The following is a 288,358-nucleotide window of genomic DNA, read 5'->3' on the forward strand; positions in this document are numbered from 1 at the left end:
CTGTCTAACAGTTAACCCTTTTATTTGGAGGTGAAGTACTACATGGGAGAAGTGCCACTGGCAGACTTTAGATCCGGTCGGTGTCCTAGCCAGCCAACCAGTCAGGCAGCCAGGCAGTGTGTTAGCTAGCGAGGCGTTTGCCCAGATAAGGGCAGAAGCAGCAGCAGGTGTAGTGTGTTAAAGCCCCTGTCATACTGCCAGGCAGGCAGGCAGTCCTCTGGCAGACCTTTCCAGGCTCAGGGGCTCTCCACTTATAAATGTATCCAGGCTGAGGATCTGTCTGTCTGTCTGCTGTCTGTCTGCTCTCTGTCCGTCTGTTGTCTGTCTGTCGTCTGTCTGTTAGTCGCGAGCCTCCCCGCCCACCCACCCGCCTGTCTGTCTTTCTGTCACACTGTGTTTTGGGATTGCGTCCCTGGATACCCTGTATTCACTGTGGTTCCTTTACATTAGTGTGGGCTGTCATGGAGGGATAAAGTAACGCTCTTAACTTTACTATGTGCAGGGACAGCATCCCTGGAGCCCTGGGGAAGCGTTGGTGTCACTTTCATCAGCTCAAGGGACTCTCTGCCGTCTGCCGTCCGTTCCATTTCCTTTACCTGTGGGTGAAAAAGGTCACGGATATGAACTTATCATACAAGCTTAATAATGTCTACATCCCAAATGGCACCCTATTCCCTATGACGTGCATTACTTTAGACCAGAGCACTATGGGCCCCTGTCAAAAGTAATGCACTAGATAGGGAATAGGCTACACACGTAGGGAATACGGTACCATTTGAGATGCAGCCAATTTCTTTTCTCCTCAGCGCTTTCTTTTTGGAAATGGTTGCGATATGACTCCAACCTGATACTTAAGACACCATGACCTCAATTAGAATAATCATTTCAGAATATGTCAATATTTTTCACTTGTTTCATAACTGTATGAACAACATGCATTTTCACGTGAATGTAGGTGAAGTCTCGATGTGTGGTAATGATCATGTTGCTGTAAATATTCTAATTCCAAAAATGATTAAGATAAAACATGAATTACTTGTTTCATGAGGTTTGCCCATGTAGTGTGAGCATTCTGCATACATATGGTACAGTGAATGACATACAGTATGACAGATCTACATGGATAATCGCTTTTAAGGATTTAACAACATTTAGGGACGGGGTATCCCTTTACTCAGAACATCAAAGTATATAAATTGTGGTATTATGGATTTCTGACTGCATCATGTTAATGATTTTTTTAATCAATAATCATAATCCATAGCTAACACCCCTCTAAGTAGATATTAACGGCTGGAAATCACACAGAAATCCTAGATTTGTTTTTAAACAGAAGTGATTATCAATCTGTCTGGCATTACTCTAAACACAGCTTCTGTGATTATCTGGGTAGTGCATGTTTTGCAATTTAATATACCATGATGTAGTCATATCACCATGAATAAAAGGCACCACACTTTCATTTGCAGATCACAATGTGTCCTGAGAAAATCAACCACTGTCTTTTCTTTTCATGTATCCACTATGTAGTACCAAGATGCTGTTCAATATTCAGAACTCTCAAAGTTGACCACATGCTGTCAATCAAACAAGGTTCCTCTCTCCTCTTTAGATCTGATGGGGGTTGACAAATGAACATCTAGTCTTTAAATTAATCTGATCAAATGGAATACTGGCCTTCCAGAGCTGTCTGTGCATTCAAATAGCCTCTTGCACTACCAATGAATGACCAACAGTGTAAGAGCTGCTTTCAGCTCTACTAGATGTCTAATCCAGATCTAATCCACGCCAGCATCTCATCTCTTTAAACTCCTCATAACACACCTGACCCGCGAGGACACTAATTGGATGTATGTATACAAGGTTCCTGGAATGTGCAGAATAGTGTGTGTGTGAGAGAGAGAGAGAAGACCAACTGAAATATAATACACCTGTGTGTGTGTGTTTGTATTTATCTATGCGTTGATGTGAGTAGAGAGCGTAGATCCTGACTGAAAAGGTTCAGTTGTCCTTTTCTCAGTGCTGGAGTAGACATCTACAGCCAGGAACAGCACAGCAGCAGCCTCACGCTACACACACATACACACACACACACACAGTGAGATCACACACATAAAAACCCCAGTTCACATTGTTAAAAGGTGGTAATACAACGCAATGGGAATAGTCTTACATGATTTAGCCTCACACCATATTCCATGGCTCTGTCTCAATCTGTGTGTTTAGGCCTCTAAACCTTCTCATTCCAAATGGACGTGCAACACTGAACCCTCAAGATGCTTTGTAGGCCAGAGAGACGGCCACAAAAATGGGTACTTTCCCTGTTACCATGACAACCTGAAAGACCGCAAGACACAACCAGAGTCCATCTAGCCACGGCTGTTCCAAAAACCTTTATTTTACCCTCCCTGCCCAGCAGACCTTGTCTCCTCCGGGATGGCTCAGTGGTGACAGCCTGGACTGTGAACAATAAATACACTTGGTTCCCTAACATGGAGAGCTGCTGTTGTGTGTCTGGTTGTTTCAACATTATTTTCACTTGACCAGACAGTTCACAATGTAGGCCTACTCTGAAGTGAGATTGAATGTTGCACTCACATCTTAATGCCTGATAGTGTTGCTTTGAATGTGTTACACAGCTGCAAAGTGTTGTATCATATGCAACTGACTGTAATACCACCATGTTTTAATTTCTTTAAATGACATTTACAATCCTTATAGTCACTCTGATCTTGTCTCAGATCTCAGATAGTGCTGCTGCCTGAAATCCTTTACTCTGAGCCAAGCGTGATATGACCTTTACCTCAGGTCCTCCAAGAACTAGAGAGGCGAGGCGTGCAGCCGCTCAGCCTCCAGCGAAGCCATGGCAGGAGATCAATACTAATCAATCTGGTAGTCTGTTAGGTAATAACAAGCTAAGAAGCTGCTCGGAAAATTTGGCTTCCGGACCTCTTTAATTTGTCATAATACAAGAGCAAAAAAAACAAACAAGATTATCTGGCCCGGAGTCTCTGATTACTCAAGCGCGGCAGATAGCCGCTAGAGGAAAGAAGGATTTAAAGGAACAGCGCGCTCCTCTCCGGACTCTCCTAGTCAGGTGAAGACTTGGAGAAATACAATGAGAAACTGATTTTTCATTTAAGGAGGGACTGCACTGAGTAGTCTAGTACTGAGGAACATAGGCTACATACTGGGTGTAGGTGTAACATTTTTGCTACCGTCCCTCCCTTTGCCCCTTTCTGGGCTCGAATCAGGGACCCTTTGCACACATCAACAACTGACACCCTATGAAGCATCGTTACCTGTCGGTAACTAGCTAGCCATTTCACATCGGTTACATAGGCCTATTCCCAATCTGACTGTATCTCTTTCCCTCAGAAGATCCTACATTACCCACCTGTTACTGGCAACAACATGGATGCCTCATGAATATCCTCCTGATAATAGACCACTCACAAAAACATAAATAAAACTGTGCTGATGTATAGAAAAACATAACATGAGCTTTATTTACAAGGCCTGATACATTTTGCACAAAAGCAATCATTTGGACTGGAGGTTTAGGGACTGTGCCCTTTGAGTAGCCATGGACCCTATAAGATGAATCTGTGGGCTGAGGAGAGGAGGTTGTATAGTGGAGGTGGTCGAGCCAGCCGAGCAGCAGGCCTTAGCCTGTCACAGTACCCTCTCACAGAGGAGCGCTAGCCTCAACCATCGCTGCTGCTAGAAACACTATGCCCATTAATCACAAAGCAAGGCCAGGAGCAAAAGCCAATTTACCCACATCTCCTTGTCGCTTTCACAAGAGTAATGAATATTTCAACTCAAGCAGAAAAGGAAGAGCCCATCTGAGAAACTGTTCCATGGGATTTTAAGCTCTCTGAAATGTTAAACTTGGTTATAATAAGGTTAGTTGAAAAAGGCAGAGTGTGAAAGACTGTTCTGGGGTATTTCTTTACTCAGCAGGTCAGGTGTACTAGAGATAGTAGGATGATGAATAGGACATAGGCCTATCCTTGCCTAAAATGCACTGCATGGCCTATCCGACATCTGCCGTGGCCGTGCAGCATTTACGTGCAGCATTTAGGCGCAGCATTTATGGTGATAAGGCCTCTGCAGAAGTCAGAGCATTCATACTTCTTGTGCTTCGCGGAGCAACGCAGCACTGTTGAGTAGAGCTGTTGTGAAGGAAGTTGTCAAGGAAGTGAGTTTGTGCTTATACACGACCTCCCACCCTCACCTACTGTCACCTAATCATGTAAATGCGGAGCTATACCAGCCCTCTGCATCGTTACAAAATTTGGGAAGTGCACAGCGATGCGGTACGGAGCTCAATTTGTCCTCTGCATGCCTCTGGAGGCTCCGCAAATGCGTCACACCCTCCATACGGACCCTCTGACCACATTTTCGGATCAAACATAATTGGCTTTCAGACCTGAAGACTTGATCAGTTTCTAGATCAGACTAGATCAGTTTCTAGAGCTAGGCCAAAGATACTTATTTGTTTCTCCAGGGTTTCTTCTATTAATCTGTGCCTGTGACGTGAATGGACAAAAGTGGTGAGGGAGGAGCGCCCTTCTCAAATGGAACGGTAACCTGTACCACTCTGTTATGTTGTCAACAAGGCAGCATGCTGCATCGTCCAGAAACATACATCTCTTTTCCATAATATATGTTTGAATTTTCTAATTAGTTTAGGCAGATAGTGTTTTTATAAAAAACGATTCCTTTTAATGCAAAAATGCAGAATCCTACTCATTAATCCATGCGCTTCACCTACACTACCATTCAAAAGTTTGGGGTCACTTAGAAATGTCCTTGTTTTTTTGTCCATTAAAATAACTTCAAATTGATCAGAAATACAGTGTAGACATTGTTAATGTTGTAAATGACTATTGTAGCAGGAAACTGCAGATTTTTTTTAATGGAAAATCTACATAGGCGTACAGAGGCCCATTATCAGGAACCATTACTCCTGTGTTCCAATGGCACGTTGTGTTAGCTAGCCTTTTGAAGGAAAAGGGAAACCGCACACTGCTCTTGGTAGTATCACTGATATTTAATGAGCTTACGTACCGGCCTCAAGGACTTTGTCCGAGCTTTTAAAAGCTCTGACGAAGGCCTTGAGGCCGATGCTTAAAGCTCTGACGAAGGCCTTGAGGCAGATGCGTAAAGCTCTGACGAAGGCCTCGAGGCCGATGCGTAAAGCTCTGACGAAGGCCGTGAGGCCGATGCGTAAGCTTATTACATTTTTTTTCAATTGTTTAAGCACAATTTTGAAAACAGGGCCCGGTTTGTCAAAACACTACACACAATTAGCATAACCCTACACCAAAGTAGCACAACACTTCAGATCATTTGCAAAATGAAACACTTGTCAAAACTATACACGACTTCATAAAAATAATATTTTGTTACCATACGAATCACACACATTTCATATGACTTCAATCTTTTTGAACTAGTTACACACTGCTGTTGCCAACCTAAAACACTTTTAGCAAGTCTAATTGTCAGTGATTAGAGTACTGTAAATGAAGTACACAGAGAAAGTGCAACTATACAAACACTACACAAGACCAATGCTGCAGACTGAGGAAAACATCATTTATTTCTCTCCATATACCCAAATCAGTCAACATGTCAACATGGAGAATCACAAGAAAACATGTCCCAGTTTTCATGCTACTACAGTAGTGTGCATAACACTGTTAGCTCAGCAAACAACAGACAAACGTAAGATACTGTATCCAGTACAGGTTACAATTACAGTAACTAACAACAACAAACATAAAACATAATCTGAAAAAAACTGACAATATTGTACAGAAAATACTACAGTAAACATACTATGTATTATCTCTTCGCCTAGCTGGATCTGGCCAGAGCATTTCATCAACATCACAAGCAATATCGTCATTAGCAAGACAACGCAGGAAGAACCGTTTTGAATGTCGAATCCATCCTTGCACAGCTGCGGCGTCGACTTGGTCACAGGTGTCCTCCATGGCCTGAATGAGGGGTACCTGAGCCTGGGGCTGGAGATCGTAAACCTTCCTGGCCTGAATGAGGGGTACCTGAGCCTGGGGCTGGAGATCGTAAACCTTCCACCGCCATGCGGAGAAAAACTCTTCAATAGGGTTTAGAAACGGAGAGTATGGTGGAAGGTCAACTGTGGATGGTGATGAAACCAGTTCTGGACCAAAGCAGAGCGTTGGATTGACACATTGTCCCAGATGACTGTGTATTGCATCCGGTGCATTTCATTACCTGCTGTGACGATGTGGTGCAATCGGGCAAAAATGCGAGAATGTGAGGTGTGTGGTAAGGGCCCATTTTGGCATGACGGAGGACTACCCCATGCTGTGAAATGGCAGCGCAAAGGGTGATGTTACCCGCACGTTGCCCTGGGACATTGATTTATAGCCCTGTGGCCAGTGATGTTTCTGCCTCTCGTAGCCGTTTGACCCTCTCTGAACTCCGCTCAAAAGGCACTCGATAAAGTTGTTTCATTTGAACCTGATGTCTTTTCAGGATGCGTGCCAGTGTTGACTGAGACCTGATGGACATTATTGAAAATGGCATGGTCACCGATAATGTTGTCGTTCTCTGAGCCTGATAGCATTATTGGCCAAAACCATGTTTATTATCTCTCTCTCTTGTTTTTGCGTGAATATGGGCCCCATTCCTCCTTGTCGTTCCCGACCCTCAATCCTATGTAGAGAATAATACATGTAACTTACTGTACAATGTCAAAGGAAGGGGTATCACAAGTGCTGATATGGTGCATACAATAAGCAGCTGATTACTGTAACTGTAGACAGAGTTCTCTAGAGGAGATCTGCATGGAGGAATGGGCCAAAATACCAGCAACAGCGTGTGAAAACCTTGTGAAGACTTACAGAAAACGTTTGACCTCTGTCATTGCCAACAAAGGGTATATAACAAAGTATTGAGATAAGCTTTTGTTATTGACCAAATACTTATTTTCCACCATAATTTGCAAATAAATACATTACAAATCATACAATGTGATTTTCTGGATTTTATTTTCTAATTTTGTCTGTCATAGTTGAAGTGTACCTATGATGAAAATGACAGGCCTCTCATCTTTTTAAGTGGGAGAACTTGCACAATTGGTGGCTGACTAAATACTTTTTTGCCCCACTGTATATCTCACTGGTCACCCCCAAAGCCAATTCCTCCTTTGGTCGCCTTTCCTTCCAGTTCTCTGCTGCCACTGACTGGAACGAACTGCAAAAATCACTGAAGCTGGAGATTCCCATCTCCCTCACTAGCTTTAAGAACCAGCTCTCAGAGCAGCTCACAGATCACTGCACCTATTCATAGCCCATCTATCTACCTCATCCCCATACTGTATTTATTTATTTTGCTCCTTTTGCACCACAGTATCTCTACTTGCAAATCCATCTTTTGCACATCTACCATTCCAGTGTTTAATTGCCATATTGTAATTACTTCTCCACCATGGCCTATTTATTGCCTTAACTCCCTTATTTGACCTAATTTGCAATCACTGTATATAGACTTTTTTTTCCTTTTTTCCCCCACTGTATTATTGACTGTATGTTTTGTTCATTCCATGTGTAACTCTGTGTTGTTGTATGTGTCGAACTGCTATGCTTTATCTTGGCCAGGTCGCAGTTGCAAATGAGAACTTGTTTTCAACTAGCCTACCTGGTTAAATAAAGGTGAAATAAAAAATAAAATAAAAAAAGTTGTGCAAATCTAGCCTTGTGTTTTGCTCCTTAAGTGTAAGGTTTTGCTAATTGTGGGAAAAGTACAATTTTAGTGTGTAAGCAATCGTAAAAAACTGTAAATATCAGTGATACTACCAAGAGTGTGTGGTTTCCTTTTTCCTTCATCTTGTTAAACTGTTGCCATGCACCTGCAAAGAGATTGCTCAGATGTGCGAGTGCCTTTTGAATTTTGTGTTAGATAGCCTTTTAAAATGATAAACTTGGATTAGCTAACACAATTTGATGTTATTTTAATGGACAAAAAATGTGCTTTTCTTTCAAAAACAAGGACATTTCTAAGTGACCCCAAACTTTTGAATGGTAGTGTATGTCCCTTTTGTTTTGAGCCGACTTTGCCATTGCCCAGAGTGTGGCATGAGGCTCACGCCCGGGAGGCAGCCTGGTTCCAAAACTAATGCAATCACTCTTCACCCGGTGAAACTCCTCCTACCGGGGGAACCCGGGCCAGATAATCGAATCTCCTCAATGCATTCAACCCAAGCCTCTACTTCTGGGCCAAACTTTGGGAGAAGAGAATCAGGACCCACATCACACCCACCCACCGCCTGTTTGGAATATGTCTGAGGAGAGTATCCTGATGGCTTGTCACCACCATCAGTTTCCTCCCCGAGTGCCGTGGAGCAGACCACGCTCCCCTCATTTATAATTGAGAGGCAGAGGTAGGTGCTGCCTAGAGAACCGAAATTAATTAGCTGCAGGTATTTTCAGCTAGCATTCTAAAAATACAGCTTCAAGTTTATTTTAAGGAGGCTTTTCAGAAAAATGTATCTGAGCGTGCTATTGGTGATAACGTTTTATCTAAAGTTGAAAGGAGAATTATTTTGGGTGTTTATGTTGAAGTTTGAACTAATTTTAATATGAATTTAAGATTGCACCAATCCATTCGGCCTTTGTGATTATGTTATTCTTAATCACTTTAATGCTATGGTTATCACTAAACAACAGAAGTGTGAAACATAAGACATCAATGAATGAGGCAATCTGTTAAAAGCAGTGATGATCCCTTTGTTGTGTTTTAGTATTGGATATATATGCATACTATATATACCTCACATGCGACCTATGAGAAGTCTAAGCAATTAACCAGTATTGCAAGGCATTATTCTAAGCATGATCAGAGGGAGAGTTGAGAGAGAAGTCATAGCCTGAAAGGCCGCAACAGTCCCTGGTGTGGAGAGAGAAAGAAAGAGAGAGTGTATCTCAACAGCGCAGGTCATGAACAAGGAAGAGAAAGAGACAATGAAGCTAAGACCCTTTTATAACAGTTGTTTGGATTCAGAATATAAATTGTTGACCAATAGCATACTGTAAAGTTGACCTCCAATCAGGTATCAGAGCTACAGGATGTAAAGACAGTAGAACCTCTGCTTCTCAGAGGTGTGACAAGAGGGGGTTGGTGAGATAATGCAGGGAAGGCTGACTTCCTAAGACAATACAAAAGGAAATCCTTGCAAACAGTTGATAAGAGTCACTTTGGGGGCTAGGCTGCCCTACACTTTTAGGTTTGATATGAAGATACTGGCTCATTTTTCTACATAGTGGCAAGGAGTCACTATTCCTTTGACTGTTTGAGTATTGATGGAGTATTCCTTGTTTCATCCAGTAATTGTTTCATCCAGTCATCCAGTCATTGTGTCATCCAATGATCATCCAGCCTAAAACACAATCCACCTCCAAACCCTGTCCTCAGTACAGCCTAATATGACTAAAAGAAGATGATTACAACAGTGTGGATGACCTGATACCGAATGAGGAAGACACGTTTAGTTCTAATCAGCAGAATAAACTCGTCATTCTCCTTTTCTCTGTCTCTCTGCATTCACTGGATAATTACACATTTTTATTAGCAATTAGAGTGGGGCCAGGGCCAGCCTCCGTGCTGAACACACACACACTAAAGTTGCTTTTAAACACAACACTGAGAATAGTCAGCCAGCCAGGTATCCTAAGAGCAGGGCACAACAGAGATAATAGAGACAGGTGTTAGCAACAAGGTGCCAATTTTCTGGTCAAATAGGTGGTATCATTGCCACTGTGTCAGGTTTGCTGTGCTACAATTGGAAATGAATGTAGGTTATTATCCTCTTGGCTCTGTACAACTGTCATCATGTCCACGGCTGTTTTTATCATTGGGTGATCCTCTGCATGTTTCTGAGAAATCTCTGATATCTGTCTGGCTCAGTTTTCAGAGTAATTCTTTATCCTGCCAAAATGTATCTGCTGTGCCTTCCCTCTTACTTAAATAATCCATCAGCTCTCTTACACTGTACTGACAGGTACCTCATACAGCACCATTTCATTGTCAATTCTCCTTTCAGCAGCTCTGGGCTAAGCAAATTGTTGCAACCGCTATTACTAGCTTGTTCAACCTCTTTCGTATTGTCTGAGATCCCCAAAGATTGGAAAGCTGCCGCGGTCAACCCCCTCTTCAAAAGGGGGAGACACTCTAGACCCAAACTGCTACAGACCTATATCTATCCTACCCTGCCTTTCTAAGGTCTTTGAAAGCCAATTTAACAAACAGATCACCGACCATTTTGAATCCCATCGTACCTTCTCCACTATGCAATCTGGTTTCCGAGCTGGTCACGGGTGCACCTCAGCCATGTTCAAGGTCCTAAACGATATCATAACCGCCATCGATAAGAGACAATACTGTGCAGTTTTATTTATCGACCTGGCCAAGGCTTTTGACTCTGTCAATCACCATATTCTTATTGGCAGACTCAACAGCCTTGGTTTCTCAAATGACTGCCTAGCCTGGTTCACCAACTACTTCTCTGACAGAGTTCAGTGTGTCAAATCGGAGGGCCTGTTGTCTGGACCTCTGGCAGTCTCTATAGGGGTGCCACAGGGTTCAATCCTCGGGTCTACTCCTTTCTCTATATACATCAATGATGTCGCTCTTGCTGCTGGTGATTCTCTGATCCACCTCTACGCAGACGACACCATTCTGTATACTTCTGGCCATTCTTTGGACACTGTGTTAACTAACCTCCAGACGAGGAACAATGCCATACAACTCTCCTTCCGTAGCCTCCAACTGCTCTTAAATGCAAGCAAAACTAAATGCATGCTCTTCAACTGATCGCTGCCCGCACCGGCCCGACTAGCATCACTACTCTGGACTAGAGGTCGACTGATTATGATTTTTCAACGCCGATACCGATTATTGGAGGACCAATCTTGCTTGTTTGTAGGTGACCAAATACTTATTTTCCACCATAATTTGCAAATAAATTCATAAAAAGTCCTACAATGTGATTTTCTGGATTTTTTTTTTTCATTTTGTTTGTCATAGTTGAAGTGTACCTATGATGAAAATTACAGGCCTCTATCATATTTTTAAGTGGGAGAACTTGCACAATTGGTGGCTGACTAAATACTTTTTTGCCCCACTGTACTGTATATGATGATTGTATGCGAGTGTGTGTGTGTGTGTGTAGAGTCAGTATAACTGTGTGTGCAAAGGGTAGAGAACATTATGCTACTTATTTAGGGAGTACCACTTCCTACCGATTTGGCCCATACCCAGCACGAACTCAGGACCTCTGCCTTGCTACCACACATGACCACCCTCCTGAAGCATCTTACCAGTCTGCACCACATGAAAAGCTAGCTATTCACTGGAGCAAGGGGGGACACTTATGGCTGAGGAGTAAGTTTTACACATCCTCAAGCACTACATAAGCAAATGATGGCGTAAGTCTTTGTATGTGTGTTTGAGTGTCAGTGTGCGTAAGTGTCACGCCCTGGCCATAGAGGCTTTTTATTCTCTATTTTGGTTAGGCCAGGGTGTGACTAGGGTGGGCATTCTATGTCCTTTTTTCTATGTTTTGTATTTCTATTTCTTGGCCTGGTATGGTTCTCAATCAGGGACAGCTGTCTATCATTGTCTCTGATTGAGAACCATACTTAGGTACCCTTTTCCCCCACCTGTTTTGTGGGAAGTTAACGTTGTCTTTGTTCAGGGCACATAGCCCAAAGCTTCACGGTTTGGTTTTGTTCTTTGTTTTGTCGGCATCATTTTTAAATAAAGAAAATGTACGCTTACCATGCTGCACCTTGGTCCAGTCCTTCAGCCAGCCGTGACAGTAAGTGTGTTGGGCCATGTGAAACTGAGCCCTGCAAACTGTGCAGAGAGACAGTTTGTTGGCTATCAGCCCAAATGGGAGAGAAATTATTTCATTTTCTGAATGGAGTTAGAAAAGATAGCACCTTTATAGATGACAGGACCCACATGACTTGGAAAACCTTATTAGTTTCGTTGCAACGAAGCTTTGCATCTGAAATATAAGGCACAGTATAAAGATACATACAGTATTTAGGCTTGCCATAACAAAGGGTTTGAATACTTATTGACTCAAGACATTTCAACTTTTCATTTTTTATCAATTTGTAAAACATTCAAAACATTCAAACATATTCCACTTCGACACCATAGGGTATTGTGTGTAGGCCACTGACACAAAATCTCAATTTAATCCATGTTTAATTCAGGCTGTAACACAACAAAATGTGGAAAAAGTCAAAGGGTGTGAATACCTTCTTTAAAAAATATTTTTTATTAATTCAACTTTATTTAACCAGGTTGGCTAGCTGAGAACAAGTTCTCATTTACAATTGCGACCTGGCCAAGATAAAGCAAAGTAGTGCGACACAAACAACAATACAGAGTTACACATGGAATAAACAAACATACAGTCAATAATACAATAGAGAAAGTCCATATACAGTGTTGCAAATAAGGTAGGATATGGGGGGTGAGGCAATAAATAGGCCACAGTGGCGAAGTTATTAAAGTATGGCAAATTAAACACTGGGGTGATAGATGTGCAGAAGATGAGTGTGCAAGTAGCGGTACTGGGGTGCAAAGGAGCAAAATAAATAACAATATGGTGATGAGGTAGTTGGATGGGCTATTTACAGATTGGCTATGTACAGGTGCAGTGATCTGTGAGCTGCTCTGACAGCTGATTCTTAAAGCTAGTGAGGGAGATATGAGTCTCCAGCTTCAGTGATTTTTAATGTTCGTTCCAGTCATTGGCAGCAGAGAACTGGAAGGAATGGTGGACGAAGGAGGAATTGGCTTTGGGGATGACCAGTGAGATATACCTGCTGGAGCACGTGCTGCAGGTGGGTGCTGCTATGGTGACCAGTGAGCTGAGGTAAGGCAGGGCTTTACCTAGCAAGGACTTATAGATGACCTGGAGCCAGTGGGTTTGGCGACGAATATGAAGCGAGGGCCAGCCAACGAGAGCATACAGGTCGCAGTGGTGGGTAGTATATGGGGCTTTGGTGACAAAACGGATGGCACTGTGATTGACTGCATCCAATTTATTGAGTAGGGTATTGGAGGCTATTTTGTAAATGACATCGCCGAAGTCAAAGATCGGTAGGATAGTCAGTTTTACTAGGGCATGTTTGGCAGCATGAGAGAAGGATGCTTTGTTGCGAAATAGGAAGCCGATTCAAGATTTAATTTGGGATGGGAGATGCTTAATGTGAGTCTGGAAGGAGAGTTTACAGTCTAACCAGACACCTAGGTATTTGTAGTTGTCCACATATTCTAAGTCAGAACCGTCCAGAATAGTGATGCTGGATGGATGGGTAGGTGTGGGCAGCGATCGGTTGAAGAGCATGCATTTAGTTTTGCTTGCATTTAAGAGCAGTTGGAGGCCACAGAAGGAGAGTTGTATGGCATTCTGAAGGCACAGCACAGGAGGCTGCTGAGGGGAGGACGACCCATAATAATGAATGGAATGGAGTGAATGGAATGGTATCAAACATGGAAACCATGTGTTTGATACCATTCCACTTATTCCGCTCCAGCCATTACCACGAGTCTGTCCTCCCCAATTAAGGTGCCACCAACTTCCTGTGAGTCATGCAGTACGTAGCTGCTGAGTACCAGTAACAAACATGTTTTGGACAACCCTTTAGCAGGTGAATATGACTTCAGCTGAAGGTCAAATATAGCAGGTAGCCTAGTGGTTAAGAGCGTTAGGTCAGCATTGGGCCAGTTACTGAAAGGTTGCTGGTTCGAATTCCTGAGCTGACTAGGTGAAAAATCTGCCGATGTACCCTTGACCAAGGCTCTGGATAAGATTGTTTGCTAAAATGTAAGCATATGGTTATTTAATTTAGCCCTTCACTGTGCCCATTCCTTACATTACAGTTTACTGTCATCATTACTTATGTACAGCAGTATAACAGGAATAGGCCAAACAATAGAAACCACTCAGTCTTCTAACTTTGGATTGTCTTTTCTTTCTGAAGAGATTTGGATTGCCTTTCATATGACAGGAAAAGGGTTGGATAGCTAATAGTTCTGTGCTTCACTCCCTGTCCAGGATCAGCAATGGCTCTATCGAGGAGATGACAGTTAATTTCCAAGGCAGTTTGAGAGTACATTGAAGAGCTCATCTCCTGCCACTCATTCACTCAGCAGAATCTCTGCTGTGTGATCGACACATCTTTCTCCTTCTTTGGCCTCGTTTCCCAGACTGAGTAAATAGGCAGGCCAGTGACAGCTCCACTGTCTCCTGGCTGTCATTTCTCTATTAGTCTGCTGCAAAATAGCACTTTAACCAATGTACCACTTCACACACAAGATGCAACTGTCAATGTTCTGGAAACCAACCTGGAGGAAAGAATAGGACGTAGTGTAATATGACAGTATAATCAGGGGCTGAAAAATATGTGATAACATTCATTCTGACTACCTCTCCAGCGCTAATCAATTCACTTTAATTAATTTAATTTAAGTCAGTCTAACGAGCTGCTTTACACAGATACAGTTCAGTCAGGCCTGTTTTCCTTCCTTGGTATGTATGCATCGATATTTTTAAACATACATTTGCGGCGAGCATCCCACTGAGAGCAAGAGAGGCTATTAAGGTCTCTCTAAATACAATATCCGCTTTGCCTTTGTCTACAATCCGGCCTAATGTAAAAAAGAGTGGCCCCCTTTAATTTGTTAATCTCTTTATGCGACCATGTTTTTATTTATTTGCGCTGAGAGGCAGGCTGGGTGAATATTGATTGAATGCTTTCTTCCAGGGTATGGGGATCCATCAAGGAGCAGTGGCCCACTCTCGTTAGGCTTCTCTGGGCCAGCGAGTCTCTCCAGGGTGGGTGGACAAAAGGCCTCTCCACTAATCCCTCTGGGCCGTTTGAGCTCTGGATTCTAGAAAACCGTGATCCTGTACTTAAACCAGTAGCCTAATCCCTGTCCCAATAAGGCTAAATGGAATTGATACTGTACAACATGTCTGAAAAGGAGAATTGCTTATCCTTATTATTAGCAGAGGGCCTTTTGGGGAAGTTGTGTGGTAGGTTGTGGTGAGGTTAGTTGGTGTGTGGGGGAGTGAAGAAGACAGGCAAAAACATGTCAACTCTTAATCCATTTCTCACAGTGATGTATGTATGGAGGTTTAACAGAGATTTAAATAATTCAAAGCACTTGGGGTGCCATAATCAGCTTGCAGGCCAAAGGAGGAGGCAGCCTGATGGAGTGAACAGTGAGATGAATTGCACAGCCCACATGCATAATTAAGAGGTTTTGGGGAGTTGGATGGAAAACCTTTTTAATCACAGGTGTGGTCAGATGGTGGAGAGTTATTGTATCTCGTCATGTAAGGAACTACATAATATCCATGTATACTGAACAAATATATAAAATACACGTTAAGTGTTGGTTCCATGTTTCATTAGCTGAAATAAAAGATCCCAGAAATGTTCCATAAGCACAAAAACCTTATTTCTCTCAAATTGTGTGCACAAATGTGTTAGCATTTCTCATTTGCCAAGATAATCCATCCACCTGACAGGTGGGGTATATCAAGAAGCTGATTAAACATAAGCATTACACAGGGGCACCTTGTGCAGGGGACAATAATTGGCCACTCTAAAATGTGCCGTTTTGTCACACAACACAATGTCACAGATGTTGCATGTTTTGGCATGCTGACTGCAGGAATGTTCACCAGAGCTGTTGCCAGATAATTTAATGTTAATTTCTCTACCATAAGCCTCCTCCAACGTCATTTTAGAGAATTTGTCAGTATGTCCAAATGGCCTCACAACCGCAGATCACGTTCAACCACGCCAGCCCAGGACCTCCACTTCCGACTTCTTCACCTGCGGCATTGTTTGAGACCAGCCACTCGGACAGAGGATGAAACTATGATTTAACACAACCTAAGAATTTCTGCACAAACTGTCAGAAAGCGTCCCAGGGAAGCTCTTCTGCATGCTCGTCATCCTCACCAGGGTCTTGACCTAACTGCAGTTCAGCGTTGTACCTGACTTCAGTGGGCAAATGCTCACCTTCGATGGCCACTGGAGAAGTGTGCTTTCATGGAGGAATCTCGATTTCAACTGTAACGGGCAGATGGCAGGTGTGTGGGCAAGCAGTTTGCTGATGTCATTGATGTGAACAGAGTGCCCCATGGTGGTGGTGGGGTTATGGTATGGACAGGCATAAGCTATGGACAATAAACACAACTGCATTTTATCGATGGCAATTTGAATGCACAGAGATACCGTGACTTATCCTGAGGCCCATTGTCTTGCCATTCATCCACCTCATGTTTCAGCATGATAATGCACGGCCCCATGTCGCAAGGATATGTAAACAATTTCTGGAAGCTGAAAATGTCACTGTTCTTCCATGGCCTTCATACTTACAAGACATGTCACCCATTAAGCATATTTGGGATGCTTTGGATCGACGTGCACGGCAGCATGTTCCAGTTCCCACCAATATACATCAACTTCGCACAGCCATTGAAGAGTGGGACAACATTCCACAGGCCACAATCAACAGCCTGATCAACTCTATGCGAAGGAGATGCGTCATGCTGCATGAGGCAAATGGTGGTCACACCAGATACTGACTGGTTTTCTGATCTACTACACCCCTACTTTTTTTTTTAAAGGTATCTGTGACCGACGGATGTATATCTGTATTCCCAGTCATGTGAAATCCATAGATTAGGGCCTAATGCATTTATTTAAATTGATTGATTTCCTTATATGACCTCTAACTCAGTAAAATCTTTTAAATTGTTGCTTGTTTCATTTATATTTTTGTTCAGTGTAGTAGGAAGTGTGTAGTATGTTGGTGAGTTGGAGGCTTTCCCTCTTCCTGTGAGAAGCAACCACACCCATTTCTTTGTAAAGTAATCACTGTAGCTGGAACCCATGTATAGCTATTGCTCTTTTCAAGTTTATTCTATTTAGTGCATCACAATTAACAAGTATACATGTTTTTGAGTTGAGTCTACAGCTTGTAGATTGAAACTGAAGCATACTTGAAAGCCGTATAAATTGTAGGAGTTCCATCAATCTCTATACCACCTCCCTGTACTGTTATAGGCTCAAATGACTGCTCAGTCCAGTCCCCACTGTGTCAAACGTACAGTCATGGTACAAGATGGCTGCTCAATCCCCACCACTGTGTCAAACCCATACACAGCAGAGACAGACAGCCACAGTGACCTTGACCTCTGGCTTTCAAGTTTCAGTCTCCTCTCCTCATGTGGGTGACACAGATGGCATGGCCCTGGCCCCGATAACCAGGGAGGGCAAAGAGCTATCTGTCAGAACACAGCCCAGGGAGAGGAGGCCTGTATTAGAAACACTGTCTGCCACAGGCTCATTGCTAAACAACAAAAGCCGGCTCCCCAGACAGATTCACCAACCACACAGATGTGATCTTCATCAAGAATAAATAGATCTTCATTGCCTAAATGGATGATCACACAGAGCTTGATAATGCAACATACAGGAATAGAAGAGGTTGAGGAGGATGCTTTTGCTGAAATTCCAACCATGGTTTTATTTGAACAAACCCATTTCCATTACTAGTAAAGCAACCTTTCTGATCGCTTTTGTGAAATTGTCAAGTCACTCTACGATGGAGCTTTTTATTGCCATTACATAAAATCCCTTCATAGTCTTTGACTTAGTTTTCTTTGTTGTGTCAATGTTGGTGAGAAGATCATAGACGTAAACATTCTAGACAGCCACTCAATTCCATCACTCTGAGTTGCCATTGCAGTATAGCAGTGTTCAAGTTACATCTATGAGTGCCAGCTCACATCTGTGAGAAAGCTAGTTGTGAGACATAATGTACTGAGAACCAGTGTGTTCTTTACAGTTTCATTTAAAGTGATGGCATTGAGGGTAGTGTCTTCTTTCCCTCAGAATCCTGTGGTAAAGGAAACTAATTTGGATTTTTTTCAAAGGGAATTAGTGCATTCCAATATGTTTTTATACCAATATTTTCCCATGATAGCACGGCTACTGATGTAATGTAGGCTGTTATTCATCAGAACAATTTACCACACAGCAAAGAAAACATTCGGTCATCATCAGGCGGAAAACGGACCTATATGGATTCCTTCAGCTGCCACAACGAGATATAAATCAACTGTGTGTTGATTCTATTCTCTCACATGGCACATTCGTGGCATACAACTCAAAGATTCATCACAAATACTCAAAATCACAAATACTGTAGTCCAAGACTCACAGCAGGACCCAGATCAGTGTTTCAGAAGTCACATGATCTCACAATGGCAGCTACTCACCAGTCTGCACCGGGCTCACTTATCCTAGATCAGTTGTTCCAGTCAGAGTGTATGATCTCACCACCACAGTAGTTATTCACCAGTCTGCAGCATGCTGCAGCCCAATGTGAAATAGCTCCATACCAAATTAGAGCCCTGACACATTCCATTTACACACACACCCTCCTCTCGCACTCCTCTAGCACACATCCCACAGATAGACAAGACACAGCTGTGAGCTTGGAGCAGCACTCTATATGGCTCAGCGTCAAGCCTCATACTGATTGACAGTGCCTGAGGGCTCCCTCCTCTTGAATAACATATCATAATTGCAGCTAATAATAACCTTCAAGGGGAATTGTTGGACTAAATGATGAGGGGGTGAATGTATGTACAGAGAGAGAGATGGCTTATCTTGGCGTAGGCCTGGTGCTGCTCTGCTCTGTGTAGTAGAAATGCCATGGCTGAGAGAGTGGGCAGCCCCTGAGCTAAGGAGAACCTCCTCCACATCCAGCTGATTCTATGCCATCTCTCCAACACTCCTTCCTTCCCTTTATTCATTATGAATGGTGCCCACATGCCATCCTCCCTCTCATTCTAGCTATCATACCAGGCAAACTTTTATTTTATTTTTGCCCCAGGCTAATAGAAGGCTACAGAGAGTCAGATTCCATTGGAATTGAAATATTGCTATTTTGGAATTATTGTGTTGAGTTCTTGGTTCCATATGTGAATAACGTATGTTCAACAAGTCTTAATTAATGGAATGCCTAGAGGGCCTGTGTTCTGTGCTATTAAAAAGTGCTTAATCAATATTATTGTGTTGAAATGTACCTGTATAGTGCCTCAGTAGACAGAAATACAGTACCTCCATTATATGTGAATAACAGAATTCAAGCTATGAGGCAACCTGTTGGGAGGCTTCCAAGGATGCAGTTCTATAATAACCCAGAGGCTCCAATCCCTTATGTTTCTTGTGCTAATGGTTCTCTCTATTGCAAAGTCAACATCAACACATTCTTCTGAGAATGAAATACTCCTTCTGACTGCATCGTAAGTCTTGTCTGAAGGCCTGAAATACGACTCTCCTCAGACCACCTCGGAGCTGAACTGAACATAAGTGCTGGTGGTTGTGTTATGACTGCACGGTAACAGCTGATGAATCCATACCAAGATTTCTACCCAATGAAAAAACAACAACGAAATAAAAAAGCATTATTGATTGCACCCTGAAGATTCTCTTCTCTTCCACCCTCTGAAGCATGTCTGGGCTATGAAGTCATAAACCCCACCTTGTCCATGTTGGAGTGATCACTAATACATGTGTGGAATCTCTACAGGCAGAGAGAGAGGTGCACTGGAGTACCAACAAAACAGGTTCTTTTTCTATTTCATCTTTCTATATCTTTACCCACTGGGTACAATCAGGGGGGAAACTCTGTTATATTGTGTGGCTGTGATGATTGAGCTTTTTGGGATGTTCTGTTGAGCAGAGGGGGAAATCACAATGGGACCTGAGAGGGATTTCACAGGTGCAGTGGTTTGAGACGCCAAGCCTTTTCATCTAAACTGATTCTTCTTCAGAAAACAAAACAAATTTGGAGTATTTTTGACCACAATTCTATTTACTCGAACCAACAATCGTCAAAACTGCATCAACATCCTAGCACAATCCACAAGAGTTGATGCCCAGTCAAATGGAAAAATTTATTTTATTTGTATTTTCTGTGTGGTTTGTTCTAGGCCAGGCAAGGCCCAGCCCCTAGTCGAGACAGAAGCCACAGCTCGGCCACAGAGAGGAACCTGCAGTGTCACAACAATAGGGACATTCAGCCCCCTGACAGGAAAAGGATAAGACCTGTTGCTGCTGAAAAGTGCTTTACACATGCCGTTAGTGTTCCTGCTCTTTCAGAGAGGCACTCAACTGCCATCACAGCAGAGGTTCTCTCTACAACATGGTAGTAAACACCGTGACCTCCTGACCTCTGGCTGCCGCTAGCTGCCTGCCTGACTAGCCGTGTTGTCCTGCGGCTGGCTGCTGAAACATTCCACTCCTGTCATCATGCAGCACAGTGCTACTGTTCACGCCTAGAGGGCCACAGGGCCACAGCATGGCTGGCTGTGATTAGAGGAATACATCTGCTGCATGTATTTGTAACACAATTTTATAAATGAAGAGCGTAGACAATTTAAGAGTACGTATATTTTGAAACATTTCTGACATAAGAAAGAAGGAAGACATGGGTTGGAATGAAAGGTCTAAACTATACTTAGAATCGTTAGATGCTGAAGGACCAAGTGAAAAGGGATGATCCTTTTAACAGGCAGTTGGTAAATGCAGGCAACACATGACTCTCTATGTGTGATTTAACAGTCGTTCAATACCAAAAAATGACTTCTAATATCAATTAATTAGCCAGAATTGAGATATGAAGAACGGGAACAATCAGCATAATGTCACACCCTGACCTATCTCTGTTTTCTTTAGATTTTGGTTAGGTCAGGGTGTTACTAGGGTAGGTACGCTAGTTTTTGTATGTCTAGGATTGTTGTAGGTCTAGGGGTTTTTGTATGTCTATGTTGGCCTGGTATGGTTCCCAATCAGAGACAGCTGTTTATCGTTGTCTCTGATTGGGGATCATATTTAGGCAGCCATTTCCCCTTTGTGTTTCGTGGGATCTTGTCTATGTGTAATTGCCTGTCAGCACTCGTTTGTATAGCATCACGTTTAGTTTAGTTATTTTGTTAGTTTGTTCAGTGTTCATTCTTTAAATAAATAAGAATGTACGTAAATAAATAAGAATACCGCGCTGCGCCTTGGTCTCCTTCATATGACGAACGTGACACATAAGCCTTGTAGAAAGCCCTGTATGTAAATATTAAACAAAGCCATTACTATCTCCAAAACATTTACACTTGTAACTCACACTGCCTTTCATTTCTGGTTAACAGAAGATTCAAATTAATACCACAATGATCATATTAATTTGAGAACTTGGGACTATAAGGTTCTATCTGCAAAAAGATGATTCTCAGATAATTGTCTTTAATGTTCCAAACCCTAGCTGGTTTGAATAATATCAGCAATTTTTATCTTGTATTGCTTTGAACTTAACGACATGAATTGGGGTATTTAGAAAAATATATAGGTAGAGAACATTGAACAGAAAAAGGCTATGTCAATAAATACATTTTGACAAAAATGCAGATAGAAGCTAATAGTTCTCGAATCATTGAATCCCCTATCAGTATCAAACAAATATAATATTTCATATGCTCCTCTAAGACCTTGAAAGGAAAATAATAATATATACTCCTCCTAATGACTCCTAATGACAATGCTTCTGTAACGGGTAAACAAAGCCGGAGACTTGCATCAGCTTCCCAAGTTATTGCAGTGGGCTAACTCATTCTAACTCACTCTAACTGATTGGTTTGAATCCAGTCAGTCACACCAGTTACTGTACAATACCTGTTCAAAAAGACACTCCTGGTGAGTGTTAGATATTGACCCTTGCAGATCTGGGTCAATCGTAGCAGATGTCTTATATTATGCTATTATGCTTATATTATGCTATAAGGACCAGAAGGGCAGCTAGCGAGAAGCCGAGAGGTACAGACAAACATCTCACATACACCGTCTGTTGGCCATTAGCTGAAAAATTAAATAAATGCCAAACCTCTCTATTGCTGTGCAACTGTAAGTGGATGCTTTATTCACTTTGAGGGTATATTAAATGGGTTGTAGATTCTTATGGAGCTAATTGCTTGAAACGTCGTGTTCATTATTGAGATCTATGTCACGACCTGAATCAAAAGCAATTTCCATCATTTTAAATAGTGTCGTTAGCTAGCGACCTGCACTTAACTACTGCTGCATCACTCACACGTCATGCAAATGATCATTTTTCTTGATACCAGAAGTATTCCCAAAGTCAGAAAACATTCAGTGTGGTCTCAACTTTGGATTCGATCATTTCTGTTTACTTTTCTCTTAAAGTTAAATTGGAATGTCAGCCTTATATCAACCAAACTACATGGATCCTATTGAAAATAGCAAGTACTGTAGATAATATCTAATGACAGTTCTCTGATTTCCCCATAGAGAACGTGAGCAAACATTTCTTACATAATACAGACTTGAGTGATTCTGTGGTAATGCAATATTCTCTACAGCACCAGATGGAAACATGAGTAGGTAATGTCCATGAAGAGAAACCGCTTACTGAAAGCATCTCATCTCACGCTGTCACTTTACCCTCCCAGCAACTCTGGGCCCCTCCTAACCTGTCTCAACCTCAGCCTTAAATAGCGTCATCTCCACCATGCCACAGCTGTTTCCTGCTGCCTGTGGGGGCTGCAGGGTTTGCCCGTGCGTGGTGTGCCTACGTGCAAGTGCACACAGAGTAAATTGCATAAAAAGAGGTGTGTAATTGAACACATCAGTGGGCCTGACAGACAGGCAGGTTGATGAACGTGAGGGACAACACCTCTGTCTGAATGTTTGTGTAAAAGGGAACCTGATTACCATGGAAAATCAATACTGCTGCTAACTAACTATCAGCCGTTATTTACTACGCTGCATAATGGAGAGAAATGGGACAAGTAGTCATGCATACTTTCACACATAATGGGGCAACACTTTAGCTGTATTGTAAATGCTTCAATGTTCCCTTAACTTTCCCTCTGTCTATTGTTAAGAGATAAGCTATTGTGTTCTTTTCTTCTCAGGAAGGCCAAGTCTGAATATTTTATGTCTGTTACCACTGATAACCTGAATGACCCTAGAAAGTTTTGGAAGGCTATTTTTTTTTTAACCTTTATTTAACTAGGCAAGTCAGTTAAGAACAAATTCTTATTTTCAATGACGGCCTAGGAACAGTGGGTTAACTGCATGTTCAAGGGCAGAACGACAGATTTTGTACCTTGTCAGCTTGGGGGTTTGAACTTGCAACCTTTCGGTTACTAGTCCAATGCTCTAACCACTAGGCTACACTGCCACCCCAATATTAAGTCTATGTCTGGTAACAACAATGTTAATGAATTACCGTCATGTGTTTTGAAGGACTCTGTTGCTGTATATGACAAAACTGAAATGCTGAATTGTTTCAATGAGCACTTTGTATCATCTGGTAGGCTGTCAGTGTCCTCTGTCTCTACAACCCTGTGTGGATGAACCAGTGAGAGCTGGTCAAACTTTGAGCTTTTTGCCATTCTCGGTGCAGATGGTACATAAAGCCCTGAAATCCTTAGATCAGAGAAAGCCTGCAGGTCCTGATCTTTTGGATCCCTGCTTTTTAAATCTGGCAGCTGATTTCATAGCTGAACCACTTACATATCTGTTCAATCTAACCCTGGAATGTAATGAAATCTGGAAATCAGCATTTGTCCTACCACCTTTAAAAGGGGGAGATCCAACTCTTTTAAATAATAATAGGCCGATCTCAAAGCTGTCACCCCTGGTGAAAATACTTGACACTCTTGTAAGTGAACAGCTAAAAGAGTTTTTATTTACTTTTAATTTACTAACTATTTTATCAATGTACCAATCGGGCTTCAGGAAGAAGCATAGCACAATTACAGCAGCCATGAAGGTTTTAAATGATATCACTGAGGCCAATGACAAAAAACAGCGCTGTGTCTCACTTTTTATTGATCTCTCTAAGGCTTTTGATACAGTTGATCATGCTATACTAAGGCAGAGATTGTCGAGTGTAGGTCTTTCGGAGCATGCAGTTGCATGGTTTGCTAACTATCTGTCTGATAGAACTCAGTGCACTCAATTTGATGGGCTTATGTCTGTTAAATTGTCTGTCTTGAATGGTGTGCCCCAAGGCTCTGTACATGGTCCTCTCTTATTCACTATTTATATAAATGATTTAGACAAAAATGTCCAAAATGCACAACTTCATTTTTATGCTGATGATACTGTTATTTACTGTTGTGCCTCGTTTCTTACTGCTTTCCAGAACATTCCAGAACATTCAAACTGCTTTTTATACTGTTCAACATACCTTGTGTCAATTGAAGCGTATCCTCAATACTGACAAAACTAAACTAATGGTGTTTTCTAATGCAAGAAATAGACCTCTGAACCACGGAAACAAACACCCACAAACAAACAGTGAAACCCAGGCTACCTAAGTATGATTCTCAATTCTCAAGACTAATGACACCTGCCTCTGATTGAGAACCATACTAGGCCATACAAGGAGAAGACTGATCAGAGATGCAGCCAAGAGGCCCATGATCACTCTGGATGAACTGCAGAGATCTACAGCTGAGGTGGGAGACTCTGTCCATAGGACAACAATCAGTCGTATATTGCACAAATCTGGCCTTTATGGAAGAGTGGCAAGAAGAAAGCCATTTCTTAAAGATATCCATAAAAAGTGTTGTTTAAAGTTTGCCACAAGCCTCCTGGGAGACACACCAAACATGTGGAAGAAGGTGCTCTGGTCAGATGAAACGAAAATTTAACTTTTTGGCAACAATGCAAAACGTTATGTTTGGTGTAAAAGCAATACAGCTCATCACCCTGAACACACTATCTCCACTGTCAAACATGGTGGTGGCAGCATCATGGTTTGGGCCTGCTTTTCTTCAGCAGGGACAGGCAAGATGGTTAAAATTGATGGGAAGATGGATGGAGCCAAATACAGGACCATTCTGGAAGAAAACCTGATGGAGTCTGCAAAAGACCTGAGACTGGGACGGAGATTTGTCTTCCAACAAGACAATGATCCAAAACATAAAGCAAAATCTACAATGGAATGGTTCAAAATAAACATATCCAGGTGTTAGAATGGCCAAGTCAAAGTCCAGACCTGAATCCAATCGAGAATCTGTGGAAAGAACTGAAAACTGCTGTTCACAAATGCTCTCCATCCAACCTCACTGAGCTCGAGCTGTTTTGCAATGAGGAATGGGAAAAAATTTCAGTCTCTCGAAGTGCAAAACTGATAGAGACATACCCCAAGCGACTTACAGCTGTAATCGCAGCAAAAGGTGGCGCTACAAAGTATTAACTTAAGGGGGCTGAATAATTTTGCACGCCCAATTTTTCAGTTTTTGATTTGTTAAAAAAGTTTGAAATATCCAATAAATGTCGTTCCACTTCATGATTGTGTCCCACTTGTTGTTGATTCTTCACAAAAAATACAGTTTTATATCTTTATGTTTGAAGCCTGAAATGTGGCAAAAGGTCGCAAAGTTCAAGGGGGCCGAATACTTTCGCAAGGCACTGTACTTTTATTTACAAAGCCATTTTGGGTTTACTACCTTTTTATTTGTGCATTTTTATTGTTCAGAAATGTGGTGGGTACTCTCTTCGTTCGCTGGACTTTATCCTGCTAACTGTTCCAAATGTCCGAACTGAATTTGGTAAAAGGGCTTTTATGTACTCTACGCCATCGTCTTGGAAGACCTTAAAAATACTTTTAAACTGGAAGAACTTGTCCCGATTGGTGTTTTTAAATCACTTGATGAAGGATTTTGAGGCTGATTTTCTGACCTGTCAATGTTATTAATTTGCTGTTTTATACTCTTGTGAATTCAATGGTTTTTACTAGATTACTTGTAGTTTTTCATGTTGCCTGTCTGTAATTTTTTTGTAATGACTTGGTGCTGCCTATCTTGGCCAGGGCGCTCTTGAAAAATAGATTTGAATCTCAATGAGCCCTTCCTGGTTAAATAAAGGTTCAAATTATATATATTTTTTATAGATATTGGATGTATTGTAAAAGACAGGATATGTTAACCAGCACTGTCAACATGCTGTGGGTAAATCACTAACATGAAGGGGATCATTATTTAACAGCAAGGCTTCCCGCATGCTCACAGAGTGAGCTGTAACAATCTGGCATTCTATCTGGACAAGTATGTTTACACAGCTATTCGAATGCATTGAATGGTCTCAAGTACTGAGCTTCTCCTCTCCTCCCACCAATCTTTCAATATGTTCACCTTTATCCCTCTCACCTCTGACCCCCCTCTCCATTATCCCAGAAACCCTAGACCCACTCCAATTTGCATACTGCCCAGGCACGACTCCAACACCATCATTAAGTTTGCAGACGACACCACAGTGGTAGGCCTGATCACCGACCACGACGAGACAGCCTATAGGGAGGAGGTCAGAGACCTGGCCGGGTGGTGCCAGAATAACAACCTATCCCTCAACGTAACCAAGACTAAGGAGATGATTGTGGACTACAGGAAAAGGAGCACCGAGCACGCACCCATTCTCATCGACGGGGTTGTAGTGGAGCAGGTTGAGAGCTTCAAGTTCCTTGGTGTCCACATCAACATGTGGTTCAAACACACCAAGACAGTCGTGAAGAGGGCACGACAAAGCCTATTCCCCTCAGGAAACTAAAAAGATTTGGGATGGGTCCTGAGATCCTCCAAAGGTTCTACAGCTGCAACATCGAGAGCATCCTGACCGGTTGCATTGCTGCCCGGTATGGCAAATGCTCGGCCTCCGACCGCAAGGCACTTCAGAGGGTAGTGTGTGCTGCCCAGTACATCACTGGGGCAAAGCTGCCTGCCATCCAGAACCTCTACACCAGGTGGTGTCAGAGGAAGGCCCTAAAAATTGTCAAAGACCACAGCCACCCATCATAGACTGTTCTCTCTACTACCGCATGGCAAACGGTACCGGAGTGCCAAGTCTAGGACAAAAAGGCTTCTCAACAGTTTTTACCCCCAAGACATAAGACTCCTGAACAGGTAACCAAATGGTTGCCCGGACTATTTGCATTGTGTGACCCCCCCAACCCCTCTATTACGCTGCTGCTACTCTCTGTTTACCTTATATGCATAGTCACTTTAACTATACATTCATGTACATACCACTTCAATTGGCCCAACCAACCAGTGCTCCCGCACATTGGCTAACCGGGCTATCTGCATTGTGTCCCACCCACCACCCGCCAACCCCTCTTTTTATGCTACTGCAACTCTTTGTTCATCATATATGGATAGTCACTTTAACCATACCCACATGTACATACTACCTCAATAAGCCTGACTAACAGGTGTCTGTATACATCCTTGCTACTGTTATCTTCAAATGTCTTTTAGCTGAAAAACTGCTTTACAATATATTTTTTCTTGGTACTGGAGAAGTCATGATAAGCATCTGAAATAAGTAAGGAAATGCATTTGCTCTCTTGGTATTTGACAGTTCTCCAAATATATATATATTGTTTTACATCAGTAGCTGAGATTGGGAGAAGTCTATCAATAATAAAGCAATGCTCTGCCTTCTTAAAACCTGTTGAGGATCTTGAGTCCCAATTGGGAACCAGCCCTCCCACCGTCAGCTGGAATGTGGCGCATGGAACGCAAAAATATTCTTAAAAATATTTAACCTCCACACATTAACAAGTCCAATAGCTCAAATGAAAGATAAACAACTTGTTTATCTAGCCAGCAAGTCAGATTTCTAAAATGTTTTACGGCGAAAACATAGCACATATTTATGTCAAACCACCACCGAAGACCAAGCTAATTTCCATAGCCAAATTCCACAAAATATGCAATCACCAAACGCAGGATTAAAATTAAAATAATTTCACTAACCTTTTGAAATCTTCATCAGATGACAGTAATATAACATGTTACACAGTACATTTTTTTTTTTCAATAATATGCTATATATATCCATAAATCTGTTTACAATGACGGCATGTTCAAAAAAATGCTACTCAAATGTCCGGAGAAATGACGATAGCTCCAGCATATGCCGTCAGCTAACATAGAATACACAACATAAACTTAGACTAAATATGCATGTTCTACATATGTATAGAAAGATACACTTCTTCTAAATGCAATCGCTGTGTTACTTTTATTTTTAACGTTACAGATTTCGTTCACTAGGCTATAATATGAGTCGGCGCTCAGGAATTAGCATTTTGGCTCCTCTACTTGGAGTCCACAGAAACCCATAATAAACACATAAATATTCCCTTACCTTTGCTGTTCTTCCATCAGTAGACCTGGAAGGGTTTATACTTACCAAAAACAGCTTTAGTTTGGAAGTCTGTGTCTTTCGGTGATCAAACACGACACATTTCGGTTGAAATGCAGCCAAAAAGTCAAGTGGGTGCGCACCAAAATGTCGAAATGACATATTATATGTCGACTAAACTTGTCAAACTATGTTCAGAACACAGCATTAGCATGTTATCTAGCTTCACAGCAATTCTCAGGACGAAGAGAAACACACGAGTCGTTTAATCAATCTTGGAACAAAGACAGAGCGCGCATGAGAGTAGCCTGTTTTCTCGCGTGACCGAAAGGTTTCGGCCCGCCAAAACCCTCGCGCGATTCTCACAATGAGAAGCCCCATTGAAAGCAGACATCGCGCTGAAGAGATAGAAACTGTTCCCAGGACTGTAAGTGCTTGGGAAGGGTGGGGCCGATGACGTCAAAGTTGGGCCAACTTTTATGATGACAAGAGAGAGTTTGGGAGAATGAGTGCCCTGAGAGTTCTGCTTTACATAGAGACATAATTTAAACGGTTTTAGAAGCTTTAGAGTGTTTTCTATTCAATAATAATTTTTATATGCATATATTAGCAATTTTTGACAGATTTTTTTTCTGTTTACTATGGGCACCCAATCACCCCAAAGGGGGCAGTAATCAGCCCTATATATATATATTGTTTTACATCAGTAGCTGAGATTGGGAGAAGTCTATCAATAATAAAGCAATGCTCTGCCTTCTTAACATAACTATCAACAAGGCAGGTCCTACAGGCCCTAGTTTCGTCACACCTGGACTACTATCCAGTCGTGTGGTCAGGTGCCACAAAGAGGGACTCATGAAAATGTAAATTGGCTCAGAGCAGGGCAGCACGTCTGGCCCTTAAATGTACACGGAGAGCTAACATTAACATGTCAATCTCTCCTGGCTCAAAGTAAAAGTATTGACCTGCTCGGACACCCATGTGAACTCCACAAGACATGCTGCCAGAGGTCTCTTCACAGTCCTCAAGTCCAGAACAGGCTATGGGTATCACGTTTAAGGTATGACCCAGATGCAGACAGTGTCGCAGAAACAAAAGTCTATTTCTAAAACAGAGGCAGGAAAACGACAGGTCAAAGGCAGGCAGGGGTCAATCAACCAGAGAGGGTGCAAAGGGACCAGAAAGGCAGGCAGTCTCATGGTCAGGGCAGGAAATAATCAGTAAAGTGGGATAAGATACAAAACAGGAGCAAGGTAACAAAACACTGTTAGGTTTCACGAACAAAACGAACTGGCAACAGACAAACAGAACACAGGTATAAATGCACAGGGTATAATGGGGAAGATGGTGTGACACCTGGAGGGGGGTGGAGACAATCACAGAGTAGGTGAAACAGATCAGGGTGTGACAATACCCCCCACGGGCACATACCTCGTTGACTGGGGTGTCGGTGTTGGAAATCTGAAATGAGGCCTGGGACCCAGCACCTCTCCGCCGGTCATAACCCTACCAGTCAACCAGGTACTGGAACACCCTGCTCCGAGGTCGAACTTTCAGGAGACGCCTCACCATGTATGCCGGTTGGCCGTCGATGAGACAAGGGAGAGGGGTGGGCCTGGAAACAGGAGATAAAGGGCTGTGAGACATGGGTTTAACTCTGGACACAAGTAAGGTAGTATGTATACGAAGGGTACGGGCCAACAGAAGACAAACAGAAGAGGGGCTAATGATTTTGGAGATGGAAAATGGGTCAATAAACCAGGGGGAGAGTTTGAGGGATTCCACCAAGGAAGAGCGGGGGCCGATACCCCAGGGAACACTCAAAGGGAAATAGGCCGGTGGTAGAGCAGGGAAGGATGTTGTGGGCATACTCGACCCACACAAGCTGCTGGCTCTAGGTGGCGGGGTGGGTGAAGACCAGGCAGTGCAGAGTAGTCTCTAGGTCCTGATTGACTTGCTTCGAAGGATCGTTGGACTTGGGGTGGATCCCGGAACACAGGCTGGTCGAAGACCCAATGAGGGTGCAAAATGCCTTCCAGTACCGGGACGAGAACTGAGGACCCCGGTCAGAGACCATGTCTACTGGTAGTCCATGATCCGGAAGCGGTGCTTCACCATGAGCTGGCTGTTTCTCTGGCAGAGGGTAGTTTGGGGAGAAGAAATAAGTGGGTGGCTTTGGAAAACTGATCCACCACAGTCAGGATTGCTGTGATGCCATCAGATGGGGAAAGCAATCTGACAAAGTCCAGAGAGATGTGAGACCAGGGACAGGCAGAGGTTGGAGGAGACCAGCCGGAGCTTGCCGAGGAGTCTTTTTTTTGTGCCGAGGAGTCTTTTTTTGTGCAAGTGGCGACGAATACGGAGACGTCAGGGACCATGATAGGCCACAAAAAGCGTTGTTGCACAAAAGCCAGGGTCTGACGGGAGCCTGGGTTGCAGGCAAGCCTGGAGGAGTGGGCCCACTCCCGGCCCACGTCAGGCATGAACATCCAGTTATCTTGACCCCCCCCGAAGTCGGAAATGTACATATACCTTAGCCAAATACATTTAAACTCCGTTCTTCACAATTCCTAACATTTAATCCTCGTAAAAATTCCCTGTCTTAGGTGAGTTAGAATCACCACTTTATTTTAAGAATGTGAAATGTCAGAATAATAGTGATTTATTTCAGCTTTTAATTCTTTCATCACATTCCCAGTGGGTGAGAAGTTTACATACACTCAATTAGAATTTGGTAGCATTGCCTTTAAATTGTTTAACTTGGGTAAAGCGTTTCCGGTAGCCTTCCACACGTTTCCCACAATAAGTTGGGTGAATTGTGTTCCATTCTTCCTGACAGAGCTGGTGAAACTGAGTCAGGTTTGTAGGCCTCCTTACTCATACATGCTTTTTCAGTTCTGCCCACACATTTTCTATAGGATTGAGTTCAGAGATTTGTGATGGCCACTCCAATACCTTGAATTTGTTGTCCTTTTGCCACAACTTTGTAAGTATGCTTGGGGTCATTGTCCATTTGGAAGACCCATTTACGACCAAGCTTTAACTTCCTGACTGATGTCTTGAGATGTTGCTTCAATATATCCACATAATTTTCCTTCCTCACGGAGCCATCTATTTTGTGAAGTGCACCAGTCCCTTCTGCAGCAAAGCACCCCCACAACATGATGCTGCCACCCCCGTGCTTCACGGTTGGGATGGTGTTCTTCGACTTGCAAGCATCCTCTTTTTCTTCCAAACATAACGATGGTCATTATGGCCAAACAGTTCTATTTTTCTTTCATCAGACCAGAGTACATTTCTCCAAAAAGTACGATCTTTGTCCCCATGTGCTGTCGCAAACCGTAGTCTGGCTTTTTTTATGGCAGTTTTGGAGCAGTGGCTTCTTCCTTGTTGAGCGGCCTTTCAGATTATGTCGATATAGGACACATTTTACTGTGGATATAGATACTTTTGTACCGGTTTCCTCCAGCATCTTCACAAGGTCCTTTGATTGATTTGCACTTTTCGCACCAAAGTACGTTCATCTCTAGGAGACAGAACACGTTTCCTTCCTGAGTGGTATGACGGCTGCGTGGTCCCATGGTGTTTATACTTGCATACTATTGTTTGTACAGATAAAAGTGGTACCTTCAGGTGTTTGGAAATTGCTCCCAAGGATGAACCAGGCTCTACTATTTTTTTTCTGAGGTCTTGGATGATTTCTTTTGATTTTCCAATGATGTCAAGCTAAGAGGCCTTGAGTTTGAAGGTAGGCCTTGAAATACATCCACAGGTACACCTCCAATTGACTCAAATGATGTCAATTGGCTTTAGAAGCTTCTGATAGGCTATGTCATCATTTTCAGGAATTTTCCAAGCTGTTTAAAAGGCACAGTCAACTTAGTGTATGTAAACTTCTGACCCTCTGGAATTGTGATATAGTAAACCTAAGTGTATGTAAACTTTTGATTTCAACTGTATATCTTGTTTTGTCTCTATTGTCATTGTTGTCCTGGCTGGAAGACAGTACAGTGATTGGGTGAGTCCATAGTAACTCAATAGGGCTAACTGGCTAGCTAGCTAGCCACGAATAATTGGTAGTTACCCACAAAAAATATACATCTACCTTGCATAACATAAATTTTTGTTCATTTTTGGCTAGCTAGATTATTACGATTTAATCACATATATAGCTGATAATTATGAAGTAAAACTTTTGATTTGTGTACAGTATATCTAGTTTTGACTATTGTTGCCATTGTCCTGGCTGGAAGAAGGTTCAGTAAATGGGGGGATGAAACGTGATGTAATACAGTAGGAGGAGTACGAGTGCTTCTCAAATGCATTGTTTTATGCATTCTCCACACTCTCGTCCTCACAAGAACGTACTCAAGAGAACGTGGTCGGAGAATGCACTCGTAGCATGAGTGTGCAGCACCCTCAGTGTTGCTGAACAGTGGTTCAGTCAATGTTACTTAGCATATAAAATCAAACACTTTTGGGTGCTGCCTTGGGTTGAAAAACATTACTACTTTACTCCTCACTAGCTTTTACTGTAAATTTGCCATAGCATTGCTATTATTCCACAATCACTTCCACTATCGTCATACATGTACTCCTTGAGCAAACAAGTGACTCATTTTTATCGACTGCACTCCATTCCTTGTGATGTATGACAAAGTGAACGACTGAAAACATACCACAAGCTCATTCATGCCTAATTAGAGGCAATCAAAAGCGACACACTACAGTGTTCTGAGCTAAACAATAAACAGTTCCCATTTGAGTTTGTCAGATTGCTACACAGACAGAATGACAGTTCTGTAGCGGGCACTTCTTCAGGCAGGCTCCCTGGGGACCTATGGCTATGATGGATACATGGCTTCATGCTTCTCTCTCAGGGGCTCCCCCTCCCTCCCTCTCTCCTTCCCTCCCCCCATCTCTCTGATTGTCTTTTACTTGCGTGTCTCCCCTGAGAGGAGCAGTCATATTGTTTCTCCCTCAAGCAGATGCTCTTCTCTTTCTCCTGCCTGTAATCTAACTGTTTGTTGTGCAGCGAGACTGAGACAGACACTATTATGGTGCTGCTGGCTGCGAGATGATTTTTAAAGAGATGTCACTGAGGAGAGTTTATAAGGGTTTGTTCACATCTTCTTGTCTGTGCCACTGTAGCTGTACTGCAGCCACTCAATGATTTGATGGAGGAGAGATGGAGAGAAGTTTAAGAGCAGACAGTATTAGTGCCATCTGAATTGATTTTATTACTCTTAAGGTCAGAAACATATTTATAATCCAGGAGAGGATGCAGAGTTGCCTGCGGTACCAGCCTGGTCTTATAGACTAAACATAACATAGTAAACGTAAATCTGGGACAATGAAATTAGTATGACGTGTTACATTTGGTATGGTTACATAAGAGAGATTCGTTACTTAAGAGAAAGTAAAAAGTGGCGTGGTTGGCCTGGGTGGATGGGTGTGCGTTTAACCTGAACTTCTTGCAACTCAATGGTTGGAAGTTCAATTTTAGCAAGTTTTCAATTTCTTACTACTTTTGAGATCATTTGCAACTGTTTAGCATGTTGCCTAACCCTTCCCCTAACCATAAACTAACCATTTTAGCTAACTCTTCCCCTAACCCTCACCGTAACCTTTTAACTTAACTCCTAAACTTAAATTTAACGATAACCCCTAACCCTTAGCCTAGCTAACATTAGCCACCCAGCTAGAATTCGTAAGTTTAGCATATTTGTAACATATTGAACGTTTTGCAAATTCGTAATATAATATGAATTGTAATATGTAACATATCATACAGAGTGGGTGATGGACATCCACAAATGAATACATATCATACCAAATGGAGTGTCTCGGATTAATACGAAATGCTCTGAGACCAGGTTGGCGGTACCAGCCAGCAGAAAAGATATGGTGGTGCAGGTCAGGAACTGCATTGTCCAATCAATGCGAATTAGATTAAACTCATTATTGGAAGATAATCATGTGTTTATACGGTCATCGTAAATAAGCAGCAGACAACAGCAACAGGAGGATCAAATATAGAGAAGATTAGAGCCTGTTTGTGTGGGGAGATATTACCAAAGATTTTTTATAACTAAATCAAGATAGTCCACAGCCTGTCGTTTCCAATGTGAGCTGATTAGGCTATTTTCATGTTATCCAGAGCGTTGGTGACTGCAACTTTGCTCCTGGCAACAATTTAATTACGCTTTTTTAAACGTTTACTGACACCGGCCATATTCAACCAGTGTTGAACGTTTGTAAATTCATCATGAATTGATCAGGCGTTATTCTGCGCTCTGGCACACTCAGACGAGAATGCTTTGAAACAGTTGTTATAGTGTCGTTCTATTGAAATGGATACTTGCACAATTGAGTCTTTTGTTAAGTTCTACTACAGGATACATTAAAAAAAAGCAGTGTTAGACAATCCAAACTCATCTCTCGGCATGTCCAGCCCACTCATTATCTCAGCCAATCAAGGGTAGTGGGAAGGTTGCTGGCTTTACTGTGGCTTAAACAACTAGGCTCGTAATTTAACAATTTTATTCTTAGTTACAGATAGCATACAAATTTGTTATTAAGGCACATGAAAGTTCACATGTTCGAGAATGCATTTCTGCCCCCCAAAAATAAACATTTTGATAAAAAAAGGGGAAAAAAAGGTTTACATTTAAACGGCTCTCCTGTGAAGTAGTGACCCGCGAGATACACCTAGTTTCCTGAAACGGGTCACAAATGAGTCAGTGGGCAGAACAAGCAAGGAGGTGGGCAGAGCCAAGCACGAGCTAGCGGGATCCTATTGGCGGGTTCTAGAATGCATCTGCATATTTCCGTTAGGCAACGCCTACTCTGTGAAGTGCGCATGTGCAGTAACTCAATTCGACCTTCGCACCCCTAAACAACGCAATTTAAAAAAAACTTTGCAAAAGGTAAAGTCTGCCAAACTTAGTCCACTCTGTTCATAATATATTTTAGTTTTGTGAACAGAAAACTGTATTGAGATTAAATGGTGCATCGATAAGAAAATGGGTAGAATGTCGGCCAAAATCCATTTTCTTCCATCTTCTCCCACTGCCTGCCAGTGGGCTTCCTCTCACTACCATATATGGATTACATCATCATGTAAGACACAGAGGATTTGAAGGAGAATACTTAGACTGACATCTGGTGGATGTGTCCAGCATTACACCATCTTGAACAACTTCCTAACCACCTCCTTCGTCTCTGAGACAATTTTCTTTTCAGCTCTGCTGTTGGATGAATGATCCAACATCACCACGTCTCCATGGTAGATCAAACAATAACCTGTTTGTGCATAGGAACAGAATCATGGCAGCCACCATAGCATTTCATATCACGGCTATGCATAGTAGCATGGTAAACGCTTAAATACATCCATCCCTCTCTCAGGGTAAACTGTTTATACTGCCATTAGGCAGCTGCAGCACATGTCTGACTGTGAACATAGTGAGGCTGAAGGTTGTGTTTCCTCCCTCCCAGTGATAGTCATTAGTCAGGGATTAGGGCCTCTTTTGAAGTCAAGCTCCGCTTTGAAGAGCCTGCAATTCACATCCAAGCGGGAGCAATCTGGCCTCGCTCTGGGAGCACCACTGCTATCACTGCTCGCATTTCCACAACACTGATTTGTTTTTGTTTGTTTGCCTTGTTGACACTCAAAGGAACCTCTTAATGGTGCTTACAAAGCTAAAAGAAAAATGGCTTAAAAGCCTCCTTGCAGCTTGCCTGTATACCACAGTGAAAAGCGTGCGAGAGAGAGAGACGCAGCTTTGACAGGACAGCATGAGACCATTTTTTTCTTGCACACTTATTATCAGATGTATTTTCTGTATCTTTACAAAACAACATGAGGAGTGTAATAGGTTGATCACGTCACTCATCAGTTCTCAGAGGCTGAGCTATAACATATTACTGTGTGGAAGTCTCTGTGGAATAACCCTCCTAATATTAGTAAGAAAATCAGTCTGCGTCTCAAATGACATCCTATTCCTTGTGTAGTGTACACTCTTTTTACCAGAGATGATAGACAGCTTGGGCCTTACAATGGGTGGCACACAGGAAGTAGAGTTGAGGTACTGAATCAATTTGATTTACATGCAATTTAAGCAAAAATATGTTCACGCTTGTCTTGTGCAGTTCCATAATTGGGGTCAAAATCAGTTCTTCAAAAGAAACAATGAGAAATGCTATTAATCTTTCTTGAAAATTCAGTGTCATTGCTTGAATGATTCACATCCCATCCCATTCCACACCATGCTCACATAGCACCACCATGCTCACATAGCACCACCATGCTCACCCAGCACCACCATGCTCACCCAGCACCACCATGCTCACCCAGCACCACCATGCTCACATAGCACCACCATGCTCACATAGCACCACCATGCTCACCCAGCACCACCATGCTCACCCAGCACCACCATGCTCACATAGCACCACCATGCATAGCACCACCATGCTCACATAGCACCACCATGCCCAGCACCACCATGCTCACCCAGCACCACCATGCTCACATAGCACCACCATGCTCACATAGCACCACCATGCTCACATAGCACCACCATGCTCACATAGCACCACCATGCTCACATAGCACCACCATGCTCACCCAGCACCACCATACTCACATAGCATCACCATGCTCACATAGCACCACCATGCTCACCCAGCATCACCATGCTTAGCCTAAGAGAAAATGTAGTAGAACTAATAACTCTAAATACTAGTTCAAACACTCATGGCGGTCCGCTCCCTCCCTCCCAGCTCTACGGCTTGGAACACTCCACAGACAGGCAGCAATGTTTCATCCTTGCGTTATGATTTCATAGTTGCCTCGCAAATGTGGCTTATGATCTAATTTTGCTTGCTAATGTATTCCCCCTTCTTCTCCCTCTCGCTTTGTTCTCTGGGTAGAGAAGTGTTTAGTACACACTCAGGTAATGATGCAGAGAGTGTTGTTTACAGAGTCGACTGCATGCCAAGAGGAGAGAGGCAGACGCAGGCAGCAGAGGCCTGCAAGCCAGCCCCATATGTAAATTTAATTACGTTTCAAGTTCAGCTGGTGGTTTTCCACCCTGCCTGCCTCTCCGGCTCCGTCTGGCTCTGTTAGAGATGACAGCCTTACAATGTGCACTTTACTGAGAACAAAGCCTCAAATCAAGGAAATAATGTATTATTTGTCTAGTTGTGGTTGGCTGGGTTGGTGCACACAGCCATTTTTCTGTCAAAGCTGTGGTCCGGCTGTGATGGAAAATGTTGGGATTAGTCTGAAGGCAGCGAGACAAATGTAGATTGTTGAATGCCTTCTACATGGAGTATAGTTACATTTTCTTGTTTGGTCAGAAAACCTAAATGTGATAGAATCCACTGCAATATAAGACCACCTTTTTCAACAAAAGAAAGGGAGACTTGGTTGTAGCAGTGCCAATAGCAGGCCATCATCCAGAGATATCCTGTAGAGAATGTGAGGCCACATTACCATTGTTATGCAGGTCTAGTACTGCCTGTATGCTACCGAATGAGCATTTAATAGCTGAGCCCAGAGGAAAGATATTTTATTCAAATTCAAACCACGAGAGTGTAATTTCATGCCCTTGAAGAGAGTCTTGTTTATACAAATTGAAATTAAATGACAAATGGTATGAAAATGATACCATGAAAATGATACCAATTTACTTTCCTCCAATAAATAGCCCACACTGCACTGTCTGTCTATCACCCTGTGGATATAATAATCAGTATCATGAATAATATGAACGATCTGATCATCTAAATCAACATAAAAATAATGATAAACTAAGAAAAAACGACAATTCCCATTGACAACTCGACCTGGCCCTGTAAAGCCTGTGCAGTATAGTGATATGATCTGTAGTCCCCAAGTGTTAATAATGTTAGGTGGTAATGGAAAGGGTTGGCTGGAGGGCAAGCTGGATCTCCTGTGCTGTGGCTGTTAAAGCTCTGGGTCTCCTGGGCCCGCAATATGTCACCACCCAGCCCTGCATCGGTCCACTCCGTGCGCCTCCACTGCTGCGGCTGCACACAGCCAACCAGGCAAAGCTCAACCTTTGGAAATGTCAGCGCGATAAAACCCAATGAATCTAATGTGCTGGGCCTGCAGTGTCTAACACCATTAGTTTTAATCCTATTTGCGGGTGAAACTGCTCTTGAAAGGTAAAGGAATCTATATCTGTCTTTCAGCCCTGAGCCAGGCAGCCAGGCAATTGTAAATCTCTCAATGTGCTGACGCCCTTCTCCCTGGTTATAGGGGTGAAATGATACTGTATCCTTCCCAACTGTCTGTCTCTTCATTGTATGTGGAAATGTTTGACTTGAGGCTTTAGGCCAGCGAACTGCTAAGTAATAGAGCTGAAGAAGTGGGAGCGAGGGAGGGAGGGACATACATACTGTATAAGAGCCTCAAAAAAAATAAAAAATAAGAGCCTCTCCAGAGCAAACCGGGGTTCTAAAAAAGAGATGTCCTTTCCACTCCAATTGTCTTCTCACCGCTTGGCTTGTGAGGGCCAGCACAGTACATGGTCTCAATTGTACTGTGATGACTTTATATAGTGCAGTGGTCTTTTCAACTCAAAAGCTGCCGCTGCAGTTACTGCTGCCCAGGCAACTTGGCTTGATGTCAGGGATGTCTGAACTAGAATGGGCTGATGGTTGTTGTTGTTGTAGAGATGATTGTATGTGTTGATGCTTTCAGGAATACAAATGGTTAATTGGAATGCCTTGTAATCCGGTCTGATTTATAGAACCTTAGATCTTGAATATGGAGTGTCTGACTGTTTCCATAGCAACCAGGTCTGTTTTGTCTGGATTTCTGGGCCAGAATGGTACACATCCAATCATGATGGAGATGCAGTAATTACATCTGACCAGAGGCTGAAATATGAGTAACTGATTAATAACTCTTCAGTGTGCAGTCTTACTCTCCTGTCCCTAGAAATAAAGTTATTCTGTTGTGTTCTACTATTTTACTTTCTATTCTATTTGGCCTCATTATGAACAGTATGTCTGAACCACTTCCTTTCTGAAGTAGAAAGGAGATGTGGAGACTGCGATTTCACTTCCTCATTCATGGAGGAGTGTGGCTTCCTGTCAGGCTGACACACAGGGTCTGTCTGGCTATTTGAGGAGTGTAGTAATAATTGTCTCAAAAGGTTAAGCAGGTCTATGAATCAGACCAGGCCCAGACAAGGGCACAGTTTCATGCTAGCATCCTGATGTGTAGTACACTGTTTATAAGAAAACTGTTTACAGTGGTTTCACATCTCCTTCCACACCATATTCCCTCCCCTTAAAGAGATTTGCCGGTACTTTTGTATAGTTTTTACACTGTTGATCTGAACGTACACTACCGTTCAAAAGTTTGGGGTCACTTAGAAATGTCCTTGTTTTTGAAAGAAAAACACATTTTTGACCATTAAAATACCATCAAATTGATCAGAAACACAGTGTAGACATTGTTGATGTTGTAAATCACTATTGTAGCTGGAAACGGCAGATTTTTTATGGAATATCTACATTGAGGGGGAAAAAGTATTTGATCCCCTGCTGATTTTGTACGTTTGCCCACTAACAAAGAAATAATCAGTCTATAATTTTAATGGTAGGTTTATTTGAACAGTGAGAGACAGAATATCAACAAAAAAATCAACAAAAACACATGTTACAATGTTTTAAATTGATTTGCATTTTAATGAGGGAAATAAGTATTTGACCCCCTCTCAATCAAAAATATTTCTGGCTCCCAGGTGTCTTTTATACAGGTAACGAGCTGAGATTAGGACCACACTCTTAAAGGGAGCGCCCTAATCTCAGTTTGTTACCTGTATAAAAGACACCTGTCCACAGAAGCAATCAATCAATCAGATTCCAAACTCTCCACCATGGCCAAGACCAAAGAGCTCTCCAAGGATGTCAGGGACACGATTGTAGACCTACACAAGGCTGGAATGGGCTACTAGACCATCACCAAGCAGCTTGGTGAGAAGGTGACAACAGTTGGTGCGATTATTTGCAAATGGAAGAAACACAAAATAACTGTCAATCTCCCTCGGCCTGAGGCTCCATGCAAGATCTCACCTCGTGGAGTTGCAATGATCATGAGAACGGTGAGGAATCATCCCTACACGGGAGAACTACACGGGAGGATCTTGGCAGCTGGGACCATAGTCACCAAGAAAACAATTGGTAACACACTACGCCGTGAAGGACTGAAATCCTGCAGCGCCCGCAAAGTCCCTCTGCTCAAGAAAGCACATATACATGCCCATCTGAAGTTTGCAAATGAACATCTGAATGATTAAGATGACAACTGGGTGAAAGTGTTGTGGTCAGATGAGACTAAAATGGAGCTCTTTGGCATCAACTCAACTCGCCGTGTTTGGAGGAGGAGGAATGCTGCCTATGACCCGAAGAACACCATCCCCACCATCAAACATGGAGTTGGAAACATTATGTTTTGGGGGTGTTTTTCTGCTAAGGGGACAGGACAACTTCACCGCATCAAAGGGACGATGGACGGGGCCATGTACTGTCAAATCTTGGGTGAGAACCTCCTTCCTCAACCAGGGCATTGAAAATGGGTCGTGGATGGGTATTTCAGCATGGCAATGACCCAAAACACACAGCCAAGGCAACAAAGGAGTGGCTCAAGAAGAAGCACATTAAGGTCCTGGAGTGGCCTAGCCAGTCTCCAGACCTTAATCCCATAGAAAATCTCAGCCTCGAAACCTTAATGACTTGGAGAAGATCTGCAAAGAGGAGTGGTACAAAATCCCTCCTGAGATGTGTGCAAACCTGGTAGCCAACTACAAGAAATGTCTGACCTCTGGGATTGCCAACAAGGGTTTTGCCACCAGGTACTAAATCATGTTTTGCAGAGGGGTCAAATACTTATTTCAAATACTTATTTCCCTCATTAGAATGCAAACCAATTTATAACATTTTTTACAACATTTTGACATTTTCTGGATTTATTTGTTGTTATTCCGTCTCTCACTGTCCAAATAAACCTACCATTAAAAGGATAGACTAATAATTTCTTTGTCAGTGGGCAAACATACAAAATCAGCAAGGGATCAAATACTTTTTTCCCTCACCGTACATAGGCGTACAGAGGCCCATTATCAGCAACCATCACTTCTGTATTCCAATGGCACATTGTGTTAGCTAATCCAAGCTGATCATTTTAAAAGGCTAATTGATCATTAGAAAATCCTTTTGCAATTATGTTAGCACAGCTGAAAACTGCTGTGCTGATTAAAGAAGCAATACAACTGGCCTTCTTTAGACTATTTGAGTATCTGGAGCATCAGCATTTGTGGGTTTACCTACAGGCTCAAAATGGCCAGAAACAAAGAACTTTCTTCCGAAACTCATCAGTCTATTCTTCTTCTGAGAAATTAAGGCAATTCCACGCTTTGTACTACTCCCTTCACAGAACAGCGCAAACTGGCGCTAACCAGAGTAAAAAAACAGTGTGAGGCCCCGGTGCACAACTGAAAAAGAGGACAAGTACATTAGAGTGTCTAGTTTGAGAAACAGACGCCTAAATTCTTCAACTGGCAGCTTCATTAAATAGTACCCGCAAAACACCCGTCTTAACGTCAACAGTGAAGAGGTGACTCCGGGATGCTGGCCTTCTAGGCAGAGTTCCTCTGTCCAGAGTATGTGTTCTTTTGCCCATCTTAATCTTTTCTTTTTATTGGCCAGTCTGAGATATGGCTTTTTCTCTGCAACTTGGCCTAGAAGGCCAGCGTCCCAGAGTCGCCTCTTCACTGTTGACGTTGAGGCTGGTGTTCACGCCATGTATATATATATATATATATATATATATATATGACGTGAGTGACAATATATATTACTGAGTGTACAAGACATTAGCAACACAGGCTCTTTTCATGACAGACTGACAAGGTGAATCCAGGTGAAAGCTGTGATCCCTTACGTAACATTGCAAAAATCAAAAACTTTCTGTCCAAAAATTATGCAGAAAAATTCATCCATGATTTTGTTACTCCTAGGTTAGACTACTGCAATGCTCTACTTTCCGGCTACAAGGATAAAGCACTAAATATACTTCAGTTAGTGCTAAATACGGTTGCTAGAATCCTGACTAGAACCAAAAAATGGCTTCCTGTCAAGGCAAGGGCTGATTTCAAGGTTTTACTGCTAACCTACAAAGCATTACATGGCTTGCTCCTACGTATGTCTCTGATTTGGTCCTGCCTTACATACCTACACGTACGCTACGGTCACAAGACGCAGGCCTCCTAATTGTCCCTAGAATTTCTAAGCAAACAGCTGGAGGCAGGGCTTTCTCCTGTAGAGCTCCATTTTTATGGAATGGTCTGCCTACCCATGTGAGAGATGCAATCTCGGTCTCAACCTTTAAGTCTTTACTGAAGACTCATCTCTTCAGTAGGTCATATGATTGAGTGTAGTCTGGCCCAGGAGTGTAAAGGTGAACGGAAAGACTCTGGAGCAACGAACCGCCCTTGCTGTCTCTGCCTGGCCGGTTCCCCTCTTTCCACTGGGATTCTCTGCCTCTAACCCTATTACAGGGGCTGAGTCACTGGCTTACTGGTGCTCTTTCATGCCGTCCCTAGGAGGGGTGCGTCACTTGAGTGGGTTGAGCCACTGATGTGATCTTCCTGTCTGGGTTGGCGCCCCCCTTGGGTTGTGCCGTGGCGGAGATCTTTGTGGGCTATACTCGGCCTTGTCTCAGGATGGTAAGTTGGTGGTTGAAGATATCCCTCTAGTGGTGTGGGGGCTGTGCTTTGGCAAAGTGGGTGGGGTTATAATCTGCCTGTTTGGCCCTGTCCGGGGATATCATCGGATGGGGCCACAGTATCTCCTGACCCCTCCAGTATTTATGCTGCAGTAGTTTGTGTCGGGGGGCTAGGGTCAGTTTGTGATATCTGGAGTACTTCTCCTGTCTTATCCAGTGTCCTGTGTGAATTTAAGTATACTCTCTCTAATTCTCTCTTTCTTTCTCAGAGGACCTGAGCCCTAGGACCATGCCTCAGGACTACGCATGATGACTCCTTGCTGTCCCCAGTCCACCTGGCCGTGCTGCTGATCCAGTTTCAACAGTTCTGCCTGCGGCTATGGAATCCTGACCTGTTCACCAGACATGCTACCTGTCCCAGACCTATTATTTGACCATGCTGGTCATTTATGAACATGTTCTGTTATAATCTCCACCCGGCACAGCCAGAAGAGGACTGGCCACCTCTCATAGCCTGGTTCCTCTCTAGGTTTCTTCCTAGGTTTTGGCCTTTCTAGGGAGTTTATCCTAGCCAACGTGCTTCAACACCTGCATTGCTTGCTGTTTGGGGTTTTAGGCCGGGTTTCTGTACAGCACTTTGAGATATCAGCTGATGTACGAAGGGCTATAAAAATACATTTGATTTGATTTATTGATGTCACTTGTTAAATCCACTTCAGGATAGATGAAGGGGAAAAGACAGGTTAAAGAAGGATTTTTAAGCCTTGAGGTAATTCAGACCTGGATTGTGAATGTGTGCTACTCAGAGGGTGAATGGGCAAGACAAAATATTTAAGTGTCTTAGAATGGGGCATGGTAGTAGGTGCCAGGCACATCTGTTTGAATGTGTCAAGAACTAACGCTGCTGGGGTTTTCAACAGTTTCCTGTGTGTATCAAGAATGGTTACCACCCAAAGGACATCTATCCAATTTGACACAACTATGGAAAGCATTGGAGTCAACACGGGCCAGCATCCCTATAGAATGCTTTCGACACCTTGTCAAATCCATGCTCTGACAAATTGATGTTCTGAGGGCAAAAGGTGGTGCAACTCAATATTAGGAAGGTGTTTGTTTTGTACACACAGCGTATACACGAGTACAAATGTAAACTCAGGTACATAATCAGACACTGGTATCGTTTTCAACAAAAGAAGGAGAAGGTTGCCGTGTCTTGTAAAATAAATGTGTAGATCCACATAGTGTACATTTAATTTTCTCCAATGCAACATGCTATTAACCCATTGATTTTTAAGATTCTGGGTTTGGGTTTTTCCAGTGGGTCAAAATCAGGTTTCTAGCAATCAGACAGGCATTTGCCAAGGCATTTGCGTCCACCTTTGTTATTCCAGAACTACCAGTAGTTTTCCTAAAGATACTGTAGCTAAAGTATCAGTGGGTCAGGACTTATAGATACTTGTGTTATATTGGATATTGCATAAAAATAGCATACCAATAGCCTTTTAGTTTTGGACACAACCAGAGCACATGTGCATGAGGTGCAGTGTTATGCTGCCATGTTATACCTTTACATTTTAAACACATTCCCATTAATACCTCATCCACACTATTCACCCTCCCTATCCATAACACATGGGATGTCAAATAAAAGTTCAAACACGACAAATACACTAAGTTCCAAAAGGTCCACTAAATAAAGTTATACAATACAAAAGCACCTGTCCACTAAATACAATTACATTGAACATTATACAGGGCTGTGAGCAGTGTAGCTTGTCCCCGAGCTGGTGGACGAATGGATCTTGGCTCTGCCTGCTGGAGGTACCGCTCGTTGGTTCCAACGTTAAAGGGGCAATCTGCGGTTGCCACATCCATTTTTGGTATGTGTACTATATGTACCTATTGATTCTTTAAGAATATAACGTATGAATGCCTCATGAGCTTAGTTCAACTGTCGTACCCTTTACAGAACCCAAATTATAAACTGGGTAGTTCGAGCCCTGAATGCTGATTGGCTGAAAGACGTGGTATAGCAGACCATATACCATGGGTATGATAAAACATGTATTTTTCTCTTGTAAGTTGATAACCAGTTTATAATAGCAATAAGGCATCTCGAGGTTTTGTGGTATATGGCCAATACACCACGGCTAAGGGCTGCATCCAGGCACTCCACATTGCGTCGTGTGTAAGGACAGCCCTTAGCCGTTGGTATATTGGCCATATACCACACCCCCTCTGCCCTTATTGCTTGAATATAAACTTGTTTTAATCCAATGTTTGTAAACAAAGTATATGTAAACAAATACTATATAGCCTCAAACATGGTTATAACTATATTTTTGATATCATGGATGGTCAGTCCCTGCATCAGTCGCAGGGCTCCAGAGTGGCGCAGCAGTCTAAGGCACTGCATTTCAGTGCTTGAGGCGTCGCTACAGACACCCTGGCTCAATTCCAGGCTGTATCACAACCAGCTGTGATTGGGAGTCCCATAGGGCGGCGCAGAATTGGCCCAACGTCATCCGGGTTTGTCCGGTGTAGGCCGTCATTGTAAAATAAGAATTTGTTCTTCACTGACTTGCCTAGTTAAATAAAGGCGTTTACATTTCTCCAGCCCCATCCCTCAGCTTTTTACCGATACGGGCTAGGAGAATGCTTTGTTATTGTCGCTTTAAAAGTAACAAAGAAAGTTTAGTAATGTCTCACTATCATGGATAAGGGAAGCATTTCTGTGCTGAACGGATAGTAGAAGTAGAAATGTTAATATTACAGTATGTGTAATAATTTACCCTGTATACTTACAGCTTGTATTAGGGGCGTATCATTTACACTGACATCTTCAGGGCCGCATCGCCAAATGGGCCTATAGGGGATACTACATTTCAAACAAATCTCAAAGTATTGATGTGATCAGGAAAACATATTGGATCAGGACATTGTTATGCCCATACAAACCGCCACCATACTGTAGATTCTTCAACTAACCTGGTATTGGCAATACTCTTAGTTCTCGATTCCGGAAAAGAGTTATCTTATGTCAGTGTACTGTTGCAGGTGTTTCTACAAACACCATATAAAATAGTTAATCCATGTTTAGCGTCTAGCGAGGTATGGCTCTTGCGTGTGTAGATCTTTGTTTTGGTCACACTGAGACGCGCAGTCAATTACTTTTACACGTGGCTGCGGCCGTGTGAATAGAAACGTTTAGTTCCTGCAAAGATGATTGGAAATGCAAGATGTGTGGCAGCTAAGATGGCGAGGAACCTCCTCCAGTAGTTTTATACTACTGGAGGAGGCTAGTTCGTTCTCAAATCAGCATTTAGTTCTCTCTGGTGTTTGTAGAACCATCTGCATCTGGACATGGACATTTATAAGATAACTGTTTTGCAGATTTGAGAACGAACTAGCTAGTACATAATGTTTTGAGAGCCATATGTTTCTTATAGCTTGGTGAGAGCGTGGTTGTGCTATGGTTATTTTGCATACCACTTTCTGGGAATGTAGCAGGATAGTTGGTTGGCTTTGAAATATTCTCAGCACATTTAACTTGACAATTATATATCTTTTTCTTTGTATTTCAGTTACTTTAACAAAACGTTTCGTAAAAGTTCAAACATGATTACATGTCATTTACACTTTGGTAATGTTCTAGGAATGTTCTCCACCCGGTTTGACATTGGTAATGTTCTAGGAATGTTCTCCACCAGGTTTGACATTGGTAATGTTCTAGGAATGTTCTCCACCAGGTTTGACATTGGTAATGTTCTAGGAACGTTCTCCACCCGGTTTGACATTGGTAATGTTCTAGGAATGTTCTCCACCCGGTTTGACATTGGTAATGTTCTAGGAATGTTCTCCACCCGGTTTGACATTGGTAATGTTCTAGGAATGTTCTCCACCCGGTTTGACATTGGTAATGTTCTAGGAATGTTCTCCACCCGGTTTGACATTGGTAATGTTCTAGGAATGTTCTCCACCCGGTTTGACATTGGTAATGTTCTAGGAATGTTCTCCACCCGGTTTGACATTGGGAATGTTCTAGGAATGTTCTCCACCCGGTTTGACATTGGGAATGTTCTAGGAATGTTCTCCACCCGGTTTGACATTGGGAATGTTCTAGGAATGTTCTCCACCCGGTTTGACATTGGGAATGTTCTCAAATAGTTCAGATAATGTTAAGAAACAACGATCTTCCGTGGGAATTTCAGTACTTCAACATAACGTTTCCTGCAGGTTTGTTCTCAAATTGTTACAAGAAGGTTAAACATTCCCGAAAAAATACAAGAAAACTTCAGTAATGTTCAGGGAACATTCTAAGAATGTTATTTAAAAACATATGCATTCCGTTCTCAGTATCGACAAGTATCTTGGTCTGTTTGAATAGACTAAAATAAACATATTTGTATGAGTTTAAAAACATGGCATGTATGATATGTTACGTTTGGTATGGTTACATAAGACAGATGGTCACTTAGGGTCAGGATGAATGGGTGGACGGATAATGCAAACATCTAGCAACCCAAAGGGTGAGAGTTCAAACCTCATCACAGACAGTTTTAGCTAATTAGTAACTTTTAAACTACTTACTACATGTTTGCTACTTTGCAACTTCTTGGCCTTAACCCTTTTAGCTAACCCTTACCCTAACCGCTTAACCTAACTCCTAACCTTAACCTCTAGCCTAGCTAACATTAGCCAGCTAGCTAATGTTAGTCACCTAGCCAGAATTCGTAACATATCATATGTTTAGCAATTTTGCAATATATCATACATTTTGCAAATTCATAACATATTGTACGCTTGCAAATTCATAACATATAACACAAATTGTAATTCATAACATATTCAACCAAATGGGTGATGGACATCCACAAATTAATACATACCATATGAAACGTAACATATCATCCTAAATGGTGTGTCTCAGATTTATGTACAGAATAACACAAAATGTTCTGAGACCAGGTTGCAGCAATTAATACAAAAACAACCCAACATGCAGAACATAACCCAACAAAACGACCCAACAGCCATAACCCATCTATTGGGTTGTGAAAATACCCCAATGTCATATAAGTACAGATACAGTATGTGCACCACGTCATTGCTTTCTCTGTCTCGCTCTGCTGCTGTGTGCATCTTGCTAGATGCCACTTAAATAGTGAGGGGCTGAAGCTCATAGGCTGGAACTCGAATTGCTAGGAGGCTCGCCCACGTTGGGGGAAAATGTAGGGAAATGGCACAGCCCAGTTTTCAGAGAAACAATTGCTTTCAAACTAATTGAGGTAAGACAGTAATTTGGCTCAGATTATGCATGGACACATCCAGTCCAAAGCTAGAGGTTTAAAAAATACTTAGTAATCGCCAAAGTTCTGTAGCATGTCTTTAATATACCAGTTACCCACATTGATCTATCTACTTTGATGCTGAAATCAATCGAACCACCCTGAATGATGGCACAGCTGTGTTCTGCATTGTGTGGCTGCTCTGATGGGTTCAACACTGAGGCAATTATGACTGTCCTGTTTTTTTTATGTTTCCCTGGCCTTTCACTGCAGTGATTGCATTTGAGCTCCAGCAAAGGACCTCAGGATGTGTACAAGCCAAGTAAAGCTCTTCCTCCCTCTATCCACTCAAAGACCTCTTCATCACGGTTGACAACTCTACAGTCTCATCCTCCCAGAGTGCAAAGAACCTTGGCATGACCCTGGAAAACACCCTGTCATTCTCTGTAAACATCAAAGAAGTGACCCACTTCTGCAGGTTCATGCTCTACAACATCCGTAGAGTAAGACCTTACCTCACACAGGAAGCTGCGCAGGTCCTAATCCAGGCACTTATCTCCCGTCTGGACTACTGCAACTCGCTGTTGGCTGGGCTCCCCGCTTGTGCCATCAAACCCCTGCAAATTATCCAGAACTCTGCAGCCAGCCTGATTTTCAACCTTCCCAAATTCTCCCATGTCACCCCGCTCCTCCACACACTCCAAATGCTTCCAGTCAAAGCTCGCATCCACTCCAAGACCAAGGTGCTTACCTACGGGGCAGCAACAGGAACTGCCCCTCCCTCCCTTTAGGCTATGCTCAAACCCTACACCCTACACCGTTCTGCCACCTCAAGTCTCTTGGCCCTCCCACCCCTACACGAGGTCAGCTCCTGCTCAGCACAGTCCAAGCCCTTCTCTGTCCTGGCACCCCAATGGTGGAACCAGCTTCCCCCTGAAGCTAGGACAGCAGAGTCCCTGCCCATCTTCCTTAAACGTCTGAAACCATACCTCTTCAAACAGTATCTTAAATAATCCTTCTCACTTCGATCGCCTGCCCCCATTTAAAAATAAAATGCATTAATACATATACAGTGCCTTGCGAAAGTATTCGGGCCCCTTGAACTTTGCGACCTTTTGCCACATTTCAGGCTTCAAACATAAAGATATAAAACTGTATTTTTTTGTGAAGAATCAACAACAAGTGGGACACAATCATGAAGTGGAACGACATTTATTGGATATTTCAAACTTTTTTAACAAATCAAAAACTGAAAAATTGGGCGTGCAAAATTATTCAGCCCCTTTACTTTCAGTGCAGCAAACTCTCTCCAGAAGTTCAGTGAGGATCTCTGAATGATCCAATGTTGACCTAAATGACTAATGATGATAAATACAATCCACCTGTGTGTAATCAAGTCTCCGTATAAATGCACCTGCACTGTGATAGTCTCAGAGGTCCGTTAAAAGCGCAGAGAGCATCATGAAGAACAACAAACACACCAGGCAGGTCCGCGATACTGTTGTGAAGAAGTTTAAAGCCGGATTTGGAAACAAAAAGATTTCCCAAGCTTTAAACATCCCAAGGAGCACTGTGCAAGCGATAATATTGAAATGGAAGGAGTATCAGACCACTGCAAATCTACCAAGACCTGGCCGTCCCTCTAAACTTTCAGCTCATACAAGGAGAAGACTGATCAGAGATGCAGCCAAGAGGCCCATGATCACTCTGGATGAACTGCAGAGATCTACAGCTGAGGTGGGAGACTCTGTCCATAGGACAACAATCAGTCGTATATTGCACAAATCTGGCCTTTATGGAAGAGGGGCAAGAAGAAAGCCATTTCTTAAAGATATCCATAAAAAGTGTCGTTTAAAGTTTGCCACAAGCCACCTGGGAGACACACCAAACATGTGGAAGAAGGTGCTCTGGTCAGATGAAACCAAAATTGAACTTTTTGGCAACAATGCAAAACGTTATGTATGGCGTAAAAGCAACACAGCTCATCACACCATCCCCACTGTCAAACATGGTGGTGGCAGCATCATGGTTTGGGCCTGCTTTTCTTCAGCAGGGACAGGGAAGATGGTTAAAATTGATGGGAAGATGGATGGAGCCAAATACAGGACCATTCTGGAAGAAAACCTGATGGAGTCTGCAAAAGACCTGAGACTGGGACGGAGATTTGTCTTCCAACAAGACAATGATCCAAAACTTAAAGCAAAATCTACAATGGAATGGTTCAAAAATAAACATATCCAGGTGTTAGAATGGCCAAGTCAAAGTCCAGACCTGAATCCAATCGAGAATCTGTGGAAAGAACGGAAAACTGCTGTTCACAAATGCTCTCCATCCAACCTCACTGAGCTCGAGCTGTTTTGCAAGGAGGGATGGGAAAAAATTTCAGTCTCTCGATGTGCAAAACTGATAGAGACATACCCCAAGTGACTTACAGCTGTAATTGCAGCAAAAGGTGGCGCTACAAAGTATTAACTTAAGGGGGCTGAATAATTTTGCACGCCCAATTTTTCAGTTTTTGATTTGTTAAAAAAGTTTGAAATATCCAATAAATGTCGTTCCACTTCATGATTGTGTCCCACTTGTTGTTGATTCTTCACAAAAAAATACAGTTTTATATCTTCATGTTTGAAGCCTGAAATGTGGCAAAAGGTCGCAAAGTTCAAGGGGGCCGAATACTTTCGCAAGGCACTGTACATGCATATTTAAAAAATTGCACGCAGATCACACAGGTGCTGTAGAGTGGCATTTACTACCAGGAAGTCATCCCTCTGGTTGCGTCCCAAATAGCACCCTATTCCCTACAGATGAAGGATCTTAGTTTGAGACCGTTTGCTACAGGAGGACAATAATCCTGCAGCAACAGGAAATGTGAGTTATTATATGGATTATAGTTAATGGACATTATTTGCAGGGGTTGATTTTTCGGTAGGGCAAATCCAGTCAGACATTGGAAATTACTCACTATAGAAGCCTTTTGAACATTGAATACACTACACGTTTGCATTTCCTGCTATTCAACAAGATTCTCAGAAACAGTAGTGATCAAATTAAGATCCTACATCTGTATACTGCACTCGTTTTGACCGGGGCCCATAGGGTGCTCGTCAAAAGTAGTACACTATATGGCGGAATAGGGGGCCATGTCGGTTAACATCTCGCTGTAACAAAGACCTCCGGGTCGAAAATTTGGACATTAAAACTGTGGGAGCAATAAACAGTGTGAAGGTATAGTATCTAGCTATCTTTCTTTCATCTTTTTACTTGTTATACTCTGCACCTGCAAGTTACTGGATATGCATGGCTACACTGCAGCATTTCCAAACCAGTCCCTATGCATGTTGTGGCCAAGATGTAGGCTCTGGCTCACCTCACACAGTGTCAAAATCTGTCCTCTGTAGTATTGTGGTAATATAACTAAAGTTGCTCTAATTCAGGATATCAAGGAGGATAATCCTCTCCCTGGCTGGGTTGTGTACCAGATGGCCCTTTGAAGCTGTTCCTTACCAGAGACTAAGGGGTTTAAACTTTTGGGCTGCGATTTCATTTTGGAGCATATGGGCTTTATGGAAAGAAAGCAGCTCAAATCCAACAAGTGCACAGGAGGGAATTTAATTCCTTAAAAAAAAGGTTAAGTCAGGTATAAAAGTAAGATATTTGGGGCTTGGATATCTACATACAGTACTGTAACTGGCATAGGCTGAGTAATACTGTCTGTAACATCCCGACTAGTGCCCAGGCTAAATGTCTGTATAGAAAGTGATCCCTTACTGATGTGCTCCAAATGTAAAATGAAACACCTTGCAGCTTGATACTGTAAATCAATTGTGAAATAACACCGATTTCAGTGTGTTAAACAGCAATTCAAAATGTAACATAATCAATATAATGCATCACCAAAATACTGATATTTTAACTCAACTCATTCAGATTGCTGTGTCAATAATATTCAAATTCCACATCTGTTATTCAGGCAGTAGCGTACTGCCATGCAGCCGTGTAGACGACAGTGGATAAAATATTGATCCTCCAAGCCGTGAAGAAGTGGAAGGTTGAGTAGATCCTTCCAAAGCAATCTACCAAAGCTAACTGAGATCCAAATAAATACTCCCATGAACTTGTCTTTTTCAACTGCAAACTATCAAAGAGACAAAAACATAAATACATGTGTTTATGGAGTCAGTAAACTGATTATATCATGAATCAAGAACATATCTATAATAGCAACATGTGGAACATCAATCCTTCTATCCTTCATAGATCAAATGTGTCATTAGCTATGCTCATATGCTTGCTGTCAGCATATTCCTGGAAGATAAATGTTTATTCTCAGTTTTTTAAAATACTTTGTAATACTATATTTATACTTTAAGTATTATGATAATTTTTAACACACGCACAACTGAAGTTGAGGAAACAACACATCTATTCTTGGTCAATTTAGGCTATTCCAAGTGACCCTTAAACTTGGTTTTACATAGTAAATATGCTAGGTCTACTGTACATTGCAATTACAATATAGATACATATTATTGCATAACACTTGTCACTTCAAACCTGTTAACTATTTGTGGATATTTGGACTGGATATTTCACATCCAGTCCAGAGTAGTGTTATGGTTTAATTAGGTCATGTGAATTATTGTCTTAAAGGAATGTCGATTAATGAAGTTGACAAATTCCTTGTGATAAAACACTGCCCTCAAGTGGTTAATGAGGTACATCACACTCCCTTTGTATGTTCACACAGTACATCTGCATTATTGTACTGACAATATCCGGTAACACTTTACTTGACACCCAGTGTTATATAACTTGTAACATGGTTATAACACTGTCATGACCGATAGATTTACACCTGTTGTGATATATATTGCTTTATTTTATGGCTAGTTATGACATGAACATAAGAGCGTCAAAACCCACATTAATTGATTTATTTCTCTCCTACCAAGAAGTTTCCTTTGTTTGAAAGTTTCTTAAATCCTTTGTATTTGTTGTAATACATTTTTCACAGTCATGTATTTTTCATCATATTTTCAATAACTTGAAGAAAATACACTTTATGACACTGTCAGGAAGCATTATGACCATCATAATCATGTAAGCCAGATAGGTCTATCACGTACATGCCCTCATGTCAGTCATCAGTCAAAAAGAGGGTGTCTTGTTCTGCTCCTGCATTCATCCCAGTCATGAGCAACAGAGCACAGGGGTAGGTGCATGTCTGACATCAGTGTGTGAAACGCACAAGGTGGCTAAAAACAGACCTCCATCCTATGCTAGCTTGCTACAGATGGCCCGGCTAGCTGTCTGAATCACTGTGACCCCAACCAACCTCACTACTCACTGGACCCTTATGATCACTCGACTAAGCATGCTTCTCCTTAATGTCAATATGCCTTGTCCATTGCTGTTCTGGTTAGTGTTTATTGGCTTATTTCACTGTAGAGCCTCTAGCCCTGCTCACTATACCTTATCCAACCTTTCAGTTCCACCACCCATACATGCGATGACATCACCTGGTTTCAATGATATTTCTAGAGACAATATCTCTCTCATCGTCACTCAATACCTAGGGTACCTCCACTGTATTCACATCCTACCATACCTTTGTCTATACATTATACCTTGAAGCTATTTTATCACCCCCAGAAACCTCATTTTCCTCTCTTTTCCAGACGTTCTAGACGACCAATTCTCATAGCTTTTAGCCGTACCCTTATCCTACTCCTCCTCTGTTCCTCCGGTGAAGTAGAGGTGAATCCATGCCCTGCAGTGCCTAGCTCCACTCCTATTCCCCAGGCGATCTCTTTTGATGACTTCTGTAACCGTAATAGCTTTTTCAAGCAGAAATTTGCTTCCTGCAACACAAACTCAAAAACGTTCTGGGACACTGTAAAGTCCATGGAGAATATGAACACCTCCTCCCAGCTGCCCACTGCACTGAAGATAGGAAACACTGTCAACAATAAATCCACTATAATTAAGAATTTCAATAAGCATTTTTCTACGGCTGGCCATGCTTTCCACCTGGCTACCCCTACCCCGGTCAACAGCACTGCACCCCCCACATCTACTCGCCCAAGCCTTCCCCATTTCTACTTCTCCCAAATCCATTCAGCTGATGTTCTGAAAGAGCTGCAAAATCTGGACCCCTACAAATCAGCCGGGAAAGACAATCTGGACCCTTTCTTTCTAAAATTATCTGCCAAAATTGTTGCCACTCCTATTACTAGCCTGTTCAACCTCTCTTTCGTTTCGTCTGAGATTCCCAAAGATTGGAAAGCAGCTGCCGTCATCCCCCTCTTCAAAGGGGGGGACACTCTTGACCCAAACTGCTACAGACCTATATCTATCCTACCCTGCCTTTCTAAGGTCTTCGAAAGCCAAGTCAACAAACAGATTACCGACCATTTCGAATCCCACCATACCTTCTCCGCTATGCAATCTGGTTTCAGAGCTGGTCATGGGTGCACCTCAGCCACGCTCAAGATCCTAAACGATATCTTAACCGCCATCGATAAGAAACAATACTGTGCAGCCGTATTCATTGACCTGGCCAAGGCTTTCAACTCTGTCAATCACCACATCCTCATCGGCAGACTCGACAGCCTTGGTTTCTCAAATGATTGCCTTGCCTGGTTCACCAACTACTTCTCTGACAGAGTTCAGTGTGTCAAATCGGAGGGTCTGTTGTCCGGGCCTCTGGCAGTCTCTATGGGGGTGCTACAGAGTTCAATTCTTGGACCGAATCTCTTCTCTGTATACATCAATGATGTCGCTCTTGCTGCTGGTGAGTCTCTGATCCACCTCTATGCAGACGACACAATTCTGTATACTTCTGGCCCTTCTTTGGACACTGTTAACAACCCTCCAGGCGAGCTTCAATGCCATACAACTCTCCTTCCGTGGCCTCCAATTGCTCTTAAATATAAGTAAACTAAATGCATGCTCTTCAACCGATCGCTGCCTGCACCTGCCCGCCTGTCCAACATCACTACTCTGGACCGCTCTGACTTAGAATATGTGGACAACTACAAATACCTAGGTGTCTGGTTAGACTGTAAACTCTCCTTCCAGACTCACATCAAACATCTCTAATCCAAGTTAAATCTAGAATTGGCTTCCTATTTCGCAACAAAGCATCCTTCACTCATGCTGCCAAACATACCCATGTAAAACTGACCATCCTACCAATACTCGACTTCGGCGATGTCATTTACAAAATAGCCTCCAATACCCTACTCAATAAATTGGATGCAGTCAATCACAGTGCCATCCGTTTTGTCACCAAAGCCCCATATACTACCCACCACTGCGACCTGTACGCTCTCGTTGGCTGGCCCCCTTATCTGTCACTTTATTCCTAGTTATATGTACATATCTACCTTAATTACCTCGTATCCCTCCACATCGACTTAGTACTTTTATTAATTACGTGTTTTACTTTTCTATTATTTCTCTATTTACTTTCTGCATTGTTGGGAAGGGCTTGTAAGTCAGCATTTCACTGGTAGTCTACACCTGTTGTTTACCAAGCATGTGACAAATACGATTTGATTTTAATCAAATTATGTACGTGCATGAATGCATACATGTTTGTGTATGCACACTCTTGCACAAGGGCACATCTTTACACACAGTACACGTATGAGTGAATGTGTGAAGGAGATTGTGAGAGTAAAGACAGCAGAGGGCAGTATATACACACACTCACCAACCCTTACAATGTGACAGACACACTTCGTTGAGATTCCTATCATACAGCAATATACATACAAAGAAGTTATTGGGTACAGACAGTGCAACACTTCCTGGCCAATTTATATTTTCACACTTCTTCCTTTCGCTTCCCCCACACAGCCTAGCTATCTTTATAAGGGCATTATCTCATGATGTGCTCAATTGATCAGCAGAGCCATTTTTTCTAAGTCTTCATCAGGCGCTAATTAAAAGACACCTATAAAATGTGCCAGATTACAGGCCCCGGAAGACACTGGAGGACTGGGCCTGATCAGTACTGCTGAGAGCCCCCACCGACTCCCACCCAGCTCCATGGTGACACTGAAATATCTCCCCATTAAGAGACTCACAGTCTCACACACAAACCTGCTAACAAATGGACTGGGGAAGGGTTATCTGTTTTCACCAGCCAGCCAAGCAACATGTGCATGCCTGTCTATCTGTGTAAAGGATAGGCCATCTGTCTACCTGCATGTCTGCCTCTCTGCCTGCATGTCTGCCTGCCTCCATGCCCGTCTGCCTGGCTGCCCAGCTAACAACAAACATTTCCACAACTTTAGAGGTCGTTCCCTTAAGAGTCTCATTAGGTCATTAACTAACATTTCCATAGGAATGTTTACAAGAGACCATTCCCTTAATCTCAACAGAACTTACCCAGAACGTGGTTACCATGTTCTCAGAACTTAAATGGGAACTGCACCCACTGATTTGGGCTCTTTTTTGCTTGTTCCTCAAGAAATGCTGGCGACCATGACAGAAGCCAAGCCAAACTTGAGTTGGCTTGGGGGTGTGGCTTGATGTGGGTGTGTCCTTTCCACCACCAAGGCACACCCACTGCCCGTAGCTGTTTCCCCCCACTCAATAAACCTCCTACAGGTTAAGTTCAATAACTACAGGCAGATGTATGGTGAGATGCCGGAGGAAGCTTTGAATAGGTCAGTAGCCTACAGAGTAATATGAGACTGCAATTGCTGAATTTATGTAGATATTCTAAACTAAGTGTTTTGATAAGTTTGAAATGTAGCAACAGGTCTATGTAGAATAAAAAACTATTTACATAATACCATAGAAGCAGTGTTCTGCTCATATAACAATGTGTACCTTTAAAACTTTCATTGTCATTCCCAAGCGATACAGATACTGTGTCTATTGGCATTTTGTCTGGTGGTAATGGAGCTACCTTGGCAAACATGACAGTGGTCATATCTTCCTGTGTGATGTTCTGTGTATTACAGAAGCTCCCTGATCCTGGTGCAGAACACACAGCATGTATCCCTCCCCATATTCACTGATAACATTAAATTAAATAATAAAAAATACAGTAGAAGTAAAAGTGTACCTTGTAAAATTTTAATGCCGAGTGCCAGGCCTCACTCCATTTAGAGACGCCAGTATCAAGCCCGTCTGTCAGTCTGGACATCACATCATCTTGCAAGTCTCCAGTGCTGACTCCATAGATGCATTTGTGAACACATACAGCCACTGTTCTATTACCAATTGCAGTTTGGGTAGGTGATATCTGACAAACAAACATATACTATATTGAAATTTGATCAGGTTAGACTAAACCTACCTAATTATGGTCTCACTTTTGACGATCTTTGGTGAGTAAGCAAGAGGTGAGGCTGGAGCTAAGGTCTTTGCGTGCGCGCCATTGATGGGCATGGCAGCGTAGAACAGTGACTGGCCACTCAAAGATACTGGTCGGTCACACACACACATTACATTACCAGTGGTGGTTTTGATTAGCATGGTGGAACCAACCTGATTGCTGCATTCACCTTTCTATTTCACTTCAGATATGATAATACCTGAAGTGAAAGAATGTTTAACGCAGCGATCATGCTGGTTCCACCATGCTAGGTTATGAAGGTAAATTGGGACAAAACTGTTTTGACCTTTGACCAGGTGAAATGCCACCAACCTGATTTAAGTGTCCTCCCTGTAATACTCATTGGAATGCTCACAGCGAGGGCATGTCAGCGTGATGCTGATGGTTCCCTTGCTGGTCTCCTCTATGTTGCATGTTCGGCTGCAAAATGAACATCCCTCAGACATCTGCAGCAAGCAATCCTCATAACCAATGTACTTCATCATCTTATGAGGTGGTGTTGACTGGTAGGGCATGTGACAGGGTAACACAATAGACAGCCAAGTGGTACATTGCATTTTGTTATTAAGGACAAAGCTTTTTGATAATGCACTTCACAAACAAAATGACTACTACTTGTATCTGCTTGGCTGGGTGATTAACCTACTAGTTGAATTAAAAACCAGGCATATTTTTATACACATTTTCAAATAACACATTACCGTTGTTAATGAAGCCATCTCTCATCAGGGTAGTACAGTGTTGTGAGAAAGTATTTGCCCCCTTCCAAATTCTCTGCTTTTGCATATATTTTTTTATACTGAATGTTATCAGATCTTCAACCAAAACCTATTATTAGATAAAGGGAACTTGTGTATACAAATAACACAACATTGGATCCATGTCGTCCAAAAAGTGATACTTTTGACTCATTTGTCCATAGAACATTCTTCCAAGAGTCTTGATGATCATCCAGGTGCTTCTTGGCTAACTTGAATTAACTTTCTGGACAAGGTAGGTACCAGTATGTCTGGAGAAAACCAAACATAGCATTCTACAGTAAGAACCTCATACCAACGGTGCCACAATTGAGATGTTGTGGCACGACTTTAAACAAGCAGTTCATGCTTGAAAACCCACAAATGTTGTTGAGTTAAAGCAGTTCTGCATGTAATAGTGGGCCAAAATTCCTCCACAGCGATGTTAGAGATTGATCAACAACTACAGGAAGCATTTGGTTGCAGTCTTTGCAGCTAAAGGTGGCACAATCAGTTATCGTGTGTAAGGGGCAATTACTTTTTCACACAGGGGAATATTGGTGTTACATACTTATTTGATTTATTTAATTAACAAAGTTATGTTATTTATAAACTCTGGTTCCCTTTATCTAATATTAGGTTTTGGTTGAAGATCTGATAACATTCAGTATCAAAAATATGCAAAAATAGAGAAAATGAGAAAGGGGACAAATACTTTTCATGGCAATCTAATTCTAGTATGTCACTAGTTAATACAGGCACAACTCATACTGACCACCTATTTCTACAATTTGTCTTAAAATGTTATTTAAAACCTAACCCTGAACTTATTCCTTACCTTAATCTCATTGCTAACCTTATGCCTAACATATTTTTGATTTCATACATTTTTAAGATATAGCCATTTTTGACTTTGTGGCAACTAGTGGAAACCCTAAATTGTAAACTAACTGTTGCTCCAGATTGGATTAGATTCAGGCCGGTGACGCTGTTGCGGTTTGTTGCTCCTATTTCACTGTATTAGTCAGAGACATGAATTAGCTACATCCATTATTTAGTTTGTCCCTAGACAATACACTTGCAAATCCGACTTAACTAAGTATTTAGATAACTACGCTAATGTTAACTAAAACTATAGGTAACCTACCTCGCTAGCTGACGTTATTTAGCCTCTGGTTTTATCAAAAGATAGCTACCATAATAACTAGCAATAACATTATCTAACATTGTTAGCTAAATTATACCAGAGCGTTGATTATATTCCAGTATCTCTGGTTATACTCACCACTACCGGTCGTTGCACACCAAACTAGCATTACTGGTGCAGATTTAGGGACCAACGAACTCGAAGCATTGATGTCTTAACTATTATTCTACAATATAGAAAATGGTAAAAATAAAGAAAAACCCTTGAATGAGTAGGTGTCCAAACATTTGACTGGTACTGTATATATACACACCTACCTATTCAAGGGTTTTTCTTTATTTTTACTATTTTCTACATTGTATAATAATAGTGAAGACAACACAACTATGAAATAACACATATGGAATCATGTAGTAACCCAAAAAAAGTTTAACAACTCTAAATATATTTTATATTTGAGATTCTGCAAAGTAGCTACCCTTTGCCTTGATGACAGCTTTGCACACTCTTGGCATTCTCTCAACCAACTTCATGAAGTAGTCACCTGAAATGCATTTCAATGAACAAGTGTGCCTTGTTAACAGGTGTGCCTTGTTACCAAGTCCGTATTATGGCAAGAACAGCTCAAATAAGCAAAGAGAAATGACAGACCATCAATACTTTAAGACATGGTCAGTCAATCTGGAAAATTTCAAGAACTTTGAAAGTTTCTTCAAGTGCAGTCACATAAACCATCAACCGCCATGATGAAACTGGCTCTCATGAGGACCATTACAATAAAGGAAGACCCAGAGTTACCTCTGCTGCAGAGGACAAGTTCATTAAGAGTTACCAGCCTCAGAAATTGCAGCCCAAATAAATGCTTCGCAGAGGTCAAGTAATAGACACATCTCAACATCAACTGTTCAGAGGAAAATGCCGTGAATCAGAGGAGAATGTGTGAATCCTTTATGGTTGAATTGCTGCAAAGAAACCACTACTAAAAAACACCAATAATAAGAAGAGACTTCATTGGGCCAAGAAACATGAGCACTGGCCATTAGACCAGTGTAAATCTGTCCTTTGGTCTGATGAGTCCAAATGTTAGTTTTTTGGTTCTAACCGCCGTGTCTTTGTGAGACGCAGAGTAGGTGAATGGATGATCTCCGCATGTGATTCCCACCGTGAAGCATGGAGGAGGAGGTGTGATGGTGTGGGGCTGCTTTGCTGGTGACACTGTCTATGATTTAGTTAGAATTCAAGGTACACTTAACCAGCATGGCTACCACAGCATTCTGCAGCGATATATCATCCCATCTGGTTTGCACTTAGTGGGACTATCATTTGTTTTTCAACAGGACAATGGCCCAACACACCTCCATATGTGTTATTTCATAGTTGTAATGTCTTCACTATTATTCTACAATGTAGAAAATAGTAAAAAATTAAGAAAAACCCTTGAATGAGTAGGTGTGTCCAAACTTTTGACTGGTACTGTGTATATATACAGTATACTGTATAAATACACTGAGTGTACAAAATGTTCTATGATTTAGACTGACCAGGTGAATCCATGTGAAAGCTATGATCCCTTATTGATGTAACCTGTTAAATCCACTTCATTCAGTGTAGATGAAGGGGAGGAGACAGGTTAAAGAAGGATGTTTAAGCCTTGAGACAATTGAGACATGGATTGTGCATGTGAGCCATTCAGAACGTGAATGGGAAAGACGAAAGATTTAAGTGCCTTTGAAAGGGGTCTGGTAGTAGGTGCCAGGCGCACTGGTTTGTGTCAAGAACTACATCGCTGCTGGGTTTTTACACACTCAACAGTTTCCCGTGTGTATTAAGAATGGTTTACCACCCAAAGGACATCCAGACATTTTGAAACAATTGGGAAGCATTGGAAGCAACATGGGCCTTGTATTAGGTGTTAGAAAGCTGTTCTTAATGTTTTGTACACTCAGTGTAAAGGAAGAGAAGTTTAAGCCTAACCCCAGAGATAGAGAGAGATATGCTGGTGGCATGCTACAACACCGCCATGTATTTCTTTATGTCAGATGGCTACTGCGTCTGCTAAACAGATACAGACTTCAAAAAATTATTCTATCAGAATATTTTGTATAAAGATAAGCATTATATTGTTCGATTATAGGAGTAACTCTGGTAGGGCTGAAACATTCTTCCTCACCTCAAATTCAACTGTCGGTGTCAGTTGGAGCACCGGGGCGCACTGCCTTCATATCATAGACCTGCAGTAGCTAAAGTTTAATAATAGCCACAGCAGATCAAACTTTCTCAAACGTTTCTAAACTTTATTAGGGAAATATCAAAAGTAAGTCAAGCCATTGAAAATATGAACAGAAGAGCAAATGTAAACCAGGTGAAAAACGCGCTACCCTCCCGTGTCCAATAAAAAAACACAGAACCCTCCCCAAAGCAAAACGATACATTTGACAACCCTCCCATATTTTGAACCACCCCTCTCCCAGTACATTTTGATGCCCCCTAACTGTTTCATTTAACCCCCCTACCTCACTAATATTATCCTAACCTCAGAAAACTGGACACCTTAATGTTCTTGAAACCTCCCATAAAACACATCTAGAACATTATTGTTGTATATTCTGAGAACATTGTAACCACGTTCTAAATAAGTTCTGTTTGACATTAAGAGAATGTTCTATCTTTAACACCAAAACATGCAAAAAAGTTATCCGAAGGTTTTCGATAACGTAGATATAATGTTCCCATAACTAACGGAAAACTGGACACTCATACATTAAGGGAACATTACAAGTAACATTACAGAAACGTTCTCTCTCCCTAGAATTCTTAGCTGGGTGTGTAGTGCTCCAGGCAATAGAGCTAGCTATCTCATGCTGGGACTCCGGTTAGATCACACTCAGTGGAGGAGAGGTGCATTCATCAGGCCCCTGCAGTGGCTGAAACACACTCTCCCAATCCATCATCGCACCCTGCTCAGTTACTGAGAGAGGATGCCCTCTAGTCTCTACCCCCACTGACAGACCTGGCTTCTTTCTCCTTGTGACTTCCCCTCACGCTGTAGAGTGAGGGAACAAAGGATTGATACTGAGAATACCCTGTCACACATAGAACTCAGGGACTCGGGTCAAGCTCAACAAGGCATGGAAGGGTCGCCCACCACTTCTCTCACTTAATTGTCCCTCACGGCTGGGTTAGGAGGCCAGTGGCTTGGCATCTGATGGCCTGGAGATGGAGCTGTGTAGTAGTTATAAAGAGCACAGCTTGGCATCGCCGCATCACACTGTGTGTATGTGCGCGTGTGTGTGTGAGTGTGTGTGGTTGTGTGTGTTTGGGGGGATTACAGATTCTCTCATCTGCAGGAAATGCCAGGGCTTCAGTTGCTGCGTAGCTAGAGAGATGTAATGGAGGGAAGCTTGAGAAAGGCTGGAGGACAACTTTCTTTATTACAGTCAGTGGTGGAAAAATAACATTTACTTGAAAAAAAGTAAAAATACCTTAATAGAAAATACCTCAAGTAAAAGTGAAAGTCACACTGTAAAATACTACTTGAGTTAAAAGTATCTGTTTATAAATAAACCTAAGTATCAAAGGTAAAAGTAAATTCTATAAAACATTTCAAATTCCTTATATTAAGGAAACCAGACAGCAACATTTTCTTGTTTTATTAATTTACAGCTAGCCATTGACACACTCCAACACTCAGACATCATTTACATTTATGTGTTTTAGGTGTGTTTCTGAAGTCCATCCACTCAGACTGACCCCAGAGGGTAACACCATACAGAGCTTATTTCCAGGGACCAGAGCAAAGAAAAGGGAACGTCTGTGGCGGGCGATCACAGCAGTCAAAGTGCTGGGAGGGAAAGACTTGAGCCTGGAGGTCCAGGGGCACGTTTAAACTGCCAGACAGACAGTGATAGGAGCGAGAGTAGATGAAGTGCTGCGACCCGGGGGTGAGGGAAAGCAGCTCGGAGTACCGCTGCGTGGTAGAGCAGAGCGAAGTGGAGCAGAGTGACTCAGCCATGTTTTGATGGGGGGGGAGACACAGAGCTGCCGCCTGCCTTTGCTGTCATTGATGCCCTTGTCTTGCAGTGTTGTTGTGGCATCCAACGCAACCACCGCTACCGTATGTCCGTCTGTGGCGCATTAGGGATGGTTGCCCCGCATACCAGAAGAGCCGTGGGGAGATGTACTCACTGCTCTCTGACAGGAGTGACAGATTAATAAAGTTGCATCATGTCTTCGCTAGACGTTGGAAGGTGAGCGGTAAGGAAGGAGTGGTGATGGTGGAAAAGGAAGATGTTGTTAACTTGTAGGAGCCAGTTAATGCTGTGTTATTCTTTATTGATCTACAAGGACAGTGGTGAAGCGCACCATTCATTAAAAGTGTTTCAAGAGGGATACAGGCGTACATTGAAATAACACTGTAGTCGTATTCCTTACCAATTAACTTTGTTGCAAACAAACTTTTTCAGATGAGCTCAGTCGCTAATTTCTGTAGAAACCAAGATAACACATTTGTCACAAAAGGGTCATAGCATGACTAAAAGATGATTTCAGTTGTTTAAGCGAAAACAACAGGTGTTCAGATAAGCATGGAGAGATAATTTGTATTCAACAATACTGTGACTACTGTGAACTGCTAAAAAACTTGCATCTAAACACCAACAATTAAGAAAGGAGCCTATTATTTACTGAGAGGTGTCCAGAAATAAACACTTACAACTGAAAACAACAGACAGCCTTTCACTCCAAAAAATAATCATCAATAGCACCTTATATTGTTCTCGGCCAGACATTTCAAACAAGCTCTATATTAAAACAAATGTTTGTTGTATTCTGCAATTGGATATTGAGAGCATTACTGGTTTCTCCCACAATTCCCAGAGGCTTAACTTCAAAACACAGCTAGCCTAAGGCCATCTTTTAAATCCTTTGCAGACTATTAGGCATTTTGCACCAATGTCTCTCCATCACTCTCCAGGGACTAGAATGCAATGGTTCTCAGCTCAACCTGCACACTTCATTTGCTAGTGTTATACATTGAGGCTGACCTAATAAACTGTTCTCATCTTCACAAGGTATTTTAGCTCAATTTCAATACAAAGGTGCCCCTGACGCAATTGAGAGACATCCCCTGTGCACAATACTCCTTCTGATCTGATTAGATGTTAAACCATAAACACTCACGTTTTCAGAGTCATCAGTGCTGTGGAAATCACTGCCCTCCCCTCCTCCTACTCTTCATCTTCTTCCTCCTCCTACTCTTCATCTTCTTCCTCCTCCTCCCCCCTCCATGCCTCCAGGCTACTGTGTGACCCCTGTGTCCTGACACTTTGGAGACCTGCCCTTGACAGCAGCATCTGGGAGCAGCCACCGCACAGCCCTCCCATGGTGCAATGCTCAGTGATGCGTGAGTCCATGAAGGGCACATGGGAGGACAAGGGAGGACAGGGTCCCCTCACTTTTTCTCTCCACCCTCGCCAACGCAAACCGACCCCTCCCCCATCCTACAATGCCCTCTCTGACACCTGACGTCTGGGACCTGAGAAAGAGCGAGCGCAAAACACTGCCGGATGCACTCATAATTTTAATGTTCCACTGATGGAGAGATGGGCTTTTTTCTCTTTCCCTCCTGGCTTTGCAGTGATTGAATTCAGACAAGTCTGGATTTACAATCACAACCCGGCACCATTACAGTACAGCTCTGATCCGGCAAGCGCCCCTGTCCTTGTGCCGGGCGTAATGACACTTTGCTGCACTCTTGGTAATGGGCAGAGGAGATGGAACAAGTCTAGCGGTGTACAGTACCCTTGAGATTTCAAATCAAATACCTTCTTAACCCTTACACAAATTGATTCCTTAACCCCAGAGCCCACTCTACTTGAACTCGGAATTATGCCATCAATGGAGAATGAAATCAAAAGAGAACACTTTGGTTTTTCATTTTCTCATGCAGAAAAATATGGTTGTGGCATCAAAGGTCAGATCACACAATCATGATACATGTATAGGTTACACAAACAACCCCATCCAATACACCAGTCTTTCCTACACAAGCAAACTGCACTTCTCTTCTGTCAGCAAACAAAGCTTCAGTCAGCATTCTTGCTCTCTCTGAGGAATCTCCACTGATCTCTTGATTTTATTTATTTAACTAGGCATGTCAGTTAAGAACAAATTCTTATTTTGAATGACAGCCTAGGAACAGTGGGTTAACTGCCTTGTTCCAGGGCAGAACGACAAATTTTTACCTTGTCAGCTCAGGGATTTGATCTAGCAACCTTTTGGTTACTGGCCTAAAGCTCTAACCACTAGGCTACCTGATGTGAGATGGGATGGGAGTTTTAGCCCTAGCCTATAGTGAGTCACAGAGATGGATGCTGGTATAGTGCGGACTAGAGTTGAGTCCCAAAAGCCATTTTGGTTGCGACCTAGGCCTGGATGTAACAGATGAACTTCCTCATGTGCAGTGCTGTGCTGTGCCAAGCTGTGATGAGCTGTGCTGTGCCATCCCCAGCCTGTCCCTGGCCACCTGGCCTACTTCCCAGCACACCGTTATACGCAAATTAAAGGCATATTCAAATACAGCGCTATTAAAAAACCCATGATCTAAATGTTTTAGGATATAATCACTATGCATTTTATGACCTTTAGAAGAGCAAATATGTCGTGCAGTCTCTGAAACACTATAAAAAGGGCACTCTACAGCACTAGCATGAACACTGGGTTGGCAAATATGCAAGCCAAACAGCCTACATGACCACTATTGTCTATAAAGCAATAACACAGAATACAGTAGGACTCAATGTCAGTATCCCATACCACTTTACTAAGTAAGCCACACAGTGGTGGCTATAGGTCACACCCTCTATGTATATTTGTCTTTCACCCAGAATCCCTGAACCAAATTTGATTTCGTTCCTGCACCTTGCAGTAAGGCACATTTATTCAGGGACAAATGTTCTGTAGGACAGAACTGTGCATTAAGAACTGAATCACTTTGGTGAAATTAGGCCTTTATTGAGGGGTGTCTGACTGCCACCTGTCACATATCAGGGGCCCATTGTATTTGTTAAGACTGTCCCTACACGTCAGACCTGTTGTTTTTCATTTGGATGGCTTGCAGTGTGTGTGTGTGTGCATATGTGTTTGCATGCATTCCATGGAGGGGGGAAATGTCACTGACAGACCCCTCTCCGGTGAGAATAAAATGATTGTCCAAGTGTCCAAAGTGTCTCTGCCACCTCAGTCTCAAAACAGATATGACTTACCAATTCACGCCATCCATACGCCTCGTGTGAACATGGCTATACGCCTCGTGTGAACATGGCTATACGCCTCGTGTGAACATGGCTATACGCCTCGTGTGAACATGGCTATACGCCTCGTGTGAACATGGCTATACGCCTCGTGTGAACATGGCTATACGCCTCGTGTGAACATGGCTATACGCCTCGTGTGAACATGGCTATACGCCTCGTGTGAACATGGCTATACGCCTCGTGTGAACATGGCTATACGCCTCGTGTGAACATGGCTATACGCCTCGTGTGAACATGGCTATACGCCTCGTGTGAACATGGCTATACGCCTCGTGTGAACATGGCTGTTACAAATTGGAGAATGTACCACAATGTGTGAAGTACATGTAAGTCATTTTTAGGAGAGAGTCTGTCAAAAACAAAAAAGTGATTCCAAAACAGACATACAATTGTATAAAGTTATTATACCAACAATGGAAAATGATAGACAAGAATGTATGGAGTCAAGGGTGAAGATACCATGAATTGTTCGCTCCAAAGGACAGGTCTTTGAGAGAAATAATGGTATGATGTACATATTGATTGGATACGCCTCGATTTTCCATTTCCTGCACTTTCTATGATTACCTTTGTGATTTATGGTGATTTAGAGTTCTGCACTCTCCAAGTATTTCACTGGAGGGGTCTGAGTATTTCAGTTTGACAGGAATACGATGAGAAAAAAAGAAGAAATCTGCATACTGCTCTTGATTACCTAAATTACCTCAACTATCTCGTACCCCTGCACATTGACTTAGTAGCCTTGTTATTGTTTTAAAGTGTTAATATTTCCAATTTGTTTTCTTATTTGCAATTATTTCTTTATTTTTTACTTTTCATTGTTGGGAAAGGGCTTGTAAGCATTTCACAGTAAAGTCTACAGCTGTTGTATGTGGCAAATCAAATCAAATTTGATATGATTTGATTTACAATGTGCAGGGATACTGGAGTGATAGAGGTAGATATGTATAGGGGTAAGGTGACTAGGCATCTGGATACATGATAAACAGAGTAGCAGCAACGTAAATTATGATTGTTTGGGAGTGTCAGTGTGCATGTGTGTAGAATCCTGTGAGTGTGCATATCGACAGTGCAAAAATATAAATAAAATGCAAGGGTCAGCTCAGATAGTTCATGTAGCCATTCTGTAGCTATTTGGCAGTCTTTTTGGCTTGGGGATAGAAGCTGTTCAGGAGCCTGTTTGTGTCAGATTTGACCAGTACAGCTTGACGTGCGGAAGCAGAAAGAACAGTCTATGGTTTGGTCAGCTGGAGTCTTTAATGGTTTTCTGGGCCTTCCTTTCACACAGAGTGATATAGAGGTCCTGGATGGCAGGGAGCTCGGCCCCAGTGATTTACTGGCCTGTCCACACCACCCTCTGTAGCGCCACGCAATCAAGGGTGGTGCGTTGCCATACCAAGCAGTGATGCTGCCAGTCAAGATGCTCCCAATGGTGCAGCTGTAGAATCTTTTGAAGATTTGAGGGCCCATTCCAAAACTTTTCAACTTCCTGAGGGGGAAGAGGCACTGTTGCGCCTTCTTCATGACTGTGCATGTGTGAGTGGACCATTTTAAGTCGTTAGTGATTTGGACATTGAGTAACTTGAACCTCTCGACCAGCTCAACTGGAACCCCCCCCTCGCCGCCATTTCCTGTAGTCCATGATCAGCTCCTTAGTAGTTGTCCCGGCACCTGTATGCTGTCTCATTGTCCCTGTTGAATCAGGCTTACCACCGTCGTGTCGTCCGCAGCTTGGAGGGGACAATGGTGTGGAATGCTGAGCTGGACTCAATGAATAGCATTCTCACATAGGTATTCATCTTATCTACAGTAGGTGGGTGAGGGCAGTGTGGTGTGCAATTGAGATTGCGTTGTCTATGGATCTGTTAGGGCAGTATGCAAATTGGACTGGTCTAGGGTGTCTGGAATGATGGAGTTGCTGTGTGCCATAACCAGCCGTTCAAAGCACTTCATGATTACAGATGTGAGTGCTACAGGGTGGTAGTCATTGTGTCATGAATCCTTAGAGTTCTTGGGAACAGGAATGATGGTAGTCATTTTAAGACGTGGGGATTACAGGCTGGGACAAGGAGAGGTTGAAAATGACGGTGAATATGCCTGTCAGCTGATCTGTGCATGCTCTGAGAACGCACACTGGTATACCATTTGGCCTCGCGGCCTTGTGAGTGTTGACCTGATTAAAGACCTTACTCACATTGGCTTCTGAGAGTGAGATCACCCAGTCCTCTGGGTCGGTGTCTGCCCTCACACACAGTATGGTGTTGTTATTGTCGAAGCGTGCATAAAATGCATTGAGTTCATCTGGAAGAGAGGCATCATTGGGCAGATCTCGGCTGGGTCTTCCTTTGTAATCCATAATGGACTGTACCCCCTGCCACATACGGCAGGCCTCAGAAACTATGTAATATGATTCCAAATGATTCCTATATTGTCCTTTGCTTGTTGATGTCTTTGCGGAGCTCGTAGAGGGACTTCTTATACTAGTTTGTGTCTTCAGCCATAGCCTTAGGGTTGTCTGTGATAGCCCTGTGTGCGGTAGCCCAGTCCTTTAGCTCAGCGCCAACCTCGAAGTTAATACAGTGCTTTTGATTGGGGAAGCTGTGAACCTTCACTGTTGGGAGAACGTTGCCAATGCATTTCCTTAAGAAGGCAGTGACGGAGATGGTTAGCTCGTCAATGGTATCGGCAGAGTCTAGGAACATATTCCAATTAGCGCTAGCAAAGCAGTTCTGTATCATAATCTCTGTCCATCATTTTTCAATAGAGTGAGTCCCGGTTACTTCCTGTTTGAGCTTCTGCTTGTAACAGGAAGCAGGAGTACAGAGTCATGATCTGATTTCCCGAATGGCGGATGAGGGAGGGCCTTGTATGCTGCTTGTGTTTGCTCATAACCCCCTGTCTTTATGAGTGGACGCATGACTTTCATGGCTAAATTTACATCCATATGCTCCCATGAGGCTAAGAAGGAGCTGTCTCGGCCGCTCGTGTAACATTTAGCAGCTTTTAGGCATGTGCTACGCCTCCAGTCTACAACCCACCCGTAAAACCAACCAATCAAAAGACCACTACAACACAGTAGATCTCTGAGAAATCCAATGTCTCTTTGTGAGGTTATTGATCATTCCTAGCTTCCAGTTCCAGAACCACGCTCTGCCCAGAGCCCACTCTTCATTCTATGGCTGTAACAAACGAGAAATAGGGGCCACATTGAACGGCTGCACTCTTAAGTGGTCTAAATCGCTAACTGATTAGTAGCCTTGTGTGGCGCTAGCTAGGCCAGGCTTGAACATATGCAGAGCAGAGCAGGTCGTGGCAAGGTAGAGGTACCACTCACTATGTATTCAGAGTTTCTCTCCCTCTCTCTCCTGGAAAGGTAACCTCACTGCCAGGGGTGTACCCATCACCTTGTTCTAGCTAACATACTCTGTAAATACAGAATCACCAGGGGACTGTGTGGACAGCAGATTAACACTGTCAGAATGTTTTCAAGTGATAACGACAAATTGGAATGGCACTGAACATGTTGTTTTTTGATCGGGCTCCGAGTACACATTTGCATGAAATTAATATGTGGATGGGGAAGAAAATGGGTGAGCACTCAAGTTAAACTCATTAGCAAGCCCAGCAGGGGCATTTGTTCCACAGCTATCAAGGAATCCCGAGCAGAGTTTTTCATTATGCATTCAATTCTAAAGCTCCCAGTCTATTTGGTTGGATAAAAAGCATTTAACTACTAGAGATGGGGAGAAAAAACAATGTCCGGAAATTGGTTGCTACATTTAAGAAGTGCCTTGTTTGTTTCGTTTTTTTGTTGTTGTTGTAAAGAACACATTTATTCACATGTCCCTGACCTGCTGTTATGGGTCTTTACAGAGTTTCCAAATGGACAAAATTGAATTACTGTAGAGTACATTGTTATGGGTCTTGCTTACAATTTTGTAGCTGGTGCTTTAATTCTCTGTAATTGGTTTTAAATAGCAGAATACTCACTGAATTATTACTCAGTTATGAATTGCAACAAAATTAGAACCACTTCAATGTTTTCATGCACATTATCATGTCTGTTGATATTATGTGAAAGAAGCACAACTGAATTCTCTGAACCACACACTCATAGAGGACCATACTACGTTAGCACAGTTCTGTAGACAAATGCAGCAGATGCTCTGTACATATGTCAGTTCAGTAAAGATCTACCATTAGCTGAGTCACTCCTCTTCTTTCTGTACCACTGAGACTTGTAAATTCACTCAAGATAAGAAGTGTCTCAGTTATTCGCTTCAGAGCAATTTTCTAACGGGGCATTTCTAAGAACCGCCCTTAGCTATGTGTTATTAAGGATTTACTTATGGGCTTTCATGCCTTATTGCTCACTTAGCTAACCAAACATGTTCAGTGTTTTACTTCAGTGACAGACAATGTCATAGTGAAATGATATAAAGCAGTGTTGTGCTACTTGAGAACGGTCTAGGTCTCGAGACCACATATTGAGTGTATCAGTCTTGTCTCGGTGTCGGATGCATTTTTACTTGGTCTTGACCCTGTCTCAGACAATGAGGACTCACATCCGAGACCAGCAAAATAAAATAAAAATTTTTTAAAACGCAGAATTGTCAGCTCCCATTCAGTCAGCACATAAAAGCGCTTCACCAGTCCAAATATCCACACTCTTTTCACATTAATATCTTATCGTCTACTGAAACCTGGGCTTCTATTTTACTCCTAATTTACTGTCCTTTACTTTCTTGAAAAATATCCTCAAACGTTGTCTCGCTTGTTAGAATTTCCATGATTCGCTGGTAGGGAAGAGTGGGGGAAATTGTTTAGAAACTTGCACACTCACTATTACAGTAGTAAGGGGAGACCAGGGGAAGTTGTTACATATTTAGTCTTTTCATCTATTATAGACCTGTTTGGGTTAGTAATAATTTTTAGTGTCTCTATTTGCCCTCAGCATGCATTTGTTTTCACCATTCTGAATGTATAAAGAATCCATATGTTGTTCTGAAATATGGACACAGAACTCCTGAACAATTTGAACTCTTATTATAGGGGCGATTTGACACAATTACAATCATGGCCTTGAATTGGACTCACATCTTTCTGGTCTCGGTCTTGACTCGGTCTTGGACCCCTTGCACCCCTCCCGGTCTAGGTCTTGACTTTGACTCAATTTGCTCCTGTCTTGGTCTTGGCTTGCCTCAATTTAGGTGGTCTCAAACACAACACTGATCTAAAGAGTTAAAAGATTAGGAAAGACATCAGTTAATCCAAAATGGTTAAGAGGTTGACTGTAGGATAACTTTGCAATATTATTGTGTTCCAGACATTCATTGTGCAGATTACAATATTCAGTATGATTGATCCCAGACAGAGCTTTATTAATAGTCATGTCTCTCTTCGGTGTCAACAGGTCAATAGATATGCCTACATCCCAAATGGCACCCTATTCCCTATGAAGTGCACTACTTTTGATCAGGGCCCAAAGCGCACTACTTTTGACCAGGTCCTTTAGGCCTCTGATCAAAAATAGTGAACTACATAGGGAACAAGTTGCCATTTGGGATGCAGTTAGCGTTCACCTGGTAGTCTTGATTAGGGTTGCAAAGTGAGGATATATTACTGGTAACTAACAAAGGTGTAAATCATTATCCTAAATATTAACCATCAAGAGTGAATACCATTTGTGTTTAGTATTTTTCCTTTTAAATATATATTTTTACACACTTTTATTTGACTAAAATTCAATAATATATATGAATACATTTTTTAAAAAGTTATTCAAGTATAAATGACCAAAGTTACCATAATAAAGTTACCAACAGTTACCTGTTAATAACCAAAATTACTGAATGTTAACTTTGGTAAATGACCAGTAGCTTTGCAACCCTAGTCGTGATGCTTTAATGTTCACTACATGGTGGGTGTTGGGTTGCTTAAGTTTTCCTGTAGGGTGAATGATATTGAAACAGCAAATCAATTTTGCAGAAAACCTTTAGCAATATTCATAGCATACATAACATAACACTTACCTGACACTGGAATTACCACAGTGGAATTACGACTGTTTACAATGCCCTTTATCCAGGTAGAGAAAAGAAAACATTGCATTTACTGTATTTGAGATAAGGTCATGTTCTCTATAATGATTTTTATATACTTTATGTAATCAGTTCATACTGTAAATGTTGCTCCAGCCACCAAGACATAACAGGTTTCATCCAAATAAATTAAGTTAATCTGCTTAAAAGAGAGTCTGGCGTTAAGGTTGCCACAGTGATAAAAAAAACTGGGCAGATTCAAGTGGATGAAATAAGTTGGGACAGTTAATACAAAAGCTGCTTGGCTAATGAAAATGGATTCATAGTGACAGCTGCAGATAATGAGCTTTACTCAATCAGCTTGAGAGTGCATCCAACTGCCATTTCAATTGTTACCTTGGTGATGTTTTAGTGTCCATTGGGCTATCAAAATAAAGAAAGTCGTACTCTCCATGTATAATCTCCCAGCAATTTAATGGGTATTTACCAACGTTTCTGCATCACTGTGCCTTCCTCAGGGTAATGTCATGAATACTTGAACCAGGTTATGTAGACACACAGTACAATTAGTGTAACCAATGACAGTGGTGAGGGGTGTGTCATAATGACTAAATTAATTCAAATGAATTAGTGAAACTGTTAAAAAATAGTATATGGCATATTAAATGTATTATGCTATTGTTATCATATAGAAACATAATGGAATATAGTACATCCTATTAGCGTCAACATACATTATTGTTTCATTCAATTTCACATAATAATTTCGTATTTCATTTCATTTTTGTTACATGTAATCTTTTGATTCAACCTTAATTTAAAATGAGTATCATCAACAGAGGGAAAATGTTAGGTGTAAGACCTGTTCATAAAGGAAAATGTGTTCATAAGAAGGGCCTGAGATCAAAGTCAATATTCAGACCACTAGGGGTCAATGTTTTTAGATAGGATATCCAGTAAGGCCTCCCTCTGTAGTAGTAAGATCTCAATGTTACCTCCTCTCCTTGGTAGAGCAACATGCTCAATGCCTGTGTATTTGAGGGAGGAGATGGGATGGTTAGCTTCAACAAAGTGAGCTGCTACTGGATAATCAATGTTCTTACACCTGATTGAGCTGCAGTGTTCATCTATGTGTTGTTTTAATTGTCTTTTTGTTTGTCCTACGTTGGCTTTTCCACATGAATAGGTGATGAGGTAGATTTACTCCCTTGGTCTTGCATGAGATGATACTCCTAATAGGGATCTTTTGACCTGCATGTGGGTGTCTGAAGAAAGATGTTTTTATGGTGCTATTGCACTGTGTGCATGAGCCACATTTGTAGTTCCCATTTGGGACAGGTGTCAAGAGTGTCTGAGTGGGCTCAGGGGGCATGTCAGATCTCACCAAACTATCTCCAATATCGCGACCACGCTTATAGACCACCAGTTGGGGTTCCTTGATTAGGTGTGCGATTTTTTTGTCTGATTGCAGAATATGCGAATGCTTTTTCAGGATTGCTTTCATTTTCTCCGAACCCTTGGTGTACTTAGTACAAAAGAGGGTTGCGTTGTTTTTCTTCTTTGGTAGAGTTTTTAGTAATTCCTCTCTTGGTTTTTGAGATATTTTCATCATTGCAGCATCAAGAGTTTTGTCCTTGTAGCCTCTCATTTTGAATTTATCTGTCATTTTCTTTAGCATTGCTGTCAAAATCTGACTGGTGGCCACAGATTAGTTTAACCCTGCATAACTGGCTATATGGTAGACCATTCTGCAGGGGAAGGGGATGCATACTATCCGCACATAGCAAGGTATTGCGATCTGTGGGCTTTGTGTATAAGTCTGTGTGTAATGCATCATTCTCTTTGATAATCCATAAATCCAGGTAGTTTATTTTTCTCTCATCAGTCTGCATGGTGAATTTGAGGTATTCATAGCTCTCGTTTAGTAGAGTTTGGAATTCATTTAGTTCCTGCTGACTTCCTTCCCAGAGCATAAAGACATCCTCTATGTATCTCTTCCATATAAGTATTTTAGAAAGTAAGGGGTGTGTCTCTGTTTGAAAAAGGAATGCTTCTTCAAATTGTCCCACATACAGGTTTGCATAGTTGGGGAGAAAAGGGGAGTCCATGGGTACACCCCGACTTTGAAGGAAAATGTCTGACTCAAAGACAAAGTAGTTATTGGATAATATCAGTTCAGTAAGTTGTAAGATGCAATCATTGGATGGAGCAAGTGGAGTCTCTCTGCTGTAGGACGTGCTGCAGCGCCTGCAAGCCTCCAGTGTGTGGGATGTTAGTGTACAAGCTCTCCACATCAAACGTGGCCAGCAGGGTGGCCTTTGGTATCCTTCCTAAGCCCTCTATCAATGAGATCATGTGACTAGTGTCTTTGACATAAGATGGGAGATTCTCAACCATTGGGAACACATACTGGCAGGGAGAGCACTGCTGTGTTTTAGTGCAGTCAAAAGAGACCGCCACAGAGCGGGGTTAGAGAATTAGAATCTGTTACAATGAGAAAAATGGCAAATTTAATGTGAAAGAAATTCTTCAACATTGAGGTTTCCAAAATAAGTTTATTGCATAATACATATCCAATCTATTGAAAAAGGAAAGGATCATGAAAATGAATAAGTTGATAAACATAAAGTAAACATCCTTGCCCATTTGGTAGGCACGTCCTAATTTCACCAAGTGAGGCATAATTCATGATCATCGTTATTTTGTGGTCTCTGAAGCAACAATTCATCAAAAAATCTGTGATTCAAATCAGTCATATTGTTGTGTTGATCTTGACCGTAATTTAGCTGTGTTGAACTTAAGATGTTTCTTGATTGTCATTTATAGGAATTCTGATAAGAACTGTCCACGAATTACAATTTTATGCTCCATTCGAAGAAATCAGGATGAGCATATGGTAGCTAGGCTGCTTAAAAGTGAACTATCGCGTTGTAGGCCTACACAAGCCACAAGAGATTATCTGTTGATGACCACATACAGTATGGTAACTGATTGGTTGGCAGTGTCGCACCATTATTACTTACCTTGATCAACATTGTTATCATGTTCATGTTACTAGAAACGTTTTCTGTTCGTTTCTGTTCCTCTCATTTCAAACCACATCCATTCACTTTATGAAATGTGAAATCTTTCAGCTCCAAGCTCTAGTCTAGAGGTCACTAAAATGTGAATGGAGATTTCTTCAAACACAGAATTTTAGGAAAGCTTCCTTTCAGAGACAAATATTTCTTTATGGGAAATAGATATAATATAACTTCCACACAGCGAGACATTTCTCTCACAAGGCCAACTGACAAAAGGGCTGTACTTCAAAGAATACATAATTTAACATCCTGCTTTTAAAGTGTATTATTTGCCATAGGCGGAAGGAATTTTGCACAATCATCATCAAAATGCTCTGGGAGTCATGAAAACGTAATTTTACACAGATAACAAAGCATTGGCTGTGATTTCCTTCTGTTGTTCCATCTCAGGAGCTTTTATGTTATTTAAGGATGTTATGTCGTATTATGGAGACATAGAGGATTGGATTCACTCTCATGTCATTATTGATCATACAGCAATGGAAAAGCACATGCACAATGGGTGCAATATCTGCTGTCCATCCAAGAGCAGCCAAACTATTCCGCTGACAAACAAGCAGCCAAACTGTTACCATGCATAATTATTGTGAAATGCTAGACCCAATTACATTGTGCAGTACATTATTGAACTCCAAACATACAATATTGGCTTAGCCTATCACACCAATTCACCACCAGCGTTTTAGAAAAATGCCTTAAATCAAGACAACTCAAAACAGAGGGGCGAAAGATGGAACACCGACATTTACTCTGGGAGAGTTCTCTGAATAATTACCTGTGTGTGTGTGTGTGTGTGTGTGTGTGTGTGTGTGTGTGTGTGTGTGTGTGTGTGTGTGTGTGTGTGTGCGTGCGTGCGTGCGTGCGTGCGTGCGTGCGTGCGTGCGTGCGTGCGAGTGAGTTTGGTTTCAAATGAAACAGTTGAATAGTGCACAGATTAAAGGAGTTCATCCTCCAGCAACCATTAATCAAACACATTGGAATTAACTTTCAATTGACTTTCTTACCCTTGGGGATAAAATAGATGCCACACTGAAAAATGGGGTAAGCAAGCAATCTGTAGTTCAAACTTGGTTTGTTTCTGTGGTCGGTCTGCTGGTAAGCCATAACAAAAAAAAGTAACCTTTCATTTCCATTAGAGGCAGAGAAATGCATTATCTAAAAGCCTGATGGCTATTATATGCCAAGTAGTTAGCATAATAGACTATAAGGACAAGCTGCTCTGTTTTTCTTGCCAATATTTGTATTTATGCAGGCATTTTCAATTTAAAAAAATAACTCCATAATGGGTAGATTGCTGATAGCAATGTTAATAATGAAATCACTGTACCGGGGGATATGCTAATAATTCAAACCTGTTAACCAAAAGACCTTTTGGCAACACATGGTAACACATTAGATTACGGTGCTCCTACTGTATGTACCTGTTTAGTAGCACTATGCTATAGGTACTACGATAAGATAACTTTATTGGTCAATTCGAAACAAGGTCCAACTGAAATTTGACTTAAATTTTTAACCCAGCCCCTCCAAAAGACACAAGTACTGTACATACACATATACAGGTTTTGGAGAGATGTGGGGGGAAGCCCCACTGGACGCCCGGGGAAGTACTGTACTACAGTAATAGCATTATGAATATAGAGTGGTACTTATGCATTGACCATAGCTATCTACATAGCACTTGTATTGTATAGTATGCTTTACAATTGGCTCATTAATCCCCCTCCTCTCCCCTGTAACTATTCCCCAGGTCGTTGCTGCAAATGAGAACGTGTTCTCAGTCAACTTACCTGGTAAAATAAATATGCAGTTGGCTCCAAAATTACTGGCACCCCTGACTGGCAATACACAAACAAAACTTTAAAAAATATAAACAATAGAATTATAGAGATAAACCCAAAATACGAACGTGAGAAATACTGTACTTTATTAATATTTCAATGGAACCCACCAACATCATTTATTGATTTAATTAAAAATCAATATCCTCTAAATCAAGGTTTCACAATTAATGGCACACTTAAAGATTATTGTAAATAACATTTACCAAAATTAAACCAGAAATTAATTTCCACTTACTTAAGTTTATATAAGCCTTAAGGAACTATGTTGAGCCAGTGTCACGGATCCCTCCAGAACTTTCATCACGCACACCTGTCCCCTATTCCCACTGATTAGTATTTGTATATATGTGCCCTTTGGTTTCCATTGGGGGGTCGATTATTGTTACAATGTGCGTTGGTGCGTGTGAGTACCTGTGCTGTGTGTTTTGGGCTTTCGTGCTCTTGTGGATTGAGCAGATGATTACAGGTCTCGTCCCGCGTGTTAATCATTGTGCGTGTGTGTTATTTCTTCGAGGTACTCCTCGTTCTTTTGTTTGGGTTTCAACCCTGTGTTTTGTTACGCGTTTGTTTGATCTTCGTCCCCGTGCCCTTACACGGCACGCCGTAATTTGAGGGATATATAAACCCATATTACGCATTCCTGCGCCTGTCTCCCGAATCATTCATACCAACGTGACAGCCAGTACATCACTTCCTGTTTCACGAGGGTATAAAAAATGAGGTAACACGCATGTAATATCCCTGAGTCATCAAACACCATGAAGAAAACAAAAGAACTAGCAGTTCAAAAGAGACAGATGGTGATAGACCTTCATAATCCTGGTAATAGCTACAGGAATGTCCACAAACGATTGAATATACCACTGAGCACTGTCAGGGCAATTATTAAAACATTCAAAAGATATTGAACAGTTGAAATCCTCACGGGTAGAGGGACGTGAGGATAGGGAGGAGGATGGTGAGAGAAGCAACAAAATCCCCAAGAATCACTGTGAAAGAATTGCAGACCTTGGTGGCGTCTTGGGGTCGCCAGGTTTCAAAAAGCACCATCAGACGCCACCTCCACAACCACAGGCTCTTTGGGAGGGTTGCCAGATAAAGCCCTTTCTCACCCCTAGACACAAACGCAAGAGCATTGGAGTTTGCCAAGCGTCATTTAAATTATGACTGGAAGAAGGTGCTCTGGTCAGATGAGACCAAAATTGAACGTTTGGTCAGATACAGCATCGGCATGTTTGGCGTCGAAACAGAGATGCATACAAGGAGAGGAACCTCATACCCATGGTGAAATATGGTGGTGGGTCAGTGATGTGTTGGGTCTGTTTTAATTGCAGAGGTCCAGGGGCACTGGTTAAGATTGATGGCATAATGAATTCCACCAAGTATCAGGCAATTTTGGCAGACTATATGGTTGCCTCTGCCAGAAGGCTGGGACTTGGCCGTAGTTGGACTTTCCAACAAGACAATGACCCAAAACATACCTCAAGATCAACATGTTCTCACATGTTGGTATTTTGAGTTCATATCTATAATTATATTGTTTATAATGTGGCAATAATTTCGGAGCCCACTGTATATATTTTGCTGCCACACTTTTTTATTCTCATTGCAACCTTCCAGACATGACATGACAGTGTCACCAGGAATACGACATTCCCGAAGCGGATCCTCTGTTCGGACTACCACCCAGGGCAATGTAGCTAATTCCTGTAGGCGATCCAAAACAACAACGCCGCAGAAGAGGCAGACTTAGCGTCCACCTGGCCAGGCTCCGTAGACCTGCACATCACACACCGAGACGAAATTCGAGCAAGGGTTGCCTTTCCATAGAGACATCAAAGATCCTAAGATTCTCTGTTTCACGGAAACATGGCTCTCTCGGGATGTGTTGTCGGAATCGGTTCAGCCACCGGGCTTCTCCATGCATCGCGCCGACATAGATAAAAACCTCTCTGGGAAAAGGAAGGGCGAGGATGCACGCTTTATGATTAACAATGGTGTAATCACAACAGCATACAGGAACTCAAGTCCTTCTGCTCACCCGATCTAGAATTCTTTACAATCATTTGCCGACCAAGAGAATTCTCGTCAGTTATATTCACAGCTGTGTACATTCCCCCTCAAGCAGACACCAAGACAGCCATCAAGGAACTTCACTGGACTATATGCAAACTGGAAACCATACATCCTGAGGCTGCATTTCTTGTAGCTGGGGATTTTAACAAAGCAAATTTGAGAACAAGTCTACCAAAATTCTTCCAGCATATTGATTGCGTTAAGCGCAACAACCTCGACCACTGATACTCTAATTTTTGCGATGCATACAAAGCCCTCCCCGACCCTCCCTTCGGCAAATCCAACCACGATGCCATCTTGCTCCTTCCGTCTTATTGGCAAAAACTCAAACCAGTGACGAGAACCATTCACGCTGGTCTGACCAATCGGAAGCCATGCTTCAAGATTGTTTTGATCACGTGGACTGGAATATGTCCGGTCAGCCTCAGAGAACAACATCAACCTATTCGCTGACTCGGTGAGTAGGTTTATAAAGAAGTGCATTGGAGATATTGTACCCACTGTGACTATATAAACCTACCCTAACCAGAAACCGTGGATGGATGGCGGCATTCACGCAAAACTGAAAACCTGATCCACCGCACTTAACCATGGAAAGAGGTCTGGGAATATGTCTGAATATAAACAGTGTAGCTATTCCCTCCGCAAGGCAATCAAACAAGTGAAATGCCAGTACAGGGACAAGGTGGAGTCACAATTCAACGGTTCAGACACGAGACGTGGCAGGGTCTACAAGAAATCACAGACTACAAAAATAAATACAGCCAAGTCACGGACACCGACGTCACGCTTCCAGACAAACTAAACACCTTCTTTGCCCGCTGTGCCCGACAGTGCCACCATCGCGGCCCGCTAACAAGGACTGCGCCCCCCCCCCTCCTCTCCTTCTCAGTGGCTGATGTCAGTAAAACATTTAAATGTGTTAACCATCGCAAGGCTGCTGGCCCAGATGGCATCCCTAGCCGCGTCCTTAAAGCATGTGCAGACCAGCTGGCTGGTGTGTTTACGGACATATTCAATTGCTCCCTATCCCAGTCTGTTGTCCCCACATGCTTTAAGATGGCCACCATTGTTCCTGTACCCAAGAGGGCAAAGATAATTGAACTAAATGACTACCGCTCCGTAGCGTTCACTTCTGTCATCATGAAGTGCTTCGAGAGACTAGACAAGGATCATATCACCTCCACCTTACCGGCCAACCTAGACCCACTTCAGTTTCCATACCGCCACCAACAGGTCCACAGATGACGCAACCACCATCAATCACACTGCACACTGCCCTATCCCATCTGGACAAAAGGAATACCTATGTAAGAATGCTGTTCATTGACTACAGTTCAGCATTTAACACCATAGTACCCTCCAAGCTCATCATCAAGCTGGAGGTCCTGGGTCACAACCCCGCCCTGTGTAATTGGGTCCTGGACTTTCTGAAGGGCCGCCCCCAGGTGATGAAGATAGGAAACAACATCTCCACTTCGCTGACCCTCAACACTGGTGTCCCACAAGGGTGCATGCTCAGCCCACTCCTGTACTCCCTGTTTACCCACGACTGCGTGGCCATGCATGCCTCCAACTCAATCATCAAGTTTGCAGACAACACAACAGTAGTGGGCTTGATTACCAACCATGAGGAGACAGCCTAAAGGGAGAGGGTGAGGGCACTCGGAGTGTGGTGTCAGGAAAACAACCTCTCACTCAACGTCAACAAAACAAAGGGGATGATCGTGGACTTCAGGAAACAGCAGAGGGAGTACCCCCCTATCCACATCGAAGGGACAGAAGTGGAGAAGGTGGAAAGTTTTAAGTTCCTTGGCATACACATCACAGACAAACTGAAATGGTCCACTCACACAGACAGCGTGGTGAAGAACCTCAGAAGGCTGAAGAAATTTGGCTTGCCACCGAAAACCCTGACGTAAACGTATACAGATGCACAATCGAGAGCATCCTGTCGGGCTGTATCACAGCCGGGTACGGCAACTGCACCACCATCAACCACAAAGCTCTCCAGAGGGTGGTGAGGTCTGCACAAAGCATCACCTGGGGCAAACTATCTGCCCTCCATGACACCTACAGCACCCGATGTCACAGGAAGGCCAAAAAGATCATCAAGGACATCAACCACCCGAGCCACTGCCTGTTCACACCACTACCATCCAGAAGGCGAGGTCAGTACAGATGCATCAAAGCAGATGCATCAAAGCTGTGACCGAGAGACTGAAAAACAGCTTCTACCTCATGGCCATCAGACTGCTAAACAGCAATCACTAACTTAGAGAGGCTGCTGCCTACATTGAGACCCAATCGCTGGCCACTTTAATACATGGATCACTAGTCACTTTATACAATGCACTCTAAATAATGCCACAATTAATAATGTTTACATATCTTACATTACTCATATTACATGTATATACTGTATTTTATACCATCTATTGCACCTTGCCTATGCCGCTCGGCCATCGCTCATCCATATACTTACATGTACATATTCACCCCTTTACATCCATTCATATTCACCCCTTTACATTCACCCCTTTAGATTTGTGTGTATTAGGTAGTTGTTGGGGAATTGTTAGATTACTTGTTGATATTACTGCAATGTCGGAACTATGTGACAAAAAAACATTTTATTTTATTTGAGTGTCCTCCCAGCAGGGGAGCTGGTCAAATGTCCATTATCTGTCTGTCTGTCTGTCTGTCTGTCTGTCTGTCTGTCTGTCTGTCTGTCTGTCTGTCTGTCTGTCTGTCTGTCTGTCTGTCTGTCTGTCTGTCTGTCTGTCTGTCTGTCTGTCTGTCTGTCTGTCTGTCTGTCTGTGTCTGTCTGTCTGTCTGTCTGTGTCTGTCTGTCTCTGTCTGTCTGTTGCTCTCTCTCGCTCTCGCTCTCTCTGTCTGTATGTAACTGTCTGTCTGTCTGTCTGTATGTATGTAACTGTCTGTCTGTAACTGTCTGTCTGTAACTGTCTGTCTGTAACTGTCTGTCTATAACTGTCTGTCTGTCTGTCTGTCTGTCTGTCTGTCTGTCTGTCTGTCTGTCTGTCTGTCTGTCTGTCTGTCTGTCTGTCTGTCTGTCTGTCTGTCTGTCTGTCTGTCTGTCTGTCTGTCTGTCTGTAACTGTCTAACTGTTTGTGTCTGTCTGCCTGTCTGTCTGTCTGTCGCTCTCTCTCGCTCGCTCTTTCTCTCTCTCCATCGCCACATAATTATCTTCTCTGGAAGAACTGCACACGCCTCTATCTTTAATTACAATCACACAGATGGGGGCTTTAGCAAGGGGTGAAAGAGAGGGCTGTAGGCTGGCTCCTGTGCTGTGCCTCCAGTTTATTTTCATTTTTTTCTCTCCAAATGGCATGAATGTTGTCGGACTAACTCCCACAGCATACAGTTTATTCTCTGTTAAGTAAAGAAGAACACATTCTTGCTATTGCAGAAGTAGTTTACAAAGGCTTTTGATAGGAGAAATGGGGATGTGTTTTGACCTGACACAGTGGCTCCCCAATGTAATGCTCTAAATGTGGATTTCAGTCTGACCATCTGGGCTGCTCTGATCCCTGCTGCCAATACACACTTTGCAGCACAGGATTGTCGGTTTGATTCCCATGGGGGGCCATTGCTAAAAAGTATGAAAAATGTATGCCCTCACAACTGTAATTCATTCTGGATAAGAGCGTCTTCTGAATGACTCAAATGTAAATGTAAATATGTGTTTACATGCTTGTGTGCATACATACATAATGTATGTGTTAACATCATTTACGCTAAACATATGAGAGACAATGGCAGCTGGCATGGTCTTTGGTCCTTGAACATCAACCAACCTGAGCCTGCCAACCCTGTTTGAACGGGGTCATTGATCATATACCGCACATGTTCTCAGCTTTCACTATTTGTTATTTACTGTAACATTCATCCCTTGAAGCAAATAATATAGGCAGGCAGCATGGCAGTACATCACCTACCGCCTGGCATCATACAGTAGTACCACTATACAGTACATCGCCTGACATCATACAGGAGTACCACTATACAGTACATCACCTTCCGCCTGGCATCATAGTACCCCTATACAGTACATTAGGCCTCTGTAGAGCATCTGTTTGTGTGCATCGGATTCCACATGACAGTAGTTCTATGTTATCTTTTAAATTAAAGACGTAAAGACCTTATCCATAAGCACACACTCCCCTGAACATGTACACACACACACACACAAACACACGCGCACGGGCACCCGCACCCGCACATGCGCCCGCACACAGACACACACACACACTCACAAAGGTAAACACTGTACAATAGGCCTACATGTGGAATGCTCACAGGTCATGTGATATGACTGTACATTCCAGCAGCCTGGCTAGGATGTCTACAGTAAATTGTAAAGAAACAATGATCTTCCTATTTTAGCATTCAGCCAGTAAATCACAAACCATAAGCTTTGGGAACGTTTTCTGTCTCCAGCGACGAACCTACGGAACCTATGGAACCCAATCAACCAGCCTACATACAGGAACAGAGCCAGCACATCCATATAGAATAATAACTAGTGCATAGAGATCCTATTAAATTACAATTCTAATTCCTAATTCTATGGACAAGTATTTGACAGTTCACAGACAGTGCACACAGGGATTTAAAACAACAATATAACTGGCATAATGATGAGGTGATATGGATAGTCCATTTGTCTTTGATTAGATTTTTGATGCAGTGATTCATTCCCTTGGCTAGCTATTTCATTATTCTTTCTAATTACCTGTACCGATTCACCCATCAACACTCGCTACACTGGCAAAACATAATTGCTTCTGCCATAAATCAAGAAACATTTCAGGGTAGTCTGGAGAGTTCCCACCCTGGTCCATTAATATATACGATACACACTGGAAAAATCAGGTTTATGTTCGTATTGATAAACCCACTCATTAATTTTGATATTAATTCCGATTTGTTCAATTACAAACAACAATCACACTCGCTGTCATCTTCTCCGGATGGAATATCAGATCAGCAATGCTTGTTAATTCAGTCAATTCAGTTTTACATCGTGTCCATACATTTGAGCAGCCGTCCGTACAGTTTTACATCGTGTCCATACATTTGAGCAGCCGTCCGTACAGCTTTACATTGTGTCCATACATTTGAGCAGCCGTCAGTACAGTTTTACATCGTGTCCATACTTTTGAGCAGCCGTCCGTACAGTTTTAAATCATGCCCATACATTTGAGCAGCCGTCCGTACAGTTTTACATTGTGTGCCATACTTTTGAGCAGCCGTCCGTACAGTTTTACATCGTGTCCATACATTTGAGCAGCCGTCCGTACAGTTTTACATTGTGTGCCATACTTTTGAGCAGCCGATCCTTACAGCCAGCTCAACTCAGGGCCAATGTGTTGGGTTGATGTTCAACAGACAAACTCCTTAAAGAGTGTGTGTTTGGTCCAACTTGCTTCTGAGACCAGAGTGGTTCAGAATGATGAATTATAGGGAGAGAAAGACTTGTGTATGAAGGTCAGGAAGCACATGGTCTTTTAATGAGGCTTGTTGCTAATAAACACTCCATTCCATCGGCTGGCTTAGCTGCCTCCCTTCAGCGAGACTGTTTTAGTCTGGGAAAACAAAACAAAAACGCCAACAAGCCATTTGAAACTTAACAGCATAGATTCCAGTCCACTGGGTTATTAATATTGCAATTGACTTCAAGGCATTAGGCAAATCAACGGCCCCGGTTGTACTGCAGGAGAAGTGGGCGAATCAAAATGAACTAAGGTAGACAGCACTGGGTCTTAGTTGTTTGACTGAGGTAAAAAGTGATAATGTATGAACTTACTGGCACATTCTCAGGGCAGGCAGCACTGTATTAGAAGTCAGTATAATATGTTGCTGCTACCGTCTCTTATGACCTTCTGGACATCAGAACTGGGATTACTCACCTAAAATTGGACGAGTTCTTCCTCAATGAGTCAGATGCGAGGGATATACAACGACACCCGACCAGGCCCAGATCCTCGTGATTTGCTGGAAAAGGAAACGTAGAGGTTTCGCAGAAAGAGATCTGGATGCCTTGTGAGGATCAAACGACGAGTGGCTAATCTGCCCTTGCATTCCCTTCTGCTAGTTAAGGTTCAATCTCTGGAAAATAAATGGGATGAACTGAAAGCACGTATATCCTACCAACGGGACATTAAAAACTGTAATATCTTATGTTTCACCGAGTCGGGGCTGAACGATGACATGAAAGACATACAGCTGGCGGATTATACACTCTATCGGCAGGACAGAACAACAGCCTCTGCTAAGACACGGGGCGGGGGCCTATGCATATTTGTAAACAATAGCTGGTGCACGATATCTAAGGAAGTCTCAGGGTTTTGCTCACCTGAGGAAGAGTATCTCATGATAAGCCGTAGACCACACTATCTCCCTAGAAAGTTTTCACCTGTATTTTTCGTCGCTGTCTACATACCACCACAGACAGAGGCTGGCACTAAAACCGCACTCAATGAGCTGTATTCTGCCATAAGCAAACAGGAAAATGCTCATCCAGAGGCGGCGCTCCTAGTGGCCGGGGACTTTAATGTAGGGAAACTTAAATCAATTATACCTCATTTCTATCAAAATGTTAAATGTGCAACCAGAGGGGAAAAAATTCTAGACCAACTTTACTCCACACACAAAGACGTGTACAAAGCTCTCCATCGCCCTCCATTTGGCAAATCTGACCTTAACTCTATCCTCCTGATTCCTGCTTACAAGCTAAAATTAAAGCAGGGAGCACCAGTGACTCGGTCTATAAAAAAGTGGTCAGAAGAAGCAGACGCTAAACTACAGGACTGTTTTTCTAGCACAGACTGGGATATTTTTCCATGATTCTTCCGATGGCATTGAGGAGTACACCAAACCAGTCACTGGCTTTATCAATAAGTGCATCGAGGATGTCGTCCCCACAGTGACTGTACGTACATACCCCAACCAGAAGCCATGGATTTCAGGCAACATTCACACTGGGCTAAAGGAAGCTTATAAGAAATCCCGCTATGCCCTCTTTGATGAACCATCAAACAGGCAAAGCATCAATACAGGACTAAGATCAAAATTGTACTACACCGGGTCCAACGCTCGTCAGATGTGGCAGTGCTTGCAAACTATTACAGACTACAAAGGGAAGCACATCCGAGAGCTGCCCAGTGACACAAGCCTACCAGATGAGCTAAATAACTTATATGCTGAAAAGATTTGGCATGGGTCCTCAGATCCTCAAAAGGTTTTACAGTTGCACCATCGAGAGCATCCTGGCAGGTATGGCTCGGCCTCAGACCGCAAGGCACTACAGAGGATAGCGCGTACGCCCCAGTACATCACCGGGGCCAAGCTTCCTTCCATCTAGGACCTCTATCATCAGTCATCTTAGTCATAGACTGTTCTCTCTGCTACGGCACAGCAAGCGTTACTGGAGAACAAAGTCGAGATACAAGAGGCTACTAAACGGCTTGTACCCCCAAGCCATAACACTCCTGAACAGCTAATAAAATGGCTATCCCCCCTCCCACGCTGCTGCTACTCTCTGTTGTTATCTATGCATAGCCACTTTAAAAACTCTACCTACATGTACATAATTACCTAATTTACCTCGACACCGGTGCTTCCCGCACATTGACACATTGACTCTGTACCAGTACCCTCTGTATATAGCCCTGCTATTGTTATTTACTGCTGCTCTTTAAAACTGTAGGGCATGCAATTCAAATAAATAATCATAAGTATTATGGATTTTAAACATTTTAAGCATGTACATATAATTGTCTTATATCGGCTCAAAGCTTAAATTCTTGTTAATCTAACTGCACTGTCCGATTTACAGTAGCTATTACAGCGAAAACATGCCATGCGTTTGTTTGAGGATGGCACCCAACATCAAAATATTTTTCCACCGGCACAGGTTTCATAAATTCACATATAACGATTAAATATTCATGCACTTTTTGAAACTCTTCCCCTGATTTGTCATCCAAAGGCTCCCAGCTATAACATGTAGTTTTGTTTTGTTAGATAAAATCCTTCTTTATATCCCAAAACGTCTGTTTAGTTGGCACCATCGATTTGAGTAATCCACCTGTTCAACCACTAAACTTCGTTTTAACAAGTCAAAATAGGTTTCTATTTACTCCTCAGATACCCTAAAATGTAATCAAACTATGATATTTATTACAGAAAGAAGTATGTTCAATGGGAAACCGATTTGAGCAGGTGTGTAATGTCTTCATCTAAAATGGATATTTCTTATTCGTTTTTGAAGTTACAAGTCTGAAACCTTGAACATAGACTGCAGACACCCTGTGGAAGCCATAGGAATTGCATACAGGGAGCTAATTTTCAATATGACCTTTGTTCTTGCATTTCTAAGAGGACGGTCTCTCCAAAAAAAACATTCTGGTTGTTTTTTCTTTGCATTTTCTCCTACCATATATATTGTGTTATATTCTCCTACATTATTTTAACATTTATACAACCCTCAAAGTGTTTTCCTTCCAATGGTACCAATTATATGCATATCCTGGCTTCAGGGTCTGAGCTACAGGTAGTTTACTTTGGGCTCGTCATTCAGACAGGAAGTGTAGAAAAAAGGGTCCTAGCCCTAAGAACTTAACCATATGCTAAAAACTACTGTAGGCACAACATTGCCTAGTGCAGGTATTCCAAAACTGGGATATGCTTACCATGCCGTCGGGGGTACTCCAAATAAAAATGTGATTCGCATTTTTTAATTTTTTTTATTTTCTTCACATTTTCAAACAGTCCATTTATATTTTCCAACGGGGCTATACATTTGGGTGAGTTTTTTTTCTCAGCCTGAGTAGCCTAGTTTCACTGCTTAAAATAAAATTAAACCATTTAGTGTACAGAGAAATAACAACACAAATGTCAAGTACAGGTAGCCTAGTCAAATAATTAACATCCAATCACCTTAACCATTACTCTCTCGCGGGAATTCCACGAACGGTCCGTATGTAGCCAAAAGTATTTGCTGCTCATGTTGGTACTACTGGCGCAAAAGCCATTACAGGAAGACATAGTGGAGTGGTAACGCGCACAAGCAGTTGCTCCTGACACATTTGGGTGCACTGCAGCATCCACTGGGAGGCTCTTGCTGCCAAGGGAATGCCTGACAGCTTGAAAGACATTTTGGACACTACAGTGAAAATGGTTAACTTTGTTAAAGCAAACCCCTGAACTTTTGTGTATTTTCTGCATTATGCAATGATATGGGCAGCGACCATGTAACGCTTTTACAACATACAGAAATGCGCTGGTTATCAAGGGGCAAAGTATTGACACGTTTTTTGAATTGAGAGACGAGCTTAAAGTTTTCTTCACTGACCATAATTTTAATTTGTCTGACACCTTGCATGATGACAAGTTTCTCACACGACTGACCTATCTGGGTGATGTTTTTTCTCGCCTGAATGATCTGAATCTACGATTACAGGGACTCTCCGCAACTATATTCAATGTGCGGGACAGAATTGAGGCTATGATTAAGAAGTTGGAGTTCTTCTCTGTCTGCATTAATTAACAAGGACAACACACAGGTCTTTCCATCATTGTATGAATGTTTGTGTGCAAATGAACTCAAGTTTACAGACAATGTCAAATATGATATAGCAAAGCACCTGAGTGAGTTTGGTGCGCAATTATGCAGGTACTTTCCTGAAACGGATGACACAAACAACTGGATTCGTTATCCCTTTCATGCCCTGCCTCTAGTCCACGTACCGATATCTGAACAAGAGAGCGTCGTCGAAATTGCAACAAGAGGTTCTGTGAAAATTGTATTTAATCAGAAGCCACTGCCAGATTTTTGGACCGGGCTGCTCTCAGAGTATCCTGCCTTGGAAAATCACGCTGTTAAGACACTGATGCCCTTTGCAACCATGTACCTATATGAGAGTGGATTCTCACACCTCACTAGCATGAAAACTAAATACAGGCACAGACTGTGTGTGGAAAATTATTTAAGACTGAGACTCTTCAATACAACCCAACATTGCAGAGTTATGAACATCCCTTCTCATTAACCTGTGGTGAGTTATTCACAATTTTTTTTAAATATTATAAAAAATAAGGTTAATATGTAAGATGGTTAAATAAAGAGCAAAATTATTGATTATTATTATATGATTATTTGTGCCCTGGTCCTATAAGAGCTCTTTGTCACTTTCCACGAGCCAGGTTGTGACAAAAACTCACACTAATTCTTGTTTAATAAATGTATCGTTTAGTGTTTGTGTGGCAGGCTTACAAAATTTGAGAGTGCGCCGTACCCTGATGCTAGAGGGGGTACGCAGCTGGAGGTTGAATGTTTGAAGGAGTACAGGACTATAAAAGTTTGGGAACCACTGGCCTAGTGGATTAGAAAAAGTAAGATCAGGCCTACCTGGATCAGGACTACCTGGCCTGGTGACTCCTTGTTGTCCCCAGTCCACCTGGTCATGCTGCTGCTCCAGTTTCAACTGTTCTGCCTGCGGCTATGGAGCCCTGACCTGTTCACCAGATGTGCAACCTGTCCCAGACCTGCTGTTTTCATTTCTCTAGAGAGAGCAGGAGCGGTAGAGATACTCTAAATGATCGGCTATGAAAAGCCAACTGACATTTACTCCTGAGGTGCTGACCTGTTGCACTCTCTACAATCACTGTGATTATTAATATTTGACCCTGCTGGTCATCTAGGAACATTTGAACATTGCACCCTCTTTCCACTGGGATTCTCTGCCTCTAACCCTATTACAGGGGCTGAGTCACTGGCTTGGTGGGGCTCTCTCATACCATCCCTGGGAGGGGTGCGTCACCTGAGTGGGTTGAGTCACTGATGTGGTCATCCTGTCATCCCCCCCCCCCTTGGGTTGTGCCGTGGCGGAGATCTTTGTGGGCTATACTCAGCCTTGTCTCAGGATGGTAAGTTGGTGGTTGAAGATATCCCTCTAGTGGTGTGGGGGCTGTGCTTTGGCAAAGTGGGTGGGGTTATATCCTTCCTGTTTGGCCCTGTCCGGGGGTGTCCTCGGATGGGGCCGCAGTGTCTCCTGACCCCTCCTGTCTCAGCCTCCAGTATTTATGCTGCAGTAGTTTATGTGTCGGGGGGCTAGGGTCAGTTTGTTATATCTGGAGCACTTCTCCTGTCCTATTCGGTGTCCTGTGTGAATTTAAGTGTGCTCTCTCTAATTCTCTCTTTCTCTCTTTCTTTCTCTCTCTCGGAGGACCTGAGCCCTAGGACCATGCCTCAGGACTACCTGACATGATGACTCCTTGCTGTCCCCAGTCCACCTGGCCGTGCTGCTGCTCCAGTTTCAACTGTTCTGCCTTATTATTATTGAAACATGCTGGTCATTTATGAACATTTGAACATCTTGGCCATGTTCTGTTATAATCTCCACCCGGCACAGCCAGAAGAGGACTGGCCACCCCACATAGCCTAGTTCCTCTCTAGGTTTCTTCCTAGGTTTTGGCCTTTCTAGGGAGTTTTTCCTAGCCACTGTGCTTCTACACCGGCATTGCTTGCTGTTTGGGGTTTTAGGCTGGGTTTCTGTACAGCACTTTGAGATATCAGTTGATGTACGAAGGGCTATATAAATACATTTGATTTGATTTGAACATCTTGGCCATGTTCTGTTATAATCTCCACCCGGCACAGCCAGAAGAGGACTGGCCACCCCTCATAGCCTGGTTTCTCTCTAGGTTTCGGCCTTTCTAGGGAGTTTTTCCTAGACACCATCTTTCCTAGCCGTCCTTCTACATCTGCATTGCTTGCTGTTTGGGTTTCTGTATAGCACTTTGTGACATCAGCTAATGTAAGAAGGGCTTTAAAAATACATTTGATTGATTTGATTGAAGATATCATGAAAGAACCTCCATTATAAGTGGACACAAGGCTGAACAGATAAAACCCCAGACCTTCTCTAACACCTCCTACCTGCTCAATTACGCAGTGAACTCTACATTTGGCCCTTGGCGACTGCTGCCTTGGAGTGGGTGTCTATTTGCACTCTCTCTACCATTTCCTTTGGTCTGGGTATTTTTACAGTAGATACACCGCCATTGATGTCCATGATCTGTCTGACCTCTGGGTTTTCTTGCGTAATAGCGTCTCTTCTGACCGCAGTACATCTCTAAAGGACTCAGCAGACCATGTCTGTGCCCCAAATGACACCCTATTCCTTACATGGTGCACGACTTTTGATCAGGGCAGATGGGGTTCTGAGACTTCCTATGCAGGGAATAGGGTGCCATTTGGGAGGCAGTCCATGGCTGACTCCTGTGAACCACATCCAGCCTGAGAGCAGCTTCAGAGGATGAGAATGTTCTGTACACTCATCTAAAAGCTTCCGTTCAAGGGTGGGAAAACAGGTGGTGGAGACTCAATGGCTCATGTGTTTTGCTGTTCAGACTAGGCACCACATGTGCTATGGGTAACACAGTTCAGGAGCTTTTCCTAACTATGTGACTGAGCCGTCACTTGAAAAACTCCAGTCCCATGTTATATTATTTCTACTGTTTTATTAAGTTCTTAACATTGTAGGTGTCCACTGAATAAGGTAAATCCGCTTTTAGTTTTCACCCTCCACATTTTTGGAATCACTTACAAAATTCATTACATTTGGATTCCCTGGTGCCACTAGGGCATTTTAAAACCCTGATGATGAGTTCACAGAAGTGTGCAATTGTTTTGAGTGATTGATTTAGTAACTTGTTTATAAAGGCTGTGATGTTGGTGATGTTCTGATGTAGTGTACTTCTTATTTTATCTTGTTAGATTTTTTAATGCATTGCTTTGTGGTCTCAGGGCACCATTGAAAAAGAGACCCTGGTCTCAATTGGGCTCCTCTGATTAAATAAAAGTTAATAAAAGGATATCGTACACAGTACGGTGTACATTTATGTAGCATACTGGACAATGGGATGCATGCTCAATTACAGTCTGTTAAAAACATCCAAATTGTGGCATTTCTTGTCAAATGTCAATTTGATTTGGTGCTCAACATGGAAAACAAAGCTTATTAGTCGCTCCTCTCCATCCGGTCACTTTCACAGGTTTGAGAGAGTCATGCAGAGACACTGTGAGCTGGATGAGTATGGTGTGTCTGGCAGCCTGCCAGGCTAATATGGCTGAAAGGCCTCAGAGCTAGATTGTGTCTGGCTTAGCTGTCCTCATTCTGAATACACAAAACAGGAACAGGTCACAGGGAATGTTTGGTAGAGGAGGAGAAAGAAGGCAGAGAAATGGAGATAATACAATGATATACCATGCACATTTTATACCAATATGTTTTTTTCGCTGCTGTAATATTAGGAGCTGTATTAGTAATAGTAATATTCGTAGTTGTAGGAGTTGCAGTATTCCTAGTAGCTGCAGCAGCATTAGCAGCAGCAGTAATAGTAGTAGTAGTAATAGTAGTTGTAGTTGTAGTGGTTTCATAGTTGTAGTCATAATAGTAGTAGTAATAGTAGAAGTATTGGTATCATAGTAGTAGTAGTAGTAATAGTAGTAGTAGTAGTATTGGTATCATAGTTGTTGTTATAATAGTAGTAGTAGTAGTAGTAGTAGTAGTAGTAGTAGTATGAACAGCAATGGGTCACCAGAGGTGGCAACTGAATAATTCCCTAAGCCTGTCTGTTTCAGCAGCAGACTTCTCTCTCCACAAACCAAATCAGCACCTTTTGTAATGTGATTCATATTCAGCAGGAAACCTCATTACGTTCCGCAGATAAAGCCAATTATTTCAAAGCTGCTTGTCATGCAGATCATGAGAACAAAAGGGATAGATTCAAGTGTATGAATAACAACCGAGGAGCCAATGTGTTACCTAGCGTGTTACCTACTCTGAGCCTAGCAGGATAGACACATGGCCTATTATCATGCAGTTGTGAAGTTCAATAGAGCAATGTGTTTGTTTCTCATTCATTAACATTGCATGTTAAACAGTAGTCCACGTGTTTTGTTTTATGTCATCTTACATTTGAATGAAATGGAAAATTCATTTAGATTTCTCATTTACACGTTCCCATTCTGTTGGAATGGTTTGAATTACAATGGCTTCAATTAAGATCCTTCACTAAAACATCTGATTGGTTCTGGGGGAAAGTCTCCATGTACAAAGGATGTTGCCATTTTTGATTTGGAGATTTGAGGAAGTCATGGTGGGACTAATGAGTGCTACAATCAATGTAGAAATGTGTTTTGTGGGTATTACCAATGGGGATAACAGCATTAAAATACCGTTACCAATGTGGGCAAGTTTGAAACGAGAGTGATGCCCCTGATTAATAAATGTAAAGCTGGTGACTAGGTAATCTCACCCCAGCCAGCTCGTAGCAATTTAGCCTGACGAGGTTAGCGACCTCACTGGCCTGATAAAGCACATAAACCATATATGTAAAATTAAGAATGCACTATGCTACTACTTGAAGGCCTTGGTTTCGGAACAGTTGCCTGAAGAAATAACATGAAAAATGAAAAGGTGTACTGGGACTATCAACCTCTATCTGTAAAATATATATCTGACTCAGCCTTAAAATATCTCATCAAGGAATTGACTTTAGTGCCAGAAAACATTTACAAGCCTTTTGCTCTTCGTACCCCTACCATTTTCCAAGCGAGAATTTTGCAGTCAATAAATATTTGACAGTTTTAGCCCACATCTGATTGTATTGGAAAGTCAAACAAATAAAAGAGTATAAATCTGCGCTTGGCTCCTCTGAGGAGAGAGACCAGGGATTTTTTTTTTTTTGGAAGGCCTACTTCTGGGTTACTCTAATCAAGAGAAAGTGCTCAGGGATTGGCTCTGTTTGGCTGTAATTTACTAGAATCGTGATTTATTTGGAATCACTGATCAGGCAGCATTTGGTCTCTAGTAGGAAGGGCAATGGCAAACTTTTCAGCCATTGAAGTCAGAGACTTGAAATTAAGACGTTTGGCAGAAAATAGTGTAAAAAATAAATTAAAAGCATTAAAATATTTGACTTCTTGTAATTAATTGTTTACACTATTTCCCGTCAAACGTCTTAATTTCAAGTATCTGACTTCAATGGCTGAAAAGTTTGCCATTGCTCTTTTATATTGTAAAGGGTACAAAATTATTACAATATGTACACGATATTTGCATAGGCAGGTACAGTACATACACATTTAACATAGTAGGCTACTTACACCTGTGATACCTGTTTGCATTTTGTGTAATTACACTGAGGTTAGTCTAAGACATCTCTGAGGAGGTTGGACTTGAAATCAATTAGCACTCGATCAAGTCATATGCCAATAATAATTGATAAACCCTTTTCTGGCTGTTGTTGTGATTAGTAGAGGGAAGTGTATCGGTTATTTCAATTTCAATAAATGCTTATTGGGAGTATGGTAGCTCAACCAACATGACTATTTATTCTATGTATGATTTATTCTGTTGGGATTAGGATAATGCAATCAATCTAGAATCTGACCGTATGCAGTGCACCATATGAATTCAAATAACATTATTTTTATATTCATGTTTATTTTATCCCTGAGACAGATCATGAATATGCCTCTAAACGTCACAACACAGTAGCACTCTTGCTTTGAGAGAGAGGCTGAAAGAGAGAGGGAGAGGGTGGGATGCAAGACAGCATGCGAGAGCTAGCAAAAGAGAAGGGTTGGCTCACTCACCATGCAGTCAGACAGCGCGAGCATCGGAACCGTTTGACAGCATTTGATGACAAAACCCGTTCTGAACTTCTATCTATCGGCACCTCAACGTTCTATTGCGACCAATCGTGGATTGATGGGAGAAACTCGCTGCATATTTGAGGGAGGCATATGCACATTTCAAGACACATGCAAATCTATTTCAGGATCAGGACGAATCCAGTGATTAGGACGAATCCAGTGACCACAACGCCTTTGAAAGAGGAAATGTCAAAGCAGTAATAGAGTATGCTGGTTCGCAAATACGGAATAATGCACTGTTCAGGGTGGACGAGCTGATGTTGTCCTCGTGACTGAGATTTGGACGACTTTCCACGTTGCAGTGCACGCATAGATGTTTTTCTACAGTAAATACTCGCTCCTATTTAAGACTATGGTTCGTGTCTGACGTTATTTATTTCTAGTGGACACGACAGAATACGTTCTATGTATCTTCAACAGCAGCGCTTCTGTAAAGGTACAGGCGTGCGGCGTTGCATATGATCCAAAGAGAAAGCATTGTTTTGTCCAGCGTCCTTACCAACCTTGAACTTCCTCAATACAGCATCTGCATACCACAGTCTGGGAGACTCGACGCTTGGATGTCAACAGTAGCCCCCCCACATCAGCGCTAGAGAAGCGTTCCTCCGGCATCTCAGTGGTGCTGAAAGGACAGCTCCTTGTTTCAGGACTCCCAAAGTTGACTTCCACTGAAAGCATCTGCTTTTCACTGCAATACAGCCGACAGCCGAAGTAGCTAAAGTACTCCAAATGCATTATTATTTGGCTTAACGGCTTCTGCCCAACTGCTCTATTAGGGTTCATGGCTGTGGCACGCAAAATAAAAACTTTGCTCACGGTTAACATTTTTGTTTTTGTGGGGATCATATTGTTCTCGGTATATTGTAGAATACAGGACCGTTCTGAGGAACTCATTCAGATCGGCAGGATATCAGACCAGAGACTGAGGGCCAGGAATGGCAAAGTTTCCAACTTGGTGGACAGGCAGTCCATACTTCAGAGACTGGAGCGGCTGGAGGACGTTGTCTACAACCAATTAAATGGTATGTATTATTATAACTTTAACAACATATTCAGCATATAGCTTTTACTCAAGAATGAGTTATTTCTCATTTTTAGCATTGTTAACTGTGGAGTCATATCTCTGTATAGTTATATACATCTTGAATTACTGTCATTTTACTACAGAGCAACTATAAACAGCCCATTTAAAACTATAAACAGCCTACTTTTCCAAATACATTGAATTTGATCAGACAATGGACAATAAGATAAATATGCAACTGGTATATCAGCCATTCAGACAGTATTAGTCATTATGGTACAGTTATTATGTTCAGAGTGAGTCATCCAGTGATGAATGGTGGCTCTTCATGGAGCCAAAAATTATTGCCAACAAGTGAATAGGTTTTACTCAAGTAAAATCAATGCAACTGTTCCTAATCTGTGCACTTAACCTGGTCTAATCCCTATCAAAAACACCAGCCAATAGTAGTTAGTATTGGACTCATGGAAGTGAATATTATTGAGAATCCCATAGGGGTGAAAACCCTGGCTCTGGCTACAGAGTTCTGCTTTGTCATTCCCTTGGCCCAAATACAATAGTTTGTCTGAAATGTAAAAAAAAAAGGTCAATTTAAATGGATCTCTAATCGAATGAAAAAACAGACTTATTTCTTTATGTTACCTTTAGTCATTCAAATGTGTTGCAGGAGGTTTGGTCTGTCTGGCAAAACAGCATCCTTTAAATCATGTTAATGTTATCTCATCTCTCATTATGCTCCATGTTCCCACTCTTTCATGAAACATGAGAGATTCAGACACTGAAAAGTCCAACATTTATTTTGAGACAGCTAATGCATGCATCACTATTTAGCATTCAGTCAATTCCACAATTACAATAAGAATCATCCATATGTTTACATTTTAACATTTTATGTTATCAAGTATATATAAATCCTATACAAATTGTGAGACAAGCAGCTTGTGCCATCACTGATTTGTTTGAAATAGTGTATGCATCTAATGACAAAGTATAATTCCCTCAATCCCCCTGTTTAGTCGATGTCAACAAAAGCCAGCTTCTGCCGCTGACAACTCGGTAAACCTCAAGGTAAAAAGGTTAACATAAAATCCTTTCCATAGAGGCAGGTTCAAAAAGGATAAGTCTTGTATCCACTGTATCAAACTATCATGGTAGTATTTGTGCTTGGTGCTCAGCAAACCGCCTGTTCATGTCAGAACAATTGTATTATAAACAGGATTTTGGTGAAAGTGTTGTGAAGTCAGTTTATTATTCTCTTTATCAAAAGTGGTCAAGGACAGTCTGTATCTACTGTTAATGCTATATAGCATGGCCACAAAACACTCCTAGTTTGAGGGGTTTTATTTGATCTTATTACTATGCTTTGGTGCTGGCTGGCATCATTTTTGTACAAAAGAGGTCCCTCTGTCAGTTTGAGTTATGCTTTGCCTTTGGAGCCAGGAGGCACTGGCTCACCAAAAGTATAATGCATCCTCTCATTCAGGGGACTTTGTCTGGAGCGAGGGGCCGGGGAGCCACCATGTATTTGCCCTGGAGTGTACAGAGTCAGACAGAGTCAAACAGAGAGACAGAGTCAGACAGAGTCAGGAGGAATCTTTCCCTTCTGTCAGCATCTCTTCATGTTTAGCATCCGGATATTTATTGACACATTTAATCATACATTTATATCCTGATTTATTTCTCGATTTTTAAATGGGGAACAGATCACTGATTGTATTCTATTGCCATTGGGATTGGCGTTACAGAGTGAGAACCTTGTGTGCCAATAACCATTACCATGTCCGACAGTGATTTGAAGTAATAGCCCATTTTTCAGTTGTTTATTGTCCAACAATGACATACCAAGGGATTAAGGCTTAGATTAGATTTAGAAGACATTTACAAACTCTTCATCCATTACATGGCTTTGTAAAGTGATGCCGCTCCTGTGCATTGTGCAAGTATTTATTCCAGTACTCCTCAGTCAGTGATTTGGACGATGTTATCTAATTTTTTCTTTGACTCGGTGTGTGATATTGGTGATATTTAGGTTCCATGTAGAAGTCTTTTGGTTCCAGGTAGAACCCTTTTGGGTTCCAGGTAGAACCCCCTTTGGAAAAGGTTCTACATGGAACCCAAAAGGGTTCTACCTGAAACCAAAAAGGGATCTCCTATGGGGACAGCTGAAGAACCCATTGGAACCCTTTTTCTAGTGTATACAGTATAGAGAATAGTGTGTCATTTCAGAAGCAATTACAGGAGCAATCTAATCTAATACTATCTAATATTTCCATGAGGTCATTCCTCACCAGAACACCAGTAAAGTGTGCTATCTGTAACTTTGCAATTCACTATGGAAATAACTGACAAGAGGCTAGGGTCATCAGCAGTTCTCCTCTCCTCTGCTGAAGAGGCACTATCCTCTACTGGATAATCATCTATCTGGGTATAAGCTTCTTGTTAACAGGCTTATAGGACAGTGTTGTGACCTAAGCAGTGCATTAAAAGTGCCAGATCTCTACTTCCTTTCAGTGCAACTTAAGATTCACCGACAGATCCTCTCTGATCTGTGTATTTATGTTTTAGGCTACAATTTTAAAAACAAGTATATGTGTTAACCAAGAATCATCAAGACATTCATATGTTATACCTAATTTACATGTTTCAACTTATGTTGCATTAATATGATAAGGTCCCTGTTGTATCTAGATGTAATTAAAATCCTGGATCACGAAGGAGTATTATAAAGTTGCCCCAAGACACTGGCCTAAGGTCAGCTCTGAGTCTCACAATGAAGTTAAGCAAAAAATATCAGGCGTTGATACTTTACTTTCTCCCAAGATGAATGCCCTGTCATTCATGCACTGTTCTCCCCAGCTCACCTCTCTGTCCTCTGACTGAGTGACCCTGCAGTGTGTCACAGCCTCCGGCTCATTGTTGTCCTTAAATAGACAGGCTGAGCTGAGCATGGCTGAGTGTTTGTCATCAGTGATGCATGTCACTGAATCCTGCTTTCATCCTGAGTGAGCGGAGGTGATTAGATGGCATGGCAGCAGCCTCTGAGGATGGTCCAGCTGCAGCAGTAGATATGACTCGTATTTATAATTTCCAATTATGCTGCAGAAAGACATTTTGTTTATATGTTAAAGTATGGAAAGAGAGAACTCCTGACGAGGAATTCGAAATGAAATGATGTTTCATCACCTCATACCCCATACACACTTGATGCTTCAACACGTACCTTAATGGTATTCATCACAGTGTGAGTATCATTTTATATTGGAGAGCCACAGACACCTCCTCAGCAGATTGGAGTGGGGGAATGGGGCCTGTGATGGAATATATTTTCCAGTAATGATATGTAGATGAGGAATCATCAACCAAACATTTTCAGTAACTGATGAGAATCTATTCAGTTCCAGCTTTTAGGAATCTGAATCTCTGTAATGTATTCAACGCCTCATCTGACAATCTACATTTGAGCTACAAGATAATTGCACTTTGTGAAGAGCTAGAGATTTCATATGGTGGTCAAAAACTCCAGCAATTTCATTCCTGTGATTATTTAAAGACTTTAATTTCATGATTCCCTACAAAGCGCTGACATTAGTTGTCCTCGCCCTCCTAAATGAGGGGTCAGATCCATGTGAAAATATTTCATTTGCGTTAGGAAACTGGCATATTTCCTGACTTATAGACAGATCTACTGTACTCTATGTTGACTGTATAGTATTTTTGCTAAATGGTGCTGTTTGTGCACTTCTTTTGATACAGTACTTTCTTCTTTCAGTCCTTTGCATGTGTTACCATGCAAGCTTGGATTGTTATGATGATTCATTGGGTCTCGAGATACAGTATCACAATGACAATGACAATTTACAAATACAAGTAAGCCCTCTAAATCCTGATGACCCATTAGCTTGCCCTTTTCCCGTCATGAGCAGCAAATCAAGGCTTTATGCATTATCCTTTATGCGTTATGCATGTCCCTTGTTGCCAATATTTTATGGATCGCCCACATTTTAGCTTTTAAAACCAACTACTGGTAGTTATTTTCCTCTATTTGAACAACAGATCACTCAACCACATCCAAGACATCAATATTTATCACATCTCAGCATCACTTTTGACACGCATAACTCCACTCTCCCTTTAAATCATTCACAGAATGGAGGTGTCTTTCAGTTTGAAAATCTATCTCATCAGCCCAAATCAGACATTTTTTGAAGGTTGTTACATAATTTATCACTGTTATGACGCTATAATGTATCCTGTTGTGGGCACCTCTATAAAAATGGATTCTGAGGTGAGCGACTGAGCATCGAGATGGATATGCACTTGGACATAGTGCACCCAGATTGATGTTTGATGGTAGCCAGCCTTTCTTGTCCCCATATCCGCACAGAAACAAATCTGTCCATCTCAGGGTGTTGGAACAGTACATACATCATTATGCGTCCCAAATGACAACCTATTTCCCATAAAGTTCACTACTTTTGACAAGGGCCCATAACACTCTGGTCAAAAGTAGTGCACTATAGGGATAGTGTACCATTTGGCACACACCCTTCATCTCCCCATAGTGTGCTGCTAACCTCTTCATACTGGAAATAGTGCCTGTGTGTTTGCAGTGGAACAACCAGATGTTTCCCTGTAATTAATTCATTGTGGGATAATGAAGGTGTTTTGCTAATCTGCAGTTTGAAGAATGAAACTAGAGGAAGTAGAGGATAATGTGTTGAGGATGTATCAGTGATACAACATGAATCATCACAACAGCATAGTACCAAAGACATCTCTAGAGAGGCTTCTGGTTAGGCTAAGAAGCTTGAAGCTCTTTTAGCTGACTTTGCCATAGTGAATAAGCAGTAGCAAAGTAACCTAAAAAGTGTCTTACTGCCGATAAATTACCGGTCAATCTAACAAGTTTGTCGTCAGTGTCCTGGAAAAACCTTCTATCCTTGATTTCTTTCACCCCAGATGTATTGTGATTAATAGCCGCATAACTTGCATAACAATATGTTAGGCCTGTTGTGTGCCTTGACTAAACAAGTGAATGTTTAAGCTCATTACATACAGGTCCAACCCAATGACCCACGGAGTCTGGCCAACATCACAGTACAGTAACATGATGTGGCTTAGAGGCACACTGACATTCAGAGGACTGGCAGAATACTCTGATAGCTGGAGCATTTGCCATTGCCATTTGCCTCAATAGTTTTCCTCGCCTGTGTCACAATTGTCTCTCATTGTTGTAGAAAATGACTTGGCCTACTCATGGGTTTTAGTGAATGCAATCATTCTATGTTAGATTGTGCCTAGAATGTGAATTATATTAAATGGCTTGAGCTTTGTCTAATTAAATATTTCAAGTCACTTTATACACTTAACAATATCTACTTTACCGATCCAGAGTGGTTTGTAATAAAACACAGTTGAATTTAATATTTAAATGGCAATATCTACGAAGCTAACATATGGAATTGTTTTAGTATGGTCATAAGATGGACCATTTAGCAATTTGATTTAAACTTTTAGGACCCCTGTCGATATCCCCCCCAAAAATATTATTTAATGAAACATTGAGTTTGGCCTGCTATTAGCCCATAGAAATGCATTGAATAAAGCGTTCATACATGGCAAGAAATACAGTCCAAAAATAAATCAAAAGGATTATGGTTTGTGGTGTCTGAAATGCTTCTGAGGGATATTGGAAAGCATCAGGAACCAAAATAAAAAATAAATAAAAGGTACATGTGTAACCCTAGTCCCAAAAATACCTTTTTACATCACAGTCACGGGAGACATTCTCACAAGTCACGTGAAGCTTGTGGGCGTTGTAGAGCGAAACGGAGAACACGTTTGTGTTTGCGAGAGTCACATCTTTCCATAGTGGGGTCATATTAGTCCAAACTGTTTGGACTCCACAAACGTTTTCATGAGAAGACCGATATTCAGAATGTCTCACGGTCTGACAAACACCACTGTAGCTCTGCCATCTTCCACCGTAGATGCAGAAGACCGATATCGACGTGGTGGATTGAGACGCAGCCCTTGCAAAAACCCAGAAGTCTCTAGCTTAAAAACACACAGATTTTGATGGCTATTTTTTTATTATACTAATTGGATTTCCCAACGGGTGTGTGTATTGAATCTAGGGGGTCAAGAAAGTATACATCAGGCCTCCCAAGTGGTGCCGTGGTCTAAGGCACTGCATCGCAGTGCTAGCTGTGCCACTAGAGATTCTGGGTTCGAGTCCAGGCTTTGTCGCAGCCGAACGCGACCGGGAGACCCATGGGACGGTGCACAATTGGTGCACAATTGGCCCAGCATCATCTGAGTTAGGGGAGGGTTTGGCCTGCAGGGATATCCTTGACACATCGCACACTAGCGACTCCTGTAGCGGACCAGGCACAGTCCTCCAACACGTTGGTGCAGCTGGCTTCCAGGTTAAGTGGGCATTGTGTTAAGAAGCAGCGTGGCTTCGTTGGGTTTCAGAGGACACATGGCTCTCAACCTTCACCCCTCCGTACGGGAGTCCGTACGGGAGTTGCAACGATGAGACTAGACTGTAACTACCAATTGGATACCATGAAATTGGGGAGAAAAAGGGGTAAAAAAAATCTTTGTGGGGGAGTTGTTGGTTTTCATCAAAATCTTAACAACAAAAATGAAAGCTTTCTTTCCCCCATCTATTTTCATTATTAAGTTGTAGCAATGTAAGGATTTCTTGCTTTGCTCCAAGCAACAGAATATATCTCCATAAAAAGAACATGAGAAACATGAAAAGATGAATCAGCAGCAGACTGAGAAATGGTAGCTACAACAAATTATCCTCTGAGGTATTACCAAAGCACAACTTTATCGGCAGCAGCACAACAAAGGCAGCTCCAAAACCACATAAACTGTCCACTCACCACTTCTATAAATCCCTGAGCTGGTTCTGTTTGCTGTTGCTGCTCAATAAAGTGTCAAAACAATACAGGGTCAAACCAGTCCTCTGAACCGCACTCACACGATGAGTCACATTGCTTGAGGCGTAGAGTAGCATTGGGTCCTTGGGCCACTACCTAGGCTTTAGCTTAGCGGGCTAATGTGTTCTTCTGACGTGTAAGAGACCCGTGTTTAAACCTTGTCAGTTGCACAAGGCCTATTTTAAAATACCTCTCCTCCAGTCTGTCAGCTGTAGACAGCAGACATCAGCAGTAGCAGACAGACTTCTGTGAGTGCATCCGCTTCTCCTGTAATGGAATTTGCTTCAGCCTGCCAGAAGAAGCAGGGAGTGCAGGGAGCAAAATAACCAGGACCGCGGAAAACAAAACTGCAGGGATGCTAGGCTGTTTCCGAGTCTCACGCAGAGAGAGTGGCACTCCAGATTTCACTTTCAGTTGCTTCTTAGATTGCCTCAATGTCATGAGAGCGGGCAATTGGGATTCAGACTGGGTCCATAATGCTAGTGAGCCCCACCCGGGGTGTCAGATGACACCACTGCATTGCCCCTGATGGGATCCCTCTCGTGGGAGGTGACAGTTTGCAACTGCCAACTGTTCAGCTCCAATGGCAAATCTCCCAGAACCTCCCCAAAAAACATTTCTTGCAATGGCTTGTTGGGGAATGTGTGACCCTAGATCTTCATTAGTATGCGCTGTTTACTTGCTGTTTCTGTCCATCTGTTGAGAAGAGGCAACATGGTTTTCCTGTGGAGACCACTCTAGAAGTCTGACAGGAATATCAAATTAAGCCCCTACAATGTCACTGTGCAGCAGAGTTTAAAATATCCAATCCATAAAAGCTATGAGACATCATACCTCGGCAATGTGCAGCACAGGCTAAAATATCCAGATGGGAGAAAAAGCAATAAGACTCACTCCATACTTAAACAGACAAGGGGAGCCGAGTTAGGGAAACCCTGACCTAGTGAACGGCTATCGAAATGTAGTGGAAAGGCTGTATTTGTTTGTTGATAGATTTTGTATTATTTACCCACTTGACCCCTTCCTCTGCAGGGAATTATAGCAGTCTAGAGAACCACTTTAGTGGCCAGTAGTATCTCTGTCAGTTCCTGCGCCTTGGCTCATTTATGACAGGTAGTTTGAAGACCGTGAATGTGACACTCGCCATAAAAAAATAGTTAAATACATATTGACTCAAGACTTTCAGCTTTTCATTTTTAATTCTTTTGTAAACATTTTGGAAAAGATAATTCCTCTGACATTATGGATTATTTTGTGTAGCCCAGTGACAAAAACCGTAAATGTAATCACTTTTAAATTCAGGCTGTAACACAACAAAAGTGGGAAAAGTCAAGGGGTGTGAATACTTTCTAGTCACTGTATAATAAACAGAGTAGCGGCGTCAATATGCATGTGTATGTTTTTGTGTGTGAGTGAGTGTATGTAGTATGTGTGTGTGTGTGTGTGTGTGTATGTTGGAGTGAGAGTGTAGTATGAGTGTGTGGGTAGAGTCTAGTGAGAGCCAGTGCAAGTGAGTCAGTGCAAAACAATTAAGATCAATAAATAATTACGGGGGTCAATGTAAATTGTCTGGTTAGCCATTTGATTAACTGTTCAGTAGTCTTATGGCTTCTGGGTCGAAGCTGTTCAGGTGCCATTTTGTCCCAGACCTGGTACTCCGGTACCGCTTGGGTGGCTGGAGTCGTTGAACATTTTTAGGGCCTTCCTCTGACACCACCTGGTATAAAGGTCCTCAATAGCGGGGAATTTGCCGCCAGTGATGTACTGGGCTGTACACACTACTCTCTGTAGAGTCTTGCAGTCAGATGCTGAGCAGTTTCCATACAAAGCGGTGATTCAGCCAGTCAAGATGTTCTCAATGGTACAGCTGCAGAACTTTTTGAGGATCTGAGGGCCCATGCCAAATCTTTGCAGCCTCCTAAGAGGGAAGAGGCGTTGCCATGCCCTCTTCATGACTGTGTTTGTGTGTATGGACCATGATAGGTCCTTAGTGATGTGGACACAGAGGAACTTGAAGTTCTCGACCCGCTCCACTACAGCCCCGTAGATGTGAATGGGGGCGTGTTCAACCTTGCGTTTCCTGTAGTCCACGATCAGCTCCTTTGTCTTGCTCATGTTGAGGGAGGGGTTGTTGTCCTGGCACCACACTGCCAGGTCTTTGACCTCCTCCCTATAGACTGTCTCCTCGTCATCGGTGATCAGGCTTACTGCCGTTGTGTCGTCCACAAACTTAATGATGGTGCCGGAGTCGTGCATGGCCATGTAGTTGTGGGTGAACAGAGTGTAGAGGAGGGGACTGAACACGCACTCCTGAGGGACCCCCGTGTTTGCGGACGTGTTGTTGCCTACCCTCACCACCTGGGAACGACCCGTCAGGAACTCCAGGATCCAGTTGCAGAGGGAGGTATTTAGCTTAGTGATGAGCTTGGAGGGCACTATGGTGTTGAAGCTGAGCTCTAATCAATGAACAGCATTCTCATGTAGGTGTTTCTTTTGTCCAGTTGGTAAAGGGCAGTGTGGAGTGCAATAGAGATTGCATCATATGTGGATCTGTTGGGGCGGTATGCAAATTGGAGTTTCTGGGAGGGTAGTTTTGATGTGAGCCTTTCAAAGCATTTATGACTATACAGATGTGTGTCATTTAGACAGGTTAACATGCCATTCTTTGGCACAGGGACTACCGGGGTTTCCTTGAAACATGTAGGTACTACAGACTGGGTCAGAGAGAGGTTGAAAAGGGCAGTGAAGACACGCGCCAGCTGGTCAGTGCATGCTCTGAGTACGCATCCTGGTAATCTGTCTGGCCCTGCGGCCTTGTGAATGATAACCTGTTTAAAGGTCCTACGTTGGCTACGAAGAGCGTGATCATACAGTGCATTCGGAATGTATTCAGACCCCTTCACTTTTTCCACATTTTGTTACGTTACAGCCTTTTCCTAACATGGATAAAATAAAATAAATCCTCATCAATCTACACACAATACCCCACAATGACACAGTAAGACTCGAAATTGTGCTCAGGTGCATCCTCTTTCCATTGATCATCCTTGAGATGTTTCTACAACTTGGAGTCCACCTGTTGTAAGTTAAATTGATTGGACATGATTTGAAAAGGAACACACCTATTGATACAAGGTCCCACAGTTGACAGCGCATGTCAGAGCAAAAACCAAGCCATGAGGTCAAAGGAATTGCCCGTAGAGCTCTGAGACAGGATTGTGTCGAGGCACAGATCTGGGGAACATTTCTGCAGCATTGAAGATCCCCAAGAACACAGTGGTCTCCGTCATTCTTGAATGGTAGAAGTTTAGAACCACCAAGACTCTTCCTAGAGCTGGTCGTCCTGTCACGTTCTGACCTTAGTTCTTTTGTTATGTTTTTGTTTTAGTATGGTCAGGGTGTGAGTTGGGTGGGTAGTCTATGTCCTTTTTTCTATGTTGTGGTTTTGTGTTTGGCCTGGTATGGTATGGTTCTCAATCAGAGGCAGGTGTCGTTAGTTGTCTCTGATTGAGAATCATACTTAGGTAGCCTTTTCCCACCGGTGTTTTGTGGGTGATTATTTTCTGTTCTGTGTTTTTCGTCACCGTACAGGACTGTTCGTTTGTCGTTTTGTTGTTTTTTCAGTGTTCAGTTGTTTCATTAAAGAATATGAACACTTACCATGCTGTGCATTGGTCCTCACCTTCTTCCATCTCCAACGGCCGTTGCATGTCCGGCCAAACTGAGCAATTGGGGGAGAAGAGCTTTGGTCAGGGAGGTGACCATGAACCCGATGGTCACTCTGACAGAGCTCCATAATTCCTCTGTGGAGATGGGAGAAACTTCCAGAAGGACAACCATCTCTGCAAAACTCCACCAATGAGGCCTTTATGGAAGAATGGCCAGACGGAAGCCACTCCTCAGTAAAAGGCAAATGACAGCCCGCTTGGAATTTGCCAAAAGGCACCTAAAGGTAGGGCTGTTGCGGTGACCATATTACTGCCACACAGGTGGTCACAAGTCATGATGGCAGTCTAATTCCACATGACCGTTTAGTCATTAGTAGCCTACCAAACTGGTACTCAGCACTCTATTGTCCCTCTATTCACTCTGACATCAATGCAAATGTAATCAAAAATCTAATCAAACACTTCATGAGAGCCCTTGAGCTCATTTTGGGCAACATTTCTACAAGTATGCAATTGCGCGAGAAACGTGTGATGGCCTCTACTAAAAATAGGAGGCTCCCCTTAGCTTTCTCTAGGCTTACTATATTTATTTATAAATGTTCCTAATATTAAGCACATTGCTTATATTTACAACAGGAGTATAGCCTACCTGGCTGGCATGTAAATGAACCACGTGGAATCTGTCCTCCATTCGCTATTTAAGTGCATAGATGACATGGATTTTTCCCCACTGCCCCTTTTTCGATACTGGTGCATGATAATGGTCCATTCTAAATCAAAACTAATTTCCCACATTTATTATTTACTTTATGTAAAGACAGGATTAGATCAAGAATAGTCTGATGGGTGATAATATTAGCCTATCATTTGTGAATTATACAGTTGAAGTCGGAAGTTTACATACACTTAGGTTAGAGTTATTAAAACTCATTTTTCAACCACTCCACACATTTCTTGTTAAGAAGCTATAGTTTTGGCAAGTCGGTTAGGACATCTACTTTGTGCATGACACAAGTAAATTTTCACAGACAATTTATTTAACTTATAATTCACTGTATCACAATTACAGTGGGTCAGAAGTTTATATATAATAAGTTGACTGTGCCTTTAAACAGCTTGGAAAATTTCAGAAAATGTTGTGGCTTTAGAAGCTTCTGATAGGCTAATTGACATCATTTGAGTCAATTGGAGGTGTACCTGTGGATGTATTTCAAGGCCTACCACCAAACTCAGTGCCTCTTTGCTTGAAATCATGGCAAAATCAAAAGAAATCAGCCAAGACCTCAGAAAATTAATTGTAGACCTCCACAAGTCTGGTTCATCCTTGGGAGCAATTGCCAAACGCCTGAAGGTACCACGTTCAACTGTGAAAACAATAGTACGCAAGTATAAACACCATGGGACCAGGCAGCCGTCATACCACTCAGAAAGGAGACGCGTTCTGTCTCCTAGAGATGAACGTACCTTGGTGCGAAAAGTGCAAATCAATCCCAGAACAACAGCAAATGACCTTGTGAAGATGATGGAGGAAACAGGTACAAAAGTATTTATATCCACAGTAAAACGAGTCCTATATCGACATAACCTGAAAAGCCACTCAGCAAGGAAGAAGCCACTGCTCAAAAACCGCCATAAAAAAGCCAGACAACGGTTTGCAACTACACATGGGAACAAAGATCGTACTTTTTGGAGAAATGTACCCTGGTCTGATGAAACAAAAATAGAACTGTTTGGCCATAATGACCATTGTTATGTTTGGAGGAGAAATGGGGAGGCTTGCAAGCTGAAGAACACCATCCCAACCGTGAAGCATGGGGGTGCCAGCATCATGTTGTGGGGGTGCTTTGCTGCAGGAGGGACTGGTGCACTTCACAAAATAGATGGCATCATGAGGAAAGAAAATTATGTGGCTATATTGAAGCAACATCTCAAGACATCAGTCAGGAAGTTAAAGCTTGGTTGCAAATGGGTCTTCCAAAAAGACAATGACCCCAAGCATATTTCCAAAGTTGTGGCAAAATGGCTTAAGGACAACACAGTCAAGGTATTGGAGTGGCCATCACAAAGCCCTGACCTCAATCCTATAGAAAATTTGTGAGCAGACCTGAAACAGCGTGTGCGAGCAAGGAGGCCTACAAACCTGACTCAGTTACACCAGCTCTGTCAGGAGGAATGGGCCAAACTTCACCCAACTTATTGTGGAAGCTTGTGGAAGGCTACCCAAAACGTTTGACCCAAGTTAAACAATTTCAAGGCAATGCAACCAAGTACTAATTGAGTGTATGTAAACTTCTGACCCACTGGGAATGTGATGAAAGAAATAGAAGCTGAAATATATCATTCTCTCTACTTTTATTCTGACATTTCACATTCTTAAAATAAAGTTGTCATCATAACTGACCTTATCACAGGGAATGTTTTACTAGGATTAAATGTCAGGAATTGTGAAAAACTGAGTTTAAATGTATTTGGCTAAGGTGTATGTCAATTTACGACTTCAACTGTATATTATCACTTGTGACTGATGTTCAGCATAAAAAAACTGCCTTTTTTTGCAACTTTTTCTAATCATAGTCGCACACCTCATGTGGCCTAGCTCTATGTTTTGATAAGATATGTATTACAACTAAAGTTGCCAAATGACCTCTTAAAAATAAGCACATTAATCAGCTTTACAAGGGGTGTAGAGCCTAACTGGCATACATAAGCATCGCATGAGTTTCAAGTTTGGGGAAGATCATTTTCACATATACTTTTATAATAAAAGCATTACATGCATAATTGCATTTGCCGTCAATTTTGATAATGGTGTTTTCTGCCAATGGACGTTCGCGCTTATCGCCTACTACCATGTGTGCATTGCTGCACTTATAATGTGAAGAAATAGCCTAATAGTTCATCAACATTTTGAGCTAAACGTTCTGATCTGTTGCGTCAGCCACATTATGTAAAAAATGTTTTGCTGATGCTAGTGGTTGTATTAATCTGGGATCTATCTATGGGGGATTGACATAGGCTAGTGCTTTTGCTGTACGTTAGGCCTTCTGATCTTGTTGGCTGACAAATAAATGTGGACAGTTCTTCCAACATCTTCAATATGCACCTCGGAATTGGATAAGGACCCGCACAGTTGCATCCCCGATGTGTCTGTCTTCACTTGTAGCCTGTGAGAAAGACCTGATCCTGTGATGGAGAGCCATGTGAGTGAGAGCTGATTCGGGGTGCTCAGCACTCAGGGAGAGTGGCCGCAAAAAGCATGGATTTTTTTAGGGTGCATTACGGCCACACAAAGGGTATGTCACAGTGAAATTCTAGGAGTTATCAAGTGCTTGTCATATTGGGAATGAGTTACTGATGTAGTGTGTACAGCCTGCGCAAAAAACTAAGCAGATTTCATGCCTTTCAAACAACTTTTTTCAAATCTTCATAAGATTCACATCATGCAGCCTTACAATGTATTAAAAATCAAAACATGTAGCCCAACGTTTGTAGAACAATTAAAGTTACATGAATAACTCTAAATTAAGCATATAGAAATACCTATTTCTTTGTTAAACGCTCAACACAGAATAGCCGTATGTGTGCACCCCCTCAAATCGTTTGGAGAAAATGTCCTTTCTATTTGATTCAGCTTTGTTCAATTGTATTCTTCATACTATAAAATGCCACGCAATTCTAAGCAAACTGGTTGGCTAAATGAACTAGTGTAGTCCACAGCCATTTGGCATAGCCAGATCAGGCTTTTAGGCTATGTGTGGAAGCCAGGAGATGCTAAATGTGTTGATGTTAATTAACTTTTAATTACTGAGAGACCGACAGTTATTTGCTTGACAATCACCAGCTGACAAAATTTTGTGACCGCCACAGCCCTACCAAAAGGACTCTCAGACCATGAGAAACAAGATTCTCTGGTCTGATGAAACCAAGATTGAACTCTTTAGCCTGAATGCCAATTGTCAAGTTTGGAGGAAACCTGGAACCATTCCTATGGTGAAGCATGGTCATGGCAGCATCATGTTGTGGAGATGTTTTTCGGCGGCAGGGACTGGGAGACTGCTCAGGATCGACGCAAAGATGAATGGAGCAAAGTACAGAGAGATCCTTGATGAAAACCTGCACTCAGGACCTCAGATTGGGGCGAATTTTCACCTTCCAACAGGACAACAACCCTAAGCACACAGCCAAGACAAAGCAGGAGTGGCTTCGGGACAAGTCTCAATGTCCTTGATTGGCCCCCCACATACAGGTGTGCCAAGCTTGTAGTGTCATACCCAAGAAGACTCAAAGCTGTAATTGCTGCCAAAGGTGCTTCAACACAGTACCGAGGAAAGTGTCTGAATACTCATGTAAATTTGATATATCCGTTTTTTATTCAAAATAAATGTGCAAAAATGTCTAAAAAACAGATTTGCTCTGTCATTACAGGGTATTGTGTGTTGATTGATGAGGGAAACAACTATTTAATCAATTTTAGAATAATGCTGTAACATAACAAAATGTTGAAAAAGTCAAGGGGTCTGAATACTTTTCGAATGCACTGTTGGAATGTGTACGCTGGGAGTCGGGAAGCAAGTACAGTGAGTGCAAATTTTATAATAAATAGAACATAGTACAAAAATAGAAACACACGAAAAGCTTACAGACATGAAACAATAACAGAGTCAATAACTCCTGGGAAAGAACCAAAGGGAGTGACAGATATAGCGGATGTAATCAGGACGGTCATGGAGTCCAGGTGAGTGTCATGAGGTGCAGGTGCGCGTAACGATGGTGGAAGATGTACGTAATGATGTGACAACTGGTGACATCGCGTTCCAGAGATGGGGAGCAGGAGTAAAAGTGACAATACCCCCTCCCTGAAGCACGGCTCCAGCCGCCAGATGACGCCGACCAGAGGGATGGTCCCGAGGACCAGGAGTGGGCCAGTCGCTTTTGCTAAGGCGCGGGAATGTGTAGAGACAGCTGAGGTGCGGGAGCCTGACGAAGCGGCTGAGGCATCCCCGGTTGCTTCGGCAGCGGCACTTGGACCCGACAAGTACTCGTTACAGCTGTACAGTCGTCCAGAACAGCTGGTGCTCTTATGCATGGTTCAGTGTTTCTTGCCTCGAAACGAGCATTGAAGGCATTTAGCTCGTCCGGTAGGCTCGTGTTACTGGGCAGCTCTTTGCTTTCCCTTTGTAATCCGTGATAGTTTGTAAGCCCTGCCACTTCCGACAAGCTGGTGGTATTCGATCTTAGTCCTTTATTGATGGTTCGTCAGAGGGTGTAACAGGATTTCTTATAAGTGTTCGGATTAGTGTCCTGCTCCTTGAAAGCAGCAGCTCTAACCTTTAGCTCAGTGCGGATGTTGCCGGTAATCCATGGCTTCTGGTTGGTCACTGTGGGGACAACTTTGTTGATGCAGTTATTAATGAAGCCAGTGACTGATGTGGTAAACTCCTCAATGCCATCGGATGAATCCCGGAGCGTATTCCAGTCTGTGCTAGCATAACAGTAGTTTAGCATCCACTTCATCGGACCACTTCCATATTTAGCGTGGCACTGGTGCACTGTTTGAGGATAGAGTTATGGTCCGATTTTTGTAGACCCGGGGTGTCACGATTGTCTAATTAGTTGACGGACTAAGGCCCGGCGTACGTAGAGTTCCACATGTTTATTAAATGAAACTCACAAAAACAATAAAGAGCAACGAAACATGACGTTCTGTAGAGCTCACAGGCATCAACACAAAAACAAGATCCCACAAAAACCAGTGGGGAAATGGCTGCCTAAATATGATCCCCAATCAGAGATAAACAGCTGCCTCTGATTGGGAACCATACCAGGCCAACATAGAAATAAATTCACTAGATCACCCACCCTAGTCACACCCCGACCTAACCAAAATAGAGAATAAAATGGCCCTCTATGGTCAGGGCGTGACAGGGGGAGAGCTTTGTATGCATCTCTGTGTGTTGAGCAAAGGTGATCTAGAGTTTTTTTCCCCTCTTGTTGCACAGGTGACATGCTGGTAGAAATGAGGTAAAATGGATTTCAATTTTCCTGCACTAAAATCACTGGCAGCTAGTTCTAATTGTAATTAGGTTAACCGAAAGATTATCTTCTGTTCTTCTCTAAATAAGGATAATTCCAACAGTGGTTTTAGTCCTGATATCCTGTAAAATGAACAATACCATGGCAATGTACACATCTGTAATTTAATACTTGTGCCATAAAAATGTTAATCGAAACATTATGCTGTATGTATCTCTGTCTTGCAATACCACTGCTTCTTCTCTGTTCCTTGCTCTGCTCTGTCATCTTGAGAAATCCATGTCCAGGTTGGTATTTGCAGCACCTCCATAGACAGACAGAGTAATGATGTCCTACAGAAGAGCCTTGCCGAATCTAAAGGCTGTCACCCTCTATGATCCTCACAGCCCATGAATGTCAATCAGCTGTCCCTCTACATGGCCTCTTCTCTCACCTATCATTGTCTCTTTCTCTCTCTCTCTCTCTCTCTCTCTCTCGCTCTGTCTCTGTCTCCCTGTGTGTGTGTGTGTGTGTGTGTGTGTGTGTGTGTGTGTGTGTGTGTGTGTGCGTGTGTGCGTGTGTGTGTATGTGTGTTTGTGTGTGTGTGTGTGTGTGTGTGTACATTCATGTCTGCATGCGTGTGTGCCTGCATGTGCCTTTGTGTGTGTGTGTGTGTGTTCTGCAGGTCTGGCTAAGCCCATGGGGCTGGTGGAGGGGCCTGGAGGTCTGGGCCAGGGAGGAGCAGCTGCTACTCTGGGGGACGACAGCCATGTTGACGGGGAGGGGAAGTACGAGGACTATGGCTACAACGCCCAGCTCAGTGACCGCATCTCCCTGGACCGCAGCATCCCTGACTACAGACCCAAAAAGTAGGATTCATTTTATTAATTAATTTATGTATTATTTATTTATTTGTGCTAAGAAAAAATACTGTTGCTACGTCTCTCTCTAACTAAGGTGCGTGAATAGAGGAGAAAACTGAGTGTATTTATTATTTATTATTTCAGAGTACAAGTACAAGTGAAACAGACAACAGAGTTTCAATAAAGTAAATAGTGCAGGTTAGGTTTGTCTCCCTAGCTAGGCCACTGCAGGCTGCATCAGCATCCAGGGCAGCTCAAAGCACAAACAGGACCGGCGGCATACAAAGGAAATTGCATAAAACACGAGTAAGCCTTACATGAAATACATTGTGCCAGACAGCAAGAGATGATGTTGATAGTGGGGCGGCAGGCTAGTTCATAATGCAGTAAAAGAAAGAAGTCCAGCAGTATTTCTTATAAAAGAGATGGTGGATACCCCATTCGGAATATTAATGGTCTTTTTCAAATTAATTTCATATTTAGAATGTAGGACTACATCTCCGATACAATGACTGGGAGCGCATAATAAGGCCTGCCACTGGCGTTTAGATCAGCCTGTGTCAAAGAACAAAAACAGACAGAGAGAGACTCAGGGAGGATATCTGACAGCCAGAGTCTTCTTTGGGCTTTGCCAGCGATAACAATTCATTCAAATCCACACCGCTTTGTTCTACCCTATCCCTTTCTTTCACGCTGAAAAATCAACGAAAGGAGAGAGAGAGTAAAAAGAAAAGTTACTCATTAATAATACCAGCTGAAAACTGCTTGGTGGAAAATAGGATTTTAGGAAATGGTTCTTTATGAAGAGGATAATGTCTACAGGAAGTCAGTGTTAGCGGTTTGATAATGTTTACAGGAAGTCAGTGTTAGTGGTTTGATATAAGGTCTACAAGAAGTCAGTGTTAGCGGTTTGATGTCTACAGAAATTCAGTGTTAGTGGTTTGGCTAAACCGGTTATCTCCATGTTGTTGTTTACTCTCTAGTGATAGATGCAGTCAGTCCTGTGTTTTGACACTCGGCTCTACGTTATGTATACCCTGTGGAAATAATGATACATGCAGGTCTGTGTGTGTGTGTGTGTGTGTGTGTGTGTGCGTGTGTGTGCTTGTGTGTGTGTGTGTGTGTGTGTGTGCGTGTGCGTGTGCATGTTTGTGTGTATCTGTCCTGGCATTAGTACTGAACAACCTGCCTCTATTTTAAATGAACACAATTGTTCACTCTTCCGTTAACAAACCTATGCACAGAAAGGTAGCCCATATTGAGATGATCATTCCAGAATGTGAAACCCTCCCCAAAGCAAAGCAGTTCATAATAGCCATACTGTAGACGCACTGTTTGATGAAGATACAGTGAGCCTCATATGCATAAAGGAAATCAATATGTTTAGCTTAAAGTATTCTTGTCTTAGGTGCTGCATAACATTGGTACAAAAGCTGAAGAACATACGCACATCCAGGTACTTTCTGCAGGAGCTGGAGTTGTAGGAAAACTCATGGAAAACAGAAAGGAAAATGCCGCACACTGCTGCTCATGCTTCCAGGTGATATTTATTGACAATGTTTCGACCCTTAGGTCTTCATCAGGCATCCATATCCCAGGTGGGAGTGGAAGGTCCTATACATAGGGTCATTACTCAGTGACATCACTTCCTGAAACAGGGGGTTAAAAAAATTATATTGGACCACGGCTGGAATTAAATTAAAACAAACATTGTCCCTGCACCTTGAATGACCTTGTTGGGGTAGTTAATTAGACAAGTAGCAAGATGTTTACTGAGCGAAACAAGACAAGTACTTTAATTGTAATCAAAACCTGGGTTAGGGCTATTTTCATATTATGTGAGTTTATGGCATTGCAGATTGGATTGAATTGAGCTGTGCAGAAACAATGTAAGACACACCTTCAATACACTGACACCATTTCCACCCTACTGATCCAAGCCAAGCCCATCTGTACTGCATTGGCCTGCTTATGCATTCCCCTTGGTTTCTGAAATATTGCTAGAAAGAACAATGTGAAAAAATACCCCAGCCAACAGGATTGGGGTCGGTAGGATAGTGTGGAAAGGCTAACATAAGACACCTCTGATCTAGTACCGTAATTGCACAGGAGTCATTGAGCAGAGAGGTGTTTGATGACCACAGGGAGGCTGGGTGGGATGATTGAATGATCTCTACATCCTCACTCCTCATCCCCTCTGTCTCTGTATCCATTGGATGTGATCTAGATCTTCTCCTTTTGTAGGATTTTAAGACCTACCAGCCGATCCATTCATATTAATTACATCCCACTAACAGCTCATGGTCAAATTAGGATTTATCAAGAGTGACCATTTCCAGGGACAAACTCTATTATCCCTATTCAGTGGTCTGAGCTTTATGATGGCAATCCTTCCAGCTGTGACATTTTCTAATGGTGATCCAGAGGAAGTTAACTAGAGGCTTTATTATCCCAACCAGGAGCTGCTGGGTGGCCTGTAGCACAATGCTTCAATAATAAATCTTAAAGAAGGATGGTGAATAATATTTACATCATTTAGTAGACACTCTTATCCAGTGTGACAGTAGTGAGTGCATACATTTTCATTAGTACTGGTCTCCTCGTGGGAATCAAACCCACATCCCTGGCGTTGCAAGTGCCATGCTCTACCAACTGAGTCACAGGGGACCACAATGTACTAGCTAGCACCTGAGCTTCACAGAGGGCAGAAAAGAATAGCATCTGAATGAGAAGGAAAATTAAAAACATTTCTAGCCTATACCTCACAGTCAATATGAAAATGCAATTTCCTTGCTGTTAGCTCTCTGTTGCTCTCTACTTTCCCTCTTTACCCCCTGATCATTCCAAATGAGACATTATACAATATTTTCTATTTCAATGAATCTGTATCATTTGTAATCAAGACATGTCACGATATTGATTTTCATACCTGGATTGGGCAATAATGGCGCTGGAGGAGATGGCTGCCGTTTTACGGTCCCTTAACCAATTGTGTTATTGTGTGTGTTTTTTTAACGTTATTTGTAACTTATTTTGTACATAATGTTTCTGCCACCGTCTCTTATGACCGAAAAGAGCTTCTAGATATCAGGACAGCGATTACTCACCCCGTACCGAAGAATATTTTTTCTTTAACGTGTCGGACGCTAAGGATTTACTTTAGACCTCTGACAATGCCCTCATCCTAGGCATTTGCTGGAGAAAGAGACGGAGATATCGGCGATGTAGGTCTGGGTGCCTTGTAAGGATCCGAAGGCGAGTGGCTAATCTGCCTTTACTATCGGTCCTATTAGCCAACGTACAATCTTTGGACAATAAAATAGACAAACTTCGAGCACGTACAGTATATCCTACCAACGGGACATTAAAACTGTTATATCTTATGTTTCACCGAGTCGTGGCTGAACGTCGTCATGAATAACATACAGCTGGCAGGTTTTACACATTTTTTGGTAGGATAGAACAGCTGCCTCCTAAGACAAGGGGTGGTGGTCTGTGTATATTTGTAAACAACAGCTGGTCTCAAGGTTTTGCTCGCCTGAGGCTTTGTATCTCAAGATAAGCCTAGACCACACTATTTCTCAGGAGAGCTTTTATCTATATTCTTCGTAGCTGTCTATTTACCACCACAAACCGATGATTGCACTAGGACCGCATTCAATGAGCTGTGTATGGCCATAAGCTAACAGGAAAATGCTCATCCAGAGCCGGCGTGCCTAGTGCCTAGTGCCCGGGGACTTTAATGCAGGGAAGCTTAAATCTGTTTTACTTAATTTCTACCAGCATGTTAAATGTGCAACCAGAGGGGAAAAAAACTCTAGACCACCTTTACTACACATACAGAGACACGTACAAAGCTTTCCCTCGCCCTCCATTTGGCAGATCTGACCATAATTCTATCCTCCTCCTTCCTGCAAAAACTAGGACCAGTGACTCGGTCTATAAAAATTGGTCAGATGAAGCAGGTGCTAAGCTAAAGGACTGCTAAATTCTTCCGATGGCGTTGAGAAGTACACCACATCACTTCACTGGCTTCATCAATAAGTGCAGGTCGTCCTGACAGTGACTGTACGTACATACCCCAAATAGAAGCCATTGATTACAGGCAATGTCCGCACTGAGCTAAAGGGTAGAGCAGCCGCTGTCAATGAGCGGGACTTGGAAGCTTATGAGAGCGGAACTCAGAAGCGGGACTCCGAAGATTATATAAGCTTATATAAGAGCGGGACTCAGAAGCTTATAACCCGGAAGCTTATAAGAAATCCCGCTATTCCCCCGACGAACCATCAAACAGGCAAAGCATCAATACAGGACTAAGATTGAATACTACACTGGCTCCAACACTTGTCAGATGTAGCAGGGCTTGCAAACTATTACAGACTACAAAGGGAAGCACAGCCACGAGCTGCCCAGTGACACAAGGCTACCAGACAAGCTAAATATTTCTATGGTCGCTTCAGGGCAAGTAACACTGAAACATGCATGAGCGCATCAGCTGTTCTGGACGACTGTGTGATCACGCTCTCCGTAGTCGATGTGATTGAATGATCTTTACATCCTCACTCCTCATCCCCTCCGTCTCCGTCCGACATTTAAACAGGTCAACATTCACAAGGCCGCAGGGCCAGACAGATTACCAGGACGTGTACTCCGAGCATGTGCTGACCAACTGGCAAGTGTCTTCACTGACATTTTCAACCTGTCTGTGACTGAGTCTGTAATACCAACATGTTTCAAGCAGACCACCATAGCCCCTGTTCCCAACAACATTAAGGTAACCTTCCTAAATGGCTACCAACCCTTAGTACTCACGTCTGTAGCCATGAAGTGCTTTGAAAGGCTGGTCATGGCTCACATCAATACCATTATCCCAGAAACCCTAGACCCACTCCAATTTGCATACCAATCCAACAGATCCACAGATGATGCAATCTCTATTGCACTCTACACTGCCCTTTCCCACCTGGACAAAAGGATGCCTATGTGAGAATGCTATTCATTGACTACAGCTCAGCATTCAACACCATAGGCATCTCAAAGATCATCGCGAAGCTAATGACCCTGGGACTAAACACCTCCATCTGCAACTGGATCCTGGACTTTCTGACATGCCGCTTCCAGGTGGTAAGGGTAGATTTTGCCATACTGATCCTCAACACGGGGGCCCCTCAGGGGTGTGTGCTCTGTCCCCTCCTGTACTCCCTGTTCATTCATGACTGCATGGCCCGGCACGACTGCAACACCATCATTAAGTTTGCCGATGACACAACAGTGGTAGGCCTGATCACCGACAACGATGAGACAGCCTATAGGGAGGAGGTCAAAGACTTGGCCGTGTGGTGACAGGACAACAACCTCTCCCTCAATATGATCAAGACAAAGGAGATGATTGTGAACTACGGGGAAAGGAGAACCGAGCACACCTGCATTAACATCGACGGGGCTGTAGTGGAGCAGGTTGAGAGATCACCAACAAACTATCATGGCCCCAACACCCTAAGACAGTTGGAAGAGGTCACGTCAAAGCCTATTTAGGAGACTGAAAAGATTTGGCATGGGTCCTCAGATCCTCAAAACGTTCTACAGCTGCATCATCGAGAGCATCCTGACTGGTTGCATCACTGCCTGTTATGGCAACTGCTTGTCCTCCGATTGCGAAGGCACTGCAGAGGGTAGTGCGTACGGCACAGTACATCACTGGGGCCAAGCTTCCTGCCATCCAGGACCTCTATACCAGGCAGTGTCAGAGGAAGGCCCTAGAAATTGTCAAAGACTCCAGCCACCCTGGTCATAGACTGTTCTCTCTGCAACCGCACGGCAAGCAGTACCGGAGCGCCAAGTCTAAGTCCAAGAGGCTTCTAAACAGCTTCTACCCCCAAGCCATAAGACTGCTGAACAGCTGATCAAATGACTACCCAGACTTTTTGCATTGCCCCTCCCCCCGTATTTTACGCTGCTACTACTTTCTGTTTATTGTCTATGCATAGTGACTTTAACTCTACCAACATGTACATATTACCTCAATTACCTCAACTAACCGGTGCCCCCGCACATTGACTCTCTACCGGTACCCCTTGTATATTGTTACTTTTATTTTTTTAAATGTACTTATCTATTTTTTACTTAACACTTATTTTTCTTAAAACTGCATTGTTGGTTAAAGGCTTGTAAGTAAGCATTTCACTGTAACACCTGTTGTATTCAGCGCATGTGACAAATACAATTTGATTTGATTGCTCCAGTATTCATTGAGATCAATGTTGGTACATTTATCAAAGCAATGCAACAGATGTGGTTGGTTCCCCAAAGGCATGTCCTTCTTCAGTATCTGTGACTAGGAGACTATAACTAGACTATAAATCAACAGGAAGGGCACGTGGATATGCGCTACCTCATTTCTTAAGCCTCTGATACATGGGGATGGGATCGCAAGGTCACCGCGGTGGTCAATGGTAAGTAAAAATGCTTTCAGCAATGTTTCTCCCCCGAAAGCTGAGTTTATCTCCTCAACAGGGCAGCGAAATGACAAGGTAAACAATTGTCTTTCTGAGAACAGACTTTCTATAGGGGGAGAGTTCCTTTCACATTTCCTGTGCATCACAGGTTATCTCAGGTTAATGTGAAATTTCACAGCGAATAACATGGCATTGAAAACCAGACGGGCCGGCCGGCCGGCACAGTGTCGCAGGCCGAGGAGGGAGTGTGATGGGAATAAGTCTTAATCTGCCGCTCTGTTTCTGTCACAGCTCGTTCCAGGTCAAATTATGAGAGCCTGCCAGTGAGTTTAGTTTCATTACAAACAGATGAGTCGATCGCTCATCCTGTTATGGACCTACAAGCCTCCCCGTTGCTGCAGACAGGTACACATTTAAGGTTGAACGATGGCATAAATTGGACTCAGTAACTAGGGCATTGGAACTACAATATCACTTAACAACCTCGACACTGAATTTGGCCATAGACACAACTCAATTGAAGTGATCTGGTGCATTGCCCCATTTCCTTCTGTCTGTCATTATTATGGAAACAATTAAACACATGCTTTCAAACAACTAGCCATGAAAAATCGAACTATGCCCATATAAAACATACCTCATTTGATTTGGTATGGTTGTCAGCTTGTGGTTGTGTCCCCACTAAAGAAAAACCAATTGCACAAAGATTCAACTCTATGCATTGCCAGATATGACTTGTGTTTATAATGCCTGTATGGCTGATTGAAAGAGGCAGTAGAAAAGCTGTCACAGAGAATAAAATAAACTTGAAGAGAGAGAAAAGGAAGGACCCCTGATGGGTCGCCTGATTTGAAAACGGGGTCACGAGAGAAGCTCTTAAATACATTTTTAAAAATGTGCTTGGTTTATAGAACCAGGGTTAGGTCATTAACCTCCGGCAGCCACTAGATCCGGTTGTAAAAACAGAGGTCTCTGTTTTCTTCCTACAAATGTCGCTCTATCTTTTTAACGTTTTAAGCTACAAAATATTATGACCCATCACTGAAAGATAAGACTCTCAAGAGCATGTATGTCTTCTGTTTCCCTCTACAATACCCACAAGCCTCATTGGAACAGAGTGGACAAGACCAGGCACTAAATCAGACTGGGGGAATAAGAACATCATCAATGATGATGTTCTTTTCTACACAGAAGATCATACAACATTATTGCCTGATGATCTTCTAAACTTCCCAATACCTTCCTGATATATTTCAGCCACTTCAAACCATACTTACTTCAGATTGAAATACTGTCAACACTACTGTCAGACTGATTTGTAATAGACTGTTATAGCCCCAATTAAAACATTGGCCTTTGATTACATCACTTTTATACATGGTGGGGTCACGCATTTTTTAAAATCAAAATGGGGTCGCCGGGCCAAAAAAGTTTGGAACCCCTGATTTATAGTATGACCTATTTAGACAACAGCTTCCGATTCTAATTTAACGCTATAATATAATGTGATATATCGGATCATTTAATGGTATAATTTACCATGTATTAACACCCTGACAGTCTATCCTCTCCATATCATTGTCAATTTCACTCCAGTCAAACACACACACACACACACACACACACACACACACACACACACACACACACACACACACACACACACACACACACACACACACACACACACACACACACACACACACACACACACAGGACTCTGGTGCATTGAGACGTCATTGGTAGCACTGACTGACTGCACAATCCCCACAAGCTTCAATCGGTAGAGAGGACAGAACGCAGCCATGCTGAGTTCCATCTGGTGCACACACGCAGCCACACACATACACACATTCCCTCCCGGACAACCCCACTGTCACTAGGCACACAACCCTGACTCAGTGCGCACGGCGCTTTTATGTGTCACTACACCTGAACTCATGATTTTCAACGTCAGCACTTCAAATGCCAGAATGCACAGAGCCAGGATGCCCTGTTAACTCACCAGATAAGCTAACCTGGTCTCAGGGCAATTTGTTGAATTTTATACATATATTGTTCCCTCCATTTTGAATGATATATTATGTTACGTTAGTCGTGCAATAGCATACTGGTCAGACTCAGTAGGCGAGCACACCATCCACCGATTCCAAGCATATTACTCGCCAATATCCAATCTCTAGATAACAATGTGAATGAAATTAGGGCACGAGTTGCCTTCCCGAGAGACATCAGAGAATGTAACATCTATTTTTCATGGAAACATGGCATACTTGGGATATGTTGTCAGAGACGGTACAGCCACCTGGTTTCTTCACGCATTTCGCTGACAGAAACAAACATCTCTCTGGTTAAAAGAAGGGTGGAGGTGTATGCCTTATGATTAATGACTCATGGTGTAATCACAACATAGAGGAACTCAAGCCCTTTTGTTCACTCGACCTAGAATTCCTTACAATCAAATGCCGACCGCATTATCTTCCAAGAGAATTCTCTTCGATTATAATCACAGCCGTGTATATCCCCCCCCAAGCCGATCCCTCGTCGGCCCTGAAAGAACTTCACGGGACTCTATGTAACCTGGAAACCATACATCCTGAGGCTGCATTTATTGTAGCTGGGGATTTTAACAAAGCTAACCAAAGAACCATACTTCCTAAATTCTATCAGCATATCTAATGCACGATAAGAGCTGGTAGCTTTCTGGATCATTGCTACTCAAACATCCGCAATGCATATAAAGCCCTCCCCCGGCCTGCCTTCCGCAAATCTGAACATGACTCCATTTTGTTGCTCCCAGCCTATAGACAGAAACTAAAACAGGAAACGGCCGCGTAAATACAACGCTGGTCTCACCAATCAGATTCCACACTTCAAGATTGCTTCGATCACATGGACGCGTGGATATGTTCCGGATAGCCTCAGACAATAACATTGACGTAAACGCTGACTCGGTGAGCGAGTTTATTAGCAAGTGCATCGGAAATGTCTTTCCCCAGAAATCGTGGATTGATGGCAGCATTCGCGCAAAACTGAAAGCGCGAACCACCACTTTTGATCATGGCAACATGACCGGAAACACGACCAAATATAAACTGTGCAGCTGTTCCCTCCGCAAGGCAATCAAACAAGCAAAGCGTCAGTATAGAGACAGAGTAGAGTCGCAAATCAAGGGCTCAAACACGAGACATATGTGGTAGTGTCTACAGTAAATTACGGATTACAAAAAGAAAACCAGCCCCGTCGCGGACACAGACGTCTTGCTCCCAGACAAATTAAACAACTTCTTCGCTCACTTTGAGGACAATACAGTGCCACTGACATGACCCGCTACCAAAGCCTGTGGACTCTCCTTCTCCGTGGCCAGCATGAGTAAAACATTTTAAAGTGCTAACCCTCGCAAGGCTGCTTGCCCAGGTGACATCCCTAGCCGCATCCACAGAGCATGCACAGACCATCTGGCTGGTGTGTTTATGGACATATTCAATCAATCCCTATCCCAGTCTGTTGTCCCCACATGCTTGAAGATGGCCACCATTGTTCCTGTTCCCAAGAAAGCTAAGGTAACTGAACTAAATGACTATCGCCCCATTGCAATCACTTCTGTCATCATGAAGTACTTTGAGAGACTAATCAAGGACTATATCACCTCCACCCTACCGGATACCCTAGACCCAAACCAATTTGCCTTCCGCCCCAATAGGTCCACTGACGATGCAATCACCATCACACTGCCCTATCCCATCTGGACAAGAAGAATACCTATGTAAGAATGCTGATCATTGACTACATCTCAACATTTAACAACATAGTGCCCTCCGAACTCGTCATTATGCACTGGGTCTCGATAACGCCCTCTGCAACTGGGTCTTGGACTTTCTGACGGGCCGCCCTCAGGTGGTGAAGGTAGGAAACAACATCTCCACCCCGCTGATCCTCAACACTGGGTCCCGACGATTATGCTTTCACAGCCCTCTCCTGTACTCCCTGTTCACCCATGACTGTGGCCATGCACGCTTCCAAATCAATCATCAAGTTTGCAGACAAAACTACAGTGGTAGGCCTGATTACCAACAACGACGAGACGGCCTAAAGGGAGGAGGTGAGGGCCCTCGGAGTGTGGTGTCAGGAAAATAACCTCTCGCTCAACGTCAACAAAACTAAGGAGATTATTGTGGACTTCAGGAAACAGCCGAGGGAGCAGCCCCCTATCCACATCGACGGGACAGTAGTGGAGAAGGTGGAAAGTTTTAAGTTCCTCGGCGTACACATCACAGACAAACTGTAATGGTCCTCTCACACAGACAGTGATGTGAAGAAGGCGCAGGAGGCTGAAGAAATTTGGGTTGGCATCTAAAACACTCCTAAACTTTTACAGACGCACAATCGAGAGCATCCTGTCAGGCTGTATCACCGCCTGGTATGGCAATTGTACCACGGTCTGCACAACGCATCACCAGTGGCAAACTACCTGCCCTTCAGGACACCTACAGTACCCGATGTCACAGGAAGGTCAAAAAGATCATCAAGGACAACAACCATCCGGCGGACGTAGAGTATTATACGTATGTCTCTGAGGCCAGGCTGCTTGTTGCGTTGTAACAACAAAGGAGAATTTACGGGGAGAATTTACATTGGTGGTTAGGAGAACTAACAACAAAGGTTAGGATCAAATCAGAGTGCTTTTGGTGAAAAGACGAATTTCTTCAGCCTCCTGAATTTATTTATGAATTGATGATTTACGTTAAATGTTAGGAGAACTAAAACAACAAAGTTTGGCATAACAGAATTGATGAAAAGTTAGAATAAGGGTTAGGGGTAGAGTTAGCTATAATGTTACAGTTGTCTCTGGCGCGACTTGAACACGTAACCTTTGGATTGCTAGGGAGTCATGGTATATGCACATCCATCCTCCCCGACCAACATCACTGTTTTTGCTTCTGTCTAAAGTATCTAGACCATTAGTACATATTATATGTCTTGGAGGTGCAGATAAATATGCGTAGTATGCTTCGTATGGATCTGAGGCCAGGCTGAATGAGCATAATGTGTAGATTGCAGAGTACATGTTATTAAAGGAATATTTTTCTTTGTGAGAGCAAGAGAGAGTGAACATGAAGAAGCACATTAGAGGGAAAATATTTAGTAGTCAATTTAAGTTTGGATCAATTTGTTGTGATGCAGTTCTGCCTACACCGCCTCATAAACATTTAATTTCAACTAAACGTGAGAAATTTTCAAAAATGTAAACATCTCATTATGGCTAGTACCCTCATTATCACCAGATTACACCAGAAAAATAGAAGATGAAACAACACAGCACTGTTGAGCATAACAAGCATGGGAAGCGTAAAGAGGTTTGCAGTTGAAATATAATTAGGATGCTGGTGGGGGATGGTTTACAAGATGATCATGTGTACCAGTGGTTGCCATAGGAATCAGTTTCAGTGTGACCCGCTTTACCTCTAGATGCCTGGAAAGTATTACGCTACTGTGAAACCCCTAGGTAAATGCAATGGGAGGAGTCCAACCGGCTATGATAATGAACAGCATCTATAATGAAAGTGCTACTGTCTGGTGCCTGTTTGTGTGCTTGTGTACAGCAGCAACCATGACTGTGGTTGTGTGCTATTCATTTCATTAACTGGGTCATTTAAAACGGCAACATGAAATCGGATTCCAATCACTAGAATCACTGCTCCACAGTTCCAGTTACTATGATGTTGGTGTGAGGCCTAATCAGTGGGAGCAATTGAGCTCCTGGTCTGTAGAGAGAGCGTGGGGAGGAGAGGGAGGGAGTTAGAGAGGAGGGATAGGGAGAGACAGAGAGAGAGAGAGAGCAAGAGAGAATGAGGGACACTGGAGAGAGTGAGAGAGAGAGAGAGAGAGAGAGAGAGAGAGAGACTATTGGCTGTGGAGACTGGAGGGAGAGAGAATCCACTGCATTATTATTAACAACAGACTCGTACATTTCCTCAGTGAAAATGTACTTAGCAAATTACCGTAGAACAGACCAAGTATTCACCCAGCACACCCTAATTGACAAACAATCAAACCAAAACAAAGGCAAAGTCTTCTCACGCTTTGTTGATTTAAAAAAAGCTTTTGACTCAATTTAGTATGAGGGTCTGCTACACAAATTGGAAAAAAAGTGGTGTTGGAGTAAAAACATACAACATTATAGAATCCATGTACACAGACAAGTGTGCGGTTAAAATTGGCAAAAAACACAAACATTTCTTTCCACAGGGCTGTGTGGTAGGACAGGGATGCAGCTTGAGCCCCACCCTCATCAACATATGCAGTGCATTCGGAAAGTATTCAGACCCCTTGACTTTTTCCACATTTTGTTACATTACAGCCTTATTCTAAAATAGATCAAATAATTTGTTCAATTGATTGGACATAATTTGGAAAGGCACACACCTGTCTATATAAGGTCCCACAGTTGACAGTGCATGTCAGAGCAAAAACCAAGCCATGAGGTTGAAGGAATTGTCCGTAGAGCTGCGAGACAGGATTTTGTCGAGGCACGGATCTGGGGAAGGGTACCAAAAAATGTCTGCAGCATTTAAGGGCCCCAAGAATACAGTGCCTCTGATATTCTTAAATGGAAGAAGTTTGGAACCACCAAGACTCTTCTAGAGCTGGCCACCCGACCAAACTGAGGGGCTGGAGTCAGGGAGGTGACCAACAACCCAATGGTCACTTTGATAGAGGTCCAGAGTTCCTCTGTGGAGATGGGAGAATCTTCCAGAAGGACAACCATCTCTGCAGCACTCCACCAAACAGGCCTTTATGGTAGAGTGGCCAGACAGAAGCCATTCCTCAGTAAAAAGCACTTGACAGTGCACTAGGAGTTTGCCAAAACGCATCTAAAGGACTCTCAGACCATGAAAAACAAGATTGTCTGGTTTTATGAAACCAAGATTGAACTCTTTGGCCTGAATGCCAAGCATCACGTCCAGAGGAAACCAGGCACCATCCCTACGGTGAAGCATGGTGGTGGCAGCGTCATGTTGTGGGAATGTTTTTCAGTGGCAGGGACTGGGAGACTAGTCATGATTGAGGGAAAGATTAATGGAGCAAAGTACAGAGAGATCCTTGATGAAAACCTGCTCCAGGGCGCTCATGACCTCAGACTGGGGCATAGGTTCACCTTCCAACAGGACAACGACCCTATGCTCACAGCCAAGACATCACCTACCTGATCAACAGCCCTCCACCCCCCACAGCAACTCGCCCAAGCCTCCCCCATTTCTCCTTCACCCAAATCCAGATAGCTGATGTTCTGAAAGAGCTGCAAAATCTGGACGCCTACAAATCAGCCGGGCTAAACAATCTGGACTCTCTCTTTCTAAAATGATCTGGTTGCAACCCCTATTACTATCCTGTTCAATCTCTCTTTCGTATCGTCTGAGATTCCCAAAGATTGGAAAGCTGCCGCGGTCATCCCCCTCTTCAAAGGGGGCGACACTCTAGACCAAAACTGCTACACACCTATATCTATCATATCCTGCTTTTCTAAGGTCTTCGAAAGCCAAGTTAACAAACAGATTACCGACCTTTTCGAATCCCACCGTACCATCTCCGCTATGCAATCTGTTTTCAGAGCTGGTCATGGGTGTACCTCAGCCACGCTCAAGGTCCTAAACGATATCGTAACTTCCATCGATAAGAGACATTACTGTGCAGCCATATTCATAGACCTGGGCAAGGCTTTCAACTCTGTCAATCACCACATTCTTATCGGCAGACTCAACAGCCTTGGTTTCTCAAATGATTGCCTCGCCTGGTTCACCAACTACTTCTCTGATAGAGTTCAGTGTGTAAAATCGGAGGGCCTGTTGTCCGACCTCTGGTAGTCTCTATGGGGGTGCCACAGGGTTCAATTCTTGGGCCGACTCTTCTCTGTATACATCAATGACGTCGCTCTTGCTGCGGGTGATTCTCTGATCCACCTCTACGCAGACGATACCATTCTGTATACCTCTGGCCCTTCTTTGGACACTGTGTTAACTTACCTCCAGACGAGCTTCAATGCCATACAACTCTCCTTCCGTGGCCTCCAACTGCTCTTAAATGCAAGTAAAACTAAATGCATGCTCTTCAACCGATCGCTGCCTGCACCTGCCTGCCCGTCCAGCATCACTACTCTGGATGGTTCTGACTTGGACAATTACAAATACCTAGGTGTCTGGTTAGACTGTACACTCTCCTTCCAGACTCACATTAAGCATCTCTAATCCCCAAAAAAATCTAGAATCGTCTTCCTATTTCGCAACAAAGCATCCTTCACTCATGCTGCCAAACATACCCTCGTAAAACTGACCATCCTACCAATCCTCGACGTCATTTACAAAATAGATTCCAACACAGTGCCATCTGTTTTTTAGTGTGTACTTCCGGCGCCGACAGAGATGGCCGCCTCGCTTCGCGTTCCTAGGAAACTATGCAGTTTTTTGTTTTTTTTACGTGTTATTTCTTACACTAGTACCCCAGGTCATCTTAGGTTTCTTTACATACAGCCGAGAAGAACTACTGAATATAAGATCAGCGTCAACTCACCATCAGTACGACCAAGAATATGTTTTTCGCGATGCGGATCCTGTGTTCTGCCTTACAACCAGTGTAACGGAGTGGATCACATGCAGCGACCAAAAAAAAAAAAACGACTCAGAAAAAGAGGGAAACGAAGCGGTCTTCTGGTCAGACTCCGGAGACGGGCACATCGTGCACCACTCCCTAGCATTCTTCTTGCCAATGTCCAGTCTCTTGACAACAAGGTTGATGAAATCCGAGCAAGGGTAGCATTCCAGAGGGACATCAGAGACTGTAACGTTCTCTGCTTCACGGAAACATGGCTAACTGGAGAGACGCAATCCGAAGCGGTGCAGCCAGCGGGTTTCTCCACGCATCGCGCCGACAGAAACAAACATCTTTCTGGTAAGAAGACGGGCGGGGGCGTATGCCTTATGGCCAACGTGACATGGTGTGATGAAAGAAACATACAGGAACTCAAATCCTTCTGTTCACCTGATTTAGAATTCCTCACAATCAAATGTAGACCGCATTATCTATCAAGAGAATTCTCTTCGATTATAATCACAGCCGTATATATCCCCCCAAGCAGACACATCGATGGCTCTGAACAAACTTTATTTAACTCTCTGCAAACTGGAAACGATTTATCCGGAGGCTGCATTCATTGTAGCTGGGGATTTTAACAAGGCTAATCTGAAAACAAGACTCCCTAAATTTTATCAGCATATCGATTGCGCAACCAGGGGTGGAAAGACCCTGGATCATTGTTACTCTAACTTCCGCGACGCATATAAGGCCCTGCCCCGCCCCCCTTTCGGAAAAGCTGACCACGACTCCATTTTGTTGATCCCTGCCTACAGACAGAAACTAAAACAAGAAGCTCCCATGCTGAGGTCTGTCCAACGCTGGTCCGACCAAGCTGACTCCACACTCCAAGACTGCTTCCATCACGTGGACTGGGAGATGTTTCGTATTGCGTCAGACAACAACATTGACGAATACGCTGATACGGTGTGCGAGTTCATTAGAACGTGCGTTGAAGATGTCGTTCCCATAGCAACGATTAAAACATTCCCTAACCAGAAACCGTGGATTGATGGCAGCATTCGTGTGAAACTGAAGGCACAAACCACTGCTTTTAATCAGGGCAAGGTGTCTGGTAACATGACTGAATACAAACAGTGCAGCTATTCCCTCCGCAAGGCTATCAAACAAGCTAAGCGCCAGTACAGAGACAAAGTAGAATCTCAATTCAACGGCTCAGACACAAGAGGTATGTGGCAGGGTCTACAGTCAATCACGGACTACAGGAAGAAACCCAGCCCAGTCACGGACCGGGATGTCTTGCTCCCAGGCAGACTAAATAACTTTTTTGCCCGCTTTGAGGACAATACAGTGCCACTGACACGGCCTGCAACGGAAACATGCGGTCTCTCCTTCACTGCAGCCGAAGTGAGTAAGACATTTAAACGTGTTAACCCTCGCAAGGCTGCAGGCCCAGACGGCATCCCCAGCCGCGCCCTCAGAGCATGCGCAGACCAGCTGGCCGGTGTGTTTACGGACATATTCAATCAATCCCTATACCAGTCTGCTGTTCCCACATGCTTCAAGAGGGCCACCATTGTTCCTGTTCCCAAGAAAGCTAAGGTAACTGAGCTAAACGACTACCGCCCGTAGCACTCACATCCGTCATCATGAAGTGCTTTGAGAGACTAGTCAAGGACCATATCACCTCCACCCTACCTGACACCCTTGACCCACTCCAATTTGCTTACCGCCCAAATAGGTCCACAGACGATGCAATCTCAACCACACTGCACACTGCCCTAACCCATCTGGACAAGAGGAATACCTATGTGAGAATGCTGTTCATCGACTACAGCTCGGCATTCAACACCATAGTACCCTCCAAGCTCGTCATCAAGCTCGAGACCCTGGGTCTCGACCCCGCCCTGTGCAACTGGGTACTGGACTTCCTGACGGGCCGCCCCCAGGTGGTGAGGGTAGGCAACAACATCTCCTCCCCGCTGATCCTCAACACTGGGGCCCCACAAGGGTGCGTTCTGAGCCCTCTCCTGTACTCCCTGTTCACCCACGACTGCGTAGCCATGCACGCCTCCAACTCAATCATCAAGTTTGCGGACGACACAACAGTGGTAGGCTTGATTACCAACAACGACGAGACGGCCTACAGGGAGGAGGTGAGGGCCCTCGGAGTGTGGTGTCAGGAAAATAACCTCACACTCAACGTCAACAAAACTAAGGAGATGATTGTGGACTTCAGGAAACAGCAGAGGGAACACCCCCATCCACATCGATGGAACAGTAGTGGAGAGGGTAGCAAGTTTTAAGTTCCTCGGCATACACATCACAGACAAACTGAATTGGTCCACTCATACAGACAGCATCGTGAGGAAGGCGCAGCAGCGCCTCTTCAACCTCAGGAGGCTGAAGAAATTCGGCTTGTCACCAAAAGCACTCACAAACTTCTACAGATGCACAATCGAGAGCATCCTGGCGGGCTGTATCACCGCCTGGTATGGCAACTGCACCACCCTCAACCGTAAGGCTCTCCAGAGGGTAGTGAGGTCTGCACAACGCATCACCGGGGCAAACTACCTGCCCTCCAGGACACCTACACCACCCGATGCTACAGGAAGGCCATAAAGATCATCAAGGACATCAACCACCCGAGCCACTGCCTGTTCACCCCGCTGTCATCCAGAAGGCGAGGTCAGTACAGGTGCATCAAAGCTGGGACCGAGAGACTGAAAAACAGCTTCTATCTCAAGGCCATCAGACTGTTAAACAGCCACCACTAACATTGAGTGGCTACTGCCAACACACTGTCAATGACACTGACTCTACTCCAGCCACTTTAATCATGGGAATTGATGGGAAATGATGTAAATATATCACTAGCCACTTTAAACAATGCTACCTTATATAATGTTTACTTACCCTACATTGTTCATCTCATATGCATACGTTGATACTGTACTCTATATCATCGACTGCATCCTTATGTAATACATGTATCACTAGCCACTTTAACTATGCCACTTGGTTTACATACTTATCTCATATGTATATACTGTACTCGATATCATCTACTGTATCTTGCCTATGCTGCTCTGTACCATCACTCATTCATATATCCTTATGTACATATTCTTTATCCCCTTACACTGTGTATGACAGTAGTTTTTTTTGGAATTGTTAGTTAGATTACTTGCTCGTTATTACTGCATTGTCGGAACTAGAAGCACAAGCATTTCGCTACACTCGCATTAACATCTGCTAACCATGTGTATGTGACAAATAAAATTTGATTTGATTTGATTTGTTTTGTCACCAAAGCCCCATATACTGTACAACCCACCACTGTGACCTGTACGCTCTCGTTGGCTGGCCCTCGCTTCAAACTCGTCGCCAAATCCACTGGCTCCAGGCCATCTACAAGTCTCTGCTAGGTCAAGCACCGCCTTATCTCAGCTCAATGGTCACCATAGCAGCACCCACCCGTAGCACACGCTCCAGCAGGTATATCTCACTGGTCACCCCCAAAGCCAATTCTTCCTTTGGCCGCCTTTCCTTCCAGTTCTCTGTTGCCAATGACTGGAATGAACTGCAAAAAACACTGAGGCTGGAGACTCATATCTCCCTCACTAGCTTTAAGCACCAGCTGTCAGAGCAGCTCACAGATCACTGCACCTGTAAATAGCCCACCCAACTACCTCATCCCCATACTGTATTTATTAATTAATCTTGCTCCTTTGCACCCCAGTATCTCTACTCACACATTCATCTTCTGCACATCTACCATTCCAGTGTTTAATTGCTATATTGTAATTACTTCACCACCATGGCCTATTTATTGCCTTGCCTCCCTTATCCTACCTCATTTGCACATACTGTATATAGACTTTTTCTACTGTATTATTGACTGTATGTTTGTTTATTCCATGTGTAACTCTGTGTTGTTGTATGTGTCGAACTGCTTTGCTTTATCTTGGCTAGGTCGCAGTTGCAAATGAGAACTTGTTCTCAACTAGCCTACCTGGTTAAATAAAGGTGAAATAAAAAATAATAATAATAAATAAACAAATCAACATCGCAGGAGTGGCTTCGGGACAAGTCTCTGAATGTCCTTGAGTGGCCCAGCCAGAGCCTTGATTTGAACTCAATCAAACATCTCTGGAGAGACCTGAAAATAGCTGTGCAGCGATGCTCCCCATCCAACCTGACAGAGCTTGAGAGGATCTTCAAAGAAGAATGAGAGAAACTCCCCAAATACTGGTGTGCCAAGCTTGTAGCGTCATACTCAAGAAGACTCGAGGCTGTAATCACTGCCAAAGATGTTTCAACAATTTACAGAGTAAAGGGTCTGAATAGATATTTCAGTATTTATTTCTTTATACATTTGCAAAAATTCCTAAAAACCTGTTTTTACTTTGTCATTATGGGGTATTGTGTGTTGATTGATGAGAAGAAAAAAATGGAATCCATTTTAGAATAAGGCTACAACGTAACAAAATGTGGAAAAAATCTATGGTTCTGAATACTTTTCAAATGCACTTTATATGAACGAATTGGCGAGGGCACTGGAACAGTCTGCAGCACCCGGCCTCACCCTACTAGAGTCTGAAGTCAAATGTCTCCTGTTTACTGTTTACTGCACTTCCTAACCTCCTGCCAAACGTATGACCATGTTAGAGACTCATATTTCCCTCTGATTACACAGACCCACAAAGAATTTGAAAACAAATCCAATTTTGATAAACTCCCATATATATTGGGTGAAATACTGCAGTGTGCCATCCCAGCAGCAAGATCTGTGACCTGTTTCCACAAGAAAGGGGTATCCAGTGAATAACAAACACCATTGTAAATACAACCCATATTTATGTTTATTTATTTTCCTTTTTGTACTTTAACTATTTCCACAATGTTTCAACACTGTAACAGAGAGAGAGAGAAAGTGTGAGAGAGAGGAGAGAGGAAGAGAGAGAGAGGAAGAGGAGAGAGGAGAGAGGAGAGAAGAGAGAGAGAGGGAGAAGAGAGAGAGGAAGAGAGAGAGAGAGAGAGGAAGAGAGGAAGAGAGAGAGAGAGAGAGAGAGAGAGAGAGAGAGAGGAAGAGAGAGAGAGAGAGAGAGAGAGAGAGAGAGAGAGAGAGAGAGAGAGAGAGAGAGAGAGAGAGAGAGAGAAGAGAGGAAGAGAGAGAGAGAGAGAGGAAGAGAGAGGAAGAGAGAGGAAGAGAGAGAGAGAGACTGTTGGCTGTGGAGACTGGTAGAAAGAGAGAGTGAGAGAGAGAGGGACTGTTGGCTGTGGAGACTGGAGACAGAGAGAGCAAGAGCGTGAGAGAAAGGGACTGTTGGCTGTGGAGACTGGAGACTGGAGACAGAGAGAGAGAGAGAGAGAGAGAGAGAGAGAGAGAGAGAGAGAGAGAGAGAGAGAGAGAGAGAGAGAGAGAGAGAGAGAGAGACTGTTGGCTGTGGAGACTGGTAGAAAGAGAGAGTGAGAGAGAGAGGGACTGTTGGCTGTGGAGACTGGAGACAGAGAGAGAGAGAGAGAGAGAGAGAGAGAGGAGAGAAAGAGAGAGAGAGGGACTGTTGGCTGTGGAGACTGGAAAGAGAGAAAGAGACACCAAATAATGCATGCAGAGCCGAATTAGGACGATTCCCGATAATGATCAAAATCCAGAAAAGAGCAATTAAATTCTACAACCAAGTAAAAGGAAGCGATTCTCAAGCCATGAGATAACAAAAAGATAATAACTTTACACATTGTAATGAATCAACAAAAAATAGCAAACTAGTATGTTATTTTGCAGTAAACCGAGAATACATTGTAGCAGAATACCTGACCACTGTGACTGACCCAAAATTGAATTAAGAAAAGCTTTGACTATGTACAGACTCATTGAGCATGGCCTTGCTATCGAGAGAGGCTCTGTCATAGGCAGACCTGGCTCTCAAGAGAAGACAGGCTACAGTATGTGCCCACTGCCCACAAAATTAGGTGGAAACTGAGCTGCACTTTCTAACCTCCTGCCAAATGTGTGATCATGTTAGAGACACATATTTCCATCAGATTACACAGACCCACAAAGAATTTGAAAAAAAAATCCAATCTTGATGGAGTCCTATATCTTTTGGGTGAAACAGCACAAATACTACAGTGTGCCATCACAGCAGCAAGATTTGTGACATGTTGTGATGAGAAAAGGGCAACCAGTGGAGCACAAACACCATTATAAATACAACCTATATTTATCTGTTTATTTATTTTTCCTTTCGTATTTCAACTATTGTTACAACACTGTACATAGCCAATAATATAACCTTTGAAATGTCTATATTATTATTTTACTTTTGTGAGTGTAATGTTTACTCTTAATTTCTGAAATGGGAGAGAGGGAGAGAGAGAGAGAGAGAAAGAGAGAGAGAGAGAGAGAGAGAGAGAGAGAGAGAGAAAGAGATGTTTATTTATTTTCCCTTTTGTACTTTAACTATTTGCACATAATGACATTTGAAATATCTTTATTATTTTGGAACTTTTGTGAGTGTAATGCTTTCTGTTCATTTTTATTGTTTATTTCCCTTTTGATTATTATCTACTTCACTTACTTTGGCAATGTTTACATATGTTTCCCATGCCAATAAAGCCCTTGAATTGAATTGAGAAACAGAGAGAGAGACAGAGAGACAGAGACAGAGAGAGTGAGCTAGCCAGGACAGCGCTGCTTCTTCCATTTACAGCCAGGCTGCAGCTTTCCCTTGCTACAACCCTCACAAGAAAGATATGTGTTCCTATTTCCCCCACTTTGCTTTGTCAGAAAATGGTTTGGGACCGTGTTACGCTTCTGGGGACAACAATATAAAACAACATTCATTCACTGAGCATACAGTACGTACACAACTCTTCATACATTTTGCATTTCAACATATTCTGTCTCATACAATTAATGTTTAGAACATCCAAACAAAACTTAATTTGTTCAAATGAAAGAAGGCAGCTCACTTTGACCTTTTCACTCTCCAAATCCTGAATTGTGTTCCATAATTCTAAAACGGTCTGATTTGTTTCATTACAGGTGCAAGCAGTTGACCTACCCAGAGGATCTTCCTCAGATCTCAGTGGTGTTCATCTTTGTGAACGAGGCCTTGTCGGTCATCTTGCGGTCCGTCCACAGCGTGGTCAACCACACCCCTGCACACCTTCTCAAGGAGATCATCCTGGTGGACGACAACAGCGACAGTGGTAAGACTTCTAGTCTCGATGCTTCTTCAGTATAACCATCTAACTGTTCATTCCTTGTGGCTGTACTCAATCAATCAATCAATTGAATTTATATAGCCCTTTTATCATCAGCATTTGTCACAGTGCTGCTAATGTCTGCTGACCTAGATCTTAAAGAGCAAGCAAAACCAGAAGATTCTACTAGATTGTTTCCAACATTTCATTAGAAGAACCACAATCCCTGTGTTACTGCATTTTGTTTTGGATTATTGCTCCACAAACATTACTTCTCCAATTCATGTTTGTCTCTTTAAAAGTGGAGGGTGGTGTCACAAACAAAGAATTGCATCTGTTTGTGTGTGGGAAAAGTGCCAGCGGTGTCAATTCCCTTATAAAACAAACAAGTCAAGTTTCTTAACAATAAATACATGTCCAATTTAAGTGGGATTCTGTCTGTCTGTCTGTCTGTCTGTCTGTCTGTCTGTCTGTCTGTCTGTCTGTCTGTCTGTCTGTCTGTCTGTCTGTCTGTCTGTCTGTCTGTCTGTCTGTCTGTCTGTCTGTCTGTCTGTCTGTCTGTCTGTCTGTCTGTCTGTCTGTCTGTCTGTCTGTCTGTCTGTCTGTCTGTGTGTGTGTGTTCAGAGAAGAGAGGAGAATGAACGAGGGAAAAGTATAGAGTGGGTGAGAGAGGGATGAAGAACCCTCAGGGGTGTGCTATTGAACACTGTTAGTGAGTGTAAAAAATAACCAGAAAAAAATCTCCATTGTGATTTGGTCTGCGTGAGGTTTTGGTTGCTTCCACACACCTGCACACCCCATGGCAGCCAGCCCCGCACAGCCCCGACTCCCAGAAGCCTGCCTGTTTCAGTGGACAGAGACAATGAACTAGATTCCAACCGACACTTGGCCCTCCATCACTTGGCATGGAGTTGGGCTTAGTCCCAGCATCCCCCAGGCTGGCGCAGAGAGGAGGCGCATAAATAACATCTTGATAGAGGACCAAGAGTCAACATTGGCACATGCCTAGTGTCCCCATAGAGGCAATAGGCAACCATTTAAACCAAACGAGGTAGGCACAAATGGCAGCCGCTGCGTCAAAATACCAACCCACTTACTCCCCCCTCTCTGAATACCCCATTGTTTAATGGTTGTGATTGGTGAAGGTTATGTGTGCGTGCACATGTAGAAGCTGTTCTCTCCAGTGACTTTAGAATATTAACATGCAGGCTTGGCTACTTGAGGCACAGCACAGTGGCATAATGAGTCACACACAGGGAACATATTTTTCTTGTCTCTCTGACACACATCCTTTAGCTGGGACATTCATTGGTTGCTGAGAGGTTTCTTTTCAGGGTTGCTCCTTAGCCATAGCTGGGCGGGCGGGGGAGCTAAATGCATGTTCTACCTGATCAGGGTTTAGTCTAGCTGTGTATACCATACAGCAACAGTCCCAAACATTCATTCATTGTTCCAGCTAAACATAGTTGTAGATGTAAACGGTTTAATGAGCCTGTTGGAATTCAAATCTATAGGAAAGAAAGGGGTATACCTAGTCAGTTACATAACTGAATGCATTCAACCAAAATGTGTCTTCTGCATTTAACCCAACCCCTCTGAATCAGAGAGGTGCAGGGGGCTTCATTAATCAACATCATTGACACTTGGGGAGCAGTTCATGTTGTGTGTTAACTGCCTTGCTCAAGGGCAGAATGGCAGATTTTTCCACCTTGCCAGCTCAGAGATTCAAACCAGTGACCTTTTGGTTACTGGTCCATCACTCTTAACTGCTAGGCTACCTGCCTAACACTAGGCATGTTCTCACTACCTTAACATTACCACCCTGAAATCCTATGGCTACCTGCCTAACACTAGGCATGTTCTCACTACCTTAACATTACCACCCTGAAATCCTATGGCTACCAGTACGGTACAATATGTGTGAATTTCATGCTTCAAATTTTTATTTGATTAGATTTTTTATTTCACCTTTATTTAACCAGGTAAGCTAGTTGAGAACAAGTTCTCATTTACAACTGCAACCTGGCCAAGATAAAGCAAAGCAGTGCGAGACAAACAACACATGTGTTACCCATGGAATAAACAAGCGTACAGTTATTAACACAATAGAATTTTAAAAAGTAAATTTACAGTGTGTGCAAATGGCGTGAGGAGGTAGGCAATAAATAGGCCTTAGTAGCGAAGTAATTACAATTTAGCAGATTAACACTGGAGTGATAAATGAGCAGATGATGATGTTCAAGTAGAGATACTGGTGTGCAAAAGAGCAGAAAAGTAAATAAAAAACAATATGGGGATGAGGTAGGTAGATTGGGTGGGCTATTTACAGATGGACTATGTAAAGCTGCAGCGATCAGTTAGCTGCTCAGATAGCTGATGTTTAAAGTTAGTGAGGGAAATATAAGTCTCCAGCTTCAGTGATTTTTGCAATTCATTCCAGTCACTGGCAGCAGAGAACTGGAAGGAAAGGCGGCTTTGGAGATGACCAGTGAGATATACCTGCTGGAGCGCGTGCTACGGGTGGGTGTTGTTATCGTGACCAGTGAGCTGAGGTAAGGCGGAGCTTTACCTAGCATAGACTTATAGATGACCTGGAGCCAGTGGGTCTGGCAACGAATATGTAGCGAGGGCCAGCCGACGAGAACATACAGGTCAGTGGTGGGTGGTATAAAGGGCTTTGGTAAAGAAACGGATGGCACTGTGATAGACTGCATCCAGTTTGCTGAGTAGAGTATTAGAATCTATTTTGTAGATGACATCGACAAAGTTGAGGATCGGTAGGATAGGCAGTTTTACTAGGATAAGTTTGGCAGCGTGAGTGAAGGATGCTTTATTGCGAAATAGAAAGCAGATTCTAGATTTGATTTTGGATTGGAGATGTTTAATATAAGACTGGAAGGAGAGTTTACAGTCTAGCCAGACACCTAGGTATTTGTAGTTGTCCACATATTCTAGGTCAGAACCCTCCAGGGTAGTGATGCTAGTCGGGCAGGCGGGTGGGTGCGGGCAGCGAACGGTTGAAAAGCTTGCATTTGGTTTTACTAGCGTTTAAGAGCAGTTGGAGGCCACGGAAGGAGTGTTGTATGGCATTCAAGCTCATTTGGAGGTTGGTTAACACAGTGTCCAAAGAAGGGCCATATGTATACAGAATGGAGTCATCTGCGTAGAGGTGGATCAGGGAATCACCAACAGCAAGAGCGACATCATTGATATATATATATAAGAGAGTCAGCCTGAGAATTGAACCCTGTGGTACCCCCATAGAGACTGCCAGAGGTCCGGACAACATGCCCTCTGATTTGACACACTGGACTCTGTCTTCGAAGTAGTTGGTGAACCAGGCGAGGCAGTCATTTGAGAAACCAAGGCTATTGAGTCTACCGATAAGAATACGGTGATTGACAGAGTCGAAAGCCTTGGCCAGGTCAATGAAGACGGCTACAGAGTACTGTCTTTTATCGATGGCGGTTATGATATCGTTTAGTACCTTCAGCGTGGCTGAGGTGCACCCGTGACCAGCTCGGAAACCAGGTTGCACAGCAGAGAAGGTACGGTGGGATTCGAAATGGTCAGTGATCTGTTTATTAACTTGGCTTTCGAAGACTTTAGAGAGGCAGGGCAGGATGGATAGAGGTCTATAACAGTTTGGGTCTAGAGTGTCACCCCCTTTGAAGAGGGGGATGACCGCGGCAGCTTTCCAATCTTTTTTTCCAATCTCGGACGATTCGAAAGAGAGGCTGAACAGGCTGGTAATAGGGGTTGCAACAATGGTGGTGGATAATTTTAGAAAGAGAGGGCCCAGATTGTCTAGCCTAGCTGATTTGTACGGGTCCAGGTTTTGCAGCTCCTACAGAACGTCTGCTGGCAAGTAGCTGCGGGGGAGGGGGGCAGCCGTAGAGAAATGCTTATTGAAATTTTCGATTATCTAGGATTTATCAGTGGTGACCGTGTTACCTAGCCTCAGTACAGTGGGCAGCTGGGAGGAGGTGTTCTTGTTCTCCATGGACATTACAGTGTCCCAAAACTTTTTGGAGTTAGCACTACAGGATGCAAATTTCTGTTTGAAAAAGCTAGTCTTTGCTTTCCTGACTGACTATGTGTATTGGTTCTTGACTTCCCTGAACAGTTGCATGTCGCGGGGGCTATTAAATTAAAACTAATTTTCTGTTTTGCACTGTCAATCCCTTTAAAACCTATTCCTTGGTCCATAATTCTACGGTGCTGCCGATGCATTCCAACTTTCTATTCATTTGCTGTGCACCAGAGGGGATCCTTTAACATTTCTCCCTCCCACCAAAACAGCCATGCAATTTTTGCACTCTGTTGGGTTTCATCATCTTTTAGCTGCATCTGTGTAGCCACAGTTTGCACATAGGTCACAAACCATTATAGTAAACAAACATAAATGCGTCCACACACTCACATAAGCCAACAGGCAGGCACAGAGACACAGAGACATGCACCATACTCTCACGGTTAGTAACCTTAACCCCTACCATTAACCAAACCATAACCCTGACCTAACCTTAACCCTATTCTTAACCTTAACCAATTTAATTGTCAACTTCAAATCAAATTATATTTGTCACATACAGATTAGCCCTGGTGTTCATTCAGAGGTTGATTTATGTGCGGAGCAGGCGACAGCTCCAGGCGTCTGCCCCAGGTGTCAGTCCCAGGCGTCAGCCCCAGGCGTCTGCCCAGGCGTCTGCCCCAGGCGTCTGCCACAGGCGTCAGTCCCAGGCGTCTGCCCCAGGCGTCAGTCCCAGGCGTCAGTCCCAGGCGTCTGCCCCAGGCGTCTGCCCCAGGCGTCAGTCCCAGGCGTCAGTCCCAGGTGTCAGTCCCAGGCGTCTGCCCCAGGCGTCTGCCCCAGGCGTCAGTCCCAGGCGTCAACCCCAGGCGTCAGTCCCAGGCGTCAGTCCCAGGCGTCAGCCCCAGGCGTCAGCCCCAGGCGTTTGCTCCATGCATCAGTTCTAGGCGTCAGCTCCAGGCGTCTGCCCCAGGCGTCAGTCCCAGGCGTCAGCCCCAGGCGTCTGCCCAGGCGTCAGCCCCAGGCGTCTGCCACAGGCGTCAGTCCCAGGCATCAATCCCAGGCGTCTGCCCCAGGCATCAGCCCCAGGCGTCAGCCCCAGGCGTTTGCTCCATGCATCAGTTCTAGGCGTCAGCTCCAGGCGTCTGCCCAGGCGTCTGCCCCAGGCGTCTGCCACAGGCGTCTGCCCCAGGCGTCAATCCCAGGCGTCAGCCCCAGGCATCAGCCCCAGGCGTTTGCTCCATGCATCAGTTCTAGGCGTCTGCCCCAGGCGTCAGTCCCAGGCGTCTGCCCCAGGCATCTGCCCCAGGCGTCAGCCCCAGGCGTTTGCTCCATGCATCAGTTCTAGGCGTCAGCTCCGTTATAAAACTGTCCACGCCAATTGCCCTTATTATTCTTTCTCTCCCTCCCATAGAAAGTCGAGTACTTACCAACCTGATGGGAGAACCTCAAACACTTGTTAATCCTCCACAAACATTACATTGGGCTCATTCATTCAGTTAGTCTGCCATTTGTAGAATTGCTTGTTTACCTCACAGACTTTATTTCCAGGGATGACAGTGACACGGAAAGAAAGCTAGCCTCATCCCTTGGAGTAGAGTAAGAGGGAGAGAAAGTTTTTACAGTACAGAAAGAATCTGTGTTGTGCTGGGTCGCTCTAGTTTTACTTACTCTATGTAACTCATGATGCTGAGCTTTGTTGTGTGTTGTTCCTGGGGCAATTCATATCCCCATTCATTTCAGAATAACAAATGTATTGTTGTATACCAGATTCAACATTTTCTGCAAGCTATTAATTTCAAATAAAATTTAAAAATAAAATGTTATTTGTCACATACGCAGAATAGAACAGGTGAAGACCTTACCATGAAGTTCTTACTCACAGGCCCATTTGCAGTGAAGTCAATACTTGTCAGTGTTTCTGTTATCCAAAATAACTGATTCTCTTTCTCTTGTTTTTCCAGTGGAGCTGAAGTTCAATCTGGACCAGTATGTGAACAAGCGTTACCCAGGTCTGGTGAAGATCGTCCGCAACAGTAAGAGGGAAGGCCTGATCCGAGCCAGGATACACGGTTGGAATGCTGCAACCGCACCGGTTGTAGGTTTCTTTGATGCCCATGTAGAGTTCAACACTGCCTGGTAAGAACTGTGTTTCATCTTCATACAGTATCTCCTCATTGTCCTTTTTACTCTTGGGGTTCATGTTAGAGTGCAATGGTTGTAGTCCTACATAATCGTAGATTAAATATGCGGGTCGCCCCTCAAGCATTTTGATTAAGCGTCAGCTAAACTGTGCTTACGCTATGAGGAATTGTTACTGAGGCAGCACATTCAGGGAACATGACCTCCATTTTGAATTAGTTAGAACAGTTAATAAGCTTTTCCTCAGGTTCAAACTCATCACTTCTGAACTGTGACTAATGGCCAATAAAAAATACACTGAGTTTCAATTATGTTACCTGTACTGTACTGTAGTGTAAGTCGCTGAAATAAGCCTAAGCCAAGTTTTTACGGTGGTGGGACAATGAAATAAGAGTTAACAGATTAAATGTTGTTTTTGCCACATTGTTTCACCCTCCTCCAGCCTTAGGCTTTAGTGTTATAAGCATGATGGAAATGACTTAAGGGGATCTCAACCCAATGTCTGGCTGGCACCTATGCTTACCACCAAACAAGTCACTCAAGCGCCTTGTAATTGGCACCTAATTTGAGCCTGTCATCCTGTCAGGCTTTTCGAGACGTAGAGTGTGTGGTGTGTTCCTGAGGAAGCTGGGGGGAAGCTGGGGGAGGGCTGGAACCAAAGGTTTGGGTAATAAGTTGTTTGTCTGCCTCCCTGGCTGTAGCTCAGGCACTTTACCTAACAACATACCACCGCTGCTTCATAACTGAAACATCAGCCAGAAAGAGAAGCGAAGACAACAAATATTTGCAGAATATATTTACATATCGCTTCAATAAAATTGTGGTTAAATATCTTGTTCAAGAGTATTCCATTCTATCATGTTATGAATAAAGCATAGAGTTTGACTGTAACATGAAAATCTAGGGCCTAGATTTACCATGTCAGGTCACGTGGTCTGACTAGATTTACCAAGTCAGGTCACGTGGTCTAACTAGATTTACCAAGTCAGGTCACGTGGTCTGACTAGATTTACCAAGTCAGGTCACATGGTCTGACTAGATTGACCAAGTCAGGTCACGTGGTCTAACTAGATTTACCAAGTCAGGTCACGTGGTCTGACTAGATTTACCAAGTCAGGTCACGTGGTCAGGAAAAAGTCCTGGTCTCCTCCTTCCTACTTATGAATAAACAACTGTATGATTCCAACACAGTTTTGACTATAATAAACAGCATCAAAGCTGAAAAAGCCATACACAAACATGAGCACAGATAGTATCATACAAAATCAAACCAAATCACATATTGCCACAGACAGTCCATCTACTGTGATCTGATCCGCCAATCATTCATCACTGTCATCCTTTTGACCTCTGGGCAGAGGAGGATCTCATGTACCTCGATTTTCACCCAGGAGTGCTTTTAGTGAGAACGTAATGGACACTCCAAACCCACAGGGTGTCTCTGCCAGTCAGCCAGCTACATTGGGGAGTTGGTTGGTTTCATCAGGAGTTGGAGTGGGTGATGATAATTGATACCCTGGTGGTTCCCTCATCTGTTTCCCCATCTGCTCCTGTTAAAAAATGGATGTGCTTTTCCGCCCCCTCACCATCCTTTCACCTTCTCGGGTCCACCCTCATTGTTTCTGATGTTCGCTCCCCTGTTTTACATGCAGGGATCTATCAAAATGATCCTTTGAGTTAGCTCACTTGCTGCCTTCATGACTCACGCCGCACGCCGCACGCCGCACGCCGCACGCATACCCTCACACTCACACTCTACATTTAAAGCGTGGCTTCTGTTCGATACGACAGCCGTGCATTTGCTTTGCATGAGTCTCTATTTCTGAAAAGTACAGCTGTGCACTTGGACCCCAGTGATTCTATCGAATAAGCTGTGATATGTTAAAAAACATAGAGATAATGTATATGAGATGAAAAGCATCAGCCACTACATTCTTGTAAGAAACAGGTTTTGTGTTGCATACAGTCCATTTTTCCCCACTTCAACTGTGAGTATACTTATACAGTATGTGTGCACAGAGCTGAGCATAATATAATCTATTTCAGTGGGAATAGGGGGAAAAAACATGACACATTTGTTGAATGTATGTGGTGTATTGTTCTGCTAGCCCGCAACCTTAGATGTGTCCAAGCCCCTGTATTCATCATCATATGACTATGCAATATGGCACATACTACAGTAATAAGTGAGATGGATTGTTCCCCTGCCTTTTTGTCATGAGACACAGTGAATGACCTTGTAAAAACTACTAGTGCATACCCAGGCATCCAGTTTGCTGAGCCAAGTGAACCTGCTGGCATTCTGAAGCCAAGAAGCTGTCTAGTTGATATTGTTTACCCTTTGTATTTTATTTTTTTATTTAACTAGGTCAGTTAAGAACAAATTCTTATTTACAACGACGGCCTACCAAAAGGGAAAAGGCCTACTGCGGGGACAGGGGCCTGGGATAAAAAAATAAAAATAAATATAGGACAAAACACACATCACGACGAGACAACACACCTAAGACACAACACACCTAAGACAACAACATAGCAAGGCAGCAACACATGACAACAACATGGTATCAACACAACATGGCGGCAGCACAACATGGTAGCAGCACAAAACATGGTACAAACATTATTGGGCACAGACAACAGCACAAAGGTAGAGACAACAATACATCACGCAAAGCAGCTACAACTGTCAGTAAGAGTGTCCATGATTGTGTCTAGTATGCAATTGATTACACACATTTTTGGATTTATAGGATAGTTAGATATAATTGCATCATACTTGGTTTATTTAAGTGTGGATAGTTCTCATGTGAATAGTTTTCACAAATGGAATGGATGTAACACATTCAGTTTTACAGGATGTTATATCATTGCATTATTTTGTGTCATCTAAACATGTGCACAATCCATTTCCTCCCTCTGAGGCCATTCCAGTACAACTATATATCCAAGGCTGAGAAACAGGGTCATTCATTCCGAGGCGAACATTCTAATCCCACTAAGCTCAATTTTTCTGTTCAGTAAATACAATTAATGTGGTGGAAATACAGCAGGGTTGTAATAAGCATCTACGCCTCTTGAACTCTGAACTCACAGGGAGAGCCTCAGATAAATTGATATTGTTTCTTTTTTTATTCTGCACCATTGCAATCCCAGGTTATTAATGAATAGTTCATGCGAGCGTTATGTGTGTATGTGTGCCTGCTGAGTGTGTGGGGGAGATTAGAGGTTGTGGGTGTTGGATGTTGGCTGCATGGCTGTAATGAAATGCACGGCTCACAACCCCACGCTTTGATGGTGTTGTGACGCTGCTGCACCTTCTGATCCCACCGTTTCCCAGGATTCAGATTCAGGTCAGGGAATGGAAAATAGGACCAATAAAAGAGAAAAGAGCAATATGACTGTTCCAACCTCTTCCAAGGACCTCTCAACTGGTTTGGATTGTGTGCTTTGCATTCGTTGGATTCGTAGTTCAGAAATGTTTTATATATTTAAACAGAATTCAATCAGGTGCTTATCTTAGACAAATCTTAGACAAATCTGTGAACTAAACACTTGTTTCCCAAACAAAGGAAATGAGATAGATGGCTACCCACAGACCTTATCCCATGTAGTTAAATGTGCGAAACAATTCAAAAGTAATCTGACATATTTCTCAAAGCTTGGAAATGAATCACTTTTAATCAGTGGCATAGGCAGAAATCTGTTGATGGCAAAGCCAGCAAAAATGTTTGTGGGACAAAATGTAGGCACTCAAATCATTAAATTATCATAAAAGCATTACCTACCCTATACCTTAATGTAATCGATCGCACACAACAAACCATCTAACATGTGATGTTACATTACAGATCAAATACTCTTGTAGGCCTATGTAAATCCATGACTCACAGACCTACACATAATAAACTAGAGGCCTATAGCTTAATTAATAGACTATGAGACTAGAATATAATGCCCTGATATAACAGTAATAATCCTAATAGGCTTGGCAATCGCTCAGATCACTGTCTCAGAGACCAGGAGATAGTAGGGTAGGCAGCCACAAATGTAACAATTTAGTTTTTATTTAACTAGGCAAGTCAGTTAAGAACAAATTCTTATTTACAATAACAGCCTACACTGGCCAAACCCGGACAATGCTGGGCCAATTGTGCGCCGCCCTATGGGACTCCCAATCACGGCCGGTTGTGATACAGACTGGATTCGAATCAGGGTGTCTGTAGTGATGTCTCAAGCACTGAGATGTAGTGCCTTAGACTGCTGCGCAACTCAGGAGCAGGCCAATCAAAGTAGATCAGGTTTAGATTAGGTTACACACTGTATATTAAACACCAGCAAAGGAAAGGTCAATTATAACAGTATTCTAATACACATAATAATATTCCATAACCTATATAGACTAGAACAGTGGTCACCAACCTTTTCTTAGTCGAGATCACATTGAGTCACAATGCAATTCTCTGCTGGGTGCAGGAGATCAAGTGCTCCTACAATGTATTGTGTGAGATCAATAGGGCCTCCCTATAGTGCATGGGTGGAGAAGCACAGAGCTAAGTTCTATTTCCAATTAAATTACATTCCTAAAAATGATAGGCCATTGACTGGAAATAGATATTGTTTCATTAATTTGCCTAATTTCATATAAGAGAGGTCTGATTTTCTCCATGTAGGCCTTCCCCTTAATATAAATAACCCTTCTATTTCAAAACTGGAGTGTCAAGCTAGGCTATATGACGACACTGGTAATAGGTCAGTTGTTGTAGCCTACAACTTGCGAGGCACATCAGAGCATAAATTGAAATAACCTTTATCTCACTGGACTGATAGTCAATCGGATGGAGGGAGAGAGTGGGATTTCTACAAGTGTTGAAAAATACACTGTTGTAGTCCTAAAACAAATAAAACTCCCTAATTTTCTGTACTCTTTGACAATCTCTCTCTAGGCATGGTTTTTAACTCTTACAGTAGCCTTTTCTACAGTCAGTATCAACTTTGCTGTGGGCTCATGGAAGCTGCTGTAGACACAGTGATCTAAGTTATCCAAATAGCCAGCGGTATGACTACAGGTGCACCTGATTTAGCTCTCTATCTTCACACTAATAAAATGGTTTAAAATGGGAATTCAGGGAATTCAGGGCAGCAGAATCAAGTGGACCATATATTGCATTATTGGTGAATAGGCTACAAAGAAAATATATAAAAACAATAATAGCCACCCTGATTGGCTGGGCCTGGATTCACACTGCCAGTTCCGGTGCTCCTGATTTTAATGGATATAATGAAAACAGTGTTGCTGCGCTGTGCAGGTCTATTACTACAAGTATTATCTTGAATTCTGAGCTAAAGTGAAACATGCCTTTTCTTTCCCCCTCGCTCTGACTGACTGGTCTTGGTTCAGTGTTTATCCATCTTGAAAAGAGAAGGATGGTATAAATGCTTACACAGTGAGTACTTCACAGACCACATACCAGGCAGGCATCCAAAAATACAGAATAGACAGAGATTTATACTGCTAATACAACATCGCTATCAAATCAGCCTGAATTAACCCCCAAGCCTATACTGTATACCTACCAGGTAAAATGAAAACGTACAAAGTAATCTCAAGAATCTATAGGGATATTGGCTAAATCTATTTCATTGTAACTTTAAATTCAGTGTGAATTACCTTCCCTACCTTTCATCTGGAGCAGTCATTTATACAGGATTAGTATATAATTTTGATATTTATGCTACAGATTCAAGCATTATTTATCCAAAGAAACAACTCTGAAGACTGGATAGTGTAAGATCTGTGCACGGTGTACAGTCTTAATGTGCTAGGACAGGGATGGACAACTGGCGGCCCGCGGACCCCCGTTTATAGGCCTGCGGACCAATTTCACCCTACATTTTTTTAGGAACTCAGTCGGGATCTCAATTTACTTTTGAGAGTTAGAATACACAAGGTGCAATTTCTAAATTTGATTGTGCATCGGCAGTCACTCAATTAGCACATGTTTAGATTGGTAAATGAGTCTAGTGGCCAGCTATCTAAACTTGCAGTAAGCATGGTCAAATTACTGACCGGGGTGGGGGCCATTGATCATCAGATGTAGATACACAGACCCACGAGCCACTGTGGCTCCTCATGATGAGTTCAGCTTTTTTGTGGCCCCCTCCCCCATCAAAGTTGCCCATCTCTGTGCTAGAACATGACCGGAAGCGATGAAGTCTGAGATCCCCGCACACACACTCTCTTTCTCTCTCTCTCACACACAAACAAACACACACAGAAATGTGAATGCACACACACACACAGCGTTAATGTTCTCATAAATGGAAGCTACCGTATGTCACAATGAAATTACCTCTACTTTCTGCACAGGCAATTTACATGTTCTGCTGCATTTGGCCTGCAAACAAATTAAACTGATCCTATTTTAGGCACTTGGCGCCTGCAGTTCTGTGGGTGTATGGTTGTGAATGAAGCTAGATCCCATTATCTGATAAATCCGTGCTTGAGAAACTTTTCAAACAGGAATTCCATTAATCTGGAAAAATTGAGTTGTAATCTCACACGGCCTGCGTTCTGGGCTCTGTACAGAGGACAAAGGTAGGACAGATAGGGAGAGGAGCCATCCTCAGAAGGTGGCATGTAGACTCAAGTACACACAGATAGAGATTGAGAAGATTTTTATCCTGCCATATGACGCTCCACGACCCCAGGTATGTGTGACTTTGCTTAGGTTGGGAAAATCAGTGTTGATCATAATATTAGACAATCTTTTAATTGGTTTTGAGTGTGTTAAAAACACACGCAAGACTGTTTATTTTGGAGCATGTAAGACATTCAATAAATCAAATCATGAAAATAAACAACAGATACAATAATCCGTTTTTCCAAAATGTCTGTACATTTTTTTTTAAAGTCTTGAAACCAGGCAAGGTAGGAATAAAATGAGAGAAGCTCTAGAATAACAACTAATGGCAAGACCTATTGCCACAATGTATTCACAATATTACATGAGTCATCGCTGAGGGAAAAAACACTATTTGAATATGAAACCAGATTGAATCTGGACAGATGTCGGTGAATAACCCTCCCGGTGATGGTGCATATGAAAAGAGAGGAAGAGCAGAGGGGGAAAATGACAAGCATCATCAGTCAAACCTGATCCCTCATTGTTTCTATGCCTTGTCTTCTCCCTCATCAACACTGGGATCCCTGAGGTACCTATTGAGGTAGCTAGTGTTGAGCATGCTGCTAACTACCTCTGGGGTGCTACTGTACCCTAGACTCTGAAGGACAAGTGAAGATGAATGGCTGATGGAGTGTACTGGAAAAGGGGGCTCTGGGTCCTCAAGGTTAGAGAACGCATACAGGATCTACCATCAGCAACATCTCAGCATGTGAGATTGTATTCATCCTTGCCTATCCATGTTAGGCACATGGCAATGTGAAGATTACAGAAGGTTGTTTATGGAATTAAAACACAGCCTACTCATTCTAAGCAGAATGAAATCTATATTTAGTGGCTAAGGAATGACATATCAATAGATAGCTCAGAAATAACTGGGGGGGGGGGGCTATACACAAATCCTGGAGTTAATGAATCTTTATGCAGTCATTTTCAATGAATTTCAAAGTGTTCATTGACAATATTAAGTAGCATTGCAATATTCTTTATCACCCTTCAATTATTATGTTTTCATCATTCCAGTTTGACTTCAAAGCACACATGGTAAATAATGTTTGTCAGACAATTTGGTTCATCAACACCTTTCTTTACCTGGATACAAACCAACTTTCCAACAGCAGATGGTGAACTCAACCCCTCTCCCACACAGACTTTTATCATTGCCATTATGCCTTAAAGTAAGTAGCGACCCAGGTCTCTCATATGCCAATCTTTCTCAATGAGATGGGAAGCTTTTTACAATCACTCCACTGTTATTAAATGATTGCTTTTACTAAGTAGTGCCTCTGTCAGTCATTTTTACTGGCAAACCCACTTATAGCTCCATTTGGATCCATTCCTCTGCACTCTTTCCACTACCTTGATGTGATGAAGAATAATTCTGCTTTTGGAAGATAAATGGGCTTGGTTTTAAAGAAATGGAGAGAAAGGGGAGGAAGCGAGAGAGAAGATGAGAGTTTAAGAAAAGGTGGTGAGCGAGATAGAGGATTAGAATGGAGAGAGATAAGGGAGAGGGTATTTTTAAGAGTTACCTTAAATATGAGTCGTAATTGCAGCCTCCTGTCAGATTGAGAATAATGCTTGTCAGGAATGGATATTTGCTCTAAAACTGTACTGAACCGTCCGACATTAGACAGATGATCAAAATATAGCCAGGGCTGACAGTATGGCTAAATAATTGACAGCGACCCTGGATTATTCCCTTAACATCTATCTAACGGTATCAGCATGCATGCCTTAGGCCAAAGGAGTAGGAAAGAAAGGAAACAAACACATCAACTCTGTAGCCAGCCACTTCAATGACCTGGGGACACCAACACCAAGACTGCTTCTCACTGCTTGATGTACTCTGACACAGAATGTGCCAAACAACACCCTAGAGCACGACCCATTGTTGAAGACTGGCAGGCTTTTGGAGAAAGGATTTTTATTGAGGATCACTGGCAACCCTGTACATGGGAAATAGTAGCTAAAGATCTCAAGGGAGCCAACACTGCTTTTTATTGCTGGGCATATGTATTCAATTTATTTCCTTAATGTTTTACCCACCTAAAGGTACAGTGCCTTGCGAAAGTATTCGGCCCCCTTGAACTTTGCGACCTTTTGCCACATTCCAGGCTTCAAACATAAAGATATAAAACTGTATTTTTTTGTGAAGAATCAACAACAAGTGGGACACAATCATGAAGTGGAACGACATTTATTGGATATTTCAAACTTTTTTAACAAATCAAAAACTGAAAAATTGGGCGTGCAAAATTATTCAGCCCCCTTAAGTTAATACTTTGTAGCGCCACTTTTTGCTGCGATTACAGCTGTAAGTCGCTTGGGGTATTTCTCTATCAGTTTTGCACTTCGAGAGACTGAAATTTTTTTCCCATTCCTCCTTGCAAAACAGCTCGAGCTCAGTGAGGTTGGATGGAGAGCATTTGTGAACAGCAGTTTTCAGTTCTTTCCACAGATTCTCGATTGGATTCAGGTCTGGACTTTGACTTGGCCATTCTAACACCTGGATATGTTTATTTTGAACCATTCCATTGTAGATTTTGCTTTATGTTTTGGATCATTGTCTTGTTGGAAGACAAATCTCCGTCCCAGTCTCAGGTCTTTTGCAGACTCCATCAGGTTTTCTTCCAGAATGGTCCTGTATTTGGCTCCATCCATCTTCCCATCAATTTTAACTATCTTCCCTGTCCCTGCTGAAGAAAAGCAGGCCCAAACCATGATGCTGCCACCACCATGTTTGACAGTGGGGATAGTGTGGTCAGGGTGATGAGCTGTGTTGCTTTTATGCCAAACATAACGTTTTGCATTGTTGCCAAAAAGTTCAATTTTCATTTCATCTGACCAGAGCACCTTCTTCCACATGTTTGGTGTGTCTCCCAGGTGGCTTGTGGCAAACTTTAAACAACACTTTTTATGGATATCTTTAAGAAATGGCTTTCTTCTTGCCACTCTTCCATAAAGGCCAGATTTGTGCAATATACGACTGATTGTTGTCCTATGGACAGAGTCTCCCACCTCAGCTGTAGATCTCTGCAGTTCATCCAGAGTGATCATGGGCCTCTTGGCTGCATCTCTGATCAGTCTTCTCCTTGTATGAGCTGAAAGTTTAGAGGGACGGCCAGGTCTTGGTAGATTTGCAGTGGTCTGATACTCCTTCCATTTCAATATTATCGCTTGCACAGTGCTCCTTGGGATGTTTAAAGCTTGGGAAATCTTTTTGTATCCAAATCCGGCTTTAAACTTCTTCACAACAGTATCTCGGACCTGCCTGGTGTGTTCCTTGTTCTTCATGATGCTCTCTGCGCTTTTAACGGACCTCTGAGACTATCACAGTGCAGGTGCATTTATACGGAGACTTGATTACACACAGGTGGATTGTATTTATCATCATTAGTCATTTAGGTCAACATTGGATCATTCAGAGATCCTCACTGAACTTCTGGAGAGAGTTTGCTGCACTGAAAGTAAAGGGGCTGAATAATTTTGCACGCCCAATTTTTCAGTTTTTGATTTGTTAAAAAAGTTTGAAATATCCAATAAATGTCGTTCCACTTCATGATTGTGTCCCACTTGTTGTTGATTCTTCACAAAAAAATACAGTTTTATATCTTTATGTTTGAAGCCTGAAATGTGGCAAAAGGTCGCAAAGTTCAAGGGGGCCGAATACTTTCGCAAGGCACTGTATGTTGATGGATGTTTGTTTGATGGTTGTGCTTGAGAAAACTATTCTATGACAGTGCAGTAGCTCATCCCTGATGTCTGTCTCTTCTCTTAACTAAGGGCGGAGCCTATCCTGACCAGGGTGAAGGAGGACCACACCCGGATCATCCTCCCGGCCATCGACAACATCAAGTTCAACACATTCGAGGTGCAGCAGTACGCTAATGCGGCCCACGGCTACAACTGGGGCCTGTGGTGCATGTACATCATCCCCCCTCAGGAGTGGCTGGACAAGGGCGATGAGACAGCTCCCATCAGGTAACACCCCTCACCATAGCTGAGCACCCCCTCCATTATAGATGAGGATCTTTGATGAAATACGGATAGCTAGGTCCCGGATATGACTTGTACATTGTTAGAGCCATCAACTATATGGCTCTATAGGTCTTTGGTACAAGTGTACAGGCCAAACAACCAACAGTGAACCTCTCTATTGAAAAAAGTATCTAATTAAAATTATATATATCTTATTATTGATGTGTGCGGTGCACGAGAGGAAGCCTTGAATATTGGGTCATATGTGTTTTTACATACGGTGGGTGAGCATTGTACATTACTCTAGTTTACACAACTGTGTTTATTGGGTTAGTTCTCTACTGTATGGAAGCAATAGTTACTGTAATCATAGAATGTATGATTATTACCATAATTATTCACCTAGGGTCCTCAGGTAAATCATGTCTTAGGTATTTTTATACAACGGGGGATTTGGAATTCCCATTGTTAGAGCCTATTCTGCTCATGATATACTTAAAGTGGAACTGACAGCATTTTAGCAACATGAAATCTTATTCAAATCTGTTCACATACACCCCTAGAAAGAATATGACACCTTTTTTTATTTACATTTTTTTACATTTTCTGACAAGTGAGCACTTGGATATGGTCATTTTCACATTTTCATAAATTCTCAGAATGTTTGGGAATGACGTATAGTAAGTCATTTGTGAAAATTCTCTAGCGGCCATGCATTTGGACAATTAATAGACACTGCAGCAAATAAAACCTAATTAAAACATCTGTCCTGACCAGGACCAGAGTCTACGGAGACCGGTGTGCCATAGCCAATCAGACCTACAGTAGATCTATATGCAAAGAACCATGTGCCACATGGGCCTGCCATCATTCACTGAACTGGACTGTGTGTATACAGGCAGTAGCAACAGTTTGACTTTAGATCATTAGAACACATTTGCCAAAGCCACAAAATACACCTGAATGGTTTTCTGTAAATATGTACACTGAACAAAAATATAAACACAACATGTAAAGTGTTGCTCCTATGTTTCATGAGCTGAAATAAAAGATACCCAACATTTTCCATACACACAAAAAGCTTATTTATATCAAATTTTGTGCACAGATTTGTTGACATCTATGATTGTGAGTATTTCTTCTTTGCCAAGATAATCCACCCACCAGACAGGTGTGGCATATCAAGAAACTGATTAAACAGCATTATCATTACACAGGTGCACCTTGTGCATGGGGACAATACAAGGCCACTAAAATGTGCAGTTTTGTCACACAACACAATGCCACAGATGTCTCAAGTTTTGAAGGAGTGTGCAATTGGGATGATTACTGCCAGAATGTCAACCAGAGCTGTTGCCAGAGAATTGAATGTTAATTTCTCTACCATAAGCCGGTTCCAATGTCATTTTAGAGAATTTGGCAGTAGGTCGTCACAACCTCAGACCACGTACAGTGGGGCAAAAAAGTATTTAGTCAGCCACCAATTGTGCAAGTTCTCCCACTTAAAAAGATGAGAGAGGCCTGCAATTTTCATCATAGGCACACTAACTATGACAGACAAAATGAGAAAAAAAAATCCAGAAAATCACATTGTAGGATTTTTAATGGATTTATTTGCAAATTATGGTGGAAAATAAGTACTACGGTTTGCAACTGCACATGTGGACAAAGATCGTACTTTTTGGAGAAATGTCCTCTGGTCTGATGAAACAAAAATAGAACTGTATGGCCATAATGACCATCATTTTGTTTGGAGGGAAAGGGGAGGCTTGCAAGCCGAAGAACACCATCCCAACCGTGAAGCACGGGGGTGGCAGCATCATGTTGTGGGGGTGCTTTGCTGCAGGAGGGACTGGTGCACTTCACAAAATAGATGGTATCATGAGGATGGAAAAGTATGTGGATATATTGAAGCAACATCTCAAGACATCAGGCAGGAAGTTAAAGCTTGGTCGCAAATGGGTCTTCCAAATGGACAATGACCACAAGCATACTTCCAAAGTTGTGGTAAAATCACTTAAGGCCATCAAAGTCAAGGTATTGGATTGGCCATCACAAATCCCTCAATCCGATAGAAATTTGTGGGCAGAACTGAAAACGTGTGTGCAAGCAAAGAGGCCTACAAACCTGACTCCGTAACACCAGCTCTGTCAGGAGGAATGGGCCAAAATTCGCCCAACTTATAGTTGGAAGCTTGTGGAAGGCTATCCAAAACGTTTGACTCAAGTTAAACAATTTAAAGGCAATGCTACCAAATACTAATAGAGTGTATGTAAACTTCTGACCCACTGGGAATGTGATGAAAGAAATAAAAGCTGAAAGAAATAATTCTCTCTACTATTATTCTGACATTTCACATTCTTAAAATAAAGTGGTGATCCTAACTGACCTAATACAGAGAATTTTTTCTAGGATTAAATGTCAGGAATTGTGAAAAACTGAGTTTAAATGTATTTGGCTAGGTGTATGTAAACTTCCGACTTCAATTTAGTATTTTAACATTTTAACACAAAAGAGAGAAATTATATTTGACCAGCCTTTGCTGCTATACTTGCAGATGTGCATAATATGCTGCCGACCCTAGTCAAAAAGTATTTATTAACTCTAAATAACAAAAACATAGCTATAGGTTGTTGCAACATTTAAACCTCAAACATGTTTTTCTTTTTTTTTGCACTGCATGGATCACTGGTACGGTTGAATGCAGCTTTGCTGTTTGGCGCACTCAAAACATTTTACTAGCTTAGCTAGGACTGTGGCATGTGTCTATACACTTTCCGTCCACTGCACGCTTAAACGGGACCCACGAAATCAGCGCAATTGAAGTTGAATTCACTGATGCGAGTGCTGTAATTTTGTGGGTCTCATTGGTGACTCAACTGTTGACTTCATACTCGCGAGTGTGTCCTATTTGGCCCACGAGCCCTGTGTTTGACACGTGCGCTAGCCTATTAGCCACGTTATGACTGCTCATTGCCCTTGCTGGTTTAATTGTATTGACATTCCCAGCCTTAGTTGGTTGTCCGTTTTTGTTCAAAATATTGAGAAATTTAAACAATGCATCTTGAATGGTGGCAGCAAACAACGTACCAGGCCAGCTGTGATTTGCAACCTGATCGCAAGAAATGCATTGGTGAATTATATTAATCGTGCATTGAACTGCATTTATCCATTGTGCCAACAATGCATTACTGTACTGTATGTCATGGAATTTTCAGTCAAATAGAACCTATTTTTAAAACATCGTATAAAGTTGATTTTGAAGTATAAACTGGGAATTTGATATCTGGACTGATATGTCTGTTTGTTTCATATCTACAAAGTAGTTAAAACGCTGTCAGATCCACTTTAAGCAATAAGACACAAGAGGCAGTGGCCATTTACCTGTGACTGTATACATGATATAGCACTGTCTAGTGTGCTTTATTGCTTTTCTGAAACTGTTAACATGTTAAAATGACAATGATTTACATATTTTCATTAAAATGTTATTTTGATAAGTCAATTCATACAATGTCATTCCTTCACCAGAAGATATCCACCTAATTTTCGAACGCTTTTAAAACATGGAAGACAAACGCGGAAACTATGGATACAACCTCGTCCATGCTCGGTATTATCATAATTTATATGCGAGCCACTAGAAATCCCTACATTAGCATGTTTCTGTTAACCCGAAACATCCTGACAAAATACAACATATTCCTGGCCTTACACAGTACCCAAACCGGCCGTGCACAAAAGCATTAAACATTTGTGGCAATTTAGCTAGCTAGCTTGCAGTTGGAGGCTAATTTGTCCTATTTCGCTAGCTTGCAGTTGGTAGCTAATTTGTCCTATTTAGCTAGGTTGCTGTTGCTAGCTAATTTGTCCTGGGATATAAATGTTGAGTTGTTATTTTACCTAAAATGCACAAGGTCCTCTACTCCGACAATTAATCAACACCTAAAACGGTCACCGAAATCGTTTCTAGTCATCTCTCCTCCTTCCAGGCGTTTTCTTCTTTGGCCTTTATATGGCAATTGGCATCTAACTTTCATAGTTACCACAACAGACCGAAATCACCCACGTGGGCATAACCAATGAGGAGATGGCATGTGGGTATCTGCTTCTATAAACCAATGAGGACATAGGAGAGGCAGGACTTGCACCATGATCAGCCTCACAAATAGAACTGACTTCTAATTTTAGCCCTTGGCAACTCAGAGCAATGTGGGTGCAATAATTGAATAACATGTATGTTTACATTTATTTTGCAACACTGGCGCATGAGACTGGAGCGGTCTGGACCTAAACTAAACTGCCGAGAAAAACCCCGATTCAAAGGGTTGCCCAATCAGGCAGGCTACAGTAGATGCAAGGCATTTGAGCGGTTATTCAAATAGCCTACACAGCCAATCGCCAAATAATGCTTTTGGGAACGGGTAGAAAAAGTTCAAATCAATCTAGAGGCAAAAGGGACATTGTGGTGGTTTAATTCCAAATGCCAAAAAGTGCAAAAGGAAAGTTGAAAATATAGAGAAGTGAGGGCCAGAAAAGTAATGTTCGGAAAATATTTGGTGAAGTGGTAAAAAGAGGATGATAGTAGTGCTGGCTATGTTATGTGTGATGATTGTGAGGCTTGATACAAATTCGACAGTCAAGATGGGACTTCAAATAGGTCTATGGCATGTCAAGTGAACTGTAGCCTACTGTTTGCATGGGTTAAATGGAATCTGAAATCTGGACATTGACTAACCAGAATAACCTACTGTTTTTTTGGCAAACTCAAAAGTCCTCTGAAAATACTAGTCCCGTGCGAATCAACGTCCCTGTGTTTTGAGTTTGACAGGTGTTCAGCAATAAAACATATTTGATTGATAAATTTAACAAAGTGTTGCGCATAGCCTATATATGAAGGGCCTACATGTGTGGACTTTCACAGTGAATGCTTTTATTTAAACGTTTTGTGCGAATGGAATGAACATCGCCAAATACATCATTAAAAAAAATTTGCGCCTCTGGAATGACGGACATTCTGGGGTAATACAGTACATACCTAACCAACGTTCTCTAGTAATACTAGTCCCGTGCAAATTGAGCTATAACCTTAATAATAACTCCTGCAGAATTAAGCATTTCTTGCAGAAAAATTAGACACCAAATGTAGGCTAAATATGGACTTGGGAACAGGAGCGGATAAATATGATTTCTTTCTTTCTGCATCTTGAGAGAATGCAATGTTCAGTTAGATACCATCGGTAGAGGTGTTGTCTTCATCAAAAAAACATCATAAAAGCTGATAGTATTTTAACCAAATAAAATATGCATCGAAACCGAACTGAAATCTTATCAGAAACGCATTCGGGTTGTTTTCACAGCTTTCTTTTTCCTTACAACTGGTCAAACTGATGTAATTTGGACATTTTGTACAGAAAATCGTGTTTTTGTTGTTGCTTTATTATATTTTCTCCCCAGCCCCTAAACGTCTTTGCACCGCGAAAGATGACAGAAAACTTCACCAATGTCAACTATTTATTTATTTTTTATTTAACCTTTATTTAACAAGGCAAGTCAGTTTAAGAACAAATTCTTATTTACAACGACGGCCTACCAAAACGTAAAAGGCCTACTGCGGGGACATGGGCCTGGGATAAAAAATAAATACAATATAAATATACGACAAAATACACATCACAACTTGAGAGACAACACAACACATAAATATAGACCTAAGACAACATAGCAAGGCAGCAACACAATGACAACACAGCATGGTAGCAATACAACATAACAACATGGTAGCAACACAACAACTAGACTGAACCATTCATTTTATAGATATTACATTGTATCTAATCGATAATCTATCGATACAAACTACATGTATATAATTACAGACAACTCGACTAACATATAGTCTACGAAAATCTCGGAAATTATAAGCAGAAACATATCTAAATCAGGCAACAACAAAACAAATCCTGCATCCCTTTCACAAACTCGTTCTGCAGTCTTTGACTGTAGCCTATAGCGCATTTTCTATATTTGCAGGTTAGGGCTGGGTGCCGGGCTCAGATTTTCACTTTATCACATACAGTAAGTGGTTGTGGATGGGTTTTTAGCAATTGTGGACGGGTGCGTGTGAACAAAAAGCTGACCCTTGCACCACTATTACATAGGCTATTCCCTGCACTTTACAGCGTAGACTAGAGTTTTGTACCCACTTGAAAACAATATCATTCTTCATTATACTGTGTTGTTGTAGACTAAGTAGGATACATTTCTTGTTCCTAGAAACATGGGAGCTTTTCCGGCGCAGCCTCGAGTGCGCACGTAGTGTAACTACCTATGATTTCGTTGTCTGATAAACTTATTTTTTTCTTTCGTTGTGTAAATGTACTGAATATATTCACTGCAGTATTACGCCTATCATTGAGCTTATAAATTATTGTCTAATATGCTTATGCTTTTACTTAGGCTATAGGATAAATCTCAAGCCGGTCTATGTTCTGTTGCACAATTAAGCACCTGGCTTCTCCACTGCCACGGTTATTCCTCTTAAATCTTGTGGAGTCCCAGGAAAAACCAGATTACAAAAGCTTGTTGGACACTTAATTCAAACTTTTTTCTTTAGCCTACTAAAAGCCTATTGGAGGAGAGATGCACGCTTGCTCTTGCTTGCTGAATGTAATATAGGCTACAGTACTAAGAACGGGCGGGGTGTTGGAAAGGAGAAGCCCACATTTTCCTATAGTAGACCTATCTTAACACTGGGATACATCCTGACGAAATAAACCATAAGAATGGCCTGCTAAGGTATCTTGCTTGTTCTTATAAACTGTTGAGAATAAACCCAAACTGATCCAAATGGTTGCATAGTCAGGCCTAGGCTGTAGGTCTATGCAGTTTTTTCGGCATGAAACTATAAATATGACATTTGAGCGGTTAAAATGCGCCTACTTCACTGTAGTTTACAACCTATGGACAATTGTGTATTCCCTTGATAACAATAATACATTCCTTGTTGCACTGTGTTGTCGTAGTCCAGGTATAATAATTGTCTGGTTTAAAAACGTAGACCTATGCCTAATCAAAAGTGGAACTTTGCGTGCCCGGGGACCACAGAGCGCAGCCTGGAGGAACGCAGTACAGATTTGCCATTTCTTCATCTGTTCACTTTATTTTCTTGCACTATGACGGGTAAATATTTACCTTATAGTTCTAATATTTAGCGAATAGCCTAATATCTAGCTTCTTACCTCGGCTACACATCACAAGCCTCTCTCTTCCAGCGGTTCCTGTGCAGTTGTTCCTGTGCATAACAGGAACAACTGCAACAGGCTACAAACCCACTATAGGCAACAAACCCTCTCCGCAATAGGCCATTCCTCTTATTGCGAAATCCCAGGAAAGCTATAGGCTGCAAAAGGTAGAGGCCATTTATTTTTATACTAAGCCTAATAGTCTATTCGGGGAAAGAACCAAGCTTGTTTTTACTAATTGCCGAATGTATAACAGGCCTACAACATAGAAAATCAATTTCGGGGAGTTCATTGGTGTGATCACTTTTACCGGTTATGATAACATTGTTGCACTGATGCATCACAAATAGGTGCACAGGACATAACCTAGATGAGCACAGTGAAAAATACCCAAAGGAATAGACAACCAATGGAAAAATCACTTGTAAACCACTTGAGCAATGACATGCCGTAAAACATGTGCAGGCTAAAGGGCGTTTGTTGTTGAATTGCTACATTTAAATACAAGTTACTACATTCTTTTTCATTAGGGCTACATGTACATTGAATTATTATTTGCAGCTGTCACTATGACAATGAACACACCCTGAAAACACTGAATGGTCTGAACCAGTATCTGTGCCTTAGTGACATCATAAATTGTCTTGTGGTACCACCTTATTATTAATAGGCAGCGTGCAATAGGATATGTTGATCAGTTGATTGATAGGTGCAGGACTGTAGAACGACACACTTTCCTGTGGATGCTCAACGTTTTATAGTTATGTAGCCTAGTTGATCATTATAGTTATCGTTATAGGCTTGGTGGATGGCCCTTATCTCTTACACAACACAACTAACGTAATTATCACAACATAACTACGTGTTGTAACGAATACTCATGGATAAAAAGGTGTAGATTCACACGCAGAGCGAGGCAGGTGTTAATTTCGCCTTCGCAGAAGGCAGGAATCGTGGTCACAGGCAGGCAATAGTCATACACAGGTAGGCAAACAGGAAGGTGAATCAAAACGAGGACTGTAGGCTATAACTGGTTCTCACAAACGCGCTAGGAAAAGGCTTAGTAGAGTCCAAACTAACAATACCTCACAAAGGCACAAACAGAAAGAACTGAACTAAATAAGGAGCTGATGAGACCAGGCAAGTAACGAACACAGGTGAAATCAATGAACAAAAATGAAAGACAAGGCTTCGTTGAAGAACACAACGAAACAGAACACAAGGTTGACTAAGGAAATAAATACAGAACTTTAAACTTGTAGGTCTAGCACCTTTATCGAACTTGAATGAAATACATATAAAATTACACTTACACCTTTTTACTTGACTTTTACACTCTATAAATGGAATCGTTCAAATAATTTACTCCAGCAAATTTGCCACGTGTGTACTGCAGTACGTAAGTAAAGCGGAAGTCGAATCCATCACATCACACCGTTGTTTTGCTTTGCCCATAGCAACATTCGAAAATGAGGTGGATAGTCCAGACAAATTTGGTTGTTAGTGATTTTGTTCATGTTGCTACAGACACGACCCTAGGCATTAATTATGTTGGCATAGTTGCTATGCAAAAGGACTGGTCTTCAGATCTAAACAAAATGGTTGCTATGCAAGGCTGGAAAACATGTCTTGTTATTTGCTAGCTAGCTAGGCAACTGCAGCTAACTCATTCACTCACGTCAAACTTTTAACCTGGAATGACATTACACTTGCTGCATTTTCGTTTGTTTGAGCTTCTTTTCTGTTGGTATTTACTTGGATTTGATTTCGACTGGCTCAGAAAAAAAAGTTGTCTGGTCTGGGCACGATTCACTCTATGTATAGTACTCGCTACAGAAATCGAAATTCAAAAGTGAAACATTGTTTCCGAGGCAGGCAGACAGCTAGGCTTATATTAACCATGCTGTATCAAACCAAATGCTAAGCTGGAAGCAAGGGGAAATCATGTGAGTGTTGGGATAAATACAAGAGATGATTCGGACAGTAAAATTACCATGATATTTTTTATGGAGGCGCAGTGTTCATTTTCAGATGGAACTGTTAGCAAGCATAGGAGTGTCTGTGGTGATGACCTATACAGCACGCCTTGGAACGCTGATCGTCCAATTAATCCAGGATCCAAACAAGCATTTTTATAATAGACCATTTACACATGGCTGCTCATTCATAAAACTTGCCATCCTTTAGGTCGTTATCTAGCAACGCACTACTACTTTTACAAATGCACTGCCCAGCCATGCAATTTATGAACTTGATCTCCACTGTAAAACGCATCTAGACATTATCTCTGACATTTGCAACATTGTTCAAAAGTGAAACATTGTGCAGCTAGTTTTCTGTCTTTCCAGCTTTAGTCTGAAGTGATTGTGTTAGCTGTGTTGTTGGCTAGCTAACAGGGGGGAAGTTCATAGCAACCATTTTTTTGTTTACCATAGCAACCTGCAATGTTCTGGAACTATCAACCAGCCTTGGTTAGTGTTGCTTTACATGGCATTCAATATGAATAGAACTAATGACCAGAGAATACCTACGATTGCACTGGACAACAAGTGTTAGTGAATGTAGAATCACGTTTTGTTGAAAAATGTATCGTTTGAGAAAGAATCTAGCTTTTTAAAGCTGGTAGCCTGTTGTGATAAAAATGCCATAACACATGTCCTCATGTATTATTGCTTAATTAATATGTTCACGATTTAAGTGTTATATCATATATTCTCCATCACACAGAAACAGTCATATTTCTCCAGACGTGTTTGGCTGGGCAAGGTCGAAACACACACTTGGTAAATCGGGTCATACAGAGATTAAATTCATTATTCATATAACCCCAAATTCTGTGTCTGAACACTGGAGGTGACTGCTGAACTTATGGGCCATTTGTCTTCTTGTGGAGGCATTAAAGCATATTGCCATATGATTGTAATTTCACACAATGTCAGAAGCCAACCAAGAGCGACAGCAGAGACAAGATAAGAATCAGCCTTACCCTCTTAAGGAAGATTTCAACCAGGCTGATCTGACAATACAGCTATTCTATTTTGCTTATCACTATTTGAATTGCCTACAACCGAACTATGCATTGCCAGTTAGACATAAATTGTCTTTCCAAAATGTGCCTTGCAAATGTGCCAGCAAAAATTGCAAGTGTTGTTTGCTATTTGTGGTCCTGTTATTGATACTTTGCTATGAATGGACAGTGTGCCTAAAGGGGCAGGTAGTGTGTCAGCCATGTGGATCCATAATGGAAATAATTTCTTTACTTGTTTCCTCAAGCTCTCTGCCCACCAACAATAGACCTATGGCTATTCAGAGCTGAGACCGATTGCCTTCGCACTCATGCATTTGGGCACAGGGTAGCCTAGTGGTTAGAGCATTGGACTAGTGACCGGAAGGTTGCAAGTTCAAACCCCTGAGCTGACAAGGTACAAATCTGTTGTTCTGCCCCTGAACAGGCAGTTAACCCACTGTTCCTAGGCCGTCATTGAAAATAAGAATTTGTTCTTAATTGACTTGCCTGGTAAAATAAAAATAAAACATTCAATATAAAAGCAAACACGTCTCTTTTATAAACTTTGTCAGGTTACTAAGAGTGTCTGAAAATGTCATAAGAATTGAAGGTGAAAACCCTACAGAGGATGAGTGTGTAAGCAGTGTGTACATTGGAAAAGTGAGCTTTTTTGCCAGATATCTATAGAGAACGGACTGTGCAGTAGAAAGTGGAGACAAAGCATTTTTGATGAGAGAATTAGACATGCTTAGGTTGTTTTGAGTGTGTGTGTCTTTCTTTCTTCCACCACAATAATTCCAAAAAGCACACTCCAAGCAGATTATTTTGTGAAAAAGAAACTACTGCAGTTATCATCTAAACACAACTATATGCATACAAATATATACATGCACAGCATCCTTGATAGGCCTAAAACAACATTTTGAATATTATCAATGAAATCATAGTCTCCTCTTCATCCTTCCTCTCCAATAATTCCTCTCCTCTTCCACTACTTTACTGTAGGCCCAGTCGTAGTGGACTGCACGCTCCACTGTGCATGTTCATGTATGGTGTACTAACTGCAGACACAATGTTGTAGTAAATAACGGCTAAACGCTGATCAGATTGATAAGCCTTTTAACGATGCGTGCCATCACACAGCATGGACAGCTATATTTCTATATAACGTATGACATCTTTGTCACAGAGCACTTTAAAGTGCTCTCCATGGATAAAGCCAGTAAAAGCATGCCTATGGTGACAGTAGTCCCGGAAATAAAACTACTTTAGAGACCTTGAGAGGGAGAGCAGGGTGGAGTGGAAAAGAGTGACCCATTCTATCCTCAGGCCATCACAGACATCTACCTCATGGCATGTGTGTGTTCCAAGGGGAAACTTCCTGACATTTCTGACAGTGTCATCTATATTTACTAGAGGACATTGTCCCATCATAGCTTCCCCCTCATACCCCTCAAATGTCCCTAAAGCAATCTTTCTTGAAAAGCTTTATTGTATACTTAGTTACATTGTATTATGAGGATGTCTCTGGAAGTTGGTCCTTTTGATGTTTTAACAGTGACACCCATGGAGAAATGCATATCTAAAGACATGCCAAACCCTGAGCCTGTGCTATTTTTACAGAATGTAGATTTATCAAAACACATTCATGTCTGAGTACACTTGTACCTCACATGCAAATATAAAATTAAGAGAAAACAATGGTGTCCTCTGTTATTTATTTTTATAGCAACACATATAAAATGCATTGTTATTCAAAGGGCTTTCCAAGGTTAATTCTGCATAGATTTGGAAACTAAATAAATTCAAGTCAATCGTGTATCGGCCTGCAATGTAGCCCGGGGTGCATACTGTCTTGTGTGCAGTGATTATAAACATTATTATGAATCCTGTTGTTTTAGTAAAGGCTCTAATCAACAGAATGCACAGTGGGTGTATAAAGGTTTGTCACTGAAGCTGATCAAGACAATGACAGGGGAATGAACACAGTTTTTGAAAGCCTCTCCCCCTCTCTTTCCCTCTCTCTTTTCATCTAGGACACCAGCTATGATCGGCTGCTCCTTTGTGGTGGACAGAGAATACTTTAGTGAGATCGGCCTCCTTGATCCTGGCATGGAAGTCTATGGAGGCGAGAACATTGAGCTTGGCATGCGGGTGAGTACAACAACACTAATTCATTCTGCTTATCAAATTCCTTTCCTATTCTCAAATGGAGACATTTATTTTTGGGAAGTTACAACATGAAGGTATTACATCATAACCACACAAAAAAAGTAGTTAGAAATGCCATTAGAAAAGTTGGGGTTGTTTATGAGTCTATTCTGCTAAAGCTAGTGGGTTTGGGTTCTGATTTCTGGGTGGAAAGGAAAGGCTAGTGTGCTGGAACACAATAGCAGTCATTACAAATCCAATATTAGGTACAGTAGCGCCGGATCACTTAAGTCACTGGTGAAAATATTTATGAAATATATTTTCCCGTCTTTGGAATGGCTCATGATTAAGTTTCCTTATTTTTTTGAGGCTTAAGGGTTACAGCTTAAAATTCAATACCCAGAGGCATCAACAGAGAGATGTTTAAACTCTGCAAAGTTAGAAAGTTTCTCAGATGGGAGGGAAAACCCTTAATGCAAATAAATATTCAGTCAACCCAAAGGCCTTAAAGCCCTATACTGAAAATGTACAAATCTTTGCAGCTGATTTTAGTTGAATTTAATGCTTCATGTGAGCGGCGGCTTGGTTGAAGAATTGGTAGCGTTTAAATTCAGAAAATGTTTCTCCTCAGCCAAGTGGAAGCACTCTGAATCTAAACTCACTCTCTGCTTATTGAAATGAGAAATGCTTGAAAGATCCTTCTTCGTTTAATGTCATCACTTCCATTTCAAAATCTTCAGAATGCTTGAATGGTGCTTCAGAAGGGTATCTGTAGCCTTTGAAAACTGACTCCAGAGGCGAGAGGATAGATCCTGGTTGGTTTATTGATAACTCAACCCCTCAGATGAACCTGAAGGCAGTGTTATAGTAGCTAATGACCGTCTCAGAGTCCTCATCATTCCAAGTGGACTAGCATAACATATCCTCATCAATAGCAAGGTTTCCCCCCCAAATAGTAAGACGCATTCAGACAATAATATGTTCTCCATGTCTCATTATGCAGTAACTGTTTGTTTTAGGTTAAATTCCAGTGAACAGTCACCTTCCTCATTGTTCCTAATGGTCATTTCAGTATTCGGTGTGCCATCCCGAATTTCAGTCTTCAAGGTTAACTGTGTTGTGTTATTCACCGGACCTGTCTTTACGCAGCAATCCATGCCACTGGGTGGGTTCATAGGGTAGGAGATTCATTCAGACAAGGCCACTAAGTAGAGTGTTATAACAAACCCACTAGAGTGTGTGTTCTATACTGATGTACTCCACTTTCTTATTCTGCTCAGTTGGATGACTTGTGTCAGGTCTGACATTTGCACTGTGCTAACATAAAGTAATTGCACTCTCCTTGAGTCATGTAATAATAACTTAACACCAATGTCACAAACATCGGCATAACAGTCTCTCTTTGTCTTTCACCATAAAACTTACACAAACAGTATTTTTATTTCAAACCTTTCCTTTAGTTCTGGTATTGTGTGAAGAAAATAAAATACATTATCATTAAACAAACATGCTATTGAGATAATATACAGTTGAAGTCAGAAGTTTACATATACCTTAGCCAAATACATTTAAAACTCAGCTTTTCACAATTCCTGACATTTAATCCAAGTAAAAAGACCCTGTTTTAGGTCAGTTAGGATCACCACTTTATTTTAAGAATGTGAAATGTCAGAATAATAGTAGAGATAATGATTTATTTCAGCTCTTATTTCTTTCACATTTCACATTCCCAGTGGGTCAGAAGTTTACATACACTCAATTAGTATTTGGTAGCATTGCCTTGAAATTGTTTAACTTGGGACAAACGTTTTGGGGAGCCTTCCACAGCCTTTCCACAATAAGTTGTGTGAATTTTAGCCCATTACACCTGACAGAGCTGGTGTAACTGAGTCAGGTTTGTAGGCCTCCTTGCTCGCACATGCTTTTCAGTTCTGCCCACAAATGTTCTATAAGATTGAGGTCAGGGCTTTGTGGTGGTCATTAAAATACCTGGACTTTGTCTTTAAGACATTTTGCCACAACTTTGGAAGTATGCTTGGGGTCATTGTCCATTTGGAAGACCCATTTGCGACCAAGCTTTAACTTCCTGCCTGATGTCTAGAAATGTTGCTTCAATATATCCACATAACTGTCCTTCCTCGTGATGCCATTTGTTTTGTGAAGTGCACCAGTCCCTCCTGCAGCAAAACATCCCCACAACATAAGCCTGCTACCCCCGTGCTTCATGGTTGGGATGGTGTTCTTCAGCTTGCAAGCCTCCCCCTTTTTCCTCCAAACATAACAATGGTCATTATGACCAAACAGTTCTATTTTTGTTTCATCAGACCAAAGGACATTTCTCCAAAAAGTACGATCTTTGTCCCCATATGCAGTTGCAAACCGTAGTCTGGCTTTTTTATGGCGGTTTTGGAGCAGTAGCTTCTTCCTTGCTGAGCGGCCTTTCAGATTATGTCAATATAGGACTTGATTTACTGTGGATATAGATACTTTTGTACCGGTTTCCTCCAGCATCTTCACAAGGTCCTTTGCTGTGGTTCTGGGAAGGATTTGCACTTTTCGCACCAAAGTATGTTCATCTCTAGGAGACAGAGGGTCTCCATCCTGAACTGTATGATGGCTACGTGGTCCCATGGTGTTTATACTTGCGTACTATTGTTTGTACAGAGGAACGTGGTACCTTCAGGCGTTTGGAAATTGCTCCCAAGGATGAAACAGACTTGTGGAGGTCTACAATTCTTTTCCTGAGGTCTTGGCTGATTTCTTTTGATTTTTCCCACGATGTCAAGCAAAGAGGCACTGAGTTTGAAGGTAGGCCTTGAAATATATCCACAGGTACACCTCCAATTGACTCAACTGATGTCAATTAGCTTATCAGAAGCTTCTAAAGCCATGACATAATTTTCTGTAAATTTCCAAGCTGTTTAAAGGCACAGTCAATTTAGTGTATGTCAACATCTGACCTACTGGAATTGTGATACAGTGAATTGTAAGTGAAATAATCTGTCTGTAAACAATTGTTGGAAAAATTACTTGTGTCATGCACAAAGTATCTTTCCTAACCGACTTGCCAAAACTTTAGTATGTTAACAAGAAATTTGTGGAGTTGTTGAAAAATGAGTTTTAATAACCTTTAGCGGGATCATTTTCGTCTACATCCGGTGATTTGCAGAGCACCAAATTCAAATTAAATGACTAAAACTATTTAATTTTCATGAAATCACAAGTGCAATACACCAAAACACAGCTTAACTTGTTGTTAATCCAGTTGGCATGTCAGATTTCAAAAAGGCTTTACGGTGAAAGCAAACCATGTGATTATGTGAGGACAGCTCTCAGCAGACAAAACATTAGAAACAGCTAGCAGCAAAGTAGATTGCTTTTCTGACTTTCGTGACCAATCAAATTAATCACTTACCTTTGATGATCTTCATATGTTTGCACTCACGAGACTCCCAGTTACACAATAAATGTTTGTTTTGTTCGATAAAGATTCTCTTTATATCCAAAAACCTCCATTTGGTTGGTGCGTTTTGTTCAGTAAACCACAGGCTCGTGCGGTCACGACGGGCAGACGAAAACTCCAAATAGTATCAGTAAAGTTCGTAGAAACATGTCAAACGTTTTATATAATTAATCCTCAGATTGTTTTTACAATAAATAATCGATAATATTTCAACTGGACGGTAGCCTTTTCAATAGAAGATAGAAAGGAAAGGTCTCGCTCCCGCCTGCGCGCGTACAAATCTGAGGACATCTGGCTATCCACTGACGCAATGTGATCATTCTCGCTCATTTTTCAGACTAAAAGCCTGAAACTATTTCTAAAGACTGTTCACACCTTGTGGAAGCCATAGGGAAAGGAATCTGGTTGATATCCCTTTAAATGGAGGATAGGCTTGCAATGGAAAAGAGTAGTTTCAGAAAAACAGCACTTCCTGGATGAATTTCTCAGGTTTTCGCCTGCCATATCAGTACTGTTATATGTACAATTTCTTTATTTTTACTATTTTCTACATTGTATAATAATATTGAAGAGATCAAAACTATGAAATGACACATGGAATCATGTAGTATCCAAAAAAGTGTTAAACAAATACATATTTATATTTGAGATTTTTCAAAGTAGCCACGCTTTGCCTTGATGACAGCGTTGCACGCACTTGGTATTCTCTCAACCAGTTTCATGAGGTAGTCACATGGAATGCATTTCAATTAACAGGGTGCCTTGTTAAAAGTTCATTTGTGGAATTTCTTTCCTGATTAATGCGTTTGAGCTAATTTGTTGTGTTGCGACAAGGTATGGGTGGTGTACAGAAGATAGCCCTATTTGGTAAAAGACCAAGTTCATATTATGGCAAGAACAGCTCAAATAATCAGTCAATATGGAACATATAAAGAACTTTGCAGTCGCAAGAACCATCAAGCGCTTTGATGAAACTGGCTCTCGTGAGGACCGCAACAGGAAAGGAAGACCCAGAGTTACCTTTGCTGCAGAAGATAAGTTCAGTAGACTTAACTGCACCTCAGATTGCAGCCCAAATAAATGCTTCACAGAGTTCAAGTAATAGACACATCAACTGTTCAGAGGAGATTGCATGAATCAGGCCTTCATGGTTGAATTTCTGCAAAGAAACCACTCCTTAAAGAAACCAATAATAAGAGACTTGCTTGGGCCAAGAAACACGAGTAATGGACATTAGACCAGTGGAAATCTGTCCATTGGTCTGATGAGTCCAAATTTGAGATTTTTGGTTCCAACCGCCATGTCTTTGTGAGACGCAGAGTAGGTGAACGGATGTTCTCTGCATGTGTGGTTCCCACCATGAAGCATGGAGGAGGAGGTGTGATGGTGTGGGGGTGCTTTGCTGGTGACACTGATTTATTTGGAATTCAAGGCACACTTAACCAGCATGGCTACCACAGCATTCTGCAGCGATACACCATCCCATATGATTTGCACTTAGTGGGACTATCATTTGTTTTTCAAATGAAAAATGACCCAAAAAATATCTCCAGGCTGTGTAAGGGCTATTTGACCAAGAAGGAGAGTGATGGAGTGCTGCACCAGATGATCTGGCCTCCACAATCACCCAACTTCAGCCCAATTGAGATGGTTTGGGATGAGTTTGACCATAGAGTGTAGGAAAAGCAGCCAACAAGTGCTCAGCATATGTGGAAACTCCTTCAAGACTGTTGGAAAAGCATTCCTCATGAAGCTGGTTGAGAGAATGCCAAGAGTGTGCAAAGCGGTCATCAAGGCAAAGGGTGGCTACTTTTGAATAATATAAAATCTAAAACATATTTTTTTGTTTAACACTTTTTGGTTACTACATGAATCCTTTGTGTTATTTCATAGTGTTGATGTCTTCACTATTATTCTACAATGTAGAAAATGGTAAAAAATAAAGAAAAACCCTTGAATGAGTAGGGCGTGTCCAAACTTATGACTGGTACTGTATGTATACTGTAGCTACATATACCTGAGGGGACATGAAGAGCGATGTTGTGGTCTCATGAGATGCTTTATCAGCAAACAGTGAGAGATGGAAAAACCATGATGCAATAAATGTGTATTGACACCTCTGGCAGAATTCATAATTTCTATTCCTTCTCAAATGTATATTATATTTTGATTTGTTTAACACTTTTTTTGGTTACTACGTGATTCTATATGTTTTATTTCATAGTTTTGATGTCTTCCCTATTATTCTACAATGTAGAACATAGTACAAATATAGAAAAACTCTTGAATGAGAAGGTGTCCAAACTTTTGACTGGTACTGTATATGAATGGCTGAATAACATTCAGCTTTGCTTCACCGCCATACATATTGTATATTCCTTTAATGGAATGGAGATCGGGAGCAATTATGTCTCCAAGGCCTACTCATTGAAACTGGTGAGTGAGAGAGATGGATGGATGGATGAATGAATGGATATAGAGACAATGAGAGAGAGAGAGAAAGGGAGGGAGAGTTGCCATTTGGAATAGGCGTGATTGACAGGAACATGTTTAACAATTAGCCAGGGAAGCTCTCAGTAGCTGCCTGCTGCCCAGGACCATTTCACCACGGGTGTGGATGTAAGGCCAAGTTCACAGCCAAAGGTTGTGTAGTATTGTAATTTACTGTGCATTCTACGCTCCGTATAAAAGGGTTTTCTGGGCTGGCACCTAGACGCTGGCCTCTTTAACAGAAGAGAAAGGTTAAGTTAGGATAGAGAGATGTTGAGATGAGCTGGTGCTGGGTTCATAGGCCACAGTGGTGTTTTGTGAGATTGTGGAGACCTTGAGATAGCAGTAGATGAATAAAACAAGGGCATTGGAGGGAATCAAGATCAGAAGTATAAGATCTTGTTGGATTTTTTCCATGTACGGTATAGAGATGTATTTACACTAGAGAGAAGAGGAGGAAAAGACCGATACAAGAGAGGTAGTCAATGTGTAAAAACAATAAGATACATTGACTATTGACGTTAAAGTAAATGTTTCAGTAAACTGGGTATGGGTTTAAAATGACACTCATTTGTAAGTCAGAGTGAACTGCATCAAAAATAAGCTACTTTAATACTAACATTTTATTGGAAGAGCTGCAATGGCATCGATAATCAACAACATTAATATCATGGCTAAATTACCTAAAGTACCTTGATAACACAGTTTGCCAATCTATCTCAGTATGTGTAAAATGTAGGTAATTTAGCCAAGATATTAATGATGTTGATTATCGATGCCATTGCAGCACTTCCAATAAAATATTAGTATTAAAGTAGTTTATTTTTGATGCAGTTTACATTGACTTACAAATGAGTGTAATTTGAAACCCATACCCAGGTGTCAGACATTAAAATATTGCTTACCTTGAGGCTGAGTTTGCAAAGAGAAAACAATGTCAAGAAGGAATAGAAATTATGAATTCTGCCAGAGGTGTCAATACACATTTATTGCGTCATGGTTTTTCCATCTCTCACTTACTGTTTGCTGATAAAGCATCTCATGAGACCACAACATCGCTCTTCATGTCCCCTCAGGTATATGTAGCTACAGTATACATACAGTACCAGTCATAAGTTTGGACACGCCCTACTCATTCAAGGGTTTTTCTTTATTTTTTTTACCATTTTCTACATTGTAGAATAATAGTGAAGACATCAACACTATGAAATAACACAAAGGATTCATGTAGTAACCAAAAAAGTGTTAAATAAAAATATGTTTTAGATTTTATATTATTCAAAAGTAGCCACCCTTTGCCTTGATGACAGCTTTGCACATTCTTGGCATTCTCTCAACCAGCTTCATCTGGAAAGCTTTTCCAACATTCTTGAAGGAGTTCCCACATGCTGAAAACTTGTTGGCTGCTTTTCCTTCACTCTGCGGTCCGATTCATCCCAAACCATCTCAATTGGGTTGAGGTCGGGTGATTGTGGAGACCGGGTCATCTGATGCAGCACTCCATAACTCTCCTTCTTGGTCAAATAGCTCTTACATAGCCTGGAGGTGTGTTGGATCATTGTCCTGTTGAAAAACAAATGATTGTCCCACTAAGCGCAAACCAGATGGGATGGCGTATTGCTGCAGAATGTTGTGGTAACCATGCTGGTTAAGTGTGTCTTGAATTCTAAATAAAACACTGACAGTGTTACCAGCAAAGCACCCCCACACCATCACAACTGCAGTTGAAGAAACTTCTACAATGTGGAAAATAGTGAAAATAAAGAAAAACCCTTGAATGAGTAGGTGTGTCCAAACTGACTGGTACTGTACATATACAGAAAATATATCTAGGGGTCAAGAGTGACACTGCACGTGTTTGTAAAGGGTTTATCAAGAGTTACAGGGAGTATAAATACCTACTTATGAATTTGTAGATACAAATCATATGTCTGTCTGGAAGACATGTGTTAGTCTGTTACATTAGAAATAAATGATAAACAGACATATTCTTTATAGGTTAGATCCCACCTAAATGGTCTTATTGGTATATAGGCACTATGCGCTCTGCAGGGTTTTCTTCAAGAATTCAGGTTTTACTCAGCCCCAATTTAACTAAACCTTCTGTGAGTGATCCCACCAGGGCACTTCTCTTGGGACAATCCAATTAATTCAACCAACCCAAGCCATTTCACATGTATTTAACAAAAAACTTAAACAATAATTTCCTGAAAGCCCCTCTACCGTATCCACACTGGCTCTGGTTCATCCCTGGCATATGGTCATAATCTCACTTCAGTTTGAGAGGGAATTTGCTTAATTAAAACTCCAGAAACATCCATACAAATTTGGAGAGGAGACGGACATCGCTCAACTCAGCTGGGTCCTCTCCTACCCAAAAGATAGGATACCCTCCTGCCTCTTCACTTTCAGGGTTTGTTGTTTGGCAGGATATTTTCAGGTACTTGTAGAAAAGGGAGGAAAGGTCTTTAACTAGACTTGTTATTTTTTTGTTTCTTTTTTTACAGTTGAACATAATTGGAGGGAGTTTGTGTCTTGAAACTTCAAACATTTCTATAGTTAAAGAAAACCAGACAAAGATTGGTACACTATTGAACTTGGGTAATGCCAAAGCTTTCAGGTAAAACACTCACCGATTTGAATTGTTGTTTTCAGATGCTGTGGCTAGTTTGTCCACTGTTTGTTCCTTTTACAGCAAATGTTCCTTTTATGCTCGGGAGACCGACACTTCCAAATGGATTGTTAGAGGATAGTTCCTTTTATCAAAAACGCAAGTCTTTTTGCAATGGTGGTACATAGTTGTTAGCTACACATTTCAAGATGTCCTCACACTACACTTACCACAGTTCATGTTGACCACAGAATTAAATAGTGTTATAGCTCTATGATGTTTACAAAATCACAATAGGGTACACAATCATAATATCGAAGAGTACAGGAGATCTCTCTGTAGTGGTGTTTGCTTTGCTTTCCTCTGTATCCTCACATCCACAACAAAGAGAGAGAGAGAGAGAGAGTCACCTTGAAAAGTTCAGCCCTGTCATTATGAGCCCATATTAAGCCTCAGCCATCTGTGGTAACCAGCCATTCCAGTTCCAACCGCTGCTAAAGCTAAATCACCTGGAGGCCCACGTCCATCAGGCAGCAAATGACGAAGTGGCTGACCATATGTGGGCCCACTAAAACAAACAGACCACTTTAAAAAAATAGGACTGATTTGAGCCAATTGCTGAGGGAATTTGATCATTTGGCTATACTACGTCATGGTTTGAAGGTAGACATGATGAGCCTTGGGAGAAGAAAGTGATAGATGAGAAATATTTACATTAGTGTGAGAGATCACTGCAACAGGAGACCTGATCTGTGTCGTATATCAAATATCGACTACAGATGTACAGATATACTGTATCCCTTCCTCTCCTCCACTGGCTCATCTCTCCATTACATGAATGATTAATTCTCACATAATACAGTCCTTTAACCGAGAGGACATGGGAGGAAAGATCCGTTTTTCATCAATAGGCACAGTGCAAAGGTAACAATGGGGGAGACCATACCATATTGATCAAGCATTTGTCCTTTTCAATACATGCATTATTTAGAGGGCATGAATCAATCTGCTAGGGCTTAATGGACAGAGGTATTTACTCTATGCTTCATTACAGTAAGTTGTGCCTCACTACCTCACCACTTGTCACAGGAGGGAGGATATATAGCTTTCTTATTCGTATAATACCATATCGGGACTCTTAATGCTCCATTCATTCAATGGTGTGAGTTTACAAAATGTGGCTGTCCCAGTTCTTAAAGTTAATATTGGAGTAAATACGGTATAGATATGGGCAGCTTTTGTGTACTCTGTCAAAGTGATTAGCTATGACATTACATGTATTTACATAAGCAGTAATTATGATGCAAAGTTGTTTTAATGCACTGTTTAATTTAAAACCAGATAGCATTAAAACACGTTTAGAATTTGCATTTTAGTGTCTGTGGGCACAGATAATTGGACTGAGTTTATATTGTTTTATAGGGTATAGTGCTGTAACAGTAATCTGACAGTAATTTATGGTGAAACAGGTTTTGAAAAGCAAACTTATCCCCTAACAGCCCATGCAGCTTATTTTCAAGACTTTCAAATTCTTGAATCCGACAGCCTTTTGAAGATTGCCATGGTTATGTGGGTATCAAAAACATAATGTAGCACTCAGACATGCCCCGAAAAAGTTAACCACCCAACTCTGTCTGAAGTTACCATACTTACTTACCTTTACTAACTTAACTTTAATTGGGTGGTGTTTGATAGATGTTGGATGTGTTTGAGAAGATACAGTAGATTAGGTGTCAAAATAATGTAACACAAAAAACAGAGGAATCCACAAGTATGCTAGACATTTCACAAATAAACTCACTGCAGTACAATCAAGAGGGACTACCAAGGAGAAGCAGGGGATTCAATTGCTTTGCATGTTTTGACAGTAGAGTTGAAAGAGCAGCATCACATCCCTGAGATGTCCTGGTTTGAAGTGTGAGTGAGTGAGACTCATCGCATAGGTCCAGGTTTACCGTTGGGAGGGGCAGGGTAGACACACACTACCTTTGCATTGCAACACATTACGATGATGCTGCCGGGTATTCTAATCATTCTCAAGAGCTTAGATCAGGGGTGTCAAACTCAAATACCCAGTGGGCCAAAATGTAAAACCTGAACAAAGTCACGGGCCAACATTGAACAAATTAACCTTTTAATATGGACCCAAACAAGTTTTGCTTTAACATTGAATATGGAACAAGCATCGCTTATTACCATACAATATATAATTTAATAGTGGAGACATGCAAAATCGAATTTCAAATGAAAAAACACAATGGCATTCATTTATTAAATAAATAATTTAAATAAAAATTGTATGCCTCTTTTCTATTTGCAGCCTTCTGATTTAAATACCAAAATAAACTTTTTCCACTGGCTAATAATTTTACAAATAAAATGATAATAAATCAATCAACCATTCAAGCCCATGCCTTGTAGCAAGAAAAAGTGCATAAAGAAAACGTTAATTATTGCACACTGGTCTAATCTGATGTGCCCAAGCCAGATACCTGGCATCTCTTCTTGGATGCTAGTTCATCAATGTCTGGGCTCAAGCTCTGAGCTGAAGAAATCCTCAGTATCGAGCGAAGATGTTCATCAGTCAGATGTCTCCTGTGAGTTGTTTTGGTCATCTTCATCGAGGAAAAAAGTTGCTCGCATAGATAAGTGCTGCCGAACATGGAGAGCATCTGAGCAGCTTGGGTGCGGAGCTGAGGCATTGTGTCAGGGATGAACCGTGGAAACTGTGCGGCGCCCACAGCATCATACTTTGACTTCAGCGTGTCGTTGCACTGGAGTTCAATCAGCTCCATTTGGATGTTGGTTGGTGCATTTTCCACATCAACTGCGAAGGGATTACTAAGCAGTTCAAACTTGCATTTCTGGGCATCGAAGTCGGCAAATCGCTGGCTAAACTCAGCGGCGAGAACACTGAGTTTTTCAGCAAACTGTGCGCATGGGAACACGGCGGTAGATATCTGCGCTTTTATGGATTGGCAGCAGGGAAAATGGCAAGGGTTTCCTTGCAGCATCTGATTCTCCCACAGGCACAGTTTAGTTTTGAAGGCCCTCACTGCAGCGTACATGTCTGTGATGATGCGCCCCCGCCCCTGAAGCTGCAGGTTCAGCGCATCGAGATGGCTCGAGATGTCACAGAGAAAGGCCAGCTCACACAGGAACTTTTGCTCCCGGAGCTCTGCTGTATCCTTCCCTTTGGTTTCCAGGAATTGACATATTTCCTCACGCAGCTCGAAACATCTGTTCAGTACTTTTCCTCTGCTTAGCCATCTCACCTCTGTGTGATACGGCACGTCTGCGTATTCCGAACCACACTCCTCCAGAAAAGATTTAAACTGGCGGTGATTTAGACCTTTGGCTCTTATAAAGTTAACTACCTGTGTTACTGTGGTCATAACATGTTCCATCTTTAGGGCTTTGGCACACAGTGCTTCCTGATGTATGATGCAGTGGTAAACAGTTAGCTCACCTGCACAGTTCTCTTCCCGCATCTTCTCCTGAACCATGCCCACCAGTCCACTCTTTTTACCGCACATCGCTGGCGCACCATCTGTCGTTAATCCAACGAGTTTATCCCACGGCAGCTTTATTTCAGTTACACATTTGGAAACCTCCTCAAAGATTTCCTTTCCTGTGGTTGTGCCATGCATTGATTTGAATCCTAATAGCTCCTCCGTAACACACAGATTTGAGTCCACTCCACGGATGAAGACTGACAGCTGAGCAGTATCAGATGCGTCGCAGCTCTCATCCACAGCGAGGGAGAACGCAACAAAATCTTTTCCCTTTTCCATCAGCTGGTCATACAGATTGGTGGCAAGATCACATGTGCGATCAGCTACTGTGTTCCTGCTCAGGCTCACGTTTGAAAATGCTTGTTTTTTCTCTGGGCATACGAGGTCACAAACCTTCATCATGCACTTTTTCATGAACTCTCCCTCATTAAAGGGCCGGGCTGATTTTGCGATCCCATCTGGGTCCTGTCCTGATTGGCGCGCGAAAACAGCAGAGCATTATGGGATTCGTAGTATTAGTGGTGAATGCGCTGTATAATACCGGCGGGCCAGCTGTAGTAGTAATTTGGTATTGTCTCGCGGGCCAAATATAATTACCCCGCGGGCCAAATTTGGCCCACGGGCCAGAGTTTGACACCCATGGCTTAGATGATGGTCTGACTGATTCTGTTAACCATGGTGTTGCATGAGTATAACATACAGTACCAGTCAAAAGTTTGGACACACCTACTCATTCCATGGTTTTTCTAAATGTTTACTATTTTCTACATTGTAGAATAATAGTGAAGGCGTCAACACTATGAAATAACACATATGAATCATGTAGTAACCAAAAAAGTGTTAAACAAATCCAAATATATTTGATATTTGAGATTCAAAGTAGCCACCCTTTGCCTTTCTGACAGCTTTGCACTCTTGGTATTCTCTCAACCAACTTCATGAGGTAGTCACATGGAATGCATTTCAATTAACAGGTGTGCCTTGTTAAAAGTTCATTTGTGGAATTTCTTTCCTTCTTAATGCATTTGAGCCAAACAGTTGTGTTGCGACAAAGTATGGGTGGTATACAGAAGATAGCCCTATTTGATAAAAGAACAAGTCCATATTATGGAACAGCTCAAAGAACAGCTCAAATAAGCAAAGGGAAATGACAGTCCATCATTGCTTTAAGACATGAAGGTCAGTCAATCTGGAAAATGTCAAGTAGATTCTTCAAGTGCAGTTGCAAAAAACATCAAGTGCTATGATGAAACTGGCTCTCATGAAGACCGCCTCAGGAAAGGAAGACCCAGAGTTACCTTTGCTGCAGAGGATTTCAGTAGAGTTAACTGCACCTCAGATTGGAGCCCAAATAAATGCTTCAGAGTTCAAGTAACAGACACATCTCAACATCAACTGTTCAGAGGAGACTGCGTGAATCAGGCCTTCATGGCCGAATTGCTGCAAAGAAACTGACTAAAGGACACCAAAAATAAGAAGAGACTTGCTTGGGCCAAGAAACATGAGCAATGGACATTAGACCGGTGGAAATCTGTCCTTTGGTCTGATGAGTCCAAATTTGAGATTTCAACTGTCTTTGTGAGACGCAGTGTAGGTGAACGGATGATCACTGAATGTGTAGTTGCCATCGTGAAGCATGAAGGAGGAGGTGTGATGGTGCTTTGCTGGTGACACTGATTTTATTTGGAATTCAAGGCACACTTAACCAGCATGGCTACCACAGCATTCTGCAGTGATACACCATCCCATATGATTTGCATTTAGTGGGACTATTATTTGTCTTTCAACAGGACAATGACCCAACACACCTCCAGGCTGTGTAAGGGCTATTTGACCAAGAAGGAGAGCGATGGAGTGCTGCATGAAATGGCCTCCACAATCACCCAACCTCAACACAATCGACATTGTTTGGGATGAGTCGGACTGTGGAGTGAAGGAAAAGCAGCCGACAAGTGCTCAGCATATGTGGGAACTCCTTCAAGACTATTGGAAAAGCATTCCAGGTGAAGCTGGTCGAGAGAATACCAAGAGTGTGCAAAGCTGTCAAGGCAAAGGGTGGCTACTTTTAACACTGTTTTTGTTTATTACATGTTTCGTGTGTGTTGTTTCATAATTGTGATGTCTTCCTGTTCACCCATGACTGCATGGCCATGCACGCCTCCAACTCAATCATCAAGATTGCAGACAACATTACAGTGGTAGGCTTTATTACCATCAACGACGAGACGGCCTACAGGGAGGAGGTGAGGGCCCTCGGAGTGTGGTGTCAGGAAAACAAACTCACACTCAACAAAACAAAGGAGATGATCGTGGACTTCAGGAAACAGCAGAGGGTGCACCCCCCTATCCACATCGACGGGACAGTAGTGGAGAAGGTGGAAAGTTAAGTTCCTCAGTGTACACATCACGGACAAACTGAAATGGTCCACCCACACAGACAGCGTGGTGAAGTAGGCACAACAGCGCCTCTTCAACCTCAGTAGGCTGAATAAATTCAGCTTGTCACCAAAAACAAACTTTTACAGATGCACAATCGAGTGCATCCTGTCTGCACAACGCATTACCGGGGACAAACTACCTGCTCTCCAGGACACCTACACCACCCGATGTCACAGGAAGGCCAAAAAGATCATCAAGGACAACCACCCGAGCCACTGCCTGTTCACCTCATTGTCATCCAGAAGGCGAGGTCAGTACAGGTGCATCAAAGCTGGGACAGAGAGACTGAAAAACAGCTTTTATCTCAAGGCCATCAGACTGTTAAAATAGCCATCACTAACATTGAGTGGCTGCTGCCAGCATACTGACTCAATCTCTAGCCACTTACATTTATTACATCCAATTATTAAAGTATCACTAGTCACTTTAAACAATGCCACTTTATATAATGTTTACATACCCTACACTACTCTTCTCAAATGTATATACTGTACTCAATACCATCTACTGCATCTTGCCTATGCCGTTCGGCCATCGCTCATCCATATATTTTTATGTACATATTCTTATTCAATCCTTTACACTTGTGTGTATAAGGTAGTTGTGAAATTGTTTGATTATGTCACGTTCGTTGTATGGATGAGACCAAGGCGCAGCGTGATTTGAATACATCTTGTTTAATGAAGGAAGAACACTGAACGAACTATAAAAAATAAAAAAAAACGAACGTGAAGCTATATAGAATAAGTGCAGACACAGGCAACTAATACATAGACAATCACCCACAAATTACCCAAGGAATATGGCTGACTAAATATAGCTCCCAATCAGAGACAACGAAAAACAGCTGCCTCTAATTGAGAACCAATCTAGGCAACCATAGACATACAAAAGACCTAGACTAGTCAACAACCCCATAAACATACAACAACCCTAGACAGGACTAAAATGCAACAAACCACCCCTTGTCACACCCTGACCTAACCAAAATAATAAAGAAAACAAAGATAACTAAGGTCAGGGCGTGACAGATTACTTGTTAGATATTACTGCATGGTCGGAACTAGAAGCACAAGAATTTCGCTATACTCGCATTAACATCAGCTAACCATTTGTATGTGACAAATCAAATCGGATTTGATTTCAACATTATTCTACAGTGTAGAAAATAGTAAAAATAAAGAAAAACCCTTGAATGAGTAGGTTTGACAACTTTTGACTGGTACTGTAAATAGTGACAAAAACACCAGTGGGGGGGGTGTAGGCCAAATGAATTATGCTCAAACCAAGGTGTAGCAATTATTTTTTATAATGGCCCATCTGTTATAGAGGACATGTTTAATTATTCTACTATCCGTACTGAACATTTGAGGGAAAGATTTTAAGTTCCTTTTAAAATGTTTTGTTCTTCATGTCCACATACTGAATCAATACATGTACAGTATATGTGATTTGCATGGAGGAGTGATTACAACCGTGCTTTGAATGCTAGGTGTCCACACTGCACAGTGGGGTTCTCAAATTGAATTAGTCTTCAAAGTCACACTGTCTGTCAGAAAAGCATACAAGAAACGGATGTGAGGGATATTTATTTTTCTTTACAAAGCAAAACAGCTTCATGGGAGAATATATCACTTTGTGGTCAGGATTTCCTGCTATGTCTTTGAAATGGGCAAAACTTTCATATTTTATGTTAAAAGGAGGAGATCTCTCCTGGGTCTAGAAGCCAGTGAGCATAATTTCAATTAAGACCAGAGACCGACAAAAATTCCTAAAACACAACTGAGCATACACACAGCTTATTAAGTCAAGTGGTAAAACAAGCCCACAAATGCAAGTCTTTCTTCTTATAGTTGTGAATATTTCCGCTCTGCGTTGTAGTGTAAATCTCTGTAAGGCTCTGACAGTAAAGCTGTTGAGGGATTCACTGGGCTTTGTTAAAAAGCAATAAGATATCCCAATCCCCTTTAATCCTCCCTCATCCATTTGTTGCTTCACTCTAATTTAACGCAACATTTCACAGAATTGCAGCTCCGTGGCAGAAATGGAAATAAGGACCTTTAGGGCAGTCTCCCTCCCAAGGATGAGTCAGGAATCACTGGTGGCTCGTGGCTAGTCCCATTCTGTGTCATGAAGTTAACCCAGTTTAAGGCTATAATAATTAGTTTCATTTTAGTTGGTTTCATTGGTTTCAAAAGATTATTCACATTTGTCTAGGTACTGTTGTAGTTGGTACTGTATATTACAAGACAAAAAGGGATTAGGAGCCGCTGTGTTAGAAACTTGACTGTTACCAGACCTTTGTATGTGCTAATCAGAGAAATGTACTCTGCTATATAGGGGAGATCTGTATAGACTTTTGAATGTTTCAAGTGCTAGAACTCAGAAATGTCAATTTTGTGATTGTCAATGGGAGAAGTCCATTATCTAAGTCTAAGGTATAGATTTTCATAACCATATGGTTGATTGCAAACCTCCCTTTGTGGAACATTGACACTTAGTGGTATATACCCACATTTATAAAGTATTTATCAAATCAAATCAAATTTTATTTGTCACATACACATGGTTAGCAGATGTTAATGCGAGTGTAGCGAAATGCTTGTGCTTCTAGTTCCGACAATGCAGTAATAACGAACAAGTAATCTAACTAACAATTCCAAAAAAACTGTCTTATAACACAGTGTAAGGGGATAAAGAATATGTACATAAGGATATATGAATGAGTGATGGTACAGAGCAGCATAGGCAAGATACAGTAGATGATATCGAGTACAGTATATACATATGAGATAAGTATGTAAACCAAGTGGCATAGTTAAAGTGGCTAGTGATACATGTATTACATAAGGATGCAGTCAATGATATAGAGTACAGTATCAACGTATGCATATGAGATGAATAATGTAGGGTAAGTAACATTATATAAGGTAGCATTGTTTAAAGTGGCTAGTGATATATTTACATCATTTCCCATCAATTCCCATGATTAAAGTGGCTGGAGTAGAGTCAGTGTCATTGACAGTGTGTTGGCAGTAGCCACTCAATGTTAGTGGTGGCTGTTTAACAGTCTGATGGCCTTGAGATAGAAGCTGTTTTTCAGTCTCTCGGTCCCAGCTTTGATGCACCTGTACTGACCTCGCCTTCTGGATGACAGCGGGGTGAACAGGCAGTGGCTCGGGTGGTTGATGTCCTTGATGATCTTTATGGCCTTCCTGTAGCATCGGGTGGTGTAGGTGTCCTGGAGGGCAGGTAGTTTGCCCCCGGTGATGCGTTGTGCAGACCTCACTACCCTCTGGAGAGCCTTACGGTTGAGGGCGGTGCAGTTGCCATACCAGGCGGTGATACAGCCCGCCAGGATGCTCTCGATTGTGCATCTGTAGAAGTTTGTGAGTGCTTTTGGTGACAAGCCGAATTTCTTCAGCCTCCTGAGGTTGAAGAGGCGCTGCTGCGCCTTCCTCACGATGCTGTCTGTGTGAGTGGACCAATTCAGTTTGTCTGTGATGTGTATGCCGAGGAACTTAAAACTTGCTACCCTCTCCACTACTGTTCCATCGATGTGGATGGGGGGGTGTTCCCTCTGCTGTTTCCTGAAGTCCACAATCATCTCCTTAGTTTTGTTGACGTTGAGTGTGAGGTTATTTTCCTGACACCACACTCCGAGGGCCCTCACCTCCTCCCTGTAGGCCGTCTCGTCGTTGTTGGTAATCAAGCCTACCACTGTTGTGTCGTCCGCAAACTTGATGATTGAGTTGGAGGCGTGCATGGCCACGCAGTCGTGGGTGAACAGGGAGTACAGGAGAGGGCTCAGAACGCACCCTTGTGGGGCCCCAGTGTTGAGGATCAGCGGGGAGGAGATGTTGTTGCCTACCCTCACCACCTGGGGGCGGCCCGTCAGGAAGTCCAGTACCCAGTTGCACAGGGCGGGGTCGAGACTTGATGACGAGCTTGGAGGGTACTATGGTGTTGAATGCCGAGCTGTAGTCGATGAACAGCATTCTCACATAGGTATTCCTCTTGTCCAGATGGGTTAGGGCAGTGTGCAGTGTGGTTGAGATTGCATCGTCTGTGGACCTATTTGGGCGGTAAGCAAATTGGAGTGGGTCAAGGGTGTCAGGTAGGGTGGAGGTGATGTGGTCCTTGACTAGTCTCTCAAAGCACTTCATGATGACGGATGTGAGTGCTACGGGGCGGTAGTCGTTTAGCTCAGTTACCTTAGCTTTCTTGGGAACAGGAACAATGGTGGCCCTCTTGAAGCATGTGGGAACAGCAGACTGGTATAGGGATTGATTGAATATGTCCGTAAACACACCGGCCAGCTGGTCTGCGCATGCTCTGAGGGCGCGGCTGGGGATGCCGTCTGGGCCTGCAGCCTTGCGAGGGTTAACACGTTTAAATGTCTTACTCACTTCGGCTGCAGTGAAGGAGAGACCGCATGTTTCCGTTGCAGGCCGTGTCAGTGGCACTGTATTGTCCTCAAAGCGGGCAAAAAAGTTATTTAAAAATTTATAATTTTATAATTTAGAAATTGTTACCAATTTCAAAAGGTGTGCATTTTACAAGAGGGGCATTTTACAGTACATTTACAGTTGACTATCAGTGAAGTAGTTCTGGAAAATGTATGTTTTCTTTTGGCTATAAAAGTTTATAGTAACCGGGGGTCTCCTTGGGTCATACATCGGTACATTGCCTTTGTCTCAGCCATCCATGCTAACAACATGACTAGTAAATATTAGAGCTTAATTCTCTGTGACCCCCCCCAGGCAGCTTCTACAGTAACTGGAAAGGACTGACATTGTCCAGTATTAGTTACTAATACAATTTCCCACACTGTCTGTCAAATCAGTCAGCTGCCTGTCAAGTAAGATGAGGCAGAAAATTAAGTCTGCAGGACCTCAGCCAAACTTCTGAAGATCTCAGACTGACACCATGGCTACATGTGAGCATGCGAATATGCGTGTTGATTTTGTCGATTCCCACTAGACGGGATCATGACACGCAGGTTAAAATACTAAAACCAACTATATACATTTTGGGACAGGTCGAAACACATGAAATATTAATGTACATTAAGCTAGATAGGTGTTGCTAGCAGTTTGTCCTGGGAGACATTGGGTTGTTATTTTACCTGATCATGCATATGGTCCCCTTTCTAGCTGGTTCTTTGTAGATCATTAAAAAAAAATTGTGTTTCGTTACTCCGACGATTAATCCACAGATAAAAAGGGAAACCTAAGCTGTTTGAATACCCATACTAAATACTTAATGAGTATATGCTACATGCTATTAGTTCATTTTAGTAGTGTAAACGAATGGCATCCTTTCAGTTGAGTGTACTAGCGCTTCACCTATCTACCGGAAGGTGATGCTGTTGATATGCAACTTCTTCCTATCTTGTTAGCATAGCTAACAAATTACTAGCTAAACAGCTTACGACTTCATTAACAATGTCCATTGATTACTTATTATTTGAAAAGGCATTACTTTATTACATTGCTCAATATTTTCTAAACATTTGTCATAATTAGTTAAAACAATGAATTTGAATCCGCTCTCAGACTTTGTCTGCATATTTTCCACCATTTTCTTCGAAAATGTTGTGAAGTCACACTCATTTTCTGAAGAATTTTTTTATTTTTTATTTCACCTTTATTTAACCAGGTAGGCCAGTGGAGAACAAGTTCTCATTTACAACTGTGACCTGGCCAGGATAAAGCAAAGCAATGTGACAAAAACACATAGTTACATATGGGATAAACAAACGTACAGTCAATAACACAATAGAAAAAGTTATGTACAGTGTGTGCAAATGTAGTAAGATTAGAGAGGTAAGGCAATAAATAGGCCACAGATGCAAAATAATTACAATTTGGCATTAACACTGAAGTGATAGATGTGCAGATGATGATGTGCAAGTAGAGATACTGGTGTGCAAAAGAGCAACAAAAAAAAAATAGAACAATATGGGGATAAGGTAGTTGGGTGTGCGATTTACAGATGGACAGATTTGCATTATGGGCCCCAAAAGCACAGAAACAGTGTCCACTGCTTGGACACTTCGTATTTTAACGAATGTAGTACGACATCCGGGAACTTTGGCATACTAACTATATCCATACTATAACGAATAAGCATACTACATACTCAAATTACATCACAAATAGTAAGGTTAGTATGAGTATCCTCGTTCATCTTTGAAGCAAACACATTGGTTTGTATGTTCCTGATATACAGGATTTGCATCATTTGGACCATCTCAGATAGAACCAAGTTCTATTTTAGCGATTGGCTACGCAGACACTCGCTCACGCTAGCGGTGTGGGGGTAACTTGGTCTCAGAGCATTTCGTATTATTCTGTACGTAAATCTGAGACACTCCATTTAGAATATGTTATGTTTCGTATGATATGTATTAATTTGTTGATGTCCATCAATCATTTCGTATGATATGTTACAAATTACAACTTGTTATAAATCATAGAACTTACACATTTGGCAAATTAACAATATGTTACAAATTGTATGATATGGTACAAATCCTAACTAGGTTCCTAAAGATATTAAGCTAGGGATTAGGGGTTAGAAGGGATAGCTAAAAGGGTATGGTTAGGGTTAGGGGAAGGGTTAAGGTTAGGGGAAGGGTTTGCTAACATGCAAACTAGCTAAAAAGTAGTAAGTAGTTGAAAAATTGTTAATTAGCTAAAATGCTAAAGTTGTCTGATGATTCAAACTTGCAACCTTTGGGTTGCTAGACGTTCATGTTATACAAAATGGACAGTTTGTGTTTTAGGAACATATCTTTTGTATTGTCCCCACATTGTTCTCACCAGATTGTTCCCACAACCTAACGTAACATTCTGGGAACCTTTTAAAGAACAAATTAAATGTGTTATGGGAATGTTCCTTTAACGACAGGCAAATGTTTCATACATATGAGAACATTTTCCGTGCCCAAACAAATGTTCTGGGAACTTTCACAGATATTTAGTTTTGTTTTAATTGAAAAATACAAATATTTTGTCATCAAAACGAGATATTAAGTCTTTCAAACTAGATACTAAGTCGTTCAAACAAGATAATTGTTATTTTTCCAATTACACCGGCTCCGACGCTCCTGATGTTCTTTAAATTTAACCTTTGTTTAACTAGGAAAGTCAGTCAAGAACAAATTCTTAATTTCAATGATGGCCTAGAAACAGTGGGTTAACTTTCTTGTTCAGGGGGACAACAGATTTGAACCTTATCAGCTCGGGGATTCGATCTTGCAACCTTTCGGTTACTAGTCCAACGCTTTAACCAATACGCTACCTGCCGCCCCAGATGTGGCAGGGCTTGCAAACTATTACAAACTACAAAAGGGAAGCACAGCTAAGAGCTGCCTAGTGACATGAGCCTACCAGACGAGCTAAATAACTTCTATGCTTGCTTCGAGGCAAGTAACACTGAAACATGCTTGAGAGCATCAGCTGTTCCAGACTGTGTGATCACGCTCTCCGCAGCTGATGTAAGACCTTTAAACAGGTTAACATTCACAAGGCCACAGGGTCAGACGGATTACCTGGACGTGTACTCCGAGCATGCGCTGACCAACTGGCAAGTGTCTTCACTGACATTTTCAACCTCTCCCTGTCTGAGTCTAATACCAACATGTTTCAAGCAGGCCACCATAGTCCCTGTGCCCAGGAACACTAAAGTAACCTGCCTAAATGACTACCGACCCGTAGCACTCACATCTGTAGCCATGAAGTGCTTTGAAAGGCTGGTCATGGCTCACAACACCATTATCCTAGAAACCCTAGACCCACTCCAATTTGCATACCGCCCCAACAGATCCACAGAGGATGCAATATTTATTGCACTCCACACTGTCCTTTCACACCTGGACAAAAGGAACACCTGTGAGAATGATATCATTGATAGCGTTCAACACCATATTGCTCTCAAAGCTCATCACTAAGCTAAGGACCCTGGGACTAAACACCTCCCTCTGTAACTGGATCCTGGACTTTCTGACTGGCCACCCCCAGATGGTAAAGGTATGTAAAAACACATTCGCCACGCTGATCCTTAACACGGGGGCCCCTCAGGGGTACGTGCTCAGTCCCCTCCTGTACTCCCTGTTCACTCATCACTGCACAGCCAGGCACGTCTCCAACACCATCAAGTTTCCCGATGACACAACAGTGGTAGGCCTGATCACCAACAACAACGAGGCAGCACATAGGGAGATCAGAGACCTGGTGCCAGGACAACAACCTCTCCCTCAACGTGATAAAGACTAAGGAGATGATTATGGACTACAGGAAAGGAGGACTGACCACACCCCCATTCTCATAGATGGGGCTGTAGTGAAGCAGGTTGAGAGGATCAAGTTTCTTTGTGTCCACATCACCAACAAACTAACATGGTCCAAGCACACCAAGACAGTTGTGAAGAGGGCACAACAAAGCCTATTCCCCTTCAGAAGGCTGAAAAGATTTGCATGGGGTCCTCAGATCCTCAAAAGGTTCTATAGCTGCACCATCTAGACTATCCTGACTAGTTGCATCACTGCCTGATATGGCAACTGCTTGGCCTCCGACCACAAGGCACAACAGAGGGTAGTGCATACGGCAACATTACATCACTGGGGCCAAGCTTCCTGCCATCCAGGACCTCTATACCAGGCGGTGTCAGAGGGCCCAAAACCCTGTCAAATACTCCAGCCACCCTAGTCATAGACTGTTCTCTCTGCTACCGCACACCAAGCGGTACCGGAGCGCCAAGTCTAGGTCCAAGAGGCTTCTAAAACGCTTCTAGCCCCAAGCCATAAGACTACTGAACATCTAATCAAATGGCTAGCCAGACTACCTGCAATTCCCACCCCCTCCCCTTTTACACTGCTGCTACTATGTTATTATCTATACATAAGTCAATTTAATAACTCTACCCACATGTATATATTATCTCAATTACCTTGATTAACTAGTGCCTCCGCACATTGACTCTGTACCGGTACCCCTTGTATATAGCCCCGCTATTGTTATTTTACTGCTGCTCTTTAGCAGCTTGTCAGACCATTTAATGGTTGCTGCAGCCATTCAGTCACTGATTCCATCCATTGATATGATTGACAGTTCTTTGTTAGCCTAAAGCATGGCTGCTTTTGAATGCCAGACAATGTAAGTGTGCAAGTGTGGAGGGAGGCGCATAGCATAATTGAGCAGTTTAAAAAATAATGTTGGCCTTCTCTCCGGCTCCAATTTCGCTATGGTACTGCTCAGCCACAAGCTTTGGGCATGCTTTGCCTTGAATATTTAGTTTCCATTATCATTATTCTTTTAATTAAGCTTATTCCATTTAAATTATTTAGCCTACCCCACCCACAGTAGCCTATATCTAGTTTATATTGTGCTTTCTAACATTAGGATATGTAGTTCCTAAAGAAAGTTAACATCTTCCCCAATAATAAACCGTGTGTAACTCAGGAATTAAAAGAGCTTCTCAACCAGAACAAAATAGTGTTTAAATCAGGTGGCAGTAAAGAGGAAAGGAAAACTATTCAGTGGCAACTTAAAAGCTAAATTAAGGAGTGCAAGATATCATACAAAGACAAATTACAAAACCTTTTCAAGGAGAAAGACAGTAGGAAAGCCTGGCAAGGGCTACAAACCATCAGTCTACAAACCAGAGACATTTTATGATCGTGTATGACCTTTGCGATTGATTTGAACAGTTTCTATTGTAGGTTTGACATGTGTGATTTTACATCACAGCAGGTGGCCAGTATAGACGGCATACCAGCTGTTGATAAAGATCTTTGTGAATAACATCAAGCAATACTTTCAATGTGTAAGCCCACGAAAATCATATGGTCCAGATGGCGTCAGCAGCAAGGCACTTCACGCATGCACAGACGAGCTCGCATTTCCATTCTAGAAGGTGTTCTAGCGGTCACTGAACAGTGGGATAATTCCAGACTCATGGGAGAAGTCACTGATTGTCCCAATACCTAAAAACAACAGGCCAAAATAATATAACGATTATGCCCTGTAGCCCTTGAAATCTGTACCTATGAATCATTTTGAATAAATATTTAAACTAATTCTCTGGTCTCATCCCAAATAGCCTCAAACCAATTTTCCTACCATGACTCCAAGGGTGTTGATGCGTTTGTCAGAGTCCTGTGTATCGGTGGCAGGGAAGTCAGGCGCAGGAGAGTCAAATGGAGTGTAAATGGAGTCTTTTAATATAAGTCCACTTAACATGCGACAGACATAAACGAACATGGTTACGAGGACCCGTCGCGCACCTATAAACCAACACCTGACATAAAACAATCTCTGACAAAGACATGAGGGGAAACAGAGGGTTAAATACACAACAGGTAATGATTGGGATTGAAAACAGGTGTGTGGGAAGACAAGACAAAACCAATGGAAAATGAAAAATGGATCAATGATGGCTAGAAGGCCGGTGACGTGATCCTCTTTTCATTTTCCTTTGGTTTTGTCTTGTCCTCCATCACACCTGCTCCCATCAATTACATGTTGTGTATTTAACCCTCTGTTCCCCCTCATGTCCTTGTCGGTGACTGTTTATTGTAAGTGCTTGTGCACGGCTGTCCTGGTGTGTGTTGGGTTATGGACCCATTTATTTTATTATTCTGTTTTCCGGTGGGGTTTTGTTAATAAACTGCGCCGTTGGAAACACACTTATTTCTCTCCTGCGTCTGACTTCTCTGCCACCAGTTCGCACCCTCTACACAGACCAAGCCTCTCTTCAAGATTTTGACAGAAAAACAGCTACATTTGTCCTGTGGTATGCAGATAACTTTCTTGAAATAAACGTTAAGAAAACAAAAGAGGTGTAAATTGATTTCAGAAGGAACAAAACTCCACAACCCCCTTTTAAGATCAATGGGGAATCAGTCGATAGAGTGACCACATATAAGTACCTGGGAATCAAAATAGAAAATAAACTGAAATTCAATGACGGTGCCTTTGCAAAGATAAAGAAATTGCAAGAAATTGCAGTTAATCTAACTGAACCATCTTAAAGTCGACCGCCATGTCTTACAAATGTTCTATAAATCTGCCCTGCAGAGTGTGCTGTCCTTTGGTCTGAAATGTGTGTTCAGAAACATGCGAGTGCATGACCAAGTCAAGCTTCAGCGCTTGATTAAGATGGCGGGAAGGGATAATTGGTATAGATCAAGAATCAGCCACCAACCTGTACACAAAACTCATCCTCCTAAAACTTGAAAGCATTTTACAGGACAGTACTCATCCGCTTCACTCAAAACTCAGTCACAGCAGCCGGACAAGGGGAAAGAGACATCTTCAAAATAAAAACAGATAACGGGACTCTTTTATTCCAAAAGACATTAGGCTGTATAATAAATAGTCTATTGGTCCCTTATTTTGTGTAGGTTCTGTGTTTTTATGTATTATGTACTGCCTTTTAAAGCATATGACCTAATTAATTTACCCCTGGTGGGATAATAAAGTTGATCTGAATCTGGATGTCATTTGGGTGGTGGATCATTTCTTGATACACACGGGAAGCTGTTGAGTGTGAAAAACCCAGCAGCGTTGCAGTTCTTGACACACTCAAACCGGTGTGCCTGCCACCTACTACAATACCCCGTTCAAAGGCACTTAAATATTTTGTCTTGCCCATTCACCCTCTGAATGGCACAAATGCACGATCCAGGTTCAATTGTCTCAAGGCTAAAAAATCCTTCTTTAACCTGTCTCCTCCCCTTCTGTCACACCCTGATCTGTTTCACCTGTCCTTGTGATTGTCTCCACCCCCAAGAGGTGTCACTTATTACCCTCTGTGTATATATCCTTTTGTTTCTCTCTGTGCCAGTTTGTCTTGTCTGTCAAGTCAACCAGTGGTTTTCATTGCTCCTATTTTTTTCCCAGTCTCCTTTTGGTTCCAGTTCTCCTGGTTTCGACCCTTGCCTGTCCTGACTCCGAACCCGCCTGCCTGACCTCTCTGCCCGTTCTGTCTTCTAGCCTGCCTATCCCCTTGTACTGTTTTGACTCGGATCTGGTTACTGAACCCCTGCCTGGCCTGACATCGAGACTGCCCTTTGTCTGGTACTGTTTTGGACTCTGACCCAGTTTATGAACTCTCGCCTGTCCCCGACCTACCTTTTGCCAACCCCTTGGATTAATAAATATCGGAGCTTAACCATCTGCTTCCTGTGTCTGCATTTGGGTCTCGCCTTGTGTCCTTATACCTTCATCCAAACTGATCGAAGTGGATTCACCAGGTCAATCTATGTCATGGAAAGAGCCAGTGTTCGTAATGTTTTGTACACTCAGTGTATACAGTATTCCTATGAAACCATAGAGGATACTTAAAGACGTCCTCCAGTAATTTTTGAAATGTTACGGTTAGTATAAATACAGTAAAGTACACACAATTTTTTTTTTTTTTTTTTAAATAGTGTTTTTTAGAAACAACTGTAAACATCAATTAGTTGGGCATTCAAGGAGTTGGGGGTTAATGATGTCATTGGCTTCCCCCTTGCTTGATTTACAATAGAGGAGCAATAGAGAACAAAAGAGGAAAGGCCCACTCGCCATGCCATGAGGATACCTGGAGCACCTATTGAGCTGTGCCTTTTGTTAAATAAATCGGCTGATAAATAAGATGAAAAGGAGACTGGTGTAGGACTTTACATATGTTTATTTCCTGATCTATTCAGAGGTGAAAAGGTCATGTGTGGATGATGTTTTTATGTAAGTTACCAACTGACCATGATACATGACTGTTGACTCCATAGAATGCCATATGAGTCCTATAAAGGCACAAACGTCAACACTCATAGACCAGGGTAAAACACCAAACTTTGAGATAAATGTTGTTTTACCTTGGTAATAATGTGTATTACTGCTGGTAAAAAAAACACTTCTTAATGTGACTTGACAGGCCAGATGATGCACCTGCAGATCAATTATTGCCTATTTGCGGAGATCAGGCGAGAGCTGTGCTACAGGCAAGGCTCTCTCAGCATGGCGTAAATGTGTTTTCCATGCAGCCCTGGCACAATCATCACATCATCATTATGCCTTTTGTGTCCAGGGAAAAGAAGGCATTTGGTCTGATTTGTTTTGCTAATGCCCTGGCTGACACCTCCAAAGATACGAGAGCGAGACCGCAGTGTGAGAAGACATCCTGGAACAGACGTGACATACATGAGAAGCCAGCAGTCTGCTCCTTCTTCTGCCTGGTACTGGTCTGCTGCATGCCACCTGTTCTCGCTCTGATTGGCTAACACTGGGATGCTCTCTCTCGCTGTCTCATCATGCTGCAAAGGTCACATCATCACTGATGATTTTGCGTTTTAACCTCTAGTGACACCCCATCCCGTGAACGGGACCGTTGTCTACATCTGACACTAATTAGCATAACGCAACGGACATAAATCTTCCTAGAAAATCTTCCTATTCATGAAAATCCCAAGTGAAATATATTGGAACACAGCTTAGCCTTTTGTTAATCACCCTGTCATCTCAGATTTTCAAAATATGCTTTACAGCCAACGCTAGACAAGCATTTGTGTAAGTTTATCATAGCCTAGCATAGCATTATGCCTTGCTAGCTCAAGGCAACCTTGTCACGGAAATCAGAAAAGCAATCAAATTAAATCGTTTACCTTTGAACTTCGGATGTTTTCACTCACGGGACTCCCAGGTAGACAGCCAGTTCATTTTTTCCCAAAAGATTATTTTTGTAGGTGAAATAGCTCCGTTTATTCTTCACGTTTGGCTGAGAAATCGCCCGGAAATTGCGGTCACCACAACTTCAAAAAATATTCAAAATTAGCTCCATAATATTGACAGAAACATGGCAAACGTTGTTTAGAATCCATCCTCAAGGTGTATTTCTAATATCTATTCGATAATATATCCGTAGGGACAATTCGTTTTTCACTAGGACCGATTGGAGTAATGGCTACCTCTGTATTTTACTCGAGAATCTCTCTCGGAGCCACCATGTGACCACTTACGCAATGTAGCCGCCTACGGCTATTCTTCAACAGAAATGCGTAAAACTAGTCACAATGCTGTAGACACCTTGGGGAATACGTAGAAAGCGTAAGCTCGTTGATGGTACATTCACAGCTGAATAGGGAGTCATTGGAACGCAGCGCTTTCAAAACCTGGGACACTTCCGGATTGGATTTTTCTCAGGCTTTCGCCTACAACATCAGTTCTGTTATACTCACAGACAATATCTTTACAGTTTTGGAAACGTTAGAGGGTTTTCTATCCAAAGCTGTCAATTATATGCATATACTAGCATCTTTTCCTGACAAAATATCCCGTTTAAAATGGGAACGTTTTTTTTTCTCCAAAAATGAAAATACTGCCCCCTAGCATCTTAACACTAGAACCACCAATGGTCATTGATGTTTGATTTTGTACATTTAAAAAATCTGCCAAAAAAAGCAACATCCTGCTCCTTCCCTGATCTTTCCTTAATATTTGTTTTTTACATTGCACAGTTGTCAGAAAACCACAAACATAGGCTTTTTACCTGTTTTTTTTTCTTTACACCTTTTAATATCTTAAGGGGCCATGGCAAATGTTCTGTAGGACATTGGTATCTAAATCTGCCTCTCTCCTCACTGAATAAATGGATGAATGGGCGATAGAAATTGATATTTGTGCATGTAACTTCCCAATTTAATTTCAATTAACTGAATGATGAGGATGCTGAAGAGGGTGAAGAGGGTGATTGAATTTAGAACAATACTGTAATGATAAACAATTGTGGCCGTTTTGAGCGGTCTAATTATTTTATTTACGAAAGGCTGGAAATTGTATGTAATCTTCCCTCTGCGAGATTATAATCAGACACTGACTACAACATATGATGTGTGTAGTTCACAATGGCAAGCCGAACCAAATGAATGGATGCTGACAGCATTGCAGATGCTACAGAATTTGGATGAGCCCCCCGGGACAGAAAAGAAGAGACATTGCCAGGTCGGCAGGTGCACACGGAACAAATTATTTGTTTTAATATCTGTTCATGGATATATTTCCACAAATATTCCTTCCTTGTTTTTGCACTATTTAACACGTGTTGGTGCTTACGACAAATCGTTTGACCTGCACGCCGCAAGCCGCACGGGTTGTGCAGCTAACTGTTTTATCAATTCTCTCTGATGTACGACTACCCACTACATGTCCAAACATGTCATATCCAAGTATTACGCTCTATTTGAGCAGTGGCAGTCAAGCATACTGTGCTTCATCTCAATGTGCTTCTTCTTCTCTCTCGTCACTAAGAGACTACAGGAAGTCTATATGTTGTTGTAATTCACAAGTCTGACACTTTGGAAATCACTTTGAAAGATATTGATCTTCAATTGACTGTTAGTGAAAGGAAGGGTATATTCTAGTAGCCAAGCACTGCAATCACACACACACACAACCCTGGTTGTTTATCCATTCTGAACAGCATACCGTATACAAAGAAAACAAAATGTTACAATAGATATGGTACAATAGGCATGTGGTTCTGCTACAGATTAAAAGGAAGAGAAGTTTCAATAGTGCGATTAGTGTGTGTTTGTTGTTTGAAACCTAATCATTGATCAATAAAAAAAAAAGTCATCCATTAGTGAATGCATTAAAACGACATCCACAGACTCACAATGAAAGCAAGTAGTTGGTATGTTGTATATTTGTCTTAGTCCATTGTCACTCCACGGTTCTCTGCTGTTTAATCTAAGAGAGGGTTTACAGCCAATCTGGGTCATTATGCAGGTTGGTTGAGTGAAATGAAACCATTGAGGGTGGGAGATAGAGGAGGTGAAAGGTTTTTCCCAACTATGAAATGGGTCAAAAAGCATCCATATTAATTCAGTGATAAAACATTAATTAAACACACTCACATAAACACATGGTAACAACAACTTGATTAATATTTGATGTCTGTAATTTCCATGAACATGTCACACTGTACCATATGGCTCGGGGGCTCAGCGGCTCCAACATATTACCTCGATGAATTTCACAGACCCAATTATCAGCAAGAATGTGTTTGGCTTATTTGAATATTTGCACGGCATTATATTAGTCTAGTGCTTGTTACACTATCGCTCAAATACCTCTGCGCATAATGTGTGGTGAATTACAACAAGTTCAAACATAAGCTGCCACAAACTGCTAGGGAAAAGATGGAAGAGTATATGCTCTGCATAGCAGCAGTCCTTTTGGGGTCATACACTTAGAGCATACACTATATGTCCCCTCTGGGCACAAATGATGACACGGAGTACAACGTTTATCTGGCAAATCCCTGCAATGATCCAGCTATTACTCTTGTGTCCACAGTGACTGAGAATGGAGAAGGGGAGAGAAAACCATGACAAACAACACCAGCCATTACATACCAGATACAGTACAGGCAATTTCAGAAGGACAGATAAAACGTCAAAGTTAATGGTGGAGAGTGAAGTGAAATTGTGCAGCTAATTGAAGTCCCTGACTGTGCTATTCCTCTGCTAGCTAACTGTTTTATCAATTCTCTACCCACTACATGTCCAAACATGTCATATACAAGTATTATGCTCTATTTGAGCAGTGGCAGTCAAGCATACTGTGCTTCATCTCAATGTGCTTCTTCTTCTCTCTCGTCACTAAGAGACTACAGGAAGTCTATATGCTTTTGTAATTCACAAGACTGGGTCCAGATTGCAGTTAGGGTAACACTTCATTTAAAAAAAATGTTTTATTACAGTGTAATTACATATGTAATTACACTGTAACAAGTGTTGTAATTAATTGTGATAATTCATAGTTACCTTGTAATAACAACATGTAACTGGTGGTAATTGCAGTCTGTAATTAGAGGGGTGTAACAACAAATGCTTGTTACCATGCTTGTTGCAAATGTTAAAGTTTCCGATCGCATCCCAACGCACCATATTTCAGCCTGCACAAACCAGGTGATAAGTGTTAGCCAATTGAAAATCGACCGCCTCATTGACACAAACCTGTAATAAAGCAACAGCCGTCAATAAAAAGTTAAAATATTATAAAAATATAAATATAAATGCACTTAAAATGGTCATATGACAAACTCTTATTCCATCATGTAACCTTGCAAGAGTTTTACTGTTGAGGAACATTCTCACTTTTGGATGGGATTCCATGGTGCAATTATTTACTTAAGACATCATGCCAAGATCTCAATGATTTTTATATAGACTAGTTGACTGATAGGGGGTGTTGGTAAAACCACCGTGCCTCTACTTGACACTCCCCCAACATTATAAAGAATCTATATTTTGGAAGCTATAGAAATGTATTTATTATTAACGTCTACATTCGTTTTTGACACATTTATTCTATTACAAACACCTGGATATATATTTTTAAATATTATGTGAAACAAAAACATAAAATGAAAACAAAATGGAAGTATCATTTTTAGAGATGACTAATGCTACTGTCCCCATTACAACAATAAAAATACTTAAATACATGTTATTTTGTCCTTGAAACAATTGATTGAAATACTGTAGAAATCCAATCATTCCTATGGAGGACTGCTCCTACTGTTGGCTTCTAAGCCTCTCAATGTACAATACATAGCATCAGCAATCCAGGGTTTCTATACACATTTCAAGAACCAGCCCATCTGCGCAACATGCTCGGAATAACAAAGACCTCGAACGTGCCCACGTGTTGACACTGACGTCATACAACAGTACGCAAAGAACAGGGTTGAGAAGAAGGCCAGTGTGCAAAATCCAGACATGGAAGATAGGGTTGGGCGGTATTCATATTTTCATACCTTCATACCGTTCCTGTACTATATAGTACTGCCAACATAAGGGCCATTAGTCCTTTTCAAATGTAATTTTATTCAATTTTATCTACACACAGAACAAATTAAGGAACTGGGGGGGATTGATTGTCTTTAACCAAGAAGCTTTATCTTGCAAGTAGCCATTTAGCTAGCAAGTTAGTAAACCAAATGAATAGCTCGAGCAGATGTAAGTGCCTTTGAATGGGATAACGTAGTAGGTGCCAAGCGCACAGGTTTAAGTGTGTCAAGAACTGCAACACTGCAGGGTTTTTCAAGCTCGACTGTTTCCCGTATGTATCAAGAATGGTCCACCACCCAAAGGGAATCCAGCCAATTTGACACATCTGTGGGAAGCATTGGAGACATGGGCCAGTATCCCTGTGGAACGCTTTCGACATCTTGCACAGTCCATGCCCCGATGAATTGATGCTGTTTCTAGGGCAGATGGGGGTGCAACTCAATATTAGGAAGGTGTTCCTTATATTTTGTGCACTCAGTGTGTGTGCCTATGTTAGTAAATGTTGTAAACAAAAACACAGGTTAAAGTTGTGGCGAAATCTGCACGGAGCCTTCACCGTGCACTGCCACTTTAAGAGCGCATGAGCAGTAAGGAAGGAGGAAATTAAGAGAGCTTGTTCAGCTCTTTGGGGAGGAGCTCTTGGGTGGCGCGACAGTTTGATTGTGTGTGCTGCAGAAGTTTTGTTTGTTTTCAGCGTGTGTAGTTTATAAAGTATTTAACTCACTCATCGGTGTGATCACTTTAGATCGTGGTTGTTTTTGTTTGGGACCGCGCCCGTTATGGATCGCATGGATTAGTAGCAACATTGTTGCGAAGCTTTAACATACAAACCAACAAACCATCGGACAGTCAGACAGTACACTTTCAGGCCTGTTGACCACAGCTAAGATTTCTCTTTTTCTCTCTCTTTCTCTTCCCTCTCATTCCAGTGCTTTACCCTGAAACAGACTCTCTATTTTTCAAATGCACTTCCCATTGAAGTTCATTAGAGCTGGACTATTATTTCCCTGCCAGCAGTATTTGGATGGACGTTTTAGTAGGTTGCTTGCAAGTTGTATATTATGTGAACTGTATTGAGGTGGAGTGTACTAATGACATGTGGCCGAGAAGACTGGACATTTTTAAGGCCTTTGTTGTGTCGATGAACACCCCCCACATTCATACCCTCTGCACTCATCCACTAGAAAATAATACAGATTATTGCAAATCCTATGTTGACTGGGTTTGTTCTTGTATGAAGTTGCTGTTGAATTGCTCTGCCATTATTGGTATTAGTATTATTGTATGAGGTATTCTTGTTGGGGTTACCCCGGTGCTGTGATGTGGGTTTTATATGGTGTGTATTCTCTTTTCTCTCCACTGGCTATCTGGTAAACAGGCTACACTCTAGGCAGTCTCTTCTGCTGATGTGTGTGGGTCTGGTAGTGGTACTCTCTCTATTCTACTCTTTTCCTTTTGGCATGGTTAATACCTGCCTGGTGCCCGAACAAAATCTTTCTTTACCCCTCTCTAATAAATACCGCTACAAAGTCACACACAATGTATTAACCTATTACAACTGGAGCAGACCATCCCTGCTGGGTGTGCAGGTTTCTGTTCCAGCCCAGCACTAACACCTGATTCAATTTAGCAAATTAGTTGATAGTCATGTGTGCTATTGCTGAATAGAAATCTGCTGCCCAAGTAGATCAGGGACCCGTGGAGTGAGGTTGGCCTCCTCTGGTATTTACTTTTTTTTGTTCACCTGAAATTATGCTTTAGTAATAATAGCTAACTTGTTACTAACCTTTATATTTGACTTAGCTTACTTATACACTTTGAAATTCTATTACATAAATGGTTGATTCTTTGAAGTGAAGTGTTTAAACTTGTTTTAATTGTTTAGTTAAAACTATTATTCAATGTTGATTCATCACAGATCACAATACTGCAATAAAGAGGGGAAGGTAATCTGTCTCTTATTTGTATGTGTTTCTGTGTTGTTTTCTAAAATGAACATGACCTTTTTGTTCAGTTGTAATCTCTGGATATCAACCATGTGAACCCATTTTGCATTTGATGATAATGGCATGTAATGCCTTTGAAGCCATAGGCCTACAGTATGATAGTATTAGCCTTTAGGGTCTTTGTAATTCACCACTGGAAAGTGCATCTGTAGCAGAGAATAGCTTAACTCACACATTGTTTACATATTGTTGAGCTATATGTTCTCAATTTAAAAACCAGTACCATACCAGTAGACAATGTAAATTAGGCTAATTATTATACCAGATGTTGTACATGCCATGTGCTGACATGAAATTGTTTAGTGTGAATCCAACCCTTGTAATCTAGGTAGATGAAAAGCAGGAGATGATGGGTCCTAGCTTAAAACGTACTACTACCAAGTTCAATGCCAGATACTTTTTCCTCCAGAAGGTCTGAGTAGCACTAGGAAGTACCACTGTGATAATGAAGATGGTTTGTCTAAGACTACTACAACAATTACATTTTCTATGCTAAATGTGTTTAAATTGTAAAAGAAAGAACAGTTAGGCTTTAAGAAATACATGTTATTCAATGAGGCAAGCCAATGCAGAGATGGCACACAAAATATTTGAAATTTCACAACAATATAGTCTATTATTAAAGTTCAGTATGTTTACAGTATCATAAACAATATTTGTTTACATGTGGCTCCAAATTACATTTGATATATTCATACAAGTGTAGGGAAATAGATTACTATGAAACTGTGTTTCTGTTTAAGGGGCACTTCCTTCAGTTTAAGGGGCACTTTTGTCATGACGACAAGGTGACGTTGCTCTCTACTCAAATGGCACAACAGAATCATTCAGATTGACCAAGGCACAGCATATGACAATCATTTTGTCTAACTGAGGGACGTCTCCTTTCATGTCTGGAAAAGGAGGAGGTAGTAGAGGTAGAAACGATTTCTGCTGCAGCATTGCTCATCTTCACAGTGGGAATCCGGTCCTTGATAGGTCAGCTGGTGAACCTACAGTACATAAACAAATACAAAGCACACCTGATGTTAGAATATAACTTCTTCAGGTCACTTTGTCACGCCGGCTGCCGCTCCCCCTCTCTGGTGCTCGAGGGTGCCAGGGTGCCCATTATTACGCATACATGTCACCATCATTATGCACATAACCGCAAAGAGAAGTTTCAATAGTGCATTACCACAGAATGTTCATCTGTGAAGTGCCTGTGCTTTAATAGAGGCAACATTGAAGATTAGTGTGTGTTTGTTTGATTAAGTCTGTGTTTGTTGTTTGAAACCTAATCATTGATCAGTAAAACGAGAAGTATCCATTAGTGAATGTATTACAAGGACATCCACAGACTCACAATTAAAGCAAGTAGTTGGTACATCCATCCACAGACTCACAATGAAAGCAAGTAGTTGGTACATCCATCCACAGACTCACAATGAAAGCAAGTAGTTGGTACGTTGTAGCCATGCAGGTGCATACTGGGTAAGTAATGGTAATGGGGCTGATTGATTTCTTAGTCCATTGTCACTCCACGGTTCTCTGCTGTTTAATCTAAGAGAGGGTTTACAGCCAATCTGGGTCATTATGTAGGTTGGTTGAGTGAAATGAAACCATTGAGGGTGGGAGATAGAGGAGGTGAAAGGTTTTTCCCAACTATGAAATGGGTCAAAAAGCATCCATATTAATTCAGTGATAAAACATTAATTAAACACACACACTCACATAAACACACTTGAGTGTTACTGTAAATGTAAATTATGGTAACAACTTTATTAATATTTGATGTCTATAATTTCCATGAACATGTCACACTACCATATGGCTCAGGGGCTCAGCGGCTCCAACATATTACCTCAATGAATTTCACAGACCCACTTATCAGCAAGAATTTGTTTGGCTTATTTGAATATTTGCACAGCATACTACACTGCTCAAAAAAATAAAGGGAACACTTAACACAATGTAACTCCAAGTCAATCACACTTCTGTGAAATCAAACTGTCCACTTAGGAAGCAACACGGATTGACAATACATTTCACATGCTGTTGAGCAAATGGAATAGACAACAGGTGGAAATTATAGCCAATTAGCAAGACACCCCCAATAAAGGAGTGGTTCTGCAGGTGGTGTCCACAGACCACTTCTCAGGTCCTATGCTTCCTGGCTGATGTTATGGTCACTTTTGAATGCTGGCAGTGCTTTCACTCTAGTGGTAGCATGAGACGGAGTCTACAACCCACACAAGTGGCTCAGGTAGTGCAGCTCATCTAGGATGGCACATCAATGCGAGCTGTGGCAAGAAGGTTTGCTGTGTCTGTCAGCGTAGTGTCCAGAGCATGGAGGCGCTACCAGGAGACAGGCCAGTACATCAGGAGATGTGGAGGAGGTCGTAGGAGGGCAACAACCCAGCAGCAGAACCGCTACCTCCGCCTTTGTGCAAGGAGGAGCAGGAGGAGCACTGCCAGAGCCCTGCAAAATAACCTAGTGCAGGCCACAAAGTTGCATGTGTCTGCTCAAATAGTCAGAAACAGACTCCATGAGGGTGGCATGAGGGCCCGACATCCACAGGTGGGGGTTGTGCTTACAGCCCAACACCGTGCAGGACATTTGGCATTTGCCAGAGAACACCAAGATTGGCAAATTCGCCACTGGCGCCCTGTGCTCTTCACAGATGAAAGCAGGTTCACACTGAGCACATGTGACAGACGTGACAGAGTCTGGAGACGCAGTGGGTCAGTCATAGTGTGGGGTGGCATTTCTTTGGGGGGCCGCACAGCCCTCCATGTGCTCGCCAGAGGTAGCCTGACTGCCATTAGGTACCGAGATGAGATCCTCAGACCCCTTGTGAGACCATATGCTGGTGCAGTTGGCCCTGGGTTCCTCCCAATGCAAGACAATGCTAGACCTCATGTGGCTGGAGTGTGTCAGCAGTTCCTGCAAGAGGAAGGCATTGATGCTATGGACTGGCCCGCCCGTTCCCCAGACCTGAATCCAATTGAGCACATCTGGGACATCATGTCTCGCTCCATCCACCAACGCCACGTTGCACCACAGACTGTCCAGGAGTTGGCGGATGCTTTAGTCCAGGTCTGGGAGGAGATCCCTCAGGAGACCATCCGCCACCTCATCAGGAGCATGCCCAGGTGTTGTAGGGAGGTCATACAGGCACGTGGAGGCCACACACACTACTGAGCCTCATTTTGACTTGTTTTAAGGACATTACATCAAAGTTGGATCAGCCTGTAGTGTGGTTTTCCACTTTAATTTTGAGTGTGACTCCAAATCCAGACCTCCATGGGTTGATAAATTTGATTTCCATTGATAATTTTTGTGTGATTTAGTTGTCAGCACATTCAACTATGTAAAGAAAAAAGTATTTAATAAGAATATTTCATTCATTCAGATCTAGGATGTGTTATTTTAGTGTTTCCTTTATTTTTTTGAGCAGTGTATATTAGTATAGTGCTTGTCACACTATCTCTCAAATACCTCTGCATAATGTGTGGTGATACAACAAGTTAAAACATAAGCTGCCACAAACTGCTAGGGAAAAGATGGAAGAGTATATGCTCTGCATAGCAGCAGGCTTCTTGGGGTCATACACTTACAGCATACACTATATGTCCCCTCTGGGCACAAATGATGCGTCAGAAACGCAGCCAAACCAACATTTTCTAATGAGAGCATTCTCAATGTGTCAGTGGAAGTCCCAAGTGAATGCAATGGGTTACATTTATGCAACCCTGTCCAACAGAAAGGTTCGAGATAGAACTTTTGACGCAATTCATCCTGACTAGGGATCCATCTATCAATCGAATTTGAGAAATGACCTTTATCCTCCTGCCTCAATTCTCTCTGCTATGCCTTATACCCACATGCACTCAGTGGACCACCATGCATCGTTGCATGTGGTTTGGTATGAAACCACCTTATGTTTGACATAAAGCACAGTGTAAGTCCATGCTAGCACAAATTTATGCAATTGTCGTGTCTTTGGCTATGCCGGATTAAGTGATATGACATGCTATTCTATAAAATAATTTCTCTGTAATTAATATTACCTGATTGAGCTAATCATGTAAATGTAATTAACTAGAGAGTCGGGGCACCAGAAAATGATATTTATAGAGCTGTTATCTTCCGAATAAACTCTTAAAGACCTAGTAATATTTTACATCAATAGCAGTCAATATTAATCGTCTCATCTGAAAGTTGTAAATTCTTGGTTATCTGCACGAACCCTGGCTAACAAGTTGAACCAGCAATGCAAAATTGGGTTTAAAATGATTTATTTACTAAATACCTAATCACACAGAATTACACATAATCAAATCAATTAAAAACGTCCCTAGCGGGCGGAACAGATATGACAGCTTGTTACACAAAAGAAAAGGGTCTGGGTTTGAGTGAAAGAGCGGGAAGACTGAGGAACAAAGGGTGAACATGTAACAATTTCAAAGTATCTTTGCATTCTAAGTTACAGTTCATTTGGAAAAGGGAAATGCAATAAATGAATTCATTTGGCTCTAGATGGAAGGCCGTGATTTCACAGGACTTTGAAGAATACAGAAATTGAATCTGTTGGTCACAGATACCTTACAAAAATTGTGTGGTAGGGGAATATCTGTTCCTTCAGTCAACCCTCGTTTGCAGCTGTTGCTAACCACCATATGCCTCAGTGAATAAGAGTTCAAAGTTCTACCATTCACAAAGCTCACACTGATGTTGGCTTCGTTCTGTAGTTATTATCTGAACCATTCTGTCGGACCGTCGTCCTCACTCCTCTTTAATGGCTGTGTGAAGGGTTTCTGGAATTGTCGGGATCTGAACAGACTATCCCTTCACAGGGGTGGGCCACTGATTGAGCAGAGCCCATCTTATGAAAACCCAAATCTCACATTTTGGCTAAAACCACATTTCATCCCATTCAAATAATTTCATATTCAAACATTTAAATTGGAAGAATTCCATGGGACACTTTTAGACTTTCCAAGAGTTTGTCATCCTATCATTGATGAGAATCAGATGAAACATGAGGTGATGGCGGCAGATGTTCAATTGGTCATTACAATGGAATATAGTTAATTTTCCCCACCTTCTGATGTTCCTGTGCCTTCAAATTGCCAAGGGTTTTGCAAATGTAACATCAGTAGGGTAAAGAGAGGAAAAAGGGGGAAGAGGTATTTATGACTGTCATAAACCATAACCCCCCAGGCCACCATGGGGCACTCTGACACAACATTGACATCAGCAAACTGCCCCGATAATGACATCTGCCCAAAAGTACAGTCACTGCTAGTCAAAAACAAATTTATCCATGGGAGCCTACTTCATTCAAAGCGTGAACAAAAATATAAACACAACATGTAACATTTCAAAGATTTTACAGTTACAGTTCATATTTGAAATCAGTCAATTGAAATGTCAAGACCCTGGATTTCACAGGACTGACAAGCATGAATCTGATGAGCTTCACAGATGGTTTCAAAAAAACCGTTTGTGCAGAAATTCTTCAATATCTGGTGTGATCCCACCATTTGCCTCAGCTTTTCTGTCACACAACTCACTGCCACAGATGCTGGTTTTGAGGCAGCGTGCACTTGGCATGAAGAATACAGGATGTCCACCAGAGCTGTTGCCAAGAGAACTGAATGTTAATTTCTTTACCATTAGCTGCATCCAACGTTTTTAGAGGCTTTTGCAGTACTGCAAAATCCTCTAAAATGACGTTGGATGCAGCTAATGGTAAAGAAATTAACATTCAGTTCTCTGGCAACAGCTCTGGTGGACATACCTGTATTCAGCATGCCAATTGCACGCTGCCTCAAAACTCTAGACATCTGTGGCAGTGAGTTGTGTGACAGAACTACGCATTTTAGAGTGGCCTTTGTCCCCGTCACAAGGTGCACCTGTCCACTGATCATGCTGTTTATTCAGCTTCTTGATATGCCTCACCTGAGAAATTCTCGTTAATTAACAGGGAAAAAATAAATTTGTGCACCAAATTTGAGAGAAATAAGCTTTTTGTGCATATGGAACATTTCTGACATCTTGTATTTCAGCTCATGAAACAGGGGACCAACACTTTACATGTTGCGTTCATATTTTTGTTCACTATACAGTTTGTATTTTGGTACGATAGCTTTCTCTGGTGGAGCTCCATGATTTCCTCAGGGTATTTTTCTGCGGCATGCAGGCAGTTGTCTGTCTGCTTGTATTCTGAGAATGATGTAAATGTTGGGTTCAGTGGAATGTTAATGGTTTGGAACATCTGTTATGTTGTGATGATCGTTATTAAGAGACTCTCATGGTGCCGGTGGCTCTGCAGTTTAAAAGACAGGAGAAGTTCATTACCATATGCTGTCCTCTCTAATGTCTTTCTGCTCTGGACAGAGTTTTCATTTAAGCTATTTCTTTCTCTCTCAAGTTGTGACTTCACTTTCCTTTTTATGCTGTCATTTTGTGTCTGGACAAGAGTCACAGCATTTTTTCAGGCTGTATTCAATCAATACTTTCGGCAGTGATGGATGTTTTTCTCCAGGATGACATGCATTTACTGTTTAGTTGTATGTATTACCCCTTATGCACAGGCAGACACTATTCAGGAGTAATCCAGTGTCAGGGTTTATATGTGTCACAGGAAATTTTCCAGGGACACTCATATTTATGGGCCATTCCAACACACACCCATTTATTAGGCCCCTTTTCACCTACTTCAGCAGAAAATAATGGCCCATGCAACCTAATTGCTGCATCAAGGAAAAGCACTCCTTTGTAAAAAGATAAACAAGGAGGAAGCTATAACAACAAACAGGAAATCCTGCAGATACAAATGTTTTCTCTGTCAGAGCCATTTACCATTGTGGAAGATCAGTGATGTTGCTTTCCCTGTAACTGGCTTTGGTCTAGGGTAGATAGATATATTTATTTGACCATTTGAAACGTCTTACAGATCCGTCCCTTTTTTACCATTTTCGCCTAAAATTACATACAAAAATCTAACTGCCTATACCTCAGGACCTGAAGCAAGAATATGCATATTCTTGATACCATTTCAAAGGAAACACTTTGAAGTTTGTGGAAATGTGTAATTAATGTAGGAGATTATAACACATTAGATCTGGTAAAAGATAATAGAAAGAAAAAAAACATGCTTTTTTATTTGATTTTTTTACCATCAACATTGAAATGCAAGAGAAAGGTGTCACAACTTCAGCCGAAGTCGGTCCCTCTCCTAGTTCGGTGGCGTTCGACCGTCGACGTCACCGGCCTTCTAGCCATCGCCGATCCATCTTTCATTTTCCATTGGTTTTATCTTGTCTTCCCTCACACCTGGTTTCAATTCCATCAATTACATGTTGTGTATTTAACCATCTGTTTCCCCCATGTCCTTGTCCGGAATTGTTTCTTGTAGTGCTTGTGTACGTTATGCTAGTGGATACCGGGTTTTGTTTGACCCATTCATTTATTGTTCTGTTTACGGTGGTTTTATGTTTATTAAACAACACCGTTATAAATCTGTTTTTGCTCTCCTGCGCCTGACTTCTCTGCCGCCAGTACGCACCCCGTTACAAAAGGCTAAAATGTATTATTCCAGCCCAGGCACAATTTATATTTTGGCCACTAGATCGCATCAGTTTTGGACTGATCCAATGAACCATTGCATATATGTTCAAAATGTTGTATCAAGCCTGCCCAAATGTGCCCAATTGGTTTATTAATACATTTTCAAGTTCATAATTGTGCACTCTCCTCAAACAATAGCATGGTATTCTTTCACTTTAATAGTTACTGTAAATTATACAGTGCAGTTAGATTAACAAGAATGTAAGCTTTCTGCCTATATCAGATATGTCTATGTCCTGGGAAATGTAATGTTACTTACAACCTCATGCTAATCACATTAGGCTACTATGTTAGCTTAACTGTCCCGTCGGGGTTGGGGGGGGACCGATCTTGTAGAGGTTAAAACATAATACGACAACACGTGGATAATGCATTTGAAATCATCGAGGATGACACAAAAAGTTTGAAAATGTATTTCCATTGTGGTCCTTTTAAAATGGCGACTGCACTTCCTGATTTGGCCTCATTTTGAAGATTGCTCATTAAGAATGCTAGCGGCAATGACTGAAGCTATTTGAGAGTTATCTTGGGGGTGTGATTTGATGTGGGTGTGTTATGTTCGCATATGGTATCCTAACAGGTACGGTTGTTTGTCCCTCCTGAGTCACCGTAGCAACAACATAGCCATTTCCTCAAAATAGTCACTTTCTTAAAATAGTCAGAATGATATCTAAGATAAATCAAGAAAGCTGTAATTAATTTAGACGTTTTTGCCAAGGAGGTCCTAATAACGCAATTTTACATCTAGCAAAGTGTTTGGTGCAGTATTTTTTAAGTAAAAGAATGTGCTAAAAAACTACTCAGTGTACTGCATACAGCCTATTGAGTCAGGACATTGTGTCTGTGCACTCAGGTCTGATTTCTGAGAACAATAACATGTCTGCAAGCTGTTAAACTATCATAAATAAAGCACAAACTACACACTGTTTATCAGTGCCCAAAATCACTTGCTAGCTAGCAAAGTTCCAACTCTGTGTTTGTCAAGAAAGCTAGCAAGTAGTAGCCAGCAGGCACATTGAGCAGCCAGGCCACAATCAGCTTATCAAGTCATTGGTGAGTGGCGACGTTTGTGCTTCACTGCCGTTTAGGTTTTTACAACTTTCTCACTTACCAGAGTGTGAGTCTGTCAGGCAGTGTTTCATAGGGAATCATGTTACAAAACAGGTCGTGGGAGGACACAAAGGCTCGCGAATGGGAAGTTACAGTTGTGATCGTCTCAATTCTCATTTTGCCCAACAAATGGGCAGACTAGAACGATTGACACTGTCAAACACATAAGGAAGTGGCCACTCCGTAAAAGGCTTAGTGCCAAGGGTGATTTCAACGTAACATTGGTGACGTGTTGTCTTATGTAAACTAAACAAGTCTGAGGCACTGTGTAATGGGCAGGTCTGTCTCACTGTCTGGAGGTTCTGGCTGCTATTTTTGGATAAAGCGCACAGCTGATAGAGCGCAATGAGCACAGCTGCTTCTCTCGTGTTAGTGGGCATTGGGCAAGTGGGCGTGATCATAGTTCATACCCAACCCTCCAGTAAGTTTGGACAAACTCACAAAACTCAGTTTTGGACGAGACTGACTTTATTCCCAAAATTATCCTATTTACACTTTGTAGTAAATTCTGACACTAGATTGAATGTTTCTGACTCATACCGATGCCAGACAGGCTGTTTAAAACTAAAGAAGATGGTTAAAAAAATGTACAAACATAAACATAGAAGTCCTAGGCTACACAGTAGAGCTAGCCTACTAGGCATACTTGGGTTACACAAATAACACACAACAAAATAAAGGACAAGACGACATTGTCATAGGCACAGAGCAGGATTCCCTCAGAAGATCAGTGATCACAGGCTCCTAATCTGAGTTAGATGATGGCTTGATGATGGTGATGCCAGGTGATGCTTGATGCAATTGATGCCACATGAGGGTGATTCAGTTTGCCTGCCAGCTCTGATGTTATCCTCTGCCTCTGTCTAGGCTTTGATGCCTTGTGATGGTGATGGAGTTGGTATACTGCAGGGTCACTGTCTTCTCTCTGCTGTTCTCTCCTCTAGGTGTGGCAGTGTGGGGGGAGCATGGAGGTGCTTCCCTGCGCCAGAGTGGCGCACATCGAGCGGACCAAGAAGCCATACAACAACGACATTGACTACTACGCCAAGAGGAACGCCCTGCGGGCCGCTGAGGTCTGGATGGATGAGTACAGGTCCCATGTCTACATGGCCTGGAACATCCCCATGAATGTGAGTGTAACCATAGTCTCACAGCACCTGACCTATGAAGAAACCTAGAATGGCTAGAGTCGTGGTTTTTGTATCCATAGGAAAATAATTACATTATATGACACAACAGGCATTCTATTGCTAATCTAAAGGAACCTTGCTTGAGACCTGAAGACTTGTGGTTCACAACGCAGCTGGTCACAAGAGCCTGGCTGGTCTTTCACCCCACCCATCCATCCATCCCATCCTCACCACTTGTTCATTCAGACCAGCAGCCTGTTCTGTGCCGAGCGGGGTGGGCCCCTCTAGACAGACCGCTAGGCCTCAATGGATATTCAGATTTCATTCCACTCGACCTTCAGAGCAGCTCAGTGAGATCTGAACGACGACGTCAGGCTCTGAGTGGTGGAGCGGAGTGAAGAGCTGAAACCAAATGAATGACTAATTTAATCAGTGCCACTTTCATACACATCAGTTAAGACGTAATTGCTTTCAAGGGCCTTTGAAATAGGCATGGAAAATAATAAACAGCCATTTTCAATAATAAATAAAAAGGGATTAATGGAGAATACTAATTGTCATGTCTAGTAAAGGAGTACTGCAATGATCTGAGTGGCACAGTGGGCGGTGACAATGCTTTAAAACATAGCCTGGTAGTAATTGTAATGTTTTCAAGACATTATTGTCATTAGAAACAAACTTTGGATTGTGTTTCACTCAAACAAGGCCTCCTGCACAGGGGCACATTACGGTAATGATCCCAGGGAGGCCAGATCTTCTGTTAATATGGCAGAACGGTCATTCAAAACACAGGGAGAGGCACAATGGATACAGGCAAGAGGACAGTAACTAAGACAGCACCCTATTAAACAAACTGCCTCATCGCCCAACATTCTTCGTCCAGTGTAATTACGAACACAGTGGTACAGTGCTCTATTAACCCTCTGTCCCATGGTGCAGACTTGTTTTGTACATAATGCTATAACTAATATATCTCCCATTCCCAACACCACACACACAGGATCACATAGTCTTGTTATTGGTTAGAGAGGCTAGAGGAGAACGCAATTACTCCGGTAGGAGGGCAGGGTCTGATTCACTGTGATTACCACCATCATGTAGTCCAAACAACATCTCTCATGGAATGCATCTGTTATAGCTAATAAAAATAACAGAGGACAATGCCAGTGCTCATTATTCACAGATATTAAAATATGGCTGATACCTGTGGCTCAATGTAGTGAAGTATGCTTAAAGGTCCAGTGCAATTAAAACATGAATTGCCTGTGTTTTGTATACACTGAGAGTACAGAACACAAGAAACACGTTCCTAATATTAAGTTGCAACCCCCTTTGCCCTCAGAACAGCCTTAATTTGACGGGCATGGACTACAAGGTGTCGAAAGCGTTCCACAGGGATGCTGGCCCATGTTGACTCCAATGCTTCCCACAGTTGTGTCAAGTTGGCTGAAAGTTCTTTGGGTGGTGGACCATTCTTGATACACATGGGAAATTGTTGAGCGTGAAAAGCCCAGCAGTGTTGCAGTTCTTGACACACTCAAACCGGTGCGACTGGCAGCTACTACCATACCTTTTCAAAGGCACCAAAAATATTCTGTCTTGCACATTCACCCTCTGAATTGCACACATACACAATCCATGTCTCAATTGACTCCAGGCTTAAAAATCCTTCTTTAACCTGTCTCCTCCCCTTCATCTACACTGATTGAAGTGGATTTAGGTGACATCAATAAGGGATCATAGCTTTCATCTGCATTCACCTGGTCAGTTTATATTATATAAAGAACAATGTTTTGTACACTCAGTGTATATTTCCACACTATGAAGTTGGAATAATACTCAGAAATTATGAAAATTATGATAATGCTTTTTTATTGTAAGAGATGTTTGAAAATACCTCCTGAAATTTCAGCCTGTTTTGGTGGAATGGAGTTTTGGCCTGCCTTGTTACATCACAAGACCAATAAGAAAGAGAGTTCCAAACCTCTCTGCCAATAACAGCTAGTTTTCTGTTTCCCCCTCCCCACTTAAGAAATTGCTCTTTGCTAAGAAGCTATCTATGTTTTATTTTTGGCAATTTTAATAAAACAATCACAGTAAGGTACTTAATTGTTACCAAAAGATTATTTGATATTTAAGGTTTAGAAACAGCTGCGGTCCAAACAGAAACAGGCTGCAGTACAAACACTTAAAGAAACACCCTCGTCCACTTACCTTATTCCCTTGGGGGAATCCCCATCTCCATCTTGGAAGACGGTCCAAATGATTGGCCAAGCAAGGGAAGCAACATAAGCCCTCGTTTTTAGTCGGCTTTGCGAGTGTACAATTATGTTCTCTCCGGGGCCTGAAACTCCCCATAATTCAATTTGCGACGATTGTACATCCACTAAGAAAAGTCTGTGAAAATGTAAAAACAACATCAATGGAGAAGTCAACGTACAAGTGGAAGTAAAAACAAATGCAAATCATTTTGAAGTTGTGCTACCTTTGCACATGACGGCACAAACACGTCTCGTAAAAAGTTGTTTTTGTTTGGTCTTCTTTTGGAAATTGTAGAAATAAAACATTTTTCTTCTTCAGAAGTTCCAGCTAGGCAGGCTAACGTCAGTTAGCTAATACATTTGCTAGCTATCACATGGTAGGCATATATTAATAATTCTGTAATATAAGTAGACATGCAATCATAATTGACTGTAGCGCATGTAAAGTACCCACAAGCTACCGGTGGCTGAGGACACAATCATCGCGGGTTGAGCGAGTGACAAATTTCCAGCCAAGGGGGGTCCATTTCAAAATCATTCCTTCCTCCCTCGCCACTTGCCCTGCAAGTGTATACTCGTCAGATGTCATCAGAAGTGTCCACTTCATTTGAGGGCTGAGGGGATAAGGTGTGTCTTTTCATTGTTTGGACCGCCGGCATAGAGTCTTTCTCTTAATGAGGCAGTGCATGTCTGCTGTGGAGGCCAGGGCACAGTGCAGACCTCAGAGCAGAGCAGTTATTAAGCATTCCCCACATCAATTTGGGAAGCCACCTCCATGCACAACGCTGCTCGGCGTGGCAGGGCCATGAACACTCATAATTAAGCAGCTGATTAGAATTTGCACAGCATACTGTCATGTCTAATGAAAGAACAATGATTGTCCCACATGACAGCCTCCATCCATCCATCTCTTAACCAAATACACTCTTCTTCTCTCAGGCTCCTTAACTTTTTCTTTTTCCACCCTTCCTCCTTCCAGAAATCTTTTGAGGCCTCCATTTTTCTAATTACATGAAGTGTAGTCATATATTGCTTAGCTTAAGTCATTGAGTCCTGGTTTAATGTAATTTCTCTGTGTTTGCTGCCAGAACCCTGGGGTTGACTATGGGGACGTGTCTGAGCGGGTGGCCTTGAGGAAGAGGCTGCAGTGTCGGAGCTTCCGCTGGTACCTGGAGAATGTCTACCCAGAGATGCGCATCTACAACAACACCATCACATATGGGGAGGTGAGACATTCCCTATTCACTATCACTACTGGGTGTAGTGGAAGACCTGTACTGGGTGTAGTGGAAGACCTGTACTGGAAGACCTGTACTGGGTGTAGTGGAAGACCTGTACTGGAAGACCTGTACTGGGTGTAGTGGAAGACCTGTACTGGAAGACCTGTACTGGGTGTAGTGGAAGACCTGTACTGGAAGACCTGTACTGGGTGCAGTGGAAGACCTGTACTGGGTGTAGTGGAAGACCTGTACTGGGTGTAGTGGAAGACCTGTACTGGAAGACCTGTACTGGGTGTAGTGGAAGACCTGCACTGGAAGACCTGTACTGGGTGTAGTGGAAGACCTGTACTAGAAGACCTGTACTGGGTGTAGTGGAAGACCTGTACTGGAAGACCTGTACTGGGTGTAGTGGAAGACCTGTACTAGAAGACCTGTACTGGGTGTAGTGGAAGACCTGTACTGGAAGACCTGTACTGGGTGTAGTGGAAGACCTGTACTGGGTGTAGTGGAAGACCTGTACTGGATTCAATTTTCACGACACGATACAAAAACAGAAGGAATATGTGTAGCCTACTGTGTATTTGAAGAAAGCTGACAATAACATTCTACAAAGAATAACAACATCACATTAGTTTGCCAAGAGATCCTTAATTCATCAACCCACACATTGTTGAAATCTCCTCTTCAGTCTTCTGTTGAATTATCTTGTCTCTTGCAGTGATTGCAGAGTGTGCTTTGTTGTAAGGAATGCTTCAGTATAAGAAGTAGTGTTTGTTTTAATATCACATACAGTGTTAGGCAAGATATGTTTAAATACTGTATGCACAAGCAATCTATCGTCAACAGTGTATTTCATCCCGTCTGCGCTTCAAAGATTACATGTTGAAGGGAAATTAATTCATTCACAGGGAGTCATCGAAAGGTAAAGGTATCATGTTTCCATAGCAACACGGCACAGCTACAAGATTCAATGCAATTTCCCCGTAATGAGATTTAATTAAACAGTTATTAGCTTTCGATGCCTACTTGATTGTTTTGAGCTCGACTGCACAACCCTGCACAGCAAAAAAGATTCTGACAGGGCAAGAAATTGAATGCAAGAAGTCAGTCAATTCGTAATCATTGTAAAATAAAAGTCAAGCCTTTTACTTATTGATTTCAAATTCAGAGAAGGGGAAGGAAATCAGCCTTTTCAAATATATGGTTGACATATATCCGAAGTAAACTGCAGATTCATCAAGCAGCACAGTGTTGGTGGCCCTGGTTCTTCCACAGTCTTGATATGAATGCTCTCTACGCCGGCGTCTTGCAAATGGATTCCTCAAAGCAGCTCCCATTTAGGTGGCACTATTTCAAATCTGCGACAAGCCACGGAACAGTTACCTTGTGTTGCCACAGCACAGCAGCTGAAGCTCATCTGTCATTGGAACTTCAGCTGCACCCCCTTCACTGACCAGACCAGCAGAGCGGAGCCTATCTGACAACACAACATGATAGATATCTTCACAGGGTGGAAATAAAGTGATACACATTCAAATCACATACCTCCACCAACACATAACTCCACTAACACACACTACCATCTGGACTAGGAGTGTAGAACATTGACGAGGTTTTCGTTGCTTACATGATACCCTATCTTAGAATAAAATGAAATCTCTCTTTACTATAGTGTGTAGATGATTTGTTTATGAGACATGGTGAGATGACAAAGTGACATTGCATTTACTAAGGGACAGATTTATTAAGAGTTACCTTTTACAGTGTTTTCTAGACAAGAGGTTCTAAAACATTATAGAAAAAGTGTTAGATAAGACTGTTATAACAACCGTTTTGGGTTTCTACCTTTTTATTTCCTTCTCGAAATAACAAATGCAAACTTTAATCTGAATCGGGAACAATAAGGTCTATGTCTGTTGTGTTGCAGGTCAGAAACAGTAAGGCCAGTGGCTACTGTCTGGACCAGGGATCAGAGGACGATGACAAAGCCATCCTCTATCCCTGCCACGGGATGTCCTCACAGGTTAGCATATTTCACTCCTATTAGCTTTGATATATTTACAGATAATATAAAGACTCTGTTCATATTTTCAAAGTTGGTTGAACGTGAATGTACCTTTTTTCTTCAACAAATAAGTGTTTAAGCCTTATTCTTACATTATACCGTGTAATGCCATGGTATCTCATTATTGACAGCCAAGCAAAATAACATTTCATTTTGGGGGAAAAGCTCAGACTTGTGAATATATTCTGCTAAATGTGGTTTTAAGAAGTCTAGGCACTACAAAGTCCTCCTGAAGTGGAAGTAATTCATCAGCCAGTAGATTTTTGCTTTCTTATTCGTTTGTTCTAATATTCTAATCCATGGCCTCTAGAGCCCCCTGGAAGTTTCATTAGAGAATGTTCACTAGGTGCTGACCTGTGAGTGCCAGGGCAAAAGGGGCTTTGACTATTTTTGTTGTGCACATGCAGCAAAACTAAAGCTCATGCCTGAGAAACAATCATGCAAATATTATTCATGGCTGATTTATTTTATTTTTTCCCCCTCCAGATGCGGAGTGACATGTTTATTATCAGTCGCATGCTGAATATAAATAAATAGTTGAGCACTGGGTGGCTCTTTCCTCCTTCCCTCCTCCTGAGAGAGCTCAGTGCAGTCCAGTAATGTAAAGCTACATCAAGTCTTTAATCCTAACCTCAGGGGAAATAAACAAATGGAAATGAATTTTATGCCATTGTATCATTAGATTACAACGATGACTGGCACTATGCTACTACACAGGACCCAATTCAATTTTTGGAGCCGTTTAGATTTTACTGAACCTTTCCAATTCTGTATGAAAAATGTAATTGTGCTGAATAAATCTTTATTGTGCCTCTTAAAAGTCTGTCTCTGTTTCTACCATGCCTCCTTTAAGGAGATTTAAAACCAGGAGGACAATGGCACACCTTGTCCATTTGGCTAATCCTAATATAGGGCATGGCAGAGGATGGAGGTTCCAGGCCCAGGGTCTCCCCACTCAACCCCCTGGCTCACCCCAGCAGGAATCTCAGCTATGTATGGTGTACATGGAGCACTGGATGTTGCTCCCTGTTTTCTATTCTCACCACTTATGCTAAGAGGCCTCTTAAGTCCACAGCCAGGAGCTCTGTAGTAGTCATGGCCTGCATACCAAATCGCACCCTTCCCCCTATATAGTACCCTAATTTTGACCAGGGCCATAGGGAATATGGTGCCATTTGGGACACAAACAGGGTGTTTCACATCAAACACAGGTATCCTGCTGTGGCTCAGCCCCCATAGGGAGAGAACATGTCCTGTCAACTGTCCAGGCTAATATACACTGAGCCTGCCTGTCTGGGCCATACATGTAACATAAGCCTGCATGGCCCCTCACAAAGTACAGTAATCTCAGTGGGACATTGCAGTGCTGTCGCTCCATGGTAGAGCGAGGGGCGGAGGAGGGATTACTGTAGCAGGTAGTCTCCCTCATACTTCCTCCTATACAATAAAACATAATTTAATGTGCTCTACCCTACTGTGTTAATGAGCCAATTAGTGAACACATGATTAGCCTGACCCAAAGAGGCTCCCCCCAAACCTTACGGCGTCAAGAAAGTAATTGAGCATCAGCTTCTAATATAATGCTTTGAGAACAGGTTGATTGGCTTGGCAGAATAATTTTGTTATGTTGGCTAAGTATTTGTAATAGTAACATTTTAACTGCATTAGGAAATAAAGGCATCCACCCCGTAACGCTGTCAACACATTTTAACAGGGATTATGTCTTTGGCCTGTGCCCAGTTCTCGTTTACACTACTGATAAATCATCTTGTGATGCCATTTACTACACATTTCACAACCCGTAAACACTAGGATAGAAAATCCGTTTGAGGTATTTTGAAGGAAGAAAAAGAAGAGTGAAATGAATGAATTACAAAATAAATCACTTAATCCTTTACGATCTATTAGCCTTGCTGCCAGGCAGGAACCCACTTCCAAACAGAATTTTGCAGCAGACAGCATATAGTTTTAAAAACCTTTATTGGTATTTGAAACACTTTCTCTTGGTATTTCAATAGAAATAGTGAAAAGGCAATCAGCTACAGGATATTAACCAGGCCAAAGGTAGTAAAAGTTTATATTTTTTACTCAAACCATAGCCTCCTTCAAACAAGTGTACCTTGAAAAGTCTGGACAAGTACTTGGCAATATATTTTTCATATGTTCCAAATTGGTGTCTCTTAATCGTTAAGGTTTTTATGAGTGCAGTACTCTGCTAAAAGGGCACCCAGTCAGCTTCAGTCATAGCGACAGTACAGCCTGTTAGCCCCACATGAGCTGGCTGGTATATAGTTTTATCCAGCTCAGAGTATTTGGTTTAAGAGAGTGGTAACAGAAAATATAAACCGGCAGCTATCAGCAGCCATTCATTCAGCTGCAAGGCTCACATATTCTCCATCTAAGCCTAGTCCTCAACAGCATGGGTTCAAAAGCATTCTGTTACATTGATCACCCTCCTCTTGTTCTGGTTCATACAGTTACGTGTAGCTCCGTTACAATACCCACTCTTAGCTGGATGACTGGGGAACAATGGAGAAGAGCAGCATTTCACAGTGTGTGTCAAGTGGGTTGTATTGAAGACCCTCTTATCTTTGGCATCTAATTTCTGTGAGAGGATCAGTGTAATGAATAATATATGTTAACTCTACTGTATCCTTATGTAAAAGATATGAGGCACAGACATACACTATTTCATGTACTGGATTAAACGTCTAGGGATAATATTTGGTTGCGAAAATCTTCAGCATTAATTAACTATATACTTTCTATCTGTATATAATGCCCTAGGAAGGTCACATAATAGACTTAGCTCCAAAAATATTAAGATAATTGAAGTCCGCATACGGTTAATGAATTTGCTCATTGAATCAGAGTTGGATGATAAAAATACCTTCCAGTGCACTGCAATATCTATGAACTACTTGCCAATTTTGTTTTCAGCATTTACACAAATGTACAGTATTTTGGATCCACGCTTATTTTTGCTACAATCAAATGAACTGCCTGATGTTCATCTCTGTTTCAGCTTGCCCGTTACTCAACAGAGGGGCTTCTACAACTAGGACCCCTAGGGTCGACCACCTTTCTGCCTGACACCAAATGTCTCATCGACGACGGAAGAGGGCGCACGCCCAGCTTGAAAAAATGTGACTCTGTTTCGCGGGTTTCCCAGAGGCTGTGGGATTTTACACAGGTAAAAACAAAACACAAATGGATTAAAATCTAATAATTGATCAATGTTTCTTGCTTCTTTGGAATAACTGAGTCATGTAATGCATACATATAGAGGCATTGAGGTCAAATAAATTGTTCTGTATAATACGATGAGCCATGTGTTAAATGTTAGATTAAATGTGGTTGCTGCTGGTAAAGGTACCTCCATTGCAGAAGACTATGCCAAATCCCACTGAGTCATAGCAAAACACATTTCCCACTTTCATTCAGTGCATTTGCATTCACAACTGGCTCATAGAAGGATAATAGCAACGTGGATTCTACTTTGAAGTGTGCCAGTACTGAGTATAATAACACTATTTGAACCATAATATCTACCATCAGGATTATAGAGAGTGATTTGTGGTTATGCAAAGTTATTTGGAAGAATGTGTTCTTTTTCAATCTCAGTGTTACTGATATGATCTTTTCCCATCTTGTTTTGCAGAATGGTCCAATCATCAGCAGGGACACTGGACGGTGCATGGAGGTGGAGATGTCCAAAGACGCCAACTTCGGCCTTCGATTGGTGGTGCAGAGGTGTTCTGGTCAAAAGTGGATGATACGGAACTGGATAAAACATCCGAAGCATTGAGGCAAGACATTTCCTCTGAGAAAAGAATACCATTTCAGTCTTGGAGGGCAAACCCATGGACAGACAGTCTGAGAGCATTCCATATGAGATAGCTATAGGCCCTGGGACTGATGAGATGAATAGTTCACAGTTTGTGGACTCTTCTATGGACTGTGTGCACTGTGCCCTCCCCTTAGGGCATAGAACTTTCAACTGCTGAATCTTTAGAAGAAGATATGTTTTCAGCTGAGCTGGGGGTCAAACATGGAGAGCATACCATAGGCCTACAGCGAGCTATACAGTACTGTTTGAAATGCTTTTTTACAGAACATCCACCTATGTAGAAAATGAATAATAAGACAACAATGGAATGCAACTCCTAAGGGGGTTCAACACTGACAATGACAAGCAATGTGTATTTGGTATAAAGCCAATCCCAGGAATCTTTGCAGATCAAAATATGAAATTGCTTATTAGTCACCATATCAACTTGTAATTACTTCAGGCTATCATTTGGAGAATTTCTTTGGACATTTCGCTATCCTGTTAAGAGATTTAATATGCTTCAAAAAGCTGTTCATCCTCCTGATGAACTGATCAGGATGCAAAGCAACTACTGTTCTCACAAATACAAAAGGATATTGATTTCTCTTTCTTTTTGACTGTATTGCTCGCCACTGATTATCAGAGCAATAACGTGCCTTTTCCCATCCGTATGAGTCATCTGACCAGGGAATGTCAATTCCACAAGCATGTACAAATTAGTTTAAAGTAATTAAGATATAAACCAACGTAAAAATGGCTAAATAATAGTAATGTTGTAAAATTGATATTAGTCCTCCAAGAACAGTTAAGATAATAAAAATGTTGATGACCCAGGAGTACATTTTGTAAAACTGGATTCATTCAAGAATTCTAGATTATTCACAGAGCAAGGTAGTGTATATAATGGAACATTCCAAGATTTTTAAAGATGTTCCTTACTCACAATGCTGTTCACTGCATGTTACATGGAAGCCCGGGCCTATTTTTACAGATGTAAAGACAGATGCTGGTGGTTGTTTTACACTGACAGCGAGCACAATTATCTGCCTTTGTTGTGTTTCCACTTAGTCTCCTACTGGATACTGGCCTCAACTCTCTAATCGTTAAAACCCACCCACAGGATAGCATGTCTTCAAAGTACTGAAAGCTTTCCAATTTATTATGCTCAGCAAGAAACTCTTTCCCCACTGTATTTTCTGATGCCCGGCATAAATAATTCTTCTTTAAACCTTTTTGGTACCATATTTTGTGCCTCATTCATTCTAATGAGTGGTCAAAATGTAGAAGTGCAAATTACATTTTCTTGACAAGTGAATTATATTTTTTAAATCTGTTGTCACATTTGCTAGAATAAATGTCGGACCAAGGCGCAGCAGATGTTGAGTTCCACATCATTTTACTGATAAAGTGAGACTTAAGACAAAAACAAAAACAGCAAGCCGTGTCTACAGAGGTGCTAAGTACACTAACTCAAAACAATATCCCATAAACAAAAGTGGGAAAAACAGCTACTTAACCCATTTCATCCTGAATTTTTCCCAGACATGAAAATATCCAAATCAAGTGTCATTAGTAACCCTTTGAAGTAATCCAATCATTATTTTTTGAAATTTTAATTGAAAAATAGGTGAAAAGGTGTGTTTTATGGTCGGTCACAATTGTGACCAGAGGGATAATGTCACATATGCTAAATTAACATATTTCTCCTATGCTGTTATCAAAGTTCTTATAAATCCCAACCCAGTTATTAACACATTTAAAACTCTGTCACTGGCAGTCCCAAGCATTGCTACTAGAATGCCCTGTCACATTCTAGTGTGACTATTTTACACATCAAAAACCCTTATACAACACGATATGAATACTGAGAGCAAAGACAAAAAAAAAATCCATCAACATATTTCAATATTGTTTCTTTATTGTAACATTGTTACTTTAGTACAATATTAATTGAAACATTAATATTGTAACATTTGAACATGCACTTTAGTGTAACATTGTCATTGACATTTTAGTGCAACATTCACTAACAACTGAATAGCAGTCCTGTGATTCATTCCCACTGAACATAAAGGTAACATTTAGGAGAGTTAGCCTGTAGAATATGCATTCAAGTAGAGGCCTACACTAAACAAAATACAATTACACATATATAAAAAACACCACTGCACAATGAGTGCTTATATATATATATATATACATACATACATACATACATACATACACACACAAAGTGGGAAGAACAAGTATTTGATAACCTGCAAAATCGGCAGTGTTTCCTACTTACAAAGCATGTAGAGGTCTGTAATTTTTATCGTAGGTACACTTCAACTGTGAGAGACGGAATCTAAAACAAAAATCCAGAAAAATCACATTGTATGATTTTTAAGTAATCAATTAGCATTTTATTGCATGATATAAGTATTTGATACATCAGAAAACAGAACTTAATATTTGGTACAGAAACCTTTGTTTGCAATTCAATTCAGATCATACGTTTCCTGTAGTTTTTGACCAGGTTTGCACACACTGCAGCAGGGATTTTGGCCCACTCCTCCATACAGACCTTCTCCAGATCCTTCAGGTTTCGGGGCTGTCACTGGGAAATACGGACTTTCAGCACCCTCCAAAGATTTTCTATTGGGTTCAGGTCTGGAGACTGGCTAGGCCACTCCAGGACCTTGAGATGCTTCTTAGTTGCCCTGGCTGTGTGTTTTAGGGTCGTTGTCAGGCTGGAAGACCCATCCACGACCCATCTTCAATGCTCTTACTGAGGGAAGGTTCTTGGCCAAGATCTCGCGATACATGGCCCCATCCATCGTCCCCTCAATACGGTGCAGTCGTCCTGTCCCCTTTGCAGAAAAGCATCCCCAAAGAATGATGTTTCCACCTCCATGTTTCACGGTTGGGATGGTGTTCTTGGGGTTGTACTCATCCTTCTTCCTCCAAACATGGCGAGTGGAGTTTAGACCAAAAAGCTATTTTTGTCTCATCAGACCACATGACCTTCTCCCATTCCTCCTCTGGATCATGCAGATGGTCATTGACAAATGACCATCTTGAGCAGGGGGACCTTGCGTGCGATTTTAATCCATGACAGCGTAGTGGTTTTCTTTGAGACTGTGGTCCCAGCTCTCTTCAGGTCATTGACCAGGTCCTGCTGTGTAGTTCTGGGCTTATCCCTCACGATCATTGATGCCCCACGAGGTGAGATCTTGCATGGAGCCCCAGACCGAGGGTGATTGACCGTCATCTTGAACTTCTTCCGTTTTCTAATAATTGCACCAACAGTTGTTGCCTTCTCACCAAGCTGCTTGCCTATTGTCCTGTAGCCCATCCCAGCCTTGTGCAGGCCTACAATTGTATCCCTGATGTCCTTACACAGCTCTCTGGTCTTGGCCATTGTGGAGAGGTTGGAGTCTGTTTGATTGAGTGTGTGGACAAGTGTCTTTTATACAGGTAACGAGTTCAAACAGGTGCAGTTAATCCAGGTAATGAGTGGAGAACAGGAGGGCTTCTTAAAGAAAAATGAACAGGTCTGTGAGAGCCGGAATTCTTACTGGTTGGTAGGTGATCAAATACTTATGTCATGCAATAAAATGCAAATTAATTACTTAAAAATCATACAATGGGATTTTCTGGATTTTTGTTTTCGATTCCGTCTCTCACAGTTGAAGTGTACCTATGATAAAAATTACAGACCTCTACATGCTTTAAGTAGGAAAACCTGCAAAATCGGCAGTGTATCAAATACTTGTTCTCCCCACTGTATGTGTGTGTGTATATATATATATCAGAGTTAGGCTTCAGACCGAAGTGCAAGATTAGTTTGTGCATCACCATTTTAAACTGTGATCAGTCAGACCTACTGTCATACAGTACGTCTTGAATCAATTGACCTTTTCCAAAAGCATTTTAGTCATTTTGATTGTCTTTTTCATCGACTTTTCTTTTCTCTCCTCACCCTTTATCGACTTTTCTATTTTTCTTTTGTCTTTTTCAGACCTTTTTCACTAGCTCTTATCTCCTTTTCTACTGTCCATGGTATATCTTGAAGCACTCAAAGTGCAGTGGCGCTTTGCATTTCTCACATGCATAGGTAGTACGTTTGTCACCATGACGACTTCTCTGGAACCGGTGCATGGTGTTGATTGGCCAGTGAGAAGCTTTGTCATATCTTGCCTGATTTTCAACAGTAGCAGCCAGTAAAGATCTCCTTCCGTGGCTCAGTGGTTTCGTGCCAAACTTTTGCATATTTGGGCTGTATACTATGCGTTTTGGAATCACATCGGTGGCAGGCCTCTTCGATCGTTTGAACACTCAATCTTTATTTTTGACCACCTGTGTCACGCCCTGACCGTAGAGAGCTCTCTATTTTGGTTTGGTCGGGGTGTGATTTCTATGTTATTTTTCTATGTGTTTGTATTTCTTTGTGTTGGCCGGGTATGGTTCTCAATAAGGGACAGCTGTCTATCATTGTCTCTGATTGGGGACCCTACTTAGGTAGCTTTTTCCCCACAGGGTTTTTGTGGGTAGTTGTTTTCCGTATCAGTGTTTGCACCTTACGGGACTTTTTCGGTTTCATTTATTCTCATTATTTTTGTATTTAGTGTTCAGTTCAATAAATAAATATGAACACTTACCACGCTGTGCTTTGTTCCGACTACTCTTCCTCATCCGACGACGAAAGCCGTGACAACCTGCAGCTTTACCCTTGGCTCTTCTAGCTGACCCCTATGGCTTGTAGAGGCCCTTGGCTCTTCTGACTGGACCCTCTGGCAGGTAGAGGCCCTTGGCTCTTCATTATCAACCTGTTTGCATAGGTTCCGCATATGCATTCAACAGCCTGGCTGGCAAATGGCCTGTCCATATCTGACCCATCCCTATCACAATCACTCAGGACAGCATCTTTCTCATTTTGAGGGATAACTGCAATGTTGCATGCCTTGTCTGGGCAGTCACCTAGATCCAACATATCCAGAACTTGACTCAAAGTGAAACTAAAAGAAAGAACAGAGTAGAAAGTTAGGTAAAACAAGAACTATGTGTGTGTATAACTATGTGTATACCTAGATGCACTGTGTTATCCTGCCGGTCACTATTGTTGCCGTCAACATGTTTACACATTCTATGACCACACTGAACAAAGTTGAGTAATTACAAATGCATATATCAATACTAGACACCTTAAAGATGATATGTACCAAAAATCTTTGTCCTTTCTGAATGTTAACATACTTTACTAACCATTTGTTTGGGAGCTTTGATGCAGCCATCCTCTTCTCATGGTGCAACCAGGAAGTAAACAGCTCTGGTCACGTGACAATTTACACTGAACATGTGACAATTTACACTAAACATGTGACACTGCACATCTTTCATTGAGACCCTTTATTATTTCAACATTTGCTGGAAATGCATTGATATGTCATTCAGTAACATTTTTAGAGCCTTATAACGGAACATGTTTTTTTACGGTCACTATTGTGACCGATGGGATTAAATAGTTTAAATATGATCCCCAATTAGAGATAACGATACCAGCTGCCTCTAATTGGGAATCATACACATCACCAACATAGAAAACAAACTAGAACACCACATAGAAATAAACAAACTAGATCACCCCCAGTCACACCCTGACCCCCTTCACCATAGAGAAATAATAGCTCTCTATGGTCAGGGCGTGACAGCTGTTGAATGCTGTCATTACTTGCAAGAGATGTCCTTGAATGTCATCTATCCTTGAAACCCAGGGCCAGATATCGTGCGCAGCACCAGGCAGGCAGACGTTCCTCCTCCAATAAGCATGGCCATTATATCCACCTGTGTGCTCCTGAGGCCAGTTTTAATTTGGTTTCCAGCTGGTTCACCACCAGAGATGGCTGGAGCTCTCGTGTCACGCCACGCTACCTCTCCTCTAATCATTTCATAAAAGCAATGCATAATTTCTGTCCTCTAAAAATGTCAAGCGCATCATAAGGCTTGGGCTTTCCACTGCAATGTCTTATTCAAACGCCAGCAAGATTTACAAACAGCACTGATGAGCCAAATCAGTTTCTTAGTGTGGGTAAATACAGAGGAAATTATTTTGTCAATTATGCGTTGTTTGAACACACACAGAGAGAGTAAGGATGTTCTACTTGGGAGAATTGATAGCAGGCCAACTACTGTGCCGTGAAATAGGCTAGTGTTCTTGAAATTTTACATTCCCCACCTTGGGGGAAATACAGTACACAGATACAGTACACAAATACAGTACACATGGCAGCTATTGGCTTACTGGCAGCTAGCTGAGAACTAGAGGAGGCTGAGGCTCCCCTGAGGCTCTTACCTTCATGTACACTCACTGATTGTGGAAATGCGTGTGTATGTGTTTGTGTGTGCATGTGCCAGGGTTTCCATTAGCCGGTAATAGCCGGCTTTTGGGGCAAAAAATTGGAAAACACAGTAAATAAAATTGGCTCCAGCCAATTGTCCCCCTCAAAATATCCCATTGTGAAATAAAGCTTTTTAGCCTATTCGTTGATGGAAATACCCATTGACGTAAATACATTTGACCTGTCATGCTTATTGTTCTATGGGTTAATTTGCATAAGTTTGTGGAAATAAATTGGTGCATGTGTACATTCCTTATGTATCTTATTTATCACCTGCACACAGCATATAGATACAGAGCCTTTGAGCGGAAAATCTGTCAGACAGCACTTTTATAAGCCCAGTCATTGCGCAACCATTCTAAATGCAATCGTTTGTTAAAATATATATTTTTTACTGTCTGAGTTGCAAAGAAAAAGCCATATCTCAGACTGGCCAATAAAACAAATAGATTAAGATGGGCAAAAGAACACAGACACTGGATAGAGGAACTCTACCTAGAAGGCCAGCATCCCGGCGTCACCTCTTCACTGTTGACGTTGAGACTGGTGTTTTGTGAGTACTATTTAATTAAGCTGACAGTTGAGGACTCGTCTGTTTCTCAAACTAGACACTCTAATGTACTTGTCCTCTTGCTCAGTTGTGCAGTCTCCCACTCCTCTTTCTATTCTGGTTAGAGCCGGTTTGTGCTGTTCTGTGAAGGGAGCAGTACACAGCGTTGTACGAGATCTTCAGTTTCTTGTCAATTTCTCGCATGGAATAGCCTTCATTTCTCAGAACAAGAATAGACTGATGAGTTTCAGAAGAAAGTTCTTTGTTTCTGGCCATTTTGAGCCTGTAGTTAAACCCACACAGGAAGATGCTCCAGATACTCAACTTGTCTAAAGAAGGACAGTTTTATTGCTTCTTTAAATCAAATCAAATCAAATCCAATTTTATTTGTCACATACACATGGTTAGCAGATGTTAATGCGAGTGTAGCGAAATGCTTGTGCTTCTAGTTCCGACAATGCAGTAATAACGAGCAAGTAATCTAACTAACAATTCCAAAAAAAACTACTGTCATACACAGTGTAAGGGGATAAAGAATATGTACATAAGGATATATGAATGAGTGATGGTACAGAGCAGCATAGGCAAGATACAGTAGATGATATCGAGTACAGTATATACATATGAGATAAGTATGTAAACCAAGTGGCATAGTTAAAGTGGCTAGTGATACATGTATTACATAAGGATGCAGTCGATGATATAGAGTACAGTATCAACGTATGCATATGAGATGAACAATGTAGGGTAAGTAACATTATATAAGGTAGCATTGTTTAAAGTGGCTAGTGATATATTTACATCATTTCCCATCAATTCCCATGATTAAAGTGGCTGGAGTAGAGTCAGTGTCATTGACAGTGTGTTGGCAGTAGCCACTCAATGTTAGTGGTGGCTGTTTAACAGTCTGATGGCCTTGAGATAGAAGCTGAAGCTAATCAGAAAAAGCTGTGCTAACATAATTTCTAATGATCAATTAGCATTTTAAAATGATCAACTTGGATTAGCTAACACGACGTGCCATTGGAACACAGGAGGGATGGTTGCTGATAATGGCCCTCTGTAAGCCTGTGCACATATTCGATTTAAAAAATCAGCCGTTTCCAGCCACAATAGTCCTTTACAACATTAACAATGTCTACACTGTATTTCTGATCAATTTGATGTTATTTTAATGGATACAAAATTTGATTTTTTTTTCAAAAACAAGTACATTTCTAAGTGACCTCAAAGTCAATTATTGTATACAGACTTACATATACCATTGAAATCTGTAGCCTATGTTCTATTGGTTTTCAACTTTATTTCATTTTCCGATAGCCAAATGCACATTCGCGCGTAGCTACTGCCTTGAGAGCATTGCTGTGCAATAATGTTAAGAAATAATAGTTTATCAACATGTTAAGCTAAACATTCTAATCTGTTGTATCAGACTCATTGATTTTTTAAATGTTTTTTTTTTAATGTAGCCTAGGCCTACTGGTTGTATGAATTTGGGATCTATCGTCCCACAACTGTCCCAGAGTCTGTTTGGGCTATTTCTTTCTCGACAAGCTGACCAATAGAATAGATAATCTTTTCTACTATGGGGGAAAGTAGATTGACATAGGCTCATTGGCAGCTCGTCCTGAGTGTGCCCTGTGCATATTCACTCTTTATAATTGTTGGGTCAGTACCACTTAAAAGTTTGTTTTTGGACAATAATTTCCTCCTCCAGTTTGGATGTTATATTATATTTGTTTCTCCTCTTCTCGTAGGTATATTATGTGGACAACATTGTTTTTATTGATCTGTTTGTCAGTGTCATTAGAGTAGACTACCCTATAATTTGTTGTATTAAAACAGATTCTACTAATGTCTCCAGTCATATAAAGTGTAGTATAATTGCATGAAATGTGTTTTTCCCATGCAAAGAAAGAAGAAACATATCTGATATAGCCTATAGCCTGGCATCTACACTATACATGCTCAACCATGCATTGAACTGTCTTTTTTGCGAACAGTGATTGAGTTATATTATTAGCCTAAATTCTGACTATCCAAACTACTCATCACATTACAAATAGTAGGCTATCTTACATAAATCTGCAAATGTGATGATGCATGAAATGCTTTATGACAATATGCTTCCCTAAACTTGAAACTCACGTGCCACCTAATCAGTGGCTAGTTATTTTGATGTTAGTTACTGGTCTTGCTGGCTGAGGAAAAGTACATGTGGACAGTTATTCTAACATCTTCAAAGTGTGCGGTCAGGACACACGTCATTGCATCCTCGACTTGCATGTTCTGTTCAGACTAATTACCATAATCTAAATGTGATTTCTGTAATTCTGAGCACCGTGAGTGGACGCCCTAATCAGGATACGCACCCATTGCATATTGGTAGAGAAATGTACTGGTAAATTAAAATGCTGCAGGTCAAATGTCTGGCTCCACATTTTCACAACGGAAACCCTGTGTGTGAGTGGATTAGCATTACACGGTTAAATTCCACAATAGCTATTGCGCACCTCCTAGCGGAGACTGGAGCAGATCATCCGACAGAGAATGCATTACAAATTTCATTCTTGATTACGTGCTGCGTAGACAGATAGTGTGACAGTGAGTGATGGGCTGGGGTGGCAGGAGGGTGGTAGAGGAGGGAGTGATGGGGGAGCAGTCTGTGGGCAAGAGTTGCAGGTGGACAAGGACACACAGCTGTCATGAGCAGGGGACCAGGTAGTTTCTCATTGGCATGCTGACAATAGTATTTTTATGCCTGGGGCCCAACCAACAGGGAGAGGTGACTTCATTACTCAGACAGATGGAGCGAGAAATCACTGACAAATGAAGGGGGAAGGGTGCATCACACAGAATCTTATAGGACTCTGTGTTCCGTTGTCTGATTGCATATACAGTACGTAGCCGGCTCGTCACTGCAATCTGAGAATTATTCTACAGAAACATTGACAGCAATTATTAGAATGTACAGTACCAGAAAGAGTATAGCTTTCCAGCACTGGAGCTAGTCAGCAACTGAGACAGAGCATTGTGTGGATATTCATAAGCATAGTTCAATAGGGGGTGGGAAATAAGCATAAACCAACTGTATGCTGTAGAAGATATAAGATCCTTTTAAGATATGTCAAATTTAAAAATATATATATTTGGTGTAACAATGAAGGCTCAAATACATTGAATAATGATCTATCCATGATCTGTTCTGTTATTTTGATTTATCTTGACCCGTTAAGTTATCATTACTAATTTAACAATATGTGACTCGTTTCAGGAAACTAGGCATATGTCGCGCATCTCTACTTCACAGGCGAGGCATTTCAATGTAAAAATGTACTCTGGAACATGCTAACTTTCATGTGCATGCATTTCTAATTGTGTCAAAGTCATTTTCATTGTAAATTAAAACTTCTTGACGCACCCATCCCATGAGCGGGATCATTTTCATCAACACCCGCTGAATTGCAGCGCACCAAATTCAAATTAAATTACTAAACATATTTAATTTTCATGAAATCACAACTGCAATATAGCAAAACACAGCTTAGCCTGTTGTTAATCCACCTGGCGTGTCAGATTTCAATACAGCTTTTCGGCGAAAGCATAACAAGCGTTTATGTAAGAACATCTCTCTCAGTAGACAAAATATTACAAACACCTAGCAGCCAAGTAGATTGGTCACGAAAGTCAGAAAAGCAATAGATTAAATCGCTTACCTTTGATGATCTTCGGATGATTGCACTCACAAGACTCCCAGTTACACAACAAATGTTCCTTTTGTTCCATAAAGATTATTTTTATATCCAAAATACCTCCGTTTGTTTGGCGCGTTATGTTCAGAAATCCACAGGCTCGAGCGGTCACGACATCGCAGACGAAAATTCCAAATAGTATCCGTGATGTCCACAGAAACATGTCAAACATTTTCTATAATCAATCCTCAGGTTGTTTTTAAAATGTATAATCGATAATATATGAACCAGGACTGTCGCTTTTTCAATAGGAGAGGGCGAGCCAATGGCTGCCCCACTCTGTTGAGCAAGCAAAACTCTGCGAACACCCAGCCATCCACTGATGCAATGTTATCTTTCTCACTCATTTTTCAAAATAAAAGACTGAAACTATGTCTAAAGACTGTTGACACCTTGAGGAAGCCATAGGAAAAGGAATCTGGTTGATATCCCTTTAAATGGAGCGAAGGCAGGCTATGGAACATGGAGCTTTCAAAATAGAAGCCACTTCCTGGTTTGATTTTCCTCAGGTTTTCGCCTGCAATATGAGTTCTGTTATACTCACAGACAATATTCTGACCCTTTAGGAAACTTTAGAGTGTTTCCTATCCTAATCTGACAATTATATGCATATTCTAGTTTCTGGGCCTGAGAAATAGGCAGTTTCAAATGGGTACGTTTTTTTTTGCCAAAAATTAAAATCCTGCCCCCTACACTCAAGAAGTTAAAGCTTACTGTTAGCTAACTAGCTAAAGTTACCTGGCTTGCTCGCTAGCTAACGTTACATGTATGATCTGTGTAGTAATATTATTTGTATATCAGAACCATTTGCATTGCTAGTTATAGCCTAATGTTAGCTAGCTAACTAACATTGAATCTAGTTAGTTAGCTACCTGCAGATTCATGTAGGGCTGTAACATTATGAGTTGGGATTATGGTTAATTGTTTAGCTAGCTAGCTAGCTACAGTACATGTCCAAAGAAAAGACTCCACTATGCAAGGTACCATTTCACTGTACCATTTACACCTCCTGTATCCTATGCATGTCACAAATAAACATTGACTTTATTTGATATGTGTTTTCACCAGACGATATAACTTTAGGCCAACAAGACAATCTCTGGTAGAATCTCCTGCTTTTATTTCATTACACTCACAACTGTAAGATATTTTCTGTAATTAGCTTGCCATTAATTTGTAAATAAAATAATTATATTGTTGTTTATTTTCCTGTAATAATGAATACAAATTAGCTAAAGATAAGACTTTGTCAGCTATATGATGTGGTCATTATTTGAACTGGCTAGCTAGCTAGCTAGCTAACTTTTTTAGCTAACAAGCTAGAAACCAACCAAAACATTGTTTAGAAAGTTCGTTGCCTGGTTTGCTAGATTGACATATACTGCGTTTCTTTAAAAACTGATAGGTTTATTGGCGTTAAAATACACCAGTTATGCTATTTTGGACCCCCAGGCTGCTGATGTCATGCATGTGAATCCTTAAAGAGATGGGTTGGGCTAAGGCTTAAGAGGTTGTGAACGATGCTGAATGGGTGTAGACAAAGAAGAGCTCTCCAGTATGTGCACCAAAACATTCAAGAGCCATTTTCTCAAAAGTGGCGTAACAAGTTTATCAACTTTCAAAGCAGAATTAGAGGCAGTAGAGACAACCGCGGTGTGGGTATAGAGATGTGTAGAGGCAGTAGAGACAACAGCGGTGTGGGTGTAGAGATGTGTAGATGCAGTAGAGACAACAGCGGTGTGGGTGTAGAGATGTATAGAGGCAGTAGAGACAGCAGTGGTGTGGGTGTAGAAATGTGTAGATAGTAGAGACAGCAGTGGTGTGGGTGTAGACATGTGTAGACAGTAGAGACAACAGTGGTGTGGGTGTAGAGGCAGTAGAAACAACAGCGGTGTGGGCATAGAGATGTGTAGAGACAACAGCAGTGTGGGTGTAGAGATGTGTAGAGACAACCGCGGTGTGGGTGTAGAGATGTGTAGAGACAACCGTGGTGTGGGTGTAGAGATGTGCAAACTGTCATCTTGGGAACAGGTGTTTAATACAGTACAAGTTGTACCCTGTGTACCCTGCTTACCCTGCTATAATTTGTGTTTCTAGCTCTACAAATTGATGACAATGTAAGACAGCCCTGTTAGGCTACAAAGGGACAAATGGGCCGTGGTTAAGTTACTAGTCTCATAGAGCCGAATGTCTGTCAAATATCCAACTTATAACATCAAACTAATTCTACCACGGTCCAAACTTTTTTGCGCTGGCTACAGACTTGCATCTTGACAGGGATCAATCATCCAGTGCAAGGTGGAGACTAGAATCGGAAGTCAAATGTCTACTGTTCGCTGATGATCTGGTGCTTCTGTTTCCAACCAAGGAGGGCCTACAGCAGCACCTAGATCTTCTGCACAGATTCTGCCAGACCTGGGCCCTGACAGACCTGGGCCATGACAGTAAATCTCAGTAAGACAAAAATAATGATGTTCAAAAAAAGGTCCAGTGGCCAGGACCACAAGTACAAATTCCATATAGACACTGTTGCCCTAGAGCACACAAAAAACTATACATACCTCGGCCTAAACATCAGCGCCACAGGTAACTTCCACAAAGCTGTGAATGAGCTGAGAGACAAGGCAAGAAAGGCCTTCTATGCCATCAAAAGGAACATAAAATTTGACATACCAATTAGGATCTGGCTAAAAATACTTGGATCAGTTATAGAACCCATTTCCCTTTATGGTTGTGAGGTCTAGGGTCCGCTCACCAACCAAGAATTCACAAAATGGGGCAAACAACAAATTGAGACTCTGCATGCAGAATTGTGCAAAAATATACTCTGTGTACAACGTAAAACACCAAATAATGTATGCCGAGCAGAATTAGGCTGATACTCACGAATGATCAAAATCCATAAAAGAGCGGTTAAATTCTACAACCACCTAAAAGGAAGCAATTTCCAAAACTTCCATAACAAGGCCATCACCTACAGAGAGATTAACCCGGAGAAGAGTCCCCTAAGCAAGCTGGCCCTGGGGCTCAGTTCACAAACAAAAACAGACCCCACAGAGCCCCCGGACAGCAACACAATTAGACCCAACCAAATCATGAGAAAAAGATAATTACTTGACACTTTGGAAATAACTCACCAAAAAATAGAGCAAACTAGAATGTTTGGCCCTAACAGAGCCTCTATGCTCACACACAGTGGCAGAATATCTGACTACTGTGACTGACTCAAAATTAAGGAAATCTATGTACAGACTCAGTGAGCATTGCCTTGCTATTGAGAAAGGCCATCGTAGGCAGACCTGGTTCTCAAGAGAAGACAGGATATGTGCACACTGCCCACAAAATAAGGTGGAAACTGAGCTGCACTTCCTAACCTCCTTTCAAATGTATGACAATATTTGAGAGACATATTTCACTCAGATTACACAAAAAAACTATTTTGAAAAACTCCCATATCTACTGGGTGAAATATCACAGTGTGCCATCACAGCAGCAAGATTTGTGAAGAACAAACAAGTGAAGAACAAACACCATTGTAAATTCAACCCATATTTATGTTTATTTATTTTCCCTTTTGTACTATTTTCCCTTTTGTAACTATTTCCACATTACAACACTGTATATAGACATATGACACTTGAAATGTCTTTATTCTTTTGGAACTTCTGTAAGTGTAATGTTTACTGTTCATTTTTGTTTATTTTACTTTTGTTTATCTACTTCACTTGCTTTGACAATGTTAACATATGTTTCCCATGCCAATAACGTCTTGAATTGAATTGACAGAGATGATGAATTAACACACATGAACTCTCTATGGTAGAGAAGAGATACTGTGGAATTCCACTAGAGCAGCACATGCATAACCTGCAGTACCTGTAATTACAGTTTTTTGACCTGGCATTTAATAGAGACCGGCTTTTCTTTGCTTAAATGTGAAGCATGACCGGCCATTAAAAGAAACCAGCGTTTGTTGGAGGCTTGGCACTTAATGGAAGTTTTACGATAGTTCAGTTCCATTAAGACAAATGTGGAACGCAACCCTTACAACACCATGTGCAATTCCTGACTATTTGTCGGAGGCAACTTCATGGTGAATTTAAATGGGTCATGTCTTAGCATATTAATGTAATCTAGTTTATGAGCTCCCTGAGATTAAATATAATTTACTTGACCAATATTTAACCTATTTTAATATCTCAATCCGGGGTGGCAAAAAAACATCCAAAGAAACATTTTTTTTAAACCTAAATATAAAGTATTGATCATTATGAATTACAGAATAAAAAAAGTTTCAATAAACCCAGTATGTAAAGGAAAATCAACCAAAAAAGTGAGCCTCCAACCCCAACCTCCCGTCCCATTCCTCCAACCACCCATATTCGATCCCACTTTAAATGACGTTCAGCTTTAAAAGGCTTCATAAAGCCTTCACAATGCCTTCATTACTGTAAGCACTACATAAATGTGTTACAAAGCATCTATAACTGAATGTCATGCTTTATAAAGGGTTGATAAATGTGGCATAAATGTGTGACATAGTCACCAATGTCAAATGTGACATAACGCACAATGTCGAATATGGTATAAACATGTGCTTTATAAAGGGTGACATGTTGGGTCGAAGGATGGCAAATGCTCTAAAGCGATTTTAGTCATTTTAGTCACATTACACCTAATCTTGTTCCCAGACACTTCTGCATGGTGTGCCCGCCTCCTGAGTCGGACTAGAAGTCCACTCCGAATACCTCTTCTCCATCGGCAGCGTTTTGGAGCAGCCTCTGGGATAAGTTAAATTGCTCTGGGACGTGCGAACAAAGGATCCAATTCGTGAAAGTCGTATTCCTGGTAGTAATGTTGGTGAGTTACCGCAGCTCTGATTTCCAAAAGTTATTTACGGCTGTATGCAATAACACAAAAACGTTCTGGCCTAATAATGTAAGAAATAACACACCAAAACACGAAATACTGCAAAGTTGCTTAGGGGCTAGAAGCAAAGCTGCCATGTCTGTCATCGCCATCTAACAGCTAAAGCAAATAAACATTAAATATATGTTTAAACCACACATTTCCTTTTATTTGTACATTTTTAAACAATACAAGTCCCACATGTAATAGTAGAAAAGGGTCCATAACCATTCATGATATTCTGTATGAAAAAGAATTGTCTAAACATGAAAAATGGTTCATATTTCTTCATATTTAAATGACATTTGCATTACATTTTAAAAGGTCAAATAAATGCACCCAATGTGAATAACTATATCGAATAGATATTGGTTTTACAGCCAGAACTATTCTGGGTGCAGCAGTAATACTCAGTAGGGTCAGTAGAATGTCCTGTATAGATAGTGTCACTTCATGAGGCTCTGAATAAGAGTGTTTCTGGCCTTTTACTCCACCCATTCCATTGGCGGCTGAATCACATCACGTGCGCTTACTGCACTACAGAAAACCCTCTAACCGAACAAAAATGCAGGGTATGCTCACTGAATTAAAGAGCAACAACACTCAAAAATAAAATATTCTTAGATTTTTCCCAGACCTCAAAATCATCCTCTACTGTGGTTTAAGCATTGTTGTGAACTCAGAAAATCTAATTGAGTTGTTTTTATATTTTTTTAAAGTATCAAAAAATGGTGTAAAATAAAAATAATGTGGGAAACCCAAAACCAGGAAAAACAAAACCAAGAAAACATAATTTGGGGGAAAAAGATTTTAAAAGGCCCTATCAATGTTTTTTTTGCTGTGCATGACTGCACTTTAGAGTGTGTCATCCTGCTGCACAGCATTTTGGGAGAAGTTGAGGTCAGGTCCAATATTGACTTTGTACCCAAGAGGAAAAGAGGTGTGGCCTTCCTGAAAAATAATATAATATATAACATTTAGCATTTATCCAAAGCAACTTACATGAATACATTTTTACGTGTGGGTGGTCCCGGGAATCGAACCCAATATCCTGGTATTGCAATTCTCTTACAAGATACATGACATGAAATTCGTAAGGACTTAAAATCTGCATAGTTACAGTATAGAAAGGTATTATAAATCACGTGTGTTCTCCTTTTACAAATCAATGGAAGAGAGAATGTTCTTTCTTCAACTTCTCCACAATGAGTTACTATACAATACTGTCAGCAGTCATCAACTACAGAGAGAAATTTGGCAGTAAGCTACTTCAGCTACATCCTCAACAATGACCAAACTTTGCTAACATTCAGGGAACTGACATCACATCGTTAGCTCGAGAGAAGAAAATAGACCTGTCAGATATGGATGGTAGGCAGTAAGTAAGGGAGACCTAACTTGAGGAACCATCTATTTGAATTTCTTTCTGTGTCTGTTTTATTTCTCGATGCGTTCATGCACACTTTTATCATCAACAATAACTGATGTAGGTATGACGTCAATGCAATGCAGTGCAATAGAGATCTCATCTGAGTGAGTTGTACTGTACATTAACTATGGGTTAATGTGCTGAGAGAGTGAAGGGGGGTTGTACGTGCCTCAACAGCTTGTGGATCCTGTAATGAGATCTCCAGAGATGACAAGAGTAGCTCCAAGACACAATTAGACCAGCATAGCTCTACCTCCAAGTTAGAGTTGTACAGAATAGTACAGAGGTGCAGTGTGTGTCCTTCGAGTGTGTGTGTTTGTATGTGTGTGTTTGCTTGTGGTTGCGTGCGTGCATGCACGCTTGTGTACCATCGACCGTTAAAGAATGGTGTGTACAGTATATAAGCCAGTGGGAGGTGATGAATAATAAAGAGTTCTATTAGATGCTATCTGTGTGAAGCATGACCAGCCATTAAAAGAAACCAGCGTTTGTTGGAGGCTTGGCATTTAATATAAGTTGAAATATTTATCTAAATCAGCTGGTTGAGATATAATAATAGGTGCGTAGTGTAACAGTACACTATATGTATGCCTCTAAGTTAGACAAATAGACATGAACAATTTTGCCTGCGGATTTTAATTGTATTCTCTCAATTGCAAGCTCCAATTTGCATACTTATAGTCTTTAAACCCTTTCCTGTGGCTTTCTAATGCCCTCTCCTGGCTGCTTCTCAGGACATACAGTATGTGTAAAGAATTTGACATGTTTTTACTGACATTGTATGGAGAGGCATCTGACCTCCACATAGCTTAGATGGAAGAGAAATTAATTGAATGAGCAATTAATTTACGGCACGGTAGTTATTGTACTTAAGAATATACAACAAGAGTGTACATTATGGGCTACTCTCTTATATCCAGTACTGCTCTGCTCTGAACTTATCAACAAGGCTGTCAGAGCTACTTCAAACATAAAGGGAATAACTTCACTAACTATAAGAACAATCCCAACAGCACGCATATGTCTATATCCAGCTCCCAGCATGAGTGCTGTAAACAAAGACATTGATTAGACAGCGGAGCAGGAGACAAGAAAACATTTCAGCTCATTACACTCAGGTATGGGTCAATATGTGTTCCTGTTCAACTCCTCAGCAGTGAAGTCAAAGAAAGTAAAATCTATAGAGAAACATATAGCGGCACAGCAGGAATATATCATGAGATGTAATTAAGATGGCGGCGCTGAGGAGGGTGCTCGTCTTGCAGGTTCCTACTCGACTTGGCTTTTTTTATTGTTAATTGTTACTTTGTTTGCTCAGAATGTTTGTGCAATAATTTCCCTATGACCGACAAACACTTCTGGATCATGAATCAGAATCTATACACTGACTGTATCTCTCAGCCTCCCAGATCTGGAATAATACGTTAACTCTTTTGTTCCCCTCACAGTGGGCTTCTTGTTGCTTCTGACCAAGATGACCAAAGGCAACGCTGGTGATGAAGAAGAGGAAGGAAGGGGGACTCCAAGCTAGTCTGAAAAGACTGGCTACACAGCCTCCTCTTACTAGTATTTTGATGGCTAATGGCCAATCGCTGTAAAATAAACGTTGAACTCAGAGAAAGGCTTCAATCGCAGAGGAACATCAGGGAATGCTGTGTCTTTGTTTTTACAGAGACATGACTTACGGACAATACACTCACAACCTCTGCTATTCAACCAGATGGCTTTTCCATTTTCCTTATGGATCTGGTGGCTTCAGGTAAGAGTAGGGGGAAGGGGTATGTTTTCTCAGCAACAATTCCTGGTGTACCGAACTTAAAAACATCTCGAGCTCCTATTCACCAGACTTTCTGATGCTAAAATGTGGACCCCACTATATGCAGAGGTAATTCACGTGTGTTATTATCACAGCTGTTTACATTCCGCCACAAGCAAACACCAAGTCATCACTCATCGAACTGTACAAGATCATTAGTCAGCAAGAATCCTCTCATCCAGAAGCAGTCTTTATTGTCGCTGTTAATTTTAACCAAGCACATTTAAAAACACATTTTTCCAAAATATCATCATGTATCCTGCCCCACAAGAAAAAAATAAGGACCATGTATACACAACATTTATAACACGTACAAATCAGACTCTCAACACATGTGGCAAGGACTACACACTATCACAGGCTACAAAGGCTAATTCAGCTGTGTGGTGCTGTTACGCACGCCTCTATGAAGAGGGAACGCAACACCCTGCTACAACTAAACTCTCTGTGAAGCGAAAAAGGTATGGACTGTAGGTGCGAGTAAAAATGACAATAAGCAGAATGTGGTACCGTTTACAAGGACTTTATTCCTTTACACGGTAATATGGGGAAAAGGGGCTGGACGGAACCAAAGCAAAGAAAGTAAATCTCAAAGCCCCCCTATCTTACCTGCCTACCCACTACTTACCTAATTTAGCACCACCTGGTGCCCTAACCAAAATACAAGGGGTGGTCCGCCCAGGTCTTACCTAGTGTGCCTAGACAGCGAATATGCTACGGGTATATGTATGCCCGCGGGCCTCTTGCCTAAGCACTCCCTAGGTGCCTTCCCCTTCCCCCCTGGGAACAAATGAAACAGAATATTAAACAATTTCACAAACAAACTAAGAGACAAAGGACATCAAATAAGTTCTATCTGAGCAACAAACTCACAAAACATACCAACTCTCAGCAATGAACTCCCAGCAAAATCAACCTCTAGCAAAATCTCTCTAGCAAATCTACCTCCAGCAAAATCCTCTACAAAAAAAGAATCTCTGAACAGAACACTGGCTTTTATATAGCTTCTGAAGGAATGGGTAATTGGAGACAGCTGTGTCTTGACGAGGGGGCGGGGTCAGCTCTCCAATTAGCCCTTGAGTCGACCAATCAGCTGCTTGAGGGATTTCAGGAAGCCATTTCCTGAAATAAACACATGCAAATACACAAACTACAACACATAATCTGGGGAACGTAACAGGTGCCCACTGAAGCCTCCCTCCTAGATGAGCTTAACACATTTTATGCTTGCTTTGATGCAGAAAATACCAAGCCATCCAGGAAGACTTTTGCTGCTCCGGATGAACAGGTGCTTTCACTCTCCGAGGCTGACGTGAGGAAAACTCTCAAAAGAGTGAATACTCTCAAAGCCACCGGCCCAGGTGGCATCCCTGGCCGTGTCCTCAGAGTGTGTGCTGACCAGCTGGGGGGTGTCTTCTCGAATATCTTCAACCTGTTCCAATCCCAGGCTATAGTGCCCACCTGCTTCCCAGTGCTCAAGAAAAACAAGGTGACATGCTCAAATGACGCCCCGTCGCACTCGCCCCGTTCATCATGAAGTGCTTAGAGAAGCTGATCATGGCCTACATCAAGGCCAGCATGCCAGGCACACTGGACCCACTAATTTACCTACCCTCTAACAGATCCACGGAAGATGCCATTTCCATCATTATTCACGTGACTGTAACACATCGGACAAGAGGAACACCTATGTGAGAATGCTGTTCATTGACTACAGTTTAGTATTCAACACTATTGTTCCCTCCAAGCTCGACACCAAGCTCACATCCCTGGGTCTGGATACCAACTGGATCCTGGACTTTCTGACGGCCAGACCATAGGCTGTGAGGATTTGCAACAACACCTCCTCTAAACTGATTCTTAACCCAGGGGGCCCCCTGGAGTGTGTCCTCAGCCCTCTGCTGTACTCCCTGTTCATCCACGACTGTGTGGCTTTGCACGACTTCATCATCAAATTTGCTGACGACACCATGGTTGTAGGTATGATAACCAACAAGGACAAGTCAGCCTATAGGGTGTTGGTAGGTGAACTGGCATTCTGTTACCAGGACAACAACCTCTCCCTCAACGTCAGCAAAACAAAAGAGTTGTTTGTTGACTTTAGGAAGCAGATGAGGTGATTTGCATAAATGGGAATGTGGTACAGAGAGTCAGCAGTTTCAAGTTCCTCTGCGTCTACATCGCTGAGGACTTGACATGGACCAACAACATCACCACTCTTGTCAAGAGGGCACAACAGTGTCACTTCTTCCTAAGGAGGCTGGAAAAATACTACCGCTGCACTGTTGAAAGTGTCCTGGTTGGTTGCATCACTGCCTGGTACGGGAAGTGCTCCTTTCACGACCACAAGACCCTCCAGCCGGTGGTGGGATCGTACTCCCACTACTCAGAACGGTGCCTGAGGAAGACCTGCAGCAGCATCAAGGACCCCACACACCCCAGCCACACGTTGTTCACTCCCTTACTGTCAGGCAGAAGGTATCAGAGCACAAGTTCTGATACCAACAGGCTCAGAGACAGTTTCTATCTACACTACATAACCAAAAGTACTTGGACACCTGCTCGTCAAACATTTCATTCCAAAATCAAAAATTCCAAAATCATGGGCATTAATATGGAGTTGGTCCACCCTTTGCTGCTATAACAGCCTCCACTCTTCTGGGAATGTTTTCCACTAGATGTTGGAACATTGGAACACTGCAGGGACTTGCTTCCACTCTGCAACAAGAGCATTAGTGAGGTCGGGCCCTGATGTTGGGCGATTAGGCCTGGTTTGCAATCATTGTTCCAATTCATCCCAAAGGTGTTCGATAGGGTGGAAGTCATGGCTCTGTGCAGGCCAGTCAAGTTCTTCCATACCGATCTCGACAAACCATTTCTGTTTGGACCCCACTTTGTGTATGAGGGCATTGTCATGCTGAAACAGGAAAGGGCCTTACTGTCACGACTTCCGCCGAAGTCGGTTCCTCTCCTTGTTCTGGCGGTCGGTGTCGCCAGTCTTCTACCCATCATTGATCCACTTTTCATTTTCCTTGTCTTCCCACACACCTGGTTTCAATTCCCTCATTACATGCTTTTTATTTAACCCTCTGTTCCCCCCCATGTCCTTGTCCGGAATTGTTTATTGTAAGTGCATGTGCACGTTTATCTGGTGTGTGACGGGTTTTGTACCCATTGATTGTTTGTTCTGGATGTGGGTGGTTTTATGTATTAAACTGCTCCGTTGTAAACCCAGTTTTTGCTCTCCTGCACCTGACTTCCCTGCCACCAGTACGCACCCCTTACACTTCCCCAAACTGTTGCCACAAAGTTGGAAGCACAGAATCGTCTAGAATGTAATTGTATGCTGTAGCATTAAGATTTCCCTTCACTGGAACTAAAGGGCCTAGCCCGAACCATGAAAAACAGCCCCAGACCATTATTCCTCCTCCACCAAACTTTACAATTGGCACGATGCATTCATCCATCAGACTGCCAGATAGTGAAGCGTGATTCATCACTCCAGAGAATGCATTTCCACTGCTCCAGTGTCCAATGACAGCAAGGTTTACACCACTTCAGCCGAAGCTTGGCATTGCGCATGGTGATCTTAGGCTTGTGTGTGGCTGCTCGTCCATGGAAACCCATTTCATGAAGCTCCTGACAAACAGTTATTGTGCTGACGTTGCTTCCAGAGGCAGTTTGGGACCGCCGAGAGCTTCAGGACTCGGCGGTCCCGTTCTGTGAGCTTGAGTGCCCTACCACTTCGCGGCTGAGCCGTTGTTGCTCCTAGACATTTTCACTTTACAATAACAGCACTTACAGTTGACCGGGGAAGCTCTAGCAGAGCAAATATTTTACAAACTGACTTGTTGCAAAGGTGGCATCCTATGACAGTGCCACGTTGAAAGTCACTGAGCTCTTCAGTAAGGCCATTCTACTGACAATGTTTGTCACTGGAGATTGTATGGCTGTGTGCTCGATTTTATACACCTGTCAGCAACGGGTGTGGCTGAAATTGCCGTATCCACTAATTTGAAGGGGATACCATACCCCGTTCAAAGGCACTTCAATATTTTGTCTTGCCCATTCACCCTCTGAATGGCACACATACACAATCCATGTCTCAATTGTCTTAAAGCTTAAAATCCTTCACCTCTTAAGGATCGGACCCTTTTTTTCAATTTCTGCCTAAAATGACTGCTTGAAGCTCAGAACCTCAGGCAAGGATATGCATATTCTTGATACCATTTGAACGGAAACAGTTTGAAGTTTGTGGAAATGGGAATGTAGGATAATATAACACATTAGATATGGTAGAAGATAATATGAACAAAAAACATATATATATTTTTTCATCATCTTTGAAATGCAAGAGAAAGGTCATACATTGAGAAAGGATTCTAGGTGTAATTTAGATGTTGTCAGTGTGTGTGCAAAGATTCAGACTGATCCAGTAAAGAATTACATCACTACACAATATTTTTATCAAGTCTGCCAGGAGTTTGCCCAAATGTGCTGAATTGGTCAATTTATATATTTTCAAGTATATAACTATAGAGAACAATCAAAAATGTAAGTTTTACACACTCCCAGGAATGTCATACATGATGGATCATTAGCTTCCCTACAGAAAATACACTCACCTTCACACATCTAGATGGTCAGGCGAGGTGGGTGTGGAGCCAGAGGCAGCAGTTGGGTCAAACTGTAGAACCCAGTTCCTATATTTGATTATACAAATTTATTTTATCAAACAAAACTATGCTACATTTTATCTCTGGGATCCGCAGGATGACAAATCACAGCAAGATTACTGAATGTAAGTACATTATTTACCTTCAGAGGTGAATGTATCAAACCAGTTGCCATGATAAAAGTGTTTTGTTGTTGTGCACTCTCCTCAAACAATAGCATGGTATTTTATTGCTGTAATAGCTACTGTAAATTGGACACCGCAGTTAGACTAACAACAATTTAAGCTTTCTGCCCATATAAGACGTCTATCTCCCAGAAAGTTGGCTGTTGTTTCCACATCATTCTAGTCACATTATCGCATATTGAGCAACAACTGTCCCAGTTTAGGGACACCGATCCCATAGAGGTTTTAACCTGTCTCCTCCCTTCATCTACACTGATTGAAGTGAATTTAACAAGTGACATTAATAAGGGATCATACATAGCTTTCACCTGGTCAATCTATTTCATGGAAAGGAGGATACCTACAGAAGTCAGTTGTACAACTGAAATGTGTCTTCCGCATTTAACCCAACCCCGTTGAATCAGAGAAGTCCGGGGGCTGCCATAATCGCCATACACGTCTTCGGCGCCCGGGGAAGAGCGGGTTAACTGCCTTGCTCAGGGGCAGTGCGACAGATGTTTAGCTTGTCAGCTCAGGGATTTGATCCAGCAACCTTTCAGTTACTGGCCCAATTCTCTAACCACTAGGCTACCTGCCAGAGCAGGTGTTCTTAATGTTTTGTATACTCAGTGTACATTCATGCTACAAGCATTATGATTGCTAAATGCAGTATCATTTCAAGACTTGCTCCCCAATACCCCTTCCAAAAATATGTAAATATTGGACTATAAATTATTTCCTTTGTTGTACTTATGCTAAAATGTTTATTCTATTCTACTGAGCCATTTACTTTATGTTCGTATTCTTATCTTCATTATTTCTTATTGTTGTAGCACTGTCGAGAAGGAACCTGCAAGTAAGCATTTCATTGGACAGTGTTGATCATGTGTATCCTGCTCATACGACTAATAAAACTTGAAACTTGAAGCAGGCTCATTGTGAGATAATTTTCGATAGTCTCAGGGTAGATTCAGAGTGTATTTGTGTTGTGTGGTGTGCCAGTGAAGTGAAAATGAATGCGATTTATATCGAGAATCATGTATAGAGAGCACAGGCAACACAATAATAATATCATTGTGAAGCAGGTTCATCAGATCATTGTATTTCCATAGACTCAGAGTGGATTCATTGGTTTGGTGTAGTGTGGCAGGAAACAGCTTGCTGACTCTGAGTGTTATACAGGCAGCAGAATGTTGTCGGACTGGAGTGTTCTTTTATGCAAATATGTACCGTCAAGTCTACTTTGCGCACATTTTGCATCATGAAAAGTGACAGTTAATGGTTCCGCTTCCAAAATGCCAACACAACAATGTAATGACCTGAGGGAGAATATTAACAACAATACATTATTTATTACATTTCTAAAGTGCTTTTCACTATATAGAATAATCTCAAAGTGCATAAAATACAAATAAATAAAACCAAATTGACACAAGTGTAATGGTTTTCTTCCGCAGAAGGAGAGGAGGACCAAAATGCAGCGTGGTTAGTGTTCAACATCTTTAATATAGACGATAACCAAGAACACTACAAAATAACAAATGTGAAAACCGAAACAGTCATATCTGGTGCAATGACACAATGACAGAAGACAATCACCCACAAAATACCCAAAGAACATGGCTGCCTACATATGGTTCCCAATCAGAGACAACGACAGACAGCTGCCTCTAATTGAGAACCAATCTAGGCAACTATAGACATACAAATCTACCTAGAAAGGAAACAGCCCCATAAACATACAAACCCCCTAGACCAGGCAAAACACATAAATCCCCCATGTCACACCCTGACCTAACCAAAAATAATAAAGAAAACAAAGATAACTAAGGCCAGGGCGTGACAATAAGACAGTGCAACTGACACAATTAACCCAGATAATGCTACAAGGGACAAGGACACCAAGGAGCACAGCTATCAACAGAAAGCCTTCCTAAAGAGAAAGGTCTTTAGGCCCATTTTAAAGGAGCCCAGAGTCTGTGGTTCCTTCAGGTAGTCATGGAGAGCATTCCAGAGGCTCGGGCGGTCAAGCTGAAAGCCCGATCCCCTAAGGAGTAGCGCATGATCCTGGGGCCGTGGAGGAGAATGTATTACCCATATCATAACAGGGAGTGCGTGTGAGGTCACTCTCCAAAGGAAGGCTTTTCTATAACCCTCTGAACTCTTTCTGGGGCTTTATCACACCAAAGGAAGATTATACTGTGAAATTAAAACTGTGCTGTACCACTTCTGGGTATTGGTTCATTTTTACTGCACATGTAGCTTATTTTATATGTGACTATGTATACTGCTGCTGGTACATTTCCCCTGAATAATTTGGGTTCTAAGCAGATATCACATCTACCATTAGATTAAAATATGTGTGGCTGATGCACACCTTCCTGGCTATGATTGAAAGGGGGTTCCTAGTCTTCACAGTCAATGTAATGCAGTCAGACTATCAGAGGAGCCCTGCATCTAATCGTCTTTGATATTTCAAAGAGGCTGCTTACAGGAATATCTAATGGGGGTGTAGACACATAATGTACTGGAGTGATGTATTCGATAGCAGTGATTGTATGAGGAGAGTAGCCTATACAATCCATTTAACAAACCAGTATAGAAAGAGTAAAATAGCTACGTCTTTGTTCTACACAGAACCCAAGGACTAGAGGAAACAATTACTAAACACATTGCTAAAGCACAAAGGTCCAATTGTTGAGAGTTAAGTTGTGACCTCTGAAATGCTATCGCAATAGATTGTCTGCATTCAACGTCGACACTTACAGATAAGCAGCATTAGCACTATAGTAACTATGTCAAGTTGTCGTATTATTGGATAACAATTTCGTAAATGTATCAATCAATCCCTAAACGTAGAATATGCTACTCTGAGCAATTATCAGAATACCTTCTACAAAATAATATAGACACAGGAACCGGCAAAGAAAGCCTCGTCATGTTCATACTAGAGGTCGAACAATCGGACAATCGGAAATTGGTATTTTTGGACACAGATTTGTCTGTTTTTTATTTTTTATTTTTTTATTACACCTTTATTTAATCTTTATTTAACTAGGCAAGTCAGTTAAGAACACATTCTTATTTTCAATGACGGCCTAGGCACGGTGGGTTCACTGCCTCATTCAGGGGCAGAATGACAGATTTTTACCTTGTCAGCTCGGGGGATTCAATCTTGCAACCTTACAGTTAACTAGTCCAATGCTCTAACCACCTGATTACATTGCTCTCCACGAGGAGACTGCCTGTTATGCAAATGCAGTAAGCCAAGGTAAGTTGCTAGCTAGCATTAAACGTATCTTATAAAAAACAAACAATCAATCAATCATAATCACTAGTTAACTACACATGGTTGATGATATTACTAGTTTATCTAGCATGTCCTGCGTTGCAGATAATCGTTGTGCTGCGTATCGTTGCTCCAATGTGTACCTAATCATAAACATCAATGCCTTTCTTAAAATCAATACACAGAAGTATATATTTTTAAACCTGCATATTTAGCTAAAAGAAATCCAGGTTAGCAGGCAATATTAACCAGGTGAAATTGTGTCACTTCTCTTGCATTCATTGCACGTAGAGTCAGTGTATATGCAACAGTTTGGGCCACCTAATTTGCCAGAATTTTACGTAATTATGACATAACATTGAAGGTTGTGCAATGTAACAGGAATATTTAGACTTATGGATGCCACCTGTTAGATAAAATACGGAACGGTTCCGTATTTCAATGAAAGAATAAACGTCTTGTTTTCGAGATGATAGTTTCCGGATTCGACCATATTAATGACCTAAGGCTCGTATTTCTGTGTGTTATTATGTTATAACTAAGTCTATGATTTGATAGACCAGTCTGACTGAGCGGTGGAGGCAGCAGCAGGCTCGTAAGCATTCATTCAAACGTTTTTCCCGCAGCTCTGCTGTTTATGACTTCAAGCCTATCAACTCCTGAGATTAGGCTGGTGTAACCGATGTGAAATGGCTAGCTAGTTAGCGGGGCGCGCGCTAATAGCGTTTCAAACGTCACTCGCTCTGAGACTTGGAGTGGTTGTTCCCCTTGCTCTGCATGGGTAACGCTGCCTCGAGGGTGGTTGTTGTCATTGTGTTCCTGGTTCGAGCCCAGGTAGGAGCGAGGAGAGAGACGGAAGCTATACTGTTACTCTGGCAATACGAAAGTGCCTATAAGAACATCCAATAGTCAAAGGCTAATGAAATACAAATGGTATAGAGAGAAATAATCACCACATCCTCATCGACAGACTCGATAGCCTTGGTTTCTCAAATGATTGCCTCGCCTCGTTCACCAACTACTCCTCTGATAGAGTTCAGTGTGTCAAATCGGAGAGCCTGTTGTCCGGGCCTCTGGTAGTCTTTGTGGGGTTGCCACAGTGTTCAATTCTTGGACTGACTCTCATCTCTGTATACATCAATGATGTCGCTCTTGCTGCTGGTGAGTCTCTGATCCACCTCTATGCAGACGACACCATTCTGTATACTTCTGGCCCTTCTTTGGACACTGTGTTAAAAACCCTCCAGACGAGCTTCAATGCCATACAACTCTCCTTCCGTGGCCTCCAATTGCTCTTAAATACAAGTAAAACTAAATGCTCTTCAGCCGATCGCTGCCTGCACCTGCCCGCCTGTCCAACATCACTACTCTGGACGGTTCTGACTTAGAATATGTGGACAACTACAAATACCTAGGTGTCTGGTTAGACTGTAAACTCTCCTTCCAGACTAACATCAAACATCTCCAATCCAAAGTTAAATCTAGAATTGGCGTCCAATTTCGCAACAAAGTATCCTTCACTCATGCTGCCAAACATACCCTTGTAAAACTGACCATCCTACTGATCCTCTACTTCGGGGATGTCATTTACAAAATAGCCTCCAATACCCTACTCAATAAATAGGATGCAGTCTATCACAGTGCCATCCGTTTTGTCACCAAAGCCCCATATACTACCCACCACTGCTACCTGTACGCTCTCATTGGCTGGCCGTCGCTTCATACTATTCGCCAAACCCACTGGCTCCATCTTCATCTACAATTTTCCCCCCTTGCCACCCATTATTTCTATCTCTACTTTGCACATTCTTCCACTGCAAATCTACTATTCCAGTGTTTTACTTGCTATATTGTATTTACTTCGCCACCATGGCCTTTTTTTCTTTTCTTTGCCTATACCTCCCTTATCTCACCTCATTTGCTCACATCGTTTATAGACTTTTTTTCTACTGTATTATTGACTGTATGTTTGTTTTACTCCATGTGTAAATCTGTGTTGTTGTATGTGTCGAACTGCTTTGCTTTATCTTGGCCAGGTCGCAATTGTAAATGAGAACTTGTTCTCAACTTGCCTACCTGGTTAAATAAAGGTGAAATAAATAAAATGAATAAATAGTCCTATAATTCCTATAATAACTACAACCTCAAACTTCTTACCTGGGAATATTGAAGACTCATGTTAAAAGGAACCACCAGCTTTCATATGTTCTCATGTTCTGAGCAAGGAACTTAAACGTTAGCTTTCTTACATGGCACATATTGCACTTTTACTTTCTTCTCCAACACTTTATTTTTGCATTATTTAAACCAATTTGAACATGTTTCATTATTTATTTGAGGCTAAATTGATTTTATTGATGTATTATATTAAGTTAAAATAAGTGTTAATTCAGTATTGTTGTAATTGTCATTATTACAAATACATTTTAAAAAATCCTCCGATTAATCGGTATCGGCTTTTTTGGTCCTCCAATAATCAGTATCGGCGTTGAAAAAAATCATAATCGGTCGACCTCTAGTTCATACCATTTCATTAATTGTAGTCAACATTATCAATAGGTTGGATGAACGTAAGGAACTGTACAATACCCTGCCAAATGATGCCATTTGTTTCAGGCAGATCATCACCGTGAACTACTGTAGAAGGCAGGTCAACTGGCAATGGCACAAGGATGGAGCCATCTAATTGAATTGTCAAAGACAACCCCTGCACTGCACTGCCTGTCCATTGGCTCTCCTCCAAGTCTCTAATAACACGGCTGAATGAAATCAATCTCTCCTAGCATTGATGTGGTAATGCGACATTCATACTTTTATGTGTGCAGTGGAGTGGAATCAAGTACTGCAGTGGAGTGGACACAGTTGACTAGGTGATCTGTGCTGATCTGCTCAATGTCACTTATACCTTAGAGACGCACTGGACATTAGCGCTATATGCCTGTGCATGCATGACTGCCTTTTTATTTCCATCAATGTGAGTTACATTTGCTCTTTCATTTGCTGGGAGTTACATTTGCTCTTTCATTTGCTGGGAGTTACATTTGCTCTTTCATTTGCTGAGTGTTGCATTTGCTCTTTCATTGGCTGGGTATTGCATTTGCTCTTTCATTTGCTGGGAGATACATTTGCTCTTTCATTTGCTGGGAGTTACATTTGCTCTTTCATTTGCTGGGTGTTGCATTTGCTCTTTCATTTGCTGGGTGTTGCATTTGCTCTTTCATTTGCTGGGTGTTGCATTTGCTCTTTCATTTGCTGGGTGTTGCGTTTGCTCTTTCATTTGCTGGGTGTTGTATTTGCTCTTTCATTTGCTGGGTGTTGCATTTGCTCTTTCATTTACTGGGTGTTGCATTTGCTGTTTCTCTAACAATGTTCATTAAAGCAGTTGCAAGACTTTGGCTCAAAACGCTCTTCAACTCAATAGTCTCAGTCAAACGTCCCTTGATTTCTCCTGAAGGTCACTGAAGAGTCCTGCTGAAAATACAATATGCCTCTGCAGATCATCTGATAAAGTACCAGCAATTACCTATTTGATGGAGGCTGGTGTTCAAGTGTTCACTTGAAACCAAAAGTAGTGACTTCAAAAACAAAATAAGTGACTTTGAAAACACAACAAAGAGTGGTATCACTTCATTTGAAGGGTACCTATATGAGGAATTCATAACACGTTTTTATAAGTAGTAGGTAAGCATTTCATAGCTGCTAATTTCAACTGCAAGTTGATGTCCACCTTATCCACTGTAAAGATGATTGTTTATTGAAAACAACCAAAGTTAGTTGTTTTCAATAAACAGACAGAACTGCAGACTGCCTGCTTCCGCAGACCACAGTGTACAGTTAGCAGTAAGTGCTTAAGTTACCATTAAGATTATGCCTCACTGTTGGAGCACACTCTCTCATTAGCATGTTAATGTGCCGCTCTTACCTCAATTAAGACTTCCATTAACTATGGTGCTCTTGTTAATAAAACTCTTAGGTTCTTTTCCAATATCCATACAAGTCAGAACCATATACAGAGTTTGGAAAACCCACTATTCACAACAATAAAGGACGCCATAATAGTACCGGCAGTTATTATGTAACTTTCAATATGTTCTCAAAATAAAATGTTTAAGCAGGTGACTATGGTAGTTTCATAGTATGATTGTGCAGGGATAGATACAGAGACCAGAACAGACAAAGCCCTGCGTCTTCAGAGCAAATGTCAATCCATTCTAGGACACTCTAATCCTTGTTTAAATGCCAATCGGAGATCAGACTGAGAGAAAGTGAAAATGAAGATTCGGGGTCCAGTCTCAACAGCTGTGGCTCATATTAGGATGAGGAGAGAGCAGACATTGATTTGTATAATTGTTCGAGAAACTAGAAGTATTTATTTTTTTGTCATAACATTTCTGCACAACTATTGTTGGAATGTCTTTGTAAAAGCCATACATGTATGCCACTGCATCTTGGCTCTAGTAAAGATCTATTCGCCACCAGGCTTTAAGCATAACCTGAGAATGTTTTCCCTAACACAAGCCTTGCTCCTATTGTACAGTACATGGCTTTCATACTAGAATAATGCTGCCAATGAAAGCTAGCTATAAGGACATGAATTTCAAGTCAGCGACTAATTTCTGCTGCTACTGTGTATTACCATCATTGTCGCAGTGTCAGTTTGACCAAGGGTGTCACTTATAGGCTATTTTCATTTGCAATAATGATGTCCGCCATGACTTGAGGCCACAATGTACTCTCAACGGCCATGTGAATGAAGATGAGTCTCTCTTTATCTTACTCAATAATCAACCATGTCTGTTCAAATGTATGCAGTCCCCCATGCCCTTGATTCAGTTTCTAGAAGGGAAATTTGCACAGCACACGTACGTGATATAGTCAGCCATTACAGAATCATAGCCTTCTTCTACTACTCAGGGACAAAGCAGATCCATCAAGGTCATTCCTGGGGGGAGGGAGAGAGAGATATTTTCTTGCTCCTAGATAACCTCTGCAATCAGCCCTTATAGGACAACTCAGTGTGATAAAAGACATCACCCGCACCTTCTCTCCGATGGAAAATCAACATTTAATCACCATTTCTGTGCCGCACCAGGAGATGATTATCATTAGGGGAAAGTAGCTCATCATAAAAAAGTGACTATGTGGACTAATGCATACCAATTTCTTACCTCCTATTTCCAGGAAACATTGCAGAGGACACACAGATAATAGAGGGGAATATGTAAACTCAGCAAAAAAAGTAACACCCCTTTTTCAGGACCCTGTCTTTCAAAGATAATTTGAAAAATCTAAATAACTTCACAGATATTCATTGTAAAGAGTTTAAACACTTCTTCCCATGCTTGTTCAATGAACCATGAACAATTAATGAACATACACCTGTGGAACGATCGTTAACGCCTAAGACAGCACTACAGGGAGACAGGACGGACAGCTGAACATCTTAGCAGTGGCAGACCACGTGTAACAACGCCTGCACAGGATCGGTACATCCGAACGTCACACCTGCGGGACAGGTACAGGATGGCAACAACAACTGCCCGAGTTACACCATGAACGCACAATCCCTCCATAATTGCTCAGACTGTCCACAATAGGCTGAGAGAGGCTGGACTGAGGGCTTGTAGGCTTGTTGTAAGGCAGGTCCTCACCAGACATCACCGGCAACAACATTGCCTATGGGCACAAACCCACCGTCGCTGGAGCAGACAGGACTGGCAAAGAGTGCTCTGCACTGACGAGTCACGGTTTTGTCTCACCAGGGGTGATGGTCGGATTCGCATTTATCGTTGAAGGAATGAGCGTTACACCGAGGCCTGTACTCTGGAGCGGGATCGATTTGGAGGTGGAGGGTCCGTCACTGTCTGGGGCGGTGTGTCACAGCATCATCGGACTGAGCTTGTTGTCATTGCAGGCAATCTCAATGTTGTGCGTTACAGGGAAGACATCCTCCTCCCTCATGCGGTACCCTTCCTGCAGCCTCATCCTGACATGACCCTCCAGCATGACAATGCCACCAGCCATACTGCTCATTCTGTGAGTGATTTCCTGCAAGACAGGAATGTCAGTGTTCTGCCATGGCCAACGAAGAGCCTTGATCTCAATCCCATTGAGCAAGTCTGGGACCTGTTGGATTTGCGGGTGAGGGCTAGGGCCTTTCCCCCCAGAAATGTCCGGGAACTTGCAGGTGCCTTAGTGGAAGAGTGGGGAAACATCTCACAGCAAGAACTGGCAAATCTGATGCAGTTAATGAGGAGGAGATGCACTGCAGTACTTAATGCAGCTGGTGGCCACACCAGATACTGGCTGTTACTTTTGATTTTGACCCCCCCTCCCACCCCCTTTGTTCAGGGACACATTATTCCATTTCTGTTAGTCACATGTCTGTGGAACTTGTTCAGTTTATGTCTCAGTTGTTGAATCGTGTTATGTTCATACAAATATTTACACATGTTACGATTGCTGAAAATAAACGCAGTTGACAGTGAGAGGACGTTTCTTTTTTTTGCTGAGTTTAGTAACACAAAGGACAGCCTGTCCACATAATCAAGAAATAATCCGTATCAGACACGCACATTTTTTAAATGTCTTAGAATCTCTTAATTTGTCAGTACACCTCAGAAAGAGTATTGACATATTGCGGGGTTACACTGGATTATTATCCCTGGTTTTGTTGAAGACAACCCCAGTGACATGTTCATTTTGAAATCATGCTCCCCTGGGCTCCTTCTTAACCCCCAAAGAGAACAAAATGACAAAGTTTTTATCAGACTCAAGTTAGACCAGTGAAATTAGTTTTGCTTGCTTGTATCAGCGGTGGCGATGCGGCTATTACTGCAAGGCCCCTGCGAGAGTAAAGCTACACTGTCCAATCACCAATGATTTATGGTCTGTTTGTTTCATGAGATGGAAAGGTTAGCCTTTGATACCCACAAACAATTGTGGCACCAGTGCTCTTCCCTCTGAATTGATTCTCTTCTCTATCTGCTTTGGAAAATGCACTTACTCAACCTCAAGATCAATTGCTTTTCACCATTTATGGTCTTCAGAAGGGGGGATTGAAATTATTACAACAAAGGTAAATGTCATGCATGAAAAAAAAAACATTCTTTCAGGTGTACCCATGTAATTTATTTTGTCTGAACAGTGTCTACAAAATAGTAAGAAATGAATAGCCCAAACAAATCATCATCAGCAAGCCAATTATGTGTGGTGATGTGGAAATAAATTGATATCTATCATTGATATGCAGAATTTGTGTTGATTGGCTCCCTGCATGAAACTCACCAATGCCTTATATTGTAGTCTATGAACAGTATGCTATCCCTTCACTATAAGCTGTGCCATGAGACTAGTTGGAAAATAGCCGTTTATAATTGTTCACCTTCTACCCATTTGCAGTAATCTGAAATGCCACATGCCTTTCTGCTTTTACATAACACATTACACAACTGTGCATTAGTTATTGGAAGGAGCCTGCAACCTGCAATACGTTTCATTGTCTCCTCTTTTAAAAAAGGGCAAATCTAAGTTTGGAGGAGAAATAATGCAGCATTAATGATATTGTGGCATGCCACTGTCCTGTTTTACAGTTGATGAAAATGTCACCAACCTAAGACGACGTTACATAACCTCTCTTTGTTCTCTCATTCTTAAATAAAGAGGCATTGGCTGTGTACCAAATGGCACCTTATTACCTATTTAATGGACCCCTTTTGACCAGAGCCCTATGGGCCCTGGTCAAAAGTAGTACACTGTATAGGCAACAGGGTGCATTTTGGGACAAAGTCAATGTATTCCAGTTCCACTCAGATTGTAAATCAGCGCATTGATTCAGGTCAGAGTGTATTTTACAGGTTGGTCTGGGATTCTTCTGCGTTCATTTCTTTCCCATCTTGCCAAAGACCTCTCAATAACATACAAAGTGCCATCCTATATCGACTTTAAATGTTTTTAGTGTTTGATTGATGAGATGAAGCAGTAACCATCCTCCATGCTTTCTGGGGCTGGTGCTGTATCTCTACTGTGAGATGGACCATCATTTATTGAGTCTCGTTGACTTAGGTGGCAAACCAACCCAAACCTAATTTTCTCATAGTTGTTTTCTGTTTATAGTATCTCCTGTTGGGTACTTGTACTGTGCTTCCACTGCTTGAAAGTCATGATTAAAATCACTATGCATTTTCCTTCATTAGTATAAGGATGTAGCAGGGCATATTGTGACTTCCTAGTTCATTTTCCCTCGCATCACATTTTTGTGGCTTTCCCATGAAGTCTTCAATCAGAGCTAGGAGATTATCATCCCTAAGAACAATTCATCTAAATTTTGAAATTTTACCCATGTAGTAAACACAATATTTTTGAAAACAATTTTATGCACTGCGGCTGGTAATTAATTCTGTCTTGTCAAAGGACTGTGTACAACAACAGTGTTGTAAATTGGGATCCTCAGGAACGGTCATTAATCTTTCCAGTTTATCGTAAATTATCTACCTTATTGGTTTTTTATTCACTCCCCCCTGTATATGCCCACACATATTTTTGTATTATCTTTATTCATTTATATTCTGGCAGAGGCCATCTTATCCCCAGAGCATTATTCAGAACATCAGAGTTGGTGAAATATGAGAGAGGTGGCATAGCAAGTCTGCAATAGATTTGACTATCCTCTTAGGACTCGTGGTAAATAGAATAAAATGTTATTTGTCACATGCCCGAATACAACAGGTGTAGACCTTACCGTGAAATGCTTACTTACAGGTAAGTAACTAGGACAGTGCAATGCTTCTGAAACATGTACTGTCAAATCACACTATAACCAACTTGAGTACAAGTTAATAGAGTCCAGTTATTCTCCATGTCATACTCATGAACACGATCATTACTCTGAGTCAGTCCTTTTAAGTTTCAAAGAGACGAGAGCTGTTTTGACAGCTCTGTCACACAGTGTTTGATCCACAGTATTTCTGAGACAGGTTAGGACCTCCAGGGTCTGACAAGAGTCAATGTTGCCGTGGTGCCCCGAGGGATGGAATATCAGCCATGGTCTCTCAGATCAGAGCTGAGGGATCCTTATTGCTTGCCGTTCCAGGCAGCTAAGCATCCCCGCTCCCCAGCCAGACCTCCAGAAAGCACAATGGTGGACACTGTCAGAAAATATGGGGAATTTGACTGCTACTTCTCATAAGGGAGCTCTTTACTCTAACCAGTGAGAAGACCGAGACACTTTGCTCTTTGATGTGAATGAGTGACATTATGGTGTACAGAACTGGAAGATGAAATAGGTCATTATCAGACTCATTCCAGTTATTTAACTTCCTGTACACCCACAATACAAATGCCCAAACAATACAAAGGGAGCAATACAAAAATAATATTACATTTGATTCTACATCCATATTCTGAACATGTCAAATATAAAACAGGTTAATAATCATCCCATCCGTTGACTATTTCATTCTCAGAAGATTGCTTCCACCATCTGATAACATATTGGATATTTTTTCATTTACATGGTTCGGAAAAATAAATCAAAATTAAGACCTGAGTCACAGACTTCAGATATTACTTTTTTTGTCACAACAACTCTGTATTACTATCAAAGCAAATACATTTTTGTTTGGCATCAAAACAAAAAACATATTCCCTGTCTTGATTGACATTTATTGTGCAGTATGTATCCTGTCTACCACACATCTTTTCTATGTCTCACTGGTAGGTATGAATGAATGGGGCCTGTATATGGATTTAAGACCATTGCATTATCTTGACAGAAGAAAAATTACCATGCCTTCGGCTACACTTCACTGTCAATTTCCTGTCACATATCCAAAACACATGGAACATGGAGGATGCATTTAGTATGGTGCAGGAAATGGAGATGAGAAGGAGAGGAGAAGGAGGATGAGAGGAGGAGTGGAGGAGAGATTAGATACGCCAACACTGCTACAGGGCTCCTATCCCTGGCTGTCAGGGTAGTTCCTGCTCTATTCTCTCCATCCAAAAGAAAAGTACACGAGGTCCGATTTAGATCTGACATTCAACTGGAAAGCCCTCTCTGTGATGGCACAATATGAGACAAATCCTCAGTTATAGTACATATTACTGACAACAGAACAAATTGCTGACTAATAACAGATTCTGGTAACATTATGTTTCATTTAGGAGAATCTTGCTGAAAATTAAGAAGAATTTGTCAACCAAGTTCAGAGAATATTTGGAGAACAATAAGTTTATCAGAGATACTGTACCCTTTCTTACTAAATTCTACATGAACTGAGAGTAAACAGAACCTGCTGCCTCATTTGACTGGTCACTCAATGTTTAATTCTCAATTTCCTGCGTGATAAGGGTAACAACTTTGGATGTCTAAATGAACCAAAACATTTGGTGAATAAATAAATTATAAATTAAATGAATGTGATATTTACAATGCACTAGATATGGCTGGTTGCTCTCATCAGTTTGATCCTTACATCACACTGATAGGGTGTGATAACATGCATCTTGGTGAGAGGTGTAGGAGTCAGGCGCAGGTGAGCAGGGATGTCTGAGAAGTGTGTTTAATAATATAGTCCACCAATACAAAACTGCACAGACAAAAATCCCAAAACTACGCTCTCGAATACTCAGAAACTCGTGCAAACGCACGGAGGAACAAACACAGTTCCGACACTTTACATACACGTGCGTAATAGTGTCATATATACATATATTCATATACATAGCTCATATATCAAGCACATATATTAAGCATCATTTAGGGCCTTAGTGCCCTCAGGCTGCTTTAGAGCCTGCTTGTGACCATAGGATTAAAACCTGCACAACACACCCCATGACTGAGACACAAGACTGCTTTTGCACAAAACATGGTTCCCCATTGTCACAAGGATACTAACCGCACAAACAGTCATAGAGCGCCAAACTAATCCGCCTGACTCAAGTCATTGCACGTTCCCCTGCCAAAACAGGAACCAACCTAGCCCCAGCCATAAACTGCCCCTCTCAGTTCCCCTTACCTCACGACTCCTTGACACACAGACATTTCATCGCACAAACACACACACACTTCACTCCCCTCTCAGTTCCCCTTACCTCACGACTCCTTGACACACAGACATTTCATCGCACGAACACACACACACTTCACTCCCCTCGCTACTGGTCGGGTGCCAAGAGAAGAGGACTCTGCTGTGCACCAATGGGGCTCCTGCTCTGGCTAGAGCAGGTCCGCCTCCAACCCTTCGGGACCATTCAGAAAACGAGACGACAAGACTCCACCTACATTATTCCATGTATAAAATTTGCTGTAACCTCTGTCTAATACCCTTTTCAGCTGACTCCTTACTGAGTCATATGACTAGGTCCGTGCACGCTTTACTGCCGGACAAGATATCTTTGACTCAATAAACTGCCTTTTTGTTACTACTGAAATCCACTCTGTCCAGCGTCCATGATTTGGTCTCACTCTCCAGTATTTGAACACCAACAATAGCGAAAAAACAACAAACATCAAATACAATCGAGCGCAATATACACAAGTCTAATCCTGCACGAATTACAGCAGGTAACAGGTGCCCTATATACCCACAGAAATCAAAGCAATTGAAAACCAGGTGTGAAAAGGAACACAGACAAAACAACCAGAAAAAGAAAAAGGGATCGGTAGCGGCTAGTAGACCAGCGACGCCGAGCGCCGCCAGAACAGGGAGAGGAGTTACCTTCGGTAGAAGTCGTGACAGTACCCCCCCCTGATGCGCGGCTCCCGCAGCGCGATGACGCTGGCATCGAGGACGACCCGGAGGACGAGGCGCAGGGTGATCCGGATGGAGGCGGTGAAACTCCCTTAGCATAGGTGGATCCAGTACGTCCTCCACCGGCACCCAGCATCTCTCCTCCGGACCGTACCCCTCCCAGTCCAAGAGGTACTGAAGACCCCCCACCCGACGCCCCGAGTCCAGTATGGACCGAACTGCATACGTCGGCGCCCCCCGATGTCCAGGGGGGGCGGCGGGACCTCCCGCACCTCATCTTCTTGAAGCGGACCAGCCACCACCGGCCTGAGGAGAGACACATGAAACGAGGGGTTAATACGGTAATACGGGGGGAGCTGTAACCTATAACACACCTCATTTATTCTCCTCAGGACTTTGAATGGCCCCACAAACCGCGGACCCAGCTTCCGGCAGGGCAGGTGGAGGGGCAGGTTTCGGGTCGAGAGCCAGACCCAGTCCTCGCTGCGGTGGTGGTCGGCACTGGCCTTCTGCCGCACTTCGGCCCGTTTAAGGTACCCGTGGGCGGCCTCCCAGGTTTCCCTTGAGCGTTTCACCCAATCGTCCACCGCAGGAGCCTCGGTCTGGCTCTGATGCCATGGTACCAGGACCGGCTGATAGCCCAACACACATTGGAAGGGCGACAGGTTCGTAGAGGAGTGAGTTCTGGGCCATCTCCGCCCAGGGGATGTACTTCGCCCACTCCCCTGGCCGGTCCTGGCAATACGACCGCAGAAACCTCCCCACATCCTGGTTCACTCTTTCCACCTGCCCATTACTCTCGGGGTGAAACCCAGAGGTCAGGCTGACCGAGACCCCCAAACGTTCCATGAACACCTTCCACACCCTGGACGTGAACTAGGGACCCCGATCAGAAACAATATCCTCAGGCACCCCGTAGTGTCGGAAGACGTGAGTAAACAGGGCCTCCGCCGTCTGTAGGGCCGTAGGGAGACCGGGCAAAGGGAGGAGACGACAGGACTTAGAAAACCGATCCACAACGACCAGGATCATGGTGTTGCCCTGTGACGGTGGCAGATCGGTCAAGAAGTCAACCGACAGGTGTGGCCAAGGCCGCTGTGGAACGGGAAGGGGTTGTAACTTCCCTCTGGGCAGGTGCCTAGGAGCCTTGCACTGAGCGCACACTGAGCAGGAGGACACATAAACCCTCACGTCCTTGGCTAAAGTGGGCCACCAGTACTTCCCACTAAGACATCGCACCGTCCTCCCGATCCCCGGGTGACCAGAGGAAGGGGATGTGTGAGCCTACCAAATTAACCTGTCTCTAACCTCCAGCGGAACATACACCCGTCCCGCTGGACACTGTGGTGGAGTGGGCTCAACACGCGATGCTCGCTCAATGTCTGCGTCCACCTCCCACCTTACAGGTGCCACTAGACAAGAAGCCGGGAGGATGGGCGCAGGATCAATGGCCCGCTCCTCCGTATCATATAGTTGGGACAGTGCGTCTGCCTTAGTGTTCTGGGAGCCTGGTCTATAGGAGATGGTAAACCTAAATCGGGTGAAAAACATGGCCCACCTTGCCTGACGAGGGTTCAGTCTCCTCACTGCCCGAATGTACTCTAGATTACGGTGGTCAGTCCAGATGAGGAAAGGGTGTTGGGCCCCCTCAAGCCAATGTCTCCACACCTTCAGGGCCCTGACAACAGCTAGCAGCTCCCGATCCCCCACGTCATAGTTTCGCTCCGCCGGGCTGAGCTTCCGAGAAAAGAAAGCACAGGGGCGGAGCTTCGGTGGTGCACCCGAGCGCTGGGAGAGCACGGCTCCAACCCCAGCCTCGGATGCGTCCACCTCCACTGTAAATGCCAAAGAGGGGTCCGGATGCGCCAGCACGGGAGCCGAGGTAAAAAGAGCCTTCAGGCGACCAAAAGCCCTGTCCGCCTCAGCCGACCATCCCAGACGCGTCGGCCCCCCCTTCAGCAGTGACGTAATGGGCGCAGCCACCTGCCCAAAACCCCGGATAAACCTCTGGTAGTAGTTGGCAAACCCTAAGAACCGCTGCACCTCCTTTACCGTGGTTGGAGTCGGCCAATTACGCACGGCTGCAATGCCAGTCGGTGTAACACTGCCATGTGGTGTTGAACTCGCTCCTCCACGGACCCTGGGAGTGCGTCTGCTCCTGCTGACTCCATAATTATATTGGTGCAGGATTCTGTGATAACATGCGTCTTGGTGAGAGGTGTAGGAGTCAGGCGCAGGAGAGCAGGGATGTCTGAGAAGCGTGTTTAATAATATAGTCCACCAATACAAAACGGCACAGACAAAAATCCCAAAACTACGCTCTCGAATACTCAGAAACTCGCACGGAGGAACAAACACAGTTCCGACACTTTACATACACGTGCGTAATAGCGAAAAAACAACACACATCAAATACAATCGAGCGCAATACACACAAGTCTAATCCTGCACGAATTACGGCAGGTAACAGGTGCCCTATATACCCACAGAAATCAAAGCAATTGAAAACCAGGTGTGAAAAGGAACATAGACAAAACAACCAGAAAAAGAGATCGGTAGCGGCTAGTAGACCGGCGACGCCGAGCGCCGATCACCGCCTGAACAGGGAGAGGAGTTACCTTCGTGACATAGGGTCACTTACTCCTCCTATTGCTGGTCTGGATTCCTTCATTGGAAAACGAATCATGCATTACCTTCCCATGCTTTTAGAGAAGTATTGTTGGGCTATTAAAATGCATTTTATTGGAAGCAACATCTGGTCATTTCTGTCCTGTAAAATAAAGCACCATCGTGTTTTTCTGGCATTATTGCAGTGCTCCTTCAGCTTAGCTGGAGCATGGAGAGTGAGCTCACCACGAACTCCATGAAACATCCATGGGGAGTTGGAGTGTACTTTTGTCTTCCATGTGCTGGCGGGGTAAATACCTGCCTTTAAAAACCATACAGTTGATTGACAAAGTACACTCCACTCAAAAGGAGTACGAGTAGCATTCCCTGGCTGATGGTTGAGAGCCAGATGGAAAGAAAAATCTCCCATCTCACCACTCAAAACCTTTCAACACAGTTCCTCTATGGTTAATAGAGAGGAGGAAAAACATTGTGACTTTAGGTGAGCAATATACAGTATGTATCTCAGAACCAGAAAAATAAAATGAGCTTATTGGAGCTGTGAGCAGTGGTAAGGGGAGTTTGGGTTTAGTTAGGCAGTATAGGGTTTTGAGTAAAATTCCTAAATCTACAGTACACTGTAAGCCTAGGAGATCCTTTATTCATACATACGTTTTCAGGACATAATCCATCCATGTAAGAGTGTGAGAGAGAACATACAGTGCATTCAGAAAGTACTCAGACCCATTCACTTTTTCCATAATTTTTTGCGTTACAGCCTGATTCTAAAATGGATTACATTGTTTTCCCCCTGAACAATATACCCACAATAATGACGAAGGAAAAAACTTTTTTTTTTTTTTTAACATTTTGGGAAAGGTAAAATAAAACAGAAATATGACATTTACACTAGTATTCAGACCCTTTACTCAGTACTTTGTTGATGCACCTTTGGTAGTGATAAGAGCCTTGAGTCTTCATGGGTATGATGCTACAGTACAAGCATGGCACACCTGTATTTGAACAGATATAGAACAGATATAGCCATAGGTTCACTCCAGACCTGACTGCCCTCGACCAGCACAAAAACATACTGTGGCGTACTGCATTAGCATCGAATAGCCCCCGCAATATGCAACTTTTCCGGGAAGTTAGGAACCAATATACACAGGCAGTTAGGGAAGCAAAGGCTAGCTTTTTCAAACAGAAATTTGCATCCTGTAGCACAAACTCCAAAAAGTTCTGAGACACTGTAAAGTCCATGGAGAATAAGAGCACCTCCTCCCAGCAACCCACTGCACTAAGGCTAGGAAACACTGTCACCACCAATAAATTTATGATAATCAAGCACTTCAATAAGCATTTTTCTACGGCTGGCCATGCTTTCCACCTGGCTACCGCTACCCCGGTCAACAGCACTGCATCCCCCACAGCAACTCGCCCAAGCCTCCCCCATTTCTCCTTCACCCAAATCCAGATAGCTGATGTTCTGAAAGAGCTGCAAAATCTGGACCCCTACAAATCAGCTGGGCTAGACAATCTGGACCCTCTCTTACTAAAATTATCTGACGCAATTGTTGCAACCCATTTTACTAGCCTGTTCAACATCTCTTTCGTATCATCTGAGAAACCCAAAGATTGGAAAGCTGCCACGGTCATCCTCCTCTTCAAAGGGGGAGACACTCTCGATCCAAACTGTTACAGACCTATATCTATCCTACCCTGCCTTTCCAAGGTCTTCAAAAGCCAAGTAAAACAAACAGATCACTAACCATTTCGAATCCCACTGTACCTTCTCCGCTATGCAATCTGGTTTCCGAGCTGGTTATGGGTGCACCTCAGCCACGCTCAAGGTCCTAAACGATATCATAACCGCCATCAATAGAAGACAATACCCTGCAGCCGTATTCATCGACCTGGCCAAGGCTTTCGACTCTGTCAATCACCGCATTCTTATCAGCAGACTCAACAGCCTTGGTTTCTCAAATGACTGCTTCACCTGGTTCACCAACTACTTCTCTGACAGAGTTCAGTGTGTCAAATTGGAAGGCCTGTTGTACAGGCCGTTGTGGGTCTCTATGGATAGTGCCTCAAGGGTTCAATTCTTGGGCCGACTCTTTTCTCTGTGTACATCAATGATGTCGTTCTTGCTGCTGGTGATTCTCTGATCTACCTCTATGCAGACGACACCATTCGGTATACTTCTGGCCCTTCATTGGACACTGTGTTAACTTCTATTGGCTGCAGGGGCAGTATTGAGTAGCTTGGATGAAAGGTGCCCAGAGGTGCCCAGAGTAAACAGCCTGCTCCTCAGTCCCAGTTGCTAATATATGCATATTATTAATAGTATCGGATAGAAAACACTCAGAAATTTCTAAAAGTGTTTGAATGATGTCTGTGAGTATAACAGAACTCATATGGCAGGCAAAAACCTGAGGAGAAATCCAAACAGGAAGTGGGAAATCTGAGGTTGGTCGATTTTCAACCCAGACTCTATTGAATACACAGTGGGATATTGGTTATGTTGCACTTCCTAAGGCTTCCACTAGATGTCAAACATCTTTAGAAACTTGAATGAGGCTTCTACTGTATTGTGGGGCCGGATGAGAGCTCTTTGAGTCAGTGGTCTGGCAGAGAGCCAGGTCCTTGTCACGCGCATTTCACATGATATCGGCCTGTGTTCCATAGTATTTCTACAGACAATGGAATTCTCCTGTTGGTATGTTATTGATGATTTATGATAACAACATCCTAAAGAATGATTCTATACTCAGTTTTTTCGACCTGTAATATAACTTTTTAAAGTTTTCATCCGACGTTCGGCTGGACCTTCACGAGAGTTTGGATTTGTGTACTAAACGCGCTAACAAAAGTAGCTACTTGGACATAAATAATGGACATTATCGAACAAAACAAACATTTATTGTGGAACTAGGATTCCTGGGAGTGCATTCTGATGAGGATCATCAAAGGTAAGGGAATATTTATAATGTTATAATGATTTCTGTTGACTTCAACATGGCGCTTAAAAAAAATAATTCTGAGCGCCATCTCAGATTATTGCATGGTTTGCTTTTTCCGTAAAGTTAAAAAAAAATCTGACACAGCGGTTGCATTAAGGAGAGGTATATCTATATTTCCATGACTAACAATTGTATGTATTGAAACTTATAATGAGTATTTCTATAAAATGATGTGGCTCTCTGCAATATCACCAGATGTTTTTGGAACTAGTGAACGTAACGCGCCAATGTATACTGAGATGTTTTTATATACAGTGGGGCAAAAAAGTATTTAGTCAGCCACCAATTGTGCAAGTTCTCCCACTTAAAAAGATGAGAGAGGCCTGTAATTTTCATCATAGGTACACTTCAATTATGACAGACAAAATGAGGAAAAAAAATCCAGAAAATCACATTGTATGATTTTTAATTAATTAAAAATAAGTATTTAGGTTTGTAGTATTAGGTCACCTACAAACAAGCAAGATTTCTGGCTCTCACAGACCTGTATAACTTCTTCTTTAAGAGGCTCCTCTGTCCTCCACTCGTTACCTGTATTAATGGCACCTGTTTGAACTTGTTATCAGGATAAAAGACACCTGTCCACAACCTCAAACAGTCACACTCCAAACTCCACTATGGCCAAGACCAACGAGCTGTCAAAGGACACCAGAAACAAAATTGTAGACCTGCACCAGGCTGGGAAGACTGAATCTGCAATAGGTAAGCAGCTTGGTTTGAAGAAATCAACTGTGGGAGCAATTATTAGGAAATGGAAGACATACAAGACCACTGATAATCTCCCTCAATCTGGGGCTACACGCAAGATCTCACCCCGTGGGGTCAAAATGATCACAAGAACGGTGAGCAAAAATCCCAGAGCCACACGGGGGGACCTAGTGAGAGCTGGGACCAAAGTAACAAAGCCTACCATCAGTAACACACTATCAGTAACATACGATCCCAAACACACCGCCCGGGCAACGAAGGAGTGGCTTCTTAAGAAGCATTTCAAGGTCCTGGAGTGGCCTAGCCAGTCTCCAGATCTCAACCCCATAGAAAATCTTTGGAGCGAGTTGAAAGTCCGTGTTGCCCAGCAACAGCCCCAAAACATCACTGCTCTAGAGGAGATCAGCATGGAGGAATGGGTCAAAATACCAGCAACAGTGTGTAAAAACCTTGTGAAGACTTACAGAAAACGTTTGACCTCTGTCATTGCCAACAAAGGGTATATAACAAAGTATTGAGAAAAACTTTTGTTATTGACCAAATACTTATTTTCCACCATAATTTGCAAATAAATTCATTAAAAATCCTACAATGTGATTTTTTTCTAATTTTGTCTGTCATAGTTGAAGTGTACCTATGATGAAAATTACAGGCCTCTCTCATCTTTTTAAGTGGGAGAACCTGCACAATTGGTGGCTGACTAAATACTTTTTTGCCCCACTGTAAATATGAACTTCATCAAACAAAACATACATGTATTGTGTAACATGAAGTCCAATGAGTGTCATCTGATGAAGATCAAAGGTTAGTGATTCATTTTATCTCTATTTGTGCTTTTTGTGACTCCTCTCTTTTGCTGGAAAAATGGCTGAATTTTTCTGAGAGTTGGTGGTGACTTAACATAATCGTTTGTGGTGCTTTTGCTGTAAAGCCTATTTGAAATTGGACACTGTGGTGGGATTAACAACAAGATTACCTTTAAAACGGTATAAGATACATGTATGTTTGAGGAATTTTAATTATGAAATTTTGTTTGTTTTGAATTTGGCGCCCTGCACTTTCACTGGCTGTTGTCATATCAATCCCGTTAACGGGATTGCAGCCCTAAGAAGTTTTAACAAACCTCCATATGAGCTTCTACGCCATACAACTCTCCTTCCGTGGCCTCCAACTGCTCTTAAATGCAAGTAAAACTAAATGCAAGCTCTTCAACCGATCGTTGCCCGCACCTGCCCGCCCGTCTAGCATCACTACTCTGGACGGTTCTGACTTAGAATAGGTTGGCAACTGGTTAGACTGTAAACTCTCCTTCCAGACACACAGTAAGCATATCCAATCCAAAATTAAATCTAGAATCAGCTTCCTATTTTGCAACAAAGCATCCTTCACTCATGCTGCCAAACATACCCTCATAAAACTGACTGTCCTACTGATCCTTGACTTCGGCAATGTCATTTACAAAATAGCCTCCAACACTCTACTCAGCAAATTGGATGCAGTCTATCACCGTGCCATCTGTTTTGTCACCAAAGCCCCATATACTACCCATCACTGCGACCTGTATGCTCTCGTTGGCTGGCCCTCGCTTCATGTTCATCGCCGAACCCACTTTTTGTTCCTTTGAACACTAGTATCTCTACATTCATCTTCTGCACATTGATCACTCCAGTATTTATTTGCTAAATGTAATTATTTCGCCTCTATGGCCTATTTATTGCCTTACCTCCCTAAACTTGCTTCATTTGCACACACTGTATATAGACTTTTCTATTATGTTATTAACTGTATGTTTCTTTATCCCATGTGTAACTCTGAGTTGTTTGTGTCGCAACTGCTTTGCTTTATCTTTATCTTGGCCAGGTCGCAGATGTAAATGAGAACTTGTTCTCAACTGGCCTACCTGGTTAAATAAAGGTGAAATACCATTTTACATTTGGGGGGGGTGGATTCTCCCATTCTTCTCTGCAGATCCTCTCAGGTTAGCTGGGGAGCGTCGCAGCACAGCTATTTTCAGGTCTCTCCAGGGATGTTTGATTGGGTTCAAGTCCGGGCTCTGGCTGATCCACTCAAGAACATTCAGAGTCTTGTCCCGAAGCCACTCCTGCGTTGTCTTGGCTGAGTGCTTAGGGTCATTGTTTGGTTGGAAGGTGAACCTTTCTCCCAGTCTGAGGTCCTAAGCGCTCTAGAGCAGGTTTTCATCAAGGAACTCTCTGTACTTTGCTCCATTCATCTTTCCCTCAATCCAGACTAGTCTCCCAGTCCCTGCCACTGAAAAACATCCCCACAGCATGATGCTGCCACCACCATAGGGATGGTGGGAGGTTTCCTCCAGACGTGACACTTGGCATTCAGGCCAAAGAGCAATCTTGGTTTCATCAGACCAGAGATTCTTGTTTCTCATGGTCTGAGAGTCTTTTAGGTGACTTTGGCAAACTCCAATTGGGCTGTCATGTGCCTTTTGCTGAGGAGTGGCTTCCGTCTGGCCACTCTATCATAAAGGATTGAAGGAGTGCTGCAGAGATGGTTGTCCTTCTGGAAGGTTCTTCCATCTCCACAGAGGAACTCTGCTACTCTGTGAGAGTGACCATCGGGTTCTTGTTCACCTCCCTGACCAAGGCCCTTCTCCCCAGTTTGCTCAGTTTGGCCGGATGGTCAGCTCTAGGATGAGTCTTGGTGGTTCCAAACTTCTTCCATTTAAGAATGATGGAGGCCACTGTGTTCTTGGGGACCTTCAATGCTGCAGAAATATTTTGGTACCCTTCCCCAAATCTGTGCCTTCGACCTCAATTCCTCCGACCTCATGCCTTGGTTTTTGCTCTGAAATGCACTCTCAACTGTGGGACCTTATATAGACAGGTGTGTGCTATTCCAAATTATATCAATCAATTGAATTTACCACATGTGGACTCCAATCAAGTTGTCGAAACATCTCAAGGATAATCAGTGGAAACAGGATGCACCTGAGCACAATTTCAATTCTCATAGGAAAGGCTCTGAATACTTATGTAAATAAGGTATGTCTGTTTTTTGTTTTTGTTAAATTTGCAAAAATGTCTAAAACCTGTTTTTGCTTTGTCATTATGGGGTATTGTGTGTATTGTAGGTTGATGAGGATTATTTTTACATTTTAGAATACATCTGTAAAGAATCAAAATGTAGAAAAAGTGAAGGGGTCTTAAAACTTTCCAAATGCACTGTATTTATGAGTACACAGTGTGTCACGCCCTGACCTTAGAGATCCTTTTTATTCTCTATTTTGGTTAGGTCAGGGTGTGACTAGGGTGGGTAGTCTAGTTTTTTAATTTCTATGTTGGCCTGGTATGGTTCCCAATCAGAGGCAGCTGTCTATCATTGTCTCTGATTGGGGATCCTATTTAGGCAGCCTTTTCCCACAGTTTATTTTGTGGGATCTTTTTTTTTTCAGAACATCACGTTTCATTTTCTTCTGTATTGTTTTTAGTGAGTTTCATATTTATTAAACATGTGGAACTCTAAGTACACTGAGCCTTGGTCCATTCATTCAGACGAACGTGACACAGTGAGCTCTTTCATCATTCAACTTTTATCATGAGGAATTGAATAGGTTGTTCTTTTCAAACAATTACTGTGCTGTACTGTTTGCAAATTGGATCAGGAAGTATGGGTTACTGGTTGATTTAATGGAGTGTTGGCATTGAAAGGCTGTGTGGAATGGACAGGGCTGAGGGAGAAGTGGCTGCTGGCAGCTGGTCGCTGGCTGCTTTAGTTGTATATCACCACTGTCTGCAATGCCCTTCACAGCCCTATAAACTCCAAGCTGTGCTTTTATAGGGGGGCACAATGTTTTAATGGAGGATGATATAAAGCTTAGCCTTCCTTTTACAGGATGACTTACACTTCATGATCAGCTGGTGGTTTGCCATAAAGCAAGACTAAGCCCGGTCATTTGACTGTCTATTTACTTATGAATTTGAGCTCCTGAGTGGCACATTGTTCTAAATCACTGCATCTCAGTGCCAGAGGCATCACTACAGACACTGGTTCAATCCTGGGCTGTATCATAACCAGCCATGATCGGGAGTCCCATAGGGCGGTGCACAATTGGCCCAGCGTCATCCGGGTTAGGGGAGGGTTTGGCCAGGGTCAGCCGTCATTGTTAAATATGAATTTGTTGTTAACTGACTTGCCAAGTTAAATAAAAAAATGAAACAAAAATGAATCATCGAAAGAAGGACCAGAATTTCATCTACTTCACAATTTGTAAATACTATTATACTTTGATGAATACACAGACTGAACTAAATAGAATCATATCAAGTATACAGAAAACAAAATATCACAGTTAAATAATCAGTCATCAAAATGCAACTATAATTCCATTTGGACTTGACCACACTTGTTTTAGCCCAAACCATTCCTCTACCTACTCCAGCAAAATAATGTATAGTACAGGTGGAGCAATGAGGATAGTTTTTATTTTATTTTTATTTTTTACCTCAAGGAGATCTGAGGCATCAGACGTTTCTCTGAAATAACATCATGCTGTAAAACACCAGAGGAGAGAGATCCTTACCTGGTGGATGGAACGGAGGTCCTTGCTTGCTCAGTCTGCCTCAGCAGAGGGAGGAGAGGCAGCTCATTTGAGCTGCCCGCTGGTGTGCCACAGGACACATGAAACACTGATGGACTTGATAGATTGGTGACAGCACCAGGGGGCTTTGGGAGAGCGGAGGCCAAGGGCTGACAGGATATAAATCCAGCAAGCACACGTCATCTGTATCAGGTATGAGAAAGGCTCCATACAAATACCTCACAGAAGAGCCAGAGCTTTATAATGAGAGGATACTCAGTGGAAAGGGGAGATGGGTTTATTCTTAAAACCAATGGTGTGTGGCCACAGTCAGATTTGCGTCAGCAGTAAGATTACTGTTCAAGCATGTTATGGTCTTCACAGATTTTGCTTTGTTTTATTGTTGTGTATTTCTTGTCAAGTGTCCAACAAATATATTATGATTTGTCATTTGAAACATTTCTTTAAAAGCAAATTATGATTAAATGTTTTGGTCGCACCTCATTGGTTGAGCCCCCTCCACGTCCTTCCTAATTGGAACAATTCACAAATGTGTCATTTGTAAATTGATCAATGTTTTCTTTACAATATTTAATGTTCATGTAAATATATCCCCATTCATACTTCCCTCAGCACAGTATATTTAGCAATACATTTTTACCATATCTCACACAAAAGTTTTAAAATCAAGCATTGATTTTCTTTGGTATCAGTAATTAAAAAAATTCCCTCACATGTCGGAACCAACCACGAGAAGCTCCAAGAACACAAACATCACCGCCATTAAAGGGGTTCTGGTCCCCACCAAAATAAAAGAGGAGTAATGTAATTTTGCAGCAGTTTTAATCAGCCAAAGTAAATGCTGTCTGTGGAATCCTCAGTGGAAGCAAGGCAGTGACAGTGAGCTGCCACCTTCTATTAGCCAGTGTTGTGGTGAGGGACACAAAGCCCTTTACCTGGTGGAATCTCTCCTGTAGCACAGATAGGACTCTCCTACAGACCCTCCCATCATCTGTCTCTCTGAACGAATTGTAATGGAGAAAATGGCAATTGGTTAATGGAGATTGATTCAAAAGAAACATCAGAGGCAATCAATAAGGTTCACAGCTAGATGGAGCGACATGCATACCCCCTGCAAGTCATCTCAACCACTGGTTATAGCCTACTTGCCACAAAGTTGGGCAACATCAAGCTGCCTGCTGCTGTGTCATTTATGATGAAGGCGCCACTCTTAGACTGATACTCTATGGATGACAGCGTTAGGTTCTGACAAACAGAGTGAAAAACTAATGGAAAACTAGTCAAAGCTCAAACCAAATTTTTTCACCCACTGGGTCAAACAGCTGAAAGACAAAGACATGTTTACACAAGTACATGTATTTATACCCTCTACTGGGCTAAGTCAACTCCTTGCACAACTAGCAGCCAATACACCTCTGTTGCTAGGCAGGAACTAACGTGGTTCCTCTCATTGGTGTAGTCATGGCCCTGCCTCCTATATGTGTATGTCATAGGACTGTTCCTTCTCACATCATCTGGCCTGACCTCCGTCCACATTCCTCACTCCTTCCTAATCCACGGCTATACAACCTTATCAGTGACTGTAACCAGACTGTTACTCTTTGCCTCTCTCCATAGGATATTGATAATAACATGTTCTGACAGAATGACAACTTTCTGCACTCCAGTTTCTCACTCAGTAGATTTCCAAAAACCCAGTTCTAATATGATAACATGAATAAGGAATTGTCAATATTTCAAGTTAGAACCCCACAACAGCTTCCATACCAGAATGAAAATAACATTTTTTTTTTCCTCAGAAAAAGTTGCTAGCCCTGTGCAATACTGTTTCACTCCAAGATTATGGATTTATCCAACATATCACCTAAAAAATTGGTTTCAAGTGATGAATATTATGTGATTTTGAAGTCAGATGAGACTGAAATACTGTAGTCTAGGTAATATGGAGCTTTTACAGATCTTTGCCTAGAAAAATATGCAGTGAAATAAAACTATACCATATTAATCCGAATCATATCTACTTTCAGTGTACATTTTAACCAGTGTGACTCACACAGTCACAATATGAAATGTGGTTTCTTCACGCATCTCGCCGACAGAAACAAGCATCTCTCTGGTAAGAAGGGCGGGGGAGTATGCCTTATGATTAACGAGTCGTGGTGTGATCATAACAACATACAGGAACTCAAGTCCTTTTGTTCACCTGACATAGAATTCCTCACAATCAAATGCCGACCGCATTATCTACCAAGAGAATTCTCTTCGATCATAATCACAGTCGTGTATATTCCCCCCAAGCAGACACATCGACGGCCCTGAAAGAACTTCATTCGATTATATGTAAACTGGGAACCACATATCCTGAGGCTGCATTTATTGTAGCTGGGGATTTTAACAAGGCTAACCTGAAAACAAGGCTCCCTAAATTCTATCAGCATATCAATTGCGCAACCCGGGCTGGCAAAACCCTGGATCATTGTTATTCTAACTTCCGCGACGCATATAAGGTTCTCCCCCGCCCTCCTTTCGGAAAAGATGACCACGACTCCATTTTGTTGCTCCCAGCCTAGAGACAGAAACTAAAACAGGAAGAACCCTCTCTTAGGTCGGTTCAACGCTGGTCCGACCAATCGGATTCCACGCTTCAAGATTGCTTCGATCACGTGGACTGGGATATGTTCCGCAATGCGTCGAAAAACAACATTGATGAATACGCTGATTCGGTGAGTGAGTTTATTAGCAAGTGCATCAGTGATGTTGTACCCATAGCGTCTATTAAAACATTCCCCAACCAGAAACCGTGAATTGATAGCAGAATTTGCGCAAAACTGAAAGAGCGAACCATTGCTTTTAATCAGGGCAAGGTGACCGGAAACATGGCCGAATACAAACAGTGTAGCCATTCCCTCCGCAAGGCAATCAAACAAGCTAAGCGGCCGGATAGAGACAAAGTAGAGTCTCAATTCAGCGGCTCAGACACGAAACGTATGTGGTAGGGTCTACAGTCAATCACGGACTACAAAAGAAAAACCAGCCCCGTCGCGGACCACGATGTCTTGGTCCCAGATAAATTAAACAACTTCTTTGTTCGCTTTGAGGACAATACAGTGCCACTGACACGGCCCGCTACCAAAACCTGCGGGCTGTCCTTTACTGCAGCCAACGTGAGTAAAACATTTAAATGTATCTCACCCTCGCAGGGCTGCAGGCCCAGACGGCATCCCCAGCCGTTTCTTCAGAGCATGCGCAGACCAGCTGGCTGGTGTGTTTACAGACATCATTCCTTATCCCAGTCTGCTGTTCCCACATGCTTCAAGAGGGCCACCATTGTTCCTGTTCCCAAGAAAGCTAAGGTAACTGAGCTAAATGACTGCCGCCCCGTAGCACTCAATTCCGTCATCATAAAGTGCTTTGAGAGACTAGTCAAGGACCATATCACCTCCACCCTACCTGACACCCTAGACCCACTCCAATTTGCTTACCGCCCTAATAGGTCCACAGACGACGCAATCGCAATCACACTGCACACTGCCCTAACCAATCTGGACAAGAGGAATACCTATGTAAGAATGCTGTTCATCGACTACAGCTCAGCATTTAACACCATAGTACCCTCCAAACTCGTCATCAAGATCGAGACCCTGGGTCTCGACCCCGCCCTGTGAAACTGGGTCCTGGGCTTCCTGACGGGCAGCTCCCAGGTGGTGAGGGTAGGTAACAACATCTCCACCCCGCTGATCCTCAACACTGGGGCCCCACAAGGGTGAGTTCTCAGCCCTCTCCTGTACTTCCTGTTCACCCACGATTGCATGGTCATGCACGCCACCAACTCAATCATCAAGTTAGGAGATGACACTACAGTGGTAGGCTTGATTACCAACAACGACGAGACGGCCTATGGGGAGGAGGTGAGGGCCCTCGGAGTGTGGTGTCAGGAAAATAACCTCACACTCAATGTCAACAAAACAAAGTAAATGATAGTGGACTTCAGGAAACAGCAGGGGGAGCAGCCACCTATCCACATCGACGGGACAGTAGTGGAAAGGGTGGAAAGTTCCTCGGCGTACACATCGCGGACAAACTGAAATGGTCCACCCACACAGACAGCATGGTGAAGAAGGAGCTTTTATCTCAAGGCCATCAAACTGTTAAACAGCCTTCACTAACATTGAGTGGCTGCTGCCAACATACTGACTCAACTCTAGCCACTTTAATAATGGAAAAAGTAATGTAATAAATGTATCACTAGCCACTTTAAACAATGCCACTTAATATAATGTTTACATACCCTACATTACTCATCTCATATGGATATGCTGTACTCTATACCGTCTACTGCATCTTGCCTATGCCGTTCGGCCATCACTCATTCATATATTTTTATGTACATATTCTTATTAATTCCTTGTGTGTATATGGTAGTTGTTGGTAGTTGTTGTGAAATTGTTAGGTTAGATTACTTGTTAGATAATACTGCATGGTCGGAACTAGAAGCACAAGCATTTCGCTACACTCACATTAACATCTGCTAACCATGTATATGTGACGAAAACATTTTTATTTGATGTGAGATCATTTGTGAATCCAACCTCAATTGGAAACGGAGGCTTTGTATTGAAGGTGTTTATTCACTGTTAAACACAACACAGGCCAGAAGGGGACTTTTCGGTCAACATGGATTTCTTCTATAGACAACCAAGATAACTTTATATAGTCCCGTACCCCTTCAAACATTCAACCTCCAGCTGCATACCCGCTCTAGCACCAGGGTCAGCGCACTCTCAAATGTTTTTTTCCCCATCATTGTAAGCCTGCCACACACTATACGATACATTTATTAAACATAATAATGAGTGTGAGTTTTTGTCACAACCCGGCTCGTGGGAAGTGTCGAATTTCTCTTATAGGACAAGGGCACAAATAATAATATTATAATAATCAATCATTTTGCTCTTTATTTAACCATCTTACAAATATAACCTTCTTTGTTCATCGGAAATTGTGAATAAGGGTTAATTCACAGGTTAATGAGAAGGGTGTGCTTGAAAGGATGTTCATGACTCTGCAATGTTGGGTTGTATTGGAGAGTCTCAGTCTTAAATAATTTTCCACACACAGTCTGTGCCTGTATTTAGTTTTCATGCTAGTGAGGGCCAAGATTCCACTCTCACATAGGTACGTGGTTGCAAAGGGCATCAGTGTCTTAACAGCGTGATTTACCAAGGCAGGATTCTCTGAGCACAGCCTAGGTTCAGATCATTCAGGTGAGAAAAAGCATCACCCAGATAGGCCACTCATGTGAGAAACTCGTCATCATGCAGGCAGTCAGACAAGTGAAAATTATGGTCAGTAAAGGAAACTTTAAGCTTGTCTCTCAATAAAAAAAACATGTCCATACTTTGCCCCTTGATAACCAGCGCACTTCTGTATGTTGTAAAAACGTTACATGGTCGCTGCCCGTCATTGCATGGTGCTGAAAATACATGAGAGTTCAGGGGCCTTGCTTTAACAAAGTTAACCATTTGTAGTGTCCAAAATGTCTTTCAAACTGTCAGGCATTCCATTAGCAGCAAGAGCCTCTCAGTGGACGCTGCAGTGTACCCAAGTGGTGTCGGGAGCAACTGCTTGCACGCTCGTTACCACTCCACTATGTCTCCCTGTCATGGCTTTTGCGCCATCAGTACAGATACCAACACATCTTGACCACCAAAGTCCATTTGATGTCACAAAGCTGTCCAGTACTTTAAATATATCCTCTCCTGTTGTCCTGGTTTCCAGTGGTTTGCAGAAGAGTATGTCTTCCTTAATTGACCCCCCATAAACGTAACAGACATATACCAGGAGCTGTGCCAGGCCTGCCATGTCTGTTGACTAATCAGCTGTAACGCATAGAATTCACTGGATTGTATGCTAAACAGTAATTGTTTCAAAATATCTCCTGCCATGTCACTGATGCGTCATGAAACAGTGTTGTTTGATGGAGGCATTGTCTGAATAGTTTTTTGGGCCTTTTCCCCCAGCATTGTCCCAGTCATGTCCGCGGTAGCAGCAAGAATGAAGTCCTCCACAATAGTATGGGGCTTGCCTGCCTTAGCCACTCGGTAGCTCACCATATAAGACTCTTCTAACCCCTTATTATTAATGGTATCTGTTGCTTTTATGCATGTCTTACTACTCGAAAGTCAACTTTATTCTCGCTCAAAAAATTCCTGTGGCTTACTTTTCAAATTGGCATGTTTTGTTTCTAAATGTCTGCACAAGAGTGGTTTCATCAAGTTATGAGATAGTACTTTTGCACATATAACACACTGTGGTTGAGGAAAGGCACTACTCCCAATATAAGTGAACCCCAAATCAATGTAGATCTCATCATATTTGCGCCTCTTCGATGGTCCAACGTCCCTGTCTGTTGTTCGGTTGTTTCCCGGGTAAGGGGGCAGTAGCTCTTCGGCTGCATCAGATTCAGTGTCCATGCTAGCTGGACTAACAACAAATGTAGAATTACTGATGCTATTATTGGATGTGCTTGTGGAAGCAGAACAACTTGTGTCGTCGACAGGTGCAGGTGTAGTACTGCTGTTAGTAGCAGCACTACCAGTAGAGCTGGTATGTGTCTCCATTGACGTGGGCCACGACGGCATTGCGCGTACCCCTTGGGGGTTAAGCTAACATAGGCTAATGTGATTAGCATGAGGTTGTAAGAAACAGAAAAAATCCCAGGACATAGACATTTCTGATATGGGAAGAAAGTTTAAATTCTTGTTAATTTAACTGCACTATTCAGTTTACAGTAGCTATTAAAGTTAAATAATACCATGCTATTGTTTGAGAAGAGTGCACAATTATGAACTTGAAAATGTATTAATTAACCAATTAGGCATATTTGGGCAGCCTTGATACAAAATTTTGAACAGATACTGTATACAGTGGTTCATTGGATCAGTCTAAAACTTTGCACATACACTGATGCCATCTAGTGGGCAAAATCTAAATTGCACCTGGGCTTGAATAATGCATTATGGCCTTTCTCTTGCATTTCAAAGATGATGGTAAAAAAACAAAAGAATAACATGGTCTTTGTATTATATTTTTCCAGATCTAATGTGTTATATTCTCCTACATTCATTTCACATTTCCACAAACTTCAAAGTGTTTCCTTTCAAATGGTATCAAGAATGTGCATATCCTTGCTTCAGGTCCTGAGCTACAGGCAGTTAGATTTGGGTATGTCATTTTAGGCGAATATTGAAAAAAAGGGTTGGATCCTTAAGAGTATATTGAATATGTGACAGGTTATAGCTTAAGTGGAGGGCAATGAGGGGTGAACACATACAGTACATTCGGGAATGTATTCAGACCCCTATCCCTTTCCCACATTTTGTTACGTTACAGCCTTATTTTAAAATATATATGTTTTTAATTAAATCCTAATCAATCAAAAGTAAAACAATTATTTTTACATATTTTTGCAAATTCATAAAAATAAAAACAGAAATACCTTAAGTATTCAGACCCTTTGCTATGAGACTCGAAATTGAGCTCAGGTCCCCAAGAACACAGTGGCCTCCATCATTCTTAAGTGTTTGGAAGCACGATGTTTGGAAGCACGAAGACTCTTTCGAAATCTGACTGCCCGGCCAAACTGAGCAATTGGGTGAGAACAGCCTTGGTCAGGGAGGTGACCAAGAACCCGATGGTCACTCTGACAGAGCTCTAGAGTTTGTCTGTGGAGATAGGAGAACCTTCCAGAAGGAAAAACATCTCTGCAGCACTCCATCAATCAGGCATTTATGGTAGAGTGGCCAGATAGAAGCCACTCCTCAGTAATAGACACATGACAGCCTTGGAGTATGCCAAAAGACACCTAAAAGACTTTCAGACAATGAGAAACAAGATTCTCTGGTCTGATGAAACCAAGATTGAACTCTTTGGCCTGAATGCCAAGGTTCACGTCTGGAGGAAGCCTGGCACCATCCTGACGGTGAAGCATCGTGGTGGCAGCATCAAGCTGTGAGGATATTTTTTCAGCGGCAGGGACTGGGAGACTAGTCAGGATTGAGGGAAAGATGAACGCAGTTAAGTACAGAGAGATCCTTGATGAAAACCTGCTCCAGAGCACGCTCAGGACCTCAGACTGGGGCAAAGGTTCACCTTCCAACAGGACAACAAGCACACCGCCAAGAAAACAGAGGAGTGGCTTCAGGACAAGTCTTTGAATGTCCTTGAGTGGCCCAGCCTGAGCCCGGACTTGAACCAGATTGAACACCTCTGGAGAGACCTTAAAAAAAGCTGTGCAGCGATGCTCCCCATCCAACCTGACAGACATTGAGAAGGTCTGCAGAGAAGAATGGGAGAAAGTCCCCAAAATACAGGCATGCCAAACGTGTAGTGTCATAACCAAGAAGACTCTGTAATCGCTACCAAAGGTGCTTCGACAAAGTACTGAGTAAAGGGTCTGAATATTGTAAATGTGATATTTCCATTTTTTTTTTTGTACATTTGCAAAAATTCTATCAACCTGTTTTTGCTTTGTCATTATGAGGTATTTTGAAAAAGGTATTTAATCCATTTTAGAATAAGGCTGTAACGTAACAAAATGTGAAAAAAGTCAAGGGGATCTGAATGCACTGTATTTTTGCATGACCCAAATACTGTACCTATCAATAAACATACAAAGGAATCTTAATGTTTGGGGCTGCAGGGTAGCCTAGTTGTTAGAGTGTTGGACTAGTAACCAAAAGGTTGGAAGTTCATATCCCCAAGCTGACAAGGTACAAATCTGTCGTTCATCCCCTGAACAGGCAGTTAACCCACTGTTAAGAATTTGTTCTTAACTCACTTGCCTAGTTAAATAAAAAAAATAAAAAAATGTTCTTGGCCTGGACTAAACTGCCACAACCAGGTGGGAAAACAAATGTGTTTTTATGGAGACACAAAAACAATTGCTTCCCTTTCAAAAGGCATTGACGTGTGATTTGTGGGCAACTATGAAAAATAATTAGAATCGTGTAGTGTTAATACAGATGAATGCTCCTCAGACCACAGCGGATGTCATTTGCTGACATGGGCTCAGCCACTACCACTGACAGTCTTCACTTTAGTAGTTCTGGCTGCCTGCTTGCATTACACAGCTGGCTCCACTTCATCTGCACACTGAATGCATTCCCTTTATTTATTCATTCATTTCCATGTGGCGACCGCTGTCACTTTGATGAATGGGAGCTGGAACTGGCCAATTGTTTTCACTCAGCAGACAAGTCTCCCATGCTTTGAACTTAAATGTCCTTTCCTGTAGGAGAGGGGTGAACTGTGTGCTACCCTCCGCCCGCCTTCACCCCCACTGATGTCCCCAGAGGTTTTCCTTATTGGAAGTCACCTGAGGATTCAGCCCTGTACGGTTCTATCCTGGCTCAGTGGTCTGAAATGCATCATTCCAGGTGGTTATTATTAAGTCAGCTCTGGCTCTTCTCGTGATGGTTGATGAAGTAACAATGGTGGATGTTTAGAGCAACTGTGGTGGTGTGGAGGCCTTGGGGTGTTGACACCGCAACACAGCACAATAAAACACAGAAGACGGTATAACAAGTTACAACATACTTTACAATTGATACACACATTACAAACCCCATTCAGGGGCATTGTACACTTCACAGAAAAACTTCACGAAACATTAGCGTACATTAACCAGGACTAGACCTGGTTGGGGTAAGGCGACTGGCTTGGACATAGAGTCATGTGCATTAGGGCATAAAAACCAAAGCAAGCAGAGGTTAAGTCATTACATACTAGAGAGCAGGTTAGCGTTTTTCATCATCAATCTTGTTTTGGAGGCAGCTCTGCAGAGTGGTCACCAGCTGGCACAGCCACAAAGTCATACAATCTGATTTTAAACGTAACCCTAACAGTAACACTAACCATAACCACACTGCTAACCCGAATGCCTAACCCTAACTTTAAATTAAGACCCAAAAGCATTTTTACAATATAGCCAATTATGACTTTTCAGCTGGCCTATCTACGGACATAACCTTTAGTTCTATCTCCAGGACAAGATGAATGACAATAAACATCAAACTGCTGCTAGAGACCTACAGCACAGCCATCAAAGGAATATACTCCTAATGTCAGTGAAGAAATATAGGTCATGGCCCGGCGATAGAAGATGATTAATGTTACATTTAATCAGATTGTAAATCTGTTTCACCTCTATGTGCTGTAAACCTGTCCACGGTCACCTCTGGACATGATTTTGACAGTAATTGGTATGCAAAAACATTGTTGGATAAAAAAAAGGATTATTAGCTGTGTATGATTCATTTATGCTGACAAATCATCAATCCTTAAAGTGCAAATCTGCAGTTGCTTTTCCCAACAGAAGGCGGCTCACTGCTTGTATAGTGATAGAGAAGAAATAGGGAGTTTGAGCGAAAGCATGGGGGTTTGGCCCATCCATAGCCACTGGGCTGACCGTGGTGAAAGGTGTGGCTCAAAAGACCTTCATCGTGCCTCAATCTGGGAGCCAGTGGAAGGAGAGGTGCTGAGACTACTGCCGCCAGACTCAAACACAGCAGACACAGCCAACACACCCTGAATAGTGACAAAGTCACACACAAATGGCCAACGTTCTCCTATTCAGGTCAGCGTTGGCATTGTTGCCTTTATAAAGTTAGCCTGATTGCTACTTGCTATCTAACGTTAGCTGCTAATCTTTGTGTTCAATAATGTAGCTAAAAAAAATGTTAGCAAACTAGCTACCTATCTATCTTGTGTCTTGTATTCTGATTGTTTTTTACTTACTAATAAGCAGTCTACTTTAACTAGCTACATTGTCTATTATTTGATAGCTAGATGTGCAGATTGTTGACATGACAGTATGTATGTTTTTTTAATGATAATGCTAGCTAGCTAGGTGGTTGGCAGCATGTTTGCCTCAAGATCACCTCAGATCACCTTTATGATGCGTTTCGCATCATACTGTATGATGCATCAAGGCAAGTTTTTGCTCTATTGAAACTGCTTTATTTTGAAAACCTGACTGCTGATATGAAAATTTTGGGAAATTGTATTCCTAACAGTGGACTAACAGACAAAATATTATTTTAGAGTGTAGTATTCCTTTAAGATCCCTGTAGTGATGGAATCTAATCGTCATTAGCCGCTATTTTTAAAGGGCAAATCAAGGCAACAGAAAACACACTGACTGATCTGAATCACACTGGACAATGCTCGACCTGCCAATACATTGTGTCAACCAAGAGCTCATGGGGAAATGAGCCATCAATTATCAAAATATGCATTAACCTTTTGATTTATTGTGGACATTGTGACTGCTGCCAATGAAGAGTACATGCTTTATTTTTCACTGCAATACTCTGATGGACTATGGAAAGACAATCTGCAGTGTCACATATGCATTCTGGAATGAATCAAAAAATGCATAGGTCTATCCACAATGTGTATGATGATGGATGACTGTGGTGTTGTTTGTTTGTCATGCAGCAGTTTACAGAGAGAAGATACATGTGTGTTCACATTCTTTTGGCAAATCAGCAGTTATTTTGTCATTCACGATTGATAGTATATGTACAATTCGCAATTCTGTGGTTTAAATCAGAGGCTTTACTTGAACAGGCAACGAATCGAAAATGAAGAGGGTTATTTGTATTTGAACATGCCTTTACTAGAATGCACCAAAAGAAAAGGATTTGCTTTCATTTTGTTCAGACCGTATCTACGTACTTTGATTCAATAACAACAAAATGAGATTCAAACCCTAATGGTGTAGTCGAGAAGACGCCTAAAGAATGCCACACATTTCCTTGCAGGGAAATGGGATGCTAAGCCATTAACTCCCCCTCACTCTCTGGCTGTCCACACATCATGGCAGTAGAGGGCATCAATTATCAGCCTTTGTTTTCAGTTGCTTGTTATGTTGACAGTCTCAGTTACCATGGAAATACCAGTGAACACAAAGCAGGGGGGAAACTGTCATTGTGAAACTACATTTGTAATCTTCTTACTCTGCCGATGTCAGTGGGTCATCTCTGCCTGTCTGTGTTACCTTCTCAGAATTAACAAAGAGCACACATTGCCTGAGGAAGACTTAACACAGTGTGAAATTTCCCTTTGTGAGTCCTATCGTGAGTCCTCGCTCAGACAACATTTCTTTCATGCATCTCCTGTCAGCTCATGACTCATTGGATTTTCATCTTCCTTTGCCAGATAAGAATGATCAGCTTTTTGCCTAATCTGATAGGCATTAATCATACAGGTTACACTAATGCTTAAAAGGGAAGAATGAGAGGAGAGGTGTTCAGCTATAAGGTACAACCAGGCTTCAGAGAGTAGCACTTCTGAAGAAAGACAGTAGATGCATAAACAGAATACTAACCATGGAAAGTAATAACACAAGTGATATAGTAACATTGTTCACCCATGACTGCGTGGCCATGCACACTTCCAACTCAATCATCAAGTTTGCAGACGACACTACAGTGGTAGGCCTGATTACCAACAACGACTAGACGACTTACGGGGAGGAGGTGAGGGCCCTCAATGTCAACAAAACAAAGGAGATGATCGTGGACTTCAGGAAACAGCAGATGGAGCAGCCCCCTATCCACATCGACGGGACAGTAGTGGAGAAGGTAGAAAGTTTTAAGTTCCTCGGCGTACACATCACGGACAAACTGAAATGGTCCAGCCACACAGACAGCGTGGTGAAGAAGGCGCAGCAGCTCCTCTTCAATCTCAGGAGGCGGAAGAAATTTGTCTTGTCACCAAAAACACAAACTTTTATAGATGCACAATCGAGAGCATCCTGTCGGGCTGTATCACCGCCTGGTACGGCAACTGCTCCGCCCACAACTGTAAGGCTCTCCAGAGGGTAGTGAGGTCTGCACAATGCATCACCGGGGTTAAACTAACTGCCCTTCAGGACACCTACACCACCCGATGTCACAGGAAGGCCAAAAAGATCATCAAGGACAACAACCACCCAAGCCACTGTCTGTTCACCCCGCTAGCATCCAGAAGGCGAGGTCAGTACAGGTGCATCAAAGCTGGGACCGAGAGACTGAAAAACAGCTTCTATCTCAAGGCCATCAGACTGTTAAACAGCCATCACTAACATTGAGTGATTGCTGCCAACATACTGACTCATTTCTAACCACTTTAATAATGAAACACTTGATGTAATAAATACATATCACTAGCCACTTTAAACAATGCCACTTTATATAATGTTTACATACCCTACATTACTCATCTCATATGTATATAATGTACTCTATACCATCTACTGCATCTTGCCTATGCTGTTCGGCCATCGCTCATTCATATATGTTTATGTACATTTTCTTATTCATTCCTTTACACTTGTGTGTATAAGGTAGTTGTTGTGAAATTGTTAGGTTAGATTACTTGTTAGATATTACTGCATGGTCGGTACTAGAAGCACAAGCATTTCGCGACACTCGCTTTAACATCTGCTAACCATGTGTATGTGACAAACAATTGTATTATTATTTGAATTGCCATTATTTCATCAAGTACTGCACATTTAGCAGCTGTTTATTGTAGGTTAGTTAAATGCCAAGCCTAACGAACAGCTCTGTAAAATACGAGGAGCAAACACATACCATTCGTGTGAGCTCCTACATTAATATCTCATGACTGCTTTGAGCGCTTGTTTTGAGTGGTCTGTTTTTGATATGGAAGCACATCGTGCAAACAATAAGATATTTTATAGTGGTACAAAACACCTAATGTTACCATTAAAGAGAAATGTGGCATCTTGCATGGACTTAATTTGGCCGGTATTCACAATCAAACAAATACATATTTTGCTCCTCTGGGCAACAGGCAAATAAACAATCCACTCTCACATGTTTTCTTACCTTGTCAGGTGTAATATCTTTTCACAGGGAGATGTAGTAATTAACGGTGGTGTGTGACCAACATATTAAGGTTTTAAACACTTTTCCTATACATTTATTCTATAGCAGCGTACAGATGGGTATCAACACTGTCCTATTCTATGAAATAAAAATGCACTCCAAACAAAAAACACAAAAACAAATCCAAGTGTCAAATGGGTTTTCGGAGGATTTTTTTTAATTTTTTTTAAATAATGTTCCATTGGGAACTGCACAATTTCACTCCCTGAACTATCTCCATCATGTTCCCCAGAAGAAAGAGAAAATAACAGAAAATATTTCCCACGGGACTGCAGTTGTTACTTTTAATTCCGGCACAACGTGAGAGGCTGAGACAGAGTCATGAAAGAGAGTCGTTAGAAAAAGTCATGAAAGAGTTGTTAGAGAGCTGAATGTGTTTTTCACCACACCCAGAGAGCTGGCTGTTTCAGGCGAGGTGCAAGGTGTTGTGGGAATACAGAGGCCCAGCTGCACTTTGCAGATACACACCACTGTGCTTTCATGTCCAGACCCGTCAAAATGGCCCTGTCAGCTGCCTTTCTCAAGGGACCTGGTTTTGCACTACAGGGGGATTATAGCTTTTTTTTATGAAACAGCTTCATGACCAAAGGTGTCTGGCAATTCCAGTCGGTTGCTGTTTTACAACAACAAAAGATGGGCTTTACATGGTGGTACATGCTATAGCTAATTGCATGGATTTGAATTTTGCATAAGCAATTTAGAGATGTAATTGATGTACCCATAGATTCGCACAGCAATGATTACAACTGTTTATTTGAACTTCTTTTCACAACAATGTTGCAATGGATCCCCACCAGTGTTGCTCCAAAAAAACATTTTTTTGTTGTGCCGTATCAGTGGATATCTGCAGAGAATCCTATCCCAAGCTGTGACAACAGCTCCAAATGTGAGCTCACAAACAGTGATAATTGTAATCCCTGTGGCCCGGGTGTGCTAAGTGGCGTGCTGGAGAGCCACGTTTGTTACATTCCTATCTGACTGGCTGCTGTTAGAATGACTGACTCATCCACTATCATGGGACTTGAAGATTTTATGAAAATCAAATAAAAAAAAGCTTTATTTACATCCATCTCAGGACTTCATGGTGCGCTTGGCGACAGATCAAACACCCATAATCTCAGCCGATTCAGAGGCCTGTCACTAGGGATAAAGTGTGCTCTGTCAGATAAGGTCTAACTCTTCTCTTTTAGTAGTAGCAGCCCTAAAACCTCCATACGCTATTTCTAAGCCAAGGCCTGGCCGTCTCACTGTAGATCACAGACATATACAGTAAAACAGGAAATAGTCATTTTAAAGTCAATGCCATAGGCGACCATCAATGCAGATCAGGTAAAGGTGCAGTGCCTTACAGATGTTCCAGATTTGACGATGAAGTGGGAAAATAATGTGTAGTAAGTTGCCTTGTTTTCTATAAGTCTCAATATCCTTTTTTAAACTGAACATACTGTAGCCTCCTTCAATACTATATCATGTGATATATCTGGCCATAGTTTATCCCCTGGTCAGTCTGACTGATGGAGGTTTAATATTGTGTGAAAGTTGATGAGTCCTAATCAATGATATTTAGTACCTTCAGAAAGTATTCACACTTTTTCAACATTTTGTTGTGTTACAGCCTGAATTTAAAAATTATTAAATTGAGTGTCACTGGCCTACACAAATTACCCCATAATGTGAATTTTTTACAAAGTAATTACAAATAAAAGGCTGAAATGTCTTGAGTCAATAAGTATTCTACCCCTTTGTTCTGTCTAGCCTAAATAAGTTCAGTAAAGATTTGATTAACAAGTCACATAATAAGTTGCATGGACTCACTCTGTGTGCAATAAGAGGGTTTACTATGATTTTTGAATGACTACCTCATCTCTGTACCCCACACGTACTATTATCTGTAAGGTCCCTCAGTCGAGCAGTGAATTCCAAACACAGATTCAGCCACAAAGACCAAGGAGGCTTTCCTATGCTTCGCAAAGAAGGGCATCTATTGGTAAACGGGAAAAAAAATAAAAAAGAAGACATTGAATATCCCTTTGAGCATGGTGAAGTTATTAATTACACTTTGGAGGGTGTATCAATACAACCAGTCACTACAAAGATACATGTGTCCTTCCAAACTCATTTGCTGGAGAGGAAGGAAACCGCTCAGGGATTTCAGCATGAGGCCAATGGTGACTTTAAAACAGTTACAGAGTTTAATGGCTGTGATAGGAGAAAACTGAGGATGGATGAACATCATTGTAATTACTCCACAATACTAACCTTGTAACGGTTTTCTTTAGGTGAAGTAGAGGCGGACCAAAATGCAGCGTGATTGTTATTCATGTTTTTTAATGAAGATAACTATACATGAAGAAACTAACAAAAAACAAAATGTGAGAACCTAAACAGCCTATCTGTTGACAAACACAAATACAGGAACAATCGAAGAATATGGCTGCCTAAATATGGTTCCCAATCAGAGACAACGATAAACACCTGCCTCTGATTGAGAACCATTCCAGACAGCCATAGACTATGCTAGATACCCCTACTATAATACAAACCTAATACCTAACAAAAACCCCAAGACAAAACACACCACATTCAAAACCCATGTCACACCCTGGCCTGACCAAATTAATAAAGAAAACACAAAATACTAAGACCAGGGCGTGACAGATCCCCCCCAAGGTGCGGACTCCCAACCGCACAACTAAACCAAACCCATAGGGGAGGGTCCGGGTGGGCGTCTGTCCACGGTGGCGGCTCCGGCGCGGGACGTGGACCCCACTCTAACAAAGTCTTAGTCCCTTTGCCTCGCATCCTTAGATAGGCGACCCTCGCCGCCGACCTTGGCCTAGTAGTCCTCACCAAGGGCCCCACTGGACTGAGGGGAAGCTCGGGACTGAGGGGCAGCTCGGGACTGAGGGGTAGCTCGGCACTGAGGGGTAGCTCGGCACTGAGGGGTAGCTCGGCACTGAGGGGTAGCTCGGCACTGAGAGGAAGCTCGGCACTGAGAGGAAGCTCAGGCAGGTAGTAGGCTCTGGCATTCCTGGCTGGCTGGTGGTTCTGGCAGATCCTGGCTGACTGGCGGTTCCGGCAGATCCTGGCTGACTGGCGGATCCTGGCTGACTGGCGGATCCTGGCTGACTGGCGGATCCTGGCTGAATGGCGGATCTGGAAGATCCTGGCTGACTGGCAGCTGTGGCTGCTCTATGCTGACTGGCAGCTCTGGCTGCTCCATGCTGACTGGCAGCTCTGGCTGCTCCATGCTGACTGGCTGCTCTGGCTGCTCCATGCTGACTGGCTGCTCTGGCTGCTCCATGCTGACTGGCTGCTACATGCTGACTGGCGGCTCTGGCTGCTCCATGCTGACTGGCGGCTCTGGCTGCTCCTTGCTGACTGGCGGCTCTGGCGGCTCCATGCTGACTGGCGGCTCTGGCAGCTCCATGCTGACTGGCGGTTCTGGCGGCTCCATGCTGACTGGCGGCTCTGGCGGCTCCATGCTGACTGGCAGCTCTGGCGGCTCCATGCAGACTGGCAGCTCTGGCGGCTCCTTGCAGACTGGCAGCTCTGGCGGCTCCTTGCAGACTGGCAGCTCTGGCGGCTCCTTGCAGACTGGCAGCTCTGGCGGCTCCTTGCAGACTGGCAGCTCTGGCGGCTCCTTGTAGACTGGCAGCTCCTTGCAGACTGGCAGCACCTTGCAGACTGGCAGCTCTGAACAGGCGGGAGACTCCGGCAGCGCTGTAGAGGCGGAAGGCTCTGGCAACGCTAAACAGGCGGGAGACTCCGACAGCGCTGTAGAGGAGGAAGGCTCTGGCAGCGCTGGACAGGCGAGGCGCACTGTAGGCCTGATGCGTGGTGCTGGCACTGGTGGTACTGGGCCGAGAACACGCACAGGAAGCCTGGTGCGGGGAGCTGCCACCGGAGGGCTGATGCGTGGAGGTGGTACTGGATAGACCGGACCGTGCAGGCGCACTGGAGCTCTTGAGCACCGAGCCTGCCCAACCTTACCTGGTTGAATACTCCCGGTCGCCCTGCCAGTGCGGCGAGGTGGAATAGCCCGCACTGGGCTATGCAGGCGAACCGGAGACACCGAGCGCAAGGCTGGTGCCATGTAAGCCGGCCCAAGGAGACGCACTGGGGACCAGATGCGTAGAGCCGGCTTCATGGCACTTGGCTCGATGCTCACTCTAGCCCGGCCGATACGCGGAGCTGGAATGTACCGCACCGGGCTATGCACCCACACTGGAGACACCGTGCGCACCACAGCATAACACGGTGCCTGCCCGGTCTCTCTAGCCCCCCGGTAAGCACAGGAAGTTTGCGCAGGTCTCCTACCTGGCGTAGCCATACTCCCTGTGAGCCCCCCCCCCCAAGACAGTTTTGGGGCTGACTCTCGGGCTTCCATCCGTGTCACCGTGCTGCCTCCTCATACCAGCGCCTCTCTGCTTTCGCCGCCTCCAGTTCTTCTTTGGGGCGGCGATATTCTCCAGGCTGTGCCCAGGGTCCTTTACCGTCCAATTCATCCTCCCATGTCCAGTCCTCCATTCGCTGCTCCTGCTGCTGCCCGTTACCACGCCGCTTGGTCCTGTTGTGGTGGGTGATTCTGTAACGGCTTTCTTGTGGTGAAGTAGAGGCGGACCAAAATGCAGCGTGATTGTTATTCATGTTTTTTAATTTAGAAAACTATACATGAATAAAATAACAAAAAACAATAAATGTGAGAACCTAAACAGCCTATTTGGTGACAATAAACACAAAGACAGGAACAATCACCCACGAAACACTCAAAGAATATGGCTGCCTAAATATGGTTCCCAATCAGAGACAACGATAAACACCTGCCTCTGATTGAGAACCATTCCAGACAGCCATAGACTATGCTAGATACCCCTACTATAATACAAACCCAATACCTAAAAAAAAAAAACAAGACAAAACACACCACATACAAAACCCATGTCACACCCTGGCCTGACCAAATTAATAAAGAAAACACAAAATACTAAGACCATGGCGTGACAAACCTAAATGACAGAGTGAAAAGAAGGAAGACTTTACAGAATAAAAACATTCCAAAAGATGCATTCTTTATGCAATAAGGCACTAAAGTAAAACTGCAAGAAATGTGGCAAAGAAATTAACTTTATGTCCTAAATACAAAGCATTATGTTTGGGGAAAATCCAACACATCACTGAATACCAATCTTCATATTTTCAAGCATGGTTGTGGCTGCATCATGTTATGGGTATGCTTGTCATTGGCAAGGTCTAGGGAGTTTTTTTGGATTTTTTTTTATTTTTTTAAATAGGGCTAGGCACAGGCTAAATCTGGACTATAACCTAATACACAAGGTCATATATACACTGAGTATACAAAACATTAGGAACACCTTCCTACTATTGATTTGCACCCCTTTTACCTTCATAACAGTGTCAAT

At 42.2% G+C, this 288,358-nt stretch overlaps 1 protein-coding gene and 1 long non-coding RNA gene across 2 annotated transcripts; one reads left to right on the forward strand and one right to left on the reverse strand.

The window, feature by feature from the left end:
- Positions 1-381: 381 nt before the first annotated feature.
- Positions 382-56,973, reverse strand: LOC112263978. The gene is made up of 5 exons (XR_002955565.1): positions 56,787-56,973; positions 29,766-29,949; positions 12,000-12,067; positions 11,836-11,913; positions 382-596 (listed from the first exon to the last, which is right to left on the reverse strand). It is a non-coding gene; the product is annotated as an uncharacterized LOC112263978 (long non-coding RNA).
- A 38,653-nt stretch (positions 56,974-95,626) lies between these two features.
- On the forward strand, positions 95,627-220,724 carry LOC112262722 (polypeptide N-acetylgalactosaminyltransferase 9-like). Its single transcript, XM_024438451.1, has 11 exons — positions 95,627-96,758; positions 114,079-114,262; positions 136,352-136,518; positions 142,507-142,681; positions 153,154-153,351; positions 165,636-165,753; positions 209,789-209,974; positions 213,324-213,461; positions 215,383-215,478; positions 218,546-218,713; positions 219,182-220,724. The coding sequence occupies exons 1-11, from the start codon at positions 96,518-96,520 to the stop codon at positions 219,326-219,328; spliced, it is 1,818 nt and encodes a 605-aa protein (XP_024294219.1). The 5' UTR covers positions 95,627-96,517; the 3' UTR covers positions 219,329-220,724.
- The last annotated feature ends 67,634 nt before the right edge of the window (positions 220,725-288,358 follow it).

This window comes from Oncorhynchus tshawytscha, linkage group LG12 (assembly GCF_018296145.1).
Source record: "Oncorhynchus tshawytscha isolate Ot180627B linkage group LG12, Otsh_v2.0, whole genome shotgun sequence".
In the NCBI taxonomy this organism is placed as follows: Eukaryota; Metazoa; Chordata; class Actinopteri; order Salmoniformes; family Salmonidae; genus Oncorhynchus; species Oncorhynchus tshawytscha.

Bases quoted from the DNA above. Each gene is read 5' to 3' on its own strand.
- LOC112262722 (XM_024438451.1), top strand. From the start codon at position 96,518: ATGGCTGTGGCACGCAAAATAAAAACTTTGCTCACGGTTAACATTTTT. The intron at 213,462-215,382 runs GTGAGACATTCC...GTTGTGTTGCAG, and splicing joins ACACCATCACATATGGGGAG to GTCAGAAACAGTAAGGCCAG. The intron at 215,479-218,545 runs GTTAGCATATTT...TCTCTGTTTCAG, and splicing joins GCCACGGGATGTCCTCACAG to CTTGCCCGTTACTCAACAGA.